The 250,109-nt window shown below is 39.6% G+C and overlaps 4 protein-coding genes across 14 annotated transcripts; 3 read left to right on the top strand and 1 right to left on the bottom strand.

Moving 5' to 3' along the window:
* Positions 1–13,811: 13,811 nt before the first annotated feature.
* Positions 13,812–37,650, bottom strand: LRRC63 (leucine rich repeat containing 63). Its single transcript, XM_040991393.1, has 9 exons — positions 37,566–37,650; positions 33,434–34,147; positions 32,956–33,024; positions 31,809–31,969; positions 25,717–25,815; positions 24,048–24,184; positions 21,696–21,779; positions 19,699–19,938; positions 13,812–14,025 (listed from the first exon to the last, which is right to left on the bottom strand). Exons 1-9 carry the CDS (start codon positions 37,648–37,650, stop codon positions 13,812–13,814), a joined length of 1,803 nt encoding a protein of 600 aa, XP_040847327.1.
* A 25,121-nt stretch (positions 37,651–62,771) lies between these two features.
* On the top strand, positions 62,772–111,749 carry LCP1 (lymphocyte cytosolic protein 1). Of its 4 annotated transcripts, XM_040991392.1 has the most exons (17): positions 62,772–62,878; positions 81,337–81,425; positions 82,034–82,197; positions 82,348–82,477; positions 83,702–83,834; positions 86,295–86,376; positions 87,793–87,958; positions 89,676–89,818; positions 91,778–91,804; positions 92,123–92,218; positions 93,369–93,564; positions 96,064–96,142; positions 96,676–96,790; positions 97,645–97,778; positions 105,176–105,299; positions 108,428–108,552; positions 109,994–111,749. In XM_040991392.1, the coding sequence occupies exons 2-17, from the start codon at positions 81,362–81,364 to the stop codon at positions 110,124–110,126; spliced, it is 1,911 nt and encodes a 636-aa protein (XP_040847326.1). In that variant the 5' UTR covers positions 62,772–62,878; positions 81,337–81,361; the 3' UTR covers positions 110,127–111,749. The 4 variants fall into 4 exon arrangements, with proteins under 4 accessions (XP_040847326.1, XP_040847323.1, XP_040847325.1 ...); XM_040991389.1 differs by lacking the exon at positions 91,778–91,804 and having other exon boundaries at positions 62,773–62,878; XM_040991391.1 differs by lacking the exon at positions 91,778–91,804 and having other exon boundaries at positions 62,792–62,878; positions 81,342–81,425.
* Positions 111,750–116,836: 5,087 nt separating this feature from the next.
* Positions 116,837–157,226, top strand: CPB2 (carboxypeptidase B2). 2 transcript variants are annotated; one of them, XM_040991387.1, is made up of 11 exons: positions 116,837–118,346; positions 133,810–133,885; positions 135,631–135,755; positions 137,459–137,567; positions 138,740–138,841; positions 139,754–139,858; positions 142,814–142,924; positions 147,777–147,870; positions 151,620–151,822; positions 153,278–153,365; positions 156,901–157,226. In XM_040991387.1, the coding sequence occupies exons 1-11, from the start codon at positions 118,264–118,266 to the stop codon at positions 157,083–157,085; spliced, it is 1,281 nt and encodes a 426-aa protein (XP_040847321.1). In that variant the 5' UTR covers positions 116,837–118,263; the 3' UTR covers positions 157,086–157,226. The 2 variants fall into 2 exon arrangements, with proteins under 2 accessions (XP_040847321.1, XP_040847322.1); XM_040991388.1 differs by lacking the exon at positions 142,814–142,924.
* Positions 157,227–157,531: 305 nt separating this feature from the next.
* Positions 157,532–221,588, top strand: ZC3H13 (zinc finger CCCH-type containing 13). 7 transcript variants are annotated; one of them, XM_040991380.1, is made up of 20 exons: positions 157,532–157,578; positions 163,607–163,732; positions 165,409–165,518; positions 169,686–169,797; positions 172,974–173,082; positions 178,663–178,802; positions 179,656–179,813; positions 183,348–183,545; positions 189,392–189,699; positions 192,303–192,758; positions 195,692–195,883; positions 199,801–199,884; positions 200,284–200,848; positions 202,932–203,035; positions 203,399–204,598; positions 205,310–205,825; positions 211,038–211,187; positions 212,187–212,387; positions 215,845–216,008; positions 219,120–221,588. In XM_040991380.1, the coding sequence occupies exons 2-20, from the start codon at positions 163,616–163,618 to the stop codon at positions 219,288–219,290; spliced, it is 5,055 nt and encodes a 1,684-aa protein (XP_040847314.1). In that variant the 5' UTR covers positions 157,532–157,578; positions 163,607–163,615; the 3' UTR covers positions 219,291–221,588. The 7 variants fall into 7 exon arrangements, with proteins under 7 accessions (XP_040847314.1, XP_040847317.1, XP_040847319.1 ...); XM_040991383.1 differs by lacking the exon at positions 199,801–199,884 and having other exon boundaries at positions 163,610–163,732; positions 211,035–211,187; XM_040991385.1 differs by lacking the exon at positions 199,801–199,884.
* The last annotated feature ends 28,521 nt before the right edge of the window (positions 221,589–250,109 follow it).

Genomic DNA, 250,109 nt, shown 5'->3' with positions numbered 1-250,109 from the left:
GCATCTTGTATCAGGTTACCTGTTTCAAAACTCCCCTCCTCTTCTGTGTCCAGCTTCCTGCTAATGCCCATGCTTGCTTGGAGGCAGTAGCTGCTGGCTCAAGCACTTGGGTGCCTGCCATCCTCACGAGAATCCTGTACAGTGTTCTTTGCTCTTGGCTTCAGGCTAGCCCAGCCCAAGCTGTTGTGGGCAACTGAAGAGTGAATTAGCAAACGAGAACCAGCAGCTCTTTTTTGTCTGTTCCTCTGTCTTTGCATCTTCCTTTGCCTCCCCCTGTCTGTCACTCTTCCTTTCAAATAGATAAAATATATGGATAAATTATTTAAAAATAAAGATAAAATAACCACAGTTAGACATTATTTTCTCATATTAAACATTTGAAAAGACAATTCTTAATGTTTTGCTGAGGGTGGGGTGGAAAAAATGAGTATGCAGCCTACGGAGTATGTGGAGGCACCAAGCTTTCAGAACATAAATTGATTTTTGTATAGAAAATATACGTTTATACTAGAACTCTGAAATTGTGCTATTTGGAATCCATCCTTTTTAACTTCACTTGTTAAGAAAATAGACCTGCTAATAGGAACTATTTCATTGAGTGATATGAGAATTAGATAATGGGCAAAAGTGGGATACACTCTGTGTTCCACAATTGCTAGGCATAATTGTCAATGAAAATATAAAAGTCTTCTTAAACAAAACTTACAGCATTGTGGCGCAGAAACGTTAAGCTCTGGCAGCTCCATGAGGTGGAAGGAGCCTAAAAATCATTTCAGGAAATGAGCTTTAGTTGCTCTTGCCATCCTCCACCTACCCACCTCCTCTTCAGTTCCTGGCTAGATCTCTAAAGATGTCTGGAAGTTATGCAAATTGGAGGTCATGATTTAAGTTGGAGAAGCTGTCATTAAAAAAAGTGGAGGACTCTTTGGCATTAGAACTATCCGTGTTGTTTTTATGGATTGCTTTTGCAGCATACTTTATGTTCTCTTGAGGAAAAGCCTAGGGAGCTGAGGCACTTGGAGTTGTATGTCTGATGTGGGCTTGTAATTCTTCCCTAGTGGGGTCATTGTAGGACTAGGACCTGGGTCTACTGGGAAGCATTCAACAGGTTTTTAAAATGGAGCTTTCCTGCTTCCAGAACAAAGTGGATCCAGATTAATTTTTGTCTGATAATGATCAGGCTGTGGCTTAGATGGGCAACTTGAGGCCTGCTGGGAATGAAGGGAGAGTGTGGCTGTTTGGGAGAGCTGAAAAGCTGTGTATTAGGAGTCACAGAGAATGAAGACAAGAAGCTCCATGCCAGTCATTGGCCAGAAGCCCAGTCAGTTGGGACCCTCAGAAAAGGGAACTGTTTAATGGTGAGGCAGAGTAAGAGAGCAGTGCAGCCTGTGGGGAAGCAGACATGGTTGACCAGCAGATCCTAGTGCAGAGCGTTCACGCACCTCACAGTGTTCCTGAATGGCATCTTGACTGTTAACTCCCCATGGACACAGGCATGGACACATATGCTTCCCCTCCTCCAGGCTATGAACAGAATATACTGGAGAGACAGATGGTTCCCTCAGCTTCCCAGCACAACTGTAAACGCAAAGAGCATTCATTTTCCAGGGAGCCCAAGTATTCTTGGAGGAGTTCCCTGTCATGTGCTTGGAACAGAGGTCTTGCCAAAATGAGTCTACTGTAAGTCCTCAAACCAACTTACTGTAGCATATTACCTATGGTGGTCCTGTTTCCCTACTTAAAAAAAAACAGGACATAACATTCATTTGTGTCCACTGAAAATTATAAATTCCTCTAATTCCATTTGCTCTGTGTGCAGTGTGTGAGGGAGTTGGCGGGAGGGGTGAGGCAAGAAGATAGATCTAATAGAATAACAGACTTTTCCAGCATGATCATGGAATGCATTCAGGTGGTGCTTAAGTACAAGGACATTTAGATGTTCTTTAAGCTTTTCCAAAAGGAACAGTGTAAATCATTTTGAGTTTCTTTCTTGGTGCTTTGCCAAACATAAAGGGAAAATGGAAAGTTCCAATTAGGCAGTTCTTCCCACGATATGTAATGTCATAAAGAAATGCCCTTGTTAGAGTGCCGTTTCAAGGACTGCCTGGTATCATGTTTTTTAAACTAAAAGAAAGTCCAGTTAAGGTCAGTTGGAAATCTGGTATCCCAGCAGATACTTCCAATTAGATAATGACATATTGTGGCTGTCTCTGTATCTGGCCAAGACCTTATTGAGATTATTGATCTGCTCGATGGGCCAAATTGTGCATTACTTTAAATTACTTGGGTCAAGCTTGCATTTTAGTACTTTACTCTTTAAATTAAAAGTGACTGGAAAAAGCAACCATGACCCAGAGACCAAAAGGTGCAATTAGTGAGTGTCTCTTTTTAGGGGGAAAAAAAACTGTGCTACCCGTAAGAGAAAAGTAAAGGGTGGAAATAAAACTATTTTTACCATTTCAGGTAAGGTTATTGTCTTCACTATTTTTTTAAACTATGGTGTTTTATCTGAGTTCTTAGGAATATTCTACTTAGCTCCCCAAAGTTTAAATGTAAGTAAAACACAATGATGATGGCATTCTGGAGATATGACTTTCTTCTGCAGAAATTCTCAGTATGAGCTTTCTTCATTTGAAACCTAATAAACATTTAATTGATTCAGTTATTTCTAATGATCAGGCAAGTTTAGTGAGTTGCTTTTGAAATGTTTAGGTGATTGTTACCTCTAAAATTGTTCAACGATTGAGTCAATTGAGCTTATTCTTCTCCTGCTCCAAGTGACAGAAAACAGCATTTTCAATTTTCAGCTGTAGCTGAGTAGAACTCTATTAATAGGTGGTTCCAGTGTTCTGGGCTCACATATTTATTCACACGTGGGTCATAAGGGGCCCTGAGCGGTAGGCAACTGGCACTTATGATAAACTAGTAGGGCCCAATGAGGGGTAGGAAAAGTAGTGGTGGAGGTAGCATGAAGTAGCTTGGTCCTTTCTCTCATGGCTGTTCATACCTTTCCCAAGACTGTTTGTTGACCTGGCCATACACAAAATTACTGATAGTTTGCAAAGACTCTCACACCCTTTTGTATCATACAACATTGTCATTGCAGCAACAGTGCCTGTAGTTACACAGTGTGTGATCACTGCACCCCAAATTCCTAGCCAACTGAGAGTAGCAGTGTTCCATGCATGAATCACACAGTGGTTAGGGCCTGTGATCAGCTGTATCTGTCCACCCTCAACCTCTAGGCCCCAGTTCCACTTTGCTCCCCAACTGACTTGCCGTATTTTCTGATCCATTCAGAGTGGTGGGTGTCTGAGTGGCAAAAGAAATTAAGGGTAATGGGCATGGTCTTGAGTCACCGACATGGTCATAACATAGTATTTGGCATTTCAGCTTGGTGGATATTGTGGGTTTCTTTGAGAGTCTCCCAGCCGCCAGGAATCCCTACCATTTGCAGTAAAATGGTCCCACTGGGAGATGATTATACTCAGTAAAATAAGCTAATCCCGAAAGGACAAATATGTTCTCTGTGATATAAGGCAGACTTCATGCAAAACAAAAGATACATAGATGTATAGGTGAGCAAGAGCATACATATATTCTCACAGGTGAATTGTGTAATGGAGACTAGCTTACCAAAAAGTGAACATACATTTCAGTAGGCACCTCTACTCCTAAATAGAAGTAGGAATCCCAGTGAAACAGCTAAACACGCCCCAACAATGTGGTACTAGGCTTTCTATCTTGTCTATACTTACAGTTCTATGATGTACTTAAATAGCAGAATGTTAAACATGTAATTGCTACTAAAGGTCTATACTACAGTAAGAATTTGGGGAGAAATGGTGGAAAGGGAAAATTGGATGGGAGAAAGGGGAGGGCAGAGGGAATCCCTATACTTATAAAACTGCATTGTGAATAATAATAAAAGTAATTAAAAATTAAAAAATTATATGGTGGCTCACATGCAAACAAAGAAAAGCTTAGCCCACTAGGTTATATGAACAAGGACTCAGAGGCTGGGATGAGTGTTAAGAGTGATTGGTAAAGTCTGCAGAGAACTGGGACAAGATTGTTTTGTGACCCTGGAAATGTACCCAGCAGAGGTTAGGAGGATTGAATAATAAGCCAGATTTCACATTCTTGGCCTGCTGTTTTATAAGATATTTCTGCTCTTTTTAAAAAAGATTTATTTAAAAATCAGATTACAGAGAGTAGTAGAGACAGAGAGGAAGATCTTCTATCCATTGATTCATTCCCGAAGTGGCCACAATGGAACCTGATCCTGAGCCAGAAGCCAGGTGTCTCTTCTTCTGGTCCCACATGGGTGCAGGGTCCCAAGGCATTGGGCCATTCCCTACTGCTTTTTCAGGCCACAGGTAGGAAGCTGGATGGGAAGCGGGGCCACCGGGATTAGAACCAGTACCCTTATGGGATCATGATGTTTGCAAGGCAAGGACTTTAGCTGCTAGGCTACTGGGCTAGATTCTCCCTTCTCTTTTTAAAAGAGGTATATAGAGGCACAAAAAGGAAGCTGATATAGCCAGAAATGACAGAATCTTCCTTGCCAGTAGATCATATAGATGGGTGTCTAGTGGAGTGAGAGGAGCTGGTTCCATGCCCTATGCGAGATCATAGAAGAATCAGCTTACTCATCATTTTCCCCAGAATGAAGCTTTGAGCTAACCAAAGCTAGGTTAAATACAGTTAAGAATAGCATAAAGAGGAAACAAAGTGAGCTAACACAGTCTAGTTCTATGCTGATGTACGTGATTAGCAGGTATAACCAACCATTTGTTAGAAGATTCAGGTGTAGATAGCGGAAAAACCCCAAGGAGCAGGGGCTAAAACCAAATGGAAACTGATTCTCTCTGTGTACAGAACAGATGACAGCAGATCTGATCTCATGGCTTTGTGTCAATGGGGACATAGGATTCTACTTTTTATTCTCAGGATCACTTCATGGCCCAAAACAGCTCCTGAAATTACAGCCATCCTGTCTGCCTTCTAGACTGGAGGAAAGATCAAGGGCAGGAAGAGGCCTGGAATTACGGAACAGTAAGTTGAACAACTGCTTGTGACACTAGCATCCCCTTTTACAGGATATGTTTGAGTCCAGGCTGCTTTGTTTCTAATGCAGCTTCCCACTAATGCACCTGAGAAGACAGCAGAAAATAGCTCACACAGGCAGATAGATCCCTGCCACACCTGTGGATGGCCAGGGTGCAGTGTCTGACTCTTGCCTCTGACCTGGATCTGGCTGTTGTAACCCTTTACAGAGTAAACCAGTAGATAAAAAAATCTCAGTCTCTTTACTTCTCCCTCTCTCTCTGTCACTGCCATTCAAGTAAAGAAATACATCTTTTAAAAAAAATAAAAGAAGAAAAGGCATAGTGGTCCTCTTTCATATCAACTAGCCCCTTTACCTGCCTCCCAGGAGCCTGAACCTAAGCCTTAACACATTCTGCTGGCCATAATCTAGTGCCCAGATACACATTCAAGAAACCTAGGAAAAGCAGTGTCTTCTTTAGGGAGGCCATTATACTTCCAAGTACCAAAAGATCAGCATTCTTTTCTTTAGGAGAGAAGAGGAAAAAGAGAGAATGCCATGGATTATTAGACTTGTATGCCAGAGGCACTACTAGAAGTGCAAGGACTTGGACATTTTGCTCTTCCTGTAGTATTTGAAAGCATTTTGAAAAATCCTAAAATGCATGGCAGTGTAATCTTATTTAATCTGGTATGTGTCTGAAAGGGTGCAGACAGTACAGTATTTGATGAGTTAGTGAGGAAATTAGGTAATCAAGTCATTGTATGTTTTTTCTCCTAAGAACAACTTGTGCATCATGATCATATATCTGAATTTATTGTTTAAATGAGAACGCATAGTCTGTCTTTTCATCTAATTCTGAAAATAGATCAGACTGTTTCAAATTGTGAAGTCATTTGTGTTCTATGTTATTGGAGTCATTTCCTATTGTTCTGAGAATTTATTTAGCTAAACAAAATATATAGAAGATGTCTGCTATATGCAAAGCAAGGTGCCAGAAAATACCTTGAGACTACCAAGATGGAAAAGAGCTTACCCATCTTTTAAAAGGACATCCCATTAAAATATAAATTCCGTGAAGGCAGGAAGATGCTTGGTTCATTCACTGGTATAGCAGAAGTGTGTAAATCAGGGTATGATAGAGGAAAAGCTTGCTGGAATTTGTTAACTGGATGAATGAATGAATCCTGGAAAATGTTGACCTTCCACTAATGTAAACAAATACACTTTGGGAGTAAATCCATAAATCAACTTGAAGGAATTAATGTGTCCCTTTTTAGAAAATAAATAAGTTTCTGATGAGCAAATTTTATTCAAATCATATCTGGAGCTGACAATTTAGAGGTGTCATATGAGGATTTATTTCCTAAAACAAAGCATCCTTCCAGGAAGAGAATCATCACCTTTGTTTTGCTTGTGGACCAATCTAGATTATTTTTGTAAGTCAACTTTGCATGGAAACCAAAATATTTATGAAAATAAATATATAAACTTAAGTATCAGTCCCAAAGTGCTGCTTTTTATATGACAAAATCTTAGAATTTATTAAAGAATATATTTCTCCCTCCATAAAATATAAATCAAGGGAACTATCTTATATTGCTCCCTCGCTTTATGTCATGTGCAACACCACACATGCCAGTATTACATTCTAAACATTTCTTGAAAGTTCTCCTCATTTCTGCTACTGGTTCATAACCTCTGTTCATTTTGCTATTCTTAGCCATCCTTGTTCTCTGCTGTGCACTTTGCAATGTGGTCCTGTGGGTTTGATTTGACTAATGTAGTCTCAGGAAGACTTCTCTGATCCTCCAACTTGGCACTGTGCAGCTTTGCTGGAATACCATGCATACTGGGTATATCTTCTGTCCTAGCATATTCTGCATTAAATTGTATCTAAAAATATGGTTCCAGGTATATAATAGGTGCTCAACAAGTCAAGTTTGAAAGTTAGACAATGCTACTTTGAAAGATTTACTCCACCAGAAATTATTATTATATATTAATTGTATTCTTCCTTCCACTGCTAAATAAATAGTCTACGGATCTACCAAGAAGTATGCAGAGAAAAAATATTGAACATTTTGGCACCATTACACAAATGTCCTACAAAATAATTTTTGCTATCTAAAATACAGTATTTTGTATTGATAAAGAATAGCTTTCCCAATGTGTTAAAAAAAAAAAAAAGAATAGTTGAGTCATCAACTGGTTTTCTTGATTTGTGGGAGTACAAATTTCTGAGCTTAGTCACATTTATTTGGAAGATTTACAATGCTCCTACCCAATAGAAGCCCATTTAGAGCTTAAACGTACTTAACTAAATACAACTCAGAAAAAATAGAAAGAAGCATCAATTTTGTCATTAGTCTCTAGATCCCCTCCCTCTCCTAATGTAAGGAAAATGGCAAGTGAAAAAAATCAGATTCTCAAATGACATTCAGTTATTTGGAAAAGTCATTGCTTGTGTTTACTATCTAAACGGAACAAATTGAAGGAAGAGTATGTTTAAAATCTATTTTTAGAGACTCAAAATGGCAAAATAGGGAAGGACATGTTTAAACAGATGGAGAAACATTAGCCAGTGTGAAGCAGAGAGGGCACATTTCAGGAAATAGGAGAGGACAGAAGGACAGCAGCGGGGCACCTGGAGACTGACTGACAAGGGAAAGCAGCGGACACAACGGTGTGGTGTTGCAGTGACTAATACCCCAGCAGCATTCAATGAACAGAGATCTGAACTGCACCGGCAGCTGAAACTCTACCAGCAACAAGGGAAAAGTAATACCGACTATGACATTATACAGGTCAAAATAGCTCCATGTGGCCCTCAGACCTAATAGCCAACAGGTTCTGGCAAGATCAGTACCATCAACAATCTAGCTATATAGCACATCTGGTGTCTCTCTAATCTTGGGAACTGCTTAAACTGGAAGTGGGAGAAATGTTGTACAGATAATCCTGCAGCCTCGGCACAGTATCATAGGAGGTGGAGACTGGTGAGCCAGGAGCTGGGGCAACAGAGACCATGGTGGAAATCTAACATAAGAACCCAGACCTGGAACTCACAGGAGAGAGTGGCACAAGTGACTGCAAACAGAGAGCCATGTAACTACTGCAATAAGTAAAATCGAACTGTAGACCTGTGGGGTCACATAGGAAATGAAGCAAATGAAAGCTGATATATCAGAAATGAAGAATACAGTGGAGCAAACTAAAGGTACATCTGGATATGATAATCTCCATTACACCATTACTATACATCCCCTTAAATGAAAAGCCACAAAACAAAATCAACAACAGGAAGATAAGAAGAAATTAAAAATGCCATGAATCAAATAGCATGCTACTGAATGACTAATGTGTCGCTGAAGAAATGAAAAAGAAAATCAAGAACCTTTGATATCCTAAGTTTGGTTTGAGTTTGAGAATCTGCATTTCAACAAGCATACAAATGATGCCAAAGCTTCTCCTGTATTCTATAATAAACACAACAACAGAAACCACCAGAAGGGAGACTCTTGTGCATGTAGATGCATGCACTTGGTGCATAGGCAAATGAAAGAAACCAGCATTATCTCTAAGTGGAAACAGGCAGCTGAATGAAGTAATAAGAGGTAAACTTACTTTTTACTGGTATCTTAATCTTTTCTGAGTTGAGTACAGCATGCTGCTATTACCTATTTGAAAAATATGATTCTCCCATTTCCCATGTAGTAAAACTGTCCATACCTTTTTACAATCAGTTATTTCATTTCTAAGGGGACTGATGCCAGTGATTTATCTAAATAAGCACAAAGGACAAAGTTATTTGTGACAACATTTTTTTTCATTGTAGAATATTGAAGTTCAAATTTCATTAGTAGTATACTGATATGAAACTTCCTCTCTGATATCATGTTGATTGCAGAAAGGAGTATATGTTATGTTACTATTATATAACTAGAGAAGAGATCTATTTTGACTTAAATGTTCATAAACTATTCTGGAAAAATGCAGAAAGAGATTAATATCCTTGGTTTCCTCTGAGATGGAAAATGAACACAGGACATTGGATTTAAAGAAAGAGTATATTCTTTTGTATCTTTTGAATTATGTTGCTATGCTTCCACTACCTAGTAACTATTGTTCAAAAACTGCCTGGTAGATACCTTTTTATGTCAAGGAATAGTAAATCATCTAATTTTTGAAATAGGTGATTCTTGCAGATGACAGATGGACATAAAGATGAATGGATAATAGAACTAACTTGGAAGGCAAATAGAAAAATAGAAAACACTTGCATAACACAGTTGGGTCTCCTGAACTAGTTGTCTCTGAAGTCACATGCATGAACTAAAGCATTTGTTTTTATTGTTTGTGTTGATTCAAGTGGGTTCTGTCGTGCATAATCCAGATTCCTTGGAAAACAGCCTGGCTGTTTGTTGGTCCTGCATGTTACAAGTTCATTTACTAATGTACTGTTTGCTGCTAAACATTATTTTATAATAGTTTGGGCTGCACAGGTGTTTAAGATTTTTGTGCAGTAAGTTTCATCTTTTCTCTGGAGTTTTATTTCCTGCTTTAAAATATCAGTCTCACTCTGGATTTTTAAAAGACCACCTTTCTTCAGATCCTGATTTAATATCCCCTTAGCTCTGAAGCAAAAATGAGGCAGGTAATACAATCTTTAAAAATTGGTAATGGCCCCAGCTTTAGGCAACAGCCTAGGTTGCATTGCATCTAGGCAAGTGTTATACTGCTTGGTAAAAGCAGCTAATAGTTGGGCAGGCATTCAGGGCCTGGTTAATGCCAGATTTGTGTTAACTATTCCAGTGTGCCAACACGGTGGCCTACTCTTTTTTTTTTTTTTTGTCAGTAGACAGGATCTGAGGATTACACACACTTGCACGTGGGTCCTGGGTAGGCAGGTGGGGTCCCAGGGTGGCACGGCACATCACCAGAGGACCAGGCATGGAGGGCTGTTAATTGCCCAGGGAAGTGGGTCTGGAGATGCGTGGGAGGGAGAATGTGACAGGTGAGGAGTGACTTCTGGGGGACTTCCATCAACCAGGTCATTGTACTTGCATGGTAAATGAGCAGGCTGAGACCAAGAGGTTTAAAGGAGGGAAACTGGAGGACTCTTGGGGACCAAACCAATATACTTACCAAGGTGGGATACCTGAGCTGGGATTGCTGGTATCAACCACTGCCTACTGGCACACATGAAAGTCATTGCTTGGGGGCATGCCTGGCAGGGCTTGACCACAGTATCCACCAGTGAGTGTTGGAGCAGCGGAGGTGGACCATGACATTGACCAGCTCATGAAGGAACTGGGCCTGAGAACAGATTCTGTCATGGGCTCACCCCTCTGGGACTGCCATACCAGCTGGTATACTTGAGGGCTAGGGTACTGACAGGCTGAACTAGGCATGAACATGGAACACAACAACTGTCCTGGGTACTGGGATTGGGAACAGGCTGGGCTGGTCCAAGCTATAGCACCTGCAGACACACCCAGATTTGGGTGTGGGAATAGCTGGGCCACAACATCCACCAACACACACAAAGGCCGACATTGTGGGGCAGACTGCCAGGTAAGGCCCTAGCATGCACTGGCACGTGTAAAATTTGGGAGTGGGCTTGGTGGGATAACATGGGGAACACCTGCTGGTGGGTTGTAGCTCCCACTGGTGAACATGTGAATCAGGGCTGGGTATTTGTCAAGTTGTGCAGGACTGTTCTATGTGTTGGCAGATGTATGGGTTGGCTTTGTAGAGGCTGGACCAGGCAGGGCCAGGCCAAACCATAGCACACTGGCATGAGTGGGAGTTAGGATGGGGTGCAGGCCATGCTGGGCTCGGCTAGACTATCAATCATACCTACCAGTTTGCATGAAAGCCAGAGATGGGGGCAGGCTGGGCATGGCTAGTCTGTAGCACTCACCAGTGGGAGTTGGGAATGGGTGCAGACCAGGTCAGGCTGCATCATGTGATGGCAAAGGCCAAGCTGGGTGATGGGTAATGCTGGACTGGATTGAAGCAACCACTGGCATGTACAAGACCTGTAGCTGGGTGGCAAACTGGGCTGGACATGGCTGCAGCATCTCTCAGCATGGGTATGGACTGGGTCTATGGTGTGCCAGACTGAACTAGGCTCCAGCATCTTGTGGTGCTCATAAGAGCCATGGTAAGTGTAGGACAGGCTGGACTAGGTCTGGAACTCATTGAACCATGCGAGCATTGGGTCAGGGGGTGGACCAGGTATGTCTGGGATGTAGCATCCAACAGTGAGAGCTGGAATGAGTGTGCACTGGTCAGACTAGGCTACTGTTCTTACCAAGACAAGAGGTGGGCCAAGTCAGGCTGCACCAGTGTGTATGAGATCTGCCACTGGGAGTTGACCTGAGAGAGGAGCTTGGGGAACTCCTCTGTCAGGACACATTCCTTGCAGGTGAGAGTAAGAACCAAAGCTGGGAGCATCCCAGACCAAGTGGGGTTATAGTACCTGCTGGCATGTATATGGGTCAGGTTGAACAAGTTCACAGCACCCACTGGTAGTTGTGAGAACTAGGTCAGTGTAAAGTATAGGCTGGATTGGGCCACAAAACCACTCACTTCACATTAGGGCCAGGACTAGGGGCTATCTGGGTTGGGCTAGGCTGTAGTACCCACCACCATGAGCTGGAACTGGGGGCAGGCTGAGCTAAGCTAGACTGCAGCACTCACTGTTGGATACTGAGGTAAGGTGAATCATCCCAGTCTGGGCCGCAGCACCTACCAGCACACATAAGACCCAGAATGGGAGGTGAGTGTAGCTGGGGAGCTCTGAGGGCTCCCTGCGGGGCCACTGCCTCTGCTGGTGAGCATGAGAGCTGGGATTGGGGGCCAGACCAGGTTGGGCAGGGCTACAACACAAATTGGTCTGCATGTGAACTGGATTAAGAGGAGAACCAGGCTGACCTAAGTGGCCATATCCACTTGTGCATGCATGAGCCAGAGTAAGAATAGGCTGATAGGGCTTTGCCACAGCATCAGCTGGCAAGTGCTGGGCCTGGGGGCAAGTCCTGTCAGACTAGAATGTAGAACCATCCCTAAAGTATAAAATCCGGGGCTGGGAGTGGACCCAGTTGGGAAACTGTGGGCACCTCTCTGATGGGTTGCAACTCCTACTGGTGAGCATGAGAACCAGGGATGGGCAGGCCTGGCTAGAAAGGCCCAGTGGCACCCACCGGCATGAATGTGGACTGGATAGTGAGGTCAGTAAGGTTGAGGTAGGCTCCAGTGCCCATTGATATGTATGAGAGCTGAATGGGGTGTGGGACAGACTGGACCAATCAAATGCACACTAGCATGCACAGGAGCCAGGGCTGGGGTTGGGCCCAGTGGAAGTTACTAGAAGTCACTCTGACTAGGCTGAAGTTCCCATTGGTGTGCATGAGGGCTACATAGTGGACAGGGTTAGTCTGTGCCACAATATCCATTGGTTTGCATACAAGATGAGGACAGAACTGAGCAGGTGATTGCAACTTCCAGTGTGTGCGTAGGCTGGTGTGGGTGATGGACTGAGTCAGATCCCACACTGGCTGATACACAAAAGAATCAGGTTGGAGTCATCTCTGATGAGGTTTCTTTGGGACTTCTCTCTGCTCCACCCTCTCAAACCAAAACTCAACATTTTTTTAATAAGTAAAGATATTTCTTCTTCCAAGAGATATTTCAGGGAGACAATGAATATTGCTTTTATATTATATTTGTAATGAGTTAAGCTGTTAACATTCTAATTTTCATGTATAATGTGGCAGTGCTGCTCAAGCGGTTTTGATAGTTCAAAAGTTCTGAATTGCAGTCAATTTCAATACTCCAATCATGATAAAACCTTTCTAGAAGCCACTGGCTGACATAGTTCACTTTAGAGTCTCCATTTACCCTGATAGTCACTGCCAGCACTTGGCTGGGGTAGTTGATCAATTTGTTCTGTCCTCCGTCCTCTGTTACGGTACCAGGTGTCTTCTACATGCTCCAATGTACTGCCATATCCTCAATTAAGCACTAGTTCTTAAAGCTTCAAGATCTGCTATATGTGATGCTAATTTGCAGTGCAGTTTTGTAAGTTCTATTCTATTCTTTTGCTGTTGGGTGTTAGTGAAGGCCTTGGTAAATGCTGATGCTGGCCTGTGGAATATAACACCTAGAATCTTGCTGTGATAGCATGAAGATCAAGGCAATCATTAGAGATTGTGTCATTTTTAAAGAGCTCAAATGAGGAGGTCAAACAACTGAAAATGAGTCTGGAGTTAATCTTTAATTCTCAAAAGCAATGCATAGTTGAGATGGATAGAATTCCAGAGAAATGTATTTGATACTTGAGGACATAGGTGTAACAGAAATGTACTTGGATACATGAGGACATACCAGAAATGTACTTGGATACGTGCAACAAGTTTAATCCCCAGCAACAACTCTGACATGCTATCTTATGACTTAGCATGGCTGCATTAAAGGACCAGTTGTAAGATACAATCATTTTGCAAAGTATTCTAATGTTTTTCCTTTCATAATAAATAGACTTACATTTTCTACATCTTCATCAAAATCAAATAACTTTTTACTAACCCCATGCCAATAATTAAGTTCTCAAACAATTTCCTACAATCACCAACTTCATAAATCAGGTAGGATTTCCAAGGGAATTTATATGAGAAGACACTTAGGCTTTCCATATGTCAATTACTGATGCACAATTTAATAACTATTACAGTGTAAATGATAAATTGCCATATCATGATTCTTTGGATGGTTCCACATTTAGGTCTACTCTTTTGCCAGAAATACTTTCAATATAATAGGTACTTTCCTTCAATCTTCTATAACAGAAAGAACAACAGACATGAAACATAATAGGAAGCTGTGAGGCTCCAAACATATCACAGGATCGGATGATACACAAACCGTTACCAAACATGGGGCCGTGGCACCAATCACATCTGCGCGTGCTGACATGGAAAAAACATCAAGTCAGTACTGAAGAATTTTCCACTCAAGTGATTAGTATAACGTGAGACTCAAAGCAAGATACAGTAAGTAAAAAAGCTTTTTTTATCTTCATAGAGATTATGATCTAAAAGAAGCACTTACCAACAAGTCAAACATTAAATACTCAATGAGATAAACAATAAAGTGGATGTATGTGGAGTATAACTCATATTTTCAAAACAAAAAGTGTATATGCACTGTAAAAAAAGACATCCAGGAAAGATCCCCAAATAGTACAGTTATTATCCTTGGAAAATGTGACCGCAATGGATTTTAAATTTTACAATTTTTAAAAATGTTTTTCCAAGTATTTTATAATCAATATGTCATTTTTTATAAGTCAAAACAAATATGTTTTTTAAAAACATTTTCTTGAAATACAGTACATATATCACGAATTGCACATAACAGTACGGATGAATTTTTGTCAAGTGATCACTCATTAAAAAACACCCAAAGTAATATTTGAACCTGGGGTCTTCACTATCATTTCTTCCCTCTCCATTTCTTTTTAAAAAAATATATACAATGAGTATGTCATCATTTGAATGGTATGATTCAAAGACACTCTATTACAATTACATATCAAATGATAGAACATCCACACAATTTTTAGACTGTATATTAACTGCAACAAAGTAGGGAAACACAATAATTATCTTTTTGCATCTAGTTCATTTCACTTAGCAAAATGATATCCAGTTGCATTCATTTTCTTGCAAGTGTCAGGATTTAACTTTTACATGACTAATATTCCATCACGTATACATCATTTCTTTATTCAAACATCAGTTAATGGACATCGAGAGTGATGTCGTGTCTTACTGATTGTCAGTTGAGCTGCTATAAACACGGGAGTGTGGGTTATTCTTTCATATGCTGATTTCATTTCCTTAATAATCTCAGGAGTGGGATAGATCATCTGTTTTTAGTTTTGAGGAATCTTCACGTGTGTTCCATATATTAATTTACATTCTCACCAACAGCATTTTAAACAACTTTTTCTCTCCATGTGTTATTTTTGGATTTTTTGGATGGTAGTTGTTCCAACTGGGGTGAGGTGATGAATGATGCGAATTTTCTGTCACATATTTGTCATGGCTCATGATCCTGAGCGGCCTTTTCATGTGTCTGCGGGCATTTGTATTTCATTTTTTGAAAAATCTCTCTTCCTGTCTGTCATCCATTGCTTAACTGGGCTGTTCACTTTTGTTGTTGAGTTTCTTGAACTCTTCATACATTCTGGAAGTGAATCCTCATGCAAAGTGTTCAAATATTTTTATTTTTTGTAGCTCTGTAATGTTAGTTAATATACATTTCCATAATGTTGCTCATTTCATCCTGAACTCTCAGAAGCATGACATGAAATAGTATCTTCATATATTTGCATATGTATTAAAATATGATATACCATTCTTTGAATTAATAGGTAGAAGACTATATTTTGGTTTTTTTTTTTATTCTATTTGGTTGTACATAATTTTTTTTTAGTAGACTGAATGATTCTTTGGAATTCAGAGGTATTAGTTGCAATTTTTTTTATTTCTGATTTTATTTATTCAGTTCATTCTTGTTTCTGTTTTTTATTTCTTAATTCTTTTGTTTTTAAAAACTAATTTTTAAGAAGAATTAAGGTTTGTTACTCTTCAAAAGTTTGTTAGAATTCTTTTTGGTTTTTTAGATTTATTTTATTTTTATTGGAAAGTCAGATATACAGAGAGGAGAAACAGAGAGGAAGATCTTCTGTCTGATAATTCACTCCCCAAGCAGCTGCAATGGCTGGAGCTGAGCCAATCCAAAGCCAGGAGCCATGAGCCTCTTGCAGGTCTCCCACATGGGTGCAAGGTCCCAATGTTCTGGGCCATCCTCCATTGCATTCCCAGGGCACAAGCAGGGAGCAGGATGGGAAGTGGGGCTGCTTAGATTAGAACCAGCACCCATATGGGATCCCAGCATGCTCAGTGCAAGGACTTTAACCACTACGCTATTGCACCAGGCCCAAGTTTGGTAGAATTCGTCACCAGTGGAGCCATTAGGATCTGAAATTTTCTTTGCTGGCAGGGTCATTATAACCAATTCAGTTTCAATCTTGATTACTTCTCTAGCTAGGTTCTCTGTCTTTTTGTGTTTTGTATCTGATAATTTGAAAAAATTCTTTATATTTCATAACAGTTCCTTAAGCCTCATTGTCCATAAATGTACTAATTTCTTCTAGCTTTTCCAGTTTGTTGGCATGTAGCAGTTTGCAATAATTCCTATTTATTTTGTTCATTTTGTGGGATTGATTATATCATCTCTCTTTTTCATTGTTATAAATGACATAAGTTTTCTCTTCTTTTTTGGTTAGTTGGGCTAACGGTCTATCAATTTTATTTTTTCAGAAAAAGGCCTTTTATTTCACTGATATTTTATATAAATTTTCACTTCTATTTGGCTTATTTATTCTTTACTTTTTAATATTTCTTTCCTACTACTAATTTGGATTTGATTTATCTGTTTTTAAATGTGTTGTTAGGTCACTTTCTGCTCCTTTCCCAGTTTTTTGGTGTAGGCATTAATTGTTATAAACTTTACTCTCAACAGTGCTTATGCTGTATCCCATAAATTTTGATAAGTTATATTTTTACTTTTATTCATTTTAAATAATTTTTGGATTTCCTTTCTGATTTCTTGTAAAGCTACTGTTCAGTCTCCTTCTGTTCATATTTTTTCTACAGTTTACTTTGTTGTTAATTTCCATCTTTATGTCTTTGTTGTCAGAAAATATACAGGATATGATTAAATTTTCTTAAAATTGGTTGAGACTTTTCTATTGCCTGGTTATGAACTGTCCTATACAATGTCAAATGTACCGCTGAAAAAAAAAGTGTACTCCTTAGTTGTGGAATGAAATGTTCTGTAGAATTTAGTAGGTCCATTTGGTCTATAGTGTAGATCAGCTATTTTCCTTCGTTGATTTTTTTTACTGGTTTATCTGTCCATTGATGAAAGTGGGGCGTTAAAATCTCCCGTTATTATTGTAACAGAGTGTGTGTCTCTCTTTATAACAAGTAACATTTATTTTATAAAACTGGTGTCCTAGCAAAGGGTGTATATGCATTTACTATGAGATAATTAACATGGAAACCTACAAAGACAGAAAATCTCCTACTAGAAAAACAAACAAAATTCAAAACAAACAGTAGGAATATTTATTAAAAAAAACCATGGCCAAATCGTTACTTAATAATAATAATAACCTTGCATGTAAATGCACTAAATTCTACAATTAAGTGATATAGACTTATCTCTCTTCTGCCTACAAAAGCACATTTTGAAAATATATGCATAGACTGAAAATACAAGGTTGGAAAAAATGCTCCATGTAAATTGAAATAAAAAAATGAGTAGGCATACCTGTACTCATCAGACAAAATAGAGTCTAAAATAAAAACTGCTAGAAGGGACAAAGTAGGTCATTATGTTAAGATTAAGGGATCAATAGAGGGACAAGTTGGACAAATAGGGTAGGCAGGTGTAGCTGAGAGTGCAGAGAGAGCTAGGAGACAGAATTAGCTGGAATAAGGAGCTGAAGAGGATAAATCAGTGGATGAGTTGAGCGAAGTTCCCTGAAGGCCACTAGGGGGAAGCAGGAGCTACACGCCAAGGAGAAACTGCTGAAAAAGTCCAAAGTTGCAGCTAGTAGCCCAAGTGGATGAGCAGATGAGCTACAGGAAGGCACCCCAACCTGCAGACAAGAACCTAGTGAACTAGTAACTGCGTATTAAGACTATCATATCCAGATGTGAAGACACAATGCAATGTGCATCTCTACTTCCAAATAAGAGATGGACTCCCAATGAAACTTTATCTTTACAATAGGATGCTGGTCTCTGCCATCATGCATACCTACACTAACAGCAGAATGATGGACTTATGACTGTTCATAAAGGGCAGAGAAAGTTGGTGGTGGGGAGGGGATATGGGTGGAGAGGGAAAATTCAGAACCTGTGAAATCTTATTATTAAAAAAAAATTAAGGGATCAGTACATCATGAAAAAATGCTTTTGGGTGGTAGAGAGCATGATAGACAGATACTATGAGTGACTGTCTGCTGGTTTACTTTCTAAGTGTCTAAAATAGCCCGAGATAAGATCAGGCTCAGTTGGGAACCCACATAGGTGTCAGACACCTGGCTGTTAGAATCATCACCTATGGTGTCTGTGGTGAACATCAGCAGGAGTCTGGGATTGATAATAGAGCTTGGGTTTCAACCCAGACACTCCAACCTAGGATGTAGGTATTACAGGTGGCTTCTTAACCACTGTACATGAATTGGGACATGAACTGGCACCTATATAAGATGCTGGTGCCATAGGCAGAAGGGCTAGCCTGTTATGCCACTGTGCCAGCCCCCAACACTACTGTTATTATTTCATAGAGATAATGTTTATATTTTTCTTTATCATATATCTCAGAATTTGATTCTGGAGTCATTTTATTTCTTTCTGATATACATGCTTCTCAAGATCCTTTAATGAGAACTCTATTGGAACCAAATTTTATATTTTAGTTTCTTTAATGGCTTTTCCTCTTGTTCTTTAAGGTTAGGGTTTTTCTGGGCAAAATGCATTTTGTTTATTGATTGTTCCATTGTTAGTGAAATTTGTTGTTATTTTTAAGTGAGTTTTTATCTTGTTGATTCCAGATCCTTATCTTCGCTGTTAGTGTTTTTCACTTCTATCACAAGTGAGCAAGTGCTATTTTAAAGCAACAAGACTCAGCTTGTTCATAGAGCTTTCAGCATCTATGGTTTCTCATCTGTCATTACTTCTAAGAATATACACTCATTGTCTCATTGAACAATCATTCTCTCTCTTCTCCCATTTCAGGACATTAAGTATATCATGAAACTTCTTTGCTCAGATCTCTGTTACCTCTGTTGTATATTCATTATCATTTCTTCATTTCTCTTTTGTATCTGCTGGTTGATTCACTTTGCTAATGCCTACACAGTTATGTTTAGGGCATGTTGAAGCTCAGAGCCAGAAACTCCTTCAAGATCTGCTTCAAGAGCAGCAGGAACCCAAATATTTGAAAATCAATGAATCTATCCAATGGACATTAACAGGAAGGTGAATCAGAACCAAGAAGAAGCTGGTACCTGGTAGCTGGGGACTTAAAGCACACACTTGAATAAGGAATGTGATCAAGCCAACTGGCAGTTTAATTTGCTACACCACAATGCCAGCACTGATAATCTCTTATTTCTCAATTATCTTTAAAAGTTTTTTGCTATCTGGAATGACTGGAAGTAAACAATAGCAGGACCCACTTCTGTGTTAATTGAGAATTCACAGAACAGATTTATGTCACAACCACACAGGTATCACCAATTAAACCTCAGTAGCCCACTCTTCGCTTTGGACTTAAATAATACATTTCTTATATTAGAAAATAGACAAAAGGCACACCATGCTATTTACTTGAGCCACTGTCACTGCCTTCCAGGGTCTCCATTGCCAGGAAGCTGGGGTCAAAAGCTGAAGACAGGTATCAGACCCAGGAGTTTCAAGATGGGACATAGTTGTCTTACCAGTGTCTCAAATACTAGGCTAAATGCAAGAACATTTAGATATTCAAAATTTACTTACCATTTTAGCAATAGTTTAGCTTTCACTGGGATTTTTTCATATAATTTATGTATATTATTTACGATTATGAACCAAGCAGTAATTTGAGTAAGTCGTTGTGGAGTATTCAAAGAATTCTCTGCCCAAAAATAAGGATGGGTAAAGGTATTCTCCAAATAGATTTTTGTCAAGTTAAGCTTTAAAATGCCAGGTGGCAAAGAAGTCAGGTAATTTCCATCAAGGTGCAGTTTTTCAAGTGACCTGTAAATACAAAGACCACATTTAAAAATATTTGCAATATTAAAAGAAAATTCTGCTCCCATGTTCTGGAAAACCTGTACTAAACTTAATAGCAGCAAAAGTGTGCATATTTTAGTTTTTTTTTTTAAACTTCATAGGCAAAGGGACAAAGCGCCAAATGTCCCAATGGCCAGAGCTGGGTCAGGCCACAGCTGGGAGAAGGGAGTGCACTTTGGTTGCCATAGATGCATCAGGGATCTACCCATTGAGCAATCTCAAATGTTGCACTCCTCGGTGCATGTTAGCATGGAGCTGGAATGATGAGTGAAGCTGGGACTTGAACCCAGGCTCTCTGACATGGGGTGAGGGAAACTCAAGTGGCATCTGAATTGCTAAGTCCCTCCCCCTTAATTATTTCCTTAAACTCAGAAGAACTTACTTAGCACAGTAGCTGAACTATTGTTATACTGTTATACCCATGAATGCAGTTGTGTAAACAGCCCATTAAAGCATGTATTCAGGATCTTTAAAATGAGTCATCACTATGAAAGGAGAACAGACACAACCAGACTAATGAATGTTGCTTTGTAAAATATAATGTGGTATAATAATATCCAGAAAAGATAGGTTTTCACGGACAAAGGGAATATCAGCAGGTTTGTTTTGCTTGTTTTTTTTTAGCAACCCCACTAGTGGCCTGGGAAAAGCAGTACAAGATGGCCTAAGTACTTGGGCTCCTGCCACCAACATGGGCAACCCAGGTGACACTCTTGGCTTTGGCCTGGCCCAGCCATTGGAGATGAAAATGCTTACGGGATTTAAGGGCTAAAGGAACATTCTTTAGTAAACGGAGGCATAATTTAAAAGAAAATTCTGATAAGAATCTGCAGCAAGAGTTTCTAAACTCTTAGTGAAATCCACAGTTAGAAAAGAAGCGGATGAGTGTGGAGGGAAAGCAAGAAAACAAAAGCTTATGAAAACCTTAATTATTGGTGGAAGGTGACAGTAGGCAGACAGACTGTCATGAGGGTTTGGGATGGAAAAAAGCTTTTATGAGGGTACTTTAAAACGTGCCTAGAAAATGAAATTAAAAATAGTGTGTTTTAGTGCAGAAAAATGAAATCCACACATAGCTCTTGTAATACATTTTCCATAAACATTTTGAAAATCCTTCGTATTTTGCTCTGAGAAAATAGTGAAGAAAACTTGTACTTTATTATGAATTTTGGAAAAGGAAAAATAGTCATTACTAGATTAGAAAATCAAATAGTGTTCTAAAACTAATGAGAAGAAAAAGGAAAACATCACCTAAAAAAGGAAAGAAACAGAAAAAGAAAGAACAGGGAAAAGAAAAAGTAAATACACACAAATGGTAAACCCAAAGTAAAATGGAAAGCAGAGCAGTAACTAGATAAATATTTTTAAATGAAATAAATTACATTGTATGTTTTGAGTATTTTCTTCATATTTCCTCCCCTTCCAAACACTCATGAAATTGGTTGGAGTCACAGGAGCAGACAGTACAATGGAGGCAGGGAGATTGCTGTTCCAGTAAGCGCTCATCCACAGTGCCTTCAAATAGTTACTGCAAATGTCATTTCTTATACATATTGTACACCAGTTATTCAAATTCCACTGTTGGTGAACCTCATGTTTTGCATATTACATCTTAAGGCTATTAAGTAAAAGAGAGGACTTGATTTTTTTCCTCACTTTGTACACCAAAAATATTTTGGGGGGGCCTCTGAATTTCTGTGTACTTACTACTTCCAAAATACCTGAGTCGGTAGATTTCATTTGGAATAAAAGTGAATTCATTGTAGGAAATATCAAGTTCTTCCAGATGAAATAAGGCAAATAACCTTAAACATGAAAATGAAATCTATTATAAAAACATTATCAGCAAATATTAAATATTTAACGGTAGTACTATGGGGGAGGCTACTTTTTTTTAAGATTTTGAAAGTTACATAGACTTCTTTTCATGAATTATGATATAATTACCACAGAAGTTCCTAAAAATTATTCAGCTGTACATTAACTGGCTTGAGATGTTTGAAAAAGGCACTTGGGAAAATGTCACTGTCATGTGGCTACTTTTCTCTGTTACTGTATTAGTTGCCTACATCTGACGTGCCAAGCTACCTTAAAATAACAGGCATCCTCTCTTGGAGAGTTCAGGGGTCCAGAAGCCTGAGCTCAGGCTGTTTGTGGTTGGGAGTTCTTGGAGGCTTGAAAGGAAACACCGTCCCTTGGTCTGGTTCTCTTCCGCAGGCTGCCTGCACTCCTGGCTGCATTTCCAGGCTTGTGGAGGCATTGTCCCAATGGCTGCCTCTGCTTCTCCTCGGCCTCCAAATGACTGGACTCAAGACCCACCTGGATCCAATAGGACCCTATATTAATTTAGCCATTTTATCTGCAAATAATCAATTTTCAGGTTTAATCTTGTCAGTGTCCTGCTTTCAAATAAACCAAGATCTCACAAACTTCTCACAGGCCCTTCTCACAACATATCCCAAACTTCTTGGGACACAGTTGCCATCAAATGCTTGTACCTCACATGCAGGGTAATCTCATTGTACCTGACCATGTTGCCTTTCTATCAGTCTGGTTGAAGAATTCAAATTTTGTCTGCTTCCTATTTGTTTGCGCCACTGCCTGAATGTTCTTGTCCCTATTCTTCACCTAGACTAATGAATTTGTGCCTGTCTTTTCTTCACATTAGGCTTTTGTACTTAACCCATATTCTCTCTACTATTTTATTAAGCTTTTCAGTTATAGCCCTTAGAATGTTTTATATTGACTTTGGTATTTGTTTAAATTTCTGTATCCTGGGGCTGGCTTTGTAGTATATTAGATGAGGCCTTTGACTGCAACATGGGCTTCCCATATGAGCACCGGTTTGAGTCCCAGATACTCTATTTCTAATTAAGGTTCTTGTCAATATGCTTGGAAAGGTAGCAGAGGATAGCCCAAATACTTGGCTCCCTGCTACCTATGGTGGGAGACTGAATGAAGCTCCTAGATCCCATCTTCAACTTGGCCCAACCCAGCTCTTGTAGTCATTTTGGGAGTGAACAAGCAAATAAAAGATCTCTCTGTGTCTCCCCTGTTGTATCTCTCTGTAACTCTGCCTTTCAAATAAATAAATCTTTTTAAAAATCTTTATTTTTCATGATACAGTTCCTTTATTTATGTCACTGTGGAAAAATACAGATAAGACAAACTGAAGTGTAATATCCATAAATCAGCATTCTTACTTATTTAGTGTGAATTGTTGCACTTTACATGTTATTTATAATGTGTGATGTGTTTATATACTTTGCAGAAATTGCATAATATTTCAAATAATGTCTTAAATAATTCAGTCTGTGGAACATGAATGCCTAGCTTGTTATTTACAAACAGTGCTGGAAGAACATTGCTATTAATGAATTTTGATGCATTTCCATACTTACTATGGTATCTTCTTTTCCAAAATCTTTGATCCTTTTATTTGAATCTATATTCAATTAGTTAACAACATAATTAAAATAAATATTATGCTTTGGCATTGGCTAACATTTAGTTTATGCTTTTTGTTAGAAATTAAATAATTATCAGTTCACATGTGAGAAGAAATCAGTTTCTTATACTCTAAATAACCATGCTCTTACTAGAGTTGGAAAGAGTGTAGATATTAGAATGGACAATCTTCTTATTTCATACATTAAAATACTGAGCACAAAAATGATTAAATTATTATCTACAGGGCAAATGATTACCACCAACTTAAGGCAGGGTCTAGATTTCTTAATTCAAATTTCAGTGCTTTTTCATATGAAAAAGGCTGTACCCTGTAGATACAATATTCAAACCTAAAAGTCCTCAGGTGATTTTTGTTTGTTTGATATCTACTCAGAAAACAGGTTTCATAGTCTGTGTTCACTACACTCATGTCCATTGCCATTCATGTAGGTGATAGGTTTATTTTTAACACCACAATAACAAAAAAGTAGATAATTAAAACAGGGTAAGAATGACTTAAGAGCCAAAAATCTGCTAGTTGGTTTTCAAAATGAAAACAAATCTTTTTCTAAAGTGTAAATTCTTTATTTTCTATGATGATAATTCCAGACTTTCAACCTTACCCAAGTGGAAGATTAGTAATCAAATTAAAGGAAATGCAGAAAATTCTAAGAAATTTAAGTTGTTTGATTTCAGAAGGAATCTCTTTGATAGGATTGTTTCTCAGTTTCAGTACTTGTAAATTTTTAAGACAGAATACCTGAGGAACATAAAAGGATAGCAAAACTGAGTGGAATGTTAAAGTATGCAAACCCCTACTTGCTAAATTCTATAAACCCTGAGTTAATGTAGTAGCACCAACAGAGTAACTTTAATCGACTGTTTCCCTTTGGTAAAACTTTGAATGAACTAACCGGTAAGACATATATGATAAGGTAAGCTAACATAAGTACTTTACTTGTATAACCTTGGCTCAGGAACAGCCCTCTTGTACATAGTGCAGCAGTTAAGGTCACTTCTTGGGATGCCCTCATCCCATACCAGAAGGCCTGGAATTAAGTCTCACCTCTGCTTCCAACTGAACTTCTCACTAATGTGCACCTTGGGAAGCAGCAGTGCCTCAGTGCCAGCCACCCATGCTGGAGAGCCTGTTGGAGTTTCTGTCTGCCAGCTTTAGCTTGGGCCAGCCCTTCTTCCACCCTCCCTCCTTCTCTCTCTCGATTTCCATCTCTATTTCTTTCTTTTTTTTTTTTTTTTAATCTCTGCCTCTTTCTATCACTCGATTTCTCTGCCTTTGCATCATTGCCAACAACTGGGTATCATTAGCCAAACCCCTAGGATAGCCTTGGTATGTCTGGATAGTATCATCCTCATAGTCAGACTTTATCTATATTTGTGCAACACAGGGCTGTACCTTAATGTCAATTTCTGTTTAATTTTGTCATTTAAAAAATAAGCACATTATAACTTACCTCTAGTTTCCTTCTATTTTTACATATTACCTCTATGTAGAAGAAAGATTAAATTAGTGTGAAGAACTAAGATCTCTTGGGGATTTTTGTCAATTTGTCAAATTAGTAAAACTGGCTTTATGTCTTAGACAATGAAAAGGAAAGCATTACATCCTAGTGAAAATAAAAAACAATAATGTAGGGAAACTATGGAAAATACGTGTTTACAATTCTGTATGTGTGAAAATAGGAATAAAGACAACTCACTAAAATCAAAGAAAGCCAACATTCTGGAAGGCAGCTACGCTCGCCACTATACTACCAACGTGAAACCCAACATTCTGAAAGTCAATTCACAGAGCAACCCAGAAACCAGTGACCAATGAGACATGACTGAAGACAGTGAAGATATAATTGTCCCTACTTATACATAATGGTTAATGTATTTTAAATGACATTACACTATCATCTAAAATCTGCTGTTTCCTGATACATTTTATTAAATAGAATATTCTTTCAGCATATGGTAATTAAAAACTTGTTTCAGCATTACGTATTCACTAATCTTGTTTTCAAAGCTCTGTTTAATACATGGAATATTATTTGAGGTTTTGTTCAGGATTAGATGAATACATTTTTAATATTGGGGAGACTGACTGCAACACTGAAACATGGTCTTTGAAAATTCTGCCATGGGAGTGCTTATGAAAGAAGCACTGCACTTTTCATTCTTCTGAAACAGTCTTTCTGAATACTATAGAGTACTTATGTTACTATGATTGTTATATGCAATAATAAATATGGCCATATATAATATATACAGTAGTATAGATAGACTCACTTCTGTGGGAAAGTGATAGAGATCATTAAATGATAAATTAAGATATATCAATTGGAAAGCCAAGCATGTCAAGTCTGGGCAACTCAAGAGAAAAAAGCCCTAAAAGAAAATGACAAGAGATAAGAGGTTAATAATTAGCAATGCCCCAACTGTTTTATAAAAGTGAAAAAGCACACAAGTAAATAAAATACTTGATATGCTATCAGGCCCATTCCTTTATCCATTTTTTTATTGTCATGAAAATATTTCCTTAAGTAACAAATAAAATAGAAACACTGCTACATGTTTATATATGAGTATATTGCTTTATATACGGTAGTATTATTCCAATTGATAGCAAGAAAAGATTCATTGAATATTCAAAACATGTTGAAATATAAGTAATTTAATCTATTTTGTATTTGTCTTTTTTGTCCATTTTTAAGTTTCTTCCTCTATTTCTTTGTGATCTATTTATTAATCTACCATCTTCTTAAAACTTCATATTCAATATGTCAGTTTGTGATTGAGAAAAATGCATGTGTTACTATGGACTCAATGTTTGTGTTCCCTTCAAGTTCAAATGTTGTAGCTTTAGTCCCAGATGTAATCAGAAGATTTGGGGAGGTGTGAGAGTACCAGGCACCTCTGTGGAACTTGTGCTCTCATAAGAGCAGAAAGTGATCAGAAATTTTTGCCCTGTAAGGATTCGGGAAGAAGGTAGCCATCTGGCAAGGGGACTTTCACCAGGAACAGAACTGATTAGCACTTTATTAAAAAATTTTCTATTGACACTTTGATCTTGGGCTTCTCAGCCTCCAGTACTGTGAGAGTTTTGTTGTAGTTGTTTTTGAACAAGACATGGGTTATGGCCATGCCAGGGTTCAGGAACTCAATCTGGGTCTCCCACACGGCTGACAAAGATGCAATAACCCAAGCTGTTACCTCCCAGCATCATATTAGCAGAAAGCTAGATTAGAAGCAGAGCAGTCAGGACTCAGGCCAGGCAGCTAGATATGGGATGGGATGTCCTCAACTACAGAGTAATCTTCATGCTCCAATACCAGCCTTGTCCCAAGGATTTTTTTTTTTTTACTTCAAGGAAATTGGAATAGTTATTTCCTGATGAGCATAGAATTAGTGAACAATGGAGTAAACCAAGGAAATCTAGTCTTTATAGACCAAACTTCAGTGAAGGCAGGTATTGCTACAAATATATTATGTCATGATGCTTAACACATAAAACGTTGTATGGCTAAAGAACCTCAGTATTAACAGTGTTGTGTTTGAGACTGATCTGTTACAAAATAATTAATAGTTATCAGTATCTGTATATTGCTGATAGAAAAAAAAGCAGACACCATTCTTTATGTTGCTGAATATTTTTCTTTCTCTCCGTAAAACTAGAGGGACACTAAATTATGTACATAGCTGAAGTATGACTTCCACCGACTCTAATCCTGCCACTTAACTGTGGGTTTCTCCTTTCTTCTACCCGGAACTCTTCCTCTCTCTTTCAGTATTTCCATGAATTATTGTCTTACTTCATTCAGCTATCTGATTACTTTAGTGTATGTTGTTAACATTTTTGTCATTTAGTTTTGTTTTATTGAAAATGCAGAGACTTAAAGAGCTTCCCTCTTTACTCCTGGCTTATTCCTCAGATGCCTTCAACAGTGAGGGTTGGGTCAGGCTGAAGTCAAGAAATCAATACAGGTCTCCCAGTGGATGGCAGGGACTCAAGTGTTTGGGTCATCATCTACTGTCTCTCAGAGTGTACATTAGCAGGAAGTTGGGATGGGAAACAGTCCGTACCTGAATTCAGGCATTGGTAGGGAATGCAAATGTCCCAAGCAGCACTTTACTTTTGTTGTTTTTATTTATATAAGGTGAATAAGTTTCACGTAATTTATAATACACATTAGGAGCATAGCACTACTTCCACCCTACCCTAAATGGAAAGTAGAAGAAACCACTATACCTCAACAGTACAGTGGGGGACTGCAACAGCCCACCACGATCCCTGGACACATCCAATTGATCTAGAGACATTGGAGTTGAACCATACTATTGAGCAAATGACCCTAACAGAAATTTATAAACACTTCATCCACCAGCAATGGAATACTCATCAGCTTGGGTTATTTGTTTTGTTATTGTGAGTTTCTTTAACTCTCTCTCTCTTTTTTTTTAACTGGATTAGTCCTGGCTGCTCTGCTTCTGACTCAGCTCCTGCTAATATGCCTGATAAAGCAGGCATGACCCAGTACTTGTGCTCTTGCAGCCATGCGAGGAAAGAAGCTGTTGACTTTTGAATTTGGCTGCCACAGCCCCAGCTGTTGTCGCCATCTGGGGAGTGAACCAGAGGAAGGATTATTAATCCATCTGTCTCTGCTTCTCTCTCTCTCTGTACTCAGCCTTCCAAATAAATTAGTAAATCTAAAAACAAAACAAAACAAAAACTATTGAAGGGTCTGTGTTGTGATATAATGGATAAAGTTACTGCCTGCAATGCTGGCATCTCATATGGGTGCCGGTTTGTGTCCCAGCTGGTGTCCCAGCTGCTCCCCCTCCAATTTAGCTCACTAATGATGGCAAGGGAGGCAAGTGGAGGATGGTCTGAATGTTTGAACCCCTACTATCTATGTGGGAGACCCGAGTGAAGCTCCTGACTTTGCCTGGCTCAGTGCTGCTTAATTGCAGCTGTTTAGGGAGTGAACAGAAGTAAGGTTATCTCTGTTTTCTTCTCTTTCTTGCCCTCTCTCTTCCTGTAACTCTCATTTTAAAATAAATATTTTAAAAAGTTATTGATTTTTCTGTTGGTTTTATACCCCACAACTTTGATAGATTCTCTTGTAAATTCTAATAACCTCATACTAGAGTTTTTTGGTTCTCCTGCACAACGGGCCATGTCATCTGCAGCTAGGGATAACTCCAATTTGTTTTTGTTTTTTAAAGATAAAAAATAGTTTATTTAACTCTTGATAGATCTTGGATATCAATCCTTCATGGGATGTACAATTTGCAAATGCTTCCTTCCATTTTGTTGACTTTCTGTTCAAATTTGTCGAGTGCTTCTCTCATAGTGCAGAAATGTCTCAGTGGATATGATTCCATTGTCTGTTTTTACTATTACTGTCTGTGTTTCCAGGGTCTTTTTGAAGAAGTATTTGTCCATGCCATTGTCTTTCAGACTTTCCCTACTGTTTCTTCTAGTGATTTGATGATATCAGGTCATAGGTTTACATTCTTGCACAGGCCTTTTCAAAGGATAAAATATAAATGACCAACAAACACATGAAAAAAATACTCAGATTCACTAACCATTAAGAACTGAAAATAAAAACCACAATGAGTTTTGATCTCATCCCAGTTAGAATTACTATCATCAAAAAATAATAGTAAATACTGGCAAGGATGTGGAGGAAAAAGTAATCTAATCCACTGTTGCTGGGAATGCAAACTAGCACAACCATTATGGGAGACGGTATAGAGATTGCTCACAGATGTGAAAATATATGTACCATGTAATCTGGCCATCCTACTTCTGGGACTTTACCTAAATGAAATAAAGTCAACAAATAAAACATTTATTTATACCCCTATGTTTATCTTTTAAACAAACTGTAGCCTACCTGAAGTGTTATTCTGCAGCTGTCTTTTTAACTTTGCAATATGACATGAATAATGATTCACTAGTTCTCATTTATTTTATTCCTTTCCCTCTTAGAAATATGTGGTATATAAATACATTCATAAACCAGTCTCCTGTTGATAACCATTTGAGGTTTTTTTTAGTCATTTGCTTTCCCATTTTATCCTTGAGTTAGATTCTAGAAATGGGATGGTTAGATGAATGGCTAAATGTATATGAACATTTGATAAATATCCTAAATTATCTCCATAGGTATGTATGTTGAATTTCTAACAGCAATATTACATACTGTCCAAAAAACTCTCAATCTGACCAAGAAGAAATTTTATCTCTGCTAGTCATTCTTTCCTTTGTTCTTTATTTTTTTCATTCTTTTTTATAACATTTTCAATTTACTATAAAGTCAAAAACGTAATATTCCACTACATAAAGGGTTGAACAAGTAAAAAAAAATTTAAAGCACCATTGCTAAGTGAGAATATGGGCAAGGACTATAAGCTTGATTACCGTTTATAGTTCCTTTCACTCATGTGTAGTAAATTTGAAAATAATTGCAATAACTAAAACTACAGTAGTATCATGCCTAGCCATTGCTTTCACAAAGGTATAAGACAAAATCGGCAAAATTTTGTTTGCAGTAATACAGATATACATAGGAATTTTCTCCTAGTTTTTTGCTTTTGTTTTTCTTTTATAATTTTAGCTCTCACATATAGGAGAGCACATGTGATGTCTGTCTTTTGAGGCTCTTATTTCACTCAACATGGTACGCATCCGGAGCTGGTATCGGGTGGCCAGTGCGCCATTTGGTGCTAGGCTCCACCTACTGGCCACCCGGCCATGGAGCTCTGGGCTTTGGTTTCTATGATTGCTGCTTAGAAAGCTCCATGATAAACCCTCAGGACTTTGGGTACATGAACCAACCCTATAGATTCCCAACGATGGTAAATCTCCTCCGATGAAACTGTACCTAATATAGTCTCAACCCATGTGTTTTTAAAGTTGTATAACCAAATATATTTTCAAAACCTTTACTACTCAGAAATTGGGTGGGAGAGCAAAGAAACCTTCCATCTCCTGTGAACGTGTGAGGAAGCCATGTAGTGTAACCTCTCAGGCACATAACAGGTAACTTGTAGACAATAGATTCAAGACATTAGACAACAGTAAAACTACAAAGACATACAGGGGGAATCAAGAGCGACCCTGACAACCTATTAACAGGAGGTCATGTGCACAGAGCAGTGGGGGACCACAGAGTGGAGCAGGTGGAGAGGAGAAGGCTTGTATCCCAAACCTGGAGACTCCCGGATCCCCACCAAGGGCTCTCAGTACGGACGCCAAGGACTACATCCCAACTGCCAAAGAGACCACGGGGGGCTGGAATGCCTTCGAAGGCCGAGAACTCAGAGGACATCCCCCCACCCCCTTTGGACCTACCACACGGGATAGAAGAAGCTGAATCCTTCATCATAGGATCCAAAGCCATCCGAACAACAGCCAGGAAACCTGAGCGGTCTTCAGAAACAGAACAGTAAACTCCCTTCAGGACTAGGGAGAGGAGCTATCTCTGGTTCTTACTTAGCTCCAACTTCGGGTCCCCACCCTCTCTGCAATGACCATGGGGGATGCTCCAGAGCACCCCCCCCAACACACACACACACACACACACACACACACACACACACACACACACACTCACAAATTGGAATGGATAGGCAGAGAACAACAAGGAAAGCTTGATCAGCATGGACTCACACACACCTTACTAGGTAGGACACAGGGATTAAGTACTCCTCACCAAGGTATGGAAGATTTCTATGCATACCCCTCCTAAAACTGTTTCGCACCTCAACTGTTGAAATGTCATTGAAATAGTCACAGGAAGTTGTTAAGACCTTGCATCCAATTTTGACATATTGGTTGCTCAATACTTTGTCAATTTATCCCTTAACGTTATATATTGTTGCTGATGTTATGTTGGGACTTTTAATTGACCGGGATTTTACTCTGTTGGCTCTGCCTTCGGACCGGGGAGGGTCTCCCCAAGAAGCCGCTGAACTTGACCGGACAATGAGATGCTGGACTCCATGCTTGGTGTATGCTTGCAATGAAGGAATCTCAACTAAACTTGAACTGTGGTTACGCAACAGGGGGGAGGAGCCCATCATGGGAGGAGGGTTGGGAGAGGGGTGGGGGGAATCCCAGTGCCTATAAAACTGTGTCACATAATACAATGTAATTTAAAAATATATATATAATAAAAAAAAGAATTAATTGGCAAACTGAAGGAAAAGTAACAGGTTTAGAAATGTAATTTGAATATGCTCCTGAGAAGTTTCTATAGCAATATGAAAGGCTCCTTCAATATCATGGATTCTACTCCTAAATTAAGAAATATAAATCACAAATAATTGAAAATATATCAGGATATTATCAATATAGATATCTAGCATACCTTAAGATTAAGTGCATTTCTTCCATATAGTTGACAGTGTAATATGGCCAAGTCAGTCATAGCTGCCAGTGTTTCATAGCGAGTTGCTGCAACTGTCTTAAAACCTTCACCATGTAAAGTAAATGTCTGTCCTTGTTTTTCTTCTTGCATTTTAACAAAAACTAAAGGAAAAAAACCAAAATGTGAAACTTTGGTATTTAGAGTGAAAATTGTAAGATATTCATGCTTTGAGAAGATTAAGGTTACCATAAGGGGTTACCTACACATCTTCTAGAAGGACTTCTGCACACACCCCATCTACCCATTCCCACCTGCCAACCCAGGTGCTGCTTCATTTGTTTGTTTTAAAATGTTGTCTATGAAATTGTCTTTCAAAGGAAGCATATGCTCATTGATTTCTACCTGTATAACTTTGATTCCATCGATTTCAGTGTTTTTATACTATTTGTCAAGCTACTTTTAGAATTTTACTGTTCATTTCTAAATCGCTTCTTGGCTTCCTAAATTAAAGACATAAGTGTAAAATATAAAAACAAATTGATGCTTAATACACCCAGGAAAAAAGATTTTTCAACAAAGTGCAGAAATTTGAAGTATTTCGTACTTTAACATTTTAATCCTTTGCTGTGGAACAGCTCTGACTGTGAGCCCTGTTTTAGGAAAAAAGAACTGATAATGAGGCAAAGAAACTTAATTTGAAATATAAAATTCTTGCTTTAATAAAAAGTCTTTAAGCAGTGAAAAAACTTAACTACATGGGGGAAGCATCACTTTTCCCTTCACAATATTCGAGGGCTGAGGTGAGTTCCCATCTTCTGTCTTCAACCAGGTCTAGCCCTGGCTGTTATGAACACTTATGGAGTACAACATGTGGAAGCATATGCTCACTTGCTCTCTCATTCTTTCTTGTTCTCTCTCCAACAGTTAAATAAGTAAATCATTTTCTAGGATTTAGAAAATAAAACATATCTGTAGAGGAACTGGAAATAAATTGAAACATCTGATATGACACAACCTATTTATTTGTATTTTATTTATATTTTATGAATAAACATTTTTAGAAATACTTTGTATAAACACATAATCATAGGCACTGTCTTAGTGACTCATCTTTTACACAAGTTCTAAAGAATGATGTAAACACAACATTTACCTTCTGGTTGTCTTGGAACTGGAGGAGCGCTTTCTACCTTTTCGTTTTCTGATGCAATAGTTTCTAAAAAAAAAAAAACCGCAGCAACCTCTGGATACTTGGGGAAATTCATTTGAGGGTATTGTAGCTTCACTAAAATTGTTCATTTAATGAGCTTGGATTCACTCAGATCACTTTCTCAATGATTATTTAAACATATCATTCTGTTACTTTAGTTTTTCTGATATTTGAATTTTCTTATTGGTTCCCACCATTAACATCTGGATGAAGTACCCCATTTGCCTTAGTATCTATCTGCAGTGTCAAGAATCCTGTTACTCTACTTTGATCCAGGAGTTAAATGTAAAGGCAAAAGGTGATTTTATCTTCATCCCTGCGGAGTGGGGTGGGGACATCATTGGCTCCCATGCCTTCCCTCCCCCATGGTCTACTTGACCCCCTTATCACAGTACCATAATCAGATTATATTTACCTATAATAGACTGTGTTCGAGGCTTCCTTGGTAAAGCTGGTGGTGGTATGTTATTACCAGGATACTGAGTAATACTTACTACCACTCTACTGAGATGTGTAAGACTGTGTTGGTAACGTTCAGACCACAGACTTTCAGGCCTAACAGACACAGTACTGGGAAGAGGGCTTATGTAGGTTGCACTTAAATCTCTCAAAGATGGCTCATAGGTGTGGCTTGGAGTTGTTGGTGAAGTGTGATAATCCGGGTACACTTTGTCAAAGGTGGTAGTAAAGACTGGCCAACGTGCGTTGAACACTTTGGATAATTCTGGATAGGTAGAAACTTCTTCCAGCTTGTCATTGATGTAAATAATTTTTATTTGGTGTGGCTTTGACTGTACCTCTTCCTTGTGCTTTCTTAAACTTCTCATTCGCATTGCTTCTTTCCTAAAAACTCGAGTAGAAGCTGACTGACAAGATGGAAAAAAGATGGAACCAGTGGCAGTATCTGGAATGTGCCAAGAAACCATTTTAGTATCTTTCGGGGCTGTTGAAAGAGTGGTCACTCTTTCTTGTATATGATGATCAATATAGATGTTTTGGACTTTGATGGGTGCTGGAGCTTGTAAATCCCTTTCCAAAACACTATCAGGAACAGTATAATTGGCTTCAGTTGAAATCGTTTCATCTTCTGAGAATGCAACATGCCGGGACCTAATTTTACCAGTCTTGGCTAAGCCTGAAGAAAAAGGAAAAAAAGAAAATTTAGATTATATATAGCTAGGTTTCAAATATAAAACTATTGATGTATTTGTATTCATAACTTTTTCCTTTTTGACTTACCGCTACTCTCACCTAAACACCTGGCTCAGCTACCAGGACCTTTGACTGGGATAAAATTTCATAGAACTACAATGTGAAAAGGCAAAATTGTACTGCATTTAGAAATGGAAGGAGATTCTCTCAGAAGACCAGATTTGATAGAAAGAACTGTGGAATATGAGGAAGTATTTCTGAGCATCTGACAAACTGTGGCAATATGGATACGTTTCTGATGAAATTTCACTCCTTCATCATGAACTCTTTCTCATGTGAACATTTCTGAGCTAAGGTCTATGTTTCTCTTCAGTACCAGATGTCAAATCTGTTTATTCTTTGAACAACATAATATTTGCATACAGATTATGATGTACAACAAGTTCATTTGAATTACATTAGATAAATATTCTTTTTTTCCCCCCTTAGGTCTAGAAAATGCTTTTGATACTCCAACTTCTCCCTACTCTAGGCTCCTCCTCACAGGAGCCAGAAGCTATGATTTGGGCAAGACAAATGGGATAACAAGATGGAAGAATTGATTATGCCCCTCTCCTCTTGTTTTTTAAAAAAATGTAAACCCAGATTAATCTGGAAAAATGGACAAGGTTTGATTGCAGGCTGGGTGGAACTATTTGGATTGGACTGGTTTAATAGCTGAAAGTGGAGCAAGGCTAATAGACATAGCGACTTAAATGTTTGCCACAAGGATTTGAAACACATTAGTAATAGAAGAATAGTGCTTGTTTTCTTTTTATAGTCAACTAATCAAATTTAGGGTTATTCGGTGAAAGCAGCATCTTCAATTTTATATCTTCACTCCATCTCCTCGTTCTCATGAAAACAAACACATTAACAAAGCCAAGGCCTCAATTAACCATCCCATTGTACCCATGTTTTCCACTATGACAAACTTTAGTCATTTACATTCAATAGTTTGAATTCCTTTTCTCTCATTTTTGTTCTAGTTCTTGCTTCAATGTATCTTACAGTCTTTATTTAGACTTCATTTTTATGACAATTTTAGATTAAAAAAATTAGCTAGCATACAATAGTTATCATTTTCGTCAATGCCAGTTAGCTCCACCTATTAAAATCTTACATTATCCCACTAGTTTGCATGAGGACCGAGTATGAAGGGGGTAGGATCGAGCTGGACTACAATACCCATTGGTTCAAGTGAAAAACAGGGCTGGAAACATAACTGACCCAGCAATTGCAACCACCAGCACGTGCATAAGCAGATTGGGGCGATGGACTGTGCCGGACCCTTTACTGGCAAACTCACACAAGAATCAGGTTTGGGATCATCTCAGATGAAGTTTCTTTGGAGATCCCTCCAACTGAACTGCTGATCTCAGGACCCTAACCATGAAGAGACTATGTCAGCTAGTGTATTCTGAACAGGTTTCATCGTGATTAGAACGGCGAGACTGGCAGCAATTCAGACCTGTTGAACTATCAAAACTGCTTGAGCAGGACCCTCGGAGCGTGCCTCACATCGAGGACCTGGGATGGGTGGGAGACTGGGTGGGGCTTTTCCCTTTGTTTCTCCCCTGACCCCAGATACAGAGAAAAAAATGATATTAGTGTGGAAACAATGGTATTACCCACTTTCCTGTGGCCCTTGACCCTTTGTACCCTAATCAACTAAGTAAGATTATTCCAAAAAATAAATTTATAAAAAATCTTACATTAGAGTGCTACATTTAGTATAATGAATGAAGCAAAGTAATTCGCTATTATCTGATGTCTATAGTTTATAGTTGTGTTGATTCTTTGTATTATACAGCTTTATGGGTTTTAATAAATACATTATATCATGCCTCAGCCCTTACAGTGTCATACAAAATAATTTTACCATTTACTTACCTCTGTTTGACTTCTTTTTAGTAGTTGATATTTTAATCTATTTCCTTATCTACAAATTTATACTCCCTTTGATTTCTATGGTACGGTGTCATTTTTCCATTCCAATATCTCTTAGAATTTATCTCCCTTGTCTAAGTAAGTCTTTCTTATTCCCAAGCCACCAGTTAACATTTGTGAAGGTTCTGTCATCTTTTCTGAAAGTTCTGAGTGGCAGTTGACCAGACTATTATTAATTCCTACAACATATGTGTATGTAAAGCGTAGGCATGAATTTCATCTTTTAAAATGTTTTCATACAAATTGCATTTGAGTCATTGTAAGTGTTTGCTCATTCATTAAACACATATATTGCATATGTATTCTATGCAAATCACTCTACCAAGAGCTTTGGGGGACATGGGGTTGATAATAGTTAGGGCCATTGAATCTTCAAGATGCCAAAAGTGAGAAAGTATCTCTCCTCCCATAAAGAATCATCCAGTACAAAAATGTCAATATGCCAAAGTTACAAAACTTCTAATAAAATGGATAAACTTCAACCTAAAAACTGATGGGAAAACTATAACAAGAAAGCTGAAAGTGAGCAGCACAGCAATGCAAGTGTGGAAATTACTTTCATGTAGGTACTTTTTTTGTTCATTAAAGAGCTCCAATTTGTAGCACTGTACAAATGCTGTCGATCTGCATTATTTGTGGCAAATATTGAGTTACTCAGTGACAACATAGGTAAGGTTCCTTTGAGTCTCTCATCTTGAGGTTCTTGATAACCAACCATCAAGACATAATTTTATTCCATATATTTCAAGTAAAGACACCTTATTAGGAGCCAGAACTGCGGTGTAACAGATAAAGCCGCTGCCTGTAGTGCACATATCCAATATGGGTGCCAGTTTGAGTCCTGGCTGTTTGATTTTCCAGAGAGCTCCTTGCTCATGCGCCTGAAAAGTCAGCAGTGGATGATCTAAGTGCTAGGATCCCTGCACTCACGTGGGAGACCTAGAAGCTCCTGGCTTCTGGCTTCAAACAGTCCTAGTTCCAGCTATTGAAGTCATTTGGAAAATGAAGTGGCAAATGAAATTCTCTCTGTGTAATGCTGTCTTTCAAATGAATAGACATCTTATTAAATATAGCTAATGTATAATTTAATTTAGACTATATATTATTGATTGGTTAACATTAAATCATGACTAACAGTACTTAAGCCATTTATTCACTGATTTGACCATATTCACAACTGACTGGAAAGGAGCTACTGATTCAGGGTTATAAATCAGTTTTATTAATGATATTATTTTGCATCTACAGACTCCATGAATGAAGATGAATGACTTTCTACTTACATAACAAACATTGAAAGTTATAGTTATTAGTGAATGTCTTCACTGGATTCCAAGGTGTGCAGTGTAAAGAATTTTTTGTAAAATGCACAAATGTTGATACACATGTTTAACTACTACACATACCTGTATGGAATTTCTTTTGATATAAAGACACCCGGCTGAGTTTTGGAGGCAATGGTCTTCGAAGAAGTTGTGGGTTTTCTTGCATTTTAGTGAAAAATAGACGCTGTTTTTCATAACTGTTCCTTAAGAATCTTTCTTTTGGAATAGGTTTGAATTGTTGCTGAAAAATAATTGGAATCCCTGTTACATCTTAATGAAAACTCTTCTGTGATAATACACCATACGAAACTTGAATGGAATTCCTTTATTTAAAAAGGAAGGTAAGGAAACTGCCCATTAAATTTTCAAAAGCATACAGATAAAATTTAGGTTTATTATACTGAATTTTACTAATCAGGATCATTTTAAGGTCTGTGTTACTAAATTGGTTCTATCAATGCTGTTTCTCCTAGGAAACACAGATGTTTTAGAATAGTAAAAATGACATTTTCCACTGTTTCCAAAATGCTAACACTATAAATTTATAAAAGCTTTTTGTTCAAAAAAATGTGGACAATCTCTTCTTTGTACAAGCGCAATTCAAAAAGTTACTAGAAATGAATTTTATGAAAAACTATGCAGGAATTTCAACTTTTTGCAGAAAACATCTTTTAATTTCATTTTCCATCATTTTTTGAGACTTCTGAAGAGTCACAACGTCTCATTATTTACAAACAAGCGTTTTCCTTCATAAAAAAAGGAGCTTGTTTTAAATGTCAAAAAGGCTAGGTGGGCCGCAACAACCTAATCTAAAACTAAGTTAGGTTTCAGTGTAATGAGATTGCTGTGGATCGCCGGAATCCCAGATAGCACAAATCCTGTCAGAATATGCACCCGAAAATGTGCACTGGGTTTTTCAGAGTAGTCCCCAAAGCACCCAGCACACCACCATTCATTGATGGCCTGTAAGGCAACACTGCAGAAATGAGCCATTAACTGCACACACAAGAGCCCCAAGTTTGTTCCCCGGCAGTTCGGCCCACCACTTTAATTTTCCTTCTTTAGTATTGGAAGAGCTGCCTGGAAGTGCAGAACTACACTACACAGCTGTTTCTCAAACCAACCAGCTTTTCGTCTTCCATCTTCTTTCCTTCGGAATCTAGGAAGTGAGGTCAAGCTCCAGCGAGGTCAGGAGGTCTTGCCTCTAGGTCTTGTTCCCAAGACAGCATCCAGGCTACCTCACCTCAGAGCCAAAGTGCAGCTAGAAGCCGAGGAGGTAAGCCCTAGCAACCGGAGTCCAAGCAGCCTGTTCCACCTGCAGAACTCCAAGGGCCGGGGGCGGGGCCAGGGGAGGGTTAGCCGGAGAGGAAAGGTGTGGCTCTGGGGGCGTGGCCGGAGGGGAGGTGTGGGCTCTCAGGGGTGGAGCCGGGGAGGAAAGGTGTGGGCTCTCAGGGGTGGAGCCGGGGAGGAAAGGTGTGGCTCTGGGGGCGTGGCCGGAGGGGGAGGTGCGGGCTATGGGGGCGGGGCAGGCAGTGAGGGCGTGACCGACGCGGAGGGCGTGGCCAGAGGGGTGGAACGGTGTGGGCTCTGAGGGCGTGGCCGGCGGCGAGGGCGGGGCCGGAGGGGTGGGATGGTGCGGGCTGTGGAGGCGGGGCCCGGGAGAGGGCGTGGCCTACGGGGGAAGGCGTGGGATGTAGCTGCGAGGGCGGGCCGGGGCGTGGCCGGCGAAGGGAGATGAGGTTCTGGGGGCGTGGTCGGGCTCGGCGGGCGTGGCCGGCGGGCGGGCGCGACGCGCCTCAGGAGCCCCGCGGAGCCGGCCCCGCCCGTGGCGCAGCGAGCGGGGCTCAGTCACCTTCCACCGCCTTCCATCTGCGCGTGAGGGGCTGCCGGGGAGGCTGCGCGCGGTGGGGGCCGGAGGAGAAGCCGGCTCCGTGTGCTGCTGCTGTACGGAACGCAGTGGTGATGCTTGTTATTACTGTTCTTAGCCTAATGACCAGGACCACCCTTCACTTCCTTGCCATCCTCTGGCATCTGCAGTGTGGGCTGTGCGCTCGAACTCGCCACTGCCGCGCCGCCGGCTCCCGGGGTTCATTTGACTGTGCCCTTGCTTGGCTTCCTCCTTCGTGAATGCAACCTATTCGGTCTTTCTGAGTCTCTAGAGTGCGTGTTGAAGAGGCGTAGGGGCTGAGGGATGTCAGACACCTGTTTCTCGGGCATCGTCGTCTGGTGTGGACGACGGCTTCGCGGGCTTTGTCGTGGTGTGGGTGAATCTGTGTGTCCAGTGATAGATCCTGCAGGGCTGTGCGGAGTCTGATGAGGACGCGGTAGGCAGCTGTGCAAATCCCAGCCTCGAAAGCACAGGGACTGGAGCTCCTCTTCTAGCTTGTGTTTTGATGGTTGTTTTTTCTTTTTCCTTGGGTTTAGTGTTAGAACAGCAACTCAAGTGACAGGTTGCGAAAGGAGAGACTTTGGAATACACAGAAGCTGGGTTTTGGAATTTTTCAGGATCACTGCAAAGTCTTACTTTTTCTCTGTACACACAAGTGTGTATTTTGAAGCAATCCAAGAAAGAAAGAAAGAAGGAAACAAAGAAAGAGAGAAAGAGAGAAATAGAGAAAGAGAGAGAAAGAAAGAGAAAAAGAAGGGAAGGAAGGAAGGAAAAGAAAGAACGAATAAAAAGCATATACTGGAACTCTGGGAATTGTGCAAACTGATTTCCCTTAGAATGTTAGCTTGCAGTTTCCTCTCCGTTTAAGGATACCGTGTTCCAGTGGTCTACAACCCCAGTTTTTGAATTTATTCCAATCTGGGTGTACATATATTGGTTGCATATTCAATCATAGATTGATTGACTTCTGAGCAAGGCAAGGAGCTTGGCAGTAGAACACGGATCTGATGACTGAATCTGTCCTCAAGTAGTAGAGATTGTGCATATTTCGCGAATGTGGAAAAAAATTGTATTCTGAAGAGCAGAAATGTGTGTGTGCCAATATGTAAACTGAGTAGCAAGGTCCCTGTGCTGTTAAAAGTCTTTTGAACCATGACAACCAGGCAGATTGTTTTCCTGACTGATGTTTGGTTTTTAAAATTCATGCTTAGTTTTGCATAGTCAAAGTCAAGGATATGTGTTTCTCGGTATTGTTTTGTGGAGCTAGCAGGTGCCATCCCTTGAAGATTTGTTCAGCAAGCTACTAGGCCAAAACCTAGGACTGCTTACCACGCAACCTCCGTAACCTCCTCAGGCTGAGGTGTTGGTTTCTACTGCTCAGTGTCTTGCACAGAGGAGGGACCACTTAGAACCGTGAGGTAGAGATCATGAATATTAAATCCATTCCTTCATCGGTTACACATATGTATCAGTCATTATCTTTCCTGCTTGCTTTTATGGAAATGATATACAAATATAGGCTAATGGCACTAAGCCCATTTTTTAGATTGATTTTTATAATTTTTCTGGAAATTTTACCACTTTATTTCTTTTTGTTTCTGCTTTGGTGTTAGGGGTCTTGCTTTCTCTCTCTCATGGGCCGTAGGGTCAGCCTGTTTATCCCTTTGGCTTGGCAGTTTCGGCAGAGCTATGGGAGGAAGCTTCTCACACTGAATCACAAGGCTTTTGCTCTGCTAGCAGATGGTGCTATGGTTGCTTCTGAGACAGATATTTCTTCGTGATCTGAATTTATCTGGTTTATATATGCTGGTGAATGTCTTATTTTCCTCAAGTGGCTCAACTTTGTATGAAGGTTCTTCAGGATGTTCCTAAAAATACACGTTAAGGAAAAAAAAACTATGCACGAATTTTGAAATTATTTTCCAACAACATAGATGTATCATCTAATTCCATTTTCCATGAATTTTTGAAGCATCCTTGCACACATATCCCGTGTCTCTGTAACCTAGAAATCAATTCTGTATTTTCTTGATTGATTACAAAAGTATTTGGAAGAAGCTGTTTGTCTTTTCACTCTTCATCTCTCACTGAAGAGACAAATACTTCTGTTTTTAATTATTTTGGCCAGTTATTTCTTTTTATCTTTTGGGTTAGAGTTGTTTCCTTTCCTCTGAACTACAGATCCTGGAATTCCTTATAGCACACACACATGTTCCACACTCACGTATCGATGAATAAATGTCATGGAACCTGCACCATGGAATTTAAAAAAAATCCCAAGCATAATGAAAGGACAATGTCTGTTTTTAAAAGCATATGCATGAAGTCAGTCATTCTTTTCAGAATGATTTATTGGAATCATCGATGCATAAAACACCTTGCTAAATGTTAAACTTTAAATTTGTAATGATTTGAGGCTTTCTAATGTTAAACTTGAAATGAAATTTTAAATCATTTCCAAAGACTTCACTTATCTATAACTACTTGATTTTTTAAAAATTAACACTTAAAAAGATTATATTGCTTAGGTTGAATTAATACTCCTCCCAAATACTCAGAGGCAATTTGTATTTTTTTTTAACTTCAGTGGTCATTTAACAGGCAGCTGATATTTGATATTTGTGTATTCTGCATAATTGTGTCCTTCCCTGAAAATAAGCAATATTGGTTCCCTTTGTGTTAGGTTGACTAGACCTATGTCCAGTCAATGATGAAATATCTCTCTAAGCAGAGGCAATGTTGGTTACTTCCTTACCATGCAGGAAACAGAGTGTTGATTTTGTTTGTTTGTTTGTTTTTTGCTCCACAATTAGGAACTTCTGGTATACATATCAAATTTCACTTGAAGGCTACATGATATAGTTCTGTTTGTTGGGTTCAAAACCCCCAATGCCACTTGTTGGCTCTGTGCCATTGGACAAGCTGTTTACCTCCTCCAAACTTCATGGTTTCCTCACCTGTAAAATTGGGTTAAAGTGGTACCTGTTCAGAGTCTAAAGAGGAGTTAAAAAAAAAGTCTGTGTCAAGGACCTCATACCAGCCATAGAGAACATTCAGTAGATGTTGCTGATAGAAATTAAAATAGGAATTCAAATGGTTGAGGTTTCCTCTCTCCGTGCTCTTTGCTTTATATGAGGATACTTGATGTCCACCCAAGTACTTGAAGGGCCACAAGCATTTATCCATACACTTCAGACTTAGATAATCAATGCCTCCAATGTTGGACAATTTAGTTTATGGTTCTCAAACTGTGAAACAAAGGCTGTGCTCTAGGAGGCTGCCCGCATTCTGTCCCATGTCCTTCTGCTCTGAGCCAGAGAGAGACTGTGGGCAGCTTGTGTCTGAATGAGTCCAAGTACAGTGACCTATGTCTCAGGGGAACCTTGACTTTCTCCTCTTCAAGTTGCTGTGCATTGAGACCAGTTGATTGGCAGTGAATTCCAGCCAGAACCCAAGAATGAAAATTGCCATGCTCCTAACACCTGTTAATTCAGTTCATTAAAAAGGGCTCCTTTGAATGGCTGCAAAAGAAGGTGTTTTTAAAAAGTGTTTCATGCTTTTCTCAATTGTGCACACCTGATTTTGGGAAACAAGCCTACGGAGTCCTTGGAACCAGCTCAAATTTAGTCCTATTAGAAGTAGGTGTTATACCCATTGGGTGTTTGGTCTGCACTCTAACACCTGTAGCATTTAGAAATGCTTTGTAAGAATGTTTTCTTCATTATAGGGTCAGCAACAATTTATGACCTAAAATAGTAGGCATGGTGATTGGCATTTCAAGCCTATCATTCTGCTTTGCGGTCATTGTTCTGACCGGGCACGTTATTCACTGGTGTAGTATATTCACATTTTCAACCTTGAGATACTCTGTGCACCTACTTCTCATTGGACAGTGCCTTGCCTTCAGCCATGCAACCTTGCATGACCACTGTTGAAGGAATCTCTTTCTTGTGCCCAGGAACCACACACACCATCACTTCCCAAGCTACCAAGGATTAGATCCAAAAAGAGACACCTCTAAGTCACAACCAAAGCAAAAGAAAACAGAACATTCCTTTTTTCCCCAAAACCTACTGCCTTATTCCCCTACTGAAATTCCCAGTATTTGAAGGGATTGCTTCTGGGAGATTTAGAACATTATGTATCACTTAATACAGACGTTCCTGCTGGAGAGGAGAAAAAAAAATATTTTCTTCCACACTTACTTGCCACATAGACAGAATACATAGAATTGTGGGCTCTTTCTCTTCAGTGTAGGTAAAAGCAATGTTTCATGAATAGGGCCAGTGATCCCGGCCTTCTTAAAGAAACTCAAACGAAAGATCACAGTGATTGAAAGTGGAACTGTGGATATAACAAATCCGGTCTGGCACCGTTGTTGCCTTTGTAGAAATTATTTAGTTAGGAACCAGAAGGGCTGGTTTTCCTAATCTTGTCCTGTGAATTGTAAGACGATCTGTAATGAACTGGACTAGCTGTGATTTTTGCACCCAAGCTTGAAGATTATATGTGGTGGAAAACATTACATAATAAAAGCATTGCACTTATTGATGTTTACTTTCATAGTGAAAATCCTTGTGTTCAAAAAGAAATGTTTTCTGTAAGCTGTATGAGGATTGGAGCATGAGTGTATCAAGAGTTTCCTTCAGCCGTGGAAGCGTGGATTTTAAGGTCAGATTTTCCACATAAATTGACAGGTTCTGGGCCGAAGGAGTGAAAGATCTCAAAGAGGAAGAGCTCTCAGGGTAGGGCAAGGCAGGCCCTCATTTCCTGCATGACCTCCAGGTCTCCCTTAAGAAGTACCTGCTACCTAGCAGCTAGTGAAAGAGAAAATCTAGTCTTATCCCCCGGGATTAGTGAAATCCCTATGATAGTAGTCTTTCTGTGTTGATTTTAAAGCATTAGGCACTTTTCTCAAAATGTGTGATGATGAATCTACGTAAGAATTACCATGACTGAGTCAACACTGCACAGCTGCAAAAAAGAGCTAAGGGAATTATTGTTAGGTGCATTATCAACCTGAAAGAATTCTCAAAATAGATGGGGTGGGGATTTGGGGGGAGCTCATTTCTGTTTCTGGTATTGTATGGCTTCAGTCTGGGAATCCTGATTTGCCCAATGTTAAGACTCTTTCCCTATTCAAGATCTATGAATCTGCTGCTGATTTCCATCTATAATACAAATAGTACATAATAGTAATTCATATCACTGGACAGTTATCTATGGGAGTAGCTAAGTAACGCACGGATGTGTTGATATTTTCCAGTTACCACTGTTATCATACAGATGCTTACATCTACTGGTGTTCAAATACTGGGCTAAGTGATTTTGTCATTAAAAAATTGTCAAGCTCTGGCAGAAAGATGCAGCAGGCTGGGTATTCCCATTACGTAATGAACAAAGCTGTGTGTGTGTTTTATTAATTTTCATCAACTCCTACTCTAGCTTTCATGTTTGTTAATCTTGTATTTACAGACTAATTTCTGTTTCTTGAGGGAAAAATAATACAGAAATGTAAAAAGTATAAGTTTTCTTCCCTCAACACTGACTGATTACGGTAATTAACTGTTTTTTTAATATTCGGTATTCTGATGGGTAGGAAATGGTGTTTTAATTGGTATTTGGTTATTAATGAGTTTAAAATCTTTTTCTGTGTTCCTTATTGAATGAATTCTTTTATAAAGGACACATCCTGGTCCCTGTACACTAACATATCAGAGTATGTATGGTCCCTGGATCCTTAAATGTATATTCATTTGTCTCTTTTCTCATTAACATTTGTGATCAATATGTGATATTTGTACAATTTTGGTGAAGTACAATACAGTACTTCAGTATGCATACTCAGGATAAATCAAGCAAAGCAGCCAGCCAGATTCTCATTCTTCCGTTTGTTTGGAGCCTACCAGTTCCTCTCCAACTCTGCGTGCAGTATATAATAGGCTATTGTGAATTATAGTCACCCTAACTGGAGAATAGTAGAATGTGTTACTTCCATCTTACTGGACCTGCTATCTGACCCACCTCTGTGTTTTTTGCCCCAGTCATCCCAGGCTATGCTAATCACTATCCCAAGTTCAGATCAGCATAATTTCCACCAATGAAGGAGAATATGTGGTATTTATCTTTCTGTTGATCTTCTATTCCATCTGATTAGCTGCAAATCTCAGGATTTCTTTCTTTGTTATAGCTGAATAATATTCCACTGTGTAAGTGCTAATATGTTTTCCTTTATCCATTCATCTATCAGTAGACACCTAGATCAATTCCGTATCTTGGCTTCTGTGACTAGTTCTGCGGTGAAGGTGGAGTACAGCTATCTCTTTCATTTGCTGATCTCACCTTTTTCAGATACATATCCAAAAATGGGATGGCTGGATCATCTGGTGGGTCTGCTTTTAATTTTAAAGGACACGCCATCCTGTGCTCCACAATGGCTGGAATTTGTGTCCCACCCCTGACAGAATTCCTTTTGCCACATCCTCACCAATATTTGCTATTTTTAAATCTTTTTGTTGGTAATTGTTCTAATTGGAGTGAGATAATACTTTATTGTGGGCTTGATTTACACTTTCATGTTAGCTAAGCATGTTGAGAGGTTTTTTTCAGGTATTGTTGGGCATTTGTATTCTTTTTAGAAAGGTCTGTTCCAATCATTTGCTTATTTATTTTTTGTGGCTGTTATCAAACTTTTAGTTTTTAAAAAATATATACATATTCTGAGTATCAATCCAATTTCAGATTCACATTTGAACAGTTTCTTCCCATTCTGTAGGTTGTCTGTTCACGTTGTTGTGTCCTATGCTGTGCAAAAGTGATTTTTTGCATCTTTTCTTTTTTTAGGTGCATCTTGTCCTAATCTAACATCTAAGAATGACTTTAGCCTTTATTTTCTTCAAGCAATTTCAGGTTTACGTTTCTGCCTTTGACCACTTTTTGGTTGGTCTTTGTACAGGATGAGTAAGTAAGGTGAAGGACCATCTTGCTGAAGCCTGCGTTTGGGTGTCCAGTTTTCCTAGCATCACTCACTGAAGAGGCTCCCCCTGCCCTGTGTTTTCTGACAACTTTGTCAGTGTTCATTTGGTTGCAGAAGTGTGGATTTTCCTTCAGCTGACTTTGGATATGATTCCTTCTTGTTTCTCTAGTTCTCTGAGGTGCTTTATTAAGTCGCTTTATATATCTTTTTGGATGAGGAAGCTTCCTGGTATACATTTTTCTTCATAGTACTCTTTTGCTGCAGTCCATGTTGGTTTCCCTTTTCATTTGTTTCAAGGAATTTTTATATTTATATTTTGATTTATTCAATGGCATACTTTTCACTGAGGAACAAGCTGTTCAGTTTTCATGTATTGATTTTAATGTTTCCTTTATTGATTTTTGGTATTATTTTATTGTGATTGGAAAAGATTCAAGGTACAATGTTGATTTAAAAAAATTGATTGGTACTTAATTTGAAGTCTAAAAATATAGTCTATCCCAGAGAATATTCCAGGTATATCTGAGGAGTGGATATTGTGCAGGTGATAAATACGTTTTTCCATAATGTCCTTTATGTTCATTTAATCTATGGAATGGTAAAAACAGAATTTAACTCTGATGCCGGTTTATTATTTTTATCTGGGTGATATATCTATTGATAAAAGTAGAGTATCAAAGTCTCATTCCATTATTATATTAGACTTTATCACTCTCTTTAGGTTTACTGATGTTTGTTTTGCAAAACTGGCATTGAGTGTGTTTGCATTTACTGTCATTTCTTGTTTAATTGATTCCTTGATTATTATATAGTGAGCTTGTCTCTTTTTTTTTTAAGATTTATTTTTTTAATTTTTTTATTGGAAAGGCAGATAAACAGAGAGGAGAGACAGAGAGAAAGATCCTCCATCCGATGATTCACTCCCCAAGTGAGCGCAACGGCCGATGCTATGCCGATCCAAAGCCAGGAGCCTCTTCTGGGTCTCCCACGCGGGTGCAGGGTCCCAAAGCTTTGGGCCGTCCTCGACTGCTTTCCCAGGCCACAAGCAGGGAGCTGGAAGGGAAGCAGGGCCACCGGGATTAGAACCGGCGCCCATATGGGATCCCGGGCGTGCAAGGCGAGGACCTTAACCACTGCGCCACTGCGCCGGACTGAGCTTGTCTCTTTTTATAGTTTTTATATTTTTGGTTTTTTTTTTAGAGGGTTTTCTTTTCTTTCTTTTTTTAAAAATTTTCACTGGAAAGGCAGATATACAGAGAGAAATATCTCTGTCTGATGGTTTACTCCCCAAGTGGCCGCATGGCTGGAACTGAGTCAGTCTGAAGCCAGGAACCTGGAGTTTCTTCAAGGTCTCCCACACAGGTACAGGGTCCCAAGGCTTTGGGCCGTCCTCAACTGCCTTTCCCAGGCCACAAGCAGGGAGCTGGATGGGAAGCGGGGTTGCAGGGATTAGAACCAGTGCCCATATGGGATCCCAGTGTGTTCAAGGTGAGGACTTTGGCCACTAGGCTATTGTGCTGGGCCCTACAATTTTTGTCTTAAACTCTTTCATTGTGTGACATACTATAGATATTGCTGCTCAGTTTTGGCTTTCATTAGCTTGGAGTGTCTTTATCTTTTCATTTCCAGTCTATGTATCTTACTGGTGAAGTGAGTGTCCTATAGGCAGTATATTGTTAAGCTGTACTTATTTATGTATTCAGCCAGTCTGTATCTTTTAATTGGATGATTTAGTCTATTTTACATTTAAAATTAAAATTACCAAGTAATGAATTAGGCCTGACTTTTAGAGTTTTCTTATACTTATTTTGAATACGTTGTTCTCTTTGTATAGTCCTTTTCTTTCTTCAAGTCTATGTCAATTTTATGACACGAGTTATCTTTTTTTTTGAAGATTTATTTTATTTTTATTGGGAAGTCATATACATAGGGAGGAGGAGAGACAGAGAGAAAGTTTTTCCACCACCCAAGCAGCTGCAACGACCGGATCTGAGCTGATCCAAAGCCAGGAGCCCAGAAGCCTCTGCTGGGTCTCCCACACAGGTTCAGGGTCCCAAGGCTTTGGGTTGTCCTCTACTGCCTTCTGAAGCCACAGCAGATCAGATACTGGCAAGATCATACCCACCCTCCTGTGCCCACTCTCAGTCCCTGGCAGAAGTGATGCAAAAGTGTCTGGCCGAAGGGTGCAGGATAGATGTGCCAAGAGCTTCTTTTGGGTCTCCCACATGGATGCAGGTCCCAAGGCTTTGAGTCATGCTCAACTGCTTTCCCAGGCCACAAACAGGGAGCTGGATGGAAAGTAGATTAGCTAGGACACAAGCTGGTGCCCATATGAGATTCCAGAGAGTACAAGGCAAGGATTTAGCCATTGAGCCATCACACTTGGCTCTCCTTATTATTATGGATGACTGACTTAGTTGTTAAATGATAAGAAAATGGCACTTGTGCCTTTTAGGTATCTATTGTGTGTATGGTCTGCTATTTTACTTGTGAGCATGTGGGATATGCTTAGGAAGGAATCAGTGCTAGAAATTTCAGGCTCTGTGGTTACTGGTGCTAACATGAATAAGCGCCTGCCCACTCCAAACATACAGATGCTGAGGGTAGGCACTTGGTCAGTGCCTGCCTGAGAATGCCTGGATTCAATTCAGAGCTCTAGTCCCTGACTCTAGCTGATAGGTGCATTACCTATATCTGATTAGCAGGGAGCATACACTCTCTTTAGTGAGCATGAAATATTTGCCAAGATTAATGAATATTTGTCCACACAGCAAATCTCAACAAATTTCAAATTTATGCTTAGCAGGTATCACAATTTGACAAGGAATAAATTGAATAGATTAGGCTAGAAGCATCAGTATTATGGAGGAACTTCAATAGGAAGATATTGACAGACAACGAAGAGCCACTAAAAGATTTGGAGCAAGGAAGCTTCAAGATATGCATTAAGAGATGAATCTGAAATTGAGGCCAAGTTACTCCTTTGATTTTCAGGGGCTAATGAGAAAAGAAGCAGCTCTAAATCATGAGTGTGCAGAGTGAAGGACAAACAATGTCACTGAAGAAAGTAGTAATTCAAATAAAGCAAATTGCCGAGTGATTGCAGAGTGCTTAGACGGTGAATGCAGAAGTTGGGTCCTAAGAGGTCAGCAGCAGACTCACAGGGCAAAGCACCACCTAGTTTCAGAAAATCACTTCTCTCCTCTTAAAAATGCTTAATCTGATTGTGGGCACATGACACTGCATTTCCAACTCACTTTGAAATCATAGTCTAAATGCATGAACAACTTATAACAGCTTTTCAGTTTGGTTGTGTGGTTAACAGATATAAGTCTGGACAATTCTGGGAATACGGTTGAATTATTTCCACATGTTTATTCATGCTAGGAACTGTAGTCTTCTAGATTATCCTCATGCAATAGGTATGAAAACATGAAGAAGAGAAAGGTGACTAAAGGTGAAGTGCAATAAAAAGAACAAAAAGTGGTTCTACTGCTGCTACTACTGCTGGCACTTCAGTTGTCATTATATAGAGTACTAGTCATGCATTTCCTCACTTATGCCTTGGAATTGTGCTAGGATGTAGGTACTCTTTGGTTTACCTATCTTGCTGTAAGGAAACTGGAGCTCAGGCAGACGAAGCAGCTTGTCCAAAGTGACAACGATTCTCAATCCAGACACTCTCCAGCCCAGGGCTCTGCAGCCTCAGAAGGAGAGCACATAACCCAGGGACGAGGCCAGCTGGACTTGGTCATGCAGGTCACACCAAGCCAGAATTAGGGTAGGGATATCTTGTCTTGAGCATTAATGTATTTCCTCTTTCACCTTGGCCCTTCAAAGTTCTTAGCCACTGCCACACAATAGTTCAAGAGGCTGTTGTAAGAAAAGTATTGAATTAGACATACCTGCATTAGAAGTTCACAACATTAAATCTTATTGTCACTTTTATTCAGAAAAGTGATATTTCGTAGAAACTCAGAGATATTTTTATTAGATATTTGAAATCATACTTTTATTTTCTCTTTTACCTGTGACATACACCAGGTATTTGGATCTTGAACCTGATATTGGCACACTAGATATTGGATGTCTGGATAGAAAAAAATCTAGACTTTCCTTTCTACTTACGAACAGTTAGATTTCAGAAGGTTACTTTCAAGTGCAAAGGCGTTTGTGAATCCAGACTGATTGCAATGGAGATAAGAACTCTGAAGTTGCCAGAAGCATTTCCATAGATAGGTATGTGTCCGTCCAGTCAAACATGAAAATCAGGTCTGTTTTCCTACTCTGAATAATTTATCATACATTCTTTCTAAATTGTTTTGGTCTACACTGAAAATTTGTTGAGACAGTTAAACCTTGTCTTTGATGATAGCAGTAACTATTTGGGGTTTTATCTTACCCAAGGTTCTCACTTGATAAAACCACAATATCAAATCAACTGTCTACCTACTCAGTACCTATACTTGTGTGTCTGAGGACAGCAGGAAGAAAATCATGGGGAATGCTCTTCCTTCAAATCCATGGTCAACTTTCACTTTCAAAACTGTCACTTTACAGTCAAGGACCCCTGCCGACAATATAATGCATGAAGAGAGGTAAATCTTGCCAGTAAACAGATGACGTCAATTGAGAGGAGGCAGACAAGCCTAAACTAAGGATGTGTTGTGACTAGGTGTTCTAAAAATGTTCAGTGGGCAAAAGACTGAAGAATTGCCTCAGGTAAAAGGACAGTGAGACTTCACCATGGGAAGTGGCTTTATAGTTTGGATCCCTTTTCAAGAAGCAGGACGTTAGTAGAGTCTCTAGTTTAGTTAATAGTGCCTCAGTAATTGGTTCCTGATTACGACAATTGTGCCATGATTATATAGGCAGTTAGCATCTGGGGAAGCTGAGTGACTATTATTTAGGAATATTTGAACTAATTTTCAACTATTTTTATAATTATTTTTAAAAATATAAGAAAGGTATTTTTGAACTGTGGTCATCAGCTTTAAACAATTCCCAGCCACCAGAGCATATTCCCCTGAAATATTCAGTCTTTGGGAATTGCAGATGCTTATCTCACACTGTCTCCTTTCTCTGTAATCTTTCCTTAGCTCCTTGCCCTGCCTCATACTTTGTGATTACAGAGGCATGCAGAAGGGCGTCTGGAGGCCCGCCTCCCGGCTCCAGGGGCTCTTCACTTTCTCATGCATTGCAGAGCTGTCCCTGCTCCTAGCCACAGCCCAGCCACTACTTGTTTCCTCCTTATCATCCTCTTCTCTTTTCAAGGGAATTCCTGCAGTCAGTCTTCCGTCTGTCTCTCCTGCTGCACAGTTCCCCTGCCCCACCTCTGTGACATGTGCTCAGTAATTCAGGCAATCACAGATATATGCTGTTACTTCTCTCATCTTGGGAAAAAGAAATTGGATCCCACTTTCCCCTTTCAACCAGCTCCCTCAACATTTTTCTTCTTTCTTTTACAATAAATCTGGTTTCCTGACATTGACTTTTTGCCTCTCAATTCCGGGGAACCAATTCCAAAGGGAATTCCAAAGGGTCTTTCTTCCACCAGACCCCTCCATACACCATGGCTGGTTTGTGTATGCAGTAGTTAGGATTCCATTCTGACATGACCTGACTGCAGCTTTTTGAGCCTGAGCCTCTTTAATCTTCACCCTCACCTGATTTATCACTTGCTGTTTTGGACCCTTCTTATTACATTTTGCTGATCTCTCTTAATTTTCCTGAACTTCATCTCTTTTTTGTTTTAATCTCTTGGTGATCTCAACCAGTCTCACCACTTGGAATACATTCTCTGTTGCTGACTTCAAATGTGTACCTTTATCCAGAAGCCTACATGAAACCACCTGCTCAGCACCTCCTAGTTGAGTCCCAATAGGCTAAATAGTGGTGAAGTATGTTCCTGTTTTTCTCACCCCAAGGCCTGCTACTTTGGTCTATTACATATTAGTTAATGGAAGTGCCAGCCCCCTAGTGGTGCAGACCAAAGACCTGGATCCATTTCATATTATATCAAAAATTAAAAAAAGGAAGAATGAAGGAAGAAGAAGGGAGAGAGAAAAGGAAAAGAGAAGAAAGGAGGAAAGGAGAGAAAAAGAAAAAGGAAAGAAAGAGAAAGAGGAAGGAAAGGATAGAAAGAAGGAAAAAGGAAGAGAAGAAGGAAGGAAGGAAGGAGGAAAAAGAAAGAAAAGCAGGTAGAAAGGAAAGGAAAAGGAGAGGGAATTATTACCTTAGCATTATATCTGTGAATTACATGTTCTCTGTAATAATATAATAGTAATGAGAATTTAACAGATTTATGTTGTGGTCATTATTACACACTTGCTGCGATCCTGGGAATCTAATATATTAATAAGTGTCTTTAAAACTTTAAATAGTTCTGTCGGCCACCAAAACATTGACAGTTTCTGCTGACTCCTTGCCACATCATCTCTGCTGCTAAGATTGGTTTTAAGCCATCATCATCTCTGCTAGGTTAATGCAGCAGCCTCCTGGCTTGTGTCACTGCATTTGGCCCTGTTCTCTGTTGGCTGCCTCATGACACTGCTGTCCTAAGGATTCTTGGGAAACATATATCAGTCCTGTAACTCCTTTGATTAGAACAGCCTCCTCCATAATGATGTCCAATACCATCTGCTGTGAGAGCCAACAGCTTGTGTGATCAGGTCTGTCTGACTTCATCTGCTACTCTCCTCCTCGTTCTTTTCCTCATCATGTTGACCTTGAAAACCATGCGCTGTCGAGAGTTTTGCATTTGTTCCTTCTTCCTGGAATTTGCTTACAACAGACATTTGCAGGGACGGCTTCATGTCCACTACCTCTGTGTTGGCCTTCACTTCCCTCATGTTTCTACTCAAATGTTACTTTCTCAGAAAGACTCTTCCTAGTAACCCTAGTCAGAATTTCAATTCCACATCACCCCTGCCATGCATGCACACTGGGTACACGTAGTACACACAGACACACACTTGCACACACACTTCTATTTCGTGCCCCTGTTTCCCCTACTGCCTACCACATAAGACCATCTTATTATTTTATGTGTTGCCCTTGTCTCCTGACTGGAGTGTAAATTCCATAGTAGCAGGTACTTTCATGTGCTTTATGCATTATTTTATCTCCGGTAACTCTGAGAGTATGTGAAATAGAATCAAGTTTTCACCTTTTCTAAGCACTTCTGGAGTTTCCTTAGTGGAAGCGAATCTTACACAATGGTGAATTGGAAATGGTTCATATTCCTGTTTGGCAAAAGAGAATTTGCTTCTAGCCATGATTTACTTTCTGTGCATATTGTTCTCCTCAAAATGAACAGAATCTACATAGTACCCAACTTCTTTGCATAGGCTTATTCTTTACTGGACACAGAAAAGCAGAAATTAAAATATAGCCCTTCATGAAGGAAATACATTCCATTTTAGTTTGCACCAAAATTGCAAATAAAACAGCCTTTCCTCTTTCTTTTATTCTTAATTTTAGACATCAGTCTTTGAACTCTTGCTTCAGCAAGCTTCTTCTGAGAGTGTTATCCCAATTCCAGTTTGAGATATCTCCAGGCGGATGAGGCTTTTGTTTATATCTGAAATAGCCCTACAGCTCCAATAAATCTCTCAAACATATCTTTATGCCTACCTGAAACTAAATGAGCTGTAGCCAACCTGTCACCATTCTCTCTACTCCCAGTCTATTCTAACAGTTCAACATTTTATATTCTACGTACAAGTCATTCAGTACCTGAGTATCTTTCACTCAGTATCTTTCTGTCCTGGTTTATTTCACATAACATGATCTCTTTCAGGTATGTTCATGAATTTTTGCCCTGTTGAGGCTGAAAAGTATTCCTTTGTGTGACTATAACACATCACGTCATCTTTATATATTCATCTATTGCTGGACACACAAATTGCGCCATTTCTTGGCTGTTGTGAGCATGTTGCAGCAAACGTGGCTGTCTCTCCAACATGCTGATTTCATTTCCTTCAAATACATATCCAGAAGTGGAATAGCTAGGTCATATGACTATTCTATTATTAATTTTTTGAGGAACCTTCTTACTGTTCTCTGTATGGCTATACTAATTTACATTCCTACCAACAGTGCAAAAAGGTTCCTTTTTTTCCACATCTTCAGTCACATTTGTTATTTTCTAGTTTTTGATGGCCATCCTAACATATGTAAGATTATATCATGATTCCAGTTGCACAACTTGTAAGATACCTTCCTGCTTGCCATTCACTCCCATTCTTTTGGGTACCCCAGGCATATTTGAACCACAAAGTTTATCACAAATATTGGGATTGGTGGTATGTTTTATACCCTCATGGATTGCAAACTCTTTGAGTTTATGAGACTGGGTCGTATAGTTTTGCTTTCTGAGGATTTAGAAGACTAGTATGTATTTTCCTTTTTTTATTTTTTTTTTTTGATTTTGAATTTTATGGTACAATTCTATAGGGTCTGAGATTTCTCTACCCCCTCCCCAAGTCACCACTCATGACTGATTTTCCTCATATTATTAGAATAGTACAGTCCTTTATAAGCAGTCAAAAGTCCACCAGTCTGTTGTTTAAGTGTGCCCCAACATTGCTGGTACCGACAATGTCAGACAGTCCTGCATCTCATTGTGTAGATATGTCCAACACTTTCATTGGGAGCCCATCTTTGATTTGGAAGTAGAGATGCATACTGCATTGTATCTTCACATCAGACATGTAATTCACATTGTATCAGACATATAATAGTCTCTATTATCCCATCATAGTATGTATGTTCTTCATATGAATTTATTAATGAGTGAAGATACTACAAACATATTCAGATACATAACTATAAAGACTGACAATGAAGCGTGGCATACAGGGCCCGGTGCGGTGACACAGTGGTTAAAGTCCTCGCCTTGCATGCCCGGGATCCCATATGGGCGCCGGTTCTAATCCTGGCAGCCCCGCTTCCCATCCAGCTCCCTGCCTGTGGCCTGGGAAAGCAGTCGAAGACTGCCCAAGGCTTTGGGACCCTGCACCCGCGTGGGAGACCCAGAAGAGGCTCCTGGCTTCGGATCGGAATAGCATCAGCCGTTGCGCTCACTTGGGGAGTGAATCATTGGAGGGAAGATCTTCCTCTCTGCCTCTCCTCTCTGTATATCCACCTTTCCAATAAAAATAAAATAAATCTTAAAAAAAACTTCCTCTATTGTTTCTGTTTGTTCTGTGCTATTATTATAGAAGATCAAACAGATAGATCTCAGATAGATCTCTGTTTTAGGTATTTGAGGTGATGGTGGGATTTCAAAAATAGAACGATCCATCTTGCACTTAAATATTGATTGTTGATGGAGAAAAGAGTTTGGAAAATAAAAGCTATTTTAACAATACCACATGTCCCACCAAGATGAGGTCACTGACAACTAAAGGGAGATGCGTTTCAGAAGGGCAACGAAGTCCAATAAGGACTCGGGGACCCTAGTGGGATTACACAGTGCCTCCTGAATTCATAACCCTCTTCTGCAAACCACTCCTGCTGAGTTCCCTGCTTCATTGCATGCCTCCACTCTCCATCACCCAGTGTCCTTTCCAGAGGTTGAGTCATTCTTGACTTCTCCTTCTATTTTATCCTATCTCTTTCTCCCTCTATAGTCAGTAAGCCCTTGTTTTTTTTGTTTTGTTTTGTTTTGTTTTACCTTTTCCATCTAGAAAATGTCTCTTGAATCTACTCACCTTGTTTATGCCTTGCTGCCACTATTAGCTCAACACAAAAATTCTGACATGACTGGTCTTTATTCTTTCCATCCTTACTTCTGCCTTGCTGTCTTATTATGCTCATTGTTACTGAAGCAGAGATCTGATTATGTCACTTTCCATTTATGACAGGTATGAGCGGTATCCTGCCTAAAATGTTAAAGTCTTGAGTTTCCTGTCAGTGATTGTGCCTTTATTTGGAATTAGAGTCTGTGGAGATGTCCAAGTTAAGATAAGGTAATAACTATTAGGATGGGACCTGATGGTGAGCCTATCTTCTTTTAAAAAGGCGAAATTCAGACACAAATTTATTTGGATAGAAGGCATTATTAAGGGTGAGGTATAGGAGGCCAAAGGTTATCAGCAAACCCTAATAATCTAGGGTAGAGGCAAGGAACAGGTTCTCTCACAATTCAACCTTGGCTTCAGACCTTGGGAGTCCAGAACTGTGAGAAATCATATTTCTGTTATTTTAAAAGCATCCTGTTTATAGTAGTTTTTTTTTTTTTGGTAACAATTCAGGGACACAAGCACAAATTCTAAAATAACCGCTGGTTACTCATGGCACATATTTATTAATTTTTAAAATAAGATTTATTTTATTTTTATTGGAAAGTGATATATACAGAGAGGAGGAGAGAGAGAGAGAGAAAGATCTTCCATCCATTGATTCACTCCCAAAGTGGCTACAATGGCTAGAGCTGAGTTGATCCGAAGCCAGGAGCCCGGAGCCTCTTCCAGGTCTCCCAACCTGGTGCAGGGTCCCAAGACCTTGGGCCATCCTCAACTGCCTTCCCAGGCTACAGGCAGAGAGCTGGATGGGAAGCAGGGCCACTGGGACACGAATCAGCACCCATATGGGATCCTGGTTTGTGCAAGGCAAGAACTTCAGCCACTAGATTACTGCGCTGGACCTACATATTCATTGCTTTTATATCTACTTGGCTAGACTAAGTGATGCCCCAAGAGTTGTTCAAACATTATTCTTGGTGTTTCTGTGGCAGTGTTTTTGGATGAGGGTAATTATTTTGTGGGAGTCTGAGAAAAGAAAAGGATACTACTTAAAATGATTCTCTTCCAATCTATTAAAAACCTAAACAGAACAAAATTTAAACTTCTCCAAAATAAAAGATAATTTTTCTGGCTTACTACCTGACCTGGGACACTGGCCTTCTTATCTCTTTGGTCTTAAACGGAACAATTGGCTTTCCTTGCAACTTGAGACTCCTGCCTTCAGATTAGAACTAAACCATTGGCTCCTCTGGTCTCCCTGAAGATTAAAGGACCTGCAACTTTCCATGGGCACATGAGGCAGTTCCCTACAATGGATTTGAGTGTTTCATGCATGCACACCTGTGTACATAACCTATTATTCTGTTTTGCTGACAAACCTTAACATGCAAAGTGCAAACTCCCTAGCATGAGTTAAACAGATGTCGCATGAATTCCACACAGGGTAAATCTGCCTGCTTTCCCCTTTCTCTGTACTAACTTTCAACTTTGCATTCTCAACTGTTGTCAGGTTCTTGATGCACCTCATTTCCCTCACCTGTGATCATTCACATGTATCATCCCCTTGTGCTTAGAGATATTTCCTCCTTTCCTTTTCATCTCATCCTTCAAGTCTGAGCTTCAGCCTCTTCATGAATTTGTTCAATAAATATATTTGAAATGCTCAATATAGCAATTAAGAACTAACAAAACGATCTCAGTCATGGCCTCTTGGAGTTCTAGTAGATCAGGCTGATGTCAAATAAGGGTAGTACACAAGAGATGCCAACTGATTCTAGGAGGCCATGAAGTATATGGAAACTAGCACATATGACCTGCTGAACCTCAAGCCTGGAGTGAAAGAAACCTGCAGAAAGCAATTCAGACCCCACAATGAGTGCTCAGCAAAGCACCAGGACCTTTGAAAGCAAGAGGCAGGGTACAAGTAAAAACAGAAGGATTGCCCATGAAAGGACCTAACTGCTACTTTGCTATTAAAAAGGGAACATTCAGGCAAAAAGAAAGGTTTTGGTATTGTTATAATTTGAATGTTTCTAAAATTCATACTGGAATTCAATTTAAGGATGGATTCTTTTAAAAAGTCGTTCAGCCATGATGAATTGCCATTATGAAAAGCTGTTTTCTACTCTTCTTGTATTCTGCTATATGATTATGCAGCAATAAAGATCTTGCCATCTTGCCAGATGCTAGAGTTTGATATTGGACTTCCCTTTCTCCAGAACTGTAAGCCAATGAGTACCTGGCCTATTATAAACTATCTAGTGTTTGATCTTCTATAATAATAGCACAGAACAAAGAGAAAGTTAGACAACAAGGAGAAGTAGTTTTTTTAAGATTTATTTTATTTTTATTGGAAAGGTGGATATACAGAGAGGAGAGGCAGAGAGGAAGATCTTCCCTCCAATGATTCACTCCCCAAGTGAGTGCAACAGCTGATGCTATTCCGATCCGAAGCCAGGAGCCTCTTCTGGGTCTCCCACACGGGTGCAGGGTCCCAAAGCCTTGGGCAGTCTTCGACTGCTCTCCCGGGCCACAGGCAGGAAGCTGGATGGGAAGCAGGGCTGCCAGGATTAGAACCGGCGCCCATATGGGATCCCGGGCGTGCAAGGCGAGGACCTTAACCACTGTGCCATCGCACCGGGCCCAACAATAGCAGAAGTTAAAATTCAATTGCAATTCTGAAGAAAATGTTGGGGAAAAAAATCTTCTAACAGTAAAACAGGAAGACCAAGAGGTAAAAAGTGCCAAACAAAGAAAAATTAGAGACTACCCCAAGAGGCACATCATGCAAGTAAATATAATCTTAGGGAAAGAGAACATTAAAAAAGACTGAGAAAAGGAAGATAAAAAGACTGAACTTTCCAAGACTGAAAGATGTGAATGTCAGGATTAAAACAGAGCATGAAATACCTATCATAGTGAGTGAGAACAGACAAAAGAACCCTAAAAATAATCCAGAAATAAAACAAACATGACATGCAAAGAACCATAACTTGAGATTATATCAGAAATCTCAGCAGCAACACTGGAAGCTGGAGCATGCTGGGACATTCTGAGAGAACACGACTCCCAGTGGGCTTCCAAGAATAATGGAACACTCTGTTGTCAACTATAAAATGTCTTAGCAAATTTCTGTTCTGCATGCTCTTTCTCAGGGCTCTATTAGAGCATGTGTTTACTCAAGGAAGTAGAACAAGAAAGTGGAAGGTGTGTGGTCCAATAACAGGTGATCCAGCTCTGAGCTGGAAGACAGGGTCCCCAGGGTGAAGGTGGAAAAATCATCCTGAGGGCAGCTGGGAAGCATGGCCAGACTGGAGGAACAGGACTCTTAAGAAAGACCTCTCCAAGAAAGAGAAAGGAATGGATTTCCTTCCTTGCTAGATGGTTTTATTCTATTTTAGCTCAATTTAGGGAGTTTAGTGCAGAATTAGTAATAATGCATAGAAACCAAGCACTGAGAAAGATACACATAGATCACTTCATATTCAGGAATACTTTGATAATCATTGTGAAAACGGAATATTGGTTTAAGTTAAAAGATGGGAGGATGGTGGGAAAGCTAGTGGGTACATGTTGATTGAAAGAGGAGGAAGAAAAGATGCATCTTGTAAGAGCACATAGCTCTACACATGGAAGCTCTTTTCAAATGACTAGGACTCACCACAATCAATATGAGACAACAGAGGAATCATGGGTCAGGAAAGATTGTAGGTTGGTTAGAGTGAGAGGCTGAGGCAGGAAAAACGAATTTAGAGTAGATGCCAAACATTTTGGGATCTGTGATTTCTTTAATAATATAATAATATTATGGATTATATTATTATAATATATTATATAATAATATTATATATAATAATAATATAATAATAATATGGATTTTTCCTACAAAAATTACCTGCATATAATTAAAAATGCGATTATAGAGACTTATGTATGGTAGGCTGAGACTATTCTCAAAATTAAAGAATGTGAATTAAAGGTCTTCAAATAGGCTAGGGGTAGGGAAAATAAAGTTAAAAGATAAGTTTATTTTGGTGCATTTTTTTAAAGCCCACACACTCTTTCACAGTACACATTTTCTGTGTATTTTCAGGAAAGCCCTCAGACTTCTGAGAAGTCGCTGAACACCTTGAGTTTCTAGCATCTCATCTGTGTTTCTGTGCCTTTGCTCAGCAGCGATCAGGGAAGTCCAAAAGTAGCAGGTGATCGATCAGAGGGCAGGACGTGAGTTTAGGGACTTAAGAGCCGTCCGTGGGGGTGAGATGAAGTCAGAGAGGGTGAGAGCATCAGAGTGAAGGCACAGCACAGGCCAGTGAAGATGTGGAAGAGGCAGCAGCAGAGTTATCTGTGTGGCGCACAGGAGCCTTCAAAGGGTGCATTGTCTGTTTTGAATAGACAACAGTAGTAAAATTAAGTCTATGTTCTGTTTATTCTCACCATGCACAAGCAGTCTCAAACTCTGACAATGATTAAGTTTTCCTCCCCCAAAATATCTTGATCTAAGACCTGAACAATTGCTTCCACCAGGGTAGACTTGGCCACTGAATAGCTGATAAAGAGTCTGAGACTGAGACAGTAGGGCAGGCCTTGAGCTGGTCTAGGTTATGGCTAAGGGGGTGGTGGGTGGCTGTGATGTGGAGCCAGAGCTCATTTGGTGCTATCATAGAGGATGAATCTGCCAGCTGGATGGTGAGAAGCAGTGTTCAACTCATTGGTTTTATCTTCTACAATCTAGCTGTTGTCTAGAATCCTAAATTCTTGCTTTGACTTGACCCAGGTGCTAGACATAACTGTGCATACTTTCCCATCTTCAATTGTCAGCTCTGCTCAAATCTATGTCTGCTTCCTATCATACTGCCTTTTCCACCCTCTATTACAGATGGCTTGTATTTATTTATGTGGGAAAAACCCCGCTAGACTTGGAACTGCCTGAGAGTGGTGATTGGTTTTTACTTCTCAGTTGGCAGCTCTGACAATCACTCACACACTTGTAGAACCAATGCATAGATACATATTGCTCTTTTCCTTATAGATTCTTTGGGTTTCAGATGCTGAGGGCCCAGTAAATACACCATGCTGCTATCCTCCTTCTCCCATATAAAGAAACCTAATACTGGCGCCCCTTCAATCCATGAGGAACCAGACTGGAGAGAGTCCGTGTCACTGCAAATCTCACCGTGAGAACATTGTCCTAGGGTCCTCTGAGTCCTGAGTGATGCCTATTGGCACCTGAGTGGAGACCCCTAGAACTTTACTGTGCTCAGTGCTATACCGGTAATGCACAGATTTTAGGGGCCACTGGTGTCCTAAAAGAATTTAGGTGCTTCTTGAAGCTTCTTGCAATGTGTGGATTAGAAGTAATTCTGCAATGGACACATACTGGTGCCGTTTACCCATGGGGAATCACAACAGGGTTGATCTTTCTCTATGAGATGAGCCATTTCTACACTGGACTGAATCTCTGCCATCCCTCCCCATTCTCCTCTTCCCAAGATGGGAGAAAGACTCCTGTGGGCTTGTAAGACACTGGTTAATGAATTACGTCAAGCAGTAAAAAAAATTAAGAATTGAGATCAGAAACAGGAACTTCCTAGATGAAAAATCCAAGAAGCAAAGAAAGTAGAAGTGAAGCCCTACAAGCAGTCAGAATCCTGCAATCCCTCAACAGATCCACAGTTCCTAGGAAATTAGAATGCATGCAATGTGATCAAATGTCCTCAACTCACCATCTCACCTGGGAGCACTGGCATAGAGCCTGTCTTCCTTCCTGAACAGCGGATTCATAACTAATTTACCGTATATGGTCTCTGGGTAGGGTGGAGGTCATGTTTAATATTTAGTAAATGTCACCAGGGTGGGGCATAATCACAGCTGCCGTGAGCATTTGAGGCTTTTTCATAGGATTAGCTTGGGTAGATTACAGAACTCCTTATTCCCCTGATAATTTTATAAAATATGCTTTAAAAAATCTCGTCTATATGAAGGAATTAAGCTTCCCCTTTTCTCTGTAGCAGCCACCTGTGGTTCTACTGCTGCCCTTTGTTGGAACGTCTAAATAATTGAAATCTTTAATTGGGTTAAAGCGATCCTTAGCCTGTAGATGTTCTATAGATTTGAAAAAGTGAGTAAATAATATTGGACTCTTTCCTTTCATGCCTTTCTCTTCAAAAGCTCATTTGGTTTTGTTTGTATCAGTAGCTCATTGTTAGGGGACTCAAAGGAGGCTTGCTTTCAGCTTGGGTGGGGCTTTCCCAAAGAAGTTCTTTCCAAGTGGCTTCAGGTGCACTACCACATTTTTGTTATTCATTTTGGGCTTTTGTTTTTTGTTAAAAATTAGTAGTTTTTTTTTCCTGCACATGCTTGGGTTTTGTCTTTGCAGCTAGGATCAGACAAAAAAGTCAGGGTAGCAGGCTGACCTTGCGTTGCTATCTGCATTCACAAAGGTTTAAGGAGCCTCCCTACAGACAGCTGAAGCAGAAAGAGAAGAGCAAAATGCTTATGAAGAGGAAGTGGCAAGAGGCGTCTGAATTTCAGTGTGACCTGTTCCGTCAGGTGATTTTGGGTGGAGGAGGAGATGTGAAGAAAAAAAAAAAACTTTAAGTAAAATGTCCTTATAAAGACAAAATCTATTTCTTTCCTGGCTGATGATTTGTCATTCTAGTCACTTCCTGCCTTGTGACCACACACCCCGGGCTTGACAAAGCTGTTCTGCAGATCAGAAAGGAGGAGGTTGCTGGTCCCACACCAGTTCCAGGTCTACTGAAGAGAGTTTTTCTAAAAGGTAACTTTGCTTCTTTGTGTTTAAGTGGTTTTGATGCTGTGCAGCTCTGTGGGGATTGTAGATTTGGCTGCGGGGATGCTTGAGCTCTGAGCACCTGTCACCTGAACCTGCTAGGAACCCTGCTGCTCTCAGACCAGCTAAGCAATCTGCATTCAACAGGCTGGGATGGAGCCCCTTAGCTTTCAGGATTGGGAGATTCTTGAATTGTCCCTAGTAATTATGCCTCCAAAGGTACGTTTTCGGGTTTATTTTGACCTTCTTGAGACAAACTGTGTTCAGATTCATTTCTGTTGCTTTGCTTCAAGAAGACTGTTTACTGTGATTTTATCTACTTTAGAATGTTTTCAGCAAAGTGGTTATTGATCAGTTAGATGGTGCTACTCCTTGGCCTAATGGGGTTAGTTTAATTTTAGCTCCTGCGGTTCTATTTTTCTAAAAACTGTTACAGGATGTTAGTGGATGTATTAACATCTCAAATCATATGGTGCTGAATCTGACGCTGGGTTATAGAGTGATTTTTGGCGCCAACGATTTTTAATGGGTGTGCTTCATAGCCACATGGAATATAAAATAAAGTCTTTTCCATTTGGTCTCTAAAAATAAAGGCTGTTTGTGTTGCTTAATTGCACTGCTTTTTTGTTTTAGAAGATTGTCTGAATCATTTGTTAAGCATGCTCCAGTTATTCTGGGGGAAAGCCTCTGTCTATGATAGAAATTATTACAAAGTTAATATGGAGTATTCCAAAAACTTTGCTGAAACATAGAAATGATTAATCTTGAAGTGCCAGATTTGACTTTATTAGTGCAATCAGACAGTGAGCCTTTGACAGTCCTTTGGACTGGAAATGGAGACAGCAACTGGCATAATTATTAAAGTCTATCTTTTTTTTTCTTAATCAAGTATTAACAACTTGTTTTCTCAAAAATTTTCCCTTAAAGCAACACTTTTAAAACCCCTCAGTGGATAAATAAAGATGGGTTATCCACAGACTTCTTGATTGTGAATTTATATAAACTTATTATGTTTGATTTCCATCAAATGAAAAGTATCTAAAGAATGTGTGGGCACACTTGAATGGAACTAACCATTAGTATGTGATTTCTCAAAATTACGAACTGGATCCATCATATGAATTGCAACCTCTCACCTTAATAGTCTTAAACTATCCAAAGCGTGGAATCAGTGAGAGTGGCTGGAATCTCTTAAAAGTACAAACCAAGAAAAAAAAAAAACAACCAAACAGTGTTTTCTTAAGTAGACATTACTGAGAATAAAACAAATTAGACAGTAAAGAAATGATAATATCTATTTTCTTCGCATTTGGGAAGGAACTAAAATGACAAAGGCAATTCAAAGTAAATAAAGCCATTTTATAAAATCAAGTTTAGGCTGCCAAGGTGTCACCCTGATGTCCTGATGTGCTGCACACCGTCCAGTCCCCTTTGTGGGACTTAGTCCCCAGTACCATTAAGGCAGAACTTTCTGGGCTGTGCCCTCTGAACCAGTGCCACTGAGCTGTAGTTAGGAAGACATTTACTACTAATCTCAGGGGTGATTTCCTTGTAACATTTGAATTTTTGAATCCTTCCGAAGGAATCAGCAGTCTGAGAAATAATTTCAGTACTTTAGCTTCATGTATAATTTCCTCTGATCTTTTTGGAGAGGGGAAGGTCAACAGATAAAGATATATTAAAAGTTTCATGTAGTAGTAGAATGGAGATCGACTTTCTTTTCATTAGTACACGATTTTAGTGAAAAAAAAGGAAATTGTACGTTCATAAACTTATTTCAGCTCACTTCCCCAACCTTACTTCTTGCGACTTCCTTTTTGTCTTACCACCCTCACCCATCCCCCACTCTCTGGTTGCTCTAGACCACAAGCCACCAGAAAGTTCTATGCTCTTTCACTCCTTTTCACTCCAACTGTTCCTCTAATTGCTTTCTTCTTGTAAAAAATTCAATCATTTTTCAAGGTTCACTTTAAGCAGCATGCCCCTTTGGAATCCTTCCCCATCAGCTCCCATTCCCACTCACTTACTGATCCTGGAGTAAGTGTAGCATGAATCATATTATTTTAGCTCCAAGTCCTTATGTGCTGGTAGACTTGAGATCTTTCTCCATCTTTTGTAGCTCATACGAGGTGCTGATTTATTTACTGCACTGAAGATTTTTCCATAGTTCCTTTTTAACTGAATATTTATTGATCTCTCATGGTAGCGGATATGAAATAAGGCACAGCAATAATGTGGTGTTTTATACTCTACCATGCTTACGGTTCATTTTAGTCTCAAAATACCATAAAGACATTGACCTTAAGGGTTGTATGAAACTATACAATTATGTTAAAATACAGAAAAAATATATAATCTCATTATTTTAGTCTAATAAAGACATTGAGCTAAAACTCACTACTCTTACCAAAACAGGCATCTCTGAAAACAGAAAGCATAAGAACAAAAATCATAAGCTATTATTTAATGTTTGAATTGTTCTTGAAAAATTCTGAAGTCAGCTTCTTATATAGTACCCTTTGTGAATACAGGAGAAATGGCAAATAAATGTTGTGATTAGGTTATATAAAATTCAGAAACTTGCTCATTGAGTTATATCTATGAAATCAAAGTTTATAAAGGTAAATTATGAAGCCACTGGATTTTATAACTAAAGGTAGATTATATTGCTGAGCGACATCACTTAGCTTCATCTAACTTTCCGCCTAGAGTTTGTTGATTTGGTAGTTTCTTAACTCACACGTATCAATTGAAATAATCCTATTCACTTACATTTTACATGCCTCAGAAATAAAAAATTTGAATTAGAGTTCATGAAAATACGAAATGAATCAGTGTCTGCAGATTAAAAAAATTTCCTTTATGCCTATTATGCCAGGTGACAATTCACCTCTTCAATCCCCATTGTTTTTGTTGTGAACACCTAGAAATTAGGATGACATGGTCAGTCCCAGGACTATCCCTTCCGCCTGCTTTCCCCAGTTCTCTCCTTATCCTTCATCCTGTCAGACTGTTGAGTGTTCCTGTTTTGCTTTGTCAATCCCAGTAATTACATCAGACTTCTCAGCTATTGCCTAATGACCCCATCTTGTATGATGTTGCAAGCAACAGTGGGAAGGGAGATGAGTTTCATGTTATCATGCAAATAATAACAGCTAATAATTACTTCCTACCTACTTTTAACTGGGTATTTTTCCTAATCTTTATTAACTTATTAAAGCATTTAATCATGGAGAGGCTTTTACTTTCTATCAAAAGGGAATTAATTCATTCACTTATTTAATTTTCTACAGTTGAATAAAGTTGTATTAACTATAAAAATAGCTACTCCAGGAATAAGCAGGCAGCAAACTATATTGTTTTTTTTTAATACCAAAGCCCTGAAGTAAAACTTTAGTAGTCATAACCTCTCCTAAATAAGGTTGATGATATAGCTGTTCCTATGAAGCAGGGTAAATATGTATCTACCACACCAACATTCAGCTTCTCTGCAAATTTAAATGAATAGTTGATCTTTTTTATCAATTTAGAGACCCAAATGTGGATCACAAAATATGATCTCTAACCCCAAAACCTTAAAAGCGTTTGAGACTTGGAAGTTTACAATAATTTTATTCAAGTGACATTCCCATTTTCTAGGCTGTTGTGATGGATACAAATGCATTAAACACCTCAGTATTTATACTCTAGAACATATATCTGTAATTGTACCATAATGGCTGAATGTAGGTGTCCTAGAAATTGAAAGAATGAAAGATCGTTTTAGTCGTGGGTGAAAGAACAGAGGTAAATGACCCATTTACTCACTGAGTTAAAATAAGTTTGCTTAGCTTCATGGCTGTGTCAGCCCCACTTTCAAGTTACAAGGAGGTTGTTTCTCAAATATGGTCAGTTGTTTTTTCTGGCGGAAGGAAAAGCTAAGAAGTTAAATTGAGGAACTTAACAAAGCCACAGTTTTGTGGGTGCAGCATTGATTCCCATTTTAGTCCAAAAGTAATAGACAGTCTCTTGCACACACTTGCTCTCTCTCTCTTTCTCTCTTCTTCTCTCTCTGAGACACACACACACACACACACACACACACACACACACACACACCCCTCTTCTTGACTGACAGATAAAATGAAGAGATTACATTCTCCCAAACAGAAAACCCCAGACACCAAATTTAGCAGGCAGATGAATTATGCATGTGAATTGCAGTCTCTCGGATAATTTGTTTTTCTTTTTTCCTGGATGCATTGTCAAGGAAATGAATTAGTGAGATAATTACCTTGTATTTGAGTAATATCCTGCATTTTGATCCCTGTCTGGTCATTCGTACTAGAATATGTCCAAGCCGTGTGTCCAAATGTATGAAATAAGAAGATACCCAAATATATTTTACACAAGGTTTGCAAAAAATTTTCTATTCACCAATTTCTCAGGCAATATTTATTAGACGTACACCTTAGGTGGAGTATTTTTAAATGTGTACTTTAATGACATCCTCCAACCCATTTTCTGGCAGGCAAAGTTCTAGTGTAAATACAAGCTCATAGTAGAGAATGCTAGGTGATGTGGTACAAAGTGAAAAATGAGAAAACTTGAAGACTATGTGTTCAGTTTTGCATGGTTTTGTACCCATCCTTTACCTAAAAAAAAAATAAAATAAAAATTGAATTTCTGTTGCTATTTCCCATCCTATCTCTATGGCTTTCCCACAGCCAGGAGGTGAGGGTAGCCGCCTGGGAGGGTCTTTTCTGATGGTGCTTTCCCCTCATTGTCTTTCTCGTTGAGAACTTCCATCAGAATATCAACCACTGAGAGTGACGGTTGAGACTCCACCTGTGTGGTGGCGATCCTACTGTTTCCCTCTCACACGCACCCTCCCTGCTCTCTGTCTTGTACTTTCAGGACCTCCATACATCTGAGCACATGTCAGGCTTTTTTTAAAGCTTAGAAGACTTCTATAATTCCTTCCTTCCATCTGTCCTTCTTTCCTTCCTCCCTTCTTTCCTACCTTTCTTCAAGATTTATTTATTTGAAAATCAGAGATACTGATTCACTCCCCAGATAGTGCAATGGCCAGGGCTGGGCCAAGCTGAAGCCAGAAGCCAGGAGCATCATCCAAATTTCCCACATGGACGCAGGGTCCCACATACTTGGGCCAGCTTCCTCTTCTTTTCCCAGGCCGCTAGCAGGGAGTTGTTTTAGAAGTGGAGCAGCTGGCAACCAAACTGCCCCTATATGATGCTGCAATTTTAAGTGATCACTTGCTTACCCTGCTTTCCTTCCTTCTGAGAGGGAGGAAGTGAAGGAGGGAGAGAGAGAAAGAGAGAGAGAATTAATTTACATCTGCAGGTTCCTTCCCTAAATACCCATGCATTGCTAGGACTGAACCAAGTTGAAGCCAGAAGCTGTAAGCCCAATCAAGGTTTCTCATGTGGGTTGCAGGGCCACAACTGCTAGAGACATCTTCTGCCTGCCAGGGTATGTATCAGCAGAAAACTAGAGTGAGGGGTGGAACCAGGACCCACACCCAGGAACTCCAATGACACATGTGCCAAATTGATGTCTTAACAATTAAAGTCCCAGTCCACCCCTATCGTTTCTTAAAGCAGCACGCTATCTGCCATTCCTGTGTGTAACAGTGAAAGATAAGGTGTGAGGAAGGGTGAGCAAATGTAGAGACAGGTCTGGGTGCACATCCCAGCCTTTTACTAAGTGTGGAGGCTGAGTATGTGCCTGAGCCTCTGAAACCTATCTTCCACACCTGTAGAACAAGGCAGGTTCTGTTGTTAGATCTGTACCCGGGTCCATTGTCACTTTTCATTTCTGCATGTTGTCCATCCGTGTGTGCATCTGTCACACCCAGCATCATGACAATGTGGAATCATGAGAAGCACTTGAAATAGAGTCACTCATTTGTGTCCACAGATAGCTACATAAAGTTATTATTATTCCCTTACTACAGATTTTGATAAAAGAAATGTTATGGTACAGTCCTTGTAAGTTGGTATTGATATCTGAGAACGAAGCTGTAACTTTCAACAAATGTGAAGATCACTTTAGTCCATCAAATTAATACAAATTTCTTCCCTCTGCTTTTATTTGTTACTTGCCAATTTGTTGGTAGTATCTCCTTTTCTGAAAATGAGCTTGACATTAGAGAGTCTTAAAGAACAGTTCCAAGGAGCTTTTTGAAAATGAGATCACACAGTTCATTTCTCTGGTTTCAAGCTCAAATTGCAGTGGAGAATCTGCCTGGAGAGGAGGGAGCAAAGGTCAGGTAAACAGAACACAGGCTGGTCCAGTCAGTTCCTGAGCACCGATGACCCAAAGAAGGACTTGCTGCTTGTTGGCCCCATCACAGATGCCCAAAGATCTCTGTTGTTTTGTGACTCATGATGGATGTGGTTGGGCTTCTCTTCAGATTATTATACATTTTTCCACTCTGGTCACACTTCCTCAACTATGTTAGAAGGTACTTTCCACTGTCAGTACCTCAGACAGCAAAGTCTAAGGACCAGTACCCTTGATCACTTAACACAAGGTCAGCTCACACCTGTGCTGTTGACTTCTGGCCACTGTCATCGTGCAGCTGTGCCACAGTGTGGGAGTTATGGCTCCCAGGATGCTGGGATTCCAGCGTTGTGATGCCAAAAGCCAAAACCAGCTAGACTAAATATGTTTGGAGATAGAGTGTGGATGTGAAATCTAAATGTATTTATATACACGTATATCATATACATAATGAAGTATAATTTTTGGATGGTGACTCCATGTAATATATCACCTAATTTGTAGTAGAAATTATTTGGTTTCCAAAGTCAACTTGTAGAAGTTCTAGTTTTTAAAAAATTCCCTCCTTGTCTTGCTTGCTTCTTTCTTTTCCTTTCCTCTCTCCCTCCTCTCACCAGGCACGTTGGGCATACTCTGTCTCACTTTGTCCTATCACAACCCCCTGAAGTGAACCCTGTTGGACTAGTGATATTCCCTCTTACAGATGAAGAAACTGAGACTGAAAATTCAAGTAATATGTACAACAACACATAGCAAGAAGTAGTTCAGGCAGAAAATATACCATTTTTTTCACCATGCTGTGATGCTTCCTGGTTCTTTTTTTTTTTTTTTTTTTTTTTTAGTATATACTGATCCTAATTTCCTAAAGGCAACAGGATCATTCGTTTCTGAGGGTGGTTTATGGAAGCCTCAAATGCCTTTATGCTCACTTGGACTGCAGGATAAGTAAGCTGTACCCAGGCCCAGGTAGACCTATAATTTACACCTTAGAGCCATGGGGCTCCTATACAAAGCCTGTTTCATGAACTGTCTCTGGAGGATTTTTTTAACCTTTTGCTTCTTTAGATGCTTCGCGGTTGTACTTTCCTCATACCTTGGCGAAAACCGAATGAAGACTCCTGAGAGTCTACTTCCCTTTTTGAACTAAGTCAGTGACTCACTTTGAGACTTTGGGAAGTAGCTTCACTCCCTAGGCCCCCATTTTCACATTTCTAACATAGTCCCTTCCCTTCCCGCTTTGCATAAGTTTCTTTCTTTATTATTTGGGTTATTTATTTATTTGAAAGGCAGACGCACATGCACATACACAAGCACAGAGGTGACAGGGAGAGAGAATGTGCCTCCATCTGGGGATGTGCTCCCTAACTCCACACGACGACCAGCTTGTCTGAGAACTTTCTCCCACGGGCCTCTCTTGAGCCATTGCTCTTGCCTTCCAGCCTCCGCATTAACAGGCCTCTCGAGTGTGGAATCAGACAACATCTTAACCACCAGCCCCTCATTGTCTGGATTTACTGCAGGATTTTGTAAATCAGAGACAGTAATAGTAGGAGGGATCTATGTGCGTATAAACAAGCTAAAATGGCTTCTAAATAGAAACAGCTGGGATTTTTTTGCATTCATTTTTCCTGCAGTCAGTGCAATAAACCTTGCGACTGAAGATGACAACAAGTATATATCCCAGAACACTGATGTTTTCCTTCTAGAATCAAGAACTACTGAGAAAGAGAATCATGCTGGCACAGCCCAAACTCCCACTCAGGCCAGGATATAGAACAGGTTAATTCTGCTGCTACTGTATGGCAACATTACCTGACATAAAAGAAAAAACACAGTATGTGTTTTTGTGTATGTGCATAAGTGTAGATGTGTGGGGTACAGTGGAGGGGTGGTTGGGTGAACTCACAGCTTCAGGCATCCCCTGGGGTTCCTGGAATGGGGGTAAGACACTCCTCTGGACCTCGTGCACAGGACACTGCGCCAGGGCAGTGAGCTCTTGATCTAGAGTGCTGGATCTGGAAATAGGAACCACACTGTGGAGGTCTGAATCCAGGTTGAGAGCAGAGCGTACTCTTTGGTTCCCACCCACTGTTGGGGAACCAAATGCCTGAAACCAGGATGACTGCTCTACTTTCAGCTTTGTCATTGCAGAATTAATTTCTCAACTCAGCCATCTTGTCTTCTGGGTATGGCATCCTGTGGTGAATTGTTTCAACTTGGTTTGCTTTCAGGTTGCTAAGGGAAATCAGAAGGGCTTCATGCAAGTTTGAGATCAATTTACTGATGAAAGCAGGGCCACTCGCTCCCGTTGCTATGGTCACAGTGACCTGGAAGGTGCATGGTACCATCCAACCTCCCACTCAGGCCAGGGGATAGAAGAATTGGACATGGTATTTATATACATGATTTGGCACATTATTTGCAGTCCAGGCCTAGTGTGAGCCTTTACAATACCCAGATTCTGTTCTCCCTCATATGCAGAGAACATAGTTGAAATTATATTAATGGGACGCTTAAAACCATGGACACTTTGCGCTCCCTGTGTTGGGAAGGCCTTTCTTAAATAGCAGTATTCTATTTTAAATTTTACAACTTATGGTGGAGGAAATAGGGAGGCCTGGATCCTAGTGCCAGATACTGAAATGTGTCCTAGAGATCAGATGGTCCTTTAAGTTGGGTGTCATTTCACAGCTTTGTGGGAAAATGAGTGGCTACACAGATCACGTCTGCATCCTGCGGCAGTTATTTATTTTAATGAGTTATTTATTTTGGAATAATGTAAGAGTTACCAAAGAAGGTGAAATGATAGCATATTGTTCCCTTAAGTCCCTCATTCAATTTACTGTTTTTTTTGGGGGGGGGGCTATTTCATTGATTAGTTTGATTAGGGATTTTTTTTTTCCTGAACTTCTTAAAACATTTTAGTTGACATATAAAGGTCTATGTATTCTCCATGTACAACATAATGTTCTGAGGTGTATGTACATTGCAGAGTGCTACATGTGCTAGCAAAGGCATGATTCTGCAGTTTTTACTTGTGTGATAAGAGCATATCACATATGTTGTCTTTCCATTTTTTAAGTACACAATGTATCATTATTAACTACAGTCAACTTGCTGTTCAGGAACCTTGTCCTTGTTCTTTCTAGCCTTAACTGTGTGTCTTTTGACTGACACCTCCCCAGATCTCTCAAACCTCCCCAGATTGTGCAACCACTCTTCTGCTCCCAACATTTATGAGATCAGCTTTGTCTTTAGAGTCTATACTCATATGAATGAGCTCATGGATATTTGCATTTTTGTGCCGGACTTATTTCACTTAGCTGAGCATCTTCCAGTTCCATTCATATTTTTGGAAATGACAGAATTTCATTTTTTTTTTTACTGCTGAATAGTATTACATTTTATACACGTGTCACATAGTCTTTACCCAGTCATGCATTGTTGGACACTTAGTTTGATTTCCTATATTGGCTGTTGAGAATAATTTTCAATAAACATGGGGGTGCAGATATCTTTTTTACATGCTAATTTCATTGCTTTGAATATATACCCAGTGTTGAAATATATTATATGCTAGCTTTGTTTTTAAAGAACTTCTATACTTTTTTTCTATAATGCCTGTAATGGAATCAAGAAGATAGCAAAGAAAGCGATCAAGTATCTAGAAAATAAGCCTTTTAAGAAAACAGGTTGTAAGAATAAAAGGACCTGATGCAATCACCACAGGATGTGATGGCGTTTTTATGAATTGAACAGCTAGCACACTTCCCTCTGAGACTAGCCTAAGAAAGAGGGAGCTTTAATCGTATCAGACAAGATTTAGGTTACAAGGTAGAGATATGAGACACCAGAGAGGTTGTAGGGTTTCCTTATTTAGGTACTTTGAAGAAAATAGTAGGTGGCTTTCTTTCCGGGACAGTTTGTTCAAAGTTTCACCTAAAAACTGGAGTGAACTAGGGCAGCGTGACTTCAGCTATAAGATGGGAACATCCCAGAAAATGGGCCTTGCAAGCTGCGCTGGTCCTTGTTCTGTTTGGAGCTAAGCAGTAGAGCAGCTGAGCCACGGGCATTTGCCTGGGTTCAGCAAGGAGGTAGCATCTCACAAAGCTCTACATTCTACTGAGGCAGGAACAGAAGCAGAGACCCCCCAGCCCGAGAGGCCAGCTGGCCTGGGGATGCCCACTCCCCTGCTTGCTCATTTCACAGACTGCACTTCTGGGTCAGGCCATGGCTGGTGATTGTGCCACTGCCTATTGCTAGGATCATGTCAGTGCTACCTACCTTGTCTTTCCTTGGTCCTAACTAGAACGTCGGGACCTTTAACAAAGAAGAAATGTCATTGCTTACAATATAAGGGAGGAAAGTGAAGCTCAACGAGGCCAACTGAAGCCTGGAGTTAACACAGACAGATCATACCCTAGGTTTCCTGGCTGCCAAGGTAGGCACTTCTGCCACTTGCTGCCAGTCATTTCAGTCCTGGTTTCTTTGGAGATGTGCATGTGAAGTAATTGTCCCAGCATCTTGCTGGCATGGACTGGTTTAGATATTTGATGTTTTCATTTTTTGGTGTTCCTCTGTGCTGTGTTCCTCTTGTCTGATCTTTTCTCCCCCCTACCACAGCCTTCTGTTTAATCTTATCATGTATTCATTTTAAATCTTCACAAGTTATGATTTCTTTTTAAGATATTTTAGTTTGAAAATTTGTTTGAAATTTTATTTTTTTACTGGAAAAACATAGATACAGAGAGAAGGAGATATAGAAAGATTGTCACTGGTTCACTCCCCAAGTGGTACAACAACAAGAGCTGAGCTGATCTGAAGCCAGGAGTCAGGAACTTCTGGATCTCCCATGCAGATACAGGGTCCCAAGCCTTGGGGCCATCCTCAACTGCTTTCCCAGGCCACAAGCAGAGAGCTGGATTAGAAGGGGAGCAAGGGATATGAACTGGCACTATATGGGATGCCAATGCATGCAAGGCAAGGATTTAGCCACTAGGCTATCATGCTGGTCCCTAGTTTAAAAATTTTATTTGAAAGACAGAGAAAGCAAACTTTACCATCCACTGTTCACTTCCCAACAACTGTACCCAGAAAGCTGGATCTAGACCAGGTTGTAACCAGGAAATTAAAATTCAGTTCAAATCTCCCATGTAGGTGAGAGAGACCCAACCACTTGAGCCTTTACTTGCTGCCTTCCAGAATATACTTTATTGGAAAGCTAGAACTACGAAAAGATTTTTATTCACTTATTTACTTTCCTTTTATTTGAAAGAGAAATCAAGCCAGAGACAGAGTAAGTGAGCAAGAGAGAGATACTCCTCCATCTACAGTTTCATTGCCCCAGATGCCCACAACAGTGTCAGGTTAAGTTGGAACCAGGAGCCTGGAACTCAATCCATGACTCCCAGGTGGATGAGTAGACCGAGTACCTGAGCCATTGTCTGCAGCCTTCCATAGCACCCATTGCAGGAAGCTGCATCAGGTACACAGGAGACAGGTACTCCTTTTAGATGTAGGCATCCCAAGAGACATTAACCATTGCACCAAATACCTGCCCTTAGAAATGCTTTCATTGTACTATACATTTGACAATGAAATAGCTATAATCTATGTGTTGCATTTGAAACTTGACATTTATCTGTGTAATTCATAAATATCCACTTACCCGCCCCACCACACTTGTGGCCCCCACCAGCTACCCTAGCAGCCAGAATGATACTTTATACATAAACATGTAAGTAGAATGGAAAAAATGAAGGACATCTGAAATTTTGATTATGGGAAACAACCAGCTAGTGCATAAGAATAACCAGCTTTTTGAAGAAATATGGCTGGGTTTTTTGCCTGGAAAAAAGTACCTACCCATCATTACAAATACAATTTTAGAGGTCTATAACTCTTGGTTAAGAATACCTGGTCTCAGGAAACAAAGAAATTGAATTAAAGTACAAGATGGCTTCAAACCTTTTGGAGAGACATATGGAATTAAAAGAAAAAGTGTATTTGGGGACAAAAACTTTCAAAATCCATTGCAGTTTTTCATAGCACTTGTTTTCTGTGAACTTGCTACTGACATCTCGTATTTCTCAGAAGTTCCTGAAGCCGAAAGCTTGAATTTCCAGCTCTCCGGGTCGTGTTTGGTGACTTTCCTCAGCAGCATTAAAGGCCTGAAAGTAGCAGGTGATCAAGTGTCAGGGCCTGAGGCTGTGGGGCTCCAGAGAAAAGATGCACTGGGGAGTCCCTGAGCTTTCAGCAGGGGGAAGTTGCGAGGTAAAGTCTTTGTGGTTAGGCTGAATGTGAAGCAAGGCTGTGGATTTTCCGAATAGAGTATGAGAGCATCAGCATCTACAGCCTGGAGAAGGAGAGAAGAGCTGAGTCACTGAGAAGCCCCCTGGGCCCCAGCCTGGGGTGTCCCCTTGGCTCGCACTAACTTGTTGTGTGGTGCTTCTTCAGTAGGGCTGGTAATGTGGTGGGAATAGGAGGTATCAGGAATATACAACAGGGAGGAATAAAGGATGGGAACTCTTGGTAGGCGATGCAGCCAAGACTTGTGAGCTTGGTTCTACACGACTTCAGGAGCCCCTCAGTGAAGTGGTCACAGCACAGACAATTCCAGAATACTCCTGGATGATCAGATTTGGAGTCCCCAGCAGCTGACTTCCCACAAGAGTCTGCAGAGAGAGCATCAGGAGGGAATCTCTGTGTGTGTCCATAGGGTGAGCAAGACAATCATGTAGACTGACTAGACAAATGACTCATCAGTGTTCCTTCAGATGGCTATCTGTGTTCGAGGCCACTTACGATCATTTGGCTATCTGAAAATGAAGGTTTTTTTTTAAAAAAATGTGTTTTTAAAAACCATCTTGTACACAAAACTTAGGCATCCGTGTATCCATTGCAAAGTGGTATCCTGAGACTATTATCATCACCTATGCCATAGCAGTATTAAAAAATAGTGAACACAGAGAATATATGGTATGTGACTTCTGCTTTAGTGTTACATGGTTTCATTTCTTTAGTCATCATTGTCTGATGCTAAAGATGGCAACATTAGCATTGTTCATGTTTTGTGTTACTGGCTACTCATTGAGGAGTTTGAAAGTTGGCTAATTCCACCCCACTGGATATGTACTATATATGTTGGGGTAGAGCTAGGAATTGGAATCCCGAGTGTCCAATTTTACATTCCCTCCAAGTCAAGTTGCAGGAAAAGGGGAGCATATTTAAAAGAGCGCCTGAGTGTTGTGAGGCTGGGTTACAGGTGCCTCCCTGATCCTGCTAGCTTACCTAATGAGGTGTCCAATTGTTAAATCTAAGTGGAGTACTGCCACCCTCCAGAAGTGACTGGGGAGAAGTGACTCTGGGCAGGCCACCTCTCCTCCTCCCTTCTGCTTCATTCACGATCGGTTCTGAAACTGCTCAGAAAACATTCCAGTTACATTTTAACATGCACTTCAGAGAATGCATATGCTTCTGTAAGTGCCATGGCACTGTGCTCACTAATAGACTCCTACCAATAGTTTCTGTGTTCAGACTTCAGGAAACCTGAGTCAAGTACTTTCATAATAACCCATTCTCAGAAAGTCCCTTTTGCCACTGATCTGGGAAGTACCAGCTCTGTTGAAACTCAAACTCCACTGTCTTAAGGGGATTATGATTTTAAAAAGCAAAAAACCACAGTCTTCCCATTTTTTAACAAAGGCAAATGCATGGTACTTTTTCTTAATAAAGATTTACTTATTTTTATTGGAAAGGTAGATATGCAGATAGAGGGAGAGAGAGAGAGAGAGAGAGAAAGAGAGAGAGATCTTCCATCTGTTGATTCACTCAAGTGACCGCAACGGCTGGAAGCTGATCAGAAAGCTGATCAGAAGCCAGGAGCCAGGAACTTCTTTCAAGTCTCCCACACAGGTGCAGGGTCCCAAGGCTTTGGACCATCCTCTACTGCTTTCCCAGTCCACAAGCAGGAAGCTAGATAGGAAGTACAGCAGCCAGGACATTAACTGGAGCCCACATTAAATCCCAGCTTATGCAAGGTGAGAATTTAGTTGCTAGGCTGTCGTGCTGGATCTGCATAGTACTTTGACCAAGTTTCTTGGGGTTCTGTAGCTACTGACTTAATAAATTAAAGTGCTTGCAGAAAAAGCCAGCATCCAGACATGATGTAGATGGGTCGTCTGAGATTTGAGATTGTGATTCAGAAGTGGAGTTCAAGAACTTACCACTGATGTGCAAGGGACCTTAAAATGGTCTCTGCAGCAGGGAGAAATTAGATGATAGAGTCGTTAGACAAGGGCACTCTCAATGCAGAGTGGCAAAGCAGAGTGAAGATGCTGTTTGTTAGTGCCTGGATAGTTCATGCTTTTCTTGGCTCTCAGTTTAGCCTCCCAGAAGCACAGCATGGCCCGTGGCCACAGTACTGTCTCTACTTTGCAATGTGGTGCCGGTGCTTTGCCATCAGAAACCTTCACTCATCATCCTTACTAACTTGACTAACACCTTGAAGTAAGCAGGAGTTCAAACGCATACGTTTTCCCCATGCAAACATTTGGAAGACAGTGTAGCTAATGTTTGATTCTAATGCCAACAGTATCTTTCTTTGAAATGGTCTGAACTGGAGGTTTTTACGTGAATTATTTTCTCTTCCTCTTGCTTTGTTTTCCACAAATGCGCATTCAGTTCAATTAGCTGAATGTCTCTACTCTACTATGGACTTTAAAGGCTCTGATAATTCTAACCCTTCCCTGCTCTGCTCATTTCCCACCTACTTCCTGGCACTGCCCTGAGGGATATTTGTATGGACAAAGCATCTCACCTCACTGGTCCTATTTTCTTCTCCTATAAAATGAGGAATTGCTACTAAGTTATTCCTGAGCTTTCTTGTGTCCCTAAAAGTTAAATTGTATTTACAGGACTCCTTCTTAACTAGAATTATTTAAAAACTTTTCCCAGGTATCTATTTGTGTTTGAGTTCAACAATAACAAAATGAATCAGAACAACTCCAGCCATTGACCATCCCTTCTCCAATTCACCTTTTAAACTAATTCCATCTGAGTCTCTCTTGCTTTAGCTGTTGAAACAATAGTTTTGAATTCTTGTGACCTAATATACTTCTCACTGCTTGGTTTCTCCACATTGGCCCTCCCCATTCAGAAATTTCTGGAAAAGTTTGTTACAGATGCTAAAAAGTTTGTTCACATTGACTTATCTGCCATGTTTAAAAACAACATGTGATTCATGAGTCATGGAGGGCTGGTGGATGAATTGGGTCTCAGGGTTAAAATGCTAGTTAAGATACCTACTTCCCATGTCAGAGTGCCTATGTTCAAGACCTGGCTCTGTGCTTGAGTACAATTCCCTGCTAGAGTACATCCTGAGAAGAGATAGTACTTGAAGCTCCACCACTCAGGTGGCAGAGCTGCACTGAACTGCAGGCTGGCCCCATTGTGGATGCGTGGGGAGTGAACCTGCAGGTGGGAGCATTCTCTCCCTCATCCTCTCTCCCATCCACTCAAATAATTGGTCATGGTGTTACATGATTTTTTTCTTTTCTTCATGCATTTTTATTTATTTAATGCTAAAATATTTGCTCTGCTTTTAAGACTATATCATAATCTTTAAAAAAAATTTTTTTAAGATTTTTGTTATTACCCAGCACTGTGCTCCTTTTGTTTCTTCTCTGACCCTACTCTTCACACTTAACAAGTGGCTTCATGTCCTACCCACATTTCTGTATATCATGTATCTCCTACAGGTCTCTAAAATCTAACATTCCTACACCACAGGAAAAGACATACTCAGATCCAGAAATCTATTTTTTCCTTCTTGCTTTTAACATTGTTTCTTTGCCCTTAGAGTAGCTACAGGCTTAGTGTAATATGCCTGATATTAAGTGAAGAACAATGGTTGCCTTTAGTGGATATTCATAAAACATGTGGTCAGTGAACAACTCTATCTCATAATCTCATGAACACCTGTGAACCAAGAGGTTCAAATAGTAAACACAGGAACTGCAAGCCAGCTGTAGGGCTTTAGGTACCTAAAGTCTAGTACATTGTACAAGACCTTCCTAAACCTTAGTGGGGGAGCCTTGTAATAATGCACATGTGTAGCATGGGGGTAAAAGTGAGAACCAATTGAAATCAGCCACCAAAATTTAACAAAATAGTCATAATTATACTCTAATGTCTTCAAACAGCAGCCTTGATTCCTAGGCATGGGAGAGTAGAAGCATCTTAAGTTGGAATGCCTAAGCAGGCTCATCACAGGGTAGCTTTTAATCTTCCATGTTTTGGACAATTCACAAGAATTGCCTAGTGGATGAAAGGATAAAATGAGTGACTGATGGGAACAGAAGGTGTGGAGCCTGGGTAGAGGTGTGGGAGAGAAAAAAGATGACCTGCCCACTCCTCTTCCTTCAGGAAGGAAGGAGACAAAGATTTGAACTCATAGATGTCTGTCTCTTGGAGTTATTATGTAGATGAGATTGTATTTATCTCTACAAATAAGCCTTCCAAAGTTTTTATCTTCTTTCAGACAACCCAGTGGACTAATATATTCTTAGATATACAAACCAAATGCTAAAATCAAAATGTTATTGATAAAAAGTAGATTTTTAATTGAATAAAAATGTAACAATGAATATAATTCTGTGATTTTCAAATCATGCTCCCAGGAATTCTCATAGATCAACCATGTAACAAAAAAATAAAATACAGGAGTGGCAGAGATTTTTTTTTCTATATATGCACACACCATATATACTGATATTTTTAACAAAGTTTCTCAAGCTTGCTGTTTGTTTGCTTTTATTTAGACATGACATTTCTGTTAACATGGTGTTGCTTGAGCAAACCCAGGCTGGAATGCACTGATGCATGCATGCATGCAGCAGGATAAGCTGGTGGAGAATGAGTGCAGATTTGTAAAATTGAGTTTCACATATTTGGGGCATACTGTTAAAAGTGTTGGTTTTTTGTGTGTGATTGATTGGTGGTTGCCATTAACAACAAAAATAGCAACACAGCGTGATATAAAAATATAAAAAAGGAAATCAATGAAAACATCCTGTCACAGATTTATAAAGTATTATTGGAAGATCGATGTTTCCACTAAAATATCCAAAATATGTCACTGTACCCTTCCCCAGTGGGGCAATTCAGCCAGCCTCCATGACTGCCTATTGGAAACATGCTGATGTGGATTAGCTAAGGACCTGGGCAACAAAATGCATTTTCTCTTTTCATTCTTTTTCTCCCCACTAGAGGCCAGCAACAATGCACACAGGGAATAGGAAGTTACTCAAGCACCAGCACTGTCAGCAAGTCTAACTCTTTAGAGAAGAAAACTTCTCCCCAGTTACAATATATGAATTATTGAAGAGTCAGATCCCCTTCATTCGCCCCTAAATATTATAAGTAGCTGATGGACTTCCTTGCTAAGTGTGTCATTTTAGCTGAATATAAAGAGACTTCAAAAGAGAAAAAAAGACATTTATGTAAGAGTATGTTATTCCTATATTGCTGTGTGAGAAACTACTCCAAAAACATTTGTCTGCTCTGATGGAGCACACCTGGTTGCCTTTTCACTCCATGTGATGTTTACCGGCACCGTGTGTCATCTGGAAGCTCAAATGGGCCAGAAATTCCCAAGTGGCCTCTCAGGTGGCTGGCAGCTGCGACTGGCTGTCATCTGGGAGCTCAACAAGGATTTCTCACCTGAGTACTAGGTTCTCATTCGCTGATATCTGTCAGTGGTTTCAGCATCTCACAGTATGGTGGTTCAGTCCCAAGAGGCAACATCCTAATAATGAACATTGCAAAAAGAAGGAAGCCAAAGTTTCCAGTTCCAGCATTCCTTACAGTGGTCAAAGTCTGCCCTAATTCTAGGGGAGTAGAATAAACTTCATCTCTTGATGTGAGAAGCAGTCTGTGTATAAAGGGAAGGAGGAAATTGTTGGGGACCATGCCTGGATTCTCCAAGGGAGTCCCCATGGAGGACTGAAAAAACACTACTTCTGGCTCACCTTTGAAAAGATACTTATGTATCATGAGAGATGCAGAAGAGTATCTCTTCATGAAATGAGTAAGAATTGCTCCTTACTGTGACCCTTTAGGATTAAGATGCACAGAAGTCATTCCTCTCTTTTCTTCCCTAGTTCAGTTGCCTAAAGCAGTGGAAAAATGGCCAGAGGATCAGTGTCTGATGAGGAAATGATGGAGCTCCAAGAGGCTTTTGCCAAAGTTGGTGAGTAGACCTTCCTGGGTACCCCAAGTTGCCAACTTCACTTTCCATGAGGGTAGCACCCAGCATTCCTGTTCAGGGCAACTTCAGTGGAACCGTAACATGAGTCCAATAGGATAAAGATGGGAATCCAGTGGTGTTGGCTAGAGGACCTGAAGAACCTATGCTTGGAAAGATGCACTTCAAAGACAAGGACTTCTTTGTCTATAGACACCTGCTGAGAGACTCCTTCTCACCTGTAGCGTGTTCCTAAAAATGACCCCTAAGTTTCATACTTTATGTCTTTCTTTGCCTTATTTGGTTGCTTTTGTTTTAATACTATTACATATCTTCTCTGACTCTTTATCACCACATCTGTAATATAGTTAGGAATTTCTACCAAAGTTTTTTCAGATTCAGTTGCCAGAACCTTTGCTTGGAAATTCTGTCTTCTGTTGTGAATGCTGGGAGTAATGCTGATGCCTGTCTCCTGCAGCAACAGGCCTTTTTGAAATGTTGACTCTTTCCTGAGGTTGTGTCATGACCTCTGAATGTCCTCCCCTGTCCTCACACCTCCTCTTGAATGCCCCCTTGAATAGTCTGGAAGCTTCAGGGTATATTTTGCATTACAGATACTGATGGCAGTGGATACATAAGCTGCAATGAGCTGAATGATTTATTCAAGGCTGCTTGTTTGCCTCTGCCTGGCTACAGAGTAAGAGAAATTACAGAAAACCTGATGGCCACGGGTGATCTGGACCAAGATGGGAAAATCAGCTTTGATGAGTTTATCAAGGTGAGTGCAACACAGAATACCAGGAGATGCATTTCGAAGACATCCAGACATTCCTTCCTACTCTTCTTGCTTCAGTATTCCATAATCCTTCCCTTTGTGAGTGTTCTTGATCCTTGCTTTGGTTTCTAAAATTTCCCTGTATTTTGGCAGCTGTTCCATGGCCTAAAAAGCACAGAGGTTGCCAAGACATTTAGAAAAGCAATCAATAAAAAAGAAGGGATTTGTGCAATTGGTGGTACTTCAGAGCAGTCCAGCGTCGGCACCCAGCATTCCTATTCAGGTAAGCTGTGTTGGTGGGTGGGGATCGAGGGTGGAGAAGGTCCTGAGATGACCAGAGAGCTCCGTTGGGATGAAGAGATGGAAAAGTGTAGAAAAGAACCATGCCTTCATGACCCGCATTCTGACCTTGGCATTCAGACCTAAAGCTGCACACAATGACTGGGGCTAACGCTCCTTCACAGACTCCTACCTGTTTTCCTGTGTATTACTGGGCTGGTTCCAGAAACCTGATCCAACAGCAGTCCTTTCTCCGTGGAGGGTCTGGTACTAGATAATCTTACCAGCTCTTAGAAAACAAAGGCTGACTACATTCCTTTGTAAATCTTGCGGATGGAAATAGCTACTCAAGTTCCTTTCTTCAGATTTCATGATTGTTTCTAACACCTGCCAAGTGATCAGAAAGTTGTATTTTCATCCTTCTGGAAAAATGTTGTATATTTACTCCAAATCTATCAATGTTAATGGAAAGTTCTACTAGTTCAGACGTCTGTGGTGGCTTGTTCAGAGTTTGGCTTTTTATTTGTGAGTGCAGGAATTTGCAGAGCCTTGCTCTGTCAGAAGTACCTTGTGGATCTGCACAGTGGTGGTGCACTGTGCAGAATGACACAAACTGGGATCGCTCAGGATTCCTGCGAGCGATGCTCATTTTCAGTGAACCACAATTTGAGAAAAGATGCTGGATTATAAGACACAACTTGAGATTGTATTAAAATTTCTAAGACCAACTCAGGACAATTTTCCTGATAGGAAAGAAATATGGTGCCACAAATTATTCAGTTCCATTGCAACTTGATTGAAATTCTATAAAGAAGTTTAGAGATGCTCGGAGCATTATCCATGGTCATCCAATATTTAAATCATCAGGGCTACAACCAGAGCTCTGAGTTTTGGCTTGTAAGCATTAAACCTCATGTATACATAGAATATATCTTTATTCTAGATATAAAACTGGATATTTGCTTCTAAAAATAGTCTGTCTATATATATACATATTTTATATAGTTGTTTGGCTCTAAGTCTGCATAGTTTATGTCCCAGAATGAACACAGATCTGTATCTGTTTCCAAAGTAGTCTGAGATATTTTTAAAAGCCAATGAACAGCAGACAATAGAGAACAGACTGAATAACCTTGAAACATTTCTCTTGGGTATAAGAATCTGAGCTCACTGTGGATAGTTGCGTTTATTTCAAACCTTCACTTTGCCAATGATCATTTGCCCACAGAGGAAGAAAAGTATGCCTTTGTCAACTGGATAAACAAAGCCCTGGAAAATGATCCTGACTGCCAGCATGTCATCCCCATGAACCCAAACACCAATGATCTCTTCAATGCTGTCGGGGATGGCATCGTCCTTTGGTACGGAACACTCCCTTCTTGGTTTCCTGTTGTATGGAGCAGCAGCACTGATGTGTTTATCCTGGGCCAACTTCCTCTGCTGCTCAGCTGCATCTGGGATTTATCTTGCTTGGACCAAGAACTCAGAATGATTTCTCATTCCATTTATATGGAGAAATATAAAAGTGCTATAGCTTGGGTGGAGAGAAGGCATGCACAGTACTTGTTTATATAAACAGCAGTAAAGATGAAAGTAATACAAGGTCAAAAACAATGATTTGAGGGCCACCTGCTGTTTTGCTGCATTTGAGCAGGGCCTATTCTGAGAGCAGATAAGCTGGGAGGGGAAACTGACACAAAACCAGCACAGCCTTTGGTCCTTCAGCAAAAGGACTGCTGAGTGGCTCACAAATACCCAGATCCCTGTGGAGAGCACATAGGGGAGGCAGGAAGTCTGTCTGCTCAGCAGGCCTCTGAATGCAGTGCTGCTCACGGCAGGATAGTGTGCCTGATGAAGGCCCTTGGAGCTTCCCCACCACTGTGGGCCATGGTGATTGGGAGGTGGCAGTGAGCAAGACATCATTTCTCACTCCTGCGGTCTAATCAGAGAAATACTATTTTCAATGTTTTACTTATTTAACTTCATCATGCAATTTCATGTTTAAATTCAACTGGTAAAAAATAAAGTTAAATAATAAAATAAAATAAGGTCAAGTTCTGATCTGTCAGGCCCCAGTCTTCCATCTAGTTTTGCCTGCCAAGACCATGTGACTCCCAGGCCCCCAGTCAGAGTTGGCATGAATGGCTGAGGCACTGGTGAACCTGCTTGCTCCCCGCAACTCCAGTCTGCTTGTAACTGTGGCTTGTTTGCCTTCCATTTCCTTTTGAAGAATGCCCTTCCCCATCCTCCCGCCCTTTTGCATTTACCATGGAGCTTTCTGGCCAACCTATACCCTAGCATCTCTCCCCCTTCACTGGCATTTTATGAAGATATTTCTTACTCTCTATTTATTTGAAAGACAAATGACAGAGATAGGGAGAACTGAAGAGATCTTCCACCTGCTGATCATCCCCCAAAATGGCACCACCAGTCAGTTCTGGGTCAGGCCAGAGCCAATAGCCAAAAACTCAATGCTCATCTACATGGGTGGCAGGGACCCAAGCCCCTGGGCCATCTTCTTCAACCTTCCCAGGTGCCTTAACAGGGAGCTGGACTGGAAGGAGAGCAGCTGAGACAAAAATCAGTGCTCATATGAGATGCCAGCATTTCAGGCAGACGCTTAACCCAACATGCCAAAACATCAGCTTCTGTGCTGACTTTAGAAGGAAATATTGCTTGCAATAGTTTGTGAATTATTGTGTTTGTTTAGAACTGTTAGATAAATTCATAGCTACACATTTCATCTCTGTAATTAGACTAGGCTTTTTGAGTCAGGGATATTAAGCCATCCATTTCTGCACATCTCCCAGAGCTAATAGTTTTTCCATAATTTCATTTTTTTCAACTAATAATTCATGAGTTTTGCTAAATTTCAATAAAGTGTGTTTTACTTAAATATGTGAATGAATACATATACATACACAAAAGTTATGAAACTGTATCTTTAAAGAGCAACCATAAAAGGATAATTGGTTAGTAATTGTTAGGAAAAAATGTTAATGCTGTTTTTCACTTAAAAATAAGTACTCACAATTAGGAGGGTTCTTTGATTTTGTTGTGCTTTTTAGATATTTTTATCAATTTATTTTCTTAAAACAGCATGGTGGTAAACTAAGGAAATTCTTTTTGTGTTCCAGTAAATATTGAAATGATAGTAATTTGAATAATACCAGTTCTTCTTTTAAAAATCACACTTGCTCTGGCTGTATGATCAATGTATCCTTTATTTAAATAAGATGGTGATGACCTAAGAAAATTTATCTTTTGTGCCCCAATTGAAGGCTAAAACAATACTAACTTGGATAAGATCTATTTAAAAAAAATCATTGCTTGTTCTGGGTGGCTGATCAATATGTTAGATGTTTAGTGGGGAAAACTGATAAAATTATAGCTGTAGAAGGATAAAAAATTATGTGATTATTAAAGCCATTAAGTCTGGTCAAGCTTTAAAAGAAATGTAGTCATTATAAGACCAGAATGTAGTCTTTTACTTCAGTGTTACAATTTTCATGGCTAGGAAAGTGAAAGTACCTCTTTAGGAAATTTGCTTTCATGTGCTAAGGAAATCAGGAACATTTGCAGCTCCTTAGGTAGCTGAATGAAGTAGAGTCGTCATTTCTTACCACAGGTCTGGGTTCAGGACATCGACCTCTCCCACAGAAAGTTTGGAATCTGGTCAAAATTGTGTAGCTGACTTTCCATCTAGGCTTGGGGTAACACAGATAAGGTTGCTGTGATGTTCAACAATGAATGCTGAAATTTGAATTTGTTGGTATTCTGTTACTCAACGATCTGCTTTCTCTTCATTGTTTCTCTTTCAGTAAAATGATCAACCTGTCAGTGCCAGACACAATTGATGAACGAACCATCAACAAAAAGAAGCTCACGCCTTTCACCATCCAGGTATATCTCCCTGAGTAACCTTAATGCAGGATCTGCTTGGTATGGATGAGCACTGGACCTGCAGTTGGCCTTTTTCAGGTGCCCAAGCCTTATTCCGCAAACCTAGGCTTTTGGCTGGTGAATTTTTGTACCTATTAGGGGCACAAGGAAATATCCCTGCCTTGTCTTTTATTAAGGGAGTAGGTGTTAGAAGGAAATTTGGGGAGATTTTCATAGTTCAGGGAAGCTAAAGTGATGGGCCTTTCTAAGAAATGAAGGGGACGTGAAACCCGGGAAGTGCTCTGGCAGCCTTCACAGCAAGATTGGCTGCAACCATGAGTATAAGAAACGCAGCTTGACTCTAATTCCCTCAATTTGTTGATTAATTGGAGTGGTAGCCAACACTCAGTAAGCTGTTTCTGTTTTTATTCTAATATCTAACATAATTGTGACTCTGTTCCTCAGAGTTATATCTCATTTCTGAAAATATGAATGATATATTGTATTTGGATTGCAACAAACCTGTGTACCTCAAAATGCAAGTAGTGATAAAGTTGAGAGCAGTGATGAAACACATATGAATGCATTTAATGTTAAGTTTAGTTGCAATGTTGGCCGTCCATAGAAATTTTCATTCATCGTCTGAGTGCTAGGCCAAGAAGACAGTTTGCTTACCAACTGATTGGTGGCTTTTGTTTGTAATCTTCCATAAAAACATTTTCTACACTATTCTGACATTGATGTCTTCTCCTAAAGATCCAAAAATAGTGTATAAGCCATAGATTGAAAATCTTATAAATTGTATTCCAGCTGTGTATGAGTTACATCACATACATTGTTGTTAATAACGAGGTCATAAAATCTGTGTATGTGGGGGGGAGAGGGGTTGTGAACTCAGGTTCGCAGTATGTTTTTGTTGCTCAATGAGTTTCCCAGTAAAAATTACTTCTTTTCCAGGAGCTGATTTGTATCTTTTCATTTTGTTAATACTCAATTGCAAATCAAAAACCTATTCTGTTAATCTTTTTTATGGTTTTAATTTACTTCATCAGTTGTCCTACCAATGATGACCAGTGACAAAACAATAACTGTCCTCAAGGGAGCCTGTATTTCTGGATAATGGAGATGCTAAGGGTGTTAATTTCATCAATCACAAGATGGAAAAAGACTCAGCTTCATGCTGACTGCAATGTGCCTCCCACTCTGGGTGATGGTGTAACTGAAAAGGTGTCTGCGTAAGCTCAGTGTCTGGACTCTGGGGTTTTCTCCTTTAGTTATGATTTACTGCTTTGCATCGTGCTGAATCTAAGGAGAATCATGTCTGTAGATCTTTATAAACTTTCCAGAAGGAAAATGTGGCTGAGTTTGCCAATCAGTAATAACCCCTTGGTATCTATAAAGTCAAAGAACAAAACCCACATGCTTTTTCTCTCATAGGAAAACTTGAACCTGGCTCTGAATTCTGCATCAGCCATTGGGTGCCATGTGGTTAACATTGGAGCTGAGGACCTGAAGGAGGGAAAGCCTTATCTCGTCCTTGGACTTCTGTGGCAAGTCATCAAAATTGGGTTGTTTGCTGACATTGAACTCAGCAGAAATGAAGGTAAGAGCAAAGTCTCAGACATTGATAATGGCCTGGCTTTCCAGTAATGCATGCACTGGGACTCAGGATGGAAGATGTCAGGAATTTACTAGTTTTGAAACTATGGTTTTATTGAGTCCATAGTACTAACTTAATAGATTCTATCCACATTGACCGGTCATTTATAAATGACAGACCAAAGGCTTTTTAAGACCACAGACTAATCATAATGTTTGTTAAAGGCATATAGCTTCATCTGTCTGGGACTCTAACCTCAGGAGCTTTTTACAAAGCTCATTTTGCTTCAAATAGTTCATAACAAATATGCTACTTGTAGCCTACAGTTTGTAAAGTGTATCCCATTTAGTGTGCTACAAATACCAGATTGAGATAAATTCTGTGTCTTACCAACATTATACAGCAAGATGTAGGTTAATGGATATAAAACCAAGGTTATACATGAAGAGTGATTCCAGAGAGCTAATGTGCAACATGAAGATTATATTTAGTAATAGTGTATTGTATATGAGTGACTTGCCAAGAAGTAGATTTTAGGTACTATTACATGAGAGAAGGAAAGAAGGAAGAAAGGAAGAATGTAAGGAAGGAATCAAGGAGGGAAAAACGAAGAGTAGGAGGGAAGGAAATAGTAAAAACAGAAAACTGAGTTGATAGGTATGCTACTTTGCTTCACTTACGTAGTGACCTCACTGTATGCATATCAGATAAAAACATTAAATTAGATATATTAAATATATGCAATAAAAGAAACACAGTAAAAAATATATTTAATGGGTTTTAAAGTTCTTAATAGGCTCTTGCCAGTCTTACTCCATTATCTCTCACCATTCCATCTGTACTTAAACAGTAACAACCCAACTGCTTTGACTGAGATCGTATCACACAAAACACACTATTATCCTTTACTTTGTAGGTACAAATCCTACCGATAGGAAATTTTATCAGAGATTAATCTTCAGATATACAAATTTATTTTTATTGATAAATTCAAGCCACAATGACCAGTAATGAACCCTGAGGCAACACCTTAAAGTCAATGTCTTCAACATAATATAAAGAAAGGGGGAAAGAAAACAGATATTTTAGTGTATGTGCTGCCGAAGTGAGCACAGAAAGCAGATATTTTAAAACTCATGAGAAAGAATATTGATTTGCAAATAACAACCTCAACTAAATTTAAACTTTCTGACTGAGCAAAATCACCTTTGTGCATTGGAGAAAACATAGAGGAGAGTTGATTACATTGTTGAGTTGCTCTAATTTTGCAGATAAGCATCTGAAATATAAAACACCTAAGGGAATAGACAAGAGAACATTGTCATTATTTCAGAATTGATCTCTTAAAAGCCAGAGTGTTGTCATGTCATGCAGTGTGGTGTGACGGACCTTGTACAGCATTCTGAACCAATAATCTTGGCTCTTTTGGGGACTGTGCCCTGATGTTCTTATGCAGAACATTGCATTTTCTTGGTGCCTTGTACATTCCAGCTATTACACGGGGATGGTAAATAAATTCACAACAGCACAGATTTGTTTTTAGGAAATGGTAATGAGGTGTTTGTTGCGTAGGAAAAGATATAAGAACTCTTACTCAAGAGATATTGGGCTGCTAGAGCCTTCTAATAGAGCTCAGTGAAAATCATGAAAATTCCCCTGGCCCCTGTATTTTTCTTTCTTCATGTTTTTTTTTCTTTCCCTTTCTTCTTTACTTCCTCAGCTCTGATTGCTCTTTTGAGAGAAGGGGAGAGCCTAGAGGATTTGATGAAACTGTCCCCTGAAGACCTTCTGTTGAGATGGGCTAACTACCACCTGGAGAATGCAGGCTGCAACAAAATCAGCAACTTCAGCACAGACATCAAGGTAGGCAATGATCTCTGACCGGGACTGGATGCAGCGCTGAGCAGGGATTGGCCATTCGTGGAGACAAGACAAAGATAGCAAGGCTGTTCTCAGCAGCTGCAGGGCTGGCTGATCGGGGTGCTGCCCTGGAGCCCCTTGCTGTCCTTCCAAGGCCCTCTGCGGCTCTATGATCTGTTCAAAGTCTGAGAACAGCATCAAATGGGATGGGTCTCCCGTGAAGTTTCAATATCTGGTGGTGTAGAGAGAGTGAACAAGATATCGGTCTCCTTTTGTCCGGTTTTATAAATGGAGGCATTTATAAAAGAGGATTTAGAGGATGACTTCTGATAACACTAATGATAGGAAAGCTGGTGCCTGTTATCGGCTAGGTATGTTTGACATGTATGTTGGCTCATTTAATCCTCACAATAGCCCTTTCAGGTAAGGATTCATGTTCTCTCATTGTACAATTAAGGGAGCTGAGGTGGAGAGATCCGCAAGGGGAAAGGCTAAAGGAAGCCAACACTGTGCAGTCCAATGTATGGAAAGCCCGATATCAAGGCGTAAGGAATGAACTTTGGGCATTGAGGGCAGATGGGCAGAGATAGAACAATGAGAATGTGAAAAAGCAGCTCCTTGCAGGAAATAGTGTGAGCTGCTAGGGTGCAATTTGAGGCCTCCATTGTTTAAAAATCAAAGAAATGTCCTCTCAAGAGAAACAGTAAGAGGAGAGGTCATATGACTCACCAAACACCCACCCAGGCTTGTAAATCTTGGAGGAGCAGCTTCATGCTGTCAGTGGCATGGAGAATTCAGGGTCTGCCAGGTGCAGTACGGGTTAGACCAAAGCTTCTAGATGGAAAAATTCCACATTCCTTAGACTCTAAGCCAAATACATCTCTCATTGGTTCTTAACATCCTTCTAGTACTACCAACTGAACTGGGGCTTAACAAGAACTGGCTGTCATCCCCCTCTGGCACCCAGCAGTGAGGCTCTGGACTTTTCTGCCCCATATTAGGCTACTTGTTCTCAGCCCTAAATCTGCATGTTTTCCAACACTAAGTTGCTGTGTTCTTTGGAATCATAGTAACTTTGTACTTTAGGTATAATTGTGTCAGACACTGAGTTTCTTGCAAAGCTGAGAGCTCTTAGACAGTGGCTGTGCCTGCTCTCAGAAACCGGTGCATCCTCCTAAGCTCACTGCTGGAACGGGGGTACCTGAGCAGCCTGTCCCTTAGCAGGCATCGTCACATCACATGATGTCAGCAAAGGTGAGAAGAACACCATCTGGAGTAAGTGAGAAAGGTTTAGAAGGGTCAAGAAGGGGGAGATAACCCCTAGCAAAGCTAAAAATATGTATATAATACATGGTAGGCAGATTCTGCTGGTGCCTGACAGCTGTATAGAACTTTGAGCAACTTCAAAAGAGCTGCAGGGGACACAAGGGAGATGGGACTCGATTACTCCAGCTGCAGCCTCTGTGACTGACATTCTCTTGTTTTCATGATTCTATGGTGAAAACTGGTGTATATTTTTCTGCTCTACCCAGGCCCTGCCTCATTTTAAAAGAAGACACCTGAATTTTCAGTCTTTAAGAAAAATTAAGCCAATTTTAATAGCTTTAAATAAAGTACATTAAAACCAAGATGTTTCTGTTAATGGCTAAAAAACTGCATTTTCAAGAATATGATTCTGTGAATTCTTTTCATCTATAAGCATATTTCCAAAATAGAGCTTGAGAATTCTGCTTCCTTGTCCAATGTGCCATTTGTTAATACAACCATTTTTGCTAGCTCCTAGATAAACACAAAATGACTTATCGTCTTAATATTTCTCCTTTGACAAAACTGCTTGATGATGCTTCTATTGTCTATCTTTAAGATCTTTTTCTTTTGCTGATTGCCCATTTAAATGTGTTTGTAAACTCTGCTTTAAACTTTTGTTTCCTTTTTCTGCCACTTTTTAAAATTGAACCTTAGCTGACTGACTTCTACAGCAATTTAAATGTCTATATAAATTTTTCTGTATATAATCTAATGCCTGTAAATAAATTGGCTTTTTATCTTCTCCTAAGGACAGCAGAGCAATATCTGCTTCTATTGGTTGTTTTGTGTGTGTGTGCCCTGTGTTCTTGCTTGTTATACTTCCTTTAAAAAGAAAAGGGCATTATAATATGCAGACAAATACTATATTCAAATGAATGAATGTTTCTAGCTTTGCTAATGAAGTGACCTTCTTGAAATGTTTACTTTTGGGAAATTGTCATTCTAAGAATGTAATGAGCAGTGCTGTTTTTGAAGTTGTTATTGCTTCATTTCTCACAGGACTCAAAAGCTTACTACCACCTGCTGGAGCAGGTGGCACCAAAAGGAGATGAAGAGGGTATTCCTGCTGTGGTTATTGACATGTCGGGACTGAGGGTAAGATTCTGCCTTTGGTTGCGGTAAGAGAACAGAATGCTGCCCTCCTATTGGCAGTTCCACTGCTCAGTGCATGCTCTACCCCGCTCCCTGCTGATGGAGTCCTGTGAGTGTGCACTTCTGCTTACGGTTGCATTAAATTTGTTAAACAGTTGACTGCTAATAATTGTGCAAAACTAAATAGTAAAGAACGGGAAAATTCCGTGTCACACTCCAGGCTAGGCGCTTCTGTACGTACCCATCATTTAGTTTTTCCAATCCTCAAGTGGGGCTGAATCTTTAGCACTGCCATCACACGCTCTTGAGAACTTGCCTTGCCTATGTTGGCAAGGCATTTAATATCATTAGAGATAAATCCAGTTTGTTAATACTGAAGTCGACTCTACGAAAGAGGAGTTTAGCCTGAAATATATAACATTATCTTGAGCAATATCTTGAGAAAGAATTCTAGTTTAAAATCCCATTTTCTGAATGTTAATGGTCTCCTGGGCTGTAAGGACAGTGGGTCTTAGTTCAACAGTTTTTTCTAGTTATGAGTTGATGTACAAATGACTGGACATTCCCTAGAATTTCTTGAGCACATGAAGTAGGTGATTCAATATGAAGCTATTGAGGAAAAAAATTGTCATATAGTTAACAATGACAATATCTTGATTGCCTGAGGAAATTTGTTTTAGTTTAGTTTGAAAGTATACCAACTCAGTGTGGGAAAAGTGCTTATGCTAACCCAGATTTTCCTTTATGAATAGGAAGTATGTATATAGCTTATTACTTTATCAGTGAACATTTTTGTGGATAAAAGTCTTATGACATCTGCGCAAGAAAATGATTTTTAAAAGGGAATATTGTGGTGGAGAACAATTAAGATCTGGTTAAATGGTGAGATTGTGAAAACTACTGCACTGATTTGAAACCAAGCAACCAACCACTTCATGTTCTATTGGAGAGAAACGAGCAATCTCCATCCCTTAAGGCCTGAGATTCCTGTTACCTATGGCTTTCTGGCTTCTAAGCAGTTGCACATAGATAATAATGCATATGAGATAAATGTGGGTTTCACAGAGGTTCTGGTGTCTTCTTTGCCATCTGTCTACCTCCTTTGAGTCTGCAGTGCCAGGACCCAGCCTTGCCATGTGCTCTCTCGTTGCAGGAGAAGGATGACATCCAGAGGGCAGAGTGCATGCTGCAGCAAGCAGAGAGGCTGGGCTGCCGGCAGTTTGTCACAGCCACAGATGTTGTGCGAGGGAACCCCAAGTTGAACTTGGCTTTCATTGCCAACCTCTTTAACAGATACCCTGCCTTGCACAAACCAGAGAACCAGGACATCGACTGGGGAGCTCTGGAAGGTCAGTAGTCAGTTGCTTGAGATGTTTGAAAAAGCATTCAGGATTCTAATTCAATGGCAATTCAAAAGTCACCTCCTAAGAAAATACAGAACATTCCCATGCACAAACAGGCCATCAATAATCTGGTATGCAACAAAGAGAATAAATGCATTAATCAAGTCAATTACAGCCAAGCAGAATACCATTATAACATGCCTATTGTATATAGGCTTCATCCATTATCAGCACTAAATGTTTTACAGAAGACAATGCATTTAATTATTGGGTTAAATAAGCCAAGAGTTCCAAAAACCCAATTTATGTACTTAATGGACTGTGTTAATTCCTAGAGGCAAGAAATTACTGTCATTAACCACCTAAAAATAATATGGAACTTATGGTAAAAGTTCTTACTGAGTTTCTTGTAGAATGTTTCTTTGATTGGATTGTGAGAAGTACAGACAAGTATTTTGAAGCAGATCTTTAAGAGTTGTATTTGGTGAGATAATACTCCAAAATGAGACAAAAGCTTTATTTGAGTTCTATCTGGTGAAAGGGCCAGAGGTATTTACTTTTCTTTCTTTTGAATTTTTCATTATGGACTAGTCTCAGTATTGAGACAAAAAAAGAAACCACACAATATTGAATGAATGCCACTGAAACAAGGGAATCCAGATAAAGACTCAGTTGATACTTTTCCACAGGGCTTTATCCTAGCTGGGAATACAGCATCAATTCGTGTCCAATGCAGTGGCATTTCTATCATTTGATAGTCAAGGTTAGGAATCTGTGTATTTTGTTGATTCCAAAGTCTATATATCATTCCCACTAATCACCTACTTAAAAAAAAAGATTTATTTATTTATTTATTTACAAAGTCAGATATACAGAGAGGAGAGACAGAGAGGAAGATCTTCCGTCCAATGAGTCACTCCCCAAGTGACCGCAACGGCTGATCCGAAGCTGGGAACCAGGAACCTCTTCCAGGTCTCCCATGCGCCCTAGGCTTTGGGCCATCCTTGACTGCTTTCCCAGCCATAAGCAGGGAGCTGGATGGGAAGTGGAGCTGCTGGGATTAGAACTGGTGCCCTTATGAGATCCCAGCATGTTCAAGGCGAGGACTTTAGCCGCTTGGCCACTGCGCTGGGCCCAATCACCACACTGGGCCCAATCACCTACTTCTAGCTACCTCTGGGTCATCACTGATGGGCTGTTTCTCTGCCTTTTGAAATGCAGCATATACAAAACAGGATTAATGATCAGTCCCTGCCCCTGTGGCCTTTCCACACCTCAATCCTGTCTGTTCTATTTCCATTACTCTCACCATTTGTTTTTTTTAGTCTCCAAAACTGAAAATCTTGGGTTCTATGGTGGTATCTTCTCCTTCACCCCTAAATCTATCCAGTCAGCAAATGCTAATATTTTTTTCCTTTATAGTGGATTCTAGGTTGAGATTTTTCTCTTCTGTTCTTCTGGACTCTTATTACCTCATCTTCCAATTATGGTAATTGGTCTTAGGAACATATTCCTCCATTGATCAAACACTTGAATGTGCCAACATATTAGTGCCAAATGTTATCCTTCATGTGTTTAATTTAAATGCATATTGCCTTTCAGTAATTCTGTGTACTGCTGCCAACCACATCCTGGTACTGCTTCTATTATATATCTGTCTTGCTCAAGAATTTATAACAGTCATAAACAGAAAGGACCCATACTGACTGCCACTGTCTAATACATCAGTGGAAACCTGCCATCTGGCATTCAGAGACCTCTGCTCTTGGCTCTATCTGCTAAACAGCCTTACATCTGGGACCTGTACAATACAGATTCTGAACAAAACAGTTCCCGGTGTTCTTAACCTGTTAAGTCTCATGTTTTCAATTCTGCAGTCATTTCAACAATGTGGTATTTATTCGCAGTTACTGTAAGTGATGGATTTATTGCTCAATTTAAGTTTTTGATGGATGCCCTCTGTATAGGATGGTGAGACCTAATGGGTTAATGATGATTTTGCCCATCTCTCCCTATGGGCTCATATTCATGCTATTTCCTACTCTAACCCCTCACATCCTTCCATGTCTTTTGCTCTTTCCTTCTTTGACTAGTCCTAGAAGGTGAGGCTGTAATTCCTCACCTTCCAAATTATTCCCATGATATATATACTTGTCTCAAATTAAATACCAACTATATCTGCTGCATGGACATGATCTCTAATGTCTCAAGCTTTTGTCTTTGCAGAAAAGAAGTAAATATAAGCATTCAATGCCCAACTTTTAACAGTTACCCCCAAACAGGGTACTGTGCACTACTAACAGATGCTAAAAAATGTTAGTTGGATTGAAATGGGGGAAAATCACCAACTCACAGCAGACTTCATCCTAATTCCACAGTATTTGGTTTTTCATTTGGTTTTCATTCTGCTGTTTGACTTTTATTATAGTCCCATGAGTTGAGGTTTGGTCATGAAAAGGCATGTTTTCTAGGGGCTTAAAAGATAACAAGTCTTCCTTTATCTAGGTGAGACAAGGGAAGAGAGAACCTTTAGGAACTGGATGAACTCCTTGGGTGTTAATCCTCGGGTCAATCATTTGTACAGGTAAGAATATGTGGGAACTCACGCAAGATGAGCTGTGTAGGATTTGGTGTGCATTCCATTCACAGTGTATATGTAACATTGCAGAGAAGGGGAAGGTGCCTAATTGAGCTCAGGGTTGGGCTCCGTGCACCATCCTTCCTTGTGTGGGACTAATACAAAACTTGTGCTTCAGCAAAATGATGATGTGCTATCACCAGCTTCTGATCCTCTCATGAGCAGGCAAGACAGTAAATTTTAACTTTGCTGTTCAGCATCTCCTGTGCTGATTGTCAAAGCCGTGTTTCTCTTCCTGAAAGCTACATTGTTGGATGAAATGGTGTGAGGAGTGATAGCAGGAGGGAAGGGAGGAAGAAGATTCCTCAATTTCTCTGAGTTAAGGTTTCTGCACTCCAGAGATAGAGATAGTCCTGCGAATTCTATAGAATTCTTGTGAATGTTCCTGAAGCCTATATATATAAGGAAGCGCCTGGCGCACTGTAGATCCTGAGTAAATGTTGGAGATCTGAGAATTCCTTTGTGTTTGTTTTGTTCAGTGACTTGTCAGATGCCCTGGTCATCTTCCAGCTCTATGAAAAGATTAAAGTCCCTGTTGACTGGAATAGAGTAAACAAACCACCGTACCCCAAGCTGGGAGGCAATATGAAGAAGGTAAACAGTGACTATTCTGATGTTCCCATCAGCCAACAAGAGCCCTCTGCGAATACCTTATCAGGTGGTTAAACTTGGATACGTAATGTTTATCCAAGGATTAATTTATAGCAGAGTAGTCAGAACCTGATAAGTTTTATTAAAGGGAGTCCATTATTTCAGTTGATTACTTATTTATCATTCCAGGTTGGAGATCTTTAAACATTATCATCTAAAAATTCTAGTGAACATAATTAGAGCAAACAAACCCTCGGGGTCTGTTTTTTCTCTCTCTCAGCGGGATCCTTATTCTAATTTTCTAAAGAATTGGAGCTTTGTACTGACAACTTGACTTGTACAGATGGTTTGTCTACTATCAACACAGTGGGAACATTGTTTTGTAACAACAGACTCGGCACAACCATTTCTCGCAATTTTGTGTCTCTGTGACTGTTGATGATCCATGGCATAGTCACAGGAGTATCTGCCTTACTTATCCACCCACCATTTGTGTGCATTGGATGGGATCTCTAAATTTTCTGTGTGACTCTCCAGAAATTTAGCTATTTTAGAAATAGTACAGACAAGTACTTGTGGGGGACTCTCTGTGTTGTCTGATATAGCCACAAAAAATATTTGCACTAATGAATTCGTTTTTATTTTTGCAGTTTTGAGTGTACCATGAATATTTTTGGTAGCAGCGAGAACGTCTATTTAAGGAAAGATAGAAATTTCATTAACCAGTATAGACTCTTAAGACTGCATGGTCATTTAAAACGTATTCACTTTATTTTCTGTGTTTTTATAAATTTATCTGATAGTGTCCGTAAGCGAAATGGTAAGGCTAAGTTGTTTGCTTTCCTGTTCATTAACAGCTTGAGAATTGTAATTATGCAGTGGAACTGGGGAAGAATCAAGCAAAGTTCTCCCTGGTGGGCATTGCTGGACAAGATCTCAATGAAGGAAACCGTACTCTGACGTTGGCCTTGATCTGGCAACTAATGAGAAGGTAGAGTAACTCATGGAATGACTTTAAAAATTACTGCTTTCCTAGAAGTACACTTGCACATGTTTAAGAGTGTGGTTTTATCCATGAAAGTACGTTTTCTATAAGAACTTGATAAACAAAGAAGTGCTTTTTATTTTGCTACTCTTTGTTTTTCTTCAGTTCAATGAGTTTGTGTTTTAGGTATTCTTAAAATGTTATTATCAGGATCATAAACATTGTAGATTATTGTTTAATCTTAATCTTAATTAATCATACCTTGATCCTAATGGAGTGACTCTTTTTATGCCTGATGATATTTTTTTCTCTGAAACCTATTTTATTTTTATTTTTATGCTTTTTTTTTTTTAAATTCAAGAAGCAGGAAGAAAAAGAGACAGACAAAGAGAACTCCCATCCACTGAGTCACTCCTCAGATTCCCATGATAGCCAGGATTGGGACAGTCTGCAGCCAAGAGCCAGGAGCTCACTCCCACCGGGTGTCAGGGACCCAAATACTGGAGACGTCATGTGCTGCCCTCCTTGGTCTGCACTGAAAGGGAGCTGGAATCGGGAGCTGGAGCCTGGAATCCAACCCAGGCACTGCAGGATGGAATGCCAGCATCTTACCTGGTGTCCTAACCGCTAGGCCACGAGCCCACCCCTGAAGTGTGCTTTATCTAGTGTTAATATGACCACTTCTTTAATTAGTGGGTAGCATGGTGTATGTTTTGTACCCTTTTACAGATTTATGTAATTCACAGCCTACTGCCTGTCAAGGGTTTTCAAACATGAGAAGATTGGGCTGTATTCACTTACATAGATATCTGGTGTGCATCTTTCCATTTGTAGATACAAATTGCATTGAGTGTCATTTTTCTTCTACCAGAAGTAACTCTAATAGTGCAGCTCTGCTGGCAATGAACTGCTGCATCTTCTCTATGTCAGGAAAAGTTATTTCTTTTTCATTTTGAAAGATGAGTTTGTAGTTGATGCCTTTTTCCTTCATTAATTTAAAGACAGGTTTTGGTTTTATGGCCTGTATTATTTCCTACAAAAAAAATCCATTGTCATTTTTATCTCTGATCCTCTGTATCTGTGTTTTTATTTTTCTCTCTGCTTTTAAAATTTCTTCTTCTTGTGGGCTTTGAACTGTTTGACTGTGATTCTGTTGTGTCTTTTCTGTTTGAGGATTGCTGAGATTACTGAGTGTGTATATTTATTCTTTCCACCAAATTTTAAAATCTTTGGGGTTTTATTTCTTCAAATATACATTCTCTACCTGCCCACACCTGTTTGGGGTGACTCTGAGTGCATATATTATGTTATCACAAGTTGATTCTCCATGTAACTCATGGCCCGTCCACTTAGTTCTTCTAAATGTCATTGTTTCCTTTTGGGTAATTTGTATTGTTTATATTGTGTGTCTTCTAGTTCAGCAAACTCTCTCTTGTCCTTTTTTTAAATATAATTTTTAATACTTCATTAACTTTAAACAGAGCATATATTTTTATCTCAACAATTCTGGTTTCTTTTTCTAAAAGCATTGCTTTTCTCATGACTCTCCTATCTCTTTTTTCCTCTCAAATTCTTGAGTAAACAGAGTTGTAATTACTGTTATTTCTGAGTCAGTTTCTTTTAATTTATTTTTATAAATTGTGAGTGTAAATTTTTATATTGTGAGTCATACTTTCCGGCTGCTTTGCATGCAACCAGATGCTATGAATGTTTTCTTGCTGCCTGGTACTATGAATTTTACCTTACTGAGTGTTGGACATTTCTTTATTCCTTGAAATAGTCTTGAATTTGTTTAAATACAGCTTGCTCCTCTGGAGGCGTGTGCTACATTTAATTAGACCTTGGTTGGTCTCTGCCTGCTGGGATCATACTCTCCTGAATAATGTACTTGTGACTCTGTGGGTCATGAATATTTTCTGCACCAACTGGTGGCAGCTGAACAATTTTGAGTTCTGGTCTCCCACATGGCTCTACCTTCTGTTGCTGGAAACTATTTCTCTAGCTTCTAGTACTTTCCTAGCATGCATTCCCTGAGCACCACTCAGCTAAGACTGGGAGGGAAACACTGCGAAATGACTCTGGAGCTTTCCTTTTAGATGATTCCTTTCTCCCCACACAGCTCACCCCTTTCTAACATTCTACCCCACAAACTTTAGATCTAACCCTTCAAGCTCTAGGGCCATGGCTATGCTGTTTGGGCTTCCTCTCCCTGCCCAACAACCTGGAAACACTCCCCACACTGGAACAATGCTTAGGCTCATCTTGCTTTTCTCCCTTCTTTCATTGGCCGCTATCCTGTGTATAGTTCTTGTTATCTAGTGTCTGTGAAAAAATGTTTCAAATATTTGTCATTGTATTTTGGTATTTCAATCTGGTCCCCATTACTCCAGAAATAGAAGTAAAGTCTGAACTTTATGTTCTCTCTGTTACAGTTCATCTCTATCAAAGCTTTAAAATAGAGTTATTATTTAGTACAGACTTTTTGATAACTTTTGGGATTGCATATAAATTTATTTAAGAACCACGTGGTGATGTTAGTTAATTAATACGATGTAATGTGATATATGAGAAAATATGTTGTGAGATCAATAAAGAACTTTTGGTAAAGAAACATGAACCTGGTAAGATTTTAAAGAACAAATCTGCAAGAGTGACACAGTTCACTTGTAAATGCTTTTCTCGTTTCCCTATGCTGATGTCTCTGGCCAGACAGAAATCTCACATCTCTCTCAGTTCATTAGTGTAACTGAATTTACCTTTATACCTGGAAGAACGCCTTCAGAAGCCACTTATCACATTTTATTCTGTCTAATGAGGTTATGGCAAAGACGAGGCTTGCAGGGTCCTTAAGCAGTTTAGCTGTATTCCCAGGCCACTGTATACAGATGCTAGTATTTATTCATAATTGGTTCTCAATGTAATGATGCCAGTGCTTCCAGATAAGACACGATAATCAGCAGTGATCATAATAGATTCTGCTGCCTGATTCCCACTCACATTAACAAGCACAGAACATCCTGACTCACTTCTAAAGCAGGTTCTCCTTAATGCTGGGGGCAGATGTTCTAGAATTTCTCTGGTATAGAGCTCTCCAGCATGAAGGCAGCACTAGCTCTATCGTCTGTTTGACTGCATGTCTCTGAAGCACCACTGGTTGCTACTAACACCCATTCTCACCAGGGTATTTCCAGAAATGTTGTCTAAACTGTTCTTTATTGTCTTTCACATATGGATTTATTTCTTAACAAACTGACGTTTGGTACTGCTTTACTATAAAAAAAACAAGCATTCCTGTTAGTTGTAGAGTTGCATTCATTCAAGGATTACAACACAAAATAACCTCTGCTATATTCTATTTAATGATTAAAAAGAAGCTCAAACCAATTCTATTTAGCTTTAAGTTTCATAATATCTGGACATCACCTTGATGATTTTTTGTTTTGAAAGTTTTATAAAAATGTGGCCCAAAGCCCTACTTTGAAGCTGGTATGGATGTGATAAGTTCTAGTCAGTTATTGCTACCTTCATCTGATTAATAGGCCATATTTCTCAGGAGTGTTTACTACACAAGAATTCCCAGAGTAAGAATGTAGTCAGAGACCAATTTCATTACTAGAGAAGAAATGACTAGTAATTATGTAAATGAAAGCAGAAGGAATGAAAGGATTATTTTTCTCTCTCCCATGTGCCATGTATTAGCATGCCTATTAACTTCACAGCCAGTTCAAACTAGAATGTTTCATTGGCTGGCACAGGATGTATTCAACTGACCATTTACTCAGAGAATTAATGGCATGTCACTTCCTTCCAGGAGCAAATGAGAGCTGGGAGTTAACACCATCTTCCCCCGTCAGTAAGCCTGGGAAGCATTCTCAGGTTGGAGAACTGTGTGTCTAGGAGGGGCAAAAGTCTGTGGAAAACGTACATTGCTGTCTAATTCCATCTTCCCACACACTTTTTGAAATGCCTTCATGCATTTGGGACATAAGCAAGCTGCTTGCAAATGAAAATCAGGGTCAGACCCAAGCAGGGGAGTTGAGTCTGAGGCAGGCGAGCGACTAGACTCACCCTGCATCAAACAGGCTGTTGGTGGTGAAGGGCAGGAGCGGGCCTTGTCAATTCTATGCCAAATGTGAGAGTAATAAGACATGTTGGAAGGCAGGGAAGGAAGCAGTCTCCATCCGCTTGGTCACTCATCATGAGGACTGGCTGGCACTGGGGCTCCTGCTGCTGTTTCGTTTTGAACAATGGGCTTTTAAATACAGCACATCTCACAAATACTGGTGATCCTGAGATCTTGTCAGGGGGCTCTATTTATTAGCAATATAGCCCCCAAACAAGTTTGCTGATATACCATGATTATCTTACAAGGAAAAAAATGAGATCAACACAGTCAAGACTTGTTTTTGTTTTAAATATTGAATATATGTTCAGCCAAGAAATTGCTTGGTGCACTGCCTAGGGTTGTAGCTTGACCCTAATTCCCTCATTGTTCCACTTGTTTTCAATGGAACTTACAAGAGGATATCCTGTTCTTCTGTATACCTCTGCATATTCTTTGGGGTTCACCTGGCAGTTCCATGCTGAGGGGCTGTTCTAAGTCCACAGTTCAGCAGACTACCTTTCAATTGTCTGCACCTCCTTCTACAAGGAGCCCTGGTCCATGGAGATTGTGTTATTTTTATGGATGGCTTATGGCATAAAGGTGGACTTTACTCTGTACCACTGAAAGCCTGAGCTCAAGTGACTTCATGTCCTTCAGTCTCAACAAAGTGGAGAATTCCAGTATGGGGTGATGACCACTGAAGCCCAAGGTCATGAAAAATGCCGGCAACTAAGCTAAATTCCATCAGATTACAGACAGAGGACCTGATAGAGCAAGAACTGACCTACTATGTCTATGAGAAAACAGAAAATCATAAATGGGATGATCAGTAGGCTCAATGCCTATATTAGTAGGGAGCAAGAAGCCAGCTACCCATAAGTCATAATCTCTGAGAACAGTTCAAGGAGAGAATCTTTTCCAAACTAGGAATATTTTGAAAATTGATCTGGGATTTATCTCATTTAAGCTTATTGTTTCTTAGCATTCTGGCCTCATCTCTGCACCAATATTAAGCATTCTTATCTTTACTATCTTTTTGCTTTCCCCTGGAGAAAGGTGCTCTATTTCTCCCATCACCTTGTACTTTTATTACTGGTGCCCAGTGGGCACCAAGTCTTCTGCTGACTCCTGACACCCCAATATGAACAGAGCCCATGGAGCCCTTTCCAAAGGGACACTGTGGCCAAAAAAAAAAAAAAAAAAAAAAATCCAGCAAAAGTTCTGGGAAACAGGCCTGGGGCAGGTATGATAACAATAGAGCATGTGGGTTGTCAAAGTGATCCTTGAGCTGGGAATTTTTTGGAGGGTTAGAAATTCACTAGAGAGGTCAAGCATCCTAAGCAGAGAGCATGGCTGAGACTTAGAAGCAGGAGGCTGCCTGATGGGTCTGTGTGGTGGGGCCACCCATGTGTATGCCTCTGTGTGTTGTGTGTGGAGGCAAGTGAGGCATGAAGTGCCAAGGAAGAGAGAAGGGGAGAAGGAAATAAGAGAATCACTGGGGAAAATAATAGTTAAATTGTGAAGGGCTTTGTATGCTACACTGGACTTCTTTGGACCACAGAGAGTCATGGGAAATGACATGACCAGACGTGAACGTTAGGAGGGAGTTCTGTGAAGAGAAGTGAAAAGAAGGGCCTGCTGATGAGAGATTTGGGGAAGAACCATCGAGAACATGTTATTGTCAGTTTGGTAAATGTCATTTGGTGGGGGTAGACACACTCTCTCTTTATCTCTCTCTCTCACTCACACACACACACACACACACATACACACACAGGGTGGAGGGACAGAAGGAGAGAGAGAAAGAGAATGAAGATAGAATGAGAATCTTTCATCCTATGATTCACAGCCCAAATGGTCCCATCAGCCAGTACCAGGCCAGACTGAAGCCAGAAGCCAGGATCACCATCATGATCTCCCCCATGGGTGGTAGGGGTCCACATACCCAGGCCACCATCTTCTGACTTCCCAGGAGCATTAGCAGGGAGCTGCATTGGAAGCTAAACAGCCAGAACTCAACTGGTACTCAGATCTAGGATGCCAGTGTTGCAAACCTAATCCATTGCACCACAGGTCTATCCCTGAAAAAATGTGATTTTTTTAAAAAATAAAGTTGCAGAAACCATTTCTTCCCTTCCTACAGTGATAAAAAGGTGCCTTCATCTTGAGGAAGGAAGTACATCATTCTTACTGCAGGCATTTGACTTGGAAATGACATAGAAAATGTTGGGAGATGGGATGGGAAAAAGATGCATACTCCATAGGTTATGTAAGCAAACCCCTGGGGCACCCATCGGGAGGGTGACCTCATTCAGGTCAGCCCTACTAGGGGAGATGTAATCTCAGGACTCTTAAGTTTCAATTTGAGAAGCACACCCTGTAATCTTAGCCCCAAAGGTCCTGTGTGTGTGTCACTTGACCCCCACCTGCAAACCTGATCGGGAGGTCACCAAGTCTGAGCATTGTTCCACTCCTTGGCTTGCTCTCCTTTCCGACAGAGGAATCTTTAAGGAATGGTGAGTCTTCTCTGCCTCAGGACTTGAAGCATGTCAATAAATGCACCTCTCCCCAGCAAAAGCCAACCATTCTCCCAACAGTCTACATCCGTGGGGAGCCTTAACCCGTGGCTAGAGATCACCCTTGGTCAGGGTCTTCCTACCATTTCTATGTGTATGGTGTAAGAAAGGTCTTCTGTACTTCACTGTGTAGGCTACTGGGACTTTTCTAACATGGAGTGGTCAATGGCTGTGATCCATTCTTTCCTCTTCCTTTCTCTTTCTGCCTAAGCCATGACGTTAGAAGCAGGTGTTTATGGCACAGTGGGTTAAGCCACTGCTTGTAACACAGGCATCCCATGTGAGCACCAGTCTGAGTCCTGTCTGCTCTGCTTTGCATCCAGCTTCCTGTTAATACACTTTGGAAGGCACATGAGTGACCTGGATGGGAAATGAACCAACAAATGGAAGACCTCTCCTTCTCTCTGTATAACATTGCCTTTTAAATAAATAAATATTTTTTAAGGAAAAAAACAGCAGGTATTTGGTTTGCATTTCACTGTAACATCTATACATTTATGTTTGGTTTTAAAAATTCTTAACATTAGATATCTTCTTTTTTTAAAAAAGATGTGTTTAGTTGTTCAATATGCCTTTCCCCCTCCAATATAACAGCGTCCAGACTATCTATATGTATATGAAATATCTTCAAAGAAAAATTCTACCCCCATCCCACGCTATTTTCTGCCTCATCGAATTCTTTGGCAACTTTTCTCCAGAAGTTATTTTTTGATTTTGCTCAGGTACACGTTGAACATCCTCGAAGAAATTGGTGGTGGGCAGAAGGTCAACGATGACATTATTGTCAATTGGGTGAATGAAACGTTGAAGGAAGCAGAGAAGAGCTCATCCATCTCTAGTTTCAAGGTAAATGCCCCAGTCTCCTGCAACAGCACCGAGTTCTGATGACATATGAAAGTGACCTTCAGTGCCAGGTGTTTGAAGCTCCCCCTCCCATTTGGATTCTGTTTAAATGCCCCATTATTGCTTTGATGTTCATCAGCCATCTCACTGACAAATTTCTCATCACTGTCTCCCATCACAATGCTAAGCACCTATCACTTTTTTATGTATCATGTTAGGCATTGTGCCTTAAAAGTAACATAAAATGTAGTCTTTGTAATAAGTTCACAGCTTCCTGATTCAGATTATCATTTTAATGGTGAAACGTAACATTAAAAGAGCTCGTATGTGACTTAAAAAAAAATCAATTATGTGCTTATATGCAAAGTTCATTTTTATTAATAACAGCATTGTATTGTATTAAATTTATTAAATTTCTTATCTCATGTTTCAAAGATTAGCTGGATTCTCCCCCAGGAGAACCGTGTATTTGATCCTTATTATACTAATGTCTGTGCTGCCATCATCACATTTTTCTAGCTTAAAGATCAGGAGGAGGGACCCCTTGGGAGGTGTATTCATGGGACTGATGGGGACAGTTAGACATGATATCAATTCTCTGCTTTAAAATCAAGGGAAAAAAATGAAACCCTCTCCCTACGAGGAAGATAGGTCTGGGTGGGGCTGTGTTAGAACTCTACCATGATTGTTGTAAGTACTTTAGGGTAACAGTGACCTCTCTTCACCTCTCTGTAAGCAGCTCACTGTTCAGGCCACACAGTGGAGTGCAGGCTGATGACCAAAGTGAGCAAATGCTTGCTGTCATTGGGGAGGTAGCAAGACAGACAGAAACAGGGGGACAAGGAACTCATTGGTTCACTCCCCAAATGTCCACTGTGACTCTGACTAAACAAGGCCAGATCCAGGAGCCCAGAATTCAACCTGGGTCCCCTGCGTGGTAACAGGACCCCAACCACTCGAGACCCCCACTGCTGCCCTGCTTCCTCCCAGGATATACATTAGAGGGAAGCTGGAATTGGGAACTAGAGCTAGGACTTAAAGCACGCTAGTATGGAACGTGGACATATTTTTAAAGATTTATTTATGATTGGAAAGGAAGATTTACAGAGAGAAAAAGAGACAGAAAGACTGTCTATCTGCTGGCTCACTTCACAAATGGCTAAAACAGCCAGAGCTGAGCCCATTTGAAACCTGGAGCCTGGAGCCTTTTCCATATCTCCCATGTGGGTGCAGGGTCCTAGGGTCTTGGGTCATCCTCTGCTGCTTTCCCAGTCTACAAGCAGGGCACTGGATGGGACATGGAGCAGCTGGGATTCCAATGCAGCCATATGGGATGCCAGCGTTTATAACCAATTGAGCCATCTTGCCAGCCTCAAACATGGGTGTTTTAACTAATGTGCCAAATGACTGTGTACAGCACCCAGCCTTGATTCACCATTTCAGAAATCCTGCTGGTTCTAACCTTATCTACTTTTTGCTGCCATTTGCTGTCCATTTCTCAGCCTGCCAGCACTACAAAACTGTGCACTGGGAGCAGCAATGAAGTGGAATTTGAATCCTTGTGATTCTTTACCAATAAGTTCTGGGGCAATAGAAGCCTTGTTACTCTCCTGATTTTAATATTATGATCATTCTTGCATTACCTGGGAGTAAGTAAACATGGATCTACAACGCTTTTAAAACCATTATTCTATCTCTACAGGAAGATGGGAGCTAGCATCTGGTAGGGGTCCCGGGTCCTGTTTCTTGCTTGGAATTTACTCTGATTTGGACCCTTAGCATGAGGCTCTTGAACCTCACTGGATGTGGTGGCGACTCATGGGCACACAGAGGTGTGCAGACTGTGGCCTCCACTGAAGTGCCAGGGGAGAGATGCACAGATGATGCAGAATCTCTGCATTCATATCATGCGAGCATGCACACCCTTGCTGCAAATACCAGAGTGGTTCTATGTATCCAAGAAGGAGCCCAGGATGTTAAGTCAGAGGTTCAACTTGAACTCTATTTTTTTTATCAGCAAGGTCACTTACCTTCAGTACCTCCTGTTTTCATCTGTAAATTCAGATTAGAGGTGAGTGCTGCATTGTCACCACGATGCTGTGGACAGGCATTGTGGTACAACTGGCTGAACTGTCACTTGGATTTTCCTTTCAGAGTGCCCAGGATCAAATATCACCACCAGGTCACTTCTTACTAGTATGTATTCTAGGAAGTAGCAGATCATGGTCCATGGTTCCTGCCACTCGGGGAGGAGACCAGGATGGAGTTCCTGGATCCTGAATGCAGTCTGGCCCATGGTTAGCTGTTGTAGCCATTTGGGGAGTGAACCAGCAGATAAAAGATCTCTGAATGGATTTCTCTCTTCTCTCTGTTCCTCTCTATCACTCCCCCACTCCTTTCCCTCCCTCTCTGAGCATTGAAATAAACAAATAAATGAAATGATAACTACATTATGTAATTAAGTGAACATAATCATCCTACAATGTATATAGACTTTAAAACATGTTATACATAATATAAAAACTCATGACTATACTTTCATCTATAATTTTAAAATAAGTAAGTTTAAAAAAAAAGTTTGGGCCAAGAAAAAAAATGTGATGCCTCCATTTGGGGCTCATGGTAACAATCAAGTAAGAAGTTAGGAGACAGGGCTGACCAAACCATGAGGATCCATGTGGCATCTAATTGCAGGGCACAAAGAGAGGGGCACTCCTGCCTAGCCACCTGCACCCTCATCGCTATTCCTGCCACTCACCTCTGGGATAGCCCGAAAGGAGGCAGGATTTACCTAATATCTTCAGTCCTTTTTTGTTAAGTCTTCTCCCAGCTCTCCTATGGTACTGCATTACTGTGAGTTTAAGAGACAGTATTCTATTTCTGTCTGGATGTTTTCCTCTAGCTGTGCTAACTTCTTCCTTTCATTGATTGAGAATGGCTCCCAGCTGTGGGCAGGCAGTGAGTCTTCTGTAACCTTGCTGACACCCAAGAGAAACCATGCTTGACTTGAAATGTTGTATGAAGCACTCACTGACCAGGCTCTCTGCGGTCTATACTGAAGAGAACAGAACTGCTCTCTTTGAAGTCACTTTGTAATGTGCTGATACTACCTGCCATTTCCTTCCATATAGGACCCGAAGATTAGCACAAGTCTCCCTGTGCTGGATCTCATCGATGCCATTCAGCCAGGTTCCATTAACTATGACCTTCTGAAGACAGAAAACCTGGACGATGAAGAGAAGCTCAACAATGCAAAGTATGTGCCTGAACCTGAGACTGGGACAGGGGAAGGATGTGATTGTGCAATGGGGCATAGTTTCAAAGACTGTTGTCCATGTCTTAGTGAAAAATACCTTGCAACATGGATGCTTTTTCATTTCCAGACTTATTCTTCCTTTAGACATGGCACAGCGGCAGCTTAGGGCTCTCAGTGGTGGAGTGTCACAGATATCCATTGGCTGCTCAGGAGTGAGGTTCAACATGGGGTCTTTACCAACTCGAGAGCAGATGGCATCGGGTTCTGTAAGAACGCCAGCAGGCCACAGTCTCCGAGCCAGATCAGGCCTGATGCAGCTTTTGTAAATAAAGTTTTATTGTCATGCTGTGAGTGAACGCATACAGCATGTAGTGTCTGTAGCTGCTTCTCTGCTGCAACGGCAGAGTTGGGTAGTTGCATTGCAGCTGTTTCCCATTGCAAATGCTAGCCAGATAATGAATGAGTTGAGTAACAGAGCAGCCAGGTAGTAGTGAAAGCTCATTTAAAAATATATTACAATGAATAAAATGATCTTCATATAACTCTAAATAGAGCAGAAATGTTCTGATTCAGTTATGGTAATTTTGTGTGGAAAAAACATGCAATGTAAAACTCTAGTTGTTCTAATATTGTAATGCCATAAATACATACAAAACAAGAAAGGAGAAAGGAATACAAGAATTGATGCAGAAGATTGAGATATTATAGATGCATTGGTCTTCTTTCATAAAAATGTTTCTGTAGTTGAAATATAGTCTGCAGACTTCCTAGCACAACTTTTTATTCAGTTTTGTGACTTTGTTCTGCCATGAACTATAAACTGAACATCTACTCTTGGTGTGGGTATCGAAAGTATCAGGAGCTGGGGGCCGGCATGATGGTTTAACTAGCTAATCCTCTGCCTAGCACTGGCCTCCCATGGCGGCACGGTTCATGTCGCAACTGCTCCACTTGCTTGGGAAAGCAGTGGAGGATGGCCCAAGTCCTTGAGACCCTGCATTCCTACAGCCAAAGAAGCTCCTGGCTTTGGTTCAGCTCAGTTCTGCCCCTTGTGGCCATTGGAGGAGTGTACCAGCAGGTGGAAAAACTGTCTTTCCTTTTCTTTGTAAATTTGTCTTCCCAATAAAAATAAACAAATCATTTTTTTAAAGCCTTAAAAAACAAAAAGAAAAATCAGGAGCTGGATTAATACTATAACAAAACCTCACAACGTGTGCAGAAAATGGATTTAAATGACAAGTCTATTTTGGTGTCCCAAATTTGAAATCCTTGCATAGATTTTTCATAATATGAATTTCCACGGTCTTTTGAAGCATGTTCCCGGGAGCTTTGTGGAGCCCACATGTGTCCACAGGAGTGGGAGGAGCTGGTGCGTGGTGCCAGGAAGGACTGGCCGGTGGTCCTGAGGATGCCCTCACCTTCCCTGCTTTCTCCCTCTTAGGTATGCCATTTCCATGGCCCGAAAAATTGGAGCAAGAGTGTATGCCCTTCCAGAAGACCTGGTGGAAGTGAACCCCAAAATGGTCATGACAGTGTTTGCTTGTCTCATGGGGAAAGGCATGAAAAGAGTATAAAGCCCCAGCAAGCCGAGGCAAGAAGCATCGCACTCAATCCTACCAACCCTGCTCCGGGGGTGCCTGGGCAGGACAAGACCACGCCTACCACTCTGCCATTGTCAAAATGATGATATTACATTACAGTCCAAAAGAGTGCATCTTGGTTCACATAATATGTTGCCTCACCTTTATTTAACAGAAAGTGTTGACCCAATCTCCCCCATATATATATATATTTTTTTTAATTCTTGATTTAATTTGCTTTTTTGAAAATCTAAGATAAAACAGAAGTTTCCAGGCAGTCTTTCTAGCTTCTTGCTCTTAGTTGCTGATAGAAGCCTCAGTGTTGTTAATTTTGGTAGACACTTTAAAGCCAGTTTAATGTAGCTGCCTTTCCCTGGTTCAAGATGAAAACTTAGGAGTGGAAGCCATCAGACCTGTCCTGACACCTGCTGGTAGAGGCCAACACCTGAGTTGTTGGAAGCTTCTCCTTTCCTAGCTCCCAGTGGCTGTGCTCCACACCCCAGATATCCACATCTACTCTCTTCTGGCCAGATTACTTTCTGAGGACTAGGACCAAGTGACAAATTGGATGGGGTCTTGGGTCCTAATAATCTTTCATAGCCTGCAGAGGTAAACTAAAGAACTAAAGTCTCATGATTCTGAAGAGTTCTTTTTATCCCAGCCAAAAAGAAGGCAATTTTTAACTCTAGAATCTGGACCCAGGCTAAATCCAACATCTCAGGTAGCATCTCAACTCCTGGTGCAAGGCGGGCTCCTGGAAGCTGTAATAGAGCACTGGACCACGAGGGGGCAGCATGGGGCCATACCTAAGCCTCTATCTTTCAGGGTGCTGCCTCTCGGTGGTTTCCTGCCATGTTAGATCTAGTTATTGCGATGTGACTATTTGAAAGCAATCCTGCTGAACTCTCATTTGCTCTTACATCTCAGCGTATCTGACTGCTGCCAGGCCATATTATCCTTGTTCACTTTGTTGGTTACTATGAAAGCTCTTTTTTTTTTTTGGCGACCCTTGAGCCCCCCCCCCCGGGGGGCAATATGTGCCAATAAATAGCCCCTTCCCCCGCCCCCCATGTGCACACAGGCACATGTAAGTACTAGTACTTATATGCACACACACATAGCCACATGGCAAGGGGAGAATGAATACACGCCGGATAAGAACTGGCTGTGTTGCCTTAGAGAGAGCTGATGCACTGAAAGTTTAAATTATTCTAAAGTAAACCCGACAGAACAGGATACATGTGAGCACATGCAGACCAAGCTAAAGCTACAAAGAGCTTTGTGAACCAACACTAGACTCCCTGTGTCACTAAGAAAGGGCTCTGCAGTGAGGTGTCTTCTAGGGGTGGGGCGTAATGCAACTCAGCGAGTCTTTTCCAAACATTTGAAAAACGTTGCCCTGGATCTTTTCCTGGGCCATAGGCTCAGTCCTTAACTGGTATTCCAGCTGTATTTCTAAGTGCACAGTGGTTGGCTTTGACTTTGGTCTGAACTTTTTGTAGCCTCAGGAATTATTCCCGCCATTTGCATCCAAAAAGAAAGAATGTCACTGCCTTAATGATAGATAAAGACAAAATAATGCTCAAATTCTTTCAAATAAAATATTCCCTATAGTGATTGTCTCTGGCTGTTGCCTTTTGAATGTTTAGCCACCATGTACTCTTCACAGCCACTCGTTCATTCACATGCATTGAGGGCCTAGGACGAGGAAGACTTCAGAAAGCTTGTGGCACGAAACGCATATTATTTCAAAAGTGCCCTGCCCCGACATAACCTCACCTTCTAGCCTCCTTTCCCGTGAACTCCGAAGTCTCCTCGCAGGTGCTGCACACTGCTGATTTGAGTAACTCGTCTGTATATGAGACAGTCATTTTGCCCTGCTGGTCGGGAAAGTCAAGATGTTTAACAATTAAAATGAGAGGTGTGATAAGTAATGAAGAGGGGTAGGGTGAAACGGGGTTTATGACTGGAAATTAGTGGTCTGAAGAGAAATGGTTGAGCTGGTGCAGCCAGGGGGAACTGGGATTGAGGGTGTGAGTCTCCCGGAAGCACGCAGAGCCCGGACAGCAGTGCAGGACCACCTCTCGGGGAGCTCCGGTGGTCTGGGAATGCGCATGGGCGCTTCAGTCTGACCCAGGGAAGGGCGCAATGACTACCGCCCCGCTCACTGAGCAAGGATTTTAAGAGCTTCTAGTCTAGCAAAGGTGTGGAACGTTAGAAGGTAAAACGTAGATCCTCTCCAATTTCCTCAGATTGTTTTACAAAAGAACCCCTGCTGGGACAGAGGTTCTGTGGATCCCAGCTTCTCCATTTTAAGTCTAATGCAGCTGTTAATCCAGATAGCGTGCATGCATGCGTGCACACACAAAACACAATCAAAAGCAGAACGTGATACCACGTTGTCATAAGCTTGCAAATGAAGCATTATGGGAGCTCATGGGACAAATTAACGCCAAATGATCAGCAGAAGTTTGCAGAAGAGCTCAGCTCTGACAAACGAAAAGCAGACAGAAACAGCATCTTACATATGTTGAGCTCCCATACAGAGCAAAGCACAACTCTGGATTTGTAATATGAAATCGAGCTCTTTATGGTAAATGTTTTATTTAGTCAGATGAATGTTTCCTCACTGGGATTTGTATTCATCATAAACAAATGCTTCCTGGGCAGAGAGAAGTCATTGTGAGCAACATTGTGAAATGGACTTAAACCTGGAGTATTTTTGTACTGGAAGGGTTCCTTCTGTCTGAAGTGCTGATATTTGGCTCTTGTGTGTTGCAATGCATTGCATTAGATGACTGCTTCAAATCTCAGCTAACCTTGTGATTTTATCCACTTAGACATGTGTATGTCCCTCATATGTCCATGGAAGCACATATGTAATCCCCAGGTAATTAGAGTTTGTTCTCTTGGCCCTCCTTAACCAGCCCATCTCAGGCTGATGTTTAATACACAAGGGACAGCTGTGTGTGAGAGATGATTCTCCAGCCAGTCGTTTATAGTCACTGTCCATGTTGACTGGCCTTTGTCAATCCCAGTGCACCCAAAATCTTGGAGTAAATACCAGTGAATGCCAGCAGGGCTGTCTTGGTGAACTTGGCATTGCTTTGCCCAGCCTGTCCCTGCCACCTCACTATCCAGAAGGCAGAGCTGAAGTTCACTACAGGCAAGCAGTATTAGTGGGTCCTCTTGTGAAATCCAGTGATTGGAAATTTCCTAATAAAGTTCCTGGAATCAAATTCTCACCTGCCAAAAATGACTCAATCTACTCTTTCTGAGTTCACCAACTAAGTCTCTCAATGAGTAGTTAAAAGAGAAATGTGAAAATGATTTCTCACAGTTCAAGCCCACATATAATCAGTAATCCACCTTCTATGAGGCACAAAGGCAGATAATCTTGCCAATACCCACCACTTCCCATTAATAGCTTGACACCAGTAAGCACAGTGCAGTGATATTTTGTGATCTGGCATGTCAAAATTGGGGCATTCCATTTTAACCAATATTTTGCTTTGAAGAAAGCTACCATATGCCATTTGAGGCATAGAAACCTTTAGAGAATTAGAATGCAAGCACATATTTAATTCAAATACTCTATGGAATCTTCCATAAGTTTTGAATAATTCGTCAGGCATTTCTGTTGCATCATGGGTCTACTACTATGTATGAGCCCCCAAATTTTCAAATCTTCTTGCTCTAAGTGCTCGGACCAGAAGCACGTGGTGGAAAAGGTTCAGAAATCCACTCTCACCCCTACACCAAGCCACTACTTCCAAGTCAACAGATCTGGTTTAATAAGATCCTCAGCCTATTCATGCTGAGGTTGGCATGTTTGTCCAACACAATTACAGGTTGCTGGCTTACTCTCCAAGGTGGTATGTCAATGGAATTTGGAGATGGGCTTCCAGGGGAGGTAACTGGGTCATGAGGGCTATTCTCTCATGAGCAATCAAATCCATTCTGTGATTGACAGATGAATGGAAAACTGGAACAGTAATTTTGTCTCATACTCAGACTAGTTACTCAAATCAGCAGTGTCCACTACTCCCACTGGAGAGCAGAAGAGCTGGGATTTGGGGCAGGCCAGTCCAGGCAGGACTACAACACCTGTTAGCTGATACATGAGCTGGGTTGGGGGAAAGCCAGGCTGGGATGACTGTATCTACTGCTTCATGCATAAGCCAGAGTGGGAGAAGGTTGATTGAGGGTTGGTTGAGGTTTGGTTGGGCTTTGCTGCAGCATCAGTGGCAGATGCTGGCACTGGGGGCAAACTCTCAAGCTAAACTGCAGAACCACCTGGACAGCGCAAGAGCCAGGAGTGGGAGTGGGTCCATTAGGGTTTGCCACTCTAACTGTTGAGCAAGAGAATCAGGACTGGGGGTGGGCAGGCCATATAGAGATTGACACCTGACAATACCAGTATAGGCTGGATATTGGGGTTGGTTGGGTTAACTAGGTTTCAATGCCCATTGACATGCATGACAGCTGAATGGGATGTGGGACAGACTGGACCAGTATGCTGTACATACTGGCAAGCATGGGAACCAGAACAGGGAGTGGGCCTGGTGGGGGGTTATTATGGATCATTCCAACTAAGCTGCAGCTCCTGTTGATTTACGTGAAGGCCAAGTGTGTGGTGGGCAGGATTGAGCTGGGCTCCAACACCCGTTGGTTTGCTTAGGCAATAGGTCTGGAGAAAGGCCTGACGCAGCAATTATAAACATGTGTGCACTTCGGCTGATTTGGGTGGTGGACTGTGCTGGATCTTGTATTGGCAAGCACACACAAACATCCGGTATGGGATCCCCTCAGATTAGGCTTCTTCAGGGATCCCCCCCAACTGAACCACTGGACTCAGAACTCCAACCACGGAGAGAATTGCAGTTTCTATGGTCTGACTGTGGAATGCTGATGTCAGAGCTAGGCCTCAGTGGCTTAGACAGAGCAGTGGACAACGTAACCAGACGCACATGGAGGATGTGGTGGAACATTGGAGTGTGCAGAGGTCACCTGGTGCCATAACAGAGGATGGAGGACAGAACAAATTGATCAACTACCCCAGCCAAATGCTGATTAGTGAATATCTGGGCAAAGGGAGACTCTAAGGTGAACTATGTCAGCCAGTGGATTCTGGAGAGATTTCATTGTGCTTGGAGTGGCTAGATTGACAGTAATTCAGAACTGAACTATCAAAACCACTTGAGGAGGACCTTTGGAGCATGCCCACATCGGGGACCTGGGATGGCATTGGGTGGCCATCGTCCCCCATCCCAGGGTATGGAGGCAGTTGGGAAGCTGGATGTGGCTTCTCCCCTTGTCTCCTCCTTCCCCTACATAAAGAAAGAAAAAAAAAAAGAAAGTGTGGAAACAATGGTTTCACTCACTTTTCTCTAGCCCTTGACCCTTCCCACCCCCAATCAACTATGTAAAAATCATCAAAAGTAGAATTTTAAAAAGAGACCAGGTTCCCTGGTGAGGTATTTCGACGCCTGATGGCATGTGAAGTTAATGATCTGAAGGTATGTCACATGGAAAGCAACTCTTGGCAGCATGGCAACATCAAGAACTGCTCTTCTCTGCAAGCCAGTCTTGGAGTTGTCCATCCAGCACAGGACACAGCTTCCCTGGCTTCAGAACTGATGCCTTGGGGGCAGCCAGCGTGGTCCACATCAGACAGTCTCAACACTCAGGGGAGCCTGCCATGACACCACTCAATCAGGCATGTAGGATTCAATTGTGTCTACTTCTGATCCAGATAGCACTTACCCAAAAGAGGTGATTTATATTATAAGTAATGTGTTGTTGGAATATAGTTGACATTTCATTTTTATTGACTTCTCAGAGAAACTGAGAAAGATATGTGAAGGTCAAATTCTCTTGCCAAAAGGGATTCTGTCCCCACCCCCCAAGGACATATCCTGCATGCCTTGTTTTGTCTACTTCAGCTATTCTAGACAAACGGTAGTGTGCTGAATTCTTCCCCCATGTTTTTATTTATTTCTCCTTGACATGTCTGCTACGCAAGGTTTATATTTTAATGATATCTTTTTAACTCAAAATTTAAGGACTCCTGTTTATTAATTAAGCCTGTTATGAATCCCAATCTTTTCCCAGCTTAATACTTCTATATTGCTTAATTTTGTTTTGTCTGGCTTTAATAAGGTCATATTTTTACTTCTTTTTCCTTAATAGACTATTTTTACAGCGCTTTCATATTTATAGAAAACATTGATTGGAAAGCAGGGCTCCCACATTCTCCCTCCCTACGCACACACATCATTTATCATATTATTTATATTTTGTTTAAGTGTGTAATAGTCACTGCATACAATAAAAATTAATAAATATTAACTGAAGTCCTTTAATTTACATTTGAGTTTACTTTTTACTGTATATAGGAGCTTCAAAAATTTTTTTAATAAAAATTAAACTATTGAGGGAGGTATTGCAGAGGACTGTGTGTTGAGTATCTTCTAGGAAGCTGGGTTGCCTTCATCCTACATCAGAGAGTCAGGTTGGTGTCCTGGCTATTCCACTTCTGATTAAGCTTCAGACTAAGGCACCTAGGAAGGCAGCCAATGATGACTCAAGCGCTTGGGTCCTGGTACCCAGGTGTTGGCCTGGCTCAGTCTCCATTGATGTGACAGATGAAAGATCATGTTCTCTCTCTGTCTCCCTCCTCCTCTCTCTTTTTCTCTATCTTGCCTTCTGTCACACTGCCTTCTGAATAAATAAATACATAAATAAGTATTGATAAGTAAATATCATTTATTTTGCATCATTACTGCGTATCCCAGTGTAGCTTCACCGCCATAAAAATGCTCTGTGCTCAGCCTGTCCATCCTTCCCTGTCTCCCTCATCCCCTCTTCCAGTACCACAGCCCTCTCAGCCTGGCTGCCTTCACTTGGCACTGTGTGATAAGCCCCTGCATGCCTGGGTGGGCCTTGACAGCTCCTTTCTTTTGATAATGTCACCTTTGCTTTTGTTCCTGTCTTGTTGACATCTCTTTTTACACATATTCTATTTTTACCTTTTGTAGATTATTTTGTTTTAGATGTGTACAGGGTCATGAAATGTATGGAGCAAAACATGATTTGAGAGTTTAGTGGGGAGATTTCTGTTTATTTTTTGCCTTTGCTACATTGCATCTGACTCTTTGCTCTAAGGAACTGAACATTGTGGTGCAGTAGATTAAACTTTTGCCTCTGTTGCTAACATGCTGTGTGAGCATCAGTTCAAGCTACTGGCAGTTGTAGCCATTTGGGGAAATGAACCAGTGGATGATTGTATGTCCCTCTCCTTCTCTTTCTCCCCCTTTCTCCATTTTTCAAATATGAAAAATGAATCTTCTGAAACGTGAAAAAACATCCTGACCTCAAGAACATTGGAATGTGTTTATCAATGTGGCCTTGTACTAGACAAAATGTTACATGATGCTACCTCAAAGTAATGGGTAGATGGCCTTAAATTATAGGATGTTTAATATGGTGACCTTTTCCCAGTGAACACAATTCAGAGTCCCCTTATATCTTTACCACTCAAACAAGCTACCACAACCTTATGCTCCCTCTTGTGTTTGAGCTTACTGTTCCACAAAGTCAAGAACAGTCTTTGTGAATGGAGATTCTGCCATCGTCTGTACAAGCTCTGCTTTATAGTCTTGCATTGGTCACAGATTTGAGAAATTCACCTTCTATGTCTTCATTTAAATTGAAAGTGTTGAGAAAGAAAGGTGCAAAGGGAGACATTTCCGGTACTTCCCTGGAGCCCTCCCTCAACGTGGACTATGTCCTGTCGTTGGTCGTCTATGCCATAGTTCCTCAATGAGCCAGGCAATATCTCGCTACCTTGCTCTCTTTCTATTCTTAGCCTTGTCTTCCCAGAAAAGTAACACTTTCTAGATAGTCTGAAAGAAGAACAATCCTTACTATACTTTATTTAGAAGGGTGCAGTTATCAAAAACCGAGCTACCAAATTTGTACTTTTCCTTTGGGGAGTGGAAATGAAAGTTAAGCTGATTGATCCCAGGAGAAAACATGCAGTTATATTTTAACCAGTGTATAAAGAAGGCTGTCATGCATTCGCCTAACAGGATCTTTCACTTCAGAGACTTTCGTTGTACAGAAAACGATGTTTGGGATGAAGCTTTGTAACGTTGCAGTGTTTGTGGCTGTCATTCTCTTCTGTGAGCAGCATGTCTTCGCATTTCAAAGGTATTTCAATAGAATGTTAGACTGTGATGAGATATTTCCCTCACTTGTTGGCCTCTTGCTGAATCAAGTCTATGCCATAGGCTGGGGAGCAAGCACGAAGTCTGAAGACTGGCTTTGTTTTAGAAGCTTTCCAAGTTGCCATGACAAAGAATGAGATTTCAATACATTGGGGTTATCACTAGATAAAGAACCATTTTTTTTCCCTCATTGTCATTTCTGGGAGAATTGTGGATGGTATACAAATTCAGTGCTATGGACATGAAAGAAATGAAATTGTCTATAAAAGTAATTATTCATGCCCTAGCATACCCTGTAATTTATGGATTTTTTTCTGTCTTTATGTATAAAATATGTCCATGATGCATTGTTTACTTTCCTCTTGTATGTGGAACGCAGGAGGGAGAAGAGATAAAGATGTTACAAGTAGGTTTGGTTGTATGTGGCTATTCACCATGGAACATGAAGAATAACTGTGTTATACAGAATACATGCCTGAACACATCCAATTCTGACTTTCCTTAGAAGAACGATTCCTTTAGGATTTTCTTTTATAAGATACACAGAATACAAATACACGCGTGTTATATAGAATACACGGAGCAAATGTTGGCAGACTAGTCAATTTTAGTCTTTTAATGATTGATGTTTTTCCTTTTTAAAATTTTGCTTTATTTGAAAGTCAGATTTACATTGAGAATGAGAGACAGAGAGAAAGATCTTCCATCTGCTGGCTCACTCTCCAAGTGGCCACAATGGCCGGAACTAAGTCGACGTGAAGCCAGGAACCAGGAGTATCGTTTGGGTCTCTCACGTGGGTGCAGAGTCTCAAGGCTTTGGGCCATCCTCCATTGCCTTCCCAGGCCACATGCAGGGATCTGGATAGGAAATGGAGCATCCAGGATATGAACCAGCACCCATGTGGGATCTCAATGGAGGCAAGGCAAGCACTTCAGCTACCAGGCTACTGCATTGGACCTTGATATCATTTCTTTTGAGATTGTTTTGATTTTTGCCTTTGTTTGTAATCTGTGATCATTTTCTTCTCTGGCTGTCACTGAGATGGAATCCTTTCTCCATGCCAGGGAATGGTAAGTAGAGAAAGAATGCGCAATGAAGCATAGCAGGTTCAGAGCAAATTCTACCAATAAACCTTAAATGAATCATATATAACTATGGGATAAGCTTTCAGAAAATCTGTCTGGACTTGTGAGCCTAAACCTGTGCTTACACAAGGTCACTAACCACAGTTGGTCAACTATTATTATTATTATTATTATTATTAGTGCAATATGATAATCAAGTGTCAAGCAGCAGATTTTGTTTTCAAGTAATAGTCGTTGAAGAATCAATATGGAGGTCAAAGTTACTTTAATAATTGATGGTATGTTTTCACAATAAACCAGGTAACCATGATTTCTAGGTTCTAATATTCTGTAGCTTGATGATTGACTTGCAAGACAGGGAAAGTAAAACATTGTGTTGAACTTGACCACTATTGGAAAAGGCAAGCTTGCTGACACAGATGAGAAAGGAAGGGCCTTAGGATTATTACGCTCTCCTGTGTGTCCCATACACTGGGCTCGGGACTTAGTGATATTATCTCTTTAAATGCTTACAATCCTAAACTCTAGCAATCTTTACCAAGATTTCATGGAGGAAGAAATTAATCTCAGGAAGAGTTAATCATAAGATCAAACAGCAAAAACAGAGTTTGTGTGAAAACTGCTTTAGTTCCATTTCACCTTTCTGCACTGCACAAATCTAAAAATTGGAAAGAGTTGATTTGAGGAGAGGATAAGACAGTTGATGGGAAATATAGGTCCACTTGGGAGGGCCGAGTATGGCTGTGCCCACTGATGGCAGAGTTGGTTTGCTGTAGCCATCTTGATTATACAGAGAATTAAACCTTAACATCTTAATAAGATGTATCAAAAGCATTCCCATACTTCCTCATAATTAGTGCATGCACAACAGTTTAGTTGAGCTAAATGTAATGCAAAAAACAAGAAATAGACAAAATACTAAAGAAATAAATGAAAAACTCCCTCATGCTTGGATTTTTTCCATCTTATTTCCTGCAGCAGCAACAAAAACAAAAATCTGATTCATGGTTATGCTTCCAGAAAGGAATGAGAATATAGCAGTAATTTAACTGCATACTGCTGCGCTGATCATGTTTAGCATTCAGAGCCCTCGATGGCAGCCCCTACTTGAGGGAATATGGCTTTGTTAGCAGACACGTATCTCTCTTCTGTTTTCCATTTCCTCCAGAAATAACACAGCAAACGCTTCTGCCTGTGAGTAGAAATCATTCTGGAACCAAACACTTTCTAGGCGGTACTTCTCCAGGAATGGCCTATTACCTAGCCTACAAGGGAAATCTAACTTCATTCCAAGCGACAGCATTTGATAAATCATTTCTGGGATGGAGAATAGAAACCTTTTGAAAAGAATGAATGGCCTGGCTTTTTCCTAATGCTGTTCTTTGTTATTGTTTTCTTAGCATGATCATTTTCCTAATAACAGCTTGTATTTAGGCAATCTCGTAGGAGCCAATTTGTAGGTGCATTTGAGCAATCCCATCAATAAAAAGCCCTGCAACAACAGCCACAAAAAGTTTCAGAGACATAAGCACCACATGTCAAAAAGAAATGCAACCAAAGAAATCTATCTCTCCACATTCGCTTGCTTCTCAAAGGCCAAACACCATACAGAACAAAAATAAAACACTAGCAATAATTGTGTAAACACGGCCATTAATTATGCTTAGCAATGATTACCTAAGTATACTCTGCCAGGCAAGGCTACTTATATGGAAAAATAAAGTCAGGAAAAGTAGGAAGAGGAGAAGGAAAGGAAATGAGAGAGTGCAGAAGGGAGAGGAAAGAGAGCTTTTGAATTATTCGTAGATACCAGTGTTCCTATCCTAGAGTTCATACATTTTCTGGCTACCTGGAGACCACTTTGTTCTTTTCCACCCCTACTGTTATGTTATGTTCATCTCAAAGAACATGCTTGCAGTGCCCAAAATTCTGTAATGAATAAAGCAAAATGGTAGCCATGGGCTATGTTCCATTGTTCAGAGATTTCTCACTAGGTTTCTAAATTCTAAATAATCTTTCAAAACTCTGATAAGTGTGAATCTTCTACCAAAAAAACACATTTGGGGAGAGAACTTGCTATACATGATCTGGTTTTCAGAGGGACCAGAGAACAAGCTGCATAGGTATTTAAAATCCCGGAGCTGGAGAATTGAGTGGGAACTCCAGACCTGCTACATAATCCCGGACCACTGGGCCATCCTTTTTTTAGTCTCACTTGACTTTCATTGATGGGCAGAAAACTGAAGTAGGAACAGAAGAAGTTTGATAGATTCTAGCTGAGTGTTTGCCTTCTCTGGGCATGGGCTGGCCATTTGGCAGCCTGTGAGTGATGAATACCCAACTGTGGCAATTGGCTCACATTCAACAAGTTGTTGCAAAACCCAAACAAAATCCTCTCAGTTAGGCTTTCTGCTGGTTTACGTAGTAAACTGGCTTGTAGTTTGTCACCAGGGACTCAAGTAATGGAAGCATTTATGAGGCCAGATTGAGTCTAAAACATTACTTATAGGAAAGTAAGTAAGCCAGCTTCTTACACCCACACCTGACATTTGTCCATTCCTTGAGTATTAATTTCTCAGAGTTCAGAGAGCCCTCTGTGAAGGGATTCTCTGGGCCAGGACAGGTGTATCACTTCCTAGGTGGTCACTGGTGACGTAGTCCTTTAAAGCCTCTTCTTTTGCTCTGTTGAGATGCATGTATCCCTCTAAGTATCCTGTTGGACCATACCTGAGCTCTCTTCTTTTTTTGTTTTAATTACATTCTAGCAAACCAAAGACCTGTTTTAGGTGTCTGATATCATTTCCCAACATATGCATTTTCTTCCCTGCTATGTTCCCTGGCTGAATTTGACTCCCAAGGTCCTCTTGATCAAGATCAGTTGCCCTTCTTTGATGGTTTTCCTTGCTAATGATCCATCTACTAAAGGAGATTAACACAACTGAGTAGAGGCAGTAGCTTCCACTGTAATAGAAACTGAGCTATGTTGCTTTGGGAACTTCAAAGTGTGCAGAGCCTGTATTTATACTTCAAAAATACAAATTCTCCAAGGGACTCACAACTTGGTGCCTGGAACAATGACTTTTACCTAGTGGGGATGCAGCATCACCATCAATAATGATTATTGATTTACTGTGTATACTATAACTACAGGATGCTGCTGCTTTCCATGCTGACAGCTCGGTTGATCTTCCAGAAAGCCATTGTAATTGCTGTCTCAGGCCTGCAACTCCTAGGTGAAGTGCTATGAAATGGCCAGTGGGTTCCATGACAATGTGCTCATTTCTGTGTCTCTCTTCTTATAAAGGAAACCCCTTGATCTGATGCAATATTGTGTGGGATTTTGTATCAGTGGTTAAGCACTCTATATGTCTTCATATACTAATACTGGCCAAGGATCTGCAGGCAGGAGAAGCAAACCCTCACCCAGAGGGGAAAGATATAGTCAATTCATCACCACATAGCTGATTGATCTCCTCAATGAATGGTACTGACTCAGGGACTCAACGTTGATCTCTGTTTGACAGCAGTTATCACTAGATCAATTTTGGTGGATAGGAACCATGCTAGGGGACCTGTGCATAGGTTTATCTCTGTCATCATAGCTATTGTGCATATCTGTCCTTTGTATCAACACTGGGGTACTGTTGAAGAGTTGGTAACATCAACCAACTGAATCATTTTATCTGCATAGGTGGTCAATGACTTTTCTGTTCTGAATGAATACAAACACATAAAACGAAGACTTTCACACGTTCTGCCCTCTCCTATATATAGTTCCATCCACAAGCCTCTTCCTCAAACTTCAGATTGTTCTCAGTCTGACAGTATTTCTCCCTCCAGGATGTTGATCAAACAGCTGATCATTTGCAACTGCCCTTGAATCCCTGAACATTCTAATCTTCAATAACTTTTTTCCACACAAGGTATGTACTGAGCCATACCACCTGAAGCTCTGACTATTATGGAGGAATCCATCTCCTACTGTCTGTCAAAGCGTCTTTGTATGAATTCATGGTCCATCTCCAGTTCACTATCAGCCTACATGCTCTCAACTTGATTACGTGTTAGTTATTGTCCTTCAAAAAGCAGGCACAAAGATGAGATGAAACACACAAGAGATGTGTTGGAAAACACCTGTGGAGAAGAAATGGGATGAACCCTGGAAGAGTTTGGAAGAGCCATGAGATTGCAATGCAGGTTAAACCATATGGAGCAGGGTGGATAGAAAGAAAGATGAGTTAGGGAGGATCTGACACTATCATATGCTTCTGAATAAGTTTCAGGAAGGCTTATTGAAAGTCTGAGCCAAAGTCAACTGCTAAGAACGATACCTCATTTTCAGGACAAGCCTACGTATTAGTGTATCCCTCATACCTAGTTATTGGCTGAGAGCAGCCAGTGTGAAATATTGCCTTTGCATTAATGCAGGGACAGATTTCAGAGCAGTGCAGTTAGGGTTTTCCAGCAATCAGGCAGTTGGGGATCAGACAGGTACAGACTTGGGACAAGCACACTCCCTCATTAATGGATCATATGGCCTGTTCACATGTGGCCCAAAGTGAAGAGAGGCCGTGACAAGTGTTGAGTGACATGCAGATCTGGGCCACCTGTTCTTGTAGCATTATTGACTCCTCTGTCCCTGCTGGAGACTGAATCTGGATGCAGCACTTGTATTTTGTGATGGGCTCCCTGTGGACCTCATGATATCTGAGTTTATTAGTTTTCTATGATTACTGGAACAAGTCATAAGAAAATTGATGGTGTTAACTAATTTACATTTCTGTAGTTTAGAAATTTAAAAAAAAAATGAATCTCACTGGGCTAAAGTCAGGTGTCAGGGCATGTTCTCCACTGGAGGATCTAGGGAAGAATCTATTTTTTTTTTTTTTTTGCCTTTTCCAGCATCTGTATGCCACTTGCATTCTTTAACTCATGGCTGTTTTCTCTATCCTCAAAGCCATAAAGGCAAATCAAGTCCTTCTCACACAGACCCAATTTTCTGTAATCAAATCTCCCTCTGCTTCATTGTTCTGCCTCCTTTTTTGTTTTAAGGTTCCTTCTGAGAATATTAGGCCAAGCCAGAAACTTCAGTACAACCTCCCCACCTCAGAATCTTCCGTTTCATTTTGCAAAATCATGTTGAGCATATAAGATAACAAATCCATGAACTCACTAGAAACACATATACCTTTGAGTCGGGGTGGAGCTGTAACTCTGCCTGGGAACGTCTGTGTATGACCAGTTGCTGGTCTATGGTCAGTATTCCACTTTTTCCTGGACTCAGTATAATGCCAGGAACTGTAATCACAGGTGATCTACCAAGGGAGAGAACTTCCTGGACCCTAGACTGAACCTTCCTGCTCTCATCTTCTTATCAAAACCGGTAGCTTTTCATAGCACCCGATATACCACCTTGAACAAATTATCCAAATATTTCCAAGGGACTCATATCCAGAATCCAAGAATTCTTCCAAGATATGTGCTGCTTTCTTTGTCATGGAGATAATATATGCAATACTTTGCATGGGTGTCCCAACCTATCCCAGACTTCTGAGTCCTTAAAATGTCCCCATTGCAGCCTACAGGCCTAGGTCTTCATATTTATAAACCACCCTTGGGGGAAAATTTGTCTTGCCATGACCTCCAGTGTACTCGGCCCCTTTGTGCTTAAATATCCCAAGACTAATGTATTGTCATCTATAACAGTAAACTTAAACTGTGATATTTTTGGACTACATTTTGATCAAAAATGCAAAAGTTAATTTAAGCAGAAATAAGATTGTAGAGTATTTGCTGTTCATCACAAGAAGTTATTGACTCTTCCATCCCTTAAAAAAATAGAGATAGAGATCTAAATAGCTGAATACTGTATATCTGAGAGTCTGTCCCAGCAAACACACCACAGCAAGCACGGTGGCTGCAACTGGCAAACTGACCAGAGCCAGACAGGCAAATTAAGACTGGAATTGTTGAGACCACCATACCTGCATCCTTTAGATCTTTATGGGTGGTATCCATCTCTGTGAAACATTTTGTCTTAAAATCTGCTATCTTGGCCAAGAGTTGGTTTCAGAGGTTTCCTATTTTACTTTGTCTGCTGTGATAACACTTGCCTTACCAGCAATGAACCAATGTGGGGATCCTTTTCTTACCGGGTATATCAATGATCACCTATGGATCCACAGACCCTCTGCAGGCACTGTGATTAGACTTAAACTAAGACTCCAGATCCCTAGATTTCAATGTCAGTTTGGACCCTGCCTGCTATAAATCTCAAAATTCTTGAGTATTCCCTTTACCTGGGGTGCTGAGTTACCTGAGGCAATGCCATAGGTTTCTCTGGGAAAGGACCAAGGTGTTATGATTCTTTCTATACCACTGAGGTGTCTCAGGTTCTCCAGCCAAGAAGCTTGGTATTTACAAACTGGCTTACATCTGGAAACTGGGTGAATTATGGTTTTTGATTGGAATGGCTGCCCTGAGTTTCTCATTTTCTCTTCATTATTTCTTTTATCACAAATCTTGCATAATACTTTGGCTGGCCATTCATCCACCTTAGTCCTGAGAACTCTGTTCTCATAATCAATTCCATAGCTTTATTTAAAATTTTTTTTTTATTTGAAAGGCAGCTTTTACAAAGAGAGAAGGTGACACAGAGAGAAGGTCTTCCATGAGCATTTGTTCAAACAGTAGGGAATGTGCTAACATAATGACAGAGTTACTTGCGGCATTAAGAAACAGAGTGGTGGGTCTTCCATTGACCAGAACTCTTTAAATATTTTGTTCTTCTGATCAAATAAAAGCATTAGAAATTTCTTGGTTCAAAAAAATAGTAGGCAATATGAAAACAATAAACTTAAGGATGGAGGAAATTATACCTGCCTAAAAATAGCATTAACATTTTCTGGTTATCTTTTTATTCATTTCTTCATGCACTTGCATATTCCTATGTATAATTTTATATTTGTTTGCCCTCATATTTGCTATTAGCACTTTTTAGAGATTTTTATTTTAAAAACAATCTTTTACAATCCCTTTCCCCCTACCTACTCAATGCTTTCATCACTGTTCCTCACTCTCCAAACCCACGTTCACAATGTGTGGTTTGCTCCTGCTCCTATATATAGAGTTTTTTTTTTTCAATTCTAATTTGTTTTCTCCAAAAATGGGACCATTATTCATGAAGTTCTTCACTTCTTGCTTCTTTCCCTTAATAGGTCATATAAATTCCTCCCCAGGGGCCAGCACAATGGCTCAATTGGCTAATCTTCTACCTGTAAGTGCCAGGATCACATATGAGCACTGGTTAATGTCCTGGATGCTTCAGTTCACATCCAGCTCCCTATTTGGGGCCTGGGAAGGCAGTGGAGAAAGGTCCAAAACCTCGTGGCCCTGCACCCATATGGGAGCCCTTAGGAAGTTCCTGGTTCCTGGCTTTGGATCGGCTAAGCTCCTTCTATCACAGTCATTTGGGGGAATGAACAAACACATGGAAGATCTTCCTCTCTGTCTCTTCTTTGTGTAAATCTGACTTTCCAATAAAGATGAATAAATCTGTAAAAAAAAAATCCTACTCTTAATGTTACCTGTTATAACCCAAACTCACTCTTTCTAATGAATGTAAAACATTCTGCAATGTGGAAATATCACCAACATTCAATAATTTTATTCCTGATTAGCATTCATATAGTTCCCAGTTTATGTTACTGTGAATAATGCTGCAATACATGTTCTTGAACCATATGTCCTTAAGTAGTTGTTGAATAGTTGTGCTAAACCAGGGATTGACATAAAATTTCATGTCTGTAGCTTCTGTGAGCCATTCTTTCCCTCTTCTGGTATTCAAATCTCCATATTCCTAGAGTTCTCTAATCAGTCTTCCCAAAATAAGACCATTATCTACATTGCTGTCAAAATTATTTTACAAACCACAGCTCAAATGATGACATCTTGCTAACGCCTGATTGCCTACAAGAAGATGAAGTCCAAATTGTTCAACATGCATCCAAAATCTCCTCCAAGGAAGGAATAATGACTGACTTTGCAAACTCACTTCTGCTCCACTACCATCCTTCTCTCACTCTAGACACTAGACTTCACACTTGCCAGCCATGAACAGCTTGCCATTTTTCCAGCAATGCCCTTTAGCCTACTTTGATGGTGCCATTGCATACCTCTTAGACATTCTCACTTGCCAAATCACTTTTTCTATGACACCTTAGTTGAAAATAACAGAGAATTGATCACAGCCTTTTCTGTGCTGCCAGAGCTTTTGGTACATAGGTTTTTTTTTTTTAAGAGTTAAAACTATTTTATATAGACAGCAGAGAGAAACAAGGAGAGGGAGACAGAGAAGAGAGAGAGAGAGAGAAAGAGAGAGAGAGAGAGAGAATGAGAGCGTGATTCCATTTGCTGTTATGCTTCAAATTCCTGCAATGGCCAGAGCTGGACCAGCTGAAGCTGGGACCTAAAAGCTCAGTCCATACCTCTCATGCGGATATCAGGAACTCAGTTACTTCAGCCAACACTGCTGCCTCACAGTGCCAGAGTCCAGCTCCAGCCAAGTTCAGAGCTTGAGAAGACTGCGTAGAGTCAGCAATAAGACACGGACACTGGCACTTGGTGCCCTCTTGCTGCAGCTCAAGAAGAAGTTGTCCTTTTTATTTACTTAGACACATCACAAACCTCTGCACAAATTTGATTTTACTATCTTTAACTTCGGAACTAAGTCAGCATGTACCAGTGTTCAATTAATGTTTACTTCATGGCCAACCAGGTGGTCTTAAAGATAATTCTGTAAGTTACTATAATCAGTTTCTTTAAAGCAAGCCGTTATTCATTCTTCAGAAGTAGCCATTAGGTGACAGCCAGATCTCCGAGGCCAAAGCACAGATGGTTGCCTACTAATCAGTAAAACATTCCTACTGCATTTTATTTTCACAACTTATCTATCACTTAGTGGGAGAAATACAACAAAAGAGAAAAAAAAATAAAGATCCAAGACAAAAAGTTTCAAACATTAAATCCTCTTAGACATGCAGGCTCTAAAACCTCATAAGCAATCAAACAATAATCAAAATATATCTCTATAATGTTAATAAAATCGCCCTATATTTCCTCTAGTAAAAAAATTATGAGAGCAGCTAAAACGACTACATTTTCTATGCTCTAAAGAGTTGCAAGGACAGGCTAACCTTTAAGGTCACAGTAACTATATTTTTTTGCCATGGCTGCTTCCATTCATATTCCCATCACTTCCATTAGTTTGTAAAAATCTTGTCAAGCCATTTCCCAGGAGGCACGGTATATGTCTGGGCCAGATTTCAGGGCAATGGGCAGGCACACAATAAGGTGTCCAGAATCAGCATGGGTTTAATTGTACTCCTGTGTGCACTTAAAGGCCCATCCACCAAGACATTATCAATAGCATTAACTCTCAAGCTCATGTTGGTTGCAAAAGCCATATCATAAGGGCCAACAACAATGCCTCAGTAGATTACAGAATTCTTAGTGGGGTGCTTGAGTGTCCATGCAAAAAGGGCGTGACACTGTGTCAAGTCGGTCAGAGAGACATGCACCGGGCCCTGCCAAACAGGGGAGCTGTTCTCTTCACACCTTCATGTCATCTATACCTACTGCATGGACCCCAGCATCACAAGGTTTGAGTTAGTGCGAATTCATGATGGTCTAAGCAGAAATTCTTGCTTCCTGTTCATTTTTTCTTTTAAAATAAATCCTTGAAATGCATTATTAGATCATTCAGTTGAGATATTTTGATTGCTTATAAGCACCTGATGCAATAAATGTCCCTTTCAATACTGTTTTTTGCTACATCTCATGGATGTCGATATTTTTGGTGTTATTTTTATTTCTTCAAGAAAGTTTTTTATTACTTTTTTAGTGACACATAGGCCATATAGTAGCATCATTTTCTTCAAGAAAGTTTTTGATTTTGTTTTTAATTTATTCAGTAACACACTAGTCATTCAATAGCATGTTATTTAACTTCATGTTGTTGTAAATTTTCTGTTTTTCTTCCTGTTGATTTTGTTTTATGGTTTTTAATTTAAGGGGATGTATAGTAACTGTAGTAGAGACTGTCACATGCAGGTGTGAACATACAATGCAGTGAGCATCTCTACTTTCAAATCAAAGATGGACCTCCAATGAAACTATTAAATATAACTTGACAATAAGATGCTGGACTGTCTGCCATTGTCTGTACCAGCAACGTCAGGACACACTTAATTAGCAGAATGGTGGATTTATGATTGTTTATGAAACTGTTGTAATAATATAGGGGAAAGCGGTGGGGGAAGGGGATTTAAGGAGCAAGGAGAGGAAATCCCAGAGCCCATGGAACTGTATCACAAAATAATAAGATAAACAAATAAGAAAATATATTTACTTTCAATATTAAAAAAGAAAAAGAAAGCAATTCCATGTTGAGTTATTAATCTTTTGCCTTGCTATGTAAAAGTCACTAAGAATTCATGATGATTTAAGCAAGAACTCCAAGGCAAAAATAAGGAAAATCAGAAAGAAAGCAAATTAAAGCAAAGGTCAGTTTAATAACTAATTTATTAATGTAACTAACTATATTTAAAAAAGCTTATCTCATACATATATAAAATACACTTCTATTTGTAACAAGAGCTCATAGCAAAGGTAGCAGAAATTTTTTAAGCTGACCAAAAACATCTACAAAAATCCAGGCAAATATTCTAATAATGGTGAAACATGAAAAAGTTTCCCATAAATACATAAATCATGCATTTTGCCTTCTCATCTATTCACATTATACTGGAGTCTTAGCTCAGTAGGACAAGCAGAAAAAAAGAAAAGACTCTATAAACATTGAAACAAAAGAAGCAAAACTTAATAGATGCAGACATCATGACTGTTTACAAAAGGGAAAGTCCCCAAGATATCTACATCACAATGACCAAAATTACCAATGGAGTTGGATACAAAGACCAACATCCAAAAATGAATTTCATTTCTGTATCTCAACAACAAAGAGATCAGAAATGCTATCATTGACAAGGACAAAGGCTCTGCACAGACATCTCTCAAAAGAAGAATTACAAATGGCCAACAAATACATGCAAAAAAAAATTCTCAGGATCATTAGCCTTTAGGGAAATGCAAATCAAAACCACAATAAAGTATCCTCTCCCTCCAGCGAGAACTGCTATTATCAAAGAGATTACACAATTAACAAATACTGGCACAGAGAAAAAAGAGTCTGTATACACGGCTGCTAATGGAAATTAGTGCAACAATTACAAAGAATAGTATGAAAGTGACTGAAAAAAAACTAAAAATACATTTACCATAGGACTCAGCTACCCCATCTCTGGGTGTGTTTCTGAAGGATATGAAATCAGCATATGAAAGAACTCCTTGCACTCCCATGTTCACAACAGCCAAGGTATGGAAACAGCCTAGATGTCCAATCTAGATGAACAGATTAGGAAAATGTGATTTATCTACACAATTAAGTATCTTCCACACAAAGAAATGATATCCTAACATTTTCATGGATGCAGCAGCATGGATAAAACTAAAGAACATTATGTTGTTAAGAGACATAAGCCAAGCACTGAAAGACAAATGCCATATGTTCTCCCTCAGTTGTAGAAGTTAAAAAACAAGTTGATCTGAACTTAGAACGTGGATGACTGGAGGTTGGGAAGGTAAAGAAAGGAGACAGATGGAGCTGGATAGCAGAGTCACATAGAAATAACAGGTTCTAACGTCTCCCAGCACAGTGGCACAACTGTAATCCACAGTAATGGATGATATACCATATAATGAAAGGGAAGGGGACAGCTGGTAGGGGCCAAATACATGTGATTAGGAAGTAGAAACGCCCTTTGCCTATTTTGATTGGCTTATACTGAGCATATGTGTTGAACTATTGTACTGCATACTAAGAAAATGTAGACATTAGATGTTAATTTAAAGTTTTGGGCCCGGCACAGTAGCCTAAGGGTTAAAATCCTTGTCTTACACGTGCCAAGATCCCATATAGGCACTGATTGTAATCCTGGTAACCCTGTTTCCCATCCAGCTCCCTGCTTGTGGCCTGGAAAAGCAGTTGAGAATGTCCCAAAGCCTTGGGACCTTGAACCCATGTGGGAGACCCGGAAGAGCCTGTGGGCTTCTGGCTATGGATCGGCACAGCTCCAGCATTGCAGCCACTTGGAGAGTGAATCAGCGGATACAGGATCCTTCTCTGTCTCTCCTCCTCTCTGTATATCTGACTTTTCAATCAAAATAAAATAAAATCTTTTAAAAAAAAGTTTTTAGGGCCTGGTGCAATAGCCCAATCGCTGAATCCTGACCTTGCACATGCTGGGATCTCATATGGGCACTAGTTGTTGTCACGGCTGCTCGACTTTCCATCCAGCTCCCTGCTTGTGGCCTAGGAAAGCAATAGAGGATGTCACAAAGCCTTGAGATCCTGCACCCACCTGGGAGACCCAGAAGAAACTCCTGGTCCCTGGCTTCAGATTAGGTCAGCTCTAGCCATTGTGGCCACTTATGAAGTGAACCAGTGGATGGAAGTTCTTTCTCTCTGTTTCTCCTTCTCTTTGTAAATCTGCCTTTCTAATACCAAAAAAAAAAAAATCTTAAAGTTTTTAAGATAAAATAGGTTTTGAAAAAATGTTGGCATTCACAAATGTGAAGGTAAATTTGTTAGAAGATAATTTCTAAATGTGCAATACCTCATTGATAAAATTATAGAATTTTAAAAAGATTTATTTATTATCATTAGAAATGCAGATGTACAGAGAGAAAGAGAGCCAGAGAAAAATATCTTTGTCACTGATTCACTCCCCAAGTTGCTGTAATGGCTGGAGCTGAGCAGATCCGATCCAAAGCCAGGAGTCAAAACACCTCTCCCACTTAGGTGTGCAGTGTCCCACGGTCTTGGGCCAACCTCTGCTACCTCCCCTTGGTACAAGCAGGGAGCTGGTTGGGAAAGGGAGCAGCCGGGACGTGAACCAACGCCCATATCAGAGGCTCGCACTTGAAGGCGGGGATTAGCCTGTGGAGTCACACGCTGGCCCAAAATGGTAGAATTCTTTCAGGCTAGAAACAGCCTAAACAAAAAGACAAATCTAAGTCATTTCTGATAAGGAGATTTGGAATTAGGAGTATATAAAATTCTCTTTCAAATTACTGTAGAATCAGCACAATTCTAATGAAAACCGCAAGCTTTTTCACAGGCAAGATGTTCTTTTAAAAAGCAGAGTGGAAGGGAATTAGGGGCTTGTTTGACAAAATGTTAAGATTTAAGATGAAGTTCAATTACTAAGAATAAGTTATATAAATTACTGGAACCTATGAGAGCCTGGAAGGGGGCCAAATCCCATTAGTGAAAGTAATACTGGATTATGCTATAGTGAGGAAATTCCTCACAAATCCTGAAATAGCTTTACCTAACACAAAAAGGGTTTGTTCTGTCTTAGTCTTTGGGCCACTGTCATCTCAAACCAGAGGTGCCTTATAAACCGCAAGCATGGATTTCTCATGATTCTGGAGGTTGAGAAGCCTAGAATCAAGTCACTGGCTTGTTAGCCAGCCTGAGAGGGTCTGCTTCCTCATGAACTGAATGTCCTTGCTGTATCCCCACATGCTGGAAGGGGAGTGGTCTTCCTAATAATATCCTAATAACATTGCCCTTGAAATGAGGGTTTCTATTTTTCAAAAATACATTTATTGATTTTAAAGGAAGAGTTATAGTGTGTGTGTGGCAGGGGTGCTAAGAGGGTTAAGAAAGATACAAAGAGCGAGGTCTTCCACCCACTGTTTCACTCCCTAAATGGCTGGGGCTCAAGCTGGGCCAAGGTCAAACCCAAGCAAGGACCTTCATCTGGATCTCCTACAGAGAGGGTGGGCCAAATTGCTGAACCCATTGTGTTATGCTGTAAAACACCAGAAAGAGAGAGAGAGAGAGAGAGAGAGAGAGAGAGGAGATATAGATACTGGAGCAGCAAGAATGAATGCTTGTTCTTTTACACTTAGTCGGTGGGGAGTTCTAAGCCTTTACTACTTGAAGGTTTTTTTTTTTTAAGTTAAAAATGACCTAGATGGGGAGGGTGGGAAATTGGGTGGGCCTTCTCCCTTAATACCCTCCTTTAAACATGAAGGAAACAATATGGAAAAAATAATAGTCTTACCCACTTTCCTGTAGCCCTTGAACCTTTTTACCCTAATTAACTATGCAAAGATTGTCTATATATATATTCTAGGTCATTTATATATATATATAAATGATCTAGAAAATCCTTCTAATATAATATATCTCTCTTACTTCATGTCACAATCCTGTTTTCATTGTTTTCCAGTGGCCAGGTTTTATCTGTTCTTCCTAGAACCTCTAGGCAAGTTCAAGTTCTGCAGAATCTCACTACAGCATATGAGGTAATTTCTCTGACGTGTCATTGTAATGATCCCACTCTGCCTAAGCAGAATGCGCTGTGTTCCCCCCGCATGTGTTCCTCCCCTTCCAATAATCACTTGATTTTGTTGGTTTGCAAAATTAAGCTGTATTCCTTATGCTATTGGTTTTCTTCAGACAACTTCATAATATTGCCTAGAGACTTTGAATGTGTACTTAAAAAATACCATAGTAATACAAGTTCAATAGTACATTGCTATAAAACTATGGTTCTTCAAGAAATAAGCACACAGAGGAAAACTTATGATAATTTTCATGCTTCGGACCCTTCTCTCAGATTGATGAAGGTTCAGAAAACTAACAAATGCTACTAAAGCGTGATAGAAAGTTCATCGGTTCCTGTTAGTGCTCTCCGAGATGCAGCCCGGGGAAGCGATGAGAGGTACAGGTGGTTAGGAGAATGATCCTGAAGAGTAAGGCAGAAGGAACTGCGGTGACAGGAGGCATTGTTAGAAACCCTCTATGAGAAGGAAGATTTTGCATGGAGAATTTCTGGCTGTCGGGCAGTTACCGGAGGGCTGGGCAAGCACAGTGGTGAATCCTCAAGGCAAAATTCTGTATTACAAGCACTCCATGTCGGCTCAACTGCTGCCTGGCTGCAACCCTGGAGTAGCGAGTCTTCATCACCAGGGACTGTAACTGGAACAGCCGATGAACTGTGTGCTTTGCACAAAGCTCACACCCTGCAGCAAAAAGGAAAGAAATATCAGGAGAGGAAATCATTGAGATTCCAAATTTCAGTTTTTTTCTGTTCTGATACTTCATCGGGTATGACTTCAAACAAGGTAGTTACAGTCCTTAGTTTCTTCATTGGGTTATGAAAACAGTAACACTCGCCTAGTGTTTGTCAAAGTGTTGTCATGATGAAAATGAGAGTGAGAATGCTTTGGGAAAGTGTAATAAAAAGAAAAATGTATAAATATGCCTTGCCTGAAGTCCAAATTAGATTCAAGAAAAAGGAATCAAGCATGATGATAGCAATAACAAGGGCATGAAGTTTAGATTAATAAAATCAATGTTGAATCAACTTTTGTTTAGACAAAGATTTCATTTTTCTTTTTTCAAAACGATTTATTTATTTGAAAGTTGAGTACAGACAGAGGGAAAGACAGAGAAAAAGAAAGCCCTTTCATCCTCTGTTTCACCCTCAAATGCCCCCAAAGGTAGGGCTGAACCAGGTGAACGCCAGTAATCTGGAACTCCATTTGGGCCCCATGTGGTTAACAGTGTCCCAAGTACGTGAGCCTTCCTTCTGTTGTTTTACCAAATGCATGAGCAAGGAATTTGGCTGGAATCGGAGCAGCTGAGACTCCAGTCAGGATCTGAATCAGTGGTTGTGTGGGATGCCAGAGTCACACATAGCATTTTAATCCACTGCACCACAACATTGGCCCCTCATTGTTTAAAATTTCTGATTTAAACATTCAGTTTTACAGCTGAGATAAATTGCTCACTCATCCATTGTTTTACCAAAGTTGCTCAAATATTTGGTCCCTTCTAGGTCACTTTTAGTTAACCAGAGTTACAGGAGTTTTTGAAACTCCCTAAAATAAGCGCTTGTATTTTCACATGTGTGGATAACATGCATTTGTCAAAAAATGTTCTTTTCATTTCCCTTACAAGCACAATGTTCGTGGCTCTAGCTACAGATGAGAGTGATGTGAATAACTGTTTTTCTTTTATCAACATTTTCCCCTTGAAACTGTAGATTGTTCTCTGGCAGCCAGTCACAGCTGAGTTCATTGTGAAGCATAAAGAAGTCCATTTTTTTGTGAATGCATCTGATGTAAGCAATGTAAAAGCCCATTTAAACGTGAGCAGAATTCCATTCAGGTAAGCATATGCTGCATTACTATCCTAAGCGCCTATATTGCATGTGACTAGCAGAATGGTGTCATGGCTGCCCCGGGGGAAAAATATGATGCTTACCTTGAACATGGCAGCTTGGAAATGTCTGAAATGTATTGCTGATAAAACCAAAACCCAGGTTTCTGACCCTGGGGCTGTGGTTTAGCTTCCCTTGGCTTTGGTCCTTTTTCTAAGATGGTTAGATGCAAGAATATGTGCGACCTCTCCATACTCCCCTGCCTGTGACTACTCTGTACCCAGACCGTGGGAGCAAACTTCATGCACGATGGCAGGCTTGGTTGGGTCTCTTGGAAATAGCCACTTCTCATGCAACTCTACTTTTTGCTGGTTCTTCATTCACATTTTTAATAGCTGGCTCAAAACTAAAAGGATAGCTGGTTGTCTGCAAAAATACCTAGGTTGAAGCCTGGTACTGCTTCTTACCACCTTGTGACTTTGTGCAATTTATTATGACCTCTGTGTGCCTCTGTTTATTAAATTATTGATAAGAACAGCTCCCACCATTTAGACTAAATAAATTTATATTTTCAAAAGTGTACTGCATGAGATTTCTGGTCGAAGGCCATGCCTTTCCTTTTTCATTCCCCTCTTCGTATTCACTGTTTAACTGTGGTATCCTCCTGGTGCCATAACGCCTTCCTCGAGACCAGGCTGCCTTCTTTGTGTCAATAGGTGATGTGCTACAGTAATGACAATCAATGAATTACAAGTGTTCAGTTCCTTCAAAGAACTGTGTTGGACCTTTCCACATATTTGATCATGCAATTCTTATTTAATCCTGTGTGCTAATACTATACCCAATAAGGAGACTTTTAAAGTTATACTTACTAGATAAGTCTGAGCAGCAGAGTGGATGTCTTACTCTCCCAGTCACGATGTGGCAGGGAGGACCCATGTCATACTAGGCTGCCTGCTGGGGAACATAGTGCCCCATCTACTGCTGTGGGGTAGGGGTAGGGTCATAGGCTTGTGGGAGGCCAGAGCACCAAATGGAGCTGGGATCTACCCACTGGCCACCCAGCAGTGAGCTATGGGGTCTTGGGGGTATCAATTACTGCCAAGGGACATCCATGGATAAGGCCACTGTATATGTAGGTAAGCAACAAATTCTGAGGGACACTAAACAACAAAGCTACTGAACTTGCAGGTAAGCAAGAGGACTGAGACCTGGTGTTTTGGAGGGGAGAACCTGGAAGATCTGTATATGGGTGGAACTGATTCACCAGCCCACATGGGAGTTCTGAGATGGGCTTATAGTGTAGAGCATCGCTGAACAACACACACCAGAGCACACAAAAGCTATGACTGGGGGCGTATCTAGCAGAGCTAGGTCCCAGTACCTAACTGAGTGTCGGAACAGGGGACAGGTCACATTAGACAGGGTCATGACACTAACCAGCACGTGAGAGAACCAGGTCCCAGGGCAGATTCTGCGGGGGATAAGTGGGCCCATCCCTGTGAAAATACAAATCCCGCTGGTTAGCTCAAGAGTTGAGGTGGTGATGGGCTGAGCTAGGTAAGAACATGGAACCTGCCAACACTCACGGCTACCGGGGCCAAGAATAGGATCAGCAGGTCCAAGCTGCAGCACCTGCATGTGCATCCTAAAACAAGGTGTGGTGAGCACTTTCCCTGGAAACCAGTTCACCTTACATCTCATCCCCTAGTGTATTGGTGGAAGATGTGGAATATCTCATCCGACAGCAGACATCCAATGGCACAGTCAACCCCCGGGCATTCTCAGCGTACTACGAGCAATATCACTCATTGAATGAAGTAAGTCAGCTCATGGCTCTCCAAAGCCTGTTAAGTTTCAGCGTTTGACAATATTGTCCTTTATGAGTTCTGAATCAAATTCTGGCTGTTCTACTTCCAATCCAGCTCCCTGCTAATGCACCTGGGAAAAGCATCATAAGTACCACAAGTACTTGGACCCTTGCCACCCGCACGGGATACCTGGATTCTTGGCTCCTGGTTTCATCCAGGCCTATCCCCAACCACTGTGGCCAACTGGGGGGGGGGGGGGTCAACCAGTAGCTAAGAATTTCTGACTTTCTTTTTTTCCTCCTGCCCCACCCTGTCTGCCTCGTTCTTTAACTCTGCCTTTCAAAAAATAAATCAATACTTTAAAATGTATTTACTAGAAAGGCAGAAAAATATACGGAAACAAGCAGATATGTCTTACTAGCTGGTACATCACTCAAATGCCCATAATAATCTGGTTTGGGTCAGGTTAAAGCCAGGAGTCAGAAACTCCATCAGAATTGCTCATTTGGGTAGCAAGGACCCAGGTACTTGAACCATTATTTCCTGCTTCCCAGAGTGCATATTAATGAGAAGTTTGGATTGGAAGCAAAGCTTGGACATACTTGAATCCAGAGATACATGGGATACAGGTATCCCAAGCAGTAACTTAGCTGTGCCAAACACCCGTGTGCCTTCACCTTTGCCTAGCAGCATTCCCTCACCCCATTGCTCTTGCGCAAGTCTTGACTGAGGCTCAGTTACACTTCCATTTATCTTGCAAAGAGGCTGTGTCCAGGGATCCCTTTAGCTTGAAGAGTTTTTAAAACATTACCAATACATAAATGACCTTTTGAACAAATGATATAGAATCTCAAAGGTAAGTACTTGTTGTGACAAACTCTTTTTTTTAAAAAAAACATTCAGGGGTCATAATTTGAAGGTCAATATGTTTTAGATTTTCATATGCATTTTACTAATTTTTCACATCTCCTCTAAACTTTGACATTGACCAAAAGTTTAGTTTTACTATTTTTTTTCTAAACAATGAAATAAACACTGTTGTCCAAACATTTGAGTTCATTCCATTCACATCCAAACATCTTAGAGGAACATCCTCCCTTTGAAGAAGTTGTCTGCTGATTCTGGTGAAGAAATGCTTTAAACTTGCTGTGTAACTAACCACTGTGTTTCCAATTTGATAGATATATTCTTGGATAGACTTTATAACTGGGAAGTATCCTTACATGATTACAAAAATCCACATTGGATCCTCATTTGAGAAGAAGCCACTTTACGTTTTAAAGGTATGTTGTGGGAGTAATTGATCCGTCAGTTGAGAGATCAGTTCTCCAGCGGCACTTGTTATAACAGATTTTTTTAAAAATTTGAGTTATGGAAGTATTTGCATTACAGGCGTTTCTCAACTTTACCATCCAGCTGTTAACAGGGTTGCCTATTACCTTGTATTTTTTCTTCCTATAATACTGCAGGGTCAGTGCAGAAATTCCAATTCCAGAATCAACCCTCTGTTTATGTGGCAATAGAGGAGCTATTAAGCAATTGAGTTAATCAGTAACAGTAGATCCATGTCATTATGGCATATCCACCCACATCATGTCATTTGCTTTCAACTATGTCATGTATTCTTCTTGGAACATATGAATCTAGAAAGTGGATGTTCACATTGAAACCATGCAACCTAGATGCTCTAATCCTACTTTTACCCAAGGATGTACATATAATGGGCAACTCAGAGGATTCTCTATCTTTCCAGAATCAGAATCAGTGCCAAGAGAGTTTGTTCAACCATTGGAAAGTTCAAACAAGGCAATGAGTCCCAGAAACTCAGAATTTTCTTTACACTGAGTAGATTACATTAGCCAGATATGTATGAAGATACAGCTCTCTATTCTTTTATTCTGTGCTTTCACATACAGCTCTGATATAATCAGGTAGTTGAGGGGGAATAAACAAGCTTTAAGTCAAGAGTCCCGGCTTCAACCATCCATCCTAACTATATAAGATATGTGACCTTAGCTCATGTTCCTGAAACTCACTAACTTTTAATATTCCCTTGAAAATTCTCAAAGGACTGCAGAAAACAATGTATATATTATAGATTTGTCAAAAGGACTAAATATAAGCACTCTATGAGTGGAAAATATTATCCTAAGGTGTTATTGTTTTTGCTGCTTTTGGGGTTTGTGGGGGCGCAGGTTTCAGGACAAGGACAAGAAGCCCGAAATGCCATATGGATTGACTGTGGAATCCATGCCAGAGAATGGATCTCTCCCGCATTCTGCTTATGGTTTATAGATTATGTAAGTACCTACTCTCGTTACATCGATGTTTCTCCTGATGTGGTCCCAGATCACTTGGTCAGCTTTAAATCTATCAGAATTTATGTTCATAAGTAGTATTGCTACTTACATTAATTAAGACTTTCCTGGATTCTTCTGTAGCTATACAATTCTGCCCTTAGTTTCTGCACTATATGAAAAGAAACATAGGTTGGAGAATAGCTAAGAAGATATTATTGTTGTCCACTTTAGTTAATCAGAAAGAATACTTGAAATCCTGAGGACGCTGCACTATTGGCTAGCTGATTCATCAGGTCAACCATGTTAACACTGAAATAAGAAAGAGGGATAATGACAAGTTATATAATAACAAGATGCAGAAAAAATGGAGTGCACATGTGTCCTTACTGGGATGTAAAAATGGTGCAGCCACTTGGCAAAAGAGGTTGATAGTTCCTCAAATACCAAGCATGAAATGACCATATTACTCAATAATTCTATAACTAGACATGTACCCCAAATAACTGAACACAGATGTTTACAAATGCTCATAGCAGTACTTTATAATAGTCAAACAATCCAAATGTCTGTGAATCTATGAATGGACAGACAAGCGGGATGTATCCATATAAAGGATGTCATTATCAAGGAAAGGGGTGAGGTAGGAAGCCATCCCTGCTGCAAGAATCGCTACCTATTAGGTAAGGAGATCCTGGCCCAACATCTGTTCTGAGACTAGTATTTTTCTGAAAGATACATACTCATTCAGTGCAGAGGAAGGAAGAAAATAGAGTGGAACAAAGAAACACACTTTGCCACATCCATTACAAGATTAGCAAGCTTTGTACAAGTGGAAATGATACTATTTTATGTTTTTTTGAAAGTAAAGGCCTCTTGTTACTTTTTCTAGTAGTAAGTGCTATATTTTGAAAAATTATGCCAACAAAAGTTCATAATAAATTTATAACACAAAATTATACTTAATAGAGCTGTCCAACTATTTAAAAAACAATGTTTTGGGGCCATCTTTGAGGGTCAAGAGGCTAATCCTGCACCATCAAGAGTTGGCATCCCATCAGGGTGCCAGCTTGTATCCAGCTTCTTTGAACTTCTCATCCAGCTCCCTGCTTTGGCCTGGGAAAGTAGTGAAAGAGCCCAAATACTTGAGATGCTGCACACCCACATGGGAGCCCTGGAAGAGGTTCCTGATTCCTGGTTTCAGCTCAGCTGAGTTTTGACTATTTTAGCCATTTGGGGAATGATCCCGCAAAAGGAAGAACTTTTTCTCTCTTCCTCTCTGTAAATCTGATTTTCTAATAAAAATGAATAAACATTTTTTAAAAAAAATTGCCATTCCTACTCCACAAATATAGCTTTTTTCCCTCAATTTATTCCTGAGCTACTGTGGATTTCAAAATAACTTGTACTTTCTTTTCTTTCACATACTTCACATGTGATTGTTCACGTCAAAACTTTTTTCTTTGTTTATTATCTGAGAGGCAGAAACACACACACACACACACACACACACACACACACACACACACACACACACATCACACAGACACAGACATGCATCCAGAGAGATACATCTGCCATCTGCTGGTTCACTCCCCAAACACCTGCAGCAGAGATGGGTGGGCAGGCCATGATGAAGTCGGAAGCCGGGTCTTCTATCCAGGGTTTCCCTCATAGTTGTAAGAGATCCAAGTGCTTGAGCCATCATCTACTGCCTCCCAGAATGTAATAGGTAGCTGGGATCAGATACAAGCTGCGTCTCTAACTCAGGTGCTCTGGTATGGAATGCAGCTGTCTCGAGTGACATATTAGCCACTGCACCAAATGTCATCACAAAGAATCTTAACCTGACTCTTAGGAATGACCCAGGGAAATGTGGATATAAAATTTTAAAAATTAAAAGGGAAAATGATAAATTTTACCTATACACAGGCAGGATTTTATAAACATTCTTTTGTTAACAATTTTAAAAAGATCTTAGTAGTATTTGTTCACTAAAGTTCAAGGCAACAAATGATTGTGAAGTAACTCAAGAATTAACAACTAGCAATTTTGCCACAAATGAAGATCTTAATCCAAAGCTTATCCCTAGATGAGATTATTAGCCACTTAAAGGCTGTCTTTGTGGTTTTTCTGACTGTATGTTTAACATCTGGGGATGAAGTTTACAGACATCAGAATGTGGGAACCCTTGGATCATGTTGAAGAATTTGAACCTAAGTTAGGCATTTTGGAACAGCAGGTAAAGTCACCACTTATGATGCCCTCGTCCCATATGCTTTCTAGTTGGACATCCTCCTATTCCACTTACGATCCAGCTCCCTGTTAATGACCAGTGAATGAAAGATTTTTCTGTCTTATTACCCCTCTCTTTCTGTGACTCTGACTTTTTATATACATAAGTAAATCTTTAAGTAAACAAACAACAACAAAAACAAAAAATGACCCAAGCTATTCACTGCCACTTATAAGAACATATAGTGTTCAGTGTTTTTGAAGAATTAGTATCTCCTTAATAGCTACATCTCTAGGATCTGATGTTATGGAGTAGTAGGCTCATCCTCCACCTGCGGCACCAGCATCCCATATATGCATCATTTTGTGTCCCAGCTGCCCCACCTCCCATCAGCTCCCTGCTTGTGGCCTGGAAAAGCAGAGGAAGATGACTCAAGTCCATGGGCCCCTGCACCAATGTAGAAGACCTGGAAGAGCTCAGCCCGCCTCAAGCCATTTTGCCATTTGGAGAGTAAACCAGCAGAAGGAAGACATCTCTGTCTCTCCATCTCTCTGTAACACCCTGCCTTTCAAATAAAAATAAATCTTTTTTTAAAGTTATAGCTACAAATCTATCAATGCCAAATGGCTCCTCAAAAAGGGAGGGAAAAAAACACATAGAAGAAATGAACTAAGGTTAGAAGGACTTGAAATGTTCCTAAGCATACTTGGTTTATTTTGTAGGTAACTAAATCCTCTGAGGAAGAAAGGCCATCTAACAGTCTTCTGAGGCATGTGGACTTCTATGTTATGCCAGTGATGAATGTGGATGGTTATGACTACACATGGAAAAAGGTAAATAAAGGCAAAGAAACAAATTTTTAAAACTTGCTGTAAGGATATAGGAGATGTACGCTAAATTATTCATAGACTCCTGGATCTTGGCACAAAGATCTTAGGGAAAATTTAAGTTTTTATTATGGAAAATTTAAACATATACCAAGTAGCAATGCCCTATAATACATTGCCTCAATGACAAGCAACCCATGACTGACATTGCTTCATCTGTATCCTCCACCTCCTTCCACGTACCTTACCAATATTACTTGGAAGCAAATCTCAGATACCATATGTTACCTTATTAAATTCTTGGTATGCATCTTGGAAGGGACTCTACAAAATGACCCTAGTGCAACTGGGCCTACAGGCTGGCATTTGGCTTAATGGTTAAGATATCAACATCCTATATTGGAGTGCCTAGGTTTAACATCAATCCCTGACTCCCGACTCTAGCTTCCTGGTAAGGCAAACCCAGAAGGCAGCCCTGAAAACTCAAATAGTTGGGCTCTTGCACCTATTTGGGAGATCTGAATTGAGTTCTAGGCTCCTACTCTGGGCATTTGTGGAATGATTTCAGTGGTTAGAATCACTTTCTCTGTTTCTCTTTGTTCCTCGAGCAAATCAAATAAAATCATTTTAAACCTGTGGCTGGCATTGTGATACAGTAGGTTAAGACACTGCCTGCAGCATCAGCATCCTGTATAGGATCCAGTTTATGTCCTGATGATTCCACTTCTCATCCTTGTTGATGCACTTGGGAAAGCAGCAGATGGTGACCCAGGTGGTTGTGTGCTTGCCACTTGTGTAGGAGATCTGGAAGAAGCTCTTGGCTCCTACTTTTAGCTTGCCTCACCACTGGCCATTGAAGTCATTTGAGGAGTAAAGTAGTGGAAGTAACATCTCTCACCCTTTCTGTAACTCTGTTTTTCAAACAAACAAATAATTAGAACGAAATGTAATAGTAACTGGGGCCAGAATGTGGCTCAGCTGGCTAAGCCACCATATGCAATGCAGCATCCCAAATCAAAGTGCTAGTTAGAGTCCTAACTGCTTTGCTTCCCATTCAGCTTCCTGCTAATATACCTGGGAAGGCAGCAAGTACGTAGGCTCCTACCCCTCACGTTTGAGATGCAAAATGGAGATCTAAGCTCCCAGCCTGCCATGGTCCACCCCGCTGTTATAGCCATTTGGGGAGTAAAACAGAAGTTAAAAGATTCTCTCTCTCTCTCTTAAATTAAAAATTAAAATAAAAAATATTTTTTAAAAATTTAGAACTACTGAATTTTTAAAAATGTGTGACCCTACATTAAAGTTTCCAACTAAGTTGTAACTCTAAAAACTGTGTTAATTTAAAATCCAGAAAAGTTTCTTATCATGCCACTGGTTCATACATCTGTTAATTTTATTTGAATCAACAGGGACTCCCCCCCCCATCTCTTGTTTTTTCTCTTTTCTTTCCTCAAATTTTACCTGTCAGAAAAGAATTTTCCATCATGAGCTTTGCTGGTTGCATGCCATGTTGTTGTATAACACATTCTTGTGTTCTCTGGGTTTATTTTTTAGTTTGACAGCATCGTGATTAGTAGAGAATGACTCAAGCAATGTGAAGCACGACCCTTGCAATTTAATGAGGGACAACAGAAAAACACAAAAGAGCATGTATAGATTTGGACAACCTACCTGAACCATACATGAAAGGACTGAGAATGAGTATAGATGCCAGGACTAGAAATATGTGTTTACATAGGAATTATCTCAAGGAGGAGGCCATAGTGATGGCAAAAATGTAGGAATCTGATGATGGTTTTTTGTTTTTTTTTCTGAAGGTGGGTGACTGCTTAACGAAGTAAATGAGAACAGTCTGGCATAACACTTAGCACCCACTGGGCATTCAATAACTGGGTTACATCCCTAGACCAATATCACAGGAAATTAACCTTAACTTGAATCACAGTGGAATTCATTCACTCTGTAGATATGCCTATTCCTTACTGCCATTCGTGTAATTGCCCTACCAATTAATTCCTGCGGTTTATGTGCCTATTCTTCATTGTCTTTTATGTTACTGCCCTACGAATTAATTCCTATGGTGTAAGAAACTGATTTCCCCAGGGTGATTTTCGCTACCCAATCACAGACCTATGAGTGAGATGAGCATCAGTGAGAGTAAGAGAAAGGTTACTGGAATCACTCCAACCTCACAATCTATTCACTTATTTATTTTTATTTAAAAGGCAGAGAGATGTCATGAGGGCTGGGGGGAGATTAGGAGAGAGAGAAAGAGCTATAGATAGACACAGGGAATGCCTATTCACTGGCTTACTCCTCAAACACCCACAACAGCCGAAGCTGGGCCAGGCCACACTCAGTTCAGAGCTCCCATGTGGATGAAACTGATTCTTTAACTCATCACTTGATGCCTCTGGGAATGCACATTAGTAGGAAGCTGTAACTGGAAAGAGCCATGACTTGACCCTGGGTATTTCAATGTGGAATACTTACTCCCCAAGCGAAACTTGGGAATTTTAGTCTGTGAAACACGATCACATTCTCAGCCACCTTAACAACCCAATATAGAATGTGTTTCATATTTAAAAGTTAGAATCAAATCAGTATAATCAGGGCAGCCATCAGGCTAGAGGTGTTGTCACATTTTTACCTCTTACTCCTAAAGAAGAGGGTTGAAGTTGGTTTAAAGCAAGCACTGAAATGCATGACTAATGCATGGGTTTGTTTTGAGACAAAAAATTACTTTTCTTTCCTTCGAAGTGCCTAGTGGTACTTTTGTATAAACTTAAGGGAAACAAGATTAAACAAGAAGGCCAATGGGCAGACTAGTAAAACCAAATGAAAATTTTGTGTAGGTAGAAATCATTTCATTTGGTTCAAACTGAATCAGTTTGTGTGAACCTGCCTGAGGTCTGCCTAGTGGAAGGGTGTCTGTTGGAGTGAATATGTGAAAACAGTGACAGGGTGTAGCAGCAGAAGGAATGGGCGCCAAGAAGAAAAATCCATCACTGGCCACTTGGACTGTTACTGCTGTTTTTCATTTGGGGGACAGAAAGAGATGATTCACTTCACAAATGAACACAATGGCCAGGATTAGGCTAGACCAAAGCTAAGAGCTGGAAGCTCAGTCCAGATCACCCATGTGGGTAGCTGCTCCAACCAGCAGAGCCAGTAAGGTAGACACGGAGAGGGTCTGGGGATGAAGCACCGACAGGAGATCAGTGATGGTAGAAGTGTCTGCGAAGTCTTTCTTGCTCCTTCACCTCTTCTTATATATTCTCCCCACCCCCAACATCCTCATTTAGCAGGATATTGGATACAGATGAGTTCAATTAGTCTAGGTGCTTTTAGCCACAAGCCCAGTTCCTGTTCTGCCCAGGTTAACTAGTGTAATCAACTCCTTAGCCCACAACAGGTAGCATGAACTAATTTTCTTGAAACATCTTTGCTGCGTCCCAGGGTCGGTATTAGCAGGAAGTTGGAGGAAGAAGACATTGCTGGTGTCAGACCAATCAGCCTGTATGGACTGTGGACATCTGAACTGATATCTTAACCACTAAGCTAAAAGAACCCTCCACCACTTAAGTTTTTGTTTTTTTTAAATCACACCTTTCCTAAGGGTGCTCAATGAGAGAATGCTAAATAACTGTCTACATACCTCACGCAGAATATTATTATCTAGTAAAATGAATGAAATGTTGCATATGACTAAGAATGGACACTAACACATGTTAAGTTAAAAATGAAACCAAGTACAAATGAGGATTTGGAATAGGCATAGTAAGTATAATTTGTCTTGTTATGTCAAATGAGAGGGACAAAGCAGATTCACATTTGCATTCCCATGCTGCCCACAGGTTACACAGAAAGGCAGGTGCATAGCTTCTGGGGAGATATCCAGTTACCTGGAGTAGAGAGTAATGGGAAGGAAGCTGGCCTTTGAGTATTACTGCATATCCTTGACATTCTGAAATATGTAAATGCATTACTTATTAAAATTATGGGTTACGGGTTGACACAATGGTGTATCAGGCTAATCCTCTGCCTGTGGCTGGCATCCCAGAAGAGCACTGGTTGATGTCCCAGATGTTCCACATCCAGTCCAGCTTCCTGCTAATGCAGCTTGGAAAGTAGCTGAAGATGGTCCAAGCATCCAAGTCCCTGAATCCATGAAGGAGACCTGGAACAAATTCCTGCCTCCTGGCTTTAGACTGAACCAGGTCCATCCACTATAACCATTTGGTGAGTGAACCAGTAGATAGAAGATCTCTGTCTCTCCTCTCTTAAATTTGCCTTTCAAATGAAAAAAAAAAAACCTTAAAGTTAATAGATTAATCAATAGATCTAAATATGGTGTAGATATTTTCACTGTATTTTAAAAATCTTTCCAAAGATGTGTTTTATTTTATTTGAAAGGCAGGGTGACAGAGTGAAAGGGTTTCCATCTATTGGTTCCCTTCCAAGCACATGGATATATTTTCCCAGTGTGTAGGTAGGAAGCTGGATCAAATGTAGAACAGCTGGGAATAGAACCGGCATTTATATGGAATTTTGATCATCATAGGCTGTGGCTAACCTCACTGTTCCAGCAAATGTTCACAACACATTGCTAAATCAACAACATATATTTCAGAACTGTATATGATGAACCTCTGTAGAAAACAGGAAAGTAAGACAAGGAACAAAAAACTACATTATACACACATATAATTTGTTGAAGTGTATGACCACGCCTGATTTTTATGATTAATATAGTATAAAAATAGACTGACATTATTTTTTCATTTAAAAAAGTCATATCTTGCTTGAAACAAACATGAGGCAGCCCTGGTTATGTGTTCATGTTGTGTTTATTTAGAACCGAATGTGGAGAAAGAACCGTTCTTCCCATGAAGGCAATCGTTGTGTTGGAACAGACCTGAACAGGAATTTTGCTTCCAAACACTGGTGTGGTAGGCAGTTTATTTAATTTTTAACACTATCTCCTCATTAAAAGGGTGATAAGAAAGACCCTGAACTGTAAGTACACAAGAGATGTATCTGAATTAGAGAACAATTGAAATGCTAAGCTTTCCAGGTAAGGGTGATACTAACAGTGGTGACTACTTAGCAAATTGGCTCATCTCTCCTCACCTCATCTCTCTGCTGTTCCTTCATCTTTAATACAAAGAGGTTGGGGCAGCAGCTTTGTGGTGTTGCCTCTCTCACCTGCATGCCAAATGCCAAATGAATGTCGGTTCAAGACCTGGCTACTCCACTTTAAATTTAATTCCCTGCTAATGGTTGATGGCCCAAGTACTTAAGCCTCTGTTACCCATGTGGGAAATCCGGATGGAGTTCTTGTTGTGGCCATTTGAGCAGTGAACCTATAGGAGGACACTCTCTCCCTTTCCCTCTCCCTTCTTGTCCTTCCCACTCCAACCTCTCCCCGTCCCTTCTTCTTCTCCCTCTCCCTCAACCTCACCCTCTTCCTTTTTGTAATTATCTTTTAAATAAATAAATAAATAAAATTTTAAAATAAGTATGTTCATTTAAGTGACATCTAGTTTCAAAGCTATAAAATTTTATTATCCTAAAATAATATGAATCATACTATTCAATATCCTATGTTAACAGATAACATTTCTCATTAGGACAACACAGATCTTGGAGACAGGAGACTTTTCATTTCCAATTGTACAGGCAAATGTTTATTTCTGTAGTGACTGAAAACATATTTATTTTGTTCTCACCCTCCACTTTATTAACAAGCTTTTGTTTCATGACCGATATAAAGAATATATAAATAGTAATATAAAAATTGACACATGAAACTTATTCATTCCTTGATTTGAATGAGATAGAGTCCTCAGGGGGTACAGAGTTAGCCTTTCTTATATAGGACAGAGTGGAATACTATTTACAATAAAACAGTACTATACATAAGCTGTGTTTACAAAACAAACTAAATGAAACAATGAGCTTGTATCACTTGTTTTTCTAAAATCAGGCACATTTCTCCACAAGGAGAGATGCTGTTGCAGTCACAGAATAATCTTCCACACGCTTGTCATATACAATCTTATGTAAGCGATCTTAGATATTGCCTACAGAAGAGGTAAAAATGCATGATTTTGAAAAGTTTATCATCATCCCAAAGTATATGTGAAAAATGCACAACAAAATCCTCACCTTATTTCCTTCCCTTTTGTGTTAGAAACTCCAGCAGGGCCTGACACATAGAGGGTCCTCAAAAATGTCAATTAAGCGAATCCATGAATGGATTACGCTGCTCTGAAATATATATATTGAGGTTGGGACAAAGAGGCAGGAGCAAGTGGTCCTGACTCAGGGAGCACCTGGTGGTGTCCATCTAAGAGCCGTACTTAAGGTTACCTAGACAGCTGTTCATCAAGGTCCACAGGCAGCTGCAGCAGTGATGGTTGGCCAGGGGCTCATGGGAGTGGTGCTAATGCCAAAAGATATGAACAAATAGAATGACAGTGACTAAGTGCCCAGCAGTTTATATATTTAATCTGCTACATATCACCCATAGAAAAACACAGACTTAAAAAGTACGTCCCTGTCCCTTGCTTGGGGCACCTTGGTAGTTAAGTGGTAGTGGAGCTAGGATATAAACCCAGACTAACTGATTCCAAACTTATTAAGTTTCCTATGTCTGACAATAACTCCTCAGCAACTTCCCTTTTGTAATTTCCCATCTTTAAGCATTTTTGGTACTCAATCTTTTTCTTCAATCTTTAGTTTCTTCCAATATTGAAGGCCAAGATGAATTTTCAGCAGAGTGAGTTTCTCTTGAAATCTCTTTCATTGGCTCACTGTGTCCTCACACAGCTTTTTCTCTATGCAAATACCTTCTCTCTGGCTCACTCTCTCCTAATCAGAGCATCATATTGGGTTAGGAATCCACTCTTGTGACTCTTAACCCTGTCTTCAGAAACAACCTGTCTTTTAAGAATAGTCCCTTTGGACCTGGTGCTATAGCCTAGTGGCTAAAGTCTTCACCTTGCACATGCTGGATTTCCACAAGGGTACCGGTTCTAATCCCAGCAGCCCTGCTTCCCTTCCAGCTCTCTGCTTGTGGCCTGGGAAAGCAGTCAAGGATAGCCCAAAGCTTTGTGGGAGCCCCAGAAGAGTCTCTGGACTCCTGGCATCGGATTAACTCAGCTCTAGCCATTCCGGCAGCTTGGGGAGTGAATCTTCACATGGAAGATCTTCTTCTCTCTCTCTCTCTTTCCTTCTCTTTGTATATCTGACTTTCCAATAAAAATAGAATAAATATTTTTAAAAAAGATTTTGTATGCATTAGTTCAGCTGATCCTTACTCAACTGCCAGTTAAATTATATATTTTTCATATCGTGGATAAAATAACTTGAGGTTTAACCAAGTTTAACAAATTACCAAGGCTACTTAGTTATTATATGGCAAAGCCAAGATCAAACTGGGTGAACTTAACAGTCTGCTGTGTGAAGGACAGTTACTGCCACAGTGCCAAATTTTTATCTCCTAACGTAACAGTGTATACCTCACAGGATTGCTATGAGGATTCCTTGAGTAACTACAGAAATGTTTGGAGAGTTCCTCTGTGGGTGTAAGCTGCTACCGTTACTATCTTTGTTCAAGAGTGCAGCTGGATAGAAACAAGAGTTATTACTGAGAGAACTAAGATTGCCAGCCACACATGTGTCTTCTGCTATTCCTAGAAGAGAGTGAATTCTTGGGTCACATGTGCTCCCTGTGGCTCTCTCACTGTGAATCAGGCACAGAGGCGGAAGTGTCGGAAGGCAGGCATCCATCTGTAAGGATGCATACATATATACTTCTATCTCTCCAAGGAATGAATAAACATTATTCTGACACCAAATATCACCATGTGTTTTATTGACTAAATCACTCTGGCAAGTGTTCAAAAAGTAGCTCTGAAGACAGACTTGCATATTCTGAGTCCCCAAGTGAGACTTTTATGGACTACATTGCTGAATTATTTTTAAGCTATAAATATCAGGAAAACCAAACTGACAGTGGAGTAAATAAAATGAGGCTGATATTGTCATGCTATAACCAGATATTTTGAGGATGGTTGTCCTCTTCCATCTTCTTAGGCTGCTTTCTCAAGGCTGCATGTTAACTGCTCAGGCAACACGAGAGGCCAAGGCTGGGAGGGATGTCTAGGGAGTCGGCTCCGTGGGTATGAGAATATTTGACTCTAACAGAAACATAAACAATATTAAGCATCAGAAATACCTTCTTGGGATGGACACTTAATACAACAATTAAGACGTTGCTAGGATTGCCCACATCCTCTTGTGGAGTGCTCATTTAGGTCCCAGGCACTCTGCTTCTGATTCCAGGTTCTTGTTATTGTGTACTCTGGAAGACAGCAAATGTTGGCTCAAATGCTTGGGTCCCTGCCACACACCTGTGTTGAAGAGACCTGTGTTGAATTCCAGGCTGTTGGTTCTGTCTTGGTCCAGCCCTGGCTGTTGCAAGAATTTGTGGAATGAATCAATGAAAATGGTCTCTGTCTTTGTCTCTCTTTCAAATAAATGAAAAATCAGATTTTAAACATTAAACAAACAAATACGTTCTTTAAAGAACACTACCTCACCCACAGATGTTAGGAAAACATGTCTTCAGGGGAACAATATATTATGATCATACATGCATTCTGGTGATTTCATTGTATTGATTTTACTACAGGGGAAGGTGCCTCGAGTTTCTCATGCTCAGAGACCTACTGCGGACTTTACCCCGAGTCAGAGCCAGAGGTGATGGCAGTGGCTAATTTCCTGAGAAGAAACATCGACCACATTAAAGCTTATATCAGCATGCATTCATACTCCCAGAAGATTGTCTTTCCCTATTCCTATAATAGAAGCAAAACCAAAGATCATGAGGAGCTGGTAAGTGTAACTTCATGATTTTTCCTCATTTATATATCACAAATAAAATAATGCTTAATCGAAGATTCAAAACTCCCTGGGAAAATACTCCTCCTCAGGAGGACCCATGCATGAATATTGCAGACCATGGTTTGGCTCAGTAAAGCATCGCCCTGTGGTCAGAGATCACTGCAGGAATTGAGAGGATGGGTCTTGCCCTAAGGACGTGACCTTCATTCCAGCAAGTTCCTGGAAGCTCAGAAGAAAAATATTCCACTGACCTGATCTGCACACAAAGCCATACAAGCAAGGACACGAGAGTTATGGAATGGTGGGATTTCTATGTGCTCCTGAGCTTCCCACATTAGTCCACCACAGTTGAAGTCTCAGCCCCACACTCCTCATTTGGTGTTAGCTGTGGGAACTGTGCAGACACTGGCCCCTTGACCTCTGGAGGTTTGGTCCCATGAAAGTATGCCCAATTTCCACACTGAGGCCAGCCTGATCCATCAGAAGGTAGTGGAAAATACAGGAATTTTAAAGAAGACCCACATATTTTGCTTTTCTCTCATCATGTTTTGGTGTCTGATGTTCTGTGTTTGGATTAATGGGTCAAAGGCAGCCTGGTCAAGTTCTCATCTCAAATGCTTTCAGGACAATGATGTGTTATGGCAGTGACTTCATTCTTGGGCAAGAACTGCTCTTTATAGAGTAATTTGCATTTTACAGATTCATTTTTTTTTCTGTCTCTGTTACCAAAATCTAATGCAGTGATACTAGGGGTGCTAGCCATTGCTGATGACTTGTATATGATTATTTCCATTTTCTGAAAAAAGCACATTTGGTACACAAACATATGTGGTACTTACAATTCTGTTTTTTTTTTTCTCAAGGAAAAATTTTAAGATCTTTTTTTGGCTTTACCTTACAGAAATGAAATGATAATTATCATGATTTGCAAATTAGAATTAGTACAATTGCATCTTGATTTTGGATTACTACCAGCACAAATATTTATAGAGTTATTATGTGTAAAATACTATATTCTGGGGCCCTGCCATGGTGTAGTGAGCTAAGCCTCCACATGTGATGCTCGCTAGTATCCTATATAGGTACTGGTTTTGTGTCTAGCTGCTCCACTTCCCATCCAGACCCCTGCTTATGACCTGGGAAAACAGTGGAGGACGGCTCAAATGAATTTATAGAAACTCGTGTTACAATGACTTTTTCTACAAATTAAATAAAATATTTTAAGACATTGGAAGAGTTTGTTTAAGGCCACTTGTGTCTGATTGCATACAGTGAAAAACATGTTTTTAGTTCATTTATTCTTTTTCTTAATTTGCCTGTTGGATAAACTCAGTTTTCTCATGCACATTGTAGTTCAATTGAATGTATGGTAGTTTCTTAGGAACTTTTATCTGTTGTATTTAGAAGGGAAACATTAACTGAAATTTCACTTCCTATTGCTCCTAGTCTCTAGTGGCACATGAAGCAGTTCGTGCTATTGAGAGAACGAACAAAAACATCAGGTATACCCATGGCAGTGGCTCAGAGAGTTTATGTAAGTATTTTCTAAGATCTTGGAGAAATGTGACCAACTAAAGGAATCTATGTGTTGAGTTTTGCTGTATAGGCTTCATTTTTTTTTCTAAATTGCATATTTAAATAGAGCCACATGCAAAATGAGCAACAATTGTAACAGCTATAACAAAAGCAGAAGAAAAATACGTTGATGGGTGAATATATTAACAAGCTAAAATGATATTTAGGCTGTGCTTTTCACTATGCAGAGGAATTACAGCATTGACATCATCATAGCATTGTAAAGACGAAGAAGACAGGAAGATTCAAAAGACTGTGAAAATCCAGGACCACATGTAAGGCTGTGCAGGTTGTATACTGCACAAATCTAGGGGATATCATTTCTCTGAGCTGTTTTTTAGTGATAGACGGTACCATAGCCTATACTTTATGACACAATATAACTGGATGTCTTTTGTATAGAAAACAGCAACAAGAACTTGAATGTGGATGACTTAACAAATATTTTCCATTATTTCCACTGAAAGATATTTATGGAGAGACTCCAGTGGGAACACAGTGTTTTTTCTTTTTCTAAACAGGTGTCAGAGAGATGAAGAAGAATAGCAGAAAATAAACATAGTGTTGGCAGGTGTTGGCAAACTACAGCCTGAAGGCCAAAGTGAGCCCACTGCCTGTGTCTGTATAGCCTATGAACTAATAGTTTTTTCAATTTTCCATGGCCAAAACACCAAAGCAAAACAAGAGAATAAAATTTTTCAAGACCTGAAAATTATGGCATTCCTATTGTGTGCTTAAATAAAGCTTGACTGAAATACAGCCATGCTCATTCATTTGCATATCATGCATGATGACATTCTGGACAGCAGAGCTGAGCAATTGTAACAGATTGCATAACCCACAAAACCTGAAATAAGGGCTTTCTGGGTCTTTACAGGAAAACTTTACCAATTCTGCAGGTAAACAATTATGCAGTAAAATATAGTGTAATTTCACTGATGAGTGTTTTGAAAAAAAAATATATGAGGCTATGGGTTTGAGAATGAGGGCAGGTGACAGATGCAACTTATCTTTAGTGGCCTTGGATGGTCCTTATAGGTGACATTTCTGGGAGACCACCCAATAAATGGCTACCAGGAGAAGACCAGGGAAATGGAGTGGGTTGAGCAGAGTAAAAAGTCCAAGAGTTATCTTTAACAGAATATGCAGCAACATAAAAAGTCACAGGGAAAGGGCTGGAAGAATAAATACTAGATATTGATTACAGCTTTCAGAAACATATGATGAATGAATGAATGCCTTATTTAACCCACAGTTAACAGACATTTTTAAAGAAACATTTATTTATTTTTATTGGAAAGGCAGATATACAGAGAGGAGGGACAGAGAGAAAGATCTTCCGTCTGATGATTCACTCCTCAAGTGACCACAACGACCAGCCGGTACTGCGCCGATCCGAAGCTGGGAGCCAGAAGCTCTTCTAGGTCTCCCACACGGGCACAGGGTCCCAAGGCTTTGGGTCGTCCTCCACTGCTTTTCCAGGCCACAAGCAGGGAGCTGGATGGGAAGCAGGCCCGCCAGGATTAGAACTGGTGCCCATATGGGATCCCGGTGCTTTCAAGGCAAGGACTTTAGCCGCTAGGCCACCGCTCTGGGCCCGAGATTTTTCAATATTAAGTACAAGTAATGCTTTCATAAACAACCTTGTAAATCCATGTATAGGTACAAACAGTCATTCTTTGTAAATTAGTAGTTGTCTATCTAGAAAAATGCAGAAAATAAAGCAAAGAATTAGTTACAATCAAAGAGGTGAATAAGATACTGTGAGAATCAAACATACATACTTCTGTAACATTATTATCTATCACAAATAGAAAGGTAGAAAATAAAAATAGCACTCTCTACATACACGCACATGTATGTGCATATGAACACATAAGTATGGAGTATGTGTATGAATGCACACACACAAGAAATCTGTAGTAGCTACATGCAAGGCCTGAAAAATTCTGCTGGTTTGTATGAAAGAAAAAAAAGGTAGAAACCAGGGTGGAAAGGCAATATAAATTTTTCCTTAACTAAGATACATATTTAATACAATCTTGATAAACACTTAAACACATCTGAAGTTTACTTGAAAGAATAAATTGAGGGCCTTCTGACCTAGCTCCCTGTTGATGTTCCTGGAAAAAGCAACCGTGGATGGCTGAAGTATCAAGGTGTCTGCCAGCCACATGGAAGGCCAGGATGGAGTTCCAGGCTACTGTGGCCTAAGCCTACTCAAGCCCGTTTCATTCCAGATATCCGGGGACTGAACTAGCTGACAGAAGATCTTTCTCTCCCTCTCTGTAAATGTGCCTTTCAGAGAAAGAAGACTTTAAAAAGAAAGAATCTGATAAATGATTTCATAAAATTCTGAAAAGAATAGAATGTCTTTAACCCAATATTAGCATGCATTACAAACGTATGTGACATTGAACATAGGTTTAAGGAGCATAGAAATACAGTGTAATGATCTGGATACCTCGTTATGTCATAAAGGCATTGAAAAATTTAAGAATGTTGGATAATCAGTTAGAAATTAATTGAATTAATGAGAAACATGATATTTAGAGAAAAAAATTGGTTGTATCGTACCAATGAGTCTTTCAGTAAAAATCTGCATGTATTTTAACACTCTGCCAGAAATTAAAAGTCAAATAATAAAATGAGAGGAAACAAACTCCACATAATATATAGAGCTAATAATGCTACCATTGATTTGGTGAGCAATCTCTAAAATGAAACACAGGAAAATGAGCATGGATAATTGATGGGGATTATAATGATGTACAATAGCAAGTGAAATGTTCAAGCCACTGAGAATCAAAGAAATATAAATAACATAACAGATATCATTTTTCACCCATCAAATTGATGGCAAAGGCAATTCCTGTGGATTATTCAGGAAGGAGAAGTAGGCAGAACAGGTGTATGGAGTTAAAAATGAGCTGACTTCTTTGAAGTGTCCCTGGGAACAAGTTTGGTAAGTTTAAAAGCGTTTATGCTTGTTCTAGGAAACCTAGGGAAGACTATTTTAAAGCAGCAAAGAAGAAATTATGTTTAAACAAGGGTGCTTATTGTAAAATTCTTTCCATTGGTAAAAAATTGGTTAAAATTTGAAGGCAGCACATAGTTGAATTACTTCTTGCTTTATAACGTAATGGTATGAGATGACTGAACATCAGGAAGCAATTTCTCTTACTAATATATTCTAACATGTTGCAATGACTATACTAACCAACAGTTTGTATAGTGTGATTGTGCTTATTTGGGAAAAGGGAAATACAAATGGAATATATGCACGTAGGAAAAACCACGCTAAAACGTCATTGGCAAATAACCTTCCTTGATAAGATTATGGTGGGTTGGGGCAATTTTTGTGTTCTTCCTCAATCTGCTGGCCTTCAATCTCCAAGAATAGTTTGTGTGATTCAGTAATCAGGAAAAACAAGACATGGTTTCCACATTTAGAAAAAAACGATCCTGTGAGGCAACTGCATTCCTTCTTTTAGACTTAGCTCCTGGAGGTTCGGACGACTGGATCTATGATTTGGGCACCAAATACTCGTTCACCATTGAACTTCGAGACACGGGCAGGTACGGATTCTTGCTTCCAGAGCGCTTCATCAAGCCCACGTGCACAGAAGCCCTAGCCGCGGTCCTTAAAATAGCTTGGCATGTGGTCAGGAACGTCTGAGGCCTTGGACTTGGGGCTCCCCTCGTTTAACTCACAGCTTCTAACCGGGCCACATCACTGTACCAGCGTCCAAGCTTCATCCGATCCGGTGCTTCCCTAATCCTTGGTTTCATCAAAGAACAAAATAAATGTGACTTGGAAGTTAACGCCAAGGTACAGCTGTATTTTTTTGTTTTCAATATGTGTGCGCGGCTAGATCCTTTTGTTTCCCTTCATCTCCATCTCAAGTTTTATTAACGAGTGTCGTGGAGATGGTGGGACGCTAAGCACAACCCTGACACCCCCAGGTTCCTTCCCGGGGACCCCAGCGCCTAGGTGCCCTGCCCGGTTTCCCAGGGCACCAGGCCACGGGCGCCCGCGCCACGCCCACGAGGGGCGGGGCCTGCGCGCTGACGACTAATGTGGCAGCCGGAAGCCGCGGCGATCCGCCGAGGAGGAGGAGGGCGAAAGCTTGACTTCCGGCGGCAGTGGAGGCGATCTTCCTAGTGGCCTGGTCTTGTTTTTGTTGCGTTTTCTCGCTCTCGTGCTTCTTTGTCCCTTTTGTTTGTTTTTCGTTTTTCTTCCCACGTCCCTGTGTCCCTGGGCCGTGGCGAGGGCGCGGGCGGATTTTGCTGCGGCGTCGCCCCGGGGGCAGCCTTCGCGGAGCCAGGGCCGGTTCCCGGGAGCCGCGCGTGCACCTTCTCCTCCTGCCCCTTCTCGGCGTCCCCCGGTGCCAGCGCGGGGACACGGGGTGGCCTGCCCCGCTGCTCGGGGCAGCGCCCCCGGCTTGCACCTGCCAGGGGAGCTGGGAGAGGAGGTAAGCTCCGTGTGTGTGTGGGGGGGGGGGTGAGGGAGCGGGCGTGGCGGGAAGGGCTTCTCGCCCTGCTGGGCTGGGGTCTCCTGAGGACCCGAGTGCCCCCTCGAACACCCACCCCACCTTTAAAGCTGCTGCTGCAGCTCCGGGTGCGCGGACTTGGGCTTTTCGCCGCAGTTGGGGGTTCTGGCGATTGCGGCAGGAGGACCAGGGCCGTGTGGTGCAGGGCCGGGGGACTTGGCTCTGTGTCGGCGTGTCTGTGCCTTGGAAGGGTGCAGCGGTGGAGTGTCAGGCTCAGATTCGGCCCTTGGAGCCTTGCAGGGTTGGGGTTAGTTCAAGTGCGTCTGGTCTGTTTCCCCGGCAATGTTGACAGCTTGCGGGGTGGAGGCGTGCCGCTTTATCCTTGGCCACCTGTCAGAAATGGGACAGGTGGCCTGAAAGGTGTGATGTCTGGCATCCTAAGAGGTTTACATAATGTTTGCGGCGGATACTGAATGCTAGGAGGCTTCTGGGAGTTGAAACAACTTGGAAACTTGTGGGTCTGTGCACTGGGCAGGTTTCTTTTGGAATGTTTCAAAGGCCTTGACCCTTTTGCCAGTAAGTCTAGCTGTGTATGCAGCACCCTCTGATAGAATGCTGCAGATGCACCTGCGGGTGTCAGTCTCCATATCTGTGGTGCTATCTTGAGTACTTCCACGAGGTGTTTGGGAGCTTTCGTGGACGCAGTCTGTAGAATTTTAAATCGGTTCCAATTTCTCAGTGAAGTGTTTAGATAATAACAGTTTCAGGAAGAGACTAAGGAAATTTGTTGTAAGCATGTAGCAGTTTGTATCTGTAGAAGTAGTTAATGGCTTCAGGCCAACACCTGGGGGCGGTTAGGGCACCAGGAGCTCTTATCTTTTCCTCTGAAAAAATAACTGTTACATTGTGAAACTAAGACTGTTTATCTGGTAGGATTCAGTTTTACCGAGTGCTTAGGAAGATTTGTGGAAAAATCAAAGGAAATTTATTGTGATGTAAAACCTTACTGAAATTGATGTCTTTTTTCATAATACATTTTTTCATGAAATTTTGAAGACTTGTATATGCCTCTTACTGACTTCCTGATTTTTAGTGATTCAGAATGAAAATTGCACATTTAAGAAGTGCAGACTTACCTAACTTTTCAATCTGTACTATAAATTAAAAGTGGATGGCTTTTTTTTATACATTGCTAAATTTTATGAGTAATCACTAGTTTATATGAGAAACTGAATTATGTTTCCAAATAGACAACAGAATTACTGAGGAGTGGACTTCCAGCACTCCCCAGTTCTGTACCTGTGAACTGTACATTCTCATTTACACTTTAATAGGGTGGAGCTGTTTATTTTTTATCAGATATCTAATAGCATACATTGACTCTTGCTGATAAATGAAATCTCTGTTTTTGTTTTTGTTTTTTTTTTTTTTGCCCCTTTTGGTAATTTTGTATATTGCCATTCTATATAGGTCATTGCCTGCATGGGATATTCAGTGTGAAGTAGCACCCCTCCCAACCCTCCCCCCCCCCAAATAGTGCTAGAATATTGCCTTGCTAATACGTGGATGCTCAATTTAGTTCTCTTGACCTGTTTACAAGTGTCATGAATCCACAAGTATGCAACTGGGAAGATTGTTTTGTAGAAAGTTTTTTAAGTTCTTCCAAGCAGCATAAAGTAAAGTCTTTTTTTTTTCTTTTTCTGTTAAGAGTATGAAATACAAGCATGAAGAGTCCCTAAGTTTTTTAAAAAAAATATTTATTCTGAGACCTTATTTTTAATATATCGCTCTTAATTGAAAAAAATACAGGGTTTGAAAATTTGTCTTAGTGATAGTTAATACCATTATGTAGTTTTAGTTGCTTCATTGTATGACAGCTTCCTAATTTGCTGTTCTTCATGGAGGTTAAAGTGGTTTATGTTTCCAGTTTATGTTGGCAGGTTAAACTTTGGAAAGATGTAATTGTAGGTTGGCGTGGAAATATTGAAACTAATACGCATTTTATTGAAAAGATTTTCGTAATCAGGTTTTAGAAAGAATTAATATTCAGAAAGAGGCATTTATCTGTTACTCCTTTGTCAGCCGCACCATTGATGTGGACCTGGGAGTGTGTGGGGCCTGGAGGTGCTGATTTATTAAGGCCCTCTGGTCACCTCTTTAAGACACTCAAACTTGGTTTGTTGGGTTTTGTTTTTTTTTAAATTGAAAAGATTATAAAGGTTCAGATATTTGTTTATTCTTCAAATGGGCTTTGGGAATTCTTGTATTTGGGCAAGAGATGATGATACTGGTAGAAATGTGATGGCCACTTCGAAGAATAATTTGAAAGCAAGAGTGGAAGAGCGCCTTCACAGAAGAGTGAACTAGTAAGTCATTGTTGAGACTCACTCCACGCAGAGGCTGTGCCGCGGAAGACTAATGTTTCCGTTATTTGTCTTTGCTCACATTTCTCCTGTAATCTGAGGCACTGATGGAAGCCTGTTCAGGCGTAAGTTAGAAACGTCTCCCTTCCTGCTTTTGGTGATGTGTACACATTGATGTTATATTCATCATGTGAGGACCCACATTTTTAGAAAAGAATGAAATTTATATTGAACTCATGTTAGATGTTAACAATTTTAAAATAATGTAAAAAGTTTTAGATGGATGATATTTAAAATTACGTATTGTACACTTGGCAAGCATAAAGCATTTTATTTCTATAAACTCATGAATATCTCAGGTAACTTCATTGTTGGCTACTAACAGAAGTTCCTAGATGGATAATCAAAAGATTTCTTTTTAAATAGAAATATCCATTTTCTGCTTTTCCTATTTTTGCTCCCCCTCCCCCCAGCTGTCTGTGTAGATATATAGTATTGCTCTAGGCTCTCCCTGTAACCTAGACCTGGTACTCAGATATAGAGTCATTTTAGGGCAGTGTTTGACACTTGTACTCTGAAAAAAAAAATCAGTACATTCTTACTTAATTCATTTTTTGCTCCTTAGTTGGAAGACTTTGCAGTAGTCTCTTGGTAAGAGAATATTGAGTGGGAGTCCCATTTTATTTCTTTGGGAAGCAGTATTGAAAATACATGAGTGAGTGATGTAGCTTGGATTGTCGATCCTCACTCGGTTCTTTTTTTTGGCATAACCCTCAAACCTTTTGAAATCTTCCGTTGGCCTAGGACTCTAGAACTGGGGAGAAGCTGTGAGGTCACACTTTCCAGTTGGGTCAGGGAACAAATGCAGAGCCAGGAAAGAACTAGTTAATACCTCAAGCTCTTAGAAACAGGAAAAGGTGTTCAAGATGACCAGTGTTGCAAGGATAACTAATAGCTTGTTGTCTTCATGCAGAATACACTACCCTTACGTGAAGATACCTTATAGTACATATCTCTATACTGGAATAAGAGGAGTACTCCCAATGAATAAGAGGAGTACTCCCAATGAAACTTTGACCATTTGTTACTAGATTTTTTTATCATTTACCTGTGCCTACAATGGCGTGATATACTTAACAGCAGAATGTCAGGCTTGTAACTGTGACTGAGGACTAATGCTGCTGTAATAATATGGGGAAAATGGGGAGAGAGGAAGGGGAAGGAAAGGGGGAAATCCCTTTTCCTACAAAACTGTGTCTTGGAAAATAATACTAAAAAAAAATTAAGAAGACTTTCTGGTACAAAGAAAGAAGGTACACTGCCTTTGTTCTGGTGAGCCTGGAATGGGTGCCTGGGGATGTTGGCAGGAGTGTGTGTTGGCAATGGAGGCACACTTGAGGCAGAGGTGGGGCAGAATTGACTCACTTGTGTATGATGGTGGAGGGGAAAATCTAAGGTTTGAGTTAATCTCTTTGAGGTTCTGATAGGTTGAACTTCTGTTTTCCAAGTTCTGAGTAACTAATAAGGAAAATTTGAAACTCATTTAGTTTTAAGTTTGCTAAAATATGTTTTAACAGTTCAGTTGATGAATGAGGAATCTGATGTGAATCTATACTAATATCCATATGCCTTTTTTATATATATTGGGTGACACATTTAATTCTTATTGGGTCTTGCTTACAAATAAATTGTAAAAAAAAGAAAAAAAAATTTTCTTAAAGCTCTGTATTTTCCAGAAATTGTTCAGAATGAATCTGAGAGAAATAAAACGGGTTACAACCAGTATGTAGAACTCATGTACAGTTCTCTGTTTGGAGAACAGTTGTTGCATAAATGATTTTACTTTGCAGCAATTATTTTATTTGATACACTGCAGTGATTTTTAAAATTTGTAACTACTTTCTTCTCTGATTTCTTAGGAAGTGCTCTTGAGAAGGTTTTTCATTTTGTATGTAAGGAACAAGAAGAATATAGCTTTTTTCTGTTTTTATTATTTCATATTTCTCTCTTCTGGGTTCACTATCGTTTTTTTAGCCCTCAGATGTTGTTTTCTTTTGGGGGAGTTCTTCGGAAATATGACTTGAGCATCTCATTGAACCAAATGTTATGAATTTTTAAAAATTTTTGATTTCATATTACCATGACTCAGTTTCCTTTTAAGTAATGTCTTTGCTTTGCAGCCATCTTAAAGAGCATTGTGGTCTTTATAAAGAAGGTTTGCTATCCAGAGGAACTTCGGCTTTTTTAGTAACTTAATTACTAACAAGAATCAGCTGTTTTTTATTTTTTGTTCAATGCATGCAAATTGAATTCTTATTTCTTTTCATTATTTCCTACGACTTTTCACAGTTATTTACTGTGGGCTGTAACTGTGTGACACAGCACTTATTGTTGTTTTCTAGCACAAATTAGCATTATCTGCTGTGATTTCTGTTAGACTTATCCAGCTACATGAGAGTACTTAAAAAATTGTTGGACAGTAGAATTTAGAAATGTATTTCTTTTGATGTAAACTTTTTGATACTCATACATAGGTTCTTCATAATATGCTTTTTTGTGACCTTTTTGAAGAACACTGATAATTGGATTAACTTTCAGTTACAGTTTTAATTTTGAATACTTATTAAAAATCGTTATTACAATTTGTCTTTTCTTGTTGTTAATTATAGCCTTGTTGTTACCTTTTCTATTTTGAAAGAATGCCATCTTATTAAGATTTTATATATATACATTTTTGTAATCAGTATCCTTGATCAGGGTACTTCTTTTTCACACCTGGAAAGTCAGAATACTAACTAGCATTTATTTTTCTCACAAGCTAATTTTTGCATCATAACTACTGTTATCATATAAACTGTATAAAACAATTTGTTATTAATGGAATTTTTACTTGATTTTTATTGTTTTCCTGTGGCTATCCCCTATTTCTTATTTTCTTTTTATAAATATTTTTAAGTAACTAGTTGACGTTTAACAACTTTCTCAAAGGTTGAAGTTAGTAAATTCTGGCAAGTTTTGTAAATTTCAAACCATTTTATAGTGTCTTCTGAGACTGAATACTGTGAAAATTTTACTCTGTGCATAGAATTTAATTTGTTCACTTTGCATAAATTATAGTTTTAGCCAACAGATTTCAGTTACTGTAAATTCAGTCATACTCTGTATTTCAGTAGATACCCTACTTCTATTTACCTGTGACCTCCCCTGTTGCTTTTTCTCTCCGCAGAACTTCCTCTGCAGTTTTACAGTGCTACCTACAATTGTATCCACTTCTGAGTTATGGGCTCAGTTATTTGAATCTGAAGGTTTTTACAGTTTTGCCTTTTTTTTTTTTTTTGGCTGAGTAGTACAAAATGTCAAAAATTAGAAGGAAAGTCACAGTGGAAAATACCAAAACTATCTCTGACAGCACATCCCGAAGACCCAGTGTGTTTGAGAGGCTTGGCCCAAGCACTGGCAGCACAACAGAGGTGAGTCACCACTGAGGCAGGCACAGGGCTTCTCCTAGAATGTGCTTGTTGAAATACTGATTGGTGTCATAAAGGTAGATAGATCTCAAGAATGTTGGGTTTGTATATTTTGTTAAATGTATTTTATTTTATTTATGTATTTTATTTCTGTTGCCAATTTTGTTATAGGTTTTTTTTTTCCTGTTCCTGCGTTTCTGAAGCTCTTTGTAAATCCTGGATATTAGTCCCCTATCACTTCTATAGTGTGCAGAAATTTTCTCCCATTCTGTTGGTTGCTTCTTCACTTTGTTAAATATTTCCTTTGCTGTACAGAAGCTTTTTAGTTTGATGTAGTCCCATTTGTTCATTTTGGATTTGATTGCCTTTGCTTTTGGCATCTTTTCTAGGAAGTCTTTCTCTGTTCCTGTATCTTGGAGTGTGCTTCCTATGTTTCCTTTTAATAGTTTGATGGTTTCTGGGTGTAGATTTAGGTCCTTGATCCATTTAGAGTTGATTTGTGTATAATATGACAGGTGTGAGTCTTGCTTCTTAATTCTACATGCTGCTATCCAGTTGTCCCAACAGCATTTGTTGAATAGACCAGGATTTTTGCCTGGGTTATTTTCAATTTTCTTGTCAAAGATTAGTTGACTATACATGTGTGGGCTCCCTTCTGGTGTTTCTAGTCTGTTCCACTGATCTTCTCTGTTTCTGTACCAGTACCAGACTGTTTTTGATAACTACTGCTCTGTAGTATGTGTTGAGGTCTGGAATTGTGATTCCTCCAGCTTGATTTCTATTTTTCAGTATAGCTTTAGCTGTTTGTGGTCTTTTATGATTCCAGATGAACTTTGGAATCATCTTTTCTATTTCTGAGAAGAAATTTGTTGGGATTTTGATTGGGATTGCATTGAATCTGTATATTGCTTTTGGTAATATGGTCATTTTGATAATGTTGATTCTGCCAATCTGGGAATGATGGCATCATTTTTCCCAAGAGACTTGTGTTTCCTTTTTGTCACCCATGTGTTGGTTACTCAGTGGCGCATTTTTTTTTCATGGTGCTGTAATTTGTTGATGTTGTTGTTGTTGTGGCTGTTCTGACTCATGCCAGTTGTTAACCTTGTTTTATGGCTTCTCACTTATGGAAGTATATAGTAATAGAGTAATGGGGTCTATCAAATTCAGATGTCGGGGTATAATGGAACATGCATCCCTGTTTCCAGACAAAAGATGGATTCCCAGTTAAACTGTTGGACATGTGTAGACAATGGGATGCTGGACTGTCTGACATTGTCTGTACCAACAATGTTGGGGTACACTTAAATAAGAGACTGATAGAATTATGATTCCTTATGAGGGACTACATTATTGTAACAAAATGGGAATAATCTGATGGGGGGGGTGGGAGTTTAGGGGGAATCCCAGCCTACACGAAATTGTGCCACATAATTCAAAATTCAAAATAAAAATTTGTTAAAAATGAAAAAATATGTTTTTTTATTTACAAAAAGGAGTGAGTGGAAAGGTGAATGATAGGGTTTATGGATTTTTCGTATGTTTCGTGTTTTCATATTGGGGAGTAAAATATCATGAGTGTACTGGACTTCTGATAAAAGTGTGTTTTAATTTTGCCCCTCTGGCATTGTTTTTCTAGAAATAAATATGAAATTAACTTAGTAATATCTGTATTTTAGACACAGTGCCGCAACTGGCTGAAGACTGGCAACTGCCTTTATGGAAACACATGTAGGTTTGTACATGGACCCTCACCTCGTGGTAAAGGTTATAGCAGCAATTATAGAAGGTAACCAAGAACTTTGAATTGTTTACATACTGTTGTAGAAAATGATGTTTGTAATTTATCTCATATAATATGAATATGAATTATCTTTTTTGATTAGATTTTTTGATTTTGGTTTTAGTCTTAACATGTTTTGACCATCTTTTAAATAACAGCATTTCTATGTACCTCTCCCCTGTTATTGCTTATTGAATAGATATTTAAGACAACAGGATGACATGATCTCCAGATTTAGTTTTTTCTAAGGAAAGAGTATTTTTGAATTTTAAAGCATTAAAATTTAAATGAGCAACAGTCAAGATGGCGAAATAGAGTGAGGACACTTGAAAAGATGGAGAATCATTAGCCAGGGTGAAACAGAGAGCACAATACAGGGAAATAGGAGAGGTCAGGCCAACAACAAAGGGACACCTGAACACCTGTGGACACAGGGAAGCACTGGAGACAGCAGATTGGGGTTGCAGTAACCAGACATCCCAGCAGCAGTCAGCGGTTAGTAATCAGAGCTCCACCAGCAGCCAGGTGGGAAGAGAGTTAACGGGGAGCTCAGGAGGTGAACCTGGGTGTAGAACTGCCTATCCTGGTGATTGGCTTGATTTGATCGTGAGCAGAAGCAGAGTGGCAAAGCCCAAGCAAGTGGGTGGAGGAACAGGATGGATTTCACAGCTTAGACCCCTACCAGTGACACATCAAGTACCATTTTGAGTGCTGAGGAAAAAGGTTATGGGGCTAAAGGAATATTAGAGAAATGTGCGGGGACTGAGGCAGGTGAGAACTCACTTCCAGCTCAGTGCATTGCACTGATCCCATAGGGAAATAGTACTGACTTGGCCATCTTACAGGTTCCACCCAAAATAGGTGCGGATGGCCCTCATTGTAGTGGCCAGCAGTTTCAGCATGACCAGCACTGCTGACAACCCACAGCTTGTGTCTCCCTAATTCACTACACTGCTCAAAACTGGGAGTGGGAGAAAGGCTGTGCAAGCAATGGTACAACCACAGCATAGGATCACAGCGGGTGGAGAATGGTGAGCCAGAAGCTGGGACTACAGAGTCCACGGTGGAAGCCTAGGACAAGAACCTGGGACTGAAACTCCTTTGAGGGAGTGACACAGGTGATTGCAAATGAAGAACTGGATACCAAACCAATTGGCAAAATCAACTTGTAGACCAGTAGGTGGCACAATTTAGAAACTGGCTGTAAGGAGAGGAATCTGCTAACCAGAATAGCAGTAACCAAGAGCAAAAGAAGAAACAGAGGCACAATGAATATTACTGATGCCTCCACTGCAAAGGAGCAAAAAGCTTTGTCAACCTCAGTTTTAACTAAGGAAGACATTGAGGAAAAGGGATAATGAATTCTAAAAGCTTGTTATAAAGTTTTTTAATAACATCAGGACACACAAACAGGATTTCAGGGAATTTAAGGAATAGGTCACACAGGAAATCGCAGCACTGAAGCCAAATCAAGGTTTTTGATTTTCATTTCCTCAGTTACACATTGGTCATTCAGTAGTGTGTTATTTAAATTCATGTAAATCTTCTCTTTTACTTCCTGTTGGTTTTGTTTTATGGTTTTTCATTTAAGGGGATGTATAGTAACTGTAGTAGAGACTGTCACATACAGGTGTGAACATACAATGCAGTGACTATCTCTACTTTCAAATCAAAGATGGACCTTCAATGAAACTGCTAGATATAACTTGACAATGGGATGCTGGAATCTGCCATTGTCCATACCTACAATGTATATGCATAAAAAGCAGAATGATGAACTTATTACTGTATATGAAGAACTATACTATTGTAATGATATAGGAGGAATTAGTAGGAAAGTGGGAGCTTGAGGGAGGGGAAATACCGGAACCTATGGAAGCGTATCATAAAAAATAATGAAAAAAGCTGTGTGCGAAAAAAAATGATAAAATTTAAATGAGATATGATTTTGTGTTTTCTTCACATGTTTCTAAATTCAAATCTTATATGAACTCTTGATTGAAAAAAATTTGCCAAATCCTTCTGTCAGTCTTTTAGAGTAAATAAAAATATGCATTTGTTTTCTAGATAAATGGCAAATGGCAAGAAATGTGCTATTTATGATCATTTGCTTTAATACATTTTTAGCCAATATGAATATGATTTATAAGTTCCGTTTTTCTTTTGATTCTCTTCTGATGATTTTAGTGGTTAATGAAATAGCATATATAAATATAGTTAGAAGAACAGTTTCAACTTGATTGGTAAATAACCTGCTACTACAGAAGTAGTATAATGTAAACTGAGTATTGACAATTGGTGATCATTTTTTAACTGATGAGTTTGTGTCTGGAGGCCTGGCATAGATTTTGAAGTTTATCAGAATTTAAAATACATGACACTTACTAGCTAATCTGCTCACTTAAACAATGTACATTTTAGTTTATTTGTAATGCCAGATATGTTATTTTATTCATGTTGTCATTCTTCTGTTAATGAGGAAGATATTAGTCTTTATTGTAATTGTTTAATTAGCTGTCGGTATATGCACACAAAACATACCTGGGAAAATTATTCAGTAATTTTAATATTTCTTGTTTATTTTTACCATATTCATGATACAGTTTTAATGATACCATATTTTAATAAATATACCATATTTATGATAAAGTTTAGCTGAAAAAAATTCAGCTAAAATTTATTAGCTAACTCAGAATGTTTGTATAAGATAGCCTTGAAGAAATTTGTTCAGAATGGAAATTAATAGGTGTAGAGTAATATTTTTATTGTATTCTCTGCTATGCTATGAATGTTTTTCCATTTGGTATTTGTGTATTTTTCTTTTTCTGTTAACAAAAATATATTTCATAATATGACTCAGATATTAAAAAAAAGTACTTACTGATGCATCAGACATTGAGAGGGTCTTTCTCTGTGGTGTGGCGAGTTAATCTGCCGTGTGCAGCATCGCATCCCATGTGGGCTCAAGTTGTGGTCTCAGCTGCTCCAGTTCTGATCTGTCTCTGCTGACACACCTGGGAAAGCAGTGGAGGATGGTCCAAGTGTTTGGTCCTGGCCACCCACATGGGAGACCCAGAGAAGCTCAGGTCTCCTTGCTTTGGCTTGGCCCAGGCCTGGCCTTTGTGACCATCTGGGTAGTGTGGATGAAAGATCTTTGTCTCTGCTTTTCTCTAACTCTGCCTTTCTAATACATAAATCTTCAAAAGATATTTAGTGAGCATTCACTCTTTTAGATGCTATTTGGGTAAAAGCAGTTTCATGGTAAATGATTTTATTATTTAAAATATATTATTTGTAAATTCATTGTTACAAACCAGGGTGCATAGGATTTAACTGATAGAATATTTACTATAATTGTCTTAAATACACATGTGTACATGTAAATATGGAGATGCTTTAAAATGAATGAACTAAATTTACTTTTGTACTAACCATATAGTTGGTATTAATGAGAAAACTGAATTAACATGATTATTCAGTTATTACTTACATGATTGAGTTATGACTTTGCTAATACGTGGAGAGAGATGGTGCATCTTGGTGGTGAGAGGGACGTAGTGTTCCGTAGTTTCAGTTATCCTTTTGTAAAGTTTGGTTGAAAATATTTCTTAAACACAATATGGCTTCCATTTCTCCTTTGTTTCTCATTTAATAATAAAGTAGCTGCATAACCAAATATTATCAGATTTTCAGTATAAATTAAAAAGCCTTCCTGGTTTTTTTTTTTTTAATGTTTTCTCCCTTTCGTTTTAAAAACAAAATCATAGCAGAATGTAAAATCACCATCTAAAAATTTTGGTTTAAATCCTTTGGTTTTGTTCTGAAATAATTTAAAATTTAATAAAAGTTGTAAGAATAACATGAAACTCCTATATAACTACTTTATTCATGTTAATAAGAAAACATGTCAAGGTGTTAATTATGTAATTGTTTTCTTATACATATTTGCCAGTACCTGTAGATTTTATATATATACATTTGTTTTGTGTGGTATTCAGAGAAAACATGTGTTCATATTTTTAGATATTAAAATTTAAACTGAAACAAATTGGTTATTATACAGAAATTTAGCAGCCAGGAACAGTTAGAAAAACTACAATGAGGCTTCTGGGGTCATTCTGATGTTGTGTAAATACATATTCTTGTTGTTTGTTTTTATGTTTTGATTCCAAGGTCACCAGAGAGACCCACAGGGGATCTCAGAGAAAGAATGAAAAATAAGCGTCAAGATGTGGATGCTGAGTCCCAGAAACGGAATGCAGAGGAGTCTTCCTCACCTGTTAGGGTAGGAATTAATTGTCCAAAGTAAATCTGAATTTCAGTAGTGATTGTTAGCTAAGTTCTATTTTAAGCATTATCTTATGGCAGATGTGTAATATGGCATTAGAATGTTCATCATGGGTAATGATAAAAATTCTCTGGAAAATTGTTTTTTTTTTCTGTTCTTCAGGGTAGTTGAAATGGAAGAGATTGTCCTCACCCAAGCTGAATGCAACAGGCTTTTTTGTGTCTGAACTGAGAATATGAGTATCTGAATATATTGTTACATTTTCAAAATTTGGCCAACCATCACATACTTCTTCCAAGGAAGATTAAAAAGGGCTAACAGTAAAATACTCACAAATGAGAACAGTGGTAGCAGTGCAGCAGGTGACAGAAAGTGAATTAGAAAGCTTAGCTAAAGGAAAGCAGCTTTGAATTTGCTGACAGTGAAGCCAAAAGAGAAATAACAGTTTGTGATTTAGTTCATTAAGTAAAAGAAAAATGTGTCAGGAGTAGAATCTTTCCCACAATCAATTTTTTTCAAGAAACTACTTTTCTGACACAAATAAAATTCACACACCATATAGTTCACTTATTTAATGTGCACATCAGGGTTTTTAGAATATCCAGTTGTGGACTATTTCCATTACTCACGCTTGTCTTGACACACTCTCCACTAGTCTAGAATACCTGTTGAGCCAGTTCTGAGCGGCCTTCTTTGACTAGCTTCCTTCATTTGACATAGTGTTTTTGAGGTTCATGACCCATATAAGCTGTATTGGCATTGTATTCTTTGCTTTTCTAATTATTATTATGTTCCATTGACAGTGTTTTGGTTTTCTGTTCATCAATTGATGGATATTTGGGCCGTTTCCCAATTTTTCCATGTAGGCTTGTGTACATTTTTTGTTTGAACATATGCTTTTATTTTCTTATATTTATGCCAGGGAGTAGCTTGCTGAGTCATAGTGAGTATTTTTAGCCTTTTGAGGAATTGCTGAACTGTTTCCTTATGTGGCTGTACCATTTATTGTTTTTTAGAAAATGTACTTTTTCAACTGATACGTAGTAGTTTTACATTTCTATATGCGATTCCATTCATACATATATTGTTGGAAAGATCAGTTTAAGGTAACATATCTGTCATCTCAGACATCATTTCTTTGAGTAATTTTGAAATACTCAAGTTGTTACCATCGTTATCCTACCTTGTTTTGGAACACTAGGGATTATTCCTTTTATCTGACAACACTGCTTAGCGCATCGACCATACTGCATCCTTTCCCGTTAAATACTCTTGGCAGCAGAATATGGGAGGTTCCCTGTATCTTTCCTAACACTTCACCATTATCATTTTGATTATAACTATTCTGCTGGATGTGAAGGGACAATAAGTTTGATTTTTTTTTTGTACACTCCCTGATAACTAAAGGTGCTAAGTATCTTTTTATATGCTTTTGTACTTTTGTGAAGATCCTTTATTCATTAAATTTTTTGAGGTGTGAGAGTTCTTTGCATTTTAGACATAAGTCTCATATATTTGCAAACATCTTCTTCCATTCTGTAAATTATCTTCATGTTCTTCATCATGTTCTTAAAACCCAAAAGTTTGGGCCCAGTGCGATAGCGTAGTGGTTAAAGTCCTCGCCTTGAATGTGCTGCAGTCCCATATGGATGCCAGTTCTAATCCCAGGGGCCCTGCTTCCCATCTAGCTCCCTGCCTGTGGCCTGGGAAAGCAAACGAGATTGGTTGTAATGGATTTTTAATAAGTAACATTTACAGTATTTTTGCTATAAATTCTAACTCCATGTCTAGTTTCAAATTGTCAAAGGTATGTCACTGAACAGTTGAAAGAGTTAATGTTTATACCATTCTGTAGTATATTCAGTAATTTTACTGTCATTATGCAGTATCACATATAGTGTTCATACTATAAATATTATCTTTTTAACATTTTTAATCAGTTTTAACAAATCAGTATTGTTTGCAGATGCTTTTGTAAGACTGTAGTACATTTCCGATCTTCCTCCTTCTCTCTCTCCCCTACCCTCCTGCCTTCCCTTTATTTTTTTTTCCCTGTGGGATAGTATTTTAAATATTTTAAATTTATATTATAGTAAAAAAGGCTTAATGCTGGAATCATCAAGTCCAGTATGCATCCACAGGTTCACTCCCCAAATTAGTCATCTTATATGTAATACAGTAAAGTTTAGGGGGCAGTTATATTAGAATTCTTTACACTTGATCTTAGCCAAAAAGCCAAGAAGTGATGTTAGAATTCTTTAAAAAGATTTCAAAGAGTGATTTGTGTTTTAAGGAACCAAATTATATGGCTGATGGTGCTCAGAAAGAAGTTTGAGCATTTAATATCTTTATATTTTAATGTCTTATACTCAATAGTGTAAATAAAAGGGAGAATTTTACTGTGGTGGAAAAATAATTGTGTGACATTGGTTATTCCCTTTACTTAGCATCTAATTAAATGTAGTTTCAATCTGATATAACAAAACATTTACTTAATTTTATAAAATGAATTACTGTTCTGTAATATGTATAAGCTCTTGGTATACCTGAAGTAAAATGTAAAACCTGGATTTTAGCCACAGTATTAAAGACTAATTTGCTAAGGCTATTGGTAACAGCATTTAGTTTTATTAGTATAAATGAAATCTCTTTTTAAAAGTGTCTTTATGAAATTGTTGAAATCTGGGTTTATCTGCAGGTGTTTAGAAAATGTCTTATTTTAATTGATACTGAATTTTAGGTTAATTATGTTATTTGAAATTCTATGAATTAGCCCTCATTTACTTGTTTTTAAACATGGTTATATACAGTTTCTGTCATATTATTTTCTTTTTAGCCTCATTTCCCTGGTGATTTTCACTTAGAAACTCAGTATGTAGTAGAATATCAAATACTTGTTAAGGTATTAAATTTGCTTTGTATGTTTTAAAATCTTAACTGCTCTACGTTTACCAAGTACTGTTCTTAAGTGGAATGGATGTAGAATAGCCTTTTCATTGGGGTGCTACACTAGAACCTATCATTTTATCTACTTGGTCGAAAAGGTGCTATTTATAAAATTAAGTCTTTGGTGAAGCAAAGCTGGGGGAAATGAAAATGTTCTGTAGTGTAATACCTATCTTGGAGAGTTGTTTAAAAGTATTTTTTTCTATATGTATATATGTGCTTTTTAGAAAGAATCTTCAAGAGGGAGACACAGGGAAAAAGAAGACATAAAAATCACAAAGGAGAGAACTCCCGAAAGTGAAGAAGAAAATGTGGAATGGGAAACAAATAGAGATGGTGAGTGTCAAAAATCTTTTCTTATGCAGAGAATTTGTTACTCGCTTAAAGGTTGTGGGCTTCAGAACAGCTTTCAGCTATGATCTTCTAATTGTTTCAGAATCATCTTATTGGTCTGTTTCTATCCTGCTGAGTTACAAGGTGGAAATAGCAGAATAAAGGAAGAGAAAGCAATTTGTGCTGTGGATTTTAAGTTCCCCATCTTTTGCCTCACTCCCATATAACTTTACTTTGTGATTTCATAGTTCTTAAAGTTTTTGTTACATTTATACATTTTTAAATTTACACTACTAAATTCTAGCATCTAAATTTATATTTATTTTACATAAATTCTAAAAATGGGTTTTTTAAGTCTTAAGTCTTGGAAAAGTTCCAAAAAAATTTGGCTTTCCTTTTTCAGAAGAAATTCAAGTCAAATTGTAATTAAGTCTTGTTGTTTATTCATGAAAAGTTAGCCAAGACATCTTTGAACCATTATCTTAAGATCAGTGGAACAGAATAGAAACACCAGAAGGGAGCCCACACATGTATAGTCAACTAATCTTTGACAAGAAAATTGAAAATAACCCAGGCAAAAATCCTGGTCTATTCAACAAATGCTGTTGGGACAACTGGATAGCAGCATGTAGAATTAAGAAGCAAGACTCACACTTGTCACATTACACACAAATTAACTCTAAATGGATCAAGGACCTAAATCTACACCCAGAAACCATCAAACTATTAAAAGGAAACATAGGAAGCACACTCCAAGATACAGGAACAGAGAAAGACTTCCTAGAAAAGATGCCAAAAGCAAAGGCAATCAAATCCAAAATGAACAAATGGGACTACATCAAACTAAAAAGCTTCTGTACAGCAAAGGAAATATTTAACAAAGTGAAGAAGCAACCAACAGAATGGGAGAAAATTTCTGCACACTATAGAAGTGATAGGGGACTAATATCCAGGATTTACAAAGAGCTTCAGAAACCCAGGGACAGCCAAAAAAACCAACCCTGTAACAAAATGGGCAACAGAAATGAACAGACTTTTCTCAAAAGAACAGATTCAGATGGCTAACAGACATATGAAAAGATGCTCAGGTTCCCAGCCATAACAGAGAGACAAATGGAAACCACGTTGAGGTACCCCAGATTCCAGTGAGACTGGCCTACATTCAGAACTCAACTAACACCTTCTGGCATAGATGTGAGGAGAAAAGTACCCTCCTTCACTGCTGGTGGGAGTGTAGGCTTGTACAACCACTGTGGAAATCAGTATGGAGAGGGCTTGGAAAATTGCAAATAAACCTGCCATATGACCCAGCTATCCTGCTCCTAGGCATATTCCAATAGAAATGAGATCTACATGTGAGAAGGGGATCTGTAATACTATATTTGCAGCAGCACAATCTGCAATAGCAAAGACATGGAAACAGTCCAGATGTGTATCCAATGAAGAGTGGTTAAAGAAACTGTGGTACATCTATTCCATGGAATATTATTCAGCCATTAAGAAGAATGAAATTATTCCATTTACAGCCAGGTGGTTCCAACTAGAGACCATTATGCTCATGAAATGAGTCAATAACAAAAGAACAAATACCATATATTCTCTTATATAAGGAAATCAATATGGAAAGTGTAACTCCAATAGTCCAATTTGTTGTTGTTATGGCTGTTCTAACTCATACCAGTTGTTAATCTTGTTTCATGGCTTCTCACTTATGGTAATATATAGTGATGGAGTAATGGGGTCTATCATATACAGACATGGGGGTATAATGGAACATGCATCCCTACTTCCAGACAAAAGATGGACCCAATGAAACTGTTGGACATGTGTACACAATGGGGTGCTGGACTGTCTGACATTGTACCAACAATGTTGGGGTACACTTAAATAAGAGACTGATAGAATTATGATTCCTTACGAAGGACTATATTATTGTAACAAAATGGAAATGATCTGACTGGGGCAGTGGGAGTTTAAAGGGGAATCCCAGCCTACATGAAATTGTGCCACATAATTCAAAATTCAAAATAAAAATACATTAAAAAATGCACTTATATTTCTCTGTTTCTTCATCAGTTAACAGTTTTCATATCCTCATGAGAGAATTAGTAAATCTGAAAGATAATATAGTACTGTGGAAATAGTTTTGATCTTGAGGCTGGTGTAATGGTACAGTGTTTGTGGCCACCAAGGTCACTTTGGCATCCCATATTCAAATGCTGATTCAAGTCCCAGCCACCTTGCTTTCTGTCCAGCTTTTTGCCAATGCACCTGGGAAGGCAGCAAAAAGATGTTCAAAGGACTTATGCTTCTGCTTTTGGCATGGGAGACCAGACTGATGTTCCATGCCCCTGACTTTGAACTGGCCTGAGGAGTGAGCTGGCAGATGGAAGGTCTCTGCCCACAAGACATTGTGGTTTTTATTGGGGGTTTTATTATAACATATGTGTGAAATAAGTACTTCCTGAGTAAAAGCTTGTGAGCTTTTCCTTTGAGAAATTGTGTTAACTGTAGTACATTGATTCTGATTTTTTTTTTAACCCTGTAGGTCTTTTCTCCGTTAGTTGGGTGGCTGAGATTGAGGAATGAAAACAAGCGTGTTACAGGCTTATATGTTGTGTCTGCCTAGCATTTCCAGAGAACAGTTTTTGGATGGGCAAAGCATTATTGACAGTACTTTAAGACCACTGTTAATAATATTTCTCATTTATTCCTTCATTTGTTTTCCATGAGTGTTTGGTAATAGGTTTTGATTTAATCTGAACATGCTCAAACTTGGTCATTAGATCTGGCGATAGTTGCTGCTGATTAAGTTGAATTTCATTTTGGTGATGATTTTATCTATTAAGAACATGTGCTCAAATATTTAGTAGTTACTCTCTGAGTGAAAAATTTGATATATTTTATATGTATTTACTGAAAAATTGTCAGTCATTCTGCAAAGGAAGATGAATGATCAAATTTAGCCACATAGCTATCACTTTACTATCCTCTTAGTCCCCAAGTGTGAATGGGTAATTGCACTTTAATGGATTTGAACTATACATGATAATGATATCCACTTTGTTAGGATTAAGCAGTCATGTTGGATACTTTTTATTGTGCTTTAGTTCTTCATTTTGGTTGTTAACTCTGTTAAGAAATGATCTTATGTGCAGAAACTGTTTCTTGAGAATACACCAAAGCTTGTAATTGGTCAAGCCCAACAGGATCTATGTTTTAGTGAAGACAGTGAGATTCCTACCTCTGACCTTCTTAATGTGAGGACAGATGTGAGGCGCTTCGTACTAGTAGCCATTGAAAATATGTTTTGTAATGAAATGGATTTGCATAATACACTTCTTTTACAATTAAAAATGAGTCTTCATATTTTATGCATCTGATATATAGGTTTAAGCTCCTGATGATACTTCCCACCCTCTTTGCTTTTCTTTAATTTTTCCTTTTAATACTTACTGTCACATATACTTCCCACTCTTTGCTTTTAAAAAATCTTTTCTTTTACGATTTACAGTAACATACTTAACAGTTTACTTTATAGTCAGAGACTTAACCCTCCACTAAATAAAGAATTCAGTAGAAAGACCACACTTGTTCACAGGAGTAGGACTATAAACAATAATAAAATCTGAAGATGCCATTTTAATCATATTCATTACTTTTTTTGATGATCTGTACATTAACTACCAAAACCTTCATCTTTTTAGGATGTAAGAGGGACAATTCCCATGCCCTATTCGTTTTAAAATTACTTTCAGTGACTTTGGGTTAAGGGCCAAATCTAAAACCTTGTAACTCAGTCCAGGTCTCTCTAATGAGTGGCAGGGAGCCATTCACTTGCTCCATCACTCCTGCCTCCCAAGGTCTGCATTAACAAGTACTGATGTCAGCACCAGAAGCAAGCATCAAATCTAGGCACATGTATGGGTGCTGGGAGTCTTAATTGGCATCCCAAGACCTGGGCACAATATCTGCCCAAACCTTCAAATCCATTCCTCAGAAAAGATTGAATAGAAACAGAAACATGGCATTAGATCTATTGAGATGCACAGTAGTGTAGGCAGATAGTACACATCACTTGTTAGTGAAGTTTTATAAAGTCTCAGAACTTGTTTATTCACTCGCTAAAAGTTAACTTTAGTTTTAGATATATCAGTTGTCTCACAAAAAGGAATATCTAGCAAAACGATAGAAACGGTGTTACATAGCTAACATGACCTACCATGAATAATGAACCGCAATGCATGCACAGTGAAGGGCTTTGGGACCTCTAGTACCTCAACTATCTTTAAAATATCCATTTCTTAACAACAAAAATATCCAACTTTCAGAACACCTAGACATTGTAAAGTGTGAGGCTTTTTACATATTATGATTTTTAAAGATTGACCTGCACAAACGTACCTATACATCTCTGAGTATAATAGTACTTTGATGCAATCACACAGCACGTGATGATAGGATTGGATTGAGTAGTGTGCCTGACACCCCAGATACGTGTTATTTCTTCGTGTTTGAAACACTAGAAGTCATTTCTTTATGCTGTTTTTTAAAAACACAGTAAGTTACTGATAAAGTTAACCTAATCTGCTGAAAAAAAATATCAAAATTAATTTCTTTGGCAGGCTGTCGGTGTGGCCTTTGTTTTAAACTGTGATTCTAGCGTCCATGTGAGGGCCAGTTTTGTCCTGGCTGCTGCCATCCATGTTGGAGACACAGATGAATTCCTAGCTCCTGGCTTCCAGCTGGCTCAGCCCCTGCAGCCATTTGGAGAGTAAACCAGCAGATGGGAGATATTTTATCTCTCTTTCTCTGTTTCTGTCTCTTGCTGTCTCTGTATAACACTTTCAAATAAATAATTCTTATAAGAAAAACCCTAATTCTTCTTAATCAAAATGTATTTTTATACCCCATAAGAAAATTGTTTTCATTCCTTCTTGCTCCCCTTCCCTTCTTAGCCTCTGGCAATCCATTTTCTGCTCTCTACTTCTATAAAAGCATATTTTTCCCTTAAAGATTGATTTATTTATTTGAAAGAGTTGCAGAGCAAGACAAGCCAACACACAGACCCAGAGAGAGAGCAAGCGAGTGAGCCTCCACTGACTGTATCAGCCAAGGCTGGGCCAGGCCGAAGCCAGGAGCCAAGGCCTTCATCTTGGTCTCTTGTGTGGGTGGCAGGGGCCCAGACGCTAGGACTGTTTTCTACTGCGTTTGCCAGGCTGTTAGCAGGGAGCTGCATCAGACGTAGAGCAGCTGTGGCATGAGGCAGCCCTGGTGGTGGCTTAGCTGCTACGTTACAGCACTGTCCTCCAAATCACCTTTTTAAATTTCCAGTTGCAAAGAAAATATGAGATATTTATCTGTCTGTGTTTTGTATGTTTTTACTCAACATAATGGTCTGTATTGAAGTGTGATTTTCAGCCATTATAGGAAGTGTTGCTGTCTCTTTTGCCTTTCGAAGTTTGTTATCCTCATCAAGTAATTTGCTGTTTTGTTTCTATAAGATTGTTTTTTAAACATTTTGTAGCATTTGGTATAGATTGTGATAGTTTCTGACATTTCCTGGACTCTTTTATCTTAAAGATTCTGACAATGGAGATATTAATTATGATTATGTTCATGAGTTATCATTGGAAATGAAGCGTCAGAAGATTCAGAGGGAATTAATGAAACTGGAACAAGAAAACATGGAGAAGAGAGAAGAAATTATCATTAAAAAAGAGGTATGATATTTTTACAATAAGTATGTGTTAGTAACTAATATAAACATAGATATTGATGTGAGAAATCAAAGCTTACTGCATCCTAAGTTCTAGGATATTAGTATATTTATCCACTCACTGTATGTCAGCTATTCCTTATATGTTAATCATTTAATCTTCATACTAACTCATTAGATAGAAATTCGTTTTCTTGTGAGCAGTGAACAAAACTGATTTTATTGCCGACAGTCACCAACTAATAGGAAATTGGGTTTGAGTCTACGTGTCTATCTTAGATTTCTGTTACTTCTAGAAGCTCTTGTTTAGTTTTTCATTTTAGTGTTATATATTTATTTAAAAAGGAAGAGGGAGAGTACACAATCTCCTACTCCTCAGTTTCCCATAATATCTTAAACTGGGCCAGACCAAAGCTAGGAACCAAGAACTGAATTCTTGGTTTCTTGTATGGATGGCACAAATCTAATAACTTGAACCTACTGCCTCCCAATGTGCACATTACCAGGAAATTGGAATTGGATGTAAGCTTTTGGTTAAACCTAGGCACTCTGATGGGATATGGTTATCTAAAGTGGCATCTTAACTCTTAGGCCAAAAACCACCTAACGCCCATTAAAGGATAGCACTATTATTCATGTGAATATAATTTGTGATTTTCTGAGGTTATTTTGAAGTTTCTGATTTGCCTTATTGATGTTAATATATGTGAAGGCAGTTATCACATTGGTTAAAAAACATGAGTTCTGTTGTCTGATGTCAATACATGATGCCTATGATAGTAATTAAATCTTAAAATTAAAAATACATGTTGTATTATGAGTACAGGAGGTTCTCACTTACTGAATTTTTTTTAAAGGTTTCACCAGATGTGATTAGATCAAAATTGTCTCCATCACCCTCTCTGAGAAAGTCCAGTAAATCTCCAAAGCGAAAGTCAAGCCCCAAATCATCTTCAGCTAACAAAAAAGACAGGAAGACCTCGGCAGTCTCGTCGCCCCTGTTGGACCAGCAGAGGTCAGTAGGGTAATAATTAGTGCCAGAATGAAAGTGTTTTTCTCAAGTGAGATGTAAGGAGCTAGTAAGTTATAAAATGAGAATTTTAAATACTGAGTCTATATTTGCTCTTAAAAAGTAAAATATTTCAGTTACAGAATAATGTAAAAAATATATTTCATGCTTATGTGCTTCAGAGCTTTTTATTTTCTAAGAAATGCATAAGGTACATTCTCTATCTTTTCCCTCTTCAGTTTGCTGTTTGTGTTGCTTGCTCATGGGTTCATAGTTTTAATTATGTCTTTTAATTTACAATACTGTTTGCATCTGTTTCATCAAATTAGAGAGGTATCATTATAACTTCTTTTACAACCTTTTTATTTGCACTTCTTCAGATTGGTATGTAGTCTTAGTTCATTCCTTTCAGTATTTGTACTACATACCTGCTTTTCTGCTAAATAGTTTGTTATTTTAGTTGCTGGTTGGTGAACTATCTTTTTGTCCTTGTTTACAGGAGTAAGTATGTTCCTATACTATATACCTAGTGGTATGAGTATTTACTTTCAATTATTGTAGTGGCTAGTTGAAGAAATAAAAATAGAAATATGATCAAATAAAAATGCAAATGATTAAATATTACTACACTGAGAGGCTAGACAGGAGGCTTTTCTAAAAAAAGATTTATTTATTTTTATTGGAAAGTCAGATTTATGGAGAGAAGGAGACACAGAAAGATCTTTCAACCACTGGCTTACTCCCCCAACTGACCGCAATGACCAGAGCGGAGATGAGCTGAAGCCAGCAGCCAGGAACTTTTCCAGGGCCTGCTACATAGGTGCAGGGTCCCAAAGCTTTGGGCCGACCTCAACTGCTTCCCAGTCCACAAGCAGGGAGCTGGATGAGAAGTGGAACAGCTGGGATATGAAGTAGCACCATATGGGATCCAGTGAGTGCAAGGCGAGGACTTAGTCACTAGGCTACCGTGCTGGGCTGTAGATAGGAGACATTTTTCACGTAATATGACTCTGTACTTTTTATACTTAATTTTAAAAAATTCTATTAAAGGCAACATTTTATGTATTTCATCTATATAATTCTAAGATAACCATACTTATTCTTATCCCCCTCTTGCTCTTTTTTTTTTAGTTTTCTATTAAAGCACTTTCAATTTATTTTGCAATTACAAAGTTAATGCACCACTAAAGTTGATGTTAAACAACTAAAATATGGGCCCGGCGCAGTGGCGCAAGTGGTTAAAGGTCCTCGCCTTGCACGCCCGGGATCCCATATGGGCGCCAGTTCTAATCTCGGCAGCCCCGCTTCCCATCCAGCTCCCTGCCTGTGGCCCGGAAAAGCAGTCGAGGACGGCCTAAAGCTTTGGCACCCTGCACCCGTGTGGGAGACCCGGAAGAGGCTCCTGGCTTCGGATCGGCATAGTATCGGCCCGTTGCGCTCACTTGGGGAGTGAATCATCTGACGGAAGATCTTCCTCTCTGTCTCTCCTCTCTGTATATCCGCCTTTCCAATGAAAAAATAATAAAAATAAATCTTTAAAAAAAAAAACAACTAAAATATAACAAGATCATTGTTCTGTGGGAACATAGACAGTGACCCAAACAATAGTCAATTCATAAGGTGTTAGTTTCATTCTTAATTTTTTGTATTCTGCTAGTTATCACATGATTCAGAAAATATAATACTCGATGCATTTGATTTAATAAAGTACATACACTCTTTTTGTTTAAAATAAAAATAAATGGCCTAAAACCCTCCTCTTTGCAATGTTTGATCTGTTGGAAAAACCTCTCAAACTCTTTAACTATTAATTTTTTCCTTGTTTCTGGAGATTCCAACCCTACTTCAGACTCCAGTTCCTTTTTTTTAGATGGTTATACGATCTTACTGTTTAGTTAATGTAATATCTTCCCCTAGACAGAAAAATACATGTTCATTCACTTCTCCTGTTAATTTTATAGTTGCTGCTAGAGAAATCTTAAAGATCCCAGTTGATTGACAAACTCAGTGAATTCTACTTTCTGTGGAATGAAATTCAGACTCATTAATGGCAGTCATGCTTCAATTTTACTGTTTTCACCAATATTCTTGTCTGCTTTTTTCTACCTTTTTCTTCCCCATTCCCTTCAAACTCTAGCAGTATTTCCCATTGAGTTTCTCCTTTTGTCATCGGACATAAATTCTTTTTGTTTATGAACCCATCAAGTTTTATATATGCCTTCCTGTTAATATTAGTTGCTTTTTGCATTGTATTTCAACTGTGACATGTATATCTTAAAACTTCTAATAAATTTAAGCTCCGTGAAAATTGCGATTTGGAGGGTTCATTATTCTGTTATCCCATAGCACTCTCTTTACATATAATTTTGCATTATAATAAAGCATTCGCTAAAGTTGACTTCATCCTCTTTCTTAGTACTAAGTCAGTATTGTAGAGGATAATGAAAGGATTGAATTATAAAGTGATGCAGTCTTTTCTGTTTGTTCTTAGTTTCGTTTTCTTCATATAACCTCTTTATTAGTAACTCATCCTTTGGTTTACCTGATTTAACCATTATGTAATTGACCTTAAAATATACCATTAACCTAATAATAGGAGAAAAAGGACCTGAAAAAGAATCACATTAATAATACAAAATAAGCACTTGTTATTTATTTTAAAGATTTTCTTTTTACATTTTTATTGGAAAGTCAGATACACAGAGGAGGAGAAATGGAGAGAGATCCTCCATCCCCTGGGTCATTCTCAAAGTGGCCACAGTGGCTGGAGCTTAGCCAGTCCAAAGCCAGGAGCCAAGAGCTTCTTCTGGGTCTCCCACATGGGTGCAGGGTTCCAAGGCTTTGGACCTTTCTCTATTGCTTTCCCAGGCCACAAGCAGGGAACTGGATGGGAAGTAGTGCAGCTGGAACACAAACTGGTACCCATTTGGTATGCGGTGCATGCAAGGAAAAGACTTTAGCCACTAGGCTACCATGCCAGGCCTAGTGGTGCTTTCTTGTGCTTCTGTATAAGGAAGCGAAACAAGAGATGTGGATGACAGGTTAATTCTGTGTTAGAAAACTCCAAGAGATATGGTGTTAGAGAACTTATAGACACTGGAATACAGAGCATGCAGAAAGGAGAGGCAAAGATCTTCCATCCACTGGTCTCTCTCCAAATGGCCAAAACAGCCAGAGCTGAGCTAATCCAAGGCCAGAAGCCTGGAGCTTCTTTCTTAGTCTCTCATGTGGGTTTAGGGGCTCAAGGACAGAGCTATTTTTGATGGCTTTCCCAGACCATAAACCCAGAGCTGGGTTGGAAGTGAAACAGCGAGGATATGTAGCAGCAATGGTATGGAATGGTGTTGGCAAAATAAGTAGCAAGTACATTAAGTCTGTGCTCATTTCAATGAATTATTTATGAATATGGGTTACTAACATACATATAGTAAAAGCCAAGTAATCTAAAGTAAAGCCACCATTGTTAAGACACTTAGAATTTTTCCTTTTCACTTTCCAGAAATATTTGGACCTCTAATGATAGGCTCTTGTTATATTTAGGAATTCAAAAAGCAACCAGAGTAAAAAAAAAGGACCACGTACTCCTAGTCCACCTCCTCCAATACCAGAAGATATTGCTCTGGGGAAAAAATATAAGGAGAAGTATAAAGTTAAAGATAGGATAGAAGAAAAACCGAGAGATGGAAAGGACAGAGGACGAGATTTTGAAAGACAGAGAGAAAAAAGAGATAAACCCAGGTAAGTAGGCTTGTATGTTTTAACATTACTGCTCTATAGAATCTACATTGTTTATTTTTCAGAAGTTTTAGGCCTTTGTGTAATTGAAATTTTTTGTCCAGCTGTGTGTATGTGCTTAATTCCAATAATTGGTCATGGAAATTCAAATAACATTAACTTTCAGATTTTATTTTTGAAATATTTATTGGTGATGAGCACATGAACTTTATTATGTTAATCATTTTGAGTTCAGAATTCTGGAACATTTCCATCTTGTATGTAAAATTCTGTACCCTTCCAGCAATAACTCATCTTTAGCCCATTACCCTCAGCCTTAGTAACCATCTTTCTGCTTTGTGTTTCTGTGAATTTGAATGCTTTAGTTATCTCATAGAAGTGAAATCCTGTAGTACTTGTGTTTTGAGACTTATTTCATTTAGCTTATTGTTTTCAGTATTGTAGCATTTGACTAAATTTCCTTCTGTTTTGAGGCTGAGTCATAATATTTCATGTGGCATTCACTGCGTTTTGTTTATCCATTAGTGGGCATTTGGTTTGCCTCCACCTCTTGGTTATCCTGTGATTGCTGCTATGAGCATGGATTTGCAAATATCTTTGAGTCCCTACTCCTGGTTCCAATTCCTATTTCTTTGGATACTTGAAGAGGTTTCAAAAAGTTTGTGGAACATTGAATTAAAAAATGATGTATGTTTTCCATTATCGTTTGAAACTCTCATATAGCCAGAAGTGAGATCACTGAAATGCATTGCTTCATTTTCACAGTTGTTTTCTAATTTTCATACTGCTGTTCGTTTTTGATTAGAAAAAGTACTTTTTGATTAGAAAAATACTTTATATCCTTTCAGTCTTGAGTAGCTGGAACTTGTTTTGTGAACTAATGTGATCTTTCCTGAAGAATGACCCACATGCTTTTGAAAAATGTGTATTTTACTCTTATTCGGTAGAGAGTTTTGTAAATGTCTGTTAGGTCCAGTTGGTCTGTAATGTCATAGAAGTGTTCTGTTTTTCTTAAAATCTCCCATTTGGAAGATAATGAATGTTAACCTTTTGATGAAAATGGAATTCAAACAGCTGGACAGTGAAAGACCCAAGGAACTTCTCAATTTCTGTTCTTTTTGAAAAATAGTGTGATTGTTTCAAAGTTTAGAATTTTGCTCACCTGCATTGACTAATTTAGATTTTTTCGAGAAGGCTTGGTGGGTTTTTTCCCTTAGTTTAGCATAGAAATAAAAAGCTGAGGGCCCGGCACAATACCATAGCAGTTAACGTCCTTGCCTTGAACACACCAGGATCCCATATGGGCTCGGTTCTGATCCAGGCAGCCCTGCTTCCCATCCAGCTCCCTGCTTGTGGACTGGGAAAACAGTGGAGGACGGCCTAAAGCCCTGGGACCCTGCACCCGCGTGGGAGACCTGGAAGAGCTCCTGGCTCCTGGTTTCAGATTGATTCGGCTCCAGCCATTGCAGTCACTTGGGGAGTGAACCATCTGATGGAAGATCTTCCTCTCTGTCTCTCCTCCTCTGTATATCTGACTTTCCAATAAAAATAAATAAATCTTTAAAAAGAAATAAAAAGCTGAGAATGACTTGGATAGAGTTTTGTTTGAGAAATCACAAGGTGTACGCGTACTGAAAAGGGAAAGCACTTCCCAGGCCCGGGCCCGGAGGTGGGGTGCCTCTTGAAAGGAGAGGTTTTCGGGGAAAATGTTCCCAATTGGTGATTTCTCAACCAGTTAGGAAATGGCTAGATAATTTTTTTTATTAAAGATTTATTTATTTTTATTGGAATGTCAGATTTACAGAGAGAAGGAGAGACAGAGAAAGATTTTCCATTTGCTGTTTGCTGATTCACTCCCCGAGTGTCCGCAATGGCTGGAGCTGAGCTGATCTGAAGCCAGGATCCTCTTCTGGGTCTCCCACTCATGCACAGGTCCCAAGCCTGCTTTCCCACGCTACAAGCAGGAGCTGGAAGGGAAGTGGAGCAGCTGGGACATAAACCAGTGCCCATGTGAGATGCTGGGGCGCATACAAGGTGAAGACTCCAGCCTCTGGTCTACCGGACAGAGCCCTGCTGGGCAATTCTCATGCCACCCACTTGAAAGTGTGGCAAGAATTTAGCAGGTATAGGTGGTTTCAGACTGTGATTTAATAAATTCTTTTTAACAACAAATGAGAAAATTTTCTAAGTTTGTAAAAACAAGCAACAGAGGCTGGCATTATTGTGTGGGTTAATCTGCAGCTTGTGACTTGGACATGCTGTGTCAGACTGGCTGCGCCACCTCAGATCCAGCTGTCTGCTGATGCTCCTGGGAAGGTAGTGGGAGACATCCAGTGGGTGCAAGATCCCTTCCTCTCTCTCTGCCACACTGCCTTCCCTATAAATAAAATATACATGTCTTTAAAAAATAAAACTAAAAACATATGGCCTCTTAATTTTTTTTTAAGATTTATTTTTATTATTTTTTTATTGGAAAGGCGGATATACAGAGAGGAGAGACAGAGAGGAAGATCTTCCGTCCGATGATTCACTCCCCAAGTGAGCGCAACGGGCCGATGCTAGGCCGATCCGAAGCCAGGAGCCTCTTCCGGGTCTCCCACGCGGGTGCAGGGTCCCAAAGCTTTGGGCCGTCCTCGACTGCTTTCCCAGGCCACAGGCAGGGAGCTGGAAGGGAAGCGGGGCTGCCGGGATTAGAACTGGCGCCCATATGGGATCCCGGGCGTGCTAGGCGAGGACCTTAACCACTTGCGCCACCGCGCCGGGCCCGGCCTCTTAATTTTTTGAAATCTATTTTCGTACTACTAAAGATATTTTAAAATAAAAATTTGCTTTGTAATACTTGATTTTATTATAAAAAGTCAGCGTAGAGGCAGTATTTTTCCAGGTTCATGAAATTTATGAAATGCATACGGATTATGTAGGAACACAGTCTCTTTTTTTTTTTTCATTTTTAATTTGTTTCCAGGTTTCCTTTTTTATGAAATTAGTATTTCATCAAAAAATTGAGATTTTTCCTTCTTGAGTTATAGGGTAATGGAGAATGCAGAAGCTTCCAAGTTAAATAAATAGGAAATTTTTTGGAAGACATGGAATGAATATGCAGGTTTTCAGGTGAAATTATTTGCATTTTGAATGAGTTTTCTTTTTTATTTTCACATTTTTTCCCCCAAATCAAGCATACTTTAATTATTCTCACCATGCTACTTTATATCCTTTGTTATAGCAGCATTAAAAAAGCTAGTCAGGCTACAGGTCACTTTTCCCTAAGTGCTGTAAAATATAGTCTTCCTGTTGATGTTATAGATTTTCTTTTTATGTTATTGAACATCTCTTCATTCAGTATCATTTTTACTTTATGTGAATTTAAGATTTTACCTGTGGTTTTTTCCTTCAGATAAGAAACCAATCAGCTCAATAGTGTAAGAGAATTTTGGGCAAATTCCTTTGCTTAGAAACAAACCTTTCATATAATCAGAAAGGAAGTGGGTCCAGGTTTAAGTGGGCTTACGTTTATGGCTTGACCCATCTTATTTTAGTAACCAGAGAGGCCTTTTTTTAGTAACTGGATCTTTTATCTTTCTTAATGATTAGACTTTTAAAGATAACAGAAACAAAAATGTAAATTGAGTCAGTTTTTAAATGCATTTTTCCCCCTAAAAGCTAATTAAGAAGAAAATATTATCAAAATGCTGAAATACCAATACTGGACAACCCATTAGCATTCTGGCTTTAATATGCCAACTTGATTTTCATAAGTTTGAACTGAGCTTTTTTTCTTTCATACTGTAGATGTGAAGCTTAAATAGAAAGTGATTAGATTATGCTGAGGGCTTTTTTATCTCTGAGAGATGGTATGTGTAAAACATTTAATTTCTTAGGTTCCGTTATAAACTAAACTATTATAAACATCTTTTAAACAGTTTTAAGTCTACACCACAAAACAAACTGAAAACTAATCGAACAATCAGTTTAAAGAGACTTGGTTTTTGTTTGTTTGTTTCATTAATTTAAGTAGCTCTGAGTTATCTGGAGCCTAATCACATTGAGATTGTAAAGAGATGATGGAGATTTTTCTGTTCAGTAGGTTACATTTGAATGCCCATTTATCATAAATGATTCTCCAAGTCTGGTTAAGACTTATTGAGCATTTTTCCTAGTATCTCTAATAAATTTTACTTAGCGTCAGTTAAATTCTAGTGACATTAAAAGCTACAGAATTACAGATAATTAGATGTTTAGGACAATGTAGTGTTCTAAGTAGCATATGTCTGTTTTTTAAGCAGCTGTTAACCAGAAAGTGTTTTTGTTTATTTGCTTAACTTCTTTTTCTGCAGATGTTTGTAATATCTTGGATCATTTTCCTAACTTACTTACTTGTTTCAAAGATTTAGAGCATTTATTGAAAAAAGGTCTACTAAGACGTCATTTTTACACTAGATCCTAGCCACAAGACCGAGAAGTGATTAGGGCATCATGTTTAATCTACATGGATTGAGGTGGTTATTTTTGGCTGGGATTTTTGCTTCTTAGGGGACATTTTGTAATTTGGAATAATTTTTTTATAGTCACAACCTTGTGGGAGAGATAATCTTTATCATAAGCACTAAATGGCAATTCCACAGTATGTTGACTGGAACAGCAGAATTTTTAAAAAATAATCATCTAGCCCCTGAAGTGAATACTTTGAAGAATATGGTACTTTTCTAAACATGTAATGTTTAGAAATGTTACATTTTGAATATTACTGCTGCAGCCAGTTAAGCCATGGTTTGCAATGCCAGTATTGCATATGAGCATAAATTGAATCCCAACTGTTGATCTAATTCCTTGCTGATGGAAAAAGCAAAAGAAGATGGCCCACGTGCTGGTGTCCCTGCAACTGAAATGGGAGACCCAGATGGATTTCTGCAATCCTGGCTTCAGCCTGGCCCAATCTCAGTTGTTACCGCCATTTGGGAAGTGAATCAGGACATAGCAGATTGAACTCTCTACCCATTCCCTCCTTCTCTATCTGTAACTCTGCCTTTAAAGCAAATAAAGCAAATCTTTTAAAAATAGGAAAAATAAACATTAGTTGTGTTTGTAGTTATTCACAGGTTTGTGTACTCCAGCTCTCCATTCACACACATTGTATGTGTTTGGTGTGAACAGTGCCTGGGAGCAACATTCTAGGAGGCATCGAGCTTGTGGTTCTAAGTTGCTTCTCTGGTAGCAGTGAAAAATGCTTTGAAGGAAAGGGTAAAAGCCTTACTTAAACCAAGAATTGTGTGTGAACTAAGTCTCAGTTTAGTTAATAAGGAAAGACAAATTTAAATATAAACACAGTATATACTCTTGTCCTTTGCTTAAGCATAGAAATCTTTCATAACCCTACATGTCAATCAAGGAAGAACAGACGTTTTGTTTGGCATACCTGATGAAAGTTTACTTTTTCTGAAAGCCAGGAGTTTACAGACTTTTTTACAGCTTTCTTTCTAGAACTCACTAATACATTTTCTCAATAATTGTTGGTGAGTTTTCCCTCTCTAATACTTACAGTGTCCTAGTGAATCCCATACTTCGTCTATGATTTAAAGAGAATATTGCTTGGGAAAATGACAGTGTGTCTTGATAGCTATGCTTGGGAGAAATATATTGCATATCTCTTCTAGTTCTGCCATTTTCAATTAACTTGAAAATTGTTCGCATATTTAGAAGGCTACTTACTTAAAATTTTGTATTTGAATTAAAGTTTGTCCTGAGGTTTATTTTTTTATATACATTTTAAGTCTTAACTTTTGCTCTCAGTTTTTTGGTTTTTAAAGCAGTGAATGCTCTTGAACACATTTCTTCCTTTGTTTTCTTTCTAGGTCTACTTCCCCTTCAGGACATCATTCTCCTATATCTTCTAGACATCACTCATCTTCTTCACAGTCGGGATCATCTATCCAAAGGCATTCTCCTTCTCCTCGTCGGAAACGAACTCCTTCCCCATCTTACCAGCGGACACTGAGTCCACCTTTACGGCGCTCTGCTTCTCCTTATGCTTCGCATTCCCTGTCTTCTCCTCAGAGAAAGCAGAGTCCTCCACGACATCGCTCCCCAATGCGAGAAAAAGGGAGGCATGATCATGAGCGAACTTCGCAGTCTCATGATCGGCGTCATGAAAGAAGAGAAGGTATGTTTAATGTTTATTTTTTCATAAAGTTCTTTTCATGAAATGATTAAAAAATTGAACATTCAGATTTATTGCCGTAAGAGATGAAGGGGGATTATGCTATATTAGGTATTCCAGGATGGAGTTGTTTACAGGCACCTGGAACTGCTTAACAGCACAGGAGTGCAGCTTAGAAATACACACAAATGGGCATTTAGAAGTATGCTAAGTTAGTGCTCTGTAGGGAAGCTGCTTTACTGAATACCCTTGAGTTTAAGGATTTTTAGCCATGTGACATCTTGAACGTCCCTTCCAGTTGTTAAGTTAATATCTAATAAAAGGAAAGTGGGGCTGGCAGTGTTGTATAGTGGGTTAACTGTGGCTGCATTCTGTATGGGGACCACTTGGATTCCCAGCTGTTCTGCTTCTGATGCAGCTCCCTATTAATGCACATGGGAAAGCATTAGAAGATGATCAAGTCCTTGGGACCCTGCCACTCATGCAGTAGTCCTAGGTGAAGTTCCACACTCCTTGCTTTGTCCTAGCCTCGCCCTGGCTGAATCATTTTGGGGCAGTAAACCAGCAGATGGAAGATACTTTTTCTCTAACTCTGCCTTTGAAATGAAATGAATGAATGAATGAATAATATCGAATAATGAATGAATAAATATTCCTTAAAAATTTTTTTCTGTCTCTACCTCTCTGTATCACTCTGCCTTTCAAGTTTGTAAATAAATCTTATCAAAAAAGTCAAGGAAGAAAAGGAAAGAAGCAAACCAGGCAGTGGGACTTCAGCATATCAGAAGTGTTTTATTAAAAAGATAAAGCCTGGGGGAAGCTATCCGAAGTGCAGCTTAAGCCAAGTAATCATTTCTTGGTGTTACTCGTTTAAAGGGAAGGAAGTAAGCAAAGCAGTTTAGCTTTCTAAATTCCTGGGCATCATATTAACTTCAGATTTACCATTTCCTGGCAATACATCCTAATAACACTCATCTATTTTTGTAAATCTTATTTAATAAATATTTTTCCTAACTTTTCTTGAATTAGTTCTTGAGCATAGTGTCCACTCAGGAAATACTTGACTAACTGCAAAATTTCTGTTTAATATTCATTTTAAGGGCTTGTTAATGAGTGTAGTATGGAGATTTCCTGTGATGGATGTTGAATTTAGTTATTCTTTTGATATCAGCAGTATAAGCAGTAATCAAATGTTAAATATGGAAGAATTGGGTTCTTTTATTTAGGAAAATGATTAGTGTTGAGGTAGAGCTTGGGAAAAGCATCTGTTTTATGGAATTACTCCTTATATACAGGATTTTGAACATTTTTATAGAGTACCTGATAAAACATCAACCTAGTAATGTTTATTCAACATGAATAAGATGGGAAAATTTTCTTAATACTTAAGCTATTACTTTTAAATAGTATTTAACAACTAGACTTGACCCAGATTATAGTGTATTTTTAGTGATTACTCTTTGAAGGGAAACTATTATAGTTAAACATAGTAGTGAAAGGGAAGTTGCACTTGAGTTTCCCAGAAGTGCTTTTTTATGGTAACTGCTTATCTTACAGGAAGGAGTTTATCTCAGTGTAGTTCTTTACCTTTTCCAGTAAGAGACACATTCTTGTTCCTCTGTTTAGATGTCATTTTCCAATTTCAGTGGAAGGTCAGGTAAGTTGTGAAAGTAGTCAACTTTATGTATTGTAAAGCCAGTTTGGAAGTATTGTGAGCAAAACATTTGGTGTTTGGGTTCTTGAGAAAGTAAATGGACCTAGTTACTGGAGGCAAAGAGAAAATGAGGCAGAGTTGTGATGTTTTAGTCATAAAGTTTCTGTCATTGCTTAAATAATCTTAGACTGAGACTGTTCTAAAGTAGTAAGAGGCATTTTGCAGAAGATTCTGATTAAAAAGGACAGGGTTTATTCTTTGGTATCTTATTGTTACTTCTCTGACTTTGTATCATATTTATGTTATAATCAGTTTGTGCCTTTTCTGTCATGCCTAAAGAGTAATTTCTAATCTTAGAAAAATTGATTTTGGGTCTCTCTTTGGCTATGATTGGTTAGCTTATCAGTGATGTTCATTCCGATTTTTTTTGAACTGTGGAAATATGGAAGGAAATAGTGTAAGTAGAGAAAATTTTAGAAACCGTTACATGAATGAGCTTGATACGATTAAGCAGGCTAGAAAAGAATGAGAGTGAGTAGTAGCACTGCCAAGCAACCAAGAATTATTCACTACTGGCAAGGCTTTAGCATATTTGACATGGCTATATGTGATCCACTTGAGCCTAACACTTGATAGGTGTGATTGAAAGTATTGTGCCTCTTGATCTAAAAGTGATTTTTTTTTAAAGTCAGTCATCAGTAATTCAAGACCAATTTATTTATGAATAGGATGGGGCAGGAGTCATTCAGAGTATCTAATCAGAAGTGTTGTCATCAATTGTGGTCAAATTGTCTGAATTTCAGTTACAGATAGTTGTAACTTTTTAATTACCAATGTCTTCTTCCCTTTTTCTGTGAAGAAAATAATAGTTTTTAAAGTTGTCTATTGTATGTTATCTAGTTCCTTGAAAAATTGTAAAAGGAATTAGTTTTTTTCCAAAATTTTGTTACAGATACAAGAGGCAAAAGGGATAGAGAGAAGGACACAAGAGAAGAACGGGAGTACGAACCTGATCAGAGCTCTTCTAGAGACCACAGAGATGACAGAGAACCTCGCGATGGCCGAGATCGGAGAGATGCGAGAGACCGAAGGGAGCTGAGAGACTCCAGAGATATTCGGGACTCCAGAGAGATGCGGGATTATAGCAGAGAAACCAAAGAGAGCCGCGATCCTAGAGACTCTCGGTCTGCACGCGATGCTCATGAGTACAGAGACCGCGAAGGGCGCGACGCTCACCGGAAGGAAGACACATACCAGGAGGAATCCCGGAGCTATGGTAGAAACCATTTGAGAGAAGAGAGTTCTCGTGCTGAAATGAGGAGTGATTCCAGAAATGAGCCTCGAAATGAAATTAGGAGTGACCGCATGGGCAGAAGTAGGGGGAGAGGCCCAGACATTCCTGAAAAGGGTAAGATTTTTGACTTTTCAATCAGTGAACTGTTTCTTGAATGCTTATGAGGGAGGTATTGAATTTCTTAGGATTTGTTAATATATTATTTCTTACACTTGTTATCGTTTTGTCAACGTAACTTTTAATTTGAATTTTTTATCTTTCCTGTAAATTCACAATCAAAATTACTAGTTAAAGTAGCCCGGTATGGTAGCCTAGCGGCTAAAGATCTCACCTTGCACATGACAGGATCCCATATGGGCACCAGTTCTAATCCCGGTGGCCCTGCTTCCCATCCAGCTCCCTGCTTGTGGCCTGGGAAAACAATCAAGAATGGGCAAAAGCCCTGGAATCTCGCACCCATGTGGGAGACTTGCAAGCTCCTGGCTCCTGGCTTTGGATCTGCTCAGCTCTAGCCATTGCAGTCGCTTGGGGAGTGAATCAAGGGACAGAAGATCTTCCTCTCTGTCTCGCCTCTGTATATTTGCCTTTTCAATAAAAGTAAATCTTAAAAATTATCAAAACATAAAGAGACTTGACCTAGACCCTGTAATTGGTTGCATTCAGTCTTGTTTCCCATTTTAGCTAAGATGAAACACGTAGGAGGTAGGTGGCTGTCAGGCATAAAAGTATTGTGCAATGTTCTGCCATTATACAAGGCTGAAATTACATAGTTTAAGCATGTCTTAGTAGGTTGATCACTTTTGGATAAAGTTTACTAGACATCGTTTTTTTAAAATAGTAATTTCTTAAAATAGAGAAAAGAATTTATACATTCCGTAGGTACAATGTCAGGACACCCAAATGTTCTTTACTTTCCTCCTCTTTCTCAGTCCCACCTCTCCCACCTCTCTTCATCAGTTTTTGCAGGACGTAATTTTAACCAACTCTATATTCACAAGCTGAATTTGCCACCAACCATAATTTTCAACAAAATAAAAACCAGGATGATCTTGACTCCACATGAGTGTAAAGCAAAGGATGAAACTTACATTCACACCCAAAACAAACATTTCATGCTAATGCATATTTTTGTGTTCTATATTAACTGCCACATATCAGAGGAAGCATATGATATTTGTCTTTTTAAGAATGACTTACTTCATTAAGCATAATTTCCATTTTGTTGGAAAAGATAGGATTTCATTTTTAAATGGCCAAGTAGTATTGTATTGTGTGTATATATGTGCCACATTTTCTTTTTCTACTTGTCAGTTGATGAACATATTGGCTGATTTTGTATCTTAAGAATATTGACTTGAGCTATAATAAACAGGGTTATTTGAATAACTTGTTCCTATATTAATTTCATTTTGTTTCAGGAGTTGGAGTTGGATGGCTGGGTTGGATGGCAGGTGTATTTTAAGATCTCTTAGAAATCTCCATATTGTTTTCTGTAATTGCTGTACTAGTTTACATTCCCACCAGTGGTAGATTAGGGTGCTTTTTTTTCATACATCCCCACCAGCTTTTATTGTATTTGATTTTTGAGTGACGGCCGTTCTAACTAAAATGAGCTGAAACTTCATTGTGGTTTTTATTTGCATTTCTCTTGTCTAGTGAAGCCGAGCATTTTTTTGTGTGTGTGTGCCTGTTGGCCATTTAAATTTGATCCTGTGAAAAAACGCCGGTTCATGTCCTTTGCCCATTTCTTGACTGGATTGTTTTGCTATTGTTGAGATTCTTCATTTCTTTATACATCCTGGGTTTTAATCCTTTGTCAGTTGCTTAGTTAGCAAATATTTTCTCATTGTTTTGGATGTGTCTTCACTGTGTTTGCATTTGTCTTCACTTCCTTTGCAGTGCAGAAGCGTATTAGTTTAATGTAATCCCATGTATCTGTTTTTGTCATTATTGCCTATGCTTCTGAGGTCTTTTTCAAGAAGTCTTGTGCTATGCCAGTGTCTTTAAGAGTTTTCTCGATATTTTTCTGTAATAACCTGAGGTGTTGGGTCATATGCTTAGAGTTAATTTTTGTATAAAATGTCAGGTACGTGTCTTATTTCATATTTCTGTTCACATGGATCCACCTTTCCAAGCATTGCTTTTTGAACAGATTGTCCTTTCTCCAGGAATTGATTTCAGTTTTTAAGATAAGTTTTTTAAAGATTTATTTATTTTTATTTGAAAGGTAGATTTACACAGAGGAAGAGAGACAGAAAGAAACATTTTCCATCCTGGTTCACTCCCCAAAAGGCTTTAACAGCCAGAGCTGGGAGTATCCAAAGCCAGGAACAAGGAGCTTCTTTGGGTCTCCCACATGGGTTCAGGGACCGAAGGACCCAAGACATCCTCCCCTGCTGGGAACTGGAATGGAAGCGAAACAGCCAACACTAGAGCTGGCACCCACTTGGGATTCTGGCCTTGTGGGCAGGAAGATGAGCCTATGAGCCACTGTGGCTTTTTTGTTTGTTTGCTGGGATAGCAGGCAGCATTTCATTCACTTTGCCATAACACTGGTCCCAGTTTCCCACATCTTTTAGAGATGCCACTTGATATTGACACAATACCTTCACTCTGTATTTAAAAGTTTTCAGCATAAACTAAAATTATTCAAAATATGGTCATATTTCATATTGCTTTCATGATGTTTCTGTGAATTAGATACAAAGTAGTATTTTAATGTTTGTTTTATTGTTTTATAGTTTTCTTGCCTTGAGACTCCATAGTGACTTTTTTTTATAGATGGGCAAAATGGAACACAGCTTTCTCAAGTCAGTCATTACACAACTTGGATGTTCTCAGCAAAGCCTAATATTCCTTTCAATAATGGTTACCACTTTGGAATATCCGGTAAAGTGACTGTTTTATAGGAGAAAAAAAAATTATGACTGGTGAAACTTGTTGCATAAAGTGTCTGGATTATAAACAATTATGGTTTATGTTGTTGCTGTTGTTGTTGTTGTTGTTATTATTATTATTATTATTATTATTATTATTATTATTTTTAGGAAGCCGAAGCACAAGAGGCTCTCAAATGGATAGTCACAGTAGCACTAGCAACTATCATGACAGCTGGGAAACTCGAAGTAGCTATCCTGAAAGAGACAGATACCCCGAAAGAGACAGCAGAGATCAAGCAAGGGATTCTTCTTTTGAGAGAAGACATGGAGAGAGGGACCGTCGTGACAACAGAGAGAGAGGTTTGTCAAACATGATTTTGTTGATTAGTACCAGTATCAAATTGAGGATTGGTTTTTAATATTTATTTATGACCTGAGCTTGATGATACATTTTATTGAAACTCTTAGAATTGCTTATGCAGTCGTCTTTGTTCTTGTTGTAGGAAATATTATGTAAGTAAATAGCTGCCGGTACTGGCAGCAGAGTGCAAGAACTGTGCTGTCATCTTAACCAAGCAGCCTACAAGTACCCTTTAAAGAATGCCATCCCAGGCAGTTCAGGAAATAATGTTAACCATTTACTTAAGTATTATCTATGCCTACTTCCTCATTAGCCATGATCCATAGAGTACTATGAGGGTTGCCAGAGAAGAGAGAAAAGGAAAGAAATGATAGGGCTAGGACTTGGTTCCAAGAAGCATTTACTAATATCCTGGCCTGAGATTGTATAATTTTGTATTCTTGTATGTATTAAACTAAAAGTTTTCTATAATTGTGTTAGATAATTTCTTGAGGAAATCAGTCTTGAAGTAAAATTACTAGAAAGTATTTAAATGCTCTAAGTACCTTGTTTGAAAAGCTTGTATTGTGTATCTGTATAAGGAACCTTAAACATTTTAAATCAGTCTTGTCAAAATTTTACTATCCTTGGCTGATTTCTGAAGTAATATTCATTATAATACCGAGAACAGTATAATATGAAACGATTGACCACGGAATTGAATATTGATGGTTCTCATGTGTGCTGAATCAAAAAGTTAATTACTGTATCTTGAGATGAGTCATAATAGAAATAAAATAAAGTTTCTAAGATACCATATGTGTCTGGCAGAATAAATAAGATTAAGAGATAGGAGAGTTGGTTGGATTAAGTTCATTAAGGTAAGCCTGCTGCATTTGGGTCAAAAAAAATGAGGATTTTCCCAGCCATAGATAGAGCTAAAATTTATTCAGTATTGATATCTGAAAGTATTTCTTTCAGAATTTTAACTTGGCTCTTTTTAATACTGCATCCTGATAATGCTTTATTTATCTGTGTTTGTGTGTATGTGTGTGTGATATGTACCTCACTTTCCTTTTTTCTGTTTTCTTACTCTTGCTTAGATTTGTCTCTTCTTCTGCATGAGTTCTATAACAACATTTGGTTTCACTCCTGTATATATTTAGTTTAACCTGAGCTGCAAGAACTAAATAATAGTTGTTTTACATATATTCTCAGATTTTATTTTTATAATATTCCCAGGAGATTAGGTATTATAAAATGATCCATATTTTACAGTTAAATAATTGGGTTTAATTGAAATAAGTTCCAGAACTGGATTTAGACTGAGGTCATTTGACCACAAATCGAGTTCTCTTTCTGTGTTAGTTTGCTGGAACTACTTCAGTAAATGTCAGGTGTATGATTGAAGTAGGAAAATATATTTGAAGCCAATAAAATAATGGTCTATTCTACAAATGTTTATTGAATGAACTCATGCTATGCAGTTTGCTAGGTATTCAGACTGCAACAATTTTGGCCTTAAGTTTCTGTAAAGAAATTTTGTCCATAAGTTTCTGTAAAGAAATTGATGGAAAAAGAGGAGGCCCCCCACCCCCACCAAAAAAAAGAGGATGGTTATTGCTGTCAAGAGAATGAAAAACCTAGATAGAAATAAAAAATAAGAGAGGGATTTATTTACTTGAAAGTTTTATGGAAAATTTGAGAAGATATTTATACATATGTATAAATACAAGAGAAGAAGCTTGTTTTTGGAAATTTAAAAGTAAAAGCATGCTGTGCAGAGGAAAAGTATTATGTGCAAATTCCTTAATGGGGAAGAGCATAGCAAGGCCTGAGATATTGGAGGAGGCTGTTATGGCTGGAGGATGGTTGAATAGGAAAGAACAATAGACACTGGATACAGAGATGTGCACGGGTGTCTTATTCTGTGCCTGAGGGTTTATATCTTTTAATTTTTCTCAATCTAATAGTAAAAATAAAACTAAATGTGTGGCAAATGCTGCTGTAATAAGTACTGTGAGGAGATAGAGGAGCGAAGGCAATTCTAAGGAATTTCCAGAAAGCTGCCTAAAGAAGTAGTATCTGAATCAGGGCCTGAAAGATATAAAAGAGTTTGCGAATAGGAACAATGGAAAAAACACTTTACAAGGATATGCATGACACAAGGACTGAAAGAAAGCTGAATTTTAAAGGAGTGACAAATTGTGTTGTTGGAATAGTATGGTATAAATGGTATCGAAAGAAAGAGGCTAGAAAAAAGGGCTGATGAGAGACCAAAGGCCAGATTGTGAATGATCTAGCAAGTCAGAATGGAAATTTTGAATTTAATAACCTTTTTGCAGCCTACAAGATAATTGCTTTCAAGCAACTAGAGGAAATAGAGTTTAATCAAAACCAGTAAAAATCAAGTAGAAGACTAGAAACAAATACCTATCAGTCAGTCTGTTGATGACAACCTGTGTAAGATCTGATCAAGGTCTAAGTTGATGTATTAACTGGAGAGATTAGAAAAAGAGAAGGAATAAAGAAATATTTTGGAAATGAAATTGGTGGGAATGTGGGCACTTAGATAAGTCAGAGATTGCATTTTTCATAAATAGATTTGCCATTCGTCAAGATATATACCTGAAGAGAAACACATTTTTGAATACCTTTTGAGGCAAAGAAGTGGAAGAAAGTTCAATGATTAGCAGTGTTTTAAAGCCTTGTCTTTTTAGAAAAATAAATGTAACAGAGTAAGGAAAGTAGTAGAAAGGAAAATAATGAAATTATTATAACTAGAAATTTGAAGAATCAATTCCTGTTAGTTTCAGTATTGAGTGTGTTTCAGGTTGTTTTGTAATCATTGAGATTCTAGTTTGACTCCAAAACTAAGAAATCAGATCGTCTAAAACATGGATAGATACACATTCTGGAAATACAAGCTGATGTACAATAAGAACCATTTTAAATATAAGGTGGTTTCAGCTAAAATAAAAGGATTTGAAAAAATTGACTTCTAATCTTATTGTACCATCTCTCACTTTGGTGACAAGTCAACCTCCAGGCCAGAATTTCTGTTTTTAAGAGAAATGGAGTAAGGAAATCCCAGGCCCTTGGAATTGTACCAAAGAATTCAAAATAAAAAAAGAGAGAGAGAGAGAAATGGGGAGAAAGGAATAGGAAGAGTTTTATTTTTATTTAGGTTTAAAATTCTATGAACTTTTGTACCTGGGTCTTTTGATGAATTCTTAAATTTTTCATCAGAGATAGGAAGAGAACTTTAAGTTACCATATAGAACCCTTCCCCAGAAATATCCGAAAATTACTCTGCTTGATGAGTTGATGTTAACTATTATGCTTAATAGCCTATTGGTCATATTGCATTCTGACCTTTATTGACTAGCCAATAGACATTATTATTAAGCAATATAAAAGTTAAAACATCACAGTAGCCTGGGGGGTAATGCTGCATTTACTTTTCAGAAATGACTGTCTCTCTGGAAATATCCATGCCATCTTCTTACACCTTTTAAGATCCTAGACTAATCTCTTACTCAACTAGACATTTGGACAGTATGCATTCATTTTCTCTGTGTTTATGTGATTTATGTGTAGATGGGGGGGTTATAAAATGTGATGAGATCATTAGTTAACATTTTAAGGAAATAGCTCTTTATCTGAATAATCATTTATATGATTAAATGAAACTATTAATAGTTATTAATTATAAATATATCATTAGTATGAACCACTTTTTACATTTATTTGAAGATTGGTAGATATTAATACCCTTAACATTCTAGTTTATAATAGAGGATTGATTATTGCAGCAACAGATTTTGACATGTTTTGTTCTATATTTTCCTCACATAATAGCTGCACTTTGATGTGTATTTATTTTGGCCTGAAATTAGAGGTGTGACTTACGAGGGAAATTTTTTTTTTCCTTCAGCTCCTATGTTCTACACCTCCTGCTGCCCCTATCCTTTGCCACCAGTGTTCTCAGGTCCTGCTGGGGGGACAGAGAAGATCAGAGGTGAAGGGTAGAGATGGCAGAAAGTGGGGTTGGAGCAGCGGGCTGGAGGTAGGGTAGGGAGCATGCAGAGAAAGATCAAAAGTTGATCAGTGGGAGGGGGGCGAGGGGGGCAGGTGGGGAGCAGAAAAATCGGTAGTTAGAAAGCATAAAATTATCTTTAAGAGAAAATATTTTTAAAAGGTCTAAGGGTGATTGTATTGTTTGATTAATTAAAAGTAAATGTAGTGTCTGGTTTTATGGTTTTTTTTTCTTTTTTTCTTTCTTTTCTTTTTTTTTTTTTTTTTTTTTTTTTTGCTGGTGTGACTCTATACATAGATAAAATTTTAAATTTGCCATGCTGTTTTTACCACTGGGTTATCTGTCAAATTAATCACTGACAAAACTTGATTTTCATTGTAGATCAAAGACCAAGCTCACCAATTCGACATCAGGGAAGGAATGACGAGCTTGAGCGTGATGAAAGAAGAGAGGAACGAAGAGTAGACAGAGTGGATGATAGAAGAGATGATAGGGCGAGAGAGAGAGAGCGGGAACGAGAGCGGGACAGGGAGCGGGAGCGGGAGCGGGAACGGGAACGGGAAAAGGAAAGAGAGCTTGAAAGAGAACGAGCTAGGGAACGGGAGAGAGAGAGGGAACGAGAAAAAGAGAGAGAACGTGAGAGAGAGAGAGAGCGAGAGCATGATAGAGAGAGGGAAAGGGAGAGGGAGCGAGACAGGGAGAAAGAGCGGGAGCGAGAGCGAGAAGAAAGGGAGAGGGAAAGAGAGCGAGAACGGGAGCGAGAGAGAGAACGGGAACGGGAACGAGAGAGAGAGCGAGCTCGAGAAAGAGAGAAAGAACGAGAACGCCAGAGGGATTGGGAAGACAAAGACAAGGGCCGAGAGGGCCGAGAGGAGCGCAGAGACAAGCGGGAAGATGTCCGAGAAGAGAGGAATCCCAGGGACGGCCACGAGGAGAGAAAATCAAAGTAAGAAGGGCACATTGGCGTTCGCAAGTAGCATCTCAGCAAAGAATTCACAAAATTTTCTTTCATACTTCTCAGTATGTCTCTTACTTCCTCAGTCAAATACCTTTGATCTATCTTGAATATTTCAAGTGATCTAGGAAAAAAGAATTGAAATTTTTTTTTCTTTTTAAGATCTATAAATTTTATTGGAAAATCAAATATACAGAGAGGAGGAGAGACAAAGAGGAAGATCTTCCGTCTTCCGTCTTCCGTCCGCTGATTGACTCCCCAAATGGCCACATGGCTGGAACTGAGCTGATCCGAATCCAGGAGCCAGGAGCCACTTCTGGGTCTCTCACATGGGTGCAGGGTCCCGAGGCTTTGGGCCATCCTCAACTGCTTTCCCAGGCCACAAGCAGGGGGTTGGATGAGAAGCAGAGCTGCAAATATGAGATACAAACCAGTGCTCATATTCCCAGCCTGTGCAAGGCAAGGACTTTTAACCACTAGGCTACCATTCCCTGCCTGAATTTTTAAATTTGATTTTTGCATCCAGCAGCAGTATTATTACTCCCTTTTGGCAGCTGTATTTTTGATGGCACATAGGCTTGCTTAACTGTTGCATATTTTATTTTACATAAGAATTCATAAAATGATAGTATCAGTAGACTAGTGTCTCATCATCTCCGGTTTATAGCTGGTTAATGGTGTTAACTAGTCACCAAGAGATGCTTCCTGTATCATTTCTGATGATAACAGTGGAGTCACATTCTGGATCTGTGAGAGCATTCACAGTAGCTTAAGTGAGGGAATCCTTGTAATTACTGAATGACCGGAGAAAATGAGAGAGACGTGATTATAGTGGATTACTGGGATTCAAAGACATCTCTTGGAATCTCGTATTATGTATCTGGATATACATTTTCTTATTTTTCTTTTTCTTAAGCCAAAAAGAACTCAGTTTGCCTAGGTATTGGGCAAGTGAAGGATTAGCTTTTGCTTGGGCTCATGCGACTATATTCGTATTGTCAAAATGCCTGCATAGTATCTGATCGCTTCTCTTTTATCCTATGTTTATTCCAGTCTGACAATTGTTGCTAACACCTTAATAATAAACCTAAGAATTTAGCACCATTTTCTGTGTTGGGGCTCGCATTTGTTGAAAAGTAGACAGTAACTAGCTTGAGTCGATCACTGGCCATGAGAATTCTGAACTGATTTAGTCAGTTTTGGGGTTTTAGAGGCACAAAGCCAAACTTTCTGGAGTTAACTATGTTTTTATACAGCTACTAGGATAGTACCATGGTTAAGTTTTCTAAAACAGAGGGAGTAGTGTATGTGTCTCTGATTTTATTGCCCCTGCTTCAGCTCATTTGTCTTGGGTTGGGTACCACTTCCTTGCTTTATGCTGTTCCACCGTCGCTGTTTCAGGTTAGGCTTATGGAAAACAACCTAGCACAAATGTGTAGTCTGCTCTCTCTGGGACTTGGTTGTTCTTTAATCTATTTGAATATGTTCTGCAGTAGATCTAAAAAGAGGATTCAGAAGCTAAGTTTTATGTACATATATCCATGTTGTGGCTGCCACTGGCCTTCTGATATTACTATTTTCTGTTTCTTGAGATGACTCATTTTCCTCACATTTTCTGATGAAAATGCTCAGGTTCAGTGATTACATTCCATTGCATAATAAGTTGTACTATGACTTATTTGAACTCAGCTTTTTGGCTCTGAAGTCAGAGCAAAATTGTTTTCTAACATAAGATTGATAAATATTTGTATTACTTTATTGATTTCTCAGCTGCATGTTACCATCTTATAGTATTTGAATCTGACAGTTTTCAGCTGACTGATTTTTCTTGTATTACTAAAGAAAGAAAGTGGCTGAGTGCTTTATGTTTATGGCTGTAAATTCTTAGCAAATGAAGTACAGAATTTTTATTGAAGATGCTAAAAACTATTTTGTGATTCAGTTCTAACAATATTGCTATCCTGCCATTGACTGTTCTAGTTGTAATTGAAAAGTATGTGTAAAATAACATATCAAAGAAATTTGTCTTTCACTGCATGGAGTTTTATGAATCACATTTGCTTGCCTCATTTAGGAAACGCTATAGAAATGATGGCAGCCCCAGTCCTCGGCAGTCACCTAAGCGTCGGCGTGAACATTCTCCCGACAGTGACACCTACAACAGTGGTGATGATAAAAGTAAGCACAGTCTCTTTTCCATTTCTCTGTATTAATTTGTTCATATGTAACCAGCATATCATCCTTGGACATTAGTCAGAACTCAAGGCTTTAAAATGTTTTTTTTTTCCTCTTCTGCTTCTGTATATCTCATGTGACTAAGATGTATATTAAAAATAGTCTATCTCAGTGTCTGTGTCATTTTCTTCTATTTGTAATAAAATTATGCTATTTTCAGCTGAAGTCATTGCCATTTAAAAACGTAAAAATGAAGTAAGAGATTTGCTTATTACTATTATTATTATTACTATTACTCTTATTTGAGCATAATATGCAGTGTTTGTTAACCGGTGGATGTGTGATTACTTTTTTCTTTCTGTAAAGATGAGAAACACAGACTCTTGAGCCAGGTTGTACGACCCCAAGAATCACGTTCTCTCAGTCCATCACACCTCACAGAAGACAGGCAAGGTAGATGGAAAGAAGAGGATCGCAAACCAGAAAGAAAAGAGAGTTCAAGGCGCTATGAAGACCAAGAGCTCAAAGAGAAGGTTTCTTCTATGGATAAACAGAGAGAACAAGCAGAAGGCCTGGAAAGCTCAAGAACACGTACACAAGACGTTACAGGACATCACCAGTCTGAGGATAGAGATATATCTGATCGAGCTCATGATGAAAATAAGAAAAAAGCAAAAATTCAGAAGAAACCTATAAAGAGAAAGAAAGAAGATGATATTGGAATAGAGAGGGGTAACCTGGAGGCAGCATCTGAAGATGGGCAAGTATTTTCACCAAAGAAAGGTCAGAAGAAGAAAAGTATCGAAAAAAAGCGCAAACGATCCAAAGGTGACTCTGATATTTCTGATGAAGAAGCAGCACAGCAAAGTAAGAAGAAAAGAGGCCCACGGACTCCCCCTATAACTATTAAGGAGGAATTGGTTGAACTTTCCAATGAAAAGAATGGCATTTTGGGGGATCCTCAGAAGAAAGAAGATACAGCATTCAGTGACTGGTCTGATGAGGATGTTCCTGACCGAACAGAAATGACAGAGACAGACCACATTGCCACCAATACCACTCCTGGTGGTACCCCTTCTCCCCTATCCTCTCTTCTTCCTCCCCCACCTCCTATGGCTACTGCCACTGCTGTTGCTACTCCTACTCTGGCCACCACTGCTGCTGCTGCTACCACCTCTGCCACCACCATTTCCACCTCTGCCAGTACCACCAATACCACTTTTGCCAATGAAGATTCACATAGAAAATGCCACAGAACAAGAGTGGAAAAATTCGAAACATCTCATGTTACTATGGAAGACACACCACATCGCAAGCCAGTAGATCAGAAGAGGAGTAGCAGCCTTGGGAGCAATAGGAGTAATCGCAGCCATACGTCTGGCCGCATGCGCTCACCATCCAACGACTCTGCCCATCGAAGTGGGGATGACCAAAGTGGTCGAAAAAGAGTGCTGCATAGTGGGTCAAGGGACAGAGAAAAAACAAAAAGCCTGGAACTCACGGGAGAGAGAAAATCCAGGATTGATCAGTTGAAGCGTGGAGAACCCAGTCGAAGTACTTCTTCAGGTAATATGATTATGATCTAGTCAGCATTTCTTGCGATGGTCATAGCTAATACAAGTTATATGTAGTTATATATAATTTAAGGTAATGCTAAATTGGTTGTTTTATTTGTTGTTGTAAATTTTATGAAAGTTTTTTGGCTGTAAATTTTATGAAACTCTTTTTTGTTGCTGTAAATGTTACTTGTTACCAGTTTAATGCCATCATTAAAACAGGTGCATTCAGTGCTGTTAATTATTTTCATATCAAGAGTTTAATAGTATATGTTGATGGAAGTTTATGTGTTCACATTTGTTAATAATGCCCATTGGTTCCTGCTGTGCCTCCTATGGACACAGCTCCCTGTTTGGTCATAAAGAAATAGGAGAGCAAAGAGAAATCAAATAGTGAAAATCATCAGTTCTATTACCTGCCTAACTATTTTGTGTACTCATTACTTTCAACATATTTTGTAGTTATAAGAAAACATTTTTAACATTATTTAGCATATTATTTGAGAGAGGTTGATTTTTTTTTCTCTTAAAATTCAGGTCCTTGATATATAGAAATAATACATATGAGAAGTGTACCAGAATGTATAGAAAGAATGGATAGTACAGAGATATGTGTAGAATAGACAAAATCATGGATTGGTTTTAAAGAACCTCCCAGGTTAAATATTTTGTTTCTATATTGTCATGTATTAACTCTTTGAATATGTTGTGTTTATTTTAGATCGCCAGGATTCAAGAAGCCATAGTTCAAGAAGAAGTTCTCCTGAGTCAGATCGACAGGTCCACTCCAGATCTGGGTCATTTGATAGCAGAGACAGGCTTCAAGACCGAGATCGATATGAGCATGATAGAGAGCGCGAGAGAGAGAGGAGAGATACACGGCAGAGAGAATGGGAACGAGAGACCGAAAAAGACTGGACACGGAACAGGGACAGAGATCGATTACGAGAGCGAGAAAGAGAACGAGACAAAAGGAGAGACTTGGACAGAGAAAGAGAGAGGCTAGTTGCTGATCCCATTGAAAGGGATAGGGACAGAGACAGAAATTTTGAGAGTTCTTCTCAAATAGAATCTGTGAAACGCAGTGAAACAAAACTGGACAGTGAACATGAAAGAGACTTAGAGGGCAGTTCACGGGAGCCTGTTGCTTTGGATAAAGAAAGAATGGATAAGGATCTGGGATCTGTGCAGGGATTTGAAGATATGAGTAAAGCTGAAAAAATGGAGAGTGTGGAAGGTGAGTGCCACACCTTTTTATGCGTTGTACTGCTTCATTCCATTTCAGATTTCATGTGCAACAAATATTTTCTTTGGCTAGGCCATCTACTAATAGGAAAATTGACTCCATTCTTTTATTTTTTTCCATGATAGTTTGTAGTATACAGATTCATTCTTCTGTCATCTTCCCTCCCAGTTTTCTCCCTCCATTATTTTTTTCCCATTTTATCATAGTAATATAGCCCCTTAGTACAAGTTACAGGTGTAACTTTCTGATATTTAAATGTATCATGACATGAGAAACAAAAATAGAAACCTAGTATTGTAATGTAGAGGTGTAATAAATTGCATTAGGAGTCCTACTTTTATTTGGAAGTAGAGGTGCGTGCTGTATAGTACCTTTACTTCTCAGTATGCTGGTCTCCCTTATATAGTTAATGTATATGGCTGTGTGTGTGTTTACATATATGTATATATAAATATAGATGTTGTACTTTGCATATTAACTGTCTTATACCAGAGAGAACTACAGTATCTGTCCTTTTGGGACTGGCTTACTTTACGAAGTGTAATTATTCCCAGCTGTGACCATTTTATTGTAAACAGCAAGACTGCATTTTTTATGACTGAGTAGTAGTCCATTGAGTAGATGTAAAGGTTTTTTAACCATTTTTCTGTTGCTGGACATCTGAGTTGATCCAAGGTCTTCGCTATTGTGAATTGTCCTGCTACAAATATAGCAGGCTGCAGGTTGCTCTCTTGAATTAAGGTTTTGTTTCCTTTGTGTATATTCCCAGAAATGGGATGGCTGGGTCTTAAAATAGATCAGTTCTCAGTTGTTTGAGCACTCTCCATACTGACTTCCAAAGTGTTTGTACTAGTTTATATTCCCAGCAACAGTAGATCATGATACCTTTCCCCCATATCCTTGCCAACAATTGTTTTGCTGATTTCTGTTTGTAGACCATTCTGACTGGAATTAGGTACAACCACATTGTAGTTTTTAGTTCTATTTTCCTGATAGCTAGGGAACATCAGTGCTTATTCATGTGGCTACTAGGCTTTTTAATTTCATCTTTTGAGAATTATCTGTTCATGCCCTGTGCCTGTCTCTTAACAAAATTATTTGTTTTGCTATTGTTGAGTTTCCAAAACTGTAAATCTTAGATATTGATCTCCTATCTGTTGTAGTGTGCTAGCATGCACAGATTTCCTCCCATACTCTTGGATACTTCCTCATTTTATTAACCATCTCCCTTGATGTAAGAAGCTTCATAATTTGATGTAGTCCCATTTGTTTATTTTGGTTTTAATCGCCTGTGCTTTTGGTGTCTTTTCTAAGAAGTCTTTGCCGATGCCTATTCCTGGTAGGTTGTTCCCTGTTCTCCTCTAATAATTTGATGGTGTCTGGGCATGGGTTTAGATCCTTGATGCATGTAGAGTTTATTTTTTTATTAAGATGAAAGGTAGGAGTCTCTTCTTACTTCTGCAAGCAAATACCCAATTTTCCCAGCAGCATTTGTTGAAGAGACTGTTTTTTCTCCATGGGTTATTTTCAGTTATTATTAGGTTGGTTGGCTGTAGATGTATTGTTCTTGTGGTTTCAGTTTTGTCTATTTCCTAATTTTAGTTGTTTCTGCTTTTTGGGGTTAATTTACTGTTGTTTTTCTGGCTCCTTCAGATGTATGATTAACTTGTTTACCTGGTGCCTTGCTTGTTTTTTGATATTTGCACTAATTGCAGTGAACTTTTTTAGCACTGCTTCTGCTGTGTCCCATAAGTATTGACATGTTGTATTGATACCTCCAATTATTTTAAGGATTTTAAAAATTTGCTTTTTGATTTCTTCTTTGACCCCTTGTCCATTCAGTAGCATGTTGTTCAGCTTCCAAATGTTTTCATATTCTTAGTATTTTGACTTGCTGCTCTCTAGTTTCATTTCCTAATGGTCTGAAAAACGTGGTATGATTTTGATTATTTTGAATTTGTTGAGGCTGCCTTATGGCCTCTAATATGATCTGTCCTGGAGGAGGTTCCAGACACTGGTGAAAAACAATGTGTATTTTATGTTAGGAAGAAAGGTTCTATATATTATGAATCAGGTCCATTTGTTCTGTTGTATAAGTGAAATCTTATTTCTTTGCTGAGTTTCTTGAAGTTAGTGGCATGTTGCTGTGCAGCAGCAAGGGAAATGGTGCACAGGGCCGTTAATTACACACAAGGACTGCTGATTGATGGTCAATAGCCAAGGTTTATTAACAGTTAAAGACTTTTTTTTTAAAAGATTTATTTATTTTTATTGGAAAGACGGATATACAGAGAGGAGGAGAGACAGAGAGGAAGATCTTCCATCCAATGATTCACTCCCCAAGTGGCCTCAATGGCTGGAGCTTAGCCAATGCGAAGCCAGGAGCCAGGAGCTTCCACTGGGTTTCCCACATGGGTGCAGGGTCCCAACGCTTTGGGCCATCCTCAACTGCATGCGTTCCCAGGCCACAGGCAGGCAGCTGGATGGGAAGTGGGGCTGCCGGGATACGAACTGGCATCCATATGGGATCCTGGCGTGTTCGTGGCGAGGACTTTAACCACTACGCTATCATGCTGAGTCCAACAGTGAAAGACTTTTAAAAACTGAGGGTCACGTAGGCATAAGGGAAGGAGGATCTGAAACAGGATGTGGTTTACGTACTTGCATGCAAGAGGGGTCAATCAGTGGACAATATGTTTTTCTAGCAGGCTACTATTATTTAAACAGCATACAGGGGAAAAAAAAGTCTTTGAGCTGTTATCTAAGCTTGAGGAACAGGGAGTTCCTAATGTTCCAAGTGCTTCAGGATCTTTGCCCTGAGTTCCTGGAGCTTTCTCACAAGGTTACAGCTGGTTACAGTTTTACACCTGTGAAGTTCCCAGTTCTCGATCTCCCTCTGTTACTGTATTGATGTCTATACTTCCCTTTAAATCCGTTAGCAGTTGTTTTATTTAACCAGGTGCCCTCGCATTTGGTGTGTATACATTTATTATGTCTTATCATTGAATGGATCCCTTGGTCATTATGTAGTGCCTTTCTTCATCTTTTTTAGTGTTTTTCGCGTTAAAATCTGTGTTATCTGATAGGAGAATGATTACAGCAGTTTTTCCTTTCTGTCGGCCTGGAATATTCTCTTATATCCTTTCACTTACAGATTCTGTGTATCTTTGTTAGAAGATGTTTTTCCTGTAGACCTTGGATAGATGGGTCCTGTTTTATAACCCAATTTGGTAATGTCTTGTGGTTGATGAGTTTCAGCCATTTACATTCAGGGTTAATATCAACAGCGATTAGATTCTGTCATTCTTTCATAGGGTTTCTCAGTGTTTGCTTTAGGTTTCTTTTGTGATTTTACTGATATGCTCACTTTTGTCTTCTTTGATTATGATAAGTGTCATTATCTTTTATTGTCTGTAGCACATCTTTAAACAATGTTTATAGAACTGGTCAAGTAGAGGCACAATCCTTTAGTTTTATTTGCTTTGGAAGTTTTATGTCTCCATTTTCTTCTAGCCTGTAGGGTTTCTGGTGAAAAGTTAACTGTGAGTCTGATTGGTGTTCCTCTGTTGGTTATCTGATGTTTCTCATGTGCGCTTTTAAATATCTTTTCTTTATGATGTGTTGTGTTGAGGATTGCTTCTAGCCATGTCTGTTTGGGGTTCTGTGTACATTCTTATTTGGATTTCCCTTTGGTTCTCCATGTTAAGTAGAAGGTTCTCCCTACTCCTGGAGTCAGAACATTAAAAAAAAAAAATGTGTTCTGTCGATTCATGGTGCCCCATCTTGTTCCTTTGTAAATCATGGCCTAAGTTAACAGTAATAATAGCCCCCCTGAGAATTTTCCTGGAAATTCTGCTTCTTTGAGATGTCTGGTTCTACTATCTAACAATTAACACTGCTAATATGTCTAACTGTAAAACATGATATTCTTTTATTTGCATTGGGTTATAATAAATCCACACTGATTTTCTTACATGCTTTGGTTATATGATTATATGTTCCCATTTGCCATCTTGCTACATACTTTTTGTATTTGACTTGACAAAACATTTGTACATTGTCTTTCTTCATACTACAATTTCACTTCACTGTTGAGGAAAAATAGCATCAGGTCATGAGTCCTGGTTCTGATGGAGGTAAAAATCTTAGGATATAATTGAACTAATCATTTTAATAGTTCTTTTGTGATTGGAGGCAGTGTCCCTGTCCCCTAAAATACATCAGTTGCTAGTTGTGATTACAAATAATACAACATAAAAACTTATAGTAGAATAATCTGCTATGTAATGAGATTTTATTAGAGAAGACAAAATTTTCATATTGTGTATGAATAATGTACCTTTGTATGCAATATTATTAAAATTAATCATCTTAGAGGTGAAATGTTGGGAATATAGAGAAATTAATGAAGAATTTCATAGAACAGAAAAGTATTGGAATGAGCAGAAACATCTTACAGGTTCTTTTTGTCTGGCACCAAATTCCTGTCCATGAAACATCATGCTGCAGTTTGTCAACTAGTGTTGTAGACTTGGTTAAGGTGTATGGAAAACCAGTGCTTAGAAATACTAAGACTGTCTGGTTTTCTGACTGTGTTCATGACAGGCTCCTCAGGAAATAAAGTTGAGAAAAATTGATTAAATAAATACAATGTATATGAAAAGAAAACATTGGGATGGGCAGGAGAAATTGGAAACTTAGAGGGAGAATTGGTGTTATCCTTATAGTTTTGCCACATTGCTATAAAGTTCTTCATATGACAAGCTGAATATTATAAGCTGTGATTTAACTTTCAAAATTCTTAAATGAGTTTATGGATTTAAAAAGAAAACCTAATGACTTTATGTTAGGTACTGAATTCATAGCTTTCTGAAATTGGATTTGTCTGACTTAACAGTGTTATTATCAAAACCAAAACACAATACACATAATCAACATTCATGTTAATAGTAGATTTTATTTGATTTTAATTGTAGTCTTATGACTTACTATATTGCTGCTTCCACTATAATTTTTATGGTAAAATTAAGCTAATTAAACTTTTTTGCTTTCTTTTCACATGAAAATGTTTGAATAATTAAGAAATAATAATTTTATGATGAAAAACTATCCTTTACATTGTTACCATGCACACACAGGCTTTCCTTATCGGATTGACTTCTGTGTCCTTTCCCTTTGAGACATGATATTGTCTTTTTAGCAGGAGAAGATGAATCCAAGTTAGATGATGCACATTCCTTAGGCTCTGGTGCTGGAGAAGGATATGAGCCAATCAGTGATGATGAACTGGATGAAATTCTGGCAGGTGATGCAGAAAAGAGGGAAGAGCAACAGGATGAAGAGAAGATGCCAGGTAATTGCAGAGGTAGTTACACATGAAAATGACTTGAGATGATATTTTTTAAGTAGAAGTTGCTGTGAATTAGAGAGGGCCTCATATAAGTTAGCATAATTCTTAAGATTTCTCTTTCAGAGTATAAGATTCTATAAATATGGTATTGAATGTGATAAAATACTGATTGCCTAACAGTGTTCTTTGTATTTTACGTTAAAATTTTGGCAATACTTGAAACATATTTGAGCACTATTTATATACCTTCATATTAATTTTTTAAGTTCAGTAGTTATTTTCATTTACAGCATTATGTAGTTTATTACAGTTTATTGTAAGACCATAATGTGAACTAAGAACTCTTGGCATCCCTACTGATTCATCCCAATCAGTGTGTGATTATTACTAATGGTGTCTTTTACTTTAGAGTCTTGTCTTGGGGTGTGTAGAATGTTGCATTTATATTTTGTATTTTGAATTTGCTCATTTATGTCACAATTATTTTCTCATTTAGAGGGTGTATATGATTAATACCTTTATAATTTTTGACAGTCATTTTATTTCTTCAGTTGTTTCTTCCCAGTTGCATTGATTATTTGCTCTTAATGTTCGTAATAGTAACTAATTGTTAAAGGAATTTTATAATGAATTGTTTTTTAATTAAAGTGTATATGTTTGTGTTTATTCACACATTTAAACTAGATTGATTGATTTAATTCCTTAAAGAACTCTGATACCGAGCTTTAAAATATCAGACCGATCTAATCCTTGTGGAAATATAGAGCTCTTGCATCCCACATAAATCATTCGTTCATAGGATAGCTTGCCTGTTTTCTCTTGGTGGGAAAGCTTTGGGTGCTTAGACCTTAAATATTAGTGTTGTTGGAAAGGCTTTTGGATTTTTTAGTTTGTGTGATTAAAACTATTTGACATTTAATAATTTGTTTTTCTTACATTATTTGTAGATAATGCTATTGATGTTTCTTGATGTGAAATATCCTCTGCTTCAACTTCCTGCAGATCCGTTAGATGTCATAGATGTAGATTGGTCTGGGCTTTTGCCAAAGCATCCAAAAGAACCACGAGAGCCTGGGGCTGCACTTCTCAAATTCACACCTGGAGCTGTGATGTTAAGAGTTGGAATTTCTAAAAAATTGGCAGGTTCTGAACTCTTCACCAAAGTTAAAGAAACATGTCAGAGACTTTTAGAAAAACCCAAAGGTAATTTCATTTTACTTTGTCTGATTATTATCTGTTACAACTCCTAAGATGTCCTTGAAAAGAATTCGAGGGGTTGGCACTGTGGTGCAGTGGGTTAAGCCACTATGTGTAATGTCAGGATCTCTTGGGCAGTATGTGTCTTGACTGCAGTGTTTCCCAATACAGCTTCTTGTCAACAGCCTGAGTAAAGCAGTGGGAGATAGCCCGTGTCCTTGGACTTCTGAACCACCAGTGTTGGAGACTTAGAAGCTCCTGATTCCTGGCTCGTGTCTTTGGCTTGGCACAGCCCCAGCCATTGTAGACATTTGGGGAGTGATCCAACAAATGAAAGATCTTTCTGTCTCTTCTTATCTCTGTAACTCTGTCTTTCCAAAAGAAAAAGAAGTGAAAGTGATGCGTGGTACATTGACACTATTCGAACTGTTTCTTGAACAATCATTTACATTCACATCTACTTAAAAGGCAGAATGCCCAGGACAAAGAATTTATTCTTTCTGCTGGATTATTCCCTGAATGCTTTCAGGGCTGGGCAGGGCTTAGTCAGTACCCTAGAAGTCATTTCAGGGGAACTGAAATGTGGGTGTCAAGACCCAGGCACTTGTGCCATCACCTGCTGCCTCTCACGGTGTGTTAGCAAGATGCTGGATGGGAATTGAGTAAACAGCACTTGACTCCTCAGTATGGGATACCAGTGTCCCAGGAGGTGGCTTTTCCTTCTGTGCTACAATACCCACCCCTTAAAGTTTTGTTGTTTTTTTTTTTTTTGAGAAAAACTTAATCCCGAAGAAAAGTTGCAAAAGTGATACAAAAGTTCCAAAATCAAGTGCTCAGTGATTTATGCAGGGCTAAATGAAGCAGGGTCTGGAAATACACAATAAAAAATTTACATAGTTTTAAGCAAGTTTTGTGTGTTAGGAACCATTTTCCATGAGATGTGGGAAAGTCTGCCCAAATGCGGTTGTCTTTGTTGAGCCATTAACAAGTAGTTAAGAAGTCAGTGTGTAGGGCCAGATAACCTATTCCAGTTGACACACCACTTACTCTTAGCTGATGTCTCTCTGTTGGAGTCATCAGTTAAAGCTGGAAATATAAATCATTGATTTTCTGTGATTATTTTAGTTACCACATGTAACGTTTAGATGTTACTTTTTGGTGCATATAAATACTCAGTATTAACTGCTATTAAGTTTGAAAGTATTTTATGATATTGATTTTTTACATTATTGCAACAAATTTTAACGATTCTAGCAAGCACACTTAATAATTAGTTTATAGATTCCAGGTTCTGTTTGTCCTGCTGCTTATTACATACCTTAATTTATTTTGGTTAACTTGTTAACTGATACCTTTGTTATCAGGGATTTGAGAGTAGGTGATGGATGGAGAAAGGAGGTCAAGGTGAAAGCAGCAATGTTAGTTGACAATTTTACTTCCTGTCCCTGAGAATGAAAGTGCTTATTTCGAAGAATTGCATTTTTTGAGCCCAGCATTTGACACGGTTGATAAGGGAGCCCTGGGAACACCTCCATCCTGTGTCCATACCTGGGTTCTGGTCCCAGTGCTGCTTCCGATTCCAGCTTCCCATGAGGGGGCCCTGGGGAGACAGAAGTTTAGGGCTTAAGGCTCACACATGTGTGAGACCTGAATTCAGTTCCCGGCTCCTGGGCATTTAAGGAGTTCTGTTCCTAGTCTCTTCTCCTCTCAAATAAGTAAACAATAAGTGAAATAACTAACACCAACTTGGACTTAAAACAGGAAAACTTAACTGTATACTGAAACTGAGATTGCTCTTATCTAGCTTTTCTTTCTTTCTTTCATTTGTTCGTTCATTCGTTCAAGATTTATTTTATTTTGCAAAGTCAGGTATACAGAGAAGAGGAGAGACAGAGAGGATTCGTTACCCCAAGTCCTCTCAGTGGCTGGGGCTGAACCAATCCGGAGCCTCTTCTGGGTCTCCCATGTGGGAGCAGGGCCCAAGATTTTGGGCCATCCTCAGCTGCTTTCCCAGGCCACAAGCAGGGACCTGAATGGGAAATGAGGCTTCCAGGACACGAACCGGTACCCATATGGGATCCCCGCACATTTGAGGCGAGGACTTTAGTTGCTAGGCTACGGTGCCAGGCCCTATCTAAACTGTCTAATCAACACTATAGTTGAGTCTTACTGAGATAAACATTTCAAGTTTTTTTGTTTCTTCCCTATGTTTTATTGCTCTTAAGTATAAGTTTAGTCTCTCTTTGGAGTAATTTGATGCTAATCAGATTAAAGCCTTTCAGAGACTAGAAGCAGGTTTGCAAATGTATATTTTGTATTATATTAAAACTAGAAAAATTTTTTATATAAAATGTAATCCTAAAGCAGTTTTCAAGGAAGAGCTAGAATTCAAGATAAATGTATTCTGTATTTGCATCTGTAGTAAAATGGTCCATAATGCTTTTAATTTTTTCAAGATTGATTTCTTTGAAAGGCAAAGAGAGAGAAGACATGTAAAAGTGGATGGGGGAAAAAAAAAGAGTGGATGGGGAATAGGAGAGGAAGATACCAGGATCTTCCATCTGATCAAAGGGTCACTCCAACAGAGGCCACAAGGACTACATGTCATAGCTAGGAAGAGCCTGGAAGTTTTTTATCTTTTTTAAGATTTTATTTTTCATTGAAAGGCAAAGGCAAAGGCAGATTTACAGAAAAAAAAAGAGAGAAAGAGCTTCCTTCTGCTTGTTCACTCACCAAGTGGCCACAATGGCCAGAGCTGAACCAATCTGAAGCCAGGAGCTTCTTCTGGGTCTTCCAGGTGGGGTACAGGGTCCCAAGGCTTTGGGCCATCCTCTACTGCTTTCCCAGGCCACAAGCAGGGAGCTGGATGGAAAATGGAGCAGCCAGGATACTAACTGGCGTCTACATGGGATCCCAGCATGTGCAAGGCGAGGATTTCGGCACTAGGCTACCACACAGGACCCAAACCTGAAACTATTATGATCTCCCACATGGGTCACAGGAACCCAGCACTTGTGTTGTTTTCTGTAACTTTCTTGCTTTCCCAGGTGCATCCGTGGATTTTGAAAGTGGAATAGCCAGGACTTAAACTGTCACCCATTTGGGTGGCTAGCTGGTGATGCACCTAGTGGCTTAACTGACAGTTCCGTCACAGCTACAAGTTTATCAATTCTTGAACTTTGCTTCTTTTAGTCATAACCTATAATCATTGTCTAAATTCTGTTTTCCAAGTCTACTTTTCTTAGAAGATAAAAAAATTTTGAAATGACTGTCTCTTTAAGACTAACAGCTTAACTACATGGTGCAGGTCCTTCACACAGGAAATACTGACTTTAATATGAAATAATTTTCACCAGTGTAGCTAAATGTAAGAAAGTATGGACTTTGTACAGTATTCACTTGAGTCGCTGCTCATATTTTTCTATTTTAGGAAAACTTAATGTGTGTTTATTTTTGTTGAAAGATGCAGACAACCTTTTTGAACATGAACTGGGGGCTCTCAACATGGCTGCATTGTTACGAAAAGAAGAAAGAGCAAACCTTCTTAGTAATCTTGGACCTTGCTGTAAAGCACTCTGCTTCAGACGGGACTCGGCCATCCGAAAGCAGCTAGTTAAAAATGAGAAGGTACAGTTATTTTCTTTAAAGTAAAAATTACAGTTTTATTAGTTTTTGAGTTTGGTTTCCCAGTTTAGTTCATGTGTAAAAGGAAGAACCCTATTAAAATATGTAATACTTTTCATCTTATTCAGTACTGTTGTTACGTAACAGCTACACATTAGAAAAACTCATGCACTTAAACTTTAAAATGTATTTGCAAAATTGTTTAATGAAGCTTCTTTAGATAAGAAAACATTGTAAATTTATTGAAAGTGGAGGACCTAACACTTGGGCCATGCTTGCTGCTTTCCCCAGGCATATTAGCAGGAAATTAAAGCAAAAGTAGAGTAGTCCAGACATGAATTGGGGAATGAATCAACAGTTCAAAGATTGCTTTCACTGTCCCTCACTCTGTGTCACTCACTCTGTCTTTTCAAATAAGTAGAATAAATCTTGGAAGGGAGGCAGGAAATTGGTCCTATAAAGTTACCAGGGACAGTTATATAAAAACCATAAGGATGAATTTAACTGTAAGAACTAAAATGGAAAGTTGTAAAGTGTAGGAGACTTAGAAAAAAAATCAAGTCTTAGATATATAATTACCAATTCTTCATGCTCAAAATTAATTTCGGCAAATTTCTATAGTTGTCTTCTTTTTCTGGTCTCACTTTGTATATACTTATTTTCCTGTTCTATTGCCTACATATATCATAGAACCTTTCTTACCTGGACGTTTCTTTGAGAGAACTAAACTCCCAGTACCATGAGCTTATTTATCATGAACCACCTTCTAGGTTATGCATCTAGAATGATTCCAGATACCACCATCTGGAATATTAAAGTGAATAATGATCATTCAATTCATTCTCTGTTCCATGTAAGGACTCCAAGTTGAGGAAGTCTGTATGATTTCTAACCTCATCAGAATCTTAATCCCTTTTCATGTAAGTTATAGATTATAACATACTGGGATTTCTCCAGTGTGCCATGGTGCTCCTTCAGAATCGTGGAAAACAAAAACACCTTGATAATTTCAGAAAGCCATTGTGCAGACCATATAATCCTTCAGTGCAAAGCATGGACCATGAACAGTGCATGTGATAGATTCGATAAGCTTTAATGTTTCATTGTAGTGCACATATGGGATCTGCAGTCTTCATTCATCTGAAGAAAGCATCACAAGCTTTTATCTATGTAAAAACATCAGCACAAAAGCTGAGACACAAATAAATGTCATTTCAGTTGCTAGACACCTCATAAAATATCCTAGGAAGAATTAATGAAAACCTGTAAGTTACAAATGATTACAGAAGAAAAGTCCAAAAAAGTATAGAAATTGGTGAGGGATACTAAGAGAACACTTAGCAGCTTTCAATGAGTTTAAATAAAAACAGTGTGGTACCAGTAGGAAACAAAAGGATGAAAATGATAAAGAGCAGAAATATGAATTTGAAAATAGGAAAACATTGGAAACTTAATGAAGCCAGTTGCAGTTTCTTTGAAGAGATGAGTTAAATATATAATCCCCCTAGGCCGACTGAACATAAAAGCAAAATGTAAATTATCAACGTCTTAAATGAAGTGGGGATATCACCAACATCCCACAAGTATTAAAAAGATAATAAGGTTATATGAACAACTTAATGAGCATGAATTTGAAAATTTAGAAGAAATGAGTCAATTCTTCTAAAGCTACAAACTACTAAAACTTAAGAAATAATAAAATAGTTCTCTTTCCATTTCTAAAATAGAGTTTTTAGTTAACATCCTAAAAGTAAAATTATAGCCCAGATATTTTCACTAGCAAGATCTATCGAGCACTTAAGCGGGGGACGGGGGGTGGGGGTGGGGGAGGGGACTGGTTCTCTGCTATTTCTTCCAGAAAATTAAAGAGGCAAAACACTTCCCGCCTTATTTTATGATGCCAGGATTTAAACACCCCAAAAGAAAACTTTAATCCAACATATTTCTTGAAACTGGGCATAAAAATTCTCAAAAATATCAGTAAATCAAATTCAGCGATATATATTTGGCCTAAGACTGAAGAAATGGCTCAATATGTTAAAATTATAGCTGATCATGTTAATAGATGGAAGAAAGAAAAATAAAATTGGAAAAGGAAACAGACAGCGTTCCTTCATAGTAAAAATCCTTGGCAGGCTGAAATCAGAAGGGATCTTTACAAAGGGTATCTGTGTAAGACCTTCAGCTAGCACATTAGCTAATAGTAAAAATCTGAATGCTTTGACCCTGAAGTCAATATCAAGGAAAGAATGTGCAATCTCACTACCCCAAGTCAGCATTGTACTGTAAGTGCTAGCCAGTTTGATCAGGCAAATTTTTTAAATGAGCAAAAGGCTTAAGTGTCTTTTTAAGTCTTTTTACCAAAGGGGACATATGGACACAGCTAACAAAAGCACATGAAACAAAATATTTAACATAATACAGATTAAAACTGCAATAAGATCTTTCATCACCTACTTCAGTAGGTAAAACTTGAGTTACAGCCAAAAACCTTAAGTGAGAGAACTCTTACATGTATTGCTTGTAAGATTGTGAAATAATAAAATCACTGTCAAAACTGATGGGTTATTTCTTACGAAGTTAAAAGTACACTTATTACATCAAATACACAAATAAATCATTTTTTAAAAAGTGTACCGTGTTTGCCTTACAAAAGAAAAAAGTCATGAAGCTTCTATTCACTGCAGGTTAAAGAGTTGTCAAGGGAAAAAAATAAGATTGAATTGCTCCTCATCCCATAGAAGAGAACTTATTTCATCACATTGAAAGACAAATGCCATTCAAAAATAGAAAATACATTATATTTGTTTTGTGAGTTGAAATGATTAATTAAAAATGGTTGATTACCTATCACACAATGTCAAGAGGCTAACTACCCCAAGCAACAGGTTCCCTCAGATTTCCTGCTTAGTAGGTACCCTATAAAGTGTCCTTGTTTCCCAAGGTTCACTGATCTAAAAACAGCTTCTAGTTAAATCTAAGAAAGTTAATTTAATATCTATGCAAAACTACGTACTCTTAAAACTTGTATGTTTTTGGTAGAGATTAACCTTGTGATATTTCCAACTGTCAGCTAAAAATATACCCTATTTTCGTATGTTTTTTTCCAAATAGGGTACTGTAAAACAAGCTTACACAAATACTCCAATGGTGGACAACGAATTATTGCGATTGAGTCTTCGATTATTTAAGCGGAAAACAGCTTGCCATGTGCCAGGACCTGAAAAGACTGAAGATAATAAACTGTCACAGTCCAGTGTCCAACAGGAACTGTGTGTATCTTAAGACTGAAGTTCATATGGTATTTTTGGTACTGCCTTCCTTCAGCAGTGCATATTACATTTCAGAGTTCTTTGGTTTGACAGACATGGTTGTGACAAAAGCAGAAAAGATTGACCAGCCATACTACAAGAGGGAGGAAGAAATCTGATCTCTAGAGATGCTAGTTTGGGCTAACTTAGGACTTTACATCAGTTTTTACACAGTACTTGATACTTATGATAAGTAATGTGAAAGCATCTAGATTCAGTGATCTATTCTGTACGTCATGTTAAAACTGAAGATTTTGGAAAAAGGTTGTCACTGCTCTTCCAGCCTATGAATGTTTTTTTATGAAATGGAGCCGCTGATACGTTCTGGATCATATATACAAAAACTGCAATTTTATTCAGAAACAATGTATTCATCACAGTAATTGCACATATTGTGCAACACCATGTTGTACAAAACATTTGAAAGGGATATTGGGCCAGCATGATGTGTTTGTAGGCTAATCTCCAGTGGGAGGGAGCCAATATATTTTTTTCTCTTCTGAAAGTTCTAAAAATACTATTTCATTAGTCTTTGCCTTTTAAGATATGTGTGCATTGTTAAAGTGTGTATTGAATGCATTTGGATCCCAAATGTTTGTTATCAGAGATTGTACTATTTTATTTTTAATAAATGCACCTTCCTTTTCCTTGTTCTAGATTTGCCCTTTATTCATCTTATTGCTGATGTTCTAAAATATTTGTCATCAACATTACATTTTTCATACTTGAGGTCTTTTATAGCTCTCATCCTTACTACTGGACAGCTGTAAAGAGTATAAAATGCACTGAAGATGTACTCCAGGTGTAACTTGGTTACACTTGAAACAAACCAAGAGATAACAAGCCTATGCATCCTGAGGTTGAAGGCCATTCCATCATATTTTCCGCATTTATATTCTTTATTTATATTAAGCTGCCTCCAGCCTGTTATGTGAAACATTTATTTTTTGAAACTTATACCTGCTTTTCTGTATATATACATGTTTAACTTATGAAGTAATTACAGAAGGACTTGAAATGGACAGCAATCTGCAGAATTTTTTGACAGACAGTAGTGAGAATAACAATAATAAGGGACATCAGCCAAAATTATAATTTGATCATGGCCTATCACAGGCTTTTCTTAAGGCTGCAAATCTGTGTCACCCGTCTTGGTAGTTTTGTATTCTCCATATAAAGACAATACAAGATATTTCAGAAAGTTCGTAGAAAAATGGAATTTAAAGATAACACACATTTTCTACACGTATTTTAAAGACACTTTTATACTAATATAAAAATTTCTGTTGATTTTAAGAAATACTTCATGTTCAGTGCATTTGTATGCAAAGGTTACTATCAAAGGGAGTGGCCTTAGTCTCACATGGCTTTGAAAACGTTTATTAGAAAATTACTGATAGGGTATGGAAGCTCGCAATTTTCCCATGCCCTTTTTCTTTACTAAATGTTTTGAATTAAAAAAAGAAAAAGAAACAGAAAATTCCTTCTGAACCCTAGAATAAATTCACTTTAGGGAAATCTCTTCCTAATCAAAGTGGATAATAATAATCTCTGTAGCATAAAGAATTAATATTCTAGAATTTCTAGCCCTAGTTCCCAGAATATTTGAATACAACAAAAATAATTGTCTTCATTTTGTCCTGGTTTTAGGAGTAGTTCGCTTATAGAAGAAAAATTTTGTAGTTACACCTGCTATTTAGTTGAATACATTACCCTTTGTTGAAATATATGTTTTTTTTTCTAATTTATTTGAAAGAATAAATTACAGAGAAGCGAAGAGAGAAGATCTTCGCTCCTGTGTCTGAAACCAGGAGCCTGGAGCTTCATCCGCATCTCCCACATGGGTGCGGGGCCCCCACGCACTTGGGCTGTCTTCTGCTGCTTTTCCACATGTTAACAGGGCAGTGGATCAAAAGTGGAGCAGTCAAGACATGAGCCAGCCATCCCTATGAGATGCCAGCGTTGCATGCTGCAGCTTTGCCCTCTAGGCCATAATGCTGACCCCAAATCTGTTCTCTTTCAAGTTCTGAATGTATTTGTATTGTAAATGGAAATTGTAAAGCTGTACCTCTGTTCACTTTTTCATAGTACTCAGTTTTATTCCAGTGAAAACAGACTGCTAAGTCTCAGTGGGTTTTTTTTTTTCCTGTTTGTATTCCTTCTCAGTATTCCTAACTATATACTTGTGAAGTTCTAAAGACTTTCCATTGGATATTCTGTAAAAGCTCTTGGACTGTAATTATAGTCTCAATTAAAACAGCTTTCCTGAAAATATCTTCCTGTCTGTTAATTGATTCATTAGTACAGCCAAAGGTCTTGTGTGTGAGAACTGTCAGACCCTGTTCACAATTGCATAACTGAATTTCAGCTGCTGTTTGGAAACATCTGATAAAGAGCCAAAAGCATGTGTGAAATTCAAAGTAAGAGTTAACAAGTAATTTGATAAGTCGGTGTTTGATTGCTTTTTGGCAGCTATTCTTATTTAGTAAAGGATAGCATTAACTGACAATAGCTACCATTTTATTTCATGAATTTTTGCAAAATAGACATAATTACTTACTTATGCCAAAAAAAATTTTAGCCTGTCACTTCTTTTTATTCTAACATATAATTTCAGGTTGTCTTCCCCATCCTACTCCATGTTAGTAAGTCATAATATCTTAATGTTATGACTTAGCAACTTGAAAATGTTTGGCATCAGCAGAATATTCCACTTTGTTCCTTACTGTCCAGTTGGGTAAAGATGAAAATGTATAATTCTACTGCTAGTGCCTTGAAACCTCAGAAAGAAGAGCCACTACCTAAACTTCAGCTTGCTGTTCAAACGGATATGGGTACCCCTCATTTCCAGGATGTGTTCTCCTTTATTGAGTTCCCAAGTTAAAATTACATACCATCTTTCTAAATATTATGTTTCTATTTTAACTTAGAATTGCCTTATTATTTCCCTTTAAATTTCTTTACTAAACTTCCTGTATTCATGAGTTTTCTTGGTCTTTCTGTTGGAATGTCTTAAGACAGTTACATATTCTTGGGGATATTAATATTCATCTTTCAAAAGTGAAGTAAAGTTTTGTTAAGCAACTATATGTCAATCTGTAGACATTTCCCAAGTACATTGTGCTGGTCTTTCATATTTTCTGTCATGTTGTATTGGCATTCATTTTCGTGGGCTTAAGTTTTGAATTATTTCAACACCTTTTTCAGAATTAGACATGAATAAACTGCAAGGAAAAAACAAAGGACAGGATTGAAAAATAATAGGACAGGTGCTGTTTTAAATTGTAAGAGGAGGTTTGATCTTTGAGGGTGAAACTTAAAAATTGAAAAGCTGCTTACAGCAAAGAATGAAAAAGCATTTCAAGCAGAGGAATTAAAGTAAGAAAAGGCCTGAGCTAAAAAGAGATTTGGTTATTTTAAGACTGGAATACTAGAGTGACTGAGCACGGGAAAACAGGTATTGCATGATTACTAGAAAGATCTAGAACAGTGCTAGTCAACACAATGTCCGAGCTACAGTCATGCAGATTTTCTGTAAGTGTACTTCCCAATGTAATACCCAATAACCTGATATGACTATTTAACACCTGAATTGTAGCCAATGTGAGGGACTGAGTTTTACTTTTTGTTTAATTAGATTCAGATACTCTTGATGGCTAGTAGACTCATTTGGCATAGTGTAGACCCAGATCACAGCCAAAAAAAAAAAAAAACTTGGAATGTAAAAATGTTTCCCAACATGTTGCATAAAATGGCCCGTTTGTGTTTTATCTCTTTTAATGTTACTTTATTTATAACTAGTATTGCATTTTTAATTTAGAAAAGGGTGATATCTCCTTTTACAATGAATGTTAATGACAAGTGGACAAGGTAGTACAGAAATAAGACAAAATTTCTAGTGCTGAAATAATGTTTGGAATGTACTGGTCATATATACAGCTGGAATTTTATTTGAAGGCAGAAATAATAGGAAGAATAAGGAAATTGTTGTTGCATCCAAAAAGGGAAACAGGAGAAAAAAACTAGTGCATTCTCCCTGGCTTGGGAGCTGTGGTCACATTTGCAGAGTGCTTTGTTCCTCTCTTGGTTGCTATTTCAGATCCCCATGTTGCTCAGGGTTCTTAGCACTTCTAAGTTCCCAGTGCTCTCAGTCACTCTCCTAGAAGTAGCCTCCCCGCTCTGCAGTGGTTCTTCTCTGTGAAGGAGACAAGTGCTCGAATCCATTTTTCAATTGTCTTGGATTTTCTTGAAGCAGCTATTTTTAATGAATATTTTTGTGCCAGTCTTACAACAAATCCTTTATCTTAGTTGCTTGATGTGAGTTATTTGGGGTACCATGATTTGCAGAACATCCTGGCCATGGTGGCCTTCCAGACTTCACGACTGTTTTTTCTTCTGCTTATGCAGCACAGGTGTGCAGTCTCAGTACATGGTAGTTCCTTCCTGTGATTGCTTGCAAAGCTCTGTTTTCTCTTTTTTCCTGAACCAGGCTATGTCCAGAAGAATCTCCAACCACTCTTGCTCTTTGCTCTGGATTGATCTTACAAACAAAAGACTGCTTTTGCTTTTCAGGTGGGTATTCAGGTTTCCTTTGCAGAGATGTATCACCAAGTTCCAAGTGGCTCTTGCTGCACCACCTTCTTTCTGCTAAATCTCAGCTTTTTGGGCAGCCCTTCTATTTTGGTATCTGAAAATTGTATCATCTCCTAATTTCAGTGGATATGGAATTTATGGAGGGTTTTTATAGTCTTTTTGTTGCTTGTATACAACTTACAGAAAAATAGAGAACCAGTTTAGCTGCATGTTCCTATTAAAGACATCTGTACTAAAATTTAACTCAATGGTCACATTAATTTTCAGCTTGTGTAAATTGTCAGGATGCATTCTGCTTCAGGTGAACACCCATAATGAATTAATACTTGGAATTCTGAATTCAATATAGACCCAAAGATAAAGGTTAATTAATTTATTTGATGTGATTCTAGTATGTAGAAATCATATTATCTTTCCTCGTATTTTCTTTGCTATAACTACCACATGACCATCCCTAAAACAAAGGAAACTAGGAAATTAAAGCATTATGGCTTTCAACTATTGCCTTATTAGAAGCAGCCAGGTTTGCTAACCAAAACTGTCTTTCACAATTCAGTAGTGGAAAGGTGAAACAACGGTACCAGTTTGGGCCTTTTGAAGCCAACTTCGGAAAACTGAACAATGCTCCAGAATCCAGAACAATGAGCTCTCATCCTAATTGTGCCATGTACATTGGTGGTCTAACCTCGTCATCCTTATTTATCAAGTGAGTAAGTGGCTAAGGATCATAGACTTTAAACAGAAGCTGACACAGAATAACTCAGAGATTGGCCAAAAACATGTTTACCCTTCAAGAGGTGAGAGCATTCTTTGAGGTACAGAATGGGAAACTTGTTCAGCTAGGAGAAAGGACAGGATTTTGACTAAGAATATGTTCTAATGCTTCTCAAACTTCAGTATCACAAACTTTAACACAGTGTGGAACTTTCAGGTCAAAATTTTCTGCTGATGCTGATGTAACACACAAACAGAGACACTTGAGGAGCCTTCTCAACAAAGATGGACCAAATCTGGCTGATCCAGTTATGAAAAGTAGAGTGTCGCAGAGGAGAAAATGTGTGACTTCAGGGCATATGCCACAAAAGATGCTGTTGTTTTCATTGCTCTCCTGGAATATTTGCTCTGGGAAAAACCAGCTACCATGGCATGAGTACTTTGCTGAGAAATCCATGCCTCTGGCAATGGTCCTATGAATGAACCATTTTGGAAGAGATCCCAGTCAAGCCTTCTCATTTTTTAGCTTAGATTTAAAAAAAATAAAAATATAAATAAAGACTAGAGTTGTTTCTTCCTCCAAAAAATTGAAGTATATGATGTTGAAATCATACTTTTTGGATTTGTATGTTTAAATATAAGCTTCAAAATAAACTGAATTAAAAGAATAGCTTGAATTTGAGCATTACTAGAATATAACTTGAGCATCTTTCAAGTTATCCCAAATAAACTCCAATTGGCAGCAGAATTTTTATGTAGATACAGTCATATCCAAGAAAACTTTGGGGCCAAATAAGTTTATTCAAATTAAATTAGATGAAATTATTGTGTAGATTTTTAAAAAACTATATAGATGTAAGATGCCTGCACCCATAATTTCATTTCACTAGTGCATTTAGGGTGCTGCTGAACTGTGTCCCTCCAGAACTCATTTGTTGAAGTCCTAATCCTCAGTACCTCAGAAGGTAGCTATATTTGCATTTGGATATAGTATCTTCAAAGAGGTACATTTAGTTCAAATGAGCTTGATTGTATGGAACCCAAATCCATATGACTCATATACTAATTAGAAAACTAGTAAGAGACAGCAGGTACTTGGCATAGCAGTTAAGACAGTGCTTAGGACAGCCACTCCCATTATCGCAGTGCTTGGGTTCATATCCCAGTTCCACTTCCCATTTCAGTTTCCTATTAGTGTACAGGCAGGCAGCAGCTGATGGCTGCACTGCTTGAGCCCCTGCCACCCATGTGGGAGAAATGGATGGAGTTCCCAACTCCTGCTTTGCCTGACCCACCCCCAGCTATTACAAGCATGTAGGGAGCAAAGCAATAGGAAGAACTCTCTTTCTTTCAGTCTCTTTCTCTCGCTCTCTCTTTCCCTCTCTCATTACTTCTAATATATCTTTTTAAAATATTTGTTTTAAAAAGGACAGGAGGAACACCAGAGAAAAGAGCAGCCTGTGAAGAAACAGAAGAAGGTGTCACTGTTAGCTTAGGAGAAAACGGTACCTACCAACAAGTTGGTCCTAGATTTCCAGCTTCTAAAACTGTGAGAAAGCAAATTTTGGTCATTGAAACCACCAAGGTGCAGCTATCTTTCATTTGCTTTGCCAACATCCCATATCAGAGTGCTGGTTGGAGTTCTGCCTGCTCCACTTCTGGTCCAACTCCCTGTTATGTCTAGGAAAGGAGCAGAGGATGGTTCAAGTGCTTGGGCCCCTGCCAATCATGTGGGACTCAGATGGGAGCTCCAGACTTGTGGCTTTGTCCGTTACAACTATTTGGGGAATGAACTTGCCAATGGAAGATTTTTCTCTTTTCCTCTCTCTTTATTTGAAACTCTGCCTTTAAAATAAACAAAGAACGTGTAAAGCCACACAAGCTGTGGCATCTTTAAAGATTTATTTTTTTATTATTTTGTTTTATTGGAAAGGCGGATATACAGAGAGGAGAGACAGAGAGGAAGACCTTCCGTCCTATGATTCACTCCCCAATGAGTGCAATGGCCGATGCTATGACTATCCGAAGCCAGGAGCCTCTTCCGGGTCTCCCACGTGGGTGCAGGGTCCCAAAGCCTTGGGCCGTCCTCGACTGCTTTCCCAGGCTACAGGCAGGGAGCTGGAAGGGAAGCGGGGCTGCCGGGATAGAACCGGCGCCCATATGGGATCCCGGATGTGCAAGGCGAGGACCTTAACCACTGCGCCACCGCGCCGGGCCCAAGCTGTGGCATCTTGCTTCAGCAGTCCTAGCAAAGTAACAAAGGTGGCTTCTAGTGCTGTCACTTCTTCAATTGTGGACATTCCCACAGCCTCAGATCAAGTATCATTCTATAGAAATACTTAATGTACATGCCTGGGAACCCAGGTCATCTCTATCTAATGACATATTAAACAAAGTGAGTTCAGAAGCCATTCCCAAGGGATGCTTTCAATTCTGTCCCCTCCATACTCCAGCACAGCAAACAGCTTTCTCATTTGAACATGGTGAATGCAAAAATGGTTACAAGCCCAAGTGATGGAGTGGGTAAAATTTGCTTACTATATCCTAAAATTTGTGGCACAATTTCCCGTTTAAGTAAGCACAAGGGAGAGGTGGTAACAGAATCATTATAATTGGTCAGGTTCTAGTTGAGTCCATTTAAAACTTTCATCATTTTCATATGAAGTGTTTTGTTCATAGTACTAGGCATAATACAGGTCTTAAAGATTTTCTCAAACTCATTCATGTTTACTCTTTTTCCCCGACTCTTGTTCCCTTCATTTTTCCATGTCATTTGTTTCATGGGGGGAAAATAACAAAATGATTATAAATAACAGTAAAACTATTTTTTAAATTAAAACTATGATACAGTTTTTACATGTGTGGCTACAGTCATATCCCAGTTGTTGTCTTCATCCTTGATCTCAAGTCCCCCACGGTAAACCCCAATTCTTTCAATCTGTGCTGTCTGCAGAACAATATTTATAAGTTCATACCAGCTATTACAGATATTCCAAGGCAATTGAAGGCAGCAATAAACCTTGCAGAACTGTTACCATGGTTAATCAGAAGCCCAGAACATTCACCACTGCAGATTTTGCTTAAGGAAGTTAACTAGCAAACCCATTATCAGCCACCATGAGCAGTATTAAAGAGATTATTGCTTAATTAATCTCTCCATTGTGTTAATGAGGGTGTTAAATGGGCTCATCCTTGAATCAGGTTGTTCACAGAGAATGTGGATCCCTAAAGGGCAAACATGGATAGTTTTCCTATTAAAATGAGCCATCTGAGCAAGAAGCTCTGTTCATCACATCTTGAAGCTAAAAGGCTAGCAGAGCATTGCAAACTGACCTGATGACATTTCCAGTGGCTACCAGTAAGATATTATTACCATCCCTTGCAAAGTTCTTTGCTGCTTCCTTTGGAATAGAATCTCACATTACAATTCTTAAATAGATGCTGGCTTTTATTTTCAATCAAGACTCCTCAGGGTGCAGCATAAATTAAACTTCGAGCACTTATCAGTAACATGCAGACTTTGGCAGGGATGGGCAATAGTACATGCCAATAGTATCACTGTTCAATCAGGAATCCATTATGTTAAAAAGATTTCCATCCAAAACTAAAATATATATATATATATATTTTCTGGTATATATATATACCAGAACATATTAGGTCTGTGTGTGTGCTGTCTACGTGAATGTGTGTATCCTTCCATGTGAGTATGTAAGTACAGAGTTCTGTTTACTTTGCAATGACCTATCTTGTGAATTTCATAGGGACATCATGACTGAGACCTTGACTGGTCAGGGCCTGGGCCAGCAATCCACAGAGAGTAATAGCTACTTTATCCTTATGTGTGTCCCAGGGCCTTTGTTGTCGTTCTTTCCCTTCTGAAGGTGAAATATTCCAAATACTTACAGAAACATAAAAGGGCTGTTGTTTGGGTGGGGATATATGCAGCAAAGGAGATTTTATGATGCACTGCATAAGGGGTCAGCATGGTGACTCAGCATGTTAAACTGCTGCTTGTGATGGCAGAGTCCCACATGCATGCTGTTTCAAGCCTGGCTGCTCAGCTTCCCATCCAACTTCCTACTAAAATGTGTGGGAAAGCAGTGGAATGTGGTCCAAGTGCTTGTGCCCCTGCCGACCAGTTAGGAAACCTGAATGGAGTTCTTGTCTCCTGGCTTTAAGCTGCCCAGACCAGCTGCTGTGACCATCTGAGGAGTTTCCCAGAGGGTGAAAGGTCCTCTCTTTCTCTCCTCTCCCTCCTCTGTCCCTCTCTACCTCTCACTTTCTCTTTCTGGTTAATTCTATCTCACTATAACTCTGCTTTTCAAATAAACAATCTTTTTTTTTTTTTTTGAAAAGGGTACAGTAGATCTTCTGCTCCTTGGGAAACTACGTTGGCTTCCTTCCATTGCTGAGGCATAGATGGGGTGGAGCTGCTTATTTCTGGTGTGACTGATAAGTGCTGGCCATTAACATCATTATCCTCTCTCTTCCATTCACACCGCAAAAGCCATCTGCATGGAAATGTCATTCTTTCTACTCTCTGTAGGAGAAGAGAAAAATTCCTCTGTGTATGATATCCAAGGTGGGTAGGATACATTTCCTTGATCTTGGATGTGTTTTGTGTACATAAATTGGAAGTTACTTTAATTATGAAAATGCAGGTTTTTTCCCTGCTGTTGGTGTATAATATTGAGTGAGTCTTCTTAGTGATTTTAGCTGTGAGAATAGTTTAGATACTAAGAATTGAAATGAACCTGCTGAGCACAAGTAATAACTGACTTTAATGGTTTTAACAACAGATTCATAAAAAACATTAAGCTATGTTTAAATAATGAACTCTCTGAAATCTAGGTACATACATATTTACATGGCAGATGACTTGGTTGAAGACCTATTCAGTTGGAAATGGTTTCTAACATTGAAAACTGTGAACTAAAAGCATCTATATTGAATCAAAAAGTCTTTAACCTAACTTATCCATAAGTAATCTGAAATTATATTTTATTTGATTAAAAACCTCAAAGGCCAAGAACCTTGTGAATAACAGTGAAACATAATTTATTCGTTTTTTCATAGCTGCTAAGATGTTGTTCCATACATGATAAGGTTTCTCTTGGAAGAAATCTATTCAATACTTAGATAAACCACTGTATCTAATACTTAGCACTTGGATGTATTAAAATAATGAACAAAATGAAAATTAGCCTATGATATCAACTAGCCATCCTTAGCAGACCCAAGGGACTTATCCACTTGAGGCTTGGCTGAAAAGTCAGCTTGAACAGACAGAAAGGAAAGCTGTGCCTGTTTGTGACAAGTGATGGAGACAGTGAGAGAAGAGACTTCCAGAGAAGCAACTTGCTCAGGCTTTTACAGCTAGGGTTAGGGCAGTGTCCACGGTGTAGAGAAGGAAAAAGGCCCTCCATGCTCAAGCAGCATGCATCTTCATTCTCTATATGTTCCAAATGCTGACTCAGGATCTGGCCCCTTGTAGGCACAAGATTGCACAATAAACCTTCCTGGAACATTCTTGAAACAACAAATAGCTGTGATCCATAAATTTTCAGATTCTTCACCCATGTACTTGCCCCCTCCTTTTGCCTAAATCCTACACTCTTGATTACACTAAGGTAGAGATATCATAACAGGTAGATATATTCCTAAAATGTAATCATGTATATAATTTTAGATATTCAGGTGACAAGGTTGTAATTTATGACAAGTTCACTGGCTGACTTCTGAGCACCTGCCTCCCCCATGTGACCTAGCTTCATGGCTCCATTACCTCCCTTAGCAGATCCCACAGAGCAGAGGCTGTGTGGCAGCTGCGTCTCCCTTCTCCAGTTTCTGAATGATACAATTCACCTGCTAAATGCAAGATAAGCACTTCTTTATGTTAACGCTATTTAGTTATCTTTATCTATTTGAGAAGGAGGAAAAGAATAATCACCTTCCACCTATTTACTATCACCCCCAAAGGTAGCTTGAGTTTTTAAAATATTGTATGTATTGTATTTGAGCTGTTTCAATCCACTTCTGTGAATACATCTAAAATCATTCCTGTAGATACAGCAAAGATACTATCTCTGGCCAATGGATCCAACAGACACAACTTCAGATTGACTCTTGAACTTTTTTTTGATACAAACTATCTTTTTATGTATTAAGTTTTTTTTTTTTTAATTTGAAAGTTGGAATAAGAGAAAGGGAAAGACAGAGTCCTTTTATCCGTTGGTTTACTCCTTAAATGGCTGCAACATCCAGAGCTAGGCCAGTACAGAGCTGGGAGCCAGGTGCTTCTTCCTGGTCTCTCAAGTGACTACAGGGTCCCAGGGCTTTGGGTCATCCTCCACTGCTCTCCATGGCTATTAGCAGGGAGCTGGATCAAAAGTGGAGCAGCTGAGATATCAACCAAGCCCATCTGGGATGCCAGTACCACAGGTAGAGGATTAACCTATTACAACGAAGCACTGGCCCCACAACCTATCTTTTCTTTAAAAGAAAGTCTTTCATGTTTTTCAGTAGAACATATTCAGAATTACTTTGTATATTTCTTGCCCAACCTCTAGAAGCAGTCATTTTCCCATTATTTCTGCTGTTTATAGTGAGGAATGATATTTAGACAGCATGATTTTGTATCTGGTCCCTTTTCATGGTCACAACTAGGAAATAAATGTTTCTTTGGAAGATAAAGTGCAGTATGCATTCATATTGGTACAACTGACACACATAATTCAGGCCTGCAAATTTAACTTAATCTTGTCTGCCCTACATCATTATCTTCTTTCTCTCACACTAAAAAATTCTGCTTCTCAACAAGACATTTATAATTATTAATTTACTTAAGTTCACAATAGCTCATGTAACTTTAAAAACAGTGATGTTAACGCTACCACTATAATATGCTTACTGTCAATTCAAGTTTTAGTCAATGTTCAACCATCTATTTTTTAAGCCATATAAATCTCTTCTTTTAGGTGCCATTCTTGCATACACCATAATTTTTTGTTTTTCTTTAGCCAATCTGAAAGTCTTTATTTTCTCTTGATAATTTAGGCTTGGTTAGTTATATTAATATAATGGATATGCCTCAAAATTTTAAAATTTGTGTAGCCTCCTCTTTTGTCCTTTGTGATGTATCCTTTGTGGTTTAGGAAAGTTTTATTTTTTGCCTGAAATCTACCTTTATAGGACTATTTCCTCTTAATACTCTCAGCTCCTAATTTGAAATATCAATTTCCAGCCTTCACCATCTGAGAGTAGTAAGATTTCTTTTTCTTTCTGTCCTTTCCCTGCCCTCTTACTACTCTCAGATGGTGAAGGCTGGAAATTGATATTTCAAATTAGGAGCTGAGAGTATTAAGAGGAAATAGTCCTATAAAGGTAGATTTCAGGCAAAAAATAAAAATTTCCTAAACCACAAAGGATACATCACAAAGGACAAAAGAGGAGGCTACACAAATTTTTGTTGGTTCATGTCCTAGCTGCTCCACTTCTCATCCAGCTCCCTGCTTGTGGCTTGGGAAAACAGTAGAGGATCACCCAAAGTCTTAGCACCCTGCACCCACGTGAGAAACCCAGAAGAAGCCTCTGGCTCCTGTTTTGGATTAACTCAGCTCTGGCTGCTGCAGCTACTTGGGTAGTGAACCAGTGAATGGAAGATCTTTCTCTGTCTCTCCTTCTCTCTGTAAATCTGACTTTTCAATACAAATAAATAAATCTTTAAAAAGGGAAAAAAAATAGTAAGTTTGAAATCTTACGAGCCACAGAGAAGTGAGTAGCACAACAAAAATTCACATTTCAATAGATTCATAAAATGCTTTTGTGACTGGAAGCAATTTTGAAGAGCATCTAGTTTAATATTGAAGAAAATAGCAAATATCCTGCTTATTGTTTTATATGGTTTCTGTTTTTCATTACATTGTATTTTGTGCATTGCTGCCTTCAACTCTTGTGACTTTCTCCATAATCAGAAAAGACATATCAATTAGCCCAGTTTCTGAGTCACTTAAATAATGCCAATCAAATGATCAATATCTAGGCAGCTTTATCAGTCCTTTGGGCAGGCCATTAGCTAATGAGGAGACCCCAGCAGCATGAAGAGTGGTTTTTCATCCATAAAAAAAATCTGCTGGATTCTGCTTGCCTGCTGTGATTTCTTGTCAGTTATCTACATTTTCAATCAAAACACTCTGTTGGGACGTTCCCTAAGGATGCATGTTCATAAATCAGGACAGGAATAATCTTGAAATGTGTATTTGGTGAACAGGACTTATGTTGCCAGGGAACAGAGAAAGCACCTCTGGGAACTGACAGTGGACACCGGTGGCCCATCCTCAGCATAAAACAGGCTGACAACCCTGCCAGACTGTTGTGAGGACAGTGCTAGGGAAGAAGAAAAGATACTTAATTCCTGATGAACATCAGCCACATCCCCTTTTGATCCATTTTCCTCTGTCTCTCCAGACGATCTTAAACAATTATCACTGGGGCTAATTCTGGATCAAGCTGGGTATTGGCCTGTCATATGAGTTGAGGAGAGACTGTGCTGTGACTGGATTAAGTACTTAATCCTGTGGCCACACAAAAATAAACAAATTCACATGTCTGCCCTGGACCATAGGTGAGCCCCTCATCTGCAGAGTTGATCTGGGTTCTGATGAAAGGAACATTTGCATCCCCCCAACTTTAATGATCTGAAGGATAACATAGGGCTGTCTCTCCCTTCTAAGGCATTCACTGTCCTCTGTATTATATGTACATGAAAGATTACCCAGACAGGCTGGGCAAAGCTTCACTGTCAGGGCTTCTGGTCCTGAGTTTCCAACAGAGGGCAATCTGTTCATATTGTGAATGGAGCGAATTGTGTAACCACAGCCCACCTAGCGTCTCATTTTCCCATGGGGTGAGACTCCAGCTCCTTCAATTCCCAAAAGGAAGAGAATTGTGACTGGCATTTTAGCTTATATCCAGCTTTTACCTAACTTTCATGAAATTCTTTAGCATCAACTCTCATGCCAGGGATGGCCTGACATTTGGAGCCTTAGTGAAAGCTTCCAATGTAAATAAAATGAAGCTCCCACTCCTGATCAGGGCATTCATGGGTTGGTGGGCCTGAACTGCAGACTTGGGGCAATCAACTTCTTCAGTTTGCTAGAACCTGTACCAGTCTGCAAATAACACCTCAAGAATCAGGATACTATGAACTTATGTCACTTTAAAATTGTTGAAATCCAAACTTTCAACTCAATGGTATTTGGAGGTGGAACGTTGGGAGAAAATCATGAGGTTATGATGATAGAACCCTCTTGAATGCAACTAGTGCCCTTTGGAAAGAGGAGAGACAGAGACACAGTCTCCCACCTTGCCTCTCTCTCAACACACTTCCTGGAAAGGCCACATGAGGACATAACAAAGAGGGGTCTCTCACTCTTGCTGGCAGTTTGATCTCAGACTGCCAAGCCTCCAAAGCATGAGAAATAAATGTTTGTTGCTTAAGTCATGCAGACTACAATATTTTGCATTAGCAACCTGAGCTGATTAAGGCTCAAAGGAGCTACTCTTTCATTTTCATTGTATTTATATACATGAGAGAGAAACCTCTGTAAAACTCTTATATCTTCAATTTCTGACACTTTTAAATTAAAAATGAGAAAAGAGAGTGGGTGGACACTGGGTTTTTGTGGGGATATGGGAACTGCAAAGAAAAGATAGAACCATAAAGATTTGATAGGATATGAGAATCACATCAACAAAGAAAGTAAGGAAGAAAAGAGGGAGCACTAAGCATGGAACGGAGGAGAGGTGTGAGAGTGAAGGCTTTGCTAAACAAAGTTTAGGCTCATTAAGTCAGCAAGATTCTTTTAATGTCATTTAAGGTTACAAAAATAAACAAAGAGTTTTAATCTGATATATTAAACTCTGTGAATGGGGCTATGTTAGCTTCTTAACACCACAACAAATATGTGAGAGAAGCTTCATAGGAAAGAAGAATTATTTTGGGTCATGGTTTTGGAGATTCACAGTTCTTCAAGATCTGCCTGCTGCATTGGTTTGCTAACTGATGAAGGCAGTGGATGTTGAACGCATGCTGATGAGCAATTACATGGTAAGCGTGTAATCTAGGGTGAACCTGTTCTATGTAACCAAACTACTTGTGAATTCTACCATTGAGGGCCAGTCCTTAATGACAGACTTCCTATTGAGTCAAGTTCCCAGACACCATAATTAGACTGAGTCTTTACCGATAACCTATTAACCATTGACTTCAGACTTTAGGGGCTAAGTTCTCAACACTTAGGCCTTTGATGGGAAGCTCAACCTGGTATCTAAACTATAATTGGGATCCCAGCATGTAGATTCAACTCCAGAGTCTCATCTGGTAACCTACAGAGGCAGCACTCAGCAACAAAACGGCCTCTTTCATCCAGTAGTGGAGGCAGTAAGTGACATTCTGTGGAAAACCACAGCAGTTGCTTTTCTACCAGACCTAAAGACTGCCATAGAAGCTTCTGTGCTTTTGTTGATTTTTCAGTTTTCCCAGGTATAGTAGAAACCACTCTTTCTTCGCTTGCAGATCTTTGGGAACAGGGTTGAGCATGACATTTCAGAGCAAAGCAGGCACCCTCTTGAACATCTTGGGATAGAGTTACCAACCTCTGCTTTCAGACGCTGGAAGTTAGGGAAATCCACAGGCAAGAAGAACCACTCTGTATCAGCATTGCCTGACTCAAGGGGGCACGACTCTCTCTCTCTCTCTCTCTCTCACACACACACACACACACACACACACACACACACACACACTGGCCCATGATACAAGTGAGAACAGGGCCCAGAAGTCCTCCTGCTCCATCCATATGCATATTCCTCAGCATGTGCTTTCACACACACCCCTTTCATTTCAGTAACCAGTGATCCCTTCATCTATCTGTGTTAATCTGTGCATCATGTGGTCTGCATCTCAGGCCTTCCTGATTCCTCCAGATTCCTTCCCTGTAATTTACCCCATCTCTCTCTTCAAACCTTCAGTGCCTCCCACTTCCTCCTCCAAGCCAATAAACTCACCTTTTCTCTTTATGGAGAAAATAGGAGCTCTGGAAGAGAAGGCCTGTGAGCTCTCCCCAACAGCATGAATCACAAAACACTGTGCCTGTGTTCTAGAATTGTACAGTGGCTTTTGTGTCCCAGTCCTCCAAGACAAGACTCCTCACTGCTAGAAGAACTCAATTCTAAGTGTGCTGCTTTCTGTCTAGTTCTCTCTGGTCATTCTGCACAGCTCTCAAGCCCGATCAGTCTCGGACTTGACACTCCAAGCCTCAGGCCGTGGCTTTGCCGTTACTGAGTTCCTACATGTACCTGCCCCTTGCAGGACACTTCCTGCTCATCCCCTCTACATGCCTCATGCCACTCCTCTCTCAGTTCTGTGGTATGATCCCATATAACAGCTCTCTGTCTGGCATTAGTTCCCTGATAATTTTATTCTTCAAAACTGTGCATATCCAAGAAGCCGTCTGGGATCACTTACCCCGCTCCAGTTTTTGGATGCCAACTTTCTGTGCTGTTAGAGCATCTGTGACACTTTTGACATGTTTAGCTTCAATGTGTAAGGATGAGCAGTGAGGTGTGGAGGGCCCATGAGTTGGGTGCAGATACACATTTTTTAAAAAGGTTTAATTTTTACTGAAAAGGCATATTTACAGAGAGAAGGAGAGAAGAACGAAAGATCCTCTGACAGCTGATTCACTCCCCAAGTGGTTGCAATGGTCAGAGCTCAGCCATCTAAAACCAGGAGACAATAGCATCCTCCAGATCTCTCATGTGGTTGCAGAGTCCCAAGGACTAGGTCAATCCTTGACTGCTTTCCGAGGCCACAAACAGGGGGCTAGATGAGAAGTGGAGCAGTTGGGACATGAATTGGTGCCCCTATGGGAACCCGTGGCATGCAAGGTGAGAATTTAGCCATTGAGCCATCATGCCAAGCCCAGCCACACATTTCTGATTGCTATAGGTCTTTAAAGTGTGCTGGCAGCAAGCCATGATCCATGTATCCAATGGATGAGTGCAGTGAGGCAGAGTAGGCATGCTTCCCGCCCCTATGGAATGGACATTGTACTCCATGCTCACTTCCATTCTGTGGGACTCAAGGGCAGCTTGGTCCGGACCATAAAGGATGCTCGTAGTGCAATAAAAGCTGCTTCAGGTGGTTTTGCCAGTGGAGAAACAGCAGCTCTGCTTTTATAACCCAGAGAGCTCAGGGTGTTGAGCCAGATGTGGGAGCTCACAAAGTGAACTCAGGGTTTGCTGTCCCCATACTACACTCTATCCATCTTCCCACTTTGTCCGCTGTCATCTCTGTGTCCCTGTTCTCTGGTTGTATTTGAAGTAGTCAGCTTTTTCCTTACTCCCATGAAATAGTCAAGGTCAACTACTTATGGAAGAAGGAAATAGGTTTTTTTTAAGATTTATTTTTATTATTTTTTTATTACAAAGTCAGATACACAGAGAGGAGGAGAGACAGAGAGAAAGATCTTCCGTTCGATGATTCACTCCCCAAGTGAGCGCAATGGCCAATGCTATGCCGATCCGAAGCCAGGAGCCTCTTCTGGGTCTCCCACGTGGGTGCAAGGTCCCAAAGCTTTGGGCCATCCTCGACTACTTTCCTGGACCACAGGCAGGGAGCTGGAAGGGAAGAGGGGCTGCCGGGATAGAACCGGCGCCCATATGGGATCCCGGGCTTGCAAGGTGAGGACCTTAACCACTTGCGCCACCGCGCCGGGCCCTTGGCTCATAGTTTTGATGGGACATAGACCAAGGATAGTTTAGCATCTGGTGAGGAGGAGGTGATGGAGGAAGACAGCGGAGCACCTGCCAAGGAAGGCTCGTGTTGCAAGCTAGGAAGCAGAGGCTCATGTGTGCTTTTAGGGCGAGCCCTCTCCTGGGAGCTATCTTCCAAGTGCACAGAGCCAGAAACAAGAATCTCCCACTTGGCCCCACCTCCTCATCACCATAATTGAGTCAAGCTTCCATCATCATCAGTGCCAGTAATGTATGACTTTGGGAATGAAATGCCAGCGTGAACTTGGGAGTCGTAACCTGCTTAGGCCACATCTGTGGCCTGGCTCATCCTTGCTGTGCCCCTGTATTCTCTAGGTAGCAGGTGGGCTGCCTTCAGAGCCTCAGGCTAGAGCTTGATTTAGCCATCCCAGGAGAGAACCAGCTTGTGTATCTAAAAGTCCATAAATCACAGGCAGGAAAGTGTTTCTGCAGCTTCTACACTGTGTGGTGCACAGGAGAAAGGCATGAGGCGAGAGAGCACAAAGGGGAGAAACTGAGCGAGGGGGAGAAGCCCACTGTGCAGCACAATGTCCTGGCAGCACAGGTGTCATGTGGTCTAGCAGTGCTTCCTCACGTAGGACACACACACACAAAAGTAGGAACGAAATTAGTTTAACGGGACATCCCCCCAAACGGGTAAAAAAACAGGGCAAGGATGTGAAGATCCCAGGCACAATATGTATGAACATCAGCTGGTGCCCAGCAAGGAAACTACCCTCCAGCAAGCATCCTTAAAGGAAGCCTGATCATGGCAGGTTTCTGGACTCATTGATTAATTTTCTAAGGACTTAAGGATCTTTCTGGGAGTCACTTTCTATTTTGAAATAATTATAGATGGTAATGTAAAACTCAACCATTATATTAAAAGTCATTCTCTTCTTCAAAAGAAGTCTTAAAAAAAATAAGAGGTCCTGTGGTCCTTCACTCTGTTTTCCCCAGTGATAGTATCTATTCCAACCATGGTGCCTTTTCAAAACCAGGTATTTGACATAGTTTAGTTACACTGGAGTTTTACTCAGCTTTTACCGGGTTTGATATGTGCACCTGTGTGTGGTGTGCATAGCACTAACTGGGATGCAGAACTGTAATGAGATGCTTTAGAATGGATCATCTGTCTGCAAATAGGTGCTCAGCAAACAGGCTGGAAAGAGACTGGGTGAGTGACCCAGTGCCTTATCCTGCTGCTGTCCTTGGCTACCAAGGAATGTGACACTACTGTTTGGCAGTCAAGCAAGGAGGATCATTTCCTATCAAGCCACGAAGGTCTTGGGCTTTGCTGTCACAGCCTGGGACCAAGACAGCTGTCCAGCAGGGGTGCAAATGTGAATGCAAAGCTGCAATTTGGGGACCTCTAGGAACAGTTAGGCCCCTGGCTTCTGATCTGTGGAGGAGAAGTACCTGCTTTGTGTGGATGAAGGCAGGAAAGGTGATGAGGGCGATGTTCCAGGCCTGCTCTGCACCAGCGCTCCTAACTCATCCAGTAGGGCTGGGAAAGGATACACATGTCCCAGACTCCATGAGGTGTTGCAACGTGCTGCATGTCCTTTCCTGTCACCCTCACAACGGTCCTCCTCAGGCCTAGGTAGTAGCTGAGGGTAAAACTGGTGACGGCAAAGTGGGGCATCCTTTGGAGCTTTGCCTGAGCCCCTATAGGCTCCTGAGGGCTCTTTTGTCCTTTCTTGAAGAGGGAAAGATCAAGACCCCAGAGTCTGCATGTTGGGAAGGAACCTGTGCTGTCCCCAAAGCACTGACAAAGTGAATTTATATTTTTGCACAAAAATTGACTGAAATCACAATGCTTTTTTCAGCCACTTGGAGAACCACCTAACAAAAAGAGGGCCTGTAAATCACAAGTAACAAAGTGAGTTTCATAACGGGAAGTGAGCCAAGCTGGAACCTTAGAGGGCCTGATTCAATGAAGCCACATCTCCTCTCAGGACTCTGTTTCCTGTACGTGGAAAGCAAGGCCAACACAATGAGGTGGACCTGGAAGGGTCAACTACTCTTGGAAGTCTCCTGTCATTGTTGACAGTGAAGATGAGGTGCTGTCTGTCTCCTGAAACCTCTCCTAGGACATGTGGTGACTGCACAAACTCAGCCAAGAGCCAAGCCATGACACCAGGTGCTTGCTGTGTGGACACCCTGGGATCCATGGCTTGCATTAGCCACAGTGCTTTTTCTGAGGCCTCAGGTCCAAGTGATTCTTTCTCTGGAGATTGTTGGGCTTCAAACATCAGGTATTCCCAAGAAGATCTGACTGGGAAATGTCTAAAGTCCTCATGAACAGCCTCTGTAAATGCTCTCCAGCAAGGGTCCGAGGACAAGGGGAAGGAATGAGTGTCTATCAAGTCCCTACTATGTACCCAGCCTTCTGCTAGGCACTGAGTTTATTACTCCACGACCTTCTCATACAGATGCAATAGGTGCTCCTAGCCACATTGCCTACCCCAGTCACCACAGACAGGTGCCTAAGGCTCCTAGCTAAAGAATGAGAGAAATCCAACTTGCACCTGTGCCATGTGACTGCAGTGGCTGCATGCTGTCCGCTGCTGGGTACCAGCTCCCGATGAGCCACATCCGATGGGAAAGGAAAGTGTCAGATGCAGGAAGGGGAGGGGGCTCCTTCTAATCTCTTCTTTCAGATTTCCTCGTATGTTTGCTCCCCAAAGCCCTGAGTAGCCTGAGAACTGGCCAAGGGCAGGCAGATGGGCATCTGTGTCTTCTCCTTGAGGTTTGATGATAACCAGAGGAGGCTCTTCTCATCCTTGCTCTGGGCCCCAAGGTGCCCTTCCCCTCTCTCAGTCCTCCTCCCCCATTCTGAGTGCCCAGCTTTGCAGTGACCTTCAGATTTGAACAATTGAAAGTCCCCAAAGGAGATCCCCATTGACATTGAACATGCTGCTGTGTGGTGCTCAGCAATAAAAGGGGGATTTGCAGACATTTAAATTCTGAGATGAATGCGGAGAGGGCTGAGTCTTCAGAACATCTGTTTTGAGCATTGTCCAGGGGGCCTTCAATTTGCAGCCTTGAGTGGTTATTGGCAGCCAGTTGTGACTTCCAGCAGCTCTGTGACCCGGAGCTGGGAGCTGGATGTCAGCATTTAGCCTCCATCCTCACATGCTCTGTGTAATGCACAGAACCAGGGTGCCTCTGCATATCAGGAATCTGGTCCTGTGGGGTACCAGTCCTTGCACCCACCTAGAAAACCTAAATCTGCACTTCCCTAAGTTTAAGAGTTCTGGGAAACGGAAAGTTCAACACAGAGCATCTGATGCTTCCCAGAGCTGCCCCATCCAGCGCTGCAGCCTACAGCCACTCTCGGCTGGTAAACTCCTGACACTGGCTCATCTAAACTAAGATGCGCTGTCAATGTGAAATGCACTCTGGACTTCAAAGTGTGAATACAAAGTATAAAATATCTTAATACTGGTTATGTTGATAAAATGACAGTATTCTGTATATAGTGAGTTAAATAACATAGGGCCCAGTGCAATAGTCTAGTGGCTAAAGTCCTTGCCTTGCGTACACCAGGTTTCCATATGTGCACTGGTTCTAGTCCTAGCTGCTCTGCTTCCCAATCAATTCCCTGTTTGTGGTTTGGGAGGGCAGTCAAGGATGACCCAAAGCCTTGGGACTCTGCATGCATGTGGGAGGCCTGGAGGAAGCTCCTGACTCCTGGCTTTGGATCAGCTCAGCTCCAGCCATTGCAGCCACTTGGTAAGTGAACCAGCAGATGGAGGATCTTTTTCTGTGTTCCCTTCTCTCTGTGTATCTGTCTTTCCAATAAAAATAAATTGAGTTTTAAAAATTAAATAAGTAAGTAAAAGATAAAAAATAGCACATAGTAGTCAAGGTCAATAATTTTATTTCACTTTTTTCACATAACTACAGAATTAAAATTACATAGGTGGCTTACATGCTTCTGCAACACCATTGCAGTCGAATTTCTTTAACCTGCTGTTTCTTATAGAAAAGGAAGGTAGGTACCATACCTAAAAGATCATTTGGAAAGTTTGAAGATCTTGTTGATACTTCTTCTTATTATTATCCATCAGCCTTTTGTCACTATAATGAAATAGCTGAGATGATTAATGAGAAAAAAGTTTTATCTAGCACACAGTTTTGAACAATCAGGGCTTGGTTCCTGTTTGTCTCTCAGTTATGGGGAGGATCTCAGGTCAAGTGGCAGAGGGCAGTGCCCATGGAAAGAATGCTAGGAAGGAGGGAGCTGCCTGGTGCCAGGCCTGCTGCCTTACAGGAGTCCTCTGGTGAAAATTCAGGGGATCCCCAGAGGGCCAGCCCCAGAGACCTAGGGGCTTCCACAAGGCCTCAACTCTTAACGGTATACTCCCCATCTCAGTAGCACAACCTGGGAATTCTGTTTTTAAACATACGGACCCTTGGGGAACATAGTCAAACCATATCCATTTCCTAGCAGGTGATTACACTCTTAGCAGATCTTTTGGAAATTTGAAGGACTCTTTGGTATTGTGTTATATTTATTGGAAAAGATGCTGCCAAAGTAGGGTGTGTTGGGTAAGAGCCACATGGGACACAATCAGCAAAGCAAAGCAGTTGGGTGGGTGTGAGAGAACTATCCAGTGTTCCTCATCATTTCCAATAGACTTCAGGTAGGTGAGAAATGGTTTCTAATTACTCCAGCCTGGCCAGACTTCATTTACATAAAAACATGAAGGGTTTCTTTCCACAAACTAAAATTTTCAGGTATGCAACTAATTTTCAGGTATGCTAATCATGAAATGACTTCCATTTTGTTTTATCTGGAGCATTGCCAAGGTTGTTTATCATTTTAGGAATTCACAGCACTACTGGAAATGCTGCTGCTGGTTCTGGAGTTGCCAACATAACACACGACCATCACATACACTGTAATTCCACTGAGCAGTGCCATCTTCTGCCTACATACTGTATCTTCTAGTGCCATTGTGCTTGAGCACTTCTATATGAAAATAACGTAAACTATTCCTCCTTATCTCTCCTTTAAATTATAATTGATACTTTATATTGGTTTCTTTTAAAATTGTATGTCAATTTTGCTTATGTAGATTACATTTTTTTGTACTCTATAGTATTTACCACAGATCAAGGGAAACCATATTTGTCTTTTGGGGACTGGCTTATTTCACTAAGTGAAAGCTTTCAAAGTCCATTTCTTTTCTTGCAGAAAGACAGGACTTCATTCTTTTTATAGCTAAGTAGCATTCCCTAGTGTTTATATACCAGGTTTTATCAGCCATCAGCTCATGGAATCTAGGTTGATTCCATATCTGAGCTGTTTGTTTTATTTTTCATCATTTCCAAGTGAGAGAGAATGAATCACTTTAGGTCAGAGAGTAGTTAGCCTTTGACATGGTGCTGTCATATTTGTGTAGTTCCCTCTTCCCATCACTGTGTCACACTCGACCTATTTCTGGGCTCCTTTCTTCTCCCATGGAAGGCAGAAGCAATGATTGCGGGGAGAGGGGAGACCTCAGAGGAATCTCCCGCTCCTTCTCTGCCAGACTGCGGGTGGGTAGTGATAGTACTCACGTGTCAAGGGCCACAGCTCCTGAGCAGTTACCCTCTAGCTCCTTGCCACATCAGAGATCTTCTCTCCTTTCATCATCTTCCCTTATTGCCCCCTCCTGCCTCTTCCTACGCCTATGGCTTAGCTCCAGCCATTGTGACCACTTGGGAAATGTTATATATATTATATTATGTTATATATATATATATTATGTTATATATAAATATATATATAATTTTTAAAACGTTTTTAAAAATGAGTAAATACAGATAGATATCCATATTGCAACAATACCAAGCCATATCAATGATATAAGGTATCAATATGCATCTAAGATATATAGACACACTGATAACAGGTATAACGCAGGTATGTCATACACATACCATACCTTTACTAAAACCTGTTACTCATGTAACATGTATGACACATGTGTGTCACACACCAGCCATACATATGACATAAACTGTCATTTATGTATCTAAGACAAGGTGAGATTGATTGGTTATAGGATTATAGGAGAGTGATGGTGTAGTTTGTTTCTGAAGAAGAGGAGGCTTGAGATTCAGGGTAAGCAGATGCTCTGGAGCAAGTCTGAAGACATGAAGAAGAGTCAATGTCCCAGCTCAAGGCTGCCAGGCAGGCGGAATTATCTCTTCCTCACAGAAGTCAGCCTATTCATCGTCAGGCCTGAAACAGGTTGAATGAACCATGGCTCACCAGGGAATGCATCTACTTTACTCACTGAAACCACAAACAATATACTTATCCAGAAATGCCATTACTGAACCACCCACAGTGATGCTTAGCCAAACATCTGGGCACCCTGCAGCCAGTCAAATGGAAGCAAAAAGCAAACATCACAACCCTATGCATGAATGTGTTTCTGCTGAACTGTGAACTTCCTGGGGTGGGGTCTGGTGTCCGTTCTCCAGGCATCCTAGGATGGAGGGCAGCTAGTGCCGGTTACTCCCTTGATGGGTAACTGGCCCTGATCAGTGGTTCCAAGTTCTAAGACTGTGCTGCTTCCTCGCTGAAACTCAAATTGACAATGTACCCTTCATCCATAGGTCCTTGTAACATGAAACCTTGAACTGTTTATGCTGAAATGTAAGCCCATCAAATCTCGTGTCATCCCTCCTGGAAGCAAGAGAATGCCTCTATCACACCTCTCCAGTAGTAGAACAGGCATTACTTCCAGCCCATCTTTGGGAATTTTTTTCCTTCCAGCCTCCCCTGGGACACCAAAGGCAGCCATTGTTTTGTTTTGTTTTGTTTTAAGATTTATTTATTTGAAATGGAAACTTGGAGAGAAAGGCAGAGACACAGGGAACAATCTTCCATGGCTGGTTCATTCCCAAATGGCTGGAACTGGACCAGTACAAACCCAGGAATCCAGTGCTTCCTCCCATTTGGGCCCAGCAGATCACTGTGCCCAGGTGCACCAAGCAGGGACTGGGCAATGGTGACCCTTCCCAGTAGGGTCCCAGTGCCTGGCTTCTCGGTCTCCTCAGCTCTTGCTTCCCCATGGTATTTTCCAATTTACTTTCCCAGACATTTCTTGCTTCATCTGCTAAATCAGGAATTGGCAAATAGCTGCCAGTGAGCCAAATTCTGCTTGCTGCCTATTTCTGTTATTGGAACACAACCAGCCTCATTCTTTCATGCACTTATCTGTGGCTGTTCTCCCTAAGATGGCACAGTGAAGCCGTTGCTACAGAGACCGCAGTGGACTGCAAAGCTTAGCATATTTACTATCTGGTGCTTGGCGAGAAAAGTTTACCAGCTTGCGCTCAACAATCCCGTGAGACAAATGCAGTTATTATCATGATTTCATGTTACAGATTTTTGCATTGTTTTAAAAAATATGAAACCAAGTGACTCAAGGAACCCAAATATTTTCTTCAGGACACAGAACTGGTTGGTGGACTTACATTGAAAACCAGTTTTTTTGTTTTTTGTTTTTTGTTTTGTTTGCCATGGAAGAATTCACAACCAAGAGAATGGGGATGGAGGGAGAGGTAAGTGCCAGGGAATGCGTTTTTGAGAATTTCTTTTAGACCTGGGGACATGATTGAAGCAAGCTCCTGCTCTGTAGTACAAGGTACACAGGCAGCATTTTTCTGAGGAAGCCCCAAGCACCTGACTGAAAGGATTGAAATGCCAGTCCAAAGGGGTTGTGCAATGTCCAGAGCCCTTATTTTATTGACTTTTTGTCTTCTAGTTCAAAGCAAAGAAAACCCTTCAAGCCTGGAAGTGCATAAGAAGCACACGTGGAGGAGGAGTACATGGGAGGCCATGGAAGCAACCCCCCCCAGGGGGTGACCCTTCTCAGGGGTGGTCAACTTCTCCCTCCTGCACAACCCCATGTGACAGCCATGATCAGTCACGGCCCCACCCCGTCTGGAAACTGAGATTCCACTTAGTGGCCACACTCACGTGCCTTCTGGCTTTCTCTAGGACCGCCTCACCTTCCCTAATCACCCCAGGCGGTTTAGGGTGTTGAAAGTTGAAAGAACCCTCGGGGGACTCAGCTTTCAGTGCAGAAGCGGCAAGGTTTGTGGAGCTCCAAGTGGGCAAGTTTAACATTGCAAAGATCAAAGGGCTGCTGGGAAGGGGTAGAGAGGCAGCCCTGTCTTGAGAGGTGAATTTCACAGAGGAAAGCCTTGATAGACAAAGCCTAGGGAGAAGGTGAAGCCAAGCAGGAAAGGAAGAGGGTGCCAGTGGAATGGCAACTGTTAAGGCAGAGAGAAAGGATTGAAAGGAAAGGATTGAAATGGTTAAGGTAGCTGCACTAGCTCCAGGGTCACAGCATCCCTCAGCTCCAAGGACCTAGTGCATGGCTATGAATACAAGGGACTCCTCCTGGATTGTGCAGTGCACAGCCTGTGCAGCCATGCCCAGGAACTCTGAAAAGTAGCTATTTGCTCGAGAACTTTCAGAAGTGGATTTTCATAGCATACAGTTGAATCAAATATAATTTTCTCTGTGCACACATGCATGGGTCTTTGCGTGTAAGAAGTGAATGAAAAAAGCAAAATTAATAAAAAAAAATAATAACTTCAGTACTTCCAGCGTATTTGTACAGATCTGCAATATTAATGCTCAAGTGCTTGCCTGGGAGACAGCCATCTCACCAAGAGAGGCTTTAAGGCATCATTTGGCATGAACAGGTCAAAGGCAAGAAGTGAGAAAGAGGCCAATTCAGGACCCAGCTTTTTCCCTGGCGCCTGTGGTTCCTCCTCTGTCCTCTCAACCTGAACTTGGAGCCAGGCCTGCATTCTCCCAGCCAGCCTCATTTGCCACCTCCACATCGATATTTTCCATCAATTTCCTCCTAATACCTTTAAAAACAAGATGAGATCAGCTGTAGCAATTTCGTGCAGACTTTAAGGAAATTAAAAGTAGGCCTGCTGGAAGATAGAGTTGACTGTGGTTCTCCAACTTCAGTGTGCTCAGAATCCTCTAGAAAGCAACAGCCTTTTGTATTCCAATTCAGTCTGTCTGGAAGTGGAGCCTAAGACATGGCGTTCATAACACAGTCCCAGGTCATGTTGATGTGGCAGGAGCAGGGGCCACACTGAGGACCCTTAGACAATAGAATATGTTTTATCACACAGACTGCCTGAGTGTGCCTCGTGATCCCACTTATTGCTACCTCTGTAACTTGCAGCAAGTTACTAAAACTTTACAGACCAATCTCATCACCTAGGTAATGATGCTTTTGCTGAGAATAAATTAACTGAGAAAGTACGTGGAGCATGGTGGTAGAGTGTGGTAAGTAGACCATCACCCATTCCCTTCCTTGTATAAAAGCAGACAAAGATGGACTGGGCAGTGCAACAAGGGGGATGGATAGTTGGGTAGACAGGCATGGTGAAGCGGTGGCCAGGGGCCCTCCAGCCTTGCTGCCACATGTACAGCTATGGGTAGCCCTACAGCTGACTCAGAAACTGCCCACTGGTAATAGAGCTGCAATGTTTCCCACTCCTAGGGGAAGAAAAGGAAGAAGGCAGATATTGGCACGCTTAATTTCCAGGGACTGCCACATATGTCATCTTTTTTGGTCTCTCAACAGTTTCCTGTTAAGCCTTACCATTAGTAAAGCTCAGAAGGTCAAGTGAATTAGTCAACATCAAAAACACAAGCAAGTCGGCTCCATGCTGGCAGCTAACTGGCACAGCTGACTGACACCTTCTTCTTGTTTTTCTTCCAGAGGCTGGGTCAGGCTCAGTGTTCAAGCGCTCTTCCTGAGAGAAGGGCCCTGGCAGAGGATGCCCGGGGCAGTCCCTCTCCAACACAGGGACTTGGGACTTCCCAAGCCAGTGGCCTTTCCAAGCATTCCAAAACATGGGTGTTGGAACAAGGGCAGGGTGAAGCCCTGTCTTGGGGCTTGGCCAAGAATGGCAGTCTAAGCTCACACAGCACTCAAGGGACAGGCTAGCAGGGCCAACACAACAGCATGTCCTGCCTATGAGCCAGGGCATCTGGGCCAGACTTGTTCTTAGTCTAAGGAAAGATAGAAGCCAGGGAGGGAGGCCAGATGACTCGGGTTCGGTGTTCCAAAGATCCTGCAGGGAAGCGTGTCCATGGCAGAGGGAGAGGGTGCAGGGCAGAGGTGAATGGCCATCCTTATTGCCACGTATCTCTTTCGTCCTCATCTTATCATTTTTCAAACTGAATGACCACATGGCATTTGACCTTCCCTCTCCCAAATTGCCCTGAATTTGGTTCCAATTCACAAAGAGCCAGAAGTCAGACAGGCCAGGCTGTTTTTTCTTCAGACATATCCTTTAACTCTTCTTTTGCTTGGTACAGCTAGATGGGGAAGTCAGCAGGATGTTGGAGAAAGCCTTGTTAAAGTCTTCTGTATCAGGATGGCTGAATTGGGCTGGGCTGCAGCACTGTCAGTTTGTGTGAGGTATGGGGCTGGGTGGAGCTGACCAGACAGCCGCATGTACCAATATGTGCACTGGCTGGTGCAGGTGACAGACCAAACCTGACCCTGCACTGGCTAGAGCACACAAGGGTCAGGTCTGAAGTCATCCCAGATGAGATTTCGTGGAAGACTCCCCAGCTGGACCACTAGACTTGGATCCCAGCTGCGGGGGGGAAATCACAGGTTGTGTGGTCCATTGGAGTACCTGTATCAGGACTGAGCCTGCTCGGTTGCTGATGCTTGTGCAGTGGACAGCATACCCAGACGCACATGGAGGATATGATGGCCAGCTCTTCTAGGCCTGTAGGGGATGTTGACTACCTCGTCAGTGGCTGGAAAGCAGAATGAGTTGGACAATTCTTTTGGCCAGGCTTTCCAGTATGTTCATGGGTCTGTGGATGCACTAAGGTGTATTTGGTCAACCAATAGATCTTGGCAAGAGTTTTTCAACTCTGGATCACTGAAACTGACAACATCTCAGAACTATCAAAACTACTTAGGTAATACCCTGGGAATACTCTTCTCCACATCAGGGTCTCTGAAACATCATCAAATGACTGTCCCCAGCCCCAGGTGCTGATGTACTTGACAGCAAGGAGCAGCCCCCTTCTCCTCCCTTGTGGACACAGGGGAAAAAACTGAAACATATGTAAATAATATTGAAAAGAAAATTTATTTTTTAAAAACATAAAAAGCTTTAAATAAAGTGCCCAGGTCCATGTGTACCTGCCCTGTGTGTTCTGATTATCTGTCTTTCTCTTCAGGGAAAGGGACTACTGTCTTGCTGCTGTTTTATTTCCAATCTGATTTCCAACCAAGCAACATCATCAGAGGGACTTGAAGTGCCCATAGCCACAGGGACTGTCAGTGTGAATCTATTTCCCATTCAACCCAAAGTGTGATTCCAAGGAACATTGTAAATTGCAGCAGGGTGATAGCTAAACACAGCACAAACAAGTCACAAACCTTATAAACTCAGTAAGAGTGACAGAAACATAATGAAAATTAGTATGTCATACACACATCTGACTTGTCTGTTTTCCTGACTTAACCACATTTATGCTTTTATCAGCACTAGATAATCTTCAGCCACTAAATGGGCTTTTTGGAGATTATAAATGTCTTTAATATGGACATTTGGGCAAAAAGATCTTCTGATGTATAAAAGGAATTTGAAAGCGCTTTATAATTTGATTTTGAAGGTGCTAAAAGGTGCCATCTGTTCTACATCTTATTCCTAGATACCAGGCTTGAAATTTCTATAACCGAAGACACTGAACTGGGCATGTGACAGTGAGTTAGTTCAGAAGATACTCTATTAAAACTTAATTACATTAACCAAAGAGGTGACTGGCTGACTAGTTAGCATGCTACCCCACCTCTGTCTCTGTCTTTCCCATTCTTTCCCTTTCCATATGACTGAATGACTACCTTTGGTTGTCCTCAAAGACTCTTAACTGAAGTCCCAGGCTTGGGCTTCAATGGTGGTATCTGTCACTGCGGGGAGTTAAGCCCACGTAGATTTCTGGAGAGAGAGCCTCTCCAAGGAAGTATTTCCAAGGAAGTCTGTGACTCCCCAATGGTTAGGCAGATCACACTTGTTTCATTAATGCTACTGGTTTGGAAAGTTGGCCCAGGTCCCTCCCAAAGGCAGGTGGCCAGGCCCTGGGAAGAAGGGAATCTGCCTCACCTATCAGAAAAGACAAACCAGTTGGTCACACAGCAGACATGGAATAGAGGGCCAAAAAATACCTCTCTCTTCACAACTGTCCTTTTCTTCACCCTTCCTCCAGCACTCCTAATCCACTTTCTACAGAATAATGTAATCTGTGAAGCACTTTACTTAACAACAGACACTATGCTTAGCACTGCATCCATTAACTTGTGTAATTTCCATAATATTTTTTTAAGATTTATTTGTTTTTATTGGAAAGTCAGATATACAGAGAGGAGGAGAGACAGAGAGGAAGGTCTTCCATCCGCTGATTCACTCCCCAAGTAGCCACATGGCCAGAGGTGAGACAGTCTGAATTCAGGAGCCTGGAGCTACATCCGAGTTTCTCATGTGGGTGCAGGCTCCCAAGGCTTTGGGCCGTCCTCAACTGCTTTCCCAGGACACAAGCAGGGAGCTGGATAGGAAGCAGGATCTCTGGGACATGAACTGGCGCCCGTATGGGATC

Source organism: Ochotona curzoniae, unplaced genomic scaffold (genome assembly GCF_017591425.1).
Source record: "Ochotona curzoniae isolate NIBS_2020 unplaced genomic scaffold, NIBS_Ocur_1.0 contig_64, whole genome shotgun sequence".
Taxonomy (NCBI): Eukaryota; Metazoa; Chordata; class Mammalia; order Lagomorpha; family Ochotonidae; genus Ochotona; species Ochotona curzoniae.
Note: the sequence above shows the minus strand (reverse complement) of the source record. Positions and strands in the feature narration are given on the sequence as shown.

Bases quoted from the DNA above. Each gene is read 5' to 3' on its own strand.
- LRRC63 (XM_040991393.1), bottom strand. From the start codon at position 37,650: ATGCAAGAAAACCCACAACTTCTTCGAAGACCATTGCCTCCAAAACTC. The intron at 24,185-25,716 runs GTGAGTCTATCT...TATGTTCCTCAG, and splicing joins TCTATCACTTTCCCACAGAA to GTATTCTGTCTTAAAAATTT. The intron at 21,780-24,047 runs GTAAGGTTGAAA...TTCATGTTTAAG, and splicing joins ATTACTAATCTTCCACTTGG to GTTATTTGCCTTATTTCATC.
- LCP1 (XM_040991392.1), top strand. From the start codon at position 81,362: ATGGCCAGAGGATCAGTGTCTGATGAGGAAATGATGGAGCTCCAAGAG. The intron at 89,819-91,777 runs GTAGGCAATGAT...ATTGAACCTTAG, and splicing joins ACTTCAGCACAGACATCAAG to CTGACTGACTTCTACAGCAA. The intron at 108,553-109,993 runs GTATGTGCCTGA...TCTCCCTCTTAG, and splicing joins GAGAAGCTCAACAATGCAAA to GTATGCCATTTCCATGGCCC.
- CPB2 (XM_040991387.1), top strand. From the start codon at position 118,264: ATGTTTGGGATGAAGCTTTGTAACGTTGCAGTGTTTGTGGCTGTCATT. The intron at 118,347-133,809 runs GTATTTCAATAG...ATTGTTTTCCAG, and splicing joins CATGTCTTCGCATTTCAAAG to TGGCCAGGTTTTATCTGTTC. The intron at 153,366-156,900 runs GTAAGTATTTTC...TCCTTCTTTTAG, and splicing joins CAGTGGCTCAGAGAGTTTAT to ACTTAGCTCCTGGAGGTTCG.
- ZC3H13 (XM_040991380.1), top strand. From the start codon at position 163,616: ATGTCAAAAATTAGAAGGAAAGTCACAGTGGAAAATACCAAAACTATC. The intron at 200,849-202,931 runs GTAAGAAGGGCA...TGCCTCATTTAG, and splicing joins CACGAGGAGAGAAAATCAAA to GAAACGCTATAGAAATGATG. The intron at 204,599-205,309 runs GTAATATGATTA...TGTTTATTTTAG, and splicing joins CAGTCGAAGTACTTCTTCAG to ATCGCCAGGATTCAAGAAGC.